The 288,358-nt window shown below is 34.9% G+C and overlaps 1 protein-coding gene, 1 non-coding gene and 1 pseudogene across 10 annotated transcripts; all 3 read right to left on the bottom strand.

Moving 5' to 3' along the window:
• Positions 1 to 54,799: 54,799 nt before the first annotated feature.
• Positions 54,800 to 266,877, bottom strand: ADGRL2 (adhesion G protein-coupled receptor L2). Of its 9 annotated transcripts, none has more exons than XM_059925141.1 (21): positions 266,861 to 266,877; positions 200,734 to 200,905; positions 135,689 to 135,902; positions 108,032 to 108,141; positions 101,164 to 101,964; positions 94,850 to 95,140; positions 94,193 to 94,296; positions 93,158 to 93,343; positions 89,320 to 89,503; positions 80,707 to 80,832; positions 80,232 to 80,437; positions 78,966 to 79,139; positions 77,805 to 78,014; positions 76,660 to 76,880; positions 75,316 to 75,382; positions 67,420 to 67,511; positions 65,414 to 65,582; positions 62,672 to 62,800; positions 62,022 to 62,118; positions 60,175 to 60,303; positions 54,800 to 56,835 (listed from the first exon to the last, which is right to left on the bottom strand). In XM_059925141.1, exons 2-21 carry the CDS (start codon positions 200,804 to 200,806, stop codon positions 56,081 to 56,083), a joined length of 4,338 nt encoding a protein of 1,445 aa, XP_059781124.1. In that variant the 5' UTR covers positions 200,807 to 200,905; positions 266,861 to 266,877; the 3' UTR covers positions 54,800 to 56,080. The 9 variants fall into 9 exon arrangements, with proteins under 9 accessions (XP_059781124.1, XP_059781133.1, XP_059781109.1 ...); XM_059925150.1 differs by lacking the exon at positions 266,861 to 266,877 and adding an exon at positions 235,126 to 235,170; XM_059925126.1 differs by lacking the exon at positions 266,861 to 266,877 and adding an exon at positions 234,872 to 234,952.
• On the bottom strand, positions 140,019 to 140,402 carry LOC132350406 (large ribosomal subunit protein eL22-like; annotated as a pseudogene).
• On the bottom strand, positions 260,691 to 260,763 carry TRNAW-CCA (transfer RNA tryptophan (anticodon CCA)). Its single transcript has one exon. It is a non-coding gene; the product is annotated as a tRNA-Trp (tRNA).
• Positions 266,878 to 288,358: the final 21,481 nt, after the last annotated feature.

The following is a 288,358-nucleotide window of genomic DNA, read 5'->3' as shown; positions in this document are numbered from 1 at the left end:
AAAGAAAACTGAAATCTCTTCTAGAAATCCACAGAAATTAAGTCAATCTATTATTCCCTTTTTAATTACTTTCTCTTTCTATCAGCTGCTTCTTCCTATTCCATTTTGAGTGTCTTTCTGTATGCTTCAAGAGCCCCCAAACAGGTCATCTAATTGGTTTAGTTAATCATTTTCCAAATGTAGCACCTCTTTGGGACCAAATTCTCATACAGACTCCTTCATAGATCACAACTTAGTCTATACACGGTTGCTTTGGTCTGGCACATGGTTATAATACAATTCACCACAGCCAAAGTTGTTGAAGGGCATATGACCCCATGTGTTCTGTAACTCACCTCTGGAAGCTTAGCTCAGAAGATATCTTTGGGTGAGACAGTCTCGCAGCCATGGATTCCTCTCCAAAATAGCCTTGTGAAGAAACTTTTTTTTTTATGAATAGAGGTATACTCATCATTTTCGGTTTAGTGTTGGCTTAGTATTCAAGAAGGTAGGAAAGTATTGAACCACAGGTTTAGGCACCATGGCACTGCTACCAGATGAGTTCTTCAAGACAAAGAAAAATATGTGAAAAACAGATCTTCTAGTCATTCTGTTTCTGTCACACACAGGACTTTTTTTAATGGTGCCTACACCCTACTAAGATTTTCACTAACTATTGTAATATTGAATTTTTTTAACTTTCATTTTGAATTATTATCTAAATGGTACTGTTACCATGACAAAAACACAAACTGAGTTATTCTGTCAAACATATACGTCACTCAATGAGCACAACAGAAAACTATGATAATTGTAAATTTAAGCAAGAAGAGAAAACAGATCAATTTTGAGCAAAGGGCATGACTAATGTATAAGTCACCTTTATACTATGGAGCATTATGTAAAATATTAAAGGGTAAAAAATGATTAAAACGAAAACTAAAATTTATCTCATATTCAGCTTTAGCCATAGACATAAGAAAGACACATTAAAGAAGAAAACCCATTAGTTAACTGGTAAACTTATTTACCTAGGTTGTGACTGGGGGAGAGGATATTGGAAGGAACCTGAGTTCACCACTGGGAAAGTAGATAAGACGTGTACTGGATGCACATGTGGCAATTAGAAACAACATATGAGATTTGGTCATGGCAACATGGATGGATCCAAAAAAGAAAGAAAGAGAAAAAAGAAACAAAATGAGATACAAATCATCCGATAATATATACATGAATTTAAAAATGTAAAAACACAATATGAAACAAAAAGATGCCCATCAAAATTGTTGCCTATGACAATAGAACAAATACTTTTCAATAAAATATCCAAATGGCACAAGAAAATCTGCTGAGTCCAATTTAGCCTATCCTACATGCCATTTTCAATATCCCAGAACCTGGGTGTAAGATTTCCAAACTAAGGCTCTGGAACCCCTTCCATTCTGGCTGCCTCTGCTCTGAGGGGAATGGGTGGAGTAGAGATAAAAGGGGATAAAGTTGAAACAAACAAATATTTGAGTCTCTGCACCACACAGATGTTAATTTGTCTGCCAGAAGCTAAGGAGTATGATTAAACAGCATCTGAGACCCAAAAGAGACAGAGAGACAGAGAGATAGATAGCACTCTCTGATCATAATGACATGTTTAACTAGACTGTATATTGTCAGTTTATATGGAGTTTTTGTTTTGTTTTGTCTATAATAATAGCCCATCTGACCATCAGCAGGTTCAAGAGAATGTAGACCCAAACACGTAGGAAAAGTATTAGGGCTAAGACTCAAGACTTAACAGTCATTCAATTAATTGTTTAACCCTCAGCACAAAACAACTGAAAAGGAATAGACTCAAAACTACATAAAGATATGGATTAATCATCTACAGTACATCCATCACTTGGTCAGGTTTGGGATTCTGCAAGCCACAAATATTATATTCCTACCAATAAGATGTGACAAGCAGGCAGGAAATAAAAGGCAGTCATGGTTCTATTACAGGTGATCAGAAGTCAGGTCCCAAACTGCCACACAATTGAAAATGATTAGAGGGTATTCCCTCTGATAAAGTTTCAGGGCACCAGAAGCTGGTGAGTCTAGCAAAGGCAACTTTTCTACAATAGCTAAGGGTAAGTTAGAAGGACCTAAGTAATAGAAAATAGCCAAGACCGATTTGGAAGCTTCCAATCTCATGCAACAAAGCATAATTTTTTTCCTGGGGATTGTGGCCAGGTGGGGGATTGGCTTATGAAGGCTGTCTCTACTTGACATGATGTATCGAGAGGCCCACAGACTCACTGACACAATTCTACACAATGGCAAGTTGGACAAGTTATACGGCTTTCCAAAGGAGATACATACAGGATGAGAAATAGAAACAAGATTTTATGATTTAGGAAACAAATCACAGGCTTCCTGCACTCACATGTCCAATATTTAATCTCTAAATTATTACAGCCAGGGAAACCAACATTTTCATTCCTGCAGAATGAGTGACACACGGTTTAATGTTCCTCTCCCCACCTGGGAATGTACTTTCCCCAGGAGCCCAGTGAAAGGAGGCTTGTCTGGTCATATCTCAGGAAAGGGATCATTGACTATGCCAGTTTTGATGTTTATTACCTTCCTACAGTGAAGCTAGAAAAATTATGAAAAAAATTTTAGGAGTGCAACAAAGACTATGTCTCAATATAGTCTCATAGAACTAGTTCTGTTTTGGGAACATTCTTTCTTCTCCTAAGGTCATGGGTGACATTTACCATATGAAACAGCCAGTGTGGCACAGGTACAGACCAATCAAACTGCATAAAATCAACTCAGTCATACTGGTGCCTACTGGCACAGCACAGCCTGAAGCCCCGCGGAGGTAACCTCCAAATACTAGAGACCGATTTTCTACTCTGTTATTGGGGTAAGTCCAAAGAGCTAGTTTTGTTTTCCAGAATCGAAATTTGCTGAATACCCCTGTAGTGCCTGCTGTAGTTTCATAATTACAGGGATTCCCAGGCCTCTGCGGACCATTCACTGTCCCAGTCGTATTCAGCACTCACAAAGGCAAAGCAGTCCCTCAGAATGACACTCTGCCCCTGGATTTGTTGAGAGAGAAAGAGAAAGAGATTCACCCCACTCCACACTCTGCTAAGGAGCAAAGAAGTCACGTGATCTAAAAGCCCACCCACCAGGCGCCCCTCTCCACTCCTGCATTCCTGAAAGGGACTAGGTCAAGGACAGGCACCCAGCACTGCAGTTTCACCTTCAAGGGTTCCTTGCCCCCTCTTCTTCCTCCCCAAAAGCCCCACTCAATGGGCTCTTCCCAGAATCACAGTGGTGTAGGAGCCCAGGGCCACTTTCCAGGCACGAGGAATGTCACAAAAGGGACTGTGGGAGAGGGTTCCGTGCCCCTGTCTAACCTCACTAGGACTTTCCATACCTGAAAGAACAAACAAGCAACACGGACAAGTTCCTAGTAGTACTTTTTTTTATTGCTAAGGAACATAGATATCCCCCTTTCCACATTGCTGGGGAGAAATCTCATCATTTACTGGAACTCTCCAACCATGTTTTGAGTACACATATGTATGAAATCTTATGCACTGTACAAGAGAATGCTCTCCTGTCGCTGCTCACTAATACAAATTTTCTGACTACTTTCATATGAGGACGCTCTTGTATGCATTTAGAGACGGTTGTATTATAGCAGCTGAGAACATAGGCTAGCGCCAGACTCATATCTTGGCTGGTCCTCTTGGTAGCTATGGAATCTTGGATCAGTTTTTTAACTTCTTCATGTTTCAGTCTCCTCATCAATAAACTGAGGGCAACAAGACCAACATCATAGGATCCTTGGGAGTATTAAAGGATTTCTACATGAAAGGTGCTTAGAGTAATGCACATAGTAGGCATTCCACAATTATTAATAAATGGGATATGTTTCCACAACACAGACAAAGTGGTCAGTTGATCCTGATAACTTAAATCAAGAATCATCAGATTTTCTAGAATCCTACAGACAGTTTTTTTGTAAAACTGTTCACAATGTACCCAATTGGTTTGTCATCATGGATTCATTCAACAGATATTTCTTGAGAATTATCAATACGCCAGAGCCTGTGCCAGAGCTGAGAATATAAAAAGGAATGAGATCGGGTCCTTACAATCATAAAGATTGCAGTCAAGTAAGGGAGACAGACATGTACACAAATAATTCAATGCAGAGAGTGGTTTTAGACAGAACACAAAAAAAGAAGGGGTTAACCCACATCAGTGGGCCAAATTGATATACGTCACACAGCCCTCGAATAGTGGTATCGTGGGGTCCAAACTTATATATGATACAGAACCAGACTCATCATACTGTGAGCCTTCATGTTCATTGATAGCAGAAGCAAAAACTAGATCTTCCTACTTCAAGGTAACTTAGACCCTTCATTTTTAAGCTTCATCTCTTTTAGATAGTCAAATTCCAGGTTTTCCCCAACATCATTCTCACGTCACTGAGGAGCTTACAAATTGTCCTATCATTAGAGAAAGGACCTCTGGTTCTTGCTTGGTGTCTGAGCACCAACCAGCCTCTATCACTTCACTAAAGTGTGTGATGCTGATATCTATGGTCTGATTCTTAAGCATGGAAGTAGTAGCTTTTAAGTGGCTCAGTCTCCTCTGCCTATATCCTCAAGCTTTCAACTTAGCTTTAAGATGCACAGCATTCTCAGATTCTGAGATTCAGCCACATCCATATATGGCTTCTCCTTTGGGCTGTCCAATCTGTAGTTTCCAGTTTAAGTTGTCGCAGGCTCCTGGCAGACATGCTGTTTTCTCTTCTTTTCTTTTTTTCTTTAATAGATCTTTATTGGAGTACAACTGCTTCCCAATACTGTGTTAGTTTCTGTTGTACAACAAAGTAAATCAGCCATATGCATACATATATCCCCATATCCCCTCCCTCTTGAGCCTCCCTCCCACCCTCCCTATCCCACCCCTCTAAGTCATCGCAAAGCACCGAGCTGATCTCCCTGTGCTATGCTGCTGCTTCCCACTAGCTAACTACTTTACATTTGGTAGTGTATATATTCTTAAATATCATCCCATGCTCCAATGTTAAGAATATTAGGAACTTTCCTAGGTGTCCTCTCTGGATCCAAAGAGACTTGGCGATGGCCGGTGGTGGGGGGCGGGGGGGCGGAGGGACGGTGCTAATTCAGGCTTGGTGATCCCATACACATAATATCATAATTTCTGCTCTACTAAGGATGCCCCATTTGAAGAAATCATCTCCATCAAGAGTTGTAGGCAAGATGTGAGAACCAAGTTCCCCCTAATTAATGATTTCTAAAATCACCTGGTGTCTCTATCCACCCAGGCCCAAGAAGTAGCCCCAATTCAGGACTCAGCAATCTTGTTTTCCTCTTATTTTTTCTCTCCAGACTCCTCCCCACCAGTTTTCTTCTTTCTCGTGTATCGGAAAATTACCTTTGTGTTACACTGTGTATGTTCTGTATTCTGTGGCTTCTAGTAAATCTTTCTTCCTCGATCCTTTAACTTCTTAATATTTTAAGGGAATAGTTAATATTTAAAGCAAAGCTTCTGATTTCTCTTTCAACATACCTAGGTATTGCAAGCGAATGCCTTGGCTTTTCAGAACTATTGTCTCTGAAATTAGCTTCAAGAGCATGTTTTGGAATTCAAAAACTGAACATTGTCTCCTTTGTTCTTGGCTGGGTTCTGCCCTCCCCCTGAAACCATGGATGTCATAACTCAGTGAGAGGGATTATGGAGCCAATGAACTAATGGGAATTAAAAATACAGAAGAAGAAGTTTCAAAAGCACACCTTCTTTGCCCCAAATTTTAAAAAAGAAATTAATTCCAAAAGATTGGGTAACAAAATAGCATTGGGCACATCTGTTCCTCTGTTCTCTAACATACCTTTGCTATCCAGTGGCCTAGAGCATGTCACAGGAATATAAAAAGCAGAATTGTCCTCAAATACATGAAGCTGTATCATCACCCTGATTCACAGAGTGAGTGAACATTCCTACTTCAGCAAAAAGGAGGCTTTGCCACTGTCTGCAATAAGCAAGGTTGTTCTAGAGAGGTTAGTAGAAGGACAATGGGGGAGGTTGATATAAATGACAAAAGTCATAGATTTTTTAAAAAAATCTCTATATGACTGTCCATGAGCTGATCATCCAAAATTACCTAGAGTTTCCAATATTAACCTTAGATATTAAGAATCATTGTTCTAGTGCTCTGCAATTAGCTAAGTGCCTTCCTGACAGTTATCTTATTTGATTCCCTCTGTGAAATAGAGTTAGAGTAACCTAATTTCCACCGGAAGACCATGAGGCTCACTGACTTTCTTAAAGCCAAGTAATGGTAGTGATAGAAAGCAAATTCAGACCCCTGCACTCAAGAAGGATTATTTATCTTTTCATCCTTATAGGCATTTCTCCTTAATTCTTTTCTTTAAATCACCCCTAATTTTAATCCCATGGCTTATATTTATTTGCTTATGATGTTTATTCTTCCCAAATATAGATAGACTGCAATTATCACTAACTAATGCAAGCTCCTCCCAGCATTGTGAATGGCGTGCCTTGTTTCCCTGAATATCAAGTCATCAAGTTGTCTCATCTTTATGTATGATTTGTCCTCTGAAATTGTCTAATTTTGAGGAAGCTTGCACTCTTTATGAGATGCTTCATGGGGTCTACCTATTTTTTCACTGCTGTTTATTCCCTAAAGAAGATATTCTCCTTCATCACTTTCCAACTCCCACTCAAGGTATCTAACGTCACAAGTTTTCCACTGCCGAGTCATTCTACCTAGGGCTGTCCGTTCCAAGATATGCTCTATTCATGGATCAAGATCTCACTACCCATCTTCTTAGCAAAATATAGTATCAGCTATTTTAACTTAACCTAATAAAATTAACATATCTATAATAATTAACTTCTGCTGCATAATAATCCCAAAATGTAGTGATTTAAAACAACAACCATTTATTTAGCTCAAAATTCTGCAAGTCAGCAATGTGAGCAGTTCTGGTCTTGGCTGGGCTCAATCAGTGCATCTATGGTCAGCTGGGAACTAGTTGGTCTAGGATGGCCTCATCTGGAAGGGCTGTCTCGACTTGTTCATAAAGCATGCAAGAGTTTCAAGGGAGCAGAGGGAAAATCAAGGCATGGAAATAGCACAACATCATTTCTGTCATATTCTTTTGGCCAAAGCAAATTCCAAGGCCAGCCAAGTTTCAAGGATTGGGTAAAGAGACTCCATCTCATGATGGGAGATGCTGCAAAGTCACATTGCAGAGATGAGGTGATTTTTGCATCAATCTATCAAAGTATCTATAACTAAAGCTGGTCAAACGTCAAACTTTATTGTCTGACTACATGACCTACTCTGCTAGGCTCCTTACATGAATATACCTTTAACCATTTCTCAACTAATGTATTTACTTGGTAAAAGGAAACAAGAATTTAAATAAAACAAGTTTAATTCCATTGAATTTGCCAAATATTACTCAGGTGTCTAATTCTAGGCACTGAGCCAGTCATGGAAATATATAGACAAATGAAAAAATCACTGCCATTAAGAAGCTTGCAGTCTAGTAGAGGAAATAAGTAGGTAAATATATACAATGATAGATGGAGAGGGCACTATGAGGTTATAAGGAAAGGGTACATGACTCAGAAAATTTCCTGGAGAATATTGTGGAATGTCAGGTATCAGAGAAATCCAGAAGGATGAGAAATAGTGCATTCTCTGTGTGTGGACAGATAGCACTGAATCCATATCTCCCAGCCTTGTCAGAGGTCAAGAAATTAGTTCACTGACAGACTTGTGTTACCACGAATAGCATGTTTGATACCAGGAACTTTCAATTAGCTACCATTAAACTGGTTTAGCATACCAGACCCCTTCCATCACTTGTCAGGTAGTCATCCCAGGTAAACCTTCATTTTTGTTCTCTGCTTCAACATTAGATAATCAACATTGCTTGTTTTTGGTCTCCCCAGCGCCCCTCACCACTCAGTATCTGTTCGACCCTTGCCCCTCTATTTTTGGCGTTTCGAATCCTAGGCTAGTTCATTCTCAATACTGAGATGTGACTTCTACATCAGTTGCTTTGAGCAGCTCAGTATTCATCCTCTTTTTGAAGTCCAATATTATTCATACATTCATTCATACAACAACAATTTGTTAAGGTCTGGCTATGGCCTAGAACTACTATATAATGGTAAATAAGATAATTACAGCCTCTATTCTTATGACTCATAATATGTAAGGAGAGACTGATATTAAAGCAGGAATTACACAAGTGATTTTCAATTATGTTTATATGTCCTACAAAGAAAAATATAAAGTAGTATGAGAACAAAACAAGAAACGTTTTAACTAGTCATCTGACAGATGAGCAGAACTTTATCCCAAAAGTGAATTGGAAGGATCCAAGAAAAATGTTTTAAGCTGAAGACATGGTGTGTGCCAGGGCTGGGTGTGAAGGATCCTGGCAATGTGGAGGAACAGAAGGATGTCCAGTGTGGCTAGTGCCTAGTAAGTAAGGAGGAGAATCATAGTGATGGCGCTAGAAATAAGGACAAGAAAATAGCTAGTATGCAGGGCTGGATCCACCACTCTGCTTAAAGATAGTTTTCTCCAAAACCATGTCAAACCTAGGATGCATGTGACTCCAGATTAACTCAAACTTCATAATTTTCTATTTCACTTGCAGTTTATCATTCAAAGAGTATCTTAATTTCTCAATCCACAAGTTCACCTCCAATTCTAACTAATTCCAGTTTCTTGAATATTTCTTTAAAATAAGGTTGGGTTAACTTTGATACAGCCAGTCAGAAACTAAGTAGAATTTCTAGGATATAAAATGTTTTACATGATTCTAGGGATCGAAACCATCTCCCTGGGCATAGAATAAAGGGTGGCAGAGGAACAGAGCTAGAATCTGGTTCACTTCGCTTTCTTTCTCTTTGACGATGTTCAAGCTAAAAGTTATGCCCTACCTTATTATCCTTAGAATCTAAGGAGGTTAGGCTAACCCCAAGGGCACTCTCCAATCCTCTTTTCTACGCTACTTTCCAAAGCCTTTCTTTATCTGTATTATTCTGTTTTAAATTTTTTGAAATTAGAACTTGGAGAAAATATGCTTCATATGCAAATATTTGGCTATTTCTATGTGTAAAATGTAGTTGAAAATCAAAGCTATAAAAACAAAAATAGAAAATCTCAAAAACCTAAACCCCATGCACACATTGGTCAGGAGTGTGCACATGGTTGTACTTTTGGGGATGGCAGGGAGTTATTGGTAGAAAGCAAATTGGGAAGATGAATTAAACCACTTCTCACTACTCAGAGGCTCACATATTCAGTCAGATTGAGATTTCCCTCCACTTTTTCCCCAATATGTTTTCTAGCCAAAGAATAAATGTGCAGTCGCTGTTATTTGGTCCCATCTCTTCTGTGCTGCTCGTTCTCCAAACCAGCAGTACCACCACCCTATCCTAGACTCATGGCCATCATGGGGTTTCCCACCCATAACACACACCTCAATCCTTTACTTAATTCAGCATCATTTTTTCTGCACTTACTCAGCATACGACACTTTGGTCCGCGTTGTTCAATTCACCTGAGTTTAAAGAAAACCTGTGCAAACTTTGAGGTCAAACATTTATGGATCACTCTTTTTCCCAGGAAGTCACTTTATCTGGAGTGCGATGCCCTTTACTATCAACTTCCAGAGTTGAAAGCATAATGTCAAATTAAAACCCTTCTCATTTTAGGAGCTCAGTTCCTACCCTGAGTTCTGTTACTTTAAAACTTTAGCTAAAATTTTTCCAGAGGTGACTGAGTTTCCTCAGTCCCTGGGGGAAGCTGCTGTGAATGACTTTCCACAATTCATTTTTCTGAGAGTCACCAAGTTCACTCTTTGCAACCTAAGTGTTATAGACTTAAATGCTGGTCAGGGGCATTCAAATCGAAGGAATGAATGAAAATTCTAAATAGAAAGTTTTTAAATGAATAAAGAAACAGGGAAAGCTTAACTTAAAGAGGTAATAGAGTGGAAACAAAGCTTCGAGTTCCAATCTCACCCTAAGCAGCGGGACCCCAATCAAGCTACTCTGGTTTCCTATTCAGTCACAGAGACGTCATGACATTCTTTCAGAGATGAAATGAATTAACACGTGTCATTCATTTCTTGCCTTTAGTTTTCCTAATGTCTAAATAGCCAGCATGATAAGACAGGGAGTAACTCATGTTCTGTTTTTTAAATGAACTAATGGAGATTCACTGATTTATGCAGTCAATTATTAAGTGTGGGCAACAGCCAAATAGGCAAGTTACTTGAAGGGAAAAAGAAAAAAATCCTCAGGTCACTGAAGCAGCAATTAGCAAGTATTGTGGGGAGAAGAAGGGGAAGAGAAAAAGGGAGGAGGAAAAAAGCCTGATGAGGCAAATTGCCTTTAATTATCCTTAAACATTTTCTCATCTTCTTTTGATGCCAAAGGACCCCCTGCAGTTGCAAAATAAAGTAAGCCTGAGTTTTGTTTTGCTCTTTTAAATAGGAACATTATAGCCACTGTGGAAACATGTTCTTAATCAAAGGTATTAAACTCCTGGCTGCTCTCCTTCATTTGAAACTGCCTGGGTTCATTATTATCAAGGGGAAGAGAAGTCTAGTCACCATTTAGCTCTCTTCTTAGTAAATTAAAATATTAATTACAAAATACTTTATAATTTATCTTATATCTTAAGCTATTAGTTACTACGGCTGGAAAAGAAAAAAAAAAGAGCACTCGTTTGTGCTGAAGTAATTTTCCTAACAAAGCATTCATAGTTACTTCTAGTTCCTGGAAATCAAATCCATACATGAAATGCTGCATCTTGAGAGCCATCTGAATAAATTAGATAGCAGCCTCATTTATTTTTTGTCTCAGACATAAGTGTGCAATTACAGTTGCTGTGTCCATGCACTCAGGACATGTGACTGATCAGACAGGGCTGTTTGCTGCAGCCAATGCCAGGCAGAGCTGGAGAGGTAAGAAAGAATGTTTCCTTTTCATTTCCGCTGCACAATGCAGTAATCGATCTTATGCCCGTAGACATAAATGCTCAATCTCTGGGAACGAGGCAAATAAAGCCACAGAATAGACACTAGAGCCAACTAAAACCCTCATTCTCCGCCTCTTCAAAGACTCAAATTACCAGCAAGGTACTGAGGTGACAAGAGAAAGTCTTAAGAAAACACAGGCCAATGGCCAGCAAACCCGCTGAACATATGCAGATTACCTGGTCCTGTGGTGCCAGAAGTTAGCACAAAATAAACCAAAGCTGGTCTCTTTTACAATTGAGAGTTATATACAGTAATCATGCACTTAGGGGGTTTATTTAGAGAGGGTCTAAAACCACCATCCCCCTGCAAAATATTTCCTCCCTTCCCTAATACTTGCATCGTGCCTGAAATTAGATATTTTTCCCCTTACGTTTGGGAGGATATTCAGTTTAAGAGGTCACTATTTAATTTCAGAAACAGCTAGAGCGAGAAGACTTTACAGCCAACACCATTTATTAAGTGCCCACTCTGTACTAAGTACTTTACATATATTATTTTCTTGAATCATTACAATAGTCTTATAATGTAGACATTTTTTATAGCACCATGTTACTCAAATGAAAACCAAAGCTTAGAAAGATAAAGTCACTTGAACAATTGGCAAGTGATACATGGAAGATCTCAGTCCAGGTGTCAGTAGGTTCAGAGATAAACAAAGCTTAACTTTTACACTAGACTGCAGTATAATAGGAAAATAAACCCAATTATCAATTATTAATTTAAGAAAGTAGGTAGATAGTTCTCTAAGGAGAGAAAAGTCTGCTCTCAGGTGGTCGATTAACAGTGTCTGCCATGGACAAAAGAGGAGACAGTAAGCAAGCAGACACATGTACTTGCCATCGCTGCCTACCCCATCCCCTTGGCCAACTCAAATCTTCCTCAAGGTTCAGCTGAAGTCGCATACGTTTCATAATTTTCTTGAATACTTGTGCCCCTAAAAGTCTCTCCTTTTATAACCAGCAACAACATTCCTTACCTTCTCATAATTTATTACAGAATTTACATGTCATGTATTATCCTACAATTGTATTCTTCTATTATATCTCGTCTCAATAACCAAACTAGAAACAATTTGTCAGCAGAGACAATGTCTCATATTTTCTCACCCTGCCCTTCTTGAATAGCCCCACACCACTTAATGCTGCAGAGAAGATAGTAGGTGGTCAGTGTCTACGTTTGGTTATGCGGATTATTATGCAGATCAATTGGGAAAACTTGCTGCAGAAATTCGAATGTGTTCTTTGTTTCCTTTACCATTGATCCTCCAAAAGAAAGGAGTGCACATCATTCTCAGTTGGAATATGGCTGTGTATGTAACTGTATGTTTCTTTTGCCTATATTCCTTCTATTGGCCCCAGAACCCACTGGCAGCTTAGAGGGTATCTAAGAGGGAAACTAGAGGTTTTAGAATCATGTCTATAATCTCCATCAAACACTTCAGTTTGATGGAGATTATAGAAATGTCCATTCCACCATCCTCTGAAGTGTTTAACTTTAATTCTATGATTTAATGTAAATTTCTCCACAAGCAAAACTTCGAGCATCCTGGCCACCAGTACCCCTTCCAACAACACTACCATCATTAAACAGCACAAACAGAAATTCTGGAGCTGCTTCCACTGCTTTCCTCTAAAATTCATGCAGATAATAGAGTGTAGTCTCTAGTTCTATTTTCTCCATCAAAATCTTCCAGGGACTGGTGTAGTCAACTCTACGTCCCTTAAACTCTTCACTTCTGCTATTTTGGTTCCCATCCAGCCTCTCTCCAAGGATCAGTTTTCCAGTTAACTCTCTACAGAAAGAAACAAAATGGATTCAGGGGGAAAAAAAGGTTAAGATGCATCTTTTTTTTTTTTTTTTTTTTCCTGTAAAGTAGTTTGTCTTCTATACACCTGGCTTACTTACCAGAGGAAAGAAAGACATTTGCTTCTAAACTTAACTGAAGTTGAATCTACTTATTCAAACTAGTTTACCTTTTTGTGGTCTTAGTTAAAACCAGTTTGCCAGTTCATAACCCTCACAACATTTGAAGTAAGTAAGAGATTTCAGGAAAATCTCTTTCAACTCTCTCCTAAAATTAGTCCTCATCACATTCCATATGTTTACATGTTCATAATTGCCATCCTTACTTTAAAGCTCACTTAAAAGAGCGTCAAAAGGTAAGAGATTTGCCGGAGGTCACAGTGAATCTGCGCTGTCAGGAATAGAAGTCAACTGTTTGGATTAGCTGCCCCACGCGCTAATCACCCAACAGCATCCTTTCCCACACACCGCATTATTAGAGACACTTGTCCCAGACCCCTGTCCAATTCGTCTTCTATAAAGGGGTCTGTGGACATGCTCAAACCACCCCACTCACTTCTCAAATTTGATTCTGATTCATTGCAAAGTCTCCTGACCGAAGCAAACTATAACCATTGGGTCATTTTCAGGGCAAAAAAATCTATTTAGCAAACTGAGAGGCTGTGTTCTTATTTAATATAAAACTTCACTGCAAGTGCTAAACATTTTGCAAAATCACAGGGGTGGAATTTTTTTCCCACTTCATATCTTACTGGTGTGAGTTCAGTAAGTGCTCCCTACGCCAGGCATGTTGCCAACTATCAGGGATACAAAACAGCTTCAAGCAGTTTACCATTTATTGTAACAAACAATTAAGCAGGCGACACAGTATATTAAGCCCATCATAGGGGGAGATCCCAAGTTCACAGCAAGGGTATTTCATCTCAGCGTGGGGATCACAAAGACTGCTCAGAAGCTGAGTTCTCAGAGGAGATACTAGCCAGGTGTTACGAGTTGAACTATGCCCTAGCACTCCCAGCCCCACCCTTAAAAAAGATATGTTGAAGTGCTAACTCCCAATACCTCAGAATTTGACCTTGTTTGGTAGTAGAGTCTTCACAGAGATAATCAAGTTAAGATGAGGTCATTAGGGTGGACCCTTATCCGATGTGACCGGTGTCCTTATAAAAAGGGGAAATTTTAGACGCATAGACAGATGGGCACAGAGAGAAGATGATGTAAAGACACACAGAGAAAACACCAAATGAAGTGTTGCATCTATAAACCAAGGAACACCGAAGATTACCAGCAAACCACCAAAAGCTAGGCAGAGTCAAAGAATCCCCCCACAGGTTTCAGAGGGAGCAGGGCCCTGCCAACATCTTGATCTCAGACTTCTAGCCTCCAGACTGTGAGCAATCTATTTCTGTTGTTTTAAGCCACCCGATTTGCCGTACTTTGTCAAAGAGGTCCTACAAAACTAATACACCAGTACGAAAAGAAAACAAAGGAGCATTCTAGGCAAGGAAGATGGAAGGCGGAAATGCCTAGAGACAAAACGTTCCCCCATGGCTGGTTTGAGATCACTTATGATGAAAACCTGAGAGTGGGAACAGGAACAGCCTGGAGCTGGGACGTGACAGGAGTCAGACACCAGCTCTTGACTACTCTGTATAATATACTTAGTCTGCCCTTTGCTATCGTGGAAGCTGTGGAATCCCCAGGGTTTCTATTATGGAGGGAAAAGTTTCTGGCTATTGTATGTTCTGTACATCTGCTGATAATCTGTAAAAGCCTGCATTTCCTCTGCAGTCAGCAGCTTGAAGATTCAAAGCTTCTGTTTCAACACCACATCAAAACTGAGGAAGCTTTAAAGTTCATCCAAACACCCAACTCTTGTTGAAAGAAGACACCGGGATTCTGCAGACAAGGAATGAACTGTCTCAAGGATCCCCCTGGAAACAAATATCAGATGAGTGGACCTTGATTTACATCCTGGAATGTCCTTTCCTGGTCCAGATCTACTCCAGCCAGAAGTGCAAGACACTATGTCAATTTCATCTAAGGGAGGGCAGAAGCCAGCACAGCCACAAGACAAGGGGAGCAAAACCCTGGCACTCAGCCCACAGACAGCCCCATCACCTTCTGCTTTATAAAGAGCCACTGGAGACCATCACCCTGGACCATGCAAACATGTTCCCTTAAAAATGGGCTAAAATTAGCAGCTTAAATACTTCTTTGAAATATCCCCACACTAAAGAAGATATTTTTAGCAGACTTCCCATAAAGTCCAGCTTAGTGCATTTCCTGCTAGACGCTTGAATGGAAAAAAAGCTCCTATGACCCACCAAACTGGGGAAGTCTGGTGAGTGAGGCAAGGCTTCAAAGTGCGACAGTTCAACAGAACTGAGAAAGGGATTGGAAAGGAGGAGACGCCCTTCGGGAAGGTGTGTGAACACTCAAAGGCTTCCTTTTTTCCTTTGATGTGGGTGGACGTCACCTTAATGAGAGGAGCTGCCTTGTGGAGACACAACAGAGAATGTATGCCAATAAAGAATCAAATGCCTGCGATGCTTCATTTTACAGTTTGGTGACTGAGTCTGTTTAGAGCAAAAGTGTCATGTTTCACCTTCTTTATTCAGATTAAACTCCCTTTTGAGAGAGTGAAGTCTGGAGGAGAAAGGGGTGGGTGCAGAAAATTGAATGCACGTCCTCCCACAGGACACACTGGATTTGAATTTTGTTTTCTCTGCATTGAAGCTAAAAAAAATAAATGTGGGTAGAGGGCTAAGCGCAATACCCAACTGTACAGCATCCTAACAGCAGTGGACTTTATTTTAGTATTACAGTAATATTTTACTCACAGTAATCTGTATTCACCTTCCTTAATACCCCAGGATAGAACTTTCCCATGAGTCTTTGTCCATAGTTGAGTGAAGAACTTACCACACTTTATTGTAACTTAGTGTCACACCTCTCCCAAGGCAACAACAGCATCTTAATCATTTTGAATCTCCAGCTCCCAACATAGAATAGATATACCATTAATTCTTCCCAGATTAATGAATACTACACATCTTGGACAAGCACAACACTGCCAAGATAAATTTGCCATTTCAGCTAATCACTGCTTACCCTGACAGCTGTACCAATACTCCTGCATGTGACTGCTGATAACACAAAGGGGCGTGGGTTTGGCCACCTAGAGAATGCTCTCCTGTCACCCAATCCCAGGCTTTCTCACCTTTGCTTTTTTTGTAAGTCCTCCTCATGGGGAACTATTCCTTAGTACACAGAAAATAGCTAATTAGGTAAGCAGCTTAGAAGAGGTTATTTTAAAACTTGGGAGCTGCAACCATACAGTATTTTATATTATGCAGTTGTTTATATACACATAGTTTAAAACCACATTTATATAAACTATGCAGGCTAAACATAATTTCAACTCTATTTAAATTTGTTCTTTGCAAAATGGAATAAACTTTGTAATCATGGTAGCTTGACTGATAATAGTTTGTCTTAGGAGGTCAAAGCATTTAATTGGCTTTTCCATCTACTCACTTCATACCCTCATCATCTAAGGAGATAAGAGGAAAGGCATTGTCCTCATTTGCCTGAGGGGAAAAGAGAACCTGAGTCAATGACTGAGTTTAAAAAGCAGTGCTCTGGAAGCCCTCTGGAGTGAATATAGCAGATTTCAGCACAAGGCTGGTCCATCTTGGTTTTCATCCAAAAAAGGTTTTGTTAGGGAAGTAGAGTAATACATCTATTATTAAGGAAGCTATGCTCAAATGGCACACTTTACTGTCAGAAACTTTATTACCAGAGCTCAAAATATATGAGGCATTAGGGAAATATTCTAGTATGTCAGTAAAGGAGCCAATTATGGTCTGATTATATCATCAACACTAATGGAAATAATATCAGATGTTTTAGAGAATAAAATTATGATTCAGAGAGTCTTATGGAAAAAAGGAAGGGTAAACTTTGGGTTTGGAGAGTCTGAAAATAAAAAAGTTTCAGATAGGCTTCCAGATGTTAGAAGAAACAAACGTGTGTGAGAAGCAAGTATATATATGGCCCAATATCCCCATCTTAAGACCTCCAGCCTCCACCCAGAATCTGCAAATAAGTCACCCAGAAACACAATTAGAACTAAGCCTTCTCATTTTTTCCCATAAAGTTATTAGTCATCCAAGGGGAGAGGTCATGAGGCAGTTTTTGTTAAGTCCAGCTACTAAAAAGAGAGTGTGTGGGACAGTGGAAGGGAAAAACAGGTTTTGGGACCAGACAAGCCAGAGTGAGACTCTCACTAACTGTGAAAACTTGGCTAAATCACCTCACCCACTGGAGCCTCAGTCTTCCTCATCAATATATTAAAGGTGATAGTATTCACCTCATCAGGTGGTTTAAGATTTGAGATTATGTAGATAAAGCACTTAGCATGGTGCCCAAAAAATACCAAGTGTTCAATAGAAGAGAACTATTATTAGTTAAAATATTAAATTACATTTACCATCAGCACAGACTCGAAGGAAAATGAGATTCAGTAGAATTTATGCCCCAAAGCTATTGGTCCCCTAGTAAAAGAATTTCAAATGTCAGCAAACAAGAGGGGGAAGGTACTCTTTCTATACAGCAGAAAATGATATACTTAAAAGGTAAGTGACTGAAAGATTAAAACAACATTAAGATGTAAGAAATCAATCATCAAATGTAAATCGTTGATACTAGATTCTTTTCAATTTTTATTTTACCAAGGAAGAGAAAGGACAGTAAAAGTAGGGAAATAGAAGAAAGGAAAGAAAGGAATAAAAACCTGGAGAAGAAAGGGTACCAGAAATAGGAGAATGAGAATGCTTAAGTAGTTTAAATGATTTAAAGGATTAAAAGATAAGTTTAGAGGGAAAAATGGGAGGCCAACATTAAAAACTGTATTCCTGGTTCCTAAATTTTCCTGATTGAAACAATCAAGATGCTAGATAAAATATAAAAGAATTTAAAAAAATGTATTCTGAAGCAGGCATGATTATATTAAAGAATCCATAGAACTAAAAACAAAGTAACAAGATCCTGGAGTGAAATGGATTCCAAATTTGGCTTTTGCGCTAAGAGTTTCTTCCAAATTTTGGAAACCTTGAGCTTCATCCTTGACAGATACAGTGTGAGCAGCAGACAGGAGATAAAAATCAAAGGTGGTTCAAGATGGAGTATCTAGTAGAAGATGTCTGCATTGAATGAAATCCCAAAGGTCTCTATTCTCAATGTAAGAGTAAACTTGAAATAAAATATGCCATATACTAGTGATTAGCAAAGAGAATTTTTTGCCTAATCTTGGTTCTTGGTGGAGGAAATAAAAAAATTTTTCCTAATAATTTGTAAATGCAACTGGCCCACATAAAGATTAGTGATCCAAATTTGTGTCACCTAAATGGTCATAAAATAAAGAAGTGGGTAATTCATGAAATATAAAGTGATTCAGAGTTGGTAGTACCAACAGAAACAGATAAATGCCAGAAGCAAACATAAATCTTCTTTAAAAGAATTAAAATTCAGCCTGGTTCTTGAAGAATAGCACCGAACATATAAGGATTAAGGAAAATAGAACACGCACAGAAGAAAAAAAAAAAAAAAGACAGAGAAAAGAAAAAAACAACTACAAAACAAATCTGAAGAGAAGGGAAGAAACAACATAAAGAAAATATAAGCCTCTAAGGACTTCAGAAATTGACCATCATATAGAGAATATAAAATGAATAATATTGATCTGTTTACATTTCTTAAAGCAAAGCATGAAAATTGATCAGGGAATGAGAAATTTAAAAGAATTACTAAATATATTTGAAAAAGAATCAAAACAGAACTTCTATAACTGAAAAATACAATGATTTAAGTTAAAGGAACCAATGGATGCATTAAAAAATAGACAGCACTGAAGAGAGAATTAGTGAACTGGAAGATAAAAAAGAAACAGAGGAACAAAGAAATATAAAATATGGACACAGATTTACAGAAATAAAAAGGAGACAACCTAATCAAATTCCAGTTGGAATTAATGGAGAAAGTAGGAAAGAGGCACTATTCAAAGGAATAATGGCTGAGAAATCTCCAGGATTAATGAAACAACACTAATTATCATATGCAGGAAGCTCAAAAAATCCCAGACAAGAAATTATAAGGACAGCATACCTAGATAAATCAGAATGAAGCCGTAGGGTACAAAGTAAAAAAGAGGAACCTAAATAGAGCCAGAGAAAAATGGCAACTCCTCTACAAAGGAACAAGGCAATTAAACTGATGGCTGACTTCTCCATATCATCAATAGAAGTCAGAGACAGTGAAATAAAATCTTCAATGTTTTGAGAAAAAATAGCTTTCAGCATAGAGCTTTATCTAGTTGAAACCTGGAAGGAATCTTTCAAAAACTGGGGAGGATGGGAAAAACAGACATTCTCGATTAAAAATAAAAATTGATATTTTTACCACAAAAAGACCTTCACTCAGGGAAACTACAAAGGATCATCTTCTAGCAGAAGGAAATGATCTAAGAAGCAAGAAGAAAAATGTTGAATTGGACATTTCTTCTATGCCTCTTCAAATTCTCTTGGCTGTACCTTTTGATTCCAGCCACAGATGCACCAGCCAAGTCTGCATGCAGACTTCAATCAGCTTCACACAGCTTCAGCCTGACAGCACTGCACTTTTCACTACCTTCCCTAGGAAGTCTACACATGCTCAACCTAGGACTAGCAAGTAATTAATGTCTCAAAGAATAACCAGAGCTTTTGACCAATAGGAACTGGGAGCCAATTAATAATGCCCCCCACTTCTTCCCCAAAGTGGACAGTCTGAGACTCATCAATTAAGGTTCATGTCATGGTCCTAACCCAGTCACCTCTAATCATGGTTAACTCAACAACCCATCTTTGTACTGGCTCTCCCTCCTTCCCTATTTCCCTCCACTATCTCTCAGTTAACATACTCCCAGATAAACTACTTGCTTGTAAATCTTTGTCTGAGGTTCTGCTTTCCAGGCTAATACAAAGCTATATAAAACAATGATAGTAACTAATTTGCTGAAGGTGGGGACATCAAAGAACAAATTAGGTTGAAAATATTTCAAAATAAATAATGCTTTCTCAAGTCCTTTTATTCCTTGAACAATGGGGAAAATATTGAACAACTTTAGATTTGGTTAATGCATTTTACAATAGCTATGAAACCACTAAAGGAATAGACATAAACCTTACAATTTCCGAAGAAGGGAGAGAGGAGAAAGATTGCAGGAAGGGGTGAGCAGAGCAGGTTGGAGGCTCATCCAATGCAAAATAAGGCAATAAAGGAGTAGGAAAAAAGTAACAGGTGGATGCATGTCATTATACGTTTGTCCAAACTCAGAATCTACAACAGCAAGAGTGAACAATAACGTAAACCACGGACTTGGGTGATTATAATGTGTTAATGTAGGTTCGTCAACTGTAACAAATGTATCAATCTGATAGGGAATGCTGGTAAAGGGAGAGGCTATGCCTGTGTGCGCACAGGGGTTGTATGCGATATCTCTGTATCTTTCCCCGAATTTTGCTGTGAACCTAAAACTGCTTTAAAAAAAGTGAAGTCTTAAAAAAAAAAAAAAAAGTAACAGAAAAAACAGGACATATAGCACAAGACAAGGAAAAGAAACAATTCAAATATACCAATGTAATATACATTGCCTAAGCTCTCCAAATAAAATTAAAATATCATGTGAATTAAAATCCAGAGATATGCAATTTACACGAGGCATTCCTAAAACATAAAGAAACAGAAAGTGAACAATTAATAATACAAATAAGAGAACCAAGTCTGAAATAAACTAAATAATATGCCCAAGGTCACAGGTTTCTAGTGCTTTATTCTGACCCCAGCATCCAATTGTTTTCCATTATGTCATGCCAGTTACTGAGGATAGGGCCACGATTTTATTCATCTTCATATATCTACTATTCAGTATAGCAACAAAGCAGTATCTGCTGAATTCATGAAATCAAAATTGTGCAAGTGTGCAATCCATCAGAAACACGTTGAGCATTCTCACAAAGAGCAACAGTGTTTCTTATAATTTATGAAGGTTGATGTCTTCTGATATTTCTAACATAATAAATGAGCTTTATTTCTCCCTAGAAGATAAAATCAAGGCATAGCTCAACCTAGGTAATGCCCACATGTGTGGTCATTTTATAAGGTGACAGGCATGACCATGAAAGATGGCTTCCATTCATTCATTTATTCTAGTTATATTTATTCACCTAATCTGTGCCAGACAATATGTAAGCATGTGGATACAGTGATAAATAAAAGGAACACAGTCCTTGCCATTTTGGAGATTGCACACTAGTTGTTATATAACAAAACTCTAATCTAAAGTATTTTAAATTTAGATTTGTTTAAAGAGTTTAAATTTTATTTATTTTTTAAAAATAGGAAATTCCTTCACCACAGTGTAAAATTTCAGCTAATCTTAATTTATTAACTAAATAATCTTGGGCACATCATTCAGTCAGTTAGATCATTTGCTGCTCTGAGGCTCAAGTTTCTTATCTCAAAGTTTGAAAATAATCCCAACGTCTCATTGTTACAATTATCTGAGATGACGTGCCAGGCATATTGATGTTCAATAAATGCCAATTCTCTTTAGAACCAAATCGTTACTACCATGTCCAAATTTAATATGTACCATATCCCATGTGTAAATATTAAACATTATGCAGTCCAGGAATCAGGTTTCAGAAAAAAGGAGCCATCAAGATGCAGCAAGATTGCTATTTATTAGAAACAGGTTTATTGAGGTCCAAACAGGAATGTAATGTATGTATATTTATTCATGCTTTGTATCTATTACATAGATGGTGGACTAGCCACTCTGATTTGAAAAATCTACTGGCGTTTACTGGTAATAGTGATCCTATTACATGCTGTACAGTTAACACATATAATTTAGTGTATTGCCTCCATCTCCCCCCACCAAAAGCATATGATGTAATGAAAACTTACAAAGGACTGTTTTGACCATTTCTTCCAAGCTCATTCTTAACCTGAGCAGATGGAGAAATGTATTATTGGATATGCTGCATAAAGCTAAAGACTTCAAAATTAATAGAGACCTGTTTGCCACAGGATACGACTACACCTAATGGGCTATTAAAAAATGATTAATATATGTCCCAGTGGGCCAGCAAAGAGAAGGGCCATGATTGTGCATAAAAATGAAGAATTAATTTGACCTATCATGGCCACGATAAGGGCTAGTCCAAGTTTCAGAGCACTGACTGTGGGAAGAGGCTAAAAGCTTTGGCTGGCTTTAATAGCTTCTAAAAACACAACATTTTTTAAAGGAAAAAAAGCAGAGTTTACCAGAATGAGCTGCGTGTTTGGTCTTGCTGCAGTGGCTCAATCTTTCAAAGTTAAGTGCTATTTGGCCTTTGATTCACCATGTCAGTATGCTGGAGGTCAATTGCATGAGAGGAGCGTTGAACAGTGCCTTTGGGGAAAATGTTAAACTCCTGAGGATGCTGGGATGAAAGATGTTTTGTAATCGCAAGAATGTATTATTAATTATTATTGTGCAGACTCTCATTTTCCAATATTTCCCATTTTAGATGGACAATATAAAGCCCCATCTCTGTCTTCCAGAACACAAACTAAAGATGCTTGAATTACTACAAACCTTTGTGCCTTTACCATTCTGTATTCAGGGCCACGTACCAACAGATTATTTCTTTCTTCTCAGCAGCTGTAAGACGAACCATTAAATCTCTCAGATAGTTCGGATGCCTTAGTTGTTGAATGAAACATTTTTAAAATTCACATTCATTTATTATTGTTTCTTTTAAAACACCCCCTCTCTAGCTTCATCTCAAGTATTACTGATTAGTATTATCATTATTATTACCTTCTAAATACTGTCAGTCAAATAATGAACATTTCCAGAAGCCACACCCGATAGAATAAGTCTGGAGGTGACAAGAAAATTGATCATGACAATTGTAAAAGTAAAAACATACTTGTTAAATATCTTCTTTGAAATAAATGAGTGAAGATGGTTAAATACATTAATTTTTAACTAACCATTTTAGGAAATGGAAGAGCCAATCAGAGCTGTTTCAAGCATTAATGATAAGTTACTAAATCCAAAAGTTTATTCAGTTACACATAATCATGAGAAAGGACTCCTACGGTGAGTTAGAAGATAGGGAGAAGGAAAGATTTCTTGAAAAGACCTAAATGTCAGGTTTATAGATGCTTCCTTCTACTGACCTTGGTTATTTCAATCTTTAATTCGCACATTTATGTATTCACGGGGGGAAGGAGGACTATACGTTAGTTAGTTCTTTTTAAGTGCTAGACTCTAGATATATTTATCTAACTTAATCTTTATAAGAACACTAGGAAGCAGCTATTTTTATTAGCCCCATTTTACAAATGCCTATTGTGAAACTAAGTAACACTCAGTAATTTGCCCAATGTCACATGGCTAATAAGTAAGAGAATTAGATTTTCATGCACAGATCTGATTGAGACCAAGTCTAAGTTCTTTCCACTATTTCATTCATTCATTTATTTTGTTGAACACTTACTATGTTCCTGATCATATTCTGGGAATGCAAAGACTTCTAAAATAATAGTCAGTGCCTTAGGGGTCAGGAGTTTCATCCTGGGAAGCGCTATAGGACGCAGAAGTGTTTATGCTACAAGGCAAGGAGTAAAGAGGGAGGGCTGGTCAGAACAGATGTTAGAGAAGGTGAAACTGAAACCCAGTCTTCAAACATGAGTAAGTGTGGCCAGACAGGCCAAGAGGAGAAGCCTTCACAGACAGATAGAGTAGCATGGGCAAAGGCAGACTAGCCTGAAATTTTAAATTTAGGAGAAATTTCTAGAATATAATGTTCAAAAAGGTGTATGGGGAGTTGGGAGAGAGTTCACAAGTTGGATTAGGTTGGTGGCCAAAAGTTTTTTTGTTTTTTGGGTTTTTTGGGTTTTTTTTTTTTTTGGTAGATAAGAACATGAGAAAGTTCTCAAATGTCTTTCCCACACAAAGAAGTAGACTATTCATAAAGCAGTGAAATCTGTATGAGAAAAAGCAAATAAAATCAATCATCCAGTAAAACTGGTCAGAGGATAAAGTTAAAAAACATTGTCTACATGGGAAGCATGGAGCAGATTAACCTTCTCGTATTAAAATTGGATCTACTGACCCTGTGCACAGTCTGAGCACATAGTCTTAGCATGAGAGTACCCTGAGATTTTAGTGAGGCTGGATTGGCTTTGAGGGAGTCACTTGGGTCGTATAAACACATCACTGGAATGAGCGAAGACCCATAAAGGTTGTATATAGTGTTGCATTCCTATTTCTAGGCTCTAAACCACACTCTCTAAAGTGTGCAAAGAGCAATTCCATCCCAGCATGGCGCTAGCTACTCTGCAACATGCCCTAGGGCCAGCTCCACAGAGACAGCTCAGAGTAGCCTGCAGGACTCCTTCTTGGTCTTTCAGCTTAACCTATGCATTGGCATGTGATAGGAAGAAAGAATAAGGTGAAGTATCCTGATTAGGATGTTCTGAATGGAACCCCAGATTGAAGAAACCACTGACAGATTGATTCAGATTGGCTCCATGGGATCCTTACCAGAAGCTGCTGCAACATCCTCTTCAAATACCATGACTGCCAACCTCTGATGAAATTCCCAGGGGTCTGCCCGAGTGAGCCAGGCATTAGATAGATTTCACATTAATGAGCTGCAGCTTCTGGCTTTTTAGGTAAACCACTGAGTAATGCCCTTCATTCTGGGGCTGGGTGGCACAGGGATGCAGAATGAGCTTCTTTTTCACTTTTTCTTTTAAAAATCTTATACTGTGCAGGTGAATCCATAGATGAAGAGTGGTGAGCAACAGACTGACATAACAAATTGTCCAAATGTATATTCATAATCATATGATAACCAAAAATGGGAATCAGGACACCAATCACATTAAATTCATGCTAACCTGGCACGGATTGTTCAATTTACCTTGAAAACAACAACTGGACTCTCAGCTGCTCACCAGGAACATTTTCTTCCATTCCCTGTCTCTCTCTCTGTCTCCATCTCTTTGCCCCCCTTGCCCCTCTCTACCTACTCTCCTTTTCTCCCTCTCTATCCCTCTGCTTTTTTTTTTTCCTCCGTCACTCTGCCTTCCCTTGCCTCTCTTTCTTTCTCCCACTATATGTTTACTTTCTCTGGAATTCTGCTACAATCCTATAAGATGCTTCTAGGTTTATGTCATTAGAACAGCAGCTTCATTTGATAGAAACTTGCCAGTAGGTTCTCGACCAAAGTAAGATACACACTCTCAGAATTAAACTATTTCTAGCAATAAAATGAGCCTCAAACATAGTTTCTTTTTATGGCTATCTAAAAATCAAGGGAAATAAACAATCTACGACAATGGATTTTTGTGTCAAAAGATAAAGATGTTGATCAAACAATGTTACAGAGCTTTCCCATTTCTTTCAAGCAATATTTCTCCAGGCCAAATTTTCTTTTGCTTTCTTTGAAAAGGTGGAAGTTAGCAAACTGCCGAGTGCCGACACTGCTTCCCACACATGAGAAAGAACTTTCTTGAGCTGCACACGTGCCACGTTGAAAAAAATAATCTTAAAATTTCTTAAACTTGCCTCTTAAACATTATGAATGGACCCATTATACACTTAATTCTGTGCTTTCTTAAAAATAGTTATGTAAGGAACTATTTTATGCTCCTTAAATAATTTAAAATCCCATGGATGCAGTTTTCAGCAAAGCCTTAACATACACATTCGTACGTGCTGCATATATTAGATTGCGCGTATTTTACACATTCAGTCACAGGTACATTTCAGTATTTTGATATTTTCTGCATTGGTTTGAAAGAGCTACTTATTATCACAGAGTCATCTCACCAGTAAATTTTTATAGGCTGTTTTATTTCTAGTTTAGGGTTTGAGTATCGTATCTTACAATACCTAAAACAGGCATTGTTGACTCGCTATTTTGGCTTTTGATAGAGAGTGTGTTTATGGCATGGCTGTGGGAGGCTTTTTCTTTAATAATTTACAAAAGTACCTGCAGTAAAATCTTCACCTGTTCTTTGTTTCCTTAGCACCACAAAATGGGAATTACATATAAAATCTTTCCTCCAGGAGAGTTATGTCTACCATGACAAGAAAATCTCCACTTAAATTTTTATGAAACATCAAAATTACGGTCTGCTTTAGCAAAACAATACAAAGGAGCCTTTTGTTGCATGAGGAGCATTTCCAATATTTGAGGACATCATTCTTTGTCTCCCGTTTAATTTTTGTTTTCCTGTGGCAGCTTCGTTTTGGTTTTGCCGATTCCCCTGTTTGTATGTGCAGTGTGCTAATTTGTCTTTCATTACAGAAAGTTCCAATGCCAACCACAGAAGCTAACCCCAGCCAGAAGACAGGCCTCACGGATGGCAGTGCTTTTCACAGTTTAATTTGAAGTTGTGACATAAAATGATTGATGGTTGCTTGTTTCTTTCTTTTCTCCAGGACTAATCACCCCATCCTTGAAGAGGGCAATGGTCCCCACCTGGCGGCCCCAATTTAGCCGCACATGGAAGCAAAGACGCCCAAATGCTGTCCCTCACTTGCTTTTGATTTAAATCTCTCTTTATTGAATTATGTGTTTTAATAAAAGGTTTATATAACATCCACAGAGCAGTTATCAATTAATTACCCATGGAAATTTAAGGGATGTTTCACAGTGGTATTTATTATACCCAGGGTGTTAGACATATGTTACATAAAAGATGCAGTCGCCTTGAAATTATATTGGCAAGGCTGCCTTTTTCCTATAGAATATTATACATTCTAATGTGAAAAATGAGTTTAAAACCTATTAGGAGATGGGAATGTTGTGCTCCAAATGGCTTAAGTCAGGCTTATACACATTCCAGTAAGCTCAATAGAAATTTAGGAAATTATGCCTGCTGTCTGAGAAATTTCATAATTTTTTAGGACATTCTTGCCTTCCATGGATTGGGTTTTGTATTTCAGAGAGCAAATGGGCAGCTCACTTAGAACCCTGGCTCCATCTGATTTCACCCATGGATTTCTCCAGAGCCATTGCAGACACCACTCAGGCCGGGGCAGAAGCTGCGTGTCCCTTCCGGTAGGTGCAGCCCTAAGTCTGGAAGTTTCACCTACACACAGGCACGTGAATGCAGGGGCCAGAAAGGACAGAGGAGAGTGAATGATGGGGGAAGGCAGATGAACATTGACTGGGACCCAGGATGTGATTGACAGAGAAGGGAAGAAAAGAAATCTTCCGGGTCTCGGAACAGTGAGGGCGACCACAGGTCATGGCAGGGTTACTGGGGAAGGGAGGTAGAGAGGAGCCCCAGCTGGCCCTCAAGTCAGAAAGAAAGCTGCCAACAGGTTTATAAGGATTATCTCACTCTTCACCGGCCCTGAAGACAGCCAGCCTCCAATTTTTCCGTGTCTGGGAAAAAAGCTTATCTCGTTTGTTTGGGAACATAGGGTGGTGTTGTTTGTTTGACTTTTTTTTTTTTTTTTTTTTTTTGGTAACTTATCAGGGATAGAAATTATCTTCCTTCCTGGCTGAAGAAATTAAGGTGATACATTAGCTATTTCTGAAGCTGTACTCTAAAATATCACAAAATCAAAGTCATTACTTTGGGGCATTTTACTACACTGATTTTTTTAAAAATTTCCTCCATAGTTATAGCTTAATTAAAAAATATCAGAAGCCAGTGAAATGTTTTCTTTTAGCTATTCATTAAATGAATTTAAATAAAAGCAAAATCAAAGATTTGGCCTAATACATTGCTACTATAAAAACAGAAGTAATCCATTCATGCATTCAACATTCAGTTTTGAGTTCATCCCTGGAGAGTCACTATCAGGAAACATAAACAAAGGACACAGCCCCTGAGCTCAAGAGTAAGGGGAGAGGCAGGATGAAAAGGAATGATTACGATCAAGTTGATAAGTGGTACACCAGGGCATCATGAGAAGTGATGGGAACACCAAGAGGCATGAGGTCCTAATTCCAAAAGCAAAAGCTGCTTAAGGAACAAGGGATCACAGTTGAGCCTGACAGACGGACAATTCAGAAGGTGGAAGAGGAGGAAGAGGGCACCCCATGGAGAGGATACACAAGTCACATTGTCCATCCCCAAAGTCCATTCTCCCTTCCTAAAGCTGTGCTTGTGAAAGGCACCTGCAGTGACAACAGAGTCGATCTCCTCTGGTTCACGTATCTGAAGATGACTAGGACATTGGGGAAGCCCAGACTTTCTTTTCTAGGCACCAAGACTTTCTCCAAAAAATCCACCAACTCTCACTTAAGGGTGAGTATTAAAGGTACTGGAGAATACCATAGATTTTGGCAAAAAACTTCTCATCCAATGCTTAATTTGTCCTATTGAAATTTTAGTCACTCACTGATGCCAAAAGAGCTTAAATGAAAACTCATCTAGGTACTTCTGATTAGTTTCTAAATGAACTACAATTCACATTAAATACAAAAGATCATCACACTTGAGAAAGAAATAATCTGCATGGAGAGTGTTCTGAAGGATAAGTACAAGTGCATTTTGGTTACAGTCAGATTAGCTGTCAAATGACAATAATCCCTAATATTCAATAGTGCTGTCACATTCATTCCACTCTTAGAGCCTGAAAACAAATTCCTGGAAGCTAGGAAGATGGTACTATTACTGCCATTTAACAATGCGGAAAGTTTTGATGATTCACCTAAATCAACCTGGATTATCAGTGGCAAAATTACCAGGGTCCATCTTCCTAAACCTATCATTTGAGCCTCCATTCTAAGGTATATCCATCATACAAAAAAACTATGCCGAGCTTTTCCAAGTGCAAACTTTTAAATATAATTGGAACTATTTCATATATAATTCCATATTACATGAAATTGAAGATTATCCACTGACTTAATCTACTTTTCTTCTGCATGTAAGGTTTGATGCTTTTTGCAAATTGCATAGAATGGAATGATCTGAAATTGACAATATAACTCAGAACATGGAGATATTCTGAGGCTGCCCTAGAAAGAAGCTGGTAAACTCTTATCTATAACATTTAACAAAGATTTGGAAAATGGAAGGAAATTACTGCTTCTGTTAAAATAGAAAAAATAATTAATTGACATACAAAATTAGAAAAAGTTAGCAAAGAAGCATAGCTCAAGTAGATAATGAATGTTCATAATTTGGGTTACCAAAATAACCCATATATTCCTGCCAGCATTAACTATTCAGATTCATGTTTTATTTTATGTTTATTAAATAATTGTCAAAGTTGTACTTATTTTTGATTCATATATTTATGGCTGACATGAATTGTGAATTTTAAAGCTTCATCTTTAACAAGTTTTAAATATTACTTTTGGTTTCAAGGTTGAAAAGTAAATACATTACCACTATTTAAATAATCCCTGGTCCTTTATTCCACATTTAAGAAAGCACTTATTTGAGAAGTAAATACAAATCCACTAAAAATATTTTTAAAGCTCTTGTAAGATATTATAAAGGGGGGCTTCCCTGGTGGTCCAGTGGCTGAGACTCTGCGCTCCCAATGCAGGGTGCCCAGGTTCAATCCCTGGTCAGGGAACTAGATCCTGCGTGCCGCATCTGAGAAAAAAAAAAAAAAATCCCACATCCGCAACTAAAGATCCGGCATGTGGCAACTAAGATCCCTCGTGCCGCAATGAAGACTGGACGCAGCCAAATAAATAAATAAATAATACATTTTTTAAAAAGATATTATAAAGGTAAAATCTTGTGTGTAATAAGTAAACAGTAGACTTCTTGTCTTTTTGTTACAGCTTTTCATTTTTGATAGCACATTGTGTTCTTTGTGCTGTTCCTAATGACAATTATCTAAAGAGTTAGTATCTAGGGCTGAAGGGGCAACTGCCACAAGAAATCTGTGAAAGCAAATTCATTAATACATTTTATAATATAGGGGTATGTGTCAAAAATCCCTTGCACTCATGTATTTATATGGTCACTGCATTAGTTCCTAGGGCTGCCATAAAAAATAGTACAAACCTAGTGGCTTAAAATAACAGAAATTTATTCTCTCACATTTCTAGAGGGCAGAAGTTTCAGTCAAGGTGTCAGCAGGGCCCTGCTCCCTTCAAAGGCTCGAGAGGAAAATGCTTCCTTGCCTCTTCCAGCTTTGGCAGCTCCAGGCATTGTTTGGCTTGTGGCTGCATCACTCCAATCTTTGTTCCGTTCTTCACATGGCCTTCATCTCTCTGTGCATCTCTCCTCTGTGTGTCTCTTACAAGGACACTTGTCATTGGATTTAGGGCCCACCTGGATAATCTAGGAGGGTCTCAAGATCCTTTAAATTAACTACGTCTGCAAAGACCCTTTTTCCAAATAAGATCACATTCACAGATTCCAGGGGTTAGAATATAGACATATCTTTTGGGAGGCACCATTCAACCTGCTACAGTCACCTTCCCAAGATTTCCACTCACACAGTCATGGTCATTCAATGGTTATTCTGTACAATTTCTGGAGAGATAGGAGCAAGAACACTTGAGTCACTGATCCCATTACAAAATCCAATCACAGTGATCATGTGACGGGGAAGAAAGAGCTCTGTGAAGAGCAACCCGTAATTTACGTTTGTCACAGTCTTGTTGAAGAATACCCAGTGTCAGACTGCTAATGTCCTGAGGCATCAATCACTCCTGGCTTCTTATTTTGGCACAAATTTTCCCCAGGACTTTTACCAACTACATGAGTCTTTTATTATGGGATCCTTCAGGAGCAACTATTGAAATCATGTCCTCCCTTACTTGTTCCTCCCTTGAAAATATCTTTCTCCTATTAGGTTGGTTTGAGAGGTTTTTTTCAGTTTTGTGTTGTTTTTTATTTATTTATTTATTTTTTCTCCCGCAAGTCTGGGCTTCTGTCAGATATCAGGAAGCCCTCACTATTCTGGGACATTTCCCCATGTTGACAAGTCCTTTAAAAGTACTGTCACCTCTTCTTCAGGTAAAGAACTTGCATTGGAAAAAATCTACAGCATTTTTTCAAACTTAAGGGTTTTTCATGAGCCTAAAGCAGGTAAAATTTTTTTTAAAAAAGAGAGAGTTCAATGTTTTTCACTTATGTAGTGTACTACTAAAAGATTTTACTGCATTTTATTTATATCTCAGGACACTTTCAAGGAAGGGACTCATCTCTAAGGACTGATATATAAGACAGAGAGCAGTTAATGGTAGTCGTATCTGCCCACCTCATAGCTCCCAAAGATTTAACTCTTCATCCCTTTCCTCCCAAGCTCTTAGCCAATCCTAGCCAAGGCTGGCAGATCAGTGAGCTCCCCAACTTCAGAATTAACCTCGCTGCTATAAATCAAGTTTCAGTATTCCTGAGATAGGCACAACATTCCTCATCTGCCACATTGCCCTAGACCTTGTAGGCACAGCATCTATCTCATCTCCATGTCAACATAGGCTTGGTATTTCAGGAGTAATTTTAGACAGAGTTCCTGTGTAATAAAGAATGTGGCTGGCCTTTGTCCCTGGTTCCTGAAAGGTAACTTCTAAATTCTTAGAATTTTCTGAGTGATAGAATTTTCTGAGTTACTCATGGTAAGCCTGACCACACCTGAGTTTATGTTAATGAGATGACTCATGATAGGCTGATGGGCCCCTAGATAGTTCATGCTAACAAGATGACTCGGGATGGGGGATAGCCATGCCAGAAAGATCAACCATGTGATTAGAGGATTGGGGCTTTGAACCATATGATATTAGTCCAACCTCTGAAGGCTACTAGAGATTGAGTTTAACCACATAGCCATTGATTCAATCAATTGTGCCTACGTAATGAGGACCCAACATAAACCCTGGATACTGAAGCTTGGGTGAGCTTCCCTGGCTGGTGATGCTTTGCTATTGTCACACATTGATGTGCTGGGGGTGATGCACCCTGACTCCAGTGGGAGAATACAACAGAAACTTCACATTTGGGACCCTCCCAGGCTTGACCCTGTGCATCTTTCCCTTTAGTGGTTCTAATTTGCATATTTTTGCTATAATAAAATTGTAATCACAGTACTTTCCTGAGCTCTATGTGTTTTTCCAGCAAATTATCAAAACTGAGGAATTAATGAGAACCCCTGACATTGTATCAGTTGGTCAGATGTGAGAGTGGCCTGTGAACCCCAAGCTTGCAGCTGAAGTGAGGGTAATCTTGTAGAGGACCATGACCTTAACTGTGAAGTTTGGCCCAACCCCTGGTAGTTGGTGAAAGAAATCACTGAGCTCCAAAGTCACTACTTGTACCAGGTATTTCATATAATGTATTAGTTTCCTATTGCTGCTGTCACAAATCACCACAAACTAAATGGCTAAAAGCAACACAAATTTATTATCTTACAGTTTTGGAGCTTAGACGTCTAAAATAGATTGACAAGTGCTGCATTCCTTCTGGAGGCTCTAGGGGAGAATCCATTTCCTTGTCTGTTCCAGCTTCTAGAGGAGGTTTGCATTCCTTGGCTCAGGGTACCACATTATGTCGTCATATTTCCTTCACTCCTTCTCTGCTGGTTTGAAAACTGGCCCCCATACACAGAGGGCAAGGCGAGATCAAAGAAAGAGGCAGACCACTTCAGATTGGTAGGCGGCAGATTTAACAATCAAGAGAACTTACAAGGCTTGTCTTGGTCTGCCACAAGATGAGTAGATCTCTGCACATGCCTGCCAAATCATAAAAGTTTATGTAGAGGTCTTAAGTGGGTGTATCACATGTACCATCCAGATGGTCTCAACAACACACTACTATTTCAAGGCTGTGTCCTTGGGGTAGCTTCTAGCACAGGGTAGGCAAGTAGGATGCACATTCCAAGGACAGAGGAGAGGGTCAGGAGACTCCGATTGCCCAGGTCCACCTGGTGGGCCAACTGGTGGGCACATTCTCTCGATGAAGTTCTCCAACACTCTGCTTCTATTGCCACGTCACCTTCTCTGACTTTGACCCTTCCGCAGCCCTCTTATAAGAACTCTTGCAATTGCATTGGGCCTATTCGGATAATCCAGGATAATCTCCCACCTCAAGAGCCTTACCTTAATCACATCTGCAAAGTCTCCTTTGCCATGTAAGTTAACAAATTCACAGGTTTTGGGGATTAGGAAGTGGGCATATTTTGAGCCATTACTCTACCTACCACAAATGGCTTTCGCCAGTGGAAGAACACTCAAAAGCCGTAGCCTCCAATAGATTTGTGTTCAAAGCCAAAGCCATACTTTGAAATCATTTCAAAAGGCACAAATATATTTTGCTAAATGTAATTGGTTTCTGTCTACATAGGCCTTTCTTGTTAAAATTTAATTATTACTACCCTTAGGGTGGCCTTTCCTTAATTTTTCTTTTTATTTCCTCCTACATACCTATTATTATTAACCCAGATCCCTTACAACAGAGGTTTATATCTGAGAACAGAGAATAGGATTCTAAATCTATTGCTACATTCATTATATTCCTTCTTAAAATGGCTTCTGATCCTAACACCCTCATTTTTCTCAGTAGCAATATAGCAGAAAAGCAATAGCGGGAAGACAAGAGGAGAGGAGAGGAGAGGAGAGAACCAGAGGAATTAATTGCATGTATGTTACAAGTTTGGCTCCCCCTTTAACTAGCTGTATGCTTTTGGAGAGGCCACTGAATGTCTCTAAGGCTCAGTTTCTTCATCTACATAATGGCAATAGTAGTTTTGTTGTGATCATATTAATAATTAGATTGTTGTAAGGATAAAATCCAGCACAGGGTCTTGCACATAGTAGGTCCCCTTCTTTCTTTCACCTTCACCCACCATTGCACACCAGAAGCGGGGCCTACCTGCTCTTGAGAGAACCAATTCACATAAGATCATGACGCAATGTATTCCACCCTAAGCCACACCGTCTACATACACATATCACTGAACATCGGCGAGGTAGGTCTGCCCCCAGTGCCAACACCGACTTACTTTTATAAACCATTCAGGCATGCCTTGCATGGCTGTGGAGGGGGGCATGAAATATAATATGAGAGGACAGGATTTTTTCTGACCTTCAATGCATTCTCCTACCGTCATCTCATTCTACTCTACAGCCAGCGTGACTTGATCAAGGTTACCTGAAATCTCCACAAGAAATGAAACGATGCCTGTCCTGTTACCCTAACTCTCCAGCAGAACGTGAGGCACATATACGTCACTCCACAAATATTTGCTAAATTAATGGAGTAAACTAAAAAATGCCCTGTTCCCTCTTGTTTTTTTATTTGACCCTTTGCTCTGCCCTCCACTCTGCACCACTACTTCTCCTCTCTGAACTATGATCATAATTTCAGGACCAGCGCAACTACTACTCAGACCTCACTCTTCTGGGAAGTTTTTCTGACCTCTCCACTCTATCCGTTCTCACCTGCTTCTAAATTCCTCCTTAAGAAATATGACCATGATCGTGGTTATATCACAACTAGTTTGATCCTTTTGACTGAATCAACAAAATCGCTTAACGAAATTGCTTTTTTTGAACGATGTGACTGATTGATATACTGAATCGACTATACAAAATCCAATTGCCGTTCACATTTGTAGTTTGAAACCATGAAGTGATATATCCAGTGAGGGCCACCAAAAATGTTGCTGTGCTACTAATGGCACTCCCAGGGCACATTTTATAGAATTTTTGTCTCAAATTTTGGGGTTTCTCATTGTTTTCTTTCATAAAGTAAGCATTCCAAGGTGTGTGTAGTGGCTGGATGGTTATAGCAAGTGGCAAACTGTGTTAATGGGAACCAGGGAGGAACTTAATTATTCTCCCAATTTCCAAAGGCAATGATGTATCACATTAATACTTTCCTTTGCTTTTCCTACACACGAGTAGCTGAAAGTGAAATGATGCCCCAGTCCCCAGTGTGTTTGCAAAGGTGTCATAAATTGCATCTCTGTACCTTTTCAGTGAAAGAGCTGTTTTCTCCTGATGCTGCTTGTCTGCACAGACACTGAACAGACTGGCATGGGCTATGAAAATAGTGTAGAAAATGTGTTATTCTAAATTTATTCTAGGAGTCTTTTTTATTTTTTTTTTTGAATTTTTTCCTGAATGATTCCCATTCTGCAGGGCTGATGGCTCTTAGTAACCGAATCTTTTAAGGGCGTGATATTTTTTATTAGTAACTCAGTCAATTTTCGGAGCATTCTTGAAATCTCTGAAATTCTAAAAAATAATACACCTGCAACTTTACGATACTGTGATTGTGCAAATCAACATTTCATCATGAAGAATGTAAACCCCCGGGGCAATCCCTACTGGTGTGTGACCAGGGCCAGTGCTTCCGTGTGTCACTACGCAGTACACATGGGGAGGGCAGAGTCAAGCGAACCGATGACTCTCGCTGAATGAACCAGTGCAACCAAGTTCCTAGGATATCAGACTACATGAACTTTGGGAAAACATCCCCGGGTGGAGGTTGTACAACTGTCAAGTGGAATCCTCTAATTACGAATGTTCTGAGAATGACTAGATAAAATCGTCGAAGCAGTAGAAATTTGTCGGAATAAAATTTTCCTTTGAATTCCAAATATTATTTGAGATTATAATATTGAAAATAAAAAGCCAGTTAAAAACAAAATAGTGGGGCTTCCCTGGTGGCGCAGTGGTTGAGGGTCCGCCTGCCAATGTAGGGGACACGGGTTCGAGCCCTGGTCTGGGAAGATCCCACATGCCGCGGAGCAACTAGGCGCGTGAGCCACAACTACTGAGCCTGCGCGTCTGGAGCCTGTGCTCCGCAACAAGAGAGGCCGCGATAGTGAGAGGCCCGCGCACCGCAATGAAGAGTGGCCCCCACTTGCCACAACTGGAGAAAGCCCTCGCACAGAAACGAAGACCCAACACAGCCATAAATAAATAAATAAATAAATAAAAGAGTTGCTCGTGACTGCAAATTTTCAGGAGAATTTAAAAAACAAAAAAAACAAAAAAAACAAAATAGTTTGCATGGGAAAAAGAAAAAAAGGAAAGAAGCAAGGAAGGAGGGAGAGCTTGAGGGGAAGAAGAGGGAAGGAAAGGAGACAGGGAGGAAGCAAGGAGAGTGAAAGAGAAAATTGATTTTGAGATATTTAGATAAAGTTAATTCTGGCTATTGACACTGTGTATCAATTTCTTTTCTTTTTCCTTATATTTCGGATAATATATGTCTTACAAGCCAAAATTTATATCTTATGAACATTTTTATTTAGAAATGTCCAGAGTGTCAGACTTCTCATAACCCATTTTTGCCAGATACCCAAGATTTCCAATCTGTTTCCTTGCCCAAAACGATAGTTATTGATTTCTTTAGTTTTCCTCATGAAAAAGTGACTTGAAAATAAAACTGAATTTTACTTTTCCACAATATTTACTGTATTAATCTCTCCAGATGGTTCAGCTTTACATATCAGATATGAATTAATGGTTCACCCGTTCTTCAGTTGTAAAAGGAATAAAAGAATTCTTTCTTGCTAGGAACGTTCAGCTTGTTATGGCTACCAAAAGTCAGGTATCGAGTAAAAGAAGGAACGCTGGCCTAACAGTCATATTGGGTTTTGGTTGCTTGTCTAGCTCTTTCAGTTCTCAGTTAAGTTACTGGAAAAAAAATATGGTGACTTAAGAACGAAAGCGTCTAAAAGAAAGAGGACTGGACATATTGGTCTTAGGAAATTTGGCCTCTGTTCTTGGATCTTCCAGCTCTACCACTCAGTCCAGACTGGCCTTGGGAAAATAATTTCACTCCTTTGTGGCCTCTATTTCCCCAACAGTGAAAAAGGAAGAAGAGCTGCCCTTCCTACTGCTCAGGAATCTAATAAAAGGACAATGGATAATAAATATGCAAAAGTTCTATGCATACTTAACAAGCTATATTATTACCACATTGTTTTTTTTTGGCCTCCAATTATCAATTATCAATTAGTTTGTGCCAGGCCCTGTGCTAAGCACGTTATATCTTTTAATCCTTAAATAAGCCATAGTATTATTGTCTTCTCAGAGTTACAAAACTCTAACCAAAGCAGTTTATTCATCTTCCAAGGTCTGCACATCTGCCGTGCTATCCACCTGGGGTGACTAGAGCAACCACCCCATTGATCCTCCCTTGTGGAGCCAGTGTCTGCTGTCAGCTGTGGTGGATGGTCCCGGCGCCACACGTGGCTCACAGGCGCAGCGCAGCACCCTCAGCTCACACCTGGGGACTTCCCTTTTACGACTGATGCGTGAGATGCGCCACATCCGTACATCTGCAAAGCAGAAAGAAACGTCAGGGAATTCCATGGGTCAAAGGTTGACCACTGTGAGATGAAGATGGGAGAATATCTTTTTCTCTCTTCCTGTCCACCATTCATACTGTTTGAAGGCACCATAGCTTCATTCACCTTCTCTGAAGACATCCTAAGAAACCAAGCCGCCAGTTGATCACAAACCTATGGCCAGCTCCATAAATTACTTCCTAAATATTTCTTCTCTTGTCCTGGCCTTACCTTCCTTTTACCTCATTTCTTCGTCACTGGGTTTCCACTTTCATAAACTATCAGCACTTAAACTTTCACTTTAGGCTTGTCTTCTAGAAAAGCCATCCTAAGAGAGAAAGCCATCACCAACAGCCCAGAATGGGAATCACAGGATCACAGGCAGAGGATCTGTTTGGTAGAGTACCACAGAAGATAAATCGTATGTCAAGGAAAATTTCTTTCAAATCACAATTTATCTGTCATAGATAATAATATATCCTGTCTGCACAACATAATATTAAAGAGTGAGAATAATAGCAAACAAATTCATAAAAATATCAGTATCTTCCTATTATTTAGAATGCACTATACTTACGGTACAGGAACAAACCTGTGCCTTAAAACATAAAAAGCTTTTTTCTCCTTCAGACAGTTCTCCAGGGTAGCTAATCATCCATGTGATGACTCAGGGATCCAGGCTGCTTCAGTCCTGTGGTTCAGCCACCTCAACCCTCAACCCATTGCCTCCACCCTAGACAATGAAGGGAGAGAGAGAATGTGTGTGCTAGAAAAATCATGCAAATTTTCACTGCCTAACCTCAGAGGAGACACACATGACTTTTAGCTTCACTGAACTGCTAGATGGCTAGTAAGGGTAGTATTCAGTGGTCTTAGGAAGAGAAGAAAATTTCATATTGAAAAACACTGGTAATGTCTACCATAATCTATCATAATCTATTTCTAACTCACACGTATGAGGTGGCTACTGCTTGTCAATGTTTTATGCAAAAAAAAAAAAAAAAAAAGTGTTTACCAGAGATACAATAAAATCAAAACCTGAAATGTTTATCAGAGTTCACTGATGCTGCTTAACCCAGCCATGTACCACAGGAGTCAGATTACTCAATTCCCATTTTTAACTCAATTCCCAAAGTCACTTGGGGAAGTTACTTCTACTCATGGGCCTTGGTTTCTTAATCTATAAACAGGACCCTGAGCTAGGTGCCATTGATAAGTGTCCCTTCCAGATCTCCATTTCATGTTTGTTTTCCTCGATTGCATGGGGGACTATAGAAGTCCTACAGAAGAGATGGCCCAAGGTTTTTGCTCAGACCTCTACTGCCATCTCGCAGTCAGTTCTGCAGGCGCCGTAAGCCCAGGGTTTGAACTGGAAGATACTGCTGATTCATATTTCAGGACTGAGGATACTGAGGTCGCACCTGCGTGAGTTTCTCGCTGCGCTACCACGAGTGATTGAATGTCAAAGAAAAAGTTAGTGTGTGACTCCTAACATGGAAAATGGTGCACTAAATTTTATCATTTTCCCCACTGTTTTATTATCCTTACCTCTTGAGAGAAAAGTGATTAAGCAGTGAGTGTTAGTTTTACTTGCAGAGTGAGATGAAACAGTGCATGCTGGTGGAACAGCTCCTGCTCTGTGATTGGCTAATGAAGCAGAGGGGAGAGTGTATGAGAAGAAATAATGACAACAGCCCAAACCAGGGTATAGGGGGCACTAACACATTCCCATTGGGATGAAAGGGCAGACTGACTACGAGGAGTTTCATGAAATAAACATGATTTTTTTCTTTTTTTTTCTTTTTCTTGTCCACAATCTCTGACTTCCAGAGAATCTTTATGCCCGTGGTTCAAGCCTTGCATCATGAAACACAAATACACACATTCAGAATATGGTCATTCTGCACACAGCCTTCATCTGATTCCTAGTATGAGTGTTACAAAATGGTACTCACTGCAGTACTTAAAAAAAAAATTATGCATAGTAGTTTGTACCTCTTAATCCCCACCCCTATCTTGCCCCTCTCCTCTCTCTCCCCACTGATAACCACTAGTTTGTTCTCTATACCTGTGAGTCTGTTTCTTTTTTGTTACATTCATTAGTTTGTTTCATTTTTTATATTCCATGGATAAGTGATATCGTACTGTATTTGTCTTTCTCTGACTTATTCCACTAAGCATAATACCCTCCAAGTCCATCCACTGCAGTACTTATTAGTAGTGCATTTAGTCTCATTGTGCTGTGCTTATGCTTTTCTAAGCGAGTTAAATAGAATCAATTCCTGTTGTCTACATGCCTGCATTTCAGACCACACAATATTAATGTGATCAAAATAGAATTATCCAACCTGGGTGATATTACAGCAAAAGCAAGCCTATTCTAAATAAGGATTATACCTTATGTTTTGAGTTCAGCAGTTGTGGTTTTTGTGGAGTGAGTCAGTAGCACGTTAGAATAAAAGAGAGATTCAAAATCACACACACTTAGTTGTGATGAGCTACCAGGCGGAAGGAAAAATGAAAGAGATCTCTGAAGGCTGTAAGGGAAGGTATTTGGCAGATCGAGCAGGGGAAACGCTCTAGAAACAGGGAGGGGAAGGCAGAAAAGTATGCAATTAGGAGAAAATTGAGATGTCTCCAGAATGGAGAGCAGGAACTGAAGGAAGGGCAAAAAATTGAATTGAGTCATAAGAAAATTAGTATGGGAGGAGAGAGGAGAATGGTTCGAGAGATCAGGATGCCAAGAATAACTAGAATGAATGAAAGAAGTCAAGAGAGAGTCTTGCTGCTTTGCTTGCACTACCGATCTGCATGGTGCTATTTCCTTGCGCACACAACTGGAAGTACTGATTCTCAAAATTCTTCTGTTCCTGTACTTTGTTGGCAGTTATGAGCATATTACATACACTGTGACTAGTGTTTTTGTTGTTTGAACTTTTGATTAGGTTCTTGCCAAGAAGTCCTCAACTTTAGAAGAATTCACCATAATCTGGGTAAGATGGTCAGTTTTCAAGAAACATTTATTGAGCTACTCTATTTAATTAACTGCCCGAGTCTATTTGAATCTCTTTGTTATTTAGTCACAAATTCAAAAATATGCTTGGCTTTGTTTTTTATGTATGAAGAGACCTGGGTTTTTGGCAGGATATTTAAAATCTGAATAAACAAATGTTAAAATTAGGAAAGTTAATGATGTGGATAATCAATGCATTTCAGAAATTACGGTCATCTATGTGTGGATACTATTCATGGAAAATCCTACTTTTAAAAAATTGTTAATAAAGAGAAAATACCCTCAACTTCCCTTTGTCTCTCCCAGACATACCATTAGCAATCAGTCCTGTGAATCCTTCCTCCATAACCCCTCAAACTAAGCTCTCCTCCCCATTCCCACTTATCTCTCTCCCATCTAATATCTAAACCACTTTAACATCTCAAGACTACACTTCTCCCCTCCGCCACCTTTCATCGCTGGAATAAGAACCATACACAATGCTCTACGCACACCTGCGGTTAGTCATTCCTCTCCTCAGAAACACGCATCGGTCTACGTAGAATAAAACAGAAACTTTTTTCACAGTGTCCTAAATCTCCCACAATCTGTCCTCAGACCGTTTTCCAACAGGATCGTCCCCCTCCTCTTTTTACGTTCCACGTTGCTCATAACCATTCTGTGCCTTAGTTTCTACATCTTAGGACTGGATAATAATGGTACCTCCTTCGCAGCAATATCGAAGGATTAAACAAGTGTCTGGCAAATAATAAGCATTATCTGCATTAAAGCCGTAAATATTATTATTCGTAGCATTAATATAAGCCCAACTTTGAATATTTGAACGTATCAGTATATATTTTCCAATTCTCAACTATATTTTCTGTTAATGTACCAAGTCTTACTTGCTGAGGTGTCTCCTATGATCAGGCCCTGGGTTAGGCATTTTCACATTGTTATTTCATTTAATCCACTTTATATGAACCCTGAGAGAACACCTAATTTTCAAACCCCTAAGAGAGTTCTTTTGGTGGAGTGAATAACTTGCTCCATTTGCTTGATCTTGTAACAAATCAATTCCCGTGTGCAAGTGGACTCCATAACATTAGAGGAATATTTCAGCCTAGAGCCTGAAAGCTGGTTTCATTGAGCAGTGAGATCTATTTAAAACATGGTTTTTTACAGCTGTATTGCATAAAGACTGGATTTGGAATCACAACCAAAGGGGTCCTTGAGAAGGCTTTTAGTAGAGCTTCTAACCTAAAACAGAAGCACCTGAGATAGAAGAAAATCTCTTCTGTTTTTAAATATCATCTGAAAAGATTTTCGAATTATCTTTCATAACCTACTGCAAAATTGGTGTCTCAGAATATCCCAAATGCCTTCGCTGTAATATAAATTATTCTGCAAGATCTACTTTCTGTTTTTCTTTCTTTTGTAGAAATGAAACCAATTAGTGCCCTTTGATATAATAATAATTCTACTTTTACTATTTTAAGCACCTCTTTTTCTAGATTAAAAAAATACCAGCTTCTTTGGGTTTGCTGCAGCCTAAATATCTATGTTCCTTTTCATAAACTTGCCCAGAAATTTCCCACATAAACTTATGAAGGCCAAAACAGTATGAAGAATTCTGGTTTCACTATTGATAAACTTAGTGAAAAGAGTAAGTCAGGTTCTTTAGTTAGACATTTTGCTATGATTTTAGAACTAACCAGTTCCTCCTGGTAATAATTTATATCTGATTGATACTAGTAAACTTGAATATATTTTAATATTTTTATTAAATATTGATTGTTTGATAATTTTAAAATTATTTCTATGGATAGTTTTATGTTTCATGTGATCTAATCATATTTATATTGTTTGGGCTTCATTGCTCTTATGATTATAAAATCTTTCTATACCCAAACCTCTTTATCTACATTTTTAAACTTTAAAAATCCCAATTTTTATACTTAACTCTTTAACGTTCATGCTTTTGTTTTGTTTTGTTTGTTTGCTTGTTTTGTGCATGTCACCTCAGATGAGATGCTATCCATTTTCCCCAAAAAGTAAAAATATTTCCTACAGTTTTATGATATTCCTTTTTATACATTAAAGTATTATATAGGCCAAGAGTCTGCTTTAGGAAAAACTGTTTTCAATTGGTCTCTGGGTCTATTTTATATCAGTTGTAGATAGGTTAAATAAATGTTTAATTAAATGATTGATATTTTATGATAAACAGGGAGTTGAACATGGCATGATAGTCCAGAGAAATTTTGAAAATTATAAAATATACACGACAGAAATTTTACCATTTTAACCATTTTGAAGTACACAGTTCAGTGGCATTAAGTTGGTTCACACTGTTGAACAACCATCATCACCACATCCATCTCCAGAACTTTTCTCACTTTCCAAAACTGAAGCAGATAACTTTTTAATAAGAGAGAATGCTGATATTTTCTTTCCCTTTTGCTATAACATTTTACCATAGTGCAACATTATTCTTCTCGTTTACTCACTAGTATGTACGACTGTCCTTGGTCACTGTCATTTGTCTTCCTAGAACAATCTCTTGAGCTCCTCAGCGGGTGGGCAGGTTGATATAAATAATTCCTATCCCAAATACCAATGATTATATGTATTCTTGAGAAACAACTCTCCTGACTGAGGCAAGACCAGGCAATACCAGGACCTCTGCTGTTTCAGTTTGGTGGGGTTCATGAAGAGCAACAGCTTCCAGGATGCACTGATGCCACGGTTCTTCCTGACTCCGGCCGCAAAAAGTGCATGACTTATGACATTGTATCTCCCAGAATGCAATGTACTGGTCATTTCAATGTTCTCTTTGCTATTTGCTTTACTTAATGGATTTAGAAAGAGAAATAACCAAAGTTTATTAATATATATGTTCTATGTATACAGATATTTAATGTGTGCTTAGTATGCATCAGAACTCTGCTAGAAACTGGGGATACCATGAAGAAAAGGCAGGCAAGTTACTTGCCCTATTGGAGTTAAAATCACAAATAAGAAATACAGATATGAAAGTGTTTAATTTTCACTTACACTGGGACAAAATGTCTGGCACAGATAATAATTGGTTAAAGCATTCATCAAATTGTAGATCATGGTGTCAGGAAGTCAGAGAATCTTTAGAAGTAGAATGGTGGGTAAGATTTAGGGCAAGGCAGCATCCCAGGCTAGGGATGAGACAGTGTATATCCCAGCTGAACTAGAAACTAGTGGGAGGCAAGCATGGAGGTCATGCCAATAGTTTGTCTCGGTTGGATGGGGTCAGATCATAGAGACCTTTGAACATCAAGAATGAAAATTTTATTTTACTGTCACTGAGAAGTAAGGGAAGTGGGCTCCATGCGCCTCAGTTGAAGGTGTAAACAGAACAAAAACAGACCTCTCCCGAGCAAGAGGGGATTCTTGAGCCTGATGACCTTCAGATTTAACTGCAGCATCAATTCCCCCCTGGGGGTCCCAGTTGCCTGCCCACCCTGTTGATTTTGGACTTGCCAGCCTCCAAAATCATAGGAGATAATGTCTTAAAGTAAATCTCTTTCTCTGTATATACACATCCTATTGGTTCTGTTTTTCTGGAGAATATTGACTAATACAACAAGTATCAAAGCTTTCATTTTATTTAGAAAAATTCTTTCCTTACCTGGACTGTTTGTTTAGGGCAAAGTTTATAGTGGTTTTCTGATGATTAAACTCAACTCTATGATAAGACAGCCTTCTCTAAGTTTTAGTGGGTAATAAAAATCCTCAAGGATATTCTACTTCATTTCAAACACCTCCTTTCATTTTATGAAAGTAAACCTTCCTTACAAAATTCTGCTAAACCTGGGCCCAGGAACATTTAAACTGCAACAACTTGTTACCGTTAAATATTCATATTTGCACTGCCAAGAAATATTGTATTTTAATACCAGTTACATTTTCAGGAAGAAAAGAGCTTGAACTTGGAGAAGCAGATTGTTTTCTTGAAACTTCCAAACTTCCATCAAACTCCTCTCAGCTCTTTTCTTTCCTTTAGCATACATTCTCACTTTTCTGCTCTCATTGGCACTGTTTGTATATTCGTCAATGTATGTCAAGGCGATGATAATTAAATTTCACTTGAAGTTCAGAGACGAAGTGATTAAATTTGAACTTAAACCTTTCTGAAATAGGTAGCTCTCTTGTATTTCATAGAGGGAAAATTCTACTTGAATATCGGGAGGAGTATAATTATCTCGTTCAAGATACTAGATCTTTCAAGAAACAGCACAATATTATCTTGGGTAGAAAGAGGATAATCAGAAATTCAAAGCAGGTTTTTCGTGGTTATTTTACATTTTCGGGGAGGAATTGTACTTCCCTCATACACAGATGTTTGCCGCAAAAGATAAATGCCAAGGAAGGCTCTGCTTACTTCTCTCAGTGTCAAGGAAAAAAGGGAGAACATTCGATGTCTCTGTGTGGCAGGAGGAAAGATGAGGAGGCAGTCTAAGCTGCTGCAATAGCACAGCAGTGACGGTCGCAATTCATTTTCTCAAGAAGCTGCAAGCAACAGCGAAGGCTGACATCGGAGTCTCCCCAGTGGTACTGGGCCCTCTCCAGCATGGGGGTCTTGCAGTTGGGTCAGAGGGTAGGAGGAGGAGGATCTACCCAGAACTGGGCCTGGTAGATAAGGAAACCTGTACTGTCAAATCCAGCTTTGCCTATGAGGAATCTAATTCAAATTCACCTCCGAAACTGAAGGGCTAGTCAATTTCCTATTGCACTGGGACTTTAATTCAGCAGTGTCCCTTATGCTCCATCCGGCAATGATTAAGGAATCTGAATGCAAAAGTCAAAGTTGCATTACAAGCTCAGGCTGTGCTTCAATGCTGAAGTGACAATCATCCCTATTCTCGGTGTGAACTGGGAGCAAGCGCTAATTAAAATTATAAGCTAGAGAGAACATGCATTGAAAAAAAGAAGCCGTCCGTAACCAATAATTCCAGGGCTAAATTACACTTGATTTGCTAACATATAGAAGTGTCCAGGAACTATGATCTACAAATGTCTTGAATATGGTTCTAATCAATCTGCTGAACAATAATCAAGGAGGCATATAATTAGAACAGGTTCACCCGACGAGCAGCACATAACATTGTCTCACCTTGAAACAGTGCAGAGCATCCTGTCTCAGAAGTAAGAACTAATCCCAAACAGAGGCTGTGGTCGCCTTTGCAATGCACCCCGACAGACTTCTAGCAATTCCAGGCTTCAGAGGTGTCCTGGTAAAGTTTCACTGGGCCACCTGCTCTTTCTGTCCTCTTCTTTTTCCCTGTGACCCTTGTCACATCTGCTACCCGAACATGGAAAAGATTCTGACCTGAGATGCCCTTCGTGACAATTCAAATCCCAGTTGGTGCTTCGCAATCAGTAATGACATATAGCAGGCAGGAAACGCCTAGAAAATATGAGTCAGTCACATTCTTTCACAAGCTACTGACATGTCCAGCAATTCCTGGTTGCACCACTGCCATCGGGGCAGGAATGGCATGGGAGAGCAAGGACAAAAAAAAAAAGAACAAAGTTTGAACACTTACTATTTGCCTTGTCAGAGCTCTAAGCCGTTATATGATGGATCACTACATTTATTCCACAGAAGAGACCCTTGCAGTGGATTAGGAAACAGCACGTTAGAAAGAAAAACAACATCTAGAAAAATGTGTTGAAGGTGATATTTCAACCCTCGTCTCTATAGTTCCCAACCTGTACTTGGCCAGGACCTCAGTTCCCTCCACTCTCCTCCTTCTTTCTGACCTTATACATGCCACGCTCATCCATGACTCAGAGCCTTCTGACTTGCTGCTCCTCATGCTTGGGATCTTCTCCCTCCACATCTGCAACCAAATACCTCCTCTTCGCTAGCTGTGTCTCCGTATCAGGAGGACCTTCTGCAGGGAGGCCTCTCCCAGCATCCTAGCTCCCCCTGCCTTCTAGCTGCATTGTTCTCCATCATTTACCCTTCATAGCTCTGTGTTATGTGCACAGGCTCTGGAGCCAAACTGTCTGGATTTGAACCCCAATTCCTCTGTTTACCAACTGTGGGGCAGAAGGAAGTATACTTGGACTCTCCATGCCTCAACATCCTCATCTGTAAAATTAGGATCATGAGAACAGCTATCGTACCTATCTCATGGGTGTGTTTTGAAATTACATGCAGTAATACAGGCAAAACACTTAGAACAGGGCCTGCTATAAACTCAGCATTCTATATGTGTTTATTACTATCTTCTTCATAGTACATTTAGGTAGCTGATGTTATCTTCTTGTCTAAGTGTTTATTAGGATCGAGTCTGCTCTGTTCCTTACTATGCCCTCAGTAGCTAGAAATGCACCTGGAAAACAGTAGATTATTGTGTAATGCATTCAATAAATTATTGGTGCCTCGAGATTGAATGATTCAAATCCCATATTATACTGCCTTTTGGGCTTTAGAATAAGATGATACTGGATCAAAGTCTCAGGTCTGCCACTCTCTAGCTCTGGGCTTTAAAACTGGTTATTTACCTTATCCAAGTTTTATGATTTGTGAAAGACATAATAATAACTACTCTGAGGCTGGATGAATAATTTATGATATAGTCACCAATGGAACATTATGTAGCAATGAAAAGGAATGGACTACAGCTGCATGAATGCACTTCACAAGCATAGTGCTGAAGGAAAGAGACCAAAATAAAAGATTCTATTTTTCAATATTCTACTTTACATTGTTCAAAAACAGGTTAATCTATGGGGTGAGAAGTCAGGTAGTGTTACCCTTGGAGGTGTAATGACTGGAAGAGGACACAAGGCAGCTTCTGAAGTTCCATATTGTTTCCTGTTTTGGGTGTTAAGTACATTGGTATATTCATTCTGTGAAAATTCAGGAAGAGCTACTCTTGTAATTTGTGTATTTTAAGTGATGATGATAATAATAATAACAATAACAATAACACCAATAATAATAATAATGGACTACTTCCCTGTATGATTGTGAAAATTAAGTGAAATAATGTAAATGAGGCATGAAATAATATAAATAAAGCACATAAGAGAACTCACTACACACTAGGACAAATTCCCTTTCCTTCTTCCAACATGGGCATAAAACAGCAGATATCAGGTCCAGCACCCAAGGGGCATTCAAGGCCCCTCTCAATCTGGCTTTAATCTATCTCCAGAGTTTTGGTCCACAACACTCCATCAGACACATTATATTTGTCCAGCCTCACTGAGCTTCTCACTCAAATCATCTCTTGTCTTTTCACACCTGTTTGCCTTTCACATAATTTTCCATTCACCTAGAATTCTCCCTTTCTACTTTGTTCACTTAGCAAACTCCTACTTATCCTTCAAGACTCAGCTCCAACACTATCTCTTCAATAAAGCCTTTCTCAGTAGTCCTTTCAGTCAATCACTCTCTCCGTTGTGCTTTCACAATAGTTAAGCCTTTATCTTACTGTGTTGTAATTATCCTTTTAAATATCCCCTTCGGTTTCCAGCATGTTACTTCACTATGCTAAGCCTCACTTTTCTCACCTATAAAATGCAGATAATAATAGTTTTTATGTCATGGAATTGTTACAAAAATTAGAATTTTTTAAAATGAAATAATATTCATGAAGGGTTTAAATACAGAGCTTAGCAAACAGTAGGTGATCAATATATGTTAGGCATTACCATTATTAATTTAAGGGCAGGGACATCCTTCATTTCTTCATTGTTCCACCACCTACTTTTTTTTTTTTTTTATTTATGGCTGTGTTGGGTCTTCGTTTCTGTGCGAGGGCTTTCTCTAGTTGTGGCAAGCGGGGGCCACTCTTCATCGCGGTGTGCGGGCCTCTCACTGTCGCGGCCTCTCTTGTTGCGGAGCACAGGCTCCAGACGCGCAGGCTCAGTAATTGTGGCGCACGGGCCCAGCCGCTCCGTGGCATGTGGGATCTTCCCAGACCAGGGCTCGAACCCGTGTCCCCTGCCTTGGCAGGCAGATTCTCAACCACTGCGCCACCAGGGAAGCCCCCACCTACTTTTATACATGGAACATGTAGTAGATAACTATTTATTTAAGAAAGATGAACTAAACAAACAAAGCAAGAGACTGCCTATTGCTTTGTAGGAAAGAAGGAGAAGGCAGAAGAACGGAAAAGAGAAAGAGGAGAAGTAGAAAAACTGAATGACAAACTTCTTTGCATAAGATAAATATTTTTTAATTAGCTAAAGTAATACTCCAGAAGGAGACTCAGAGGCTCACTCCCTTCGGCTCTCATTAACCTGGATCCCTGCAGCCCTGAGCCCTCCCTAGAGTCACCTGTCCCCTAGACGGGGGAGCCTGGTGTCTGTACCTGCTGTGTTCATAAAAATTTTACTGATATACCCTGGCCACACGGCTTGAGGCGGATAATGGCAATCCAGTTGAAGTCCCGATGACTGATTATAAAACTCAAAGTTGTGAGATGTTTATGCATCTCACAGTAGCTTCCAAAAGAAAAAAAAAAAGGCTACTATCTATTGAGTGCCTATCACATGCCAGAAGCTGCACTAAGGCACTTTACATTCATTACTTCTAATCCGTAGAGCAACCCTTGGCAAGGTAGGCTGATTCCAATTTTACGGAGGAGGAAACAATTTGAGAGAGGTTAAGTAATTTGCCCAAGAGAGAGCAAAGGCTTAAACCTATGTCTATGTGAATCCAAAGTTTCCATAACCGTAATACCTGTACTTCATTAAATTATTTATATGAATACCTTATCATATAAAATGAACACTAAGATTTGGATAATATATAAGAATTACAAGTAAGTTTGAAATGCTGGAGACTTTTTCAATGCTACCGTCTTTGTGGCCATAACTCTTGCTAACTGTTAAGGAAGAAAAAAAAAGGGAGAAAAATTAAAAAGAAACAGAAGGATTTTCAAAAATTTTTAAAGAATGTGAAGAATAAGAAGAAAACTAGAAGAAAATTGAAAAGTAAAATTAAGGAGAAATTCAAATATAAGCAGGCTTATGTTCCAAAAAAGATTAAAGGTTAATACTAAAATATTATTTTAAATATATGAGATTTTTTAAAAAGCATAAGAATCTAGACGACAAGGAGATGAAAGAGGAAATCCAGACTAAAATACACTCTAGTAAGGAAAAAGGCTAAACTCCATGAAATGAAAAGATGTTATATAAAAGTAGATATGATTAAGAACTAAAACTTTTTTTAAATCAAATAAATAACACACCAAAAAAATGCGGGGAAAATTAAAAGAAAAAGGAAAACAAAAGGCTTGAAGAGGAAAGAAACAGAGGAGAGAGAGAGATGAAGCAGGGCAGGAAGCAGCCAGGGACAGAAGTGAGGACCAACAGGGCGGTGCAGACCATCCTCAGGTGCAGCAGCCAGGGCAAGACACAGGAACCCAGAGTACAGGGTCTCATGTCCCCTCTGCTTTCTCTCTTACCTCTGTCACCCAGGGCCAGCTAGGTAATGAGCAGTTCCTTAGAAAGCTGGAGCACACGACTTTGTGGAACTGACTACTGTAGAGCCCTTGGGGGCTCTCTGTGGGCCAGGCTGTCCCCAGAGGCAGAATCCAATGAGCCTGGCTCAGGCACCCAGCTAAGGTCCAATTCCCACCCACTGCTGTGCAGTTGGTTAAGTTGAAGTACTCAGCTTCCCCACTTGTAACAACACTTACCCTCCACAGTTGCGAGAATAAATGCAATAAATCATAAAGCTCAGTATAATGCCTGCCTTAATGGACTACGTTTCCAACAACCTAACTCATGGACAACCCTTAATCTGCTTGCCCTTCTGAGCTCCACACCCTAACTCCAGGGCTCTGAAGAACACTTTTTTGGGAAAAAAAAAATACACTACTATTTTAGTCCAAACTTTTCATTGTTCAGAGAAAATGTCTCCAGCCAAATGTTAAAGACAAAGCTAGACTATGAACTTGAAATGCCCTAAATACTGAAATGCACACATACGCACGCACACGCACATACACACACACACACACACTCTCTCTCTCTCTTTCTGTCTCCCCCCCCCCTCACACACACCCCATTTAGCTTTAAAACAAATATTAATTTTTAAAAGAGTTTAAGGGAATTCAAATATTGGGATTTTTCACATGACTTTTCCACCATTGTTATGGCTCAGTTGTGAAGGAAAATGAAAAGCATTATACGTGAATAAATTGTTTCTCATTTTTTGTGGTTGTTGATTATATTGACCAGGTAAACCAATATTATTTTATTGGTCAGGGGAGGACTAGAAATTCAACATCCTGACTCAAACTCTTTTTTTTTTCCCTACTACAACTGCCTCATGACTACCTTTTAAGTTACTTCCAAAGGGGGCAAATTAGTAACCAATAAACTTTACATTTGACTACCACCCAGCTAACAGGCCCACTTCTGCTAAGATTTGAGGTAAATAATTATCTTTTAGGAGGGGTATCTTCTTCTGAAACACTTTGACTTATTTAAGCTGACTTTTTTACTTCATTTTCTTTTACAGCTCTATGGACTCAAAACAAACCAACCTTCTCTAACCACCAGCAGAGAAAGAGTCCATGAGGTACAAGAGATATTCTTGGGACTCTGAGTAAAACCAGAGGTGACACATGTCGGTTAAATGCTCAAACTCTGGGGCTAAACATGATGCAAGTGCAGGCTCGGCCACTCACCAGCTGTGAGACCTTGGGCAAATTATTTTTCTTCTTTCGCAAAAGTGGATAATGAGCACCTTTCTTGGAGGACTGCTGAGTGGATTAAGTGCAATAAAGCACACGGAACTTAGTGCAGAGTCTGGCACGTATGAGCATCTATTAAGTGGTAGATGCTAGAACTTTTATTCTTGTTGCAATATTAGCAAAATTATTAAATGGGACCAAATCGTTTAGTCTGAGATATTTTTAAAAATTAGACAGCAATTCTTGTCTTGTAGTTCCTTTATTACAGTGTTAAAAGAATTTACTATGTGCTACTGCTATGTTTTGGTTAAAAGCCATCTATTTATTAAGACAGATATTTCAGCAAAGAAATAAATGAATCCTTCATGATCAATATCTCTGATACCTATCATTGTTCCCGGGTGTTCTATATAGTAGCTGTCAGTCTTTCTAAGGAAAGATCAAAAAAAGATCAGTCATTTTTTGCCTAATAAAATCAAACGAGAAAGTCATGCTGCTTTTTAAAAAGCTTAGATCTGACATATGATTTAAAAATGCTTATGAAAAACATATTCAGAAAACCATTCAAAAATTGATCATTCATCACTAGCCTCTTAGGCTCACCCAACATTGGTTTACTTAAGATTAACTATGCCTTTTAAATATTTCTAAGAGCTTCAATAAACACATAATAGAGAAATGTGTGAAATATTCATGGGGCAATTTTTTTCCATACTGAAGACTTTGGTTAGCTCAGTTGTACTGGGTTACCTGTTTTGTTGTTTCTTATTTCATACAGTGATTTATAACGTTAAGTGCCAGCATGCTTAACAGGATTTCACAATGCATGAAGTCAGAAAAAATTTACAAGTTAAAATAACAGGCTTCAAAAATGAAACTGACCTCTGAAGCTTTCTTGCTGAGAAATTGCACATTCAGTAAACAGCAATGCCACCAGGAAAAGGATGAAGACTCCAAAGAAGCCTTATTAAGAGATGCGGGGTGGTCTATTGCCAATATTTGAAAAACACTCAGAGTATATTTAATTAGCCTAATTACATGGTGCGCTTACAGCTTATTATCAGTGTCCTCTGACAGAGATATGTTATCCTGGCCTTGAAAGCTCGGTGCCCATAGTGCCTTGAAATGAACTTGGATAATGTCCAGGAATTTCCATCAGTCCCATACATTTTGGAACAAAGCACTAGTAATGTGCACAAAGTACATGTTGGTCAAAAATGTGGTATCCTTCAACATTCAAGTTTTTCTGTTTGGTGCATTTAGCTAACATAATGTGTCTCTATGATTGTTGGGAGAAAGACTCAAAGTGACATAACAGAAAATTCGCATGTTATACCATTCAAATGATAAGACTGTCATAAATTAATCTCCACACCCATTACTATTCACTCGTCCTTTAGCACTAATGCTTCCAGTCTGCCAATACATGCTATTTAAGGACTACTCACAATGAACTTGATGTTAACTAGCAGGAAGCAGGTGATATGGCATTTTCACCAAAAAGCATACTAATTTTATTACCCAGTGAAGCAATCCTCATCTATATTCAACATGTCAGTAACTTTTCATACTGACATTTGAGAGTTAATGCAACAATTTCATGGAAAGAAAAATATGTGGAACATAGGATCATGTGAACTCTTGGTACTAAGTTTTATTTGTAAAACACTCAGGGATTACTGTCTTTAAAAAAAATTTCAGTATCAATAAAATATGAAGAGCTGCTTTCATTTCAGAAATTCAACTTGTATGCATTCTTTCAAGTTTTTCTACTTAGAAGGGTATAGCCACAATAAAAATTTTACTGAGTTAAAGTTTTTTACAAAACACTCTATCCCACGAGAACATCTTAAAGGTCAGTTTTAAGAAGGTTCAAAGTTGAATTGATGGAAAATTACATATTCTCTTTTCTCATTTAAATAAATACATAAAGCAAGCATCCTGAATACACCCTGTAACAAGTACACATGAACTTTTCTTTTGATATTGGGCAGTGAATTTGTGCATAATATTTCTTTTGGGGGAAAGGACAGTGACTGATTTTACGTCAAATAATTGTTGCTGTTGTTTTTCTGGTTAAAATATTATCTATAACTATCCTCAAATCAATGTGGATGAGTTGAGCTGATGACATATTTAAGCAATTTATGGATTTTAATGGATTCTCTTCCACATAAATGATTTTAAAAGCCTGTAAGATGAATATATACAGATGTATAAGCTATAATTTTTTCTATTGGTGAATAGAACAAACACAAGCCTATATTTTAAAATAAAAGAGATCAATCTGGACTAACATTTATCAAGCTGCGTCTAAAATAAATGGAAACAACCACTCCTTATTATTAATAGACCTGTTGACTAACTGTCCCTGAGATAAGGTATAATAATGTGACTTTATAAAAAGTCACGGTTGTGATTATTACAAAGAGAAACAATGAAGAAGGTGGAAATGGCAAATCCAAGTGAAGTCTGGACAGACTCAGAGAAACTACTGGGCTAATAAATAGAGTAATGCATTAGTCAATAGATTAATAATTTTAAACCTAAGAAATTATCTGTACTAGGGGGAATCCTGGATAGAATTTAAGGCAACATTTATATGTTTTTAAAAAGAAATCCGTTTTAAAAGCAATTCTTCTTTCGGTGGCAAAGATGAACGATAGCTTCCAAATTGTATTCTCTAATGTGAAGACTTGTAAATTACCTATTCTGAAGAGAACATTAACCATTTAGGTACTAGGTACTTCTGCACTTGTTCACATCATACCAGTTTTAAGAACAGCCTCAAGAGAAAGAAATGCCACAAATTGAACAATCAATGTTGCCTTTTTTTTTTTTTTTTTGGCAATTCATCACTGAACCAGCCTAACCCTAGTTAGCCTGTATACTAGGAAGTACAGATCACACAACATTGCAGAGTTTCAGGGTTGGACAGCAAAAAATATAACATAATAGAAAATGAAAATGCTTGACTATATAATGCCCCCTTCTAGTAAATAAAGTTTTGTAAATTCCTGCAGAATTTTACCCAAGGAAGTATGAATACCCTTCTCAGAGGATTGTTAAATCTGTTTGAATATTAATATAATTTCTTATAGTCAATTTCCAACTTGTTAGGTATTAACTATATGTGATTACACTCCTCCATTGTCACCCTATTAAATATTGATAATATTTTATTACATAGTGTCTACCTTACTGCATCCACATTTAGAGAAATATACTTTAAAATGTTTTTCTTATTACTCTTTTTAAATAGGCTAAGTGTGTCCACATGAAATAAAGTGACTTCTAATGTGGTGGAAGCCCTTGAGAGAACCAGTAAGCTTTAGAAGAATTTGGTATAAATGCTGATGATGTAGACAGGAGAAAATCTGCGTGTTGAGATTCAATTATATGATTTTTGAACCTTTCCATGATAACAAACATTGTCATTCGCAGCTGCCTATAGGGATACTTATAATCCTCAAAGTGTAAAAGTATGTTTTAGGATTTGCTTCTCAATACTGCTGAAAAGTCAGTTTTTTTTTAACGATGCCCAAATTTGACTTGAGATTTCCAACACGTCTTCTTTTTTTCATTTTTATTTGTTTGGCTCTGTTGCAATGCAACAGACACAAATACTTTCAGTATATTTCCCTATTGAAACCTATCTGCCAGATTTTGTGCATAGGTAATGGTAATTAGAATACAAATATATTCTTTTCAGGATATAGAACCATCAGGCAGCTGAACTGTATTCTTTTGCATATCCGTGGGTTATATTGTGAAGGAACCTAGTATACCCAAGGGGAGTGGGGTGGCAAAGGACCGGTGTGTTAAAGCCAATTACGTATCATACATAAAAGTGCACGTTAGCTACTTGAAAAAATTCACATTTATTTACTGTCAAACCGTGTTAAACTTTACACTGGATATTAGTGATGGGTTCATTATTAACAGGTTTACACAAAGGGATGAAAAGAAAAGCAGAATTTTGCTGAAACAATTTACATTTCACTAGAACTTTATCATAAAATAAATTAATTACTAAATATAGGCAGAAGGAATATGGAAGAGTAATATTTATGTTTTATTTTATTTTTTAAAAAAGAATAGGCACCTTTTGTTCACTAGAAAGTTTGTGAGAAGTGCCCAGTGCCCTCTTTGCCCCCTGTTCAAGAACAAACAGAGGGGTGACAAACAATCTTTTCTAGATTTCACCACATTTGTGCAAGGCATGGCATAACTGGCTTCAAAGAGTTTTTTTCCCCATAAAACACGTTCTTTTGGCCATAAGAAATTTAAATGTAAGAATAAGGACTAACTTGTCAAAGCAGAACACTGTATACAGTGGAAAATAAGTGAAAATGGGTAGAACTTACAATGACAAAGTGTAAGAAAAAACATTTGATAACATATGTGCAACCAAGAGCTTTACACAATATTTTCTCCAAACTCTTTAAAATTATTTTAATGACAATTATATTTCAGTTGGACACAAATGTATTTATTTTACCCTAGCAATAGAACAAAATATAATTTCTTTAGCCATTTTTGAATAGGTCATTGTACAGTTGAGGAAACATATGAAATAAGGCCTGTGGCTTGATTGCTAGTGGTTAAACATGTTTTCAATCTTTGCCTTAATGTAAAAGGTTTGCAGTTAACTGCAAACTGATGCAGAATATCTCTCCTGCTTTTCCAAGTCTTGTCAGGAACAGTAAGGTACAGTAAATTTGTCCCACAGGATTTTAAAGCCTACGTCTTGTATATAATACAATGCAGGCCTACAAAAATGGTGCAGCCATATTTACAAATTTAGTTCACAAACTGCTGCAGTAAAATGGCTGGAAAGTGTTGTTTCGCTTGTTTCACAATTTCTCTAAACAGCAGCAGAATCTTAAAATACCTGGTTGGCATCTCTTTTCTTTGTAACAAATAATTCATTTTAGTATACTCTGTGTATATACAAAGTTTTTGTATGTTTTATAAAAATTCACAGAACTGCAAGGTTCAGTCATCTTTTTTACACTGGAGAACCACAGGTCAACAGAGCCATCTCTTCAAGCAGAGTCTGAGGGAGCTGTATCAGGCCAACGGAGCCTGTCTTTATTTACTGACACTTGCATGGGGCTGCTGGAATTCCTTAGCTGCACTATTAAAGACTTGTCACCAGCTGCATTTGTCCTTCTCTGACATCTCCTTCTGGAATACACCCTTCTTTGTTAATGGGGATTATGTAGCCGTCACTATTGCCCCTGCTGATCTGGTAGCACATCTGAAGCTGATGGCCAGCTCCAAGGTTTGGCATGCTCTTATAGTAAATGTCCTCATTCTCACTCCTCCTGGATGGAGACAGGTCTTCTTCCATGTCGGGGCTGCTCTCCTGATACGGAGAGTCTCTAAGGTTGGGCATGCTTGTGTAAAGAGAGTCTCTGTTGGGGGACTGTAGGTGGTCCTCGGCCTCGGCTGTCAGCTGGGAGACGTAGCTGTCAGTCCCCTCGGGCTTCGCTTTCTTCTGGGGTTGGTACAGAAGGGAGTGAGTCCGCTGAGGAATGAGCGGCGCCTCGAGTTCTTTGTGATGGAGCTCCAGCCCTGGGTTGTCGCTGTGCATTAAAGACGAAGCATCTGCCACAATAGCGTCATCTTCGCTGCTACTCCCTCCAATCACAGGCTTGACTGGTAGTGTGAGCTCGAGGTTGTGAGCCTTGCTGCTGCCCCGTAGGTTGTTGTGCACTAATTCTGAAATGATCATTTTCTCAAACGCGGCATCATTCAGACTTAGTCCACAGTCCACGACTTGCACGCCGTCATTATAGTCCCCCTTGCGTAGTGAGTAGCTGTTGTTGAAATTACCATTTAGCGGTAGAGTATCCATGGCACTTGTATCCCTGGCATTGTTCAGTGAATGTCCTGAAACAGAAAAGGAAGGGGCTTGGTTACTGCCTCTGTTCCTTACTCAAGAATCTTTACTTTTTTGTACAAAACTTTTTAATGTCGTTCAGGACAAAGTTGTATTTGAAAGCTAACACTTGGAAAGTGCCAGGCTTTCCTGCATTCCCAACTGTCAACAGTTGCAACCCCTTAGATAACAGGAACAAGTGTGAAAGAATAATACTGTTTTCCAGGGAGGGAAGATGGTATAGAGAATGTTGCTTTATCAATTTCGGGGAGACAGTAGTTATGAATTGATTTTTGGTCAAATCTCTGACACTCTTATAAAGACTTCACTCCATGCCCTTGCATAGTTAATGCAAAGCAATTCATTAGTGACATTTACATTTTAAAGTACGAGACTATGGTTTATAAAAATAAAATTAACAGAATTTGTCCTAAACAACACTAAATTAAAAAGGAATAAGTCACATACAAAAACTGAAGGCAAATGTACAACATAAACCCACATAACTGGCAAGCAACTCTTTAAACAACATTCTAACATTTCCTTTTTCTGGAGATGAAGTGAAAAAAAGAATGAAAAAATGGACAGACACAAAGAATTATGTTAAACAAAGACAGCCGTCTCTCATACTGACTGGACCAGGGGCCCACAAGCACCATCCAACAACACGATAGACAGCAGGTGGAATGACTCACTTTGGACAACTCACATCATGTCTGTCTGCTCAGGCTATCTGGCCTAAGAGTAGCTGATATATAAAAGAAAGTAAAATGATTTATTGTAACATGATGAAGAATTTCTAAGCTTCTCAGCAACTTAGTCAGAGCAAGGGTTCAACAAATTAGATTACCAGCAATAGCAGCCTTTTTCTTTTTCATTGAATATTTCTTATTATTTTGAACTTTTATTTGGTACTAATACTCTAACAGCAATGGCCCCAGGCTCCTATTGGTCAAAGTCTGCCTGCAGCCCTGCAGTCTGCATCAGTCACAGTGACAGCACCGAATGAACCAGCAGAGTCTACTGTACGAGACTGGCCCACAGACACCATGGGCGTGGAGGTTAAACGCAGAAATGTTAGGAGATTTCTTAAGTATGGGTCACAGAAATTAAACCAAGAATAAATATCAACTGTGGAATGGGAAAAGGGTGTCAGCCTTGGCTAATATATTTTTATTTCTAAAGGAATGAAAGATTGGATACGTCTGCTGAAGATATGAAAAGAGGTTCAGGAGGGAAAAAAATATGGTAACATGCTCTCTTTGAATCAGAGTTGTATTTTTCTACAGACACATAAACATGTAAACTAAGACATCACAGTGCTTCTCAGGCAGATGAAAAAAAAAAGGTTTTAGAGAAAATTAAATGGTCTGTACCATGGAAAGTTAGGTTATTCGTTCTCAAAATCCTAGAGAAAAAAATCACTTGTCTATAGATAGGTCTGGAAAAAAAAAAGAATGAAATGATGTTACTGAAATGAGACTGACCACTGTGAGGCTGCTGCATTGTATGCAAGGCTTGGAGGAGTTTAGGAAAAAAATTAATTCTTTGAAACAATAGGAAATTTCCCTTTTTAGTGCTCACTCCACTCTTAAAGCTGCAGATTATCCTAGAAAACTCAATGTCATGACCAATAAATACCTAATAAATGCTCAATTAATTATCATTAGCAGAAAATGAGAAAATGGGGGGGGGTCATATTTATTATTGACTCATCTTATTTAAAAAATTCTGATCCAACTTCTACATTTGAAAAGCTGACAATTCGATTTGTATCATGCTCCAAGGCATGTTTAACAAAACGAAGTTACGATAGTTCTTTGCATGGCTTCCTTTAGCCTCGTTGACACAAATCTCCAGCTTTACAAATTTATATATGTGCCACAAACTTTAGAAGATCTACTACTAGGAAACATTTGATGTTTTAAATTATAAGTGACACGGGGATCAGTTGCTAGCATTTGTTTCCTCTGTCGAGGTTTGATCTTGTCATTTTTCTTTTTATTGTTGTTTAATAAATATAAAAATATATACTGGGTCATCCAAAAGGTGTTTTCTATGATATACTGCAGATTTAAGCACATCTTTGGCTGGTTTTGAAGAGGCAACTTTTTCTGCCCAAGTTCAGGTAATTCACTGGAAGACTTTCCACAGCCTGTAGCAAGATTACTGTGGGAATGCAGAAATGATAAGTCAATTATTAAGCATTCGGGTTGACAGTACCTCAGGCTTTAAAGAGCAAATTATTTCAGCATTGCATGAACTTAAGTATGGACAGCATTTGCTACAGACCTCTATTACTGACAAAAGGCAGTACGTATAGATGTACTGTTTGAATTTGGAAACATTTGAGTTGCAAATTGTGAACCACTTGCCCGCTGAGTCTACTTCATGACTGCTAGTTATGTTTTAATTGTGCCGGTTAAAAATCATGCTGAAAAAATTTACATTTGATAGGCAAAGTTAAGTTTTACTCCCATACTTGTCTCTCTGTAGGTTGCTAGAGGAAAGCATAAGGAAAGTAAGAAAAACAAGAGAATGAAAAGAGAAGCTGCAGTTACGTTAAAAAAGAATGTCAAGAAAAAAAAAAACAAAACGGAAACGAAGTTCTGTGTTTAATTTAGTGGCAAATATCAATCACAAATAAAGATTATATGCTAACTGTAATTATGCAATAACTTTCACCAAACTCTTGAAAATTCTGTTAATATTAAATATATATATATATATATTTTAAATAAATAAGCTATTAGAAAATACAGTAAAATACAGGATGGGTTAGTGACAATCTCTCCCCCTCCCCCAATAAAAAACTATAGGTATAAACTGACTAATATTAACTTTATTCTTAAAGTTTTTTAAGAAGAAAGAAAAACTACCATAAAGCTGCACTATACTATAGTTTGGTTACATTGATAATGCTGGATGTAGTTTTCTATACCTAGGCATCCAAATTATTAGCTAAGTCATGCCAGAAGCAAACTCCGTCAGCAAGCTTTAGAGTCAACTGAATAGTATATTACATAGATAGGATACCTCTAAATGATATAAATCTTGAAGATGGGCTCTCAGACCATGTGATGTCAGTCCTGTAATAATATATTAAGATTTATGCCACCTGTGTCAAAAACATGGATAATTATTGGTAAATACTATCATGACTGAATTTTTACTATAATATAGTGCAGTTTTAGAAGCCTGGCATGGGCAATACCATAATGCTTCTTAACTGAGAAATTAAGAATGTAATAGTAAGTATATGGCAACTTGAGTGTTCTAGAAAGAGGGCAAAGATCAGAGTTCTGTTTAGCAGCAAAGAAAGGTAGTTGTATTCGTAAGTATAAGCACACCTGGTGAGTTAAACACAGGAGCTGAAGGGGCATTACATACAACTGTTTCAGCGAGCAATGTGTTATAGGGGTTGTTAGTGCCGTGGGGTCGAAGAAGAGGGTTTGTTAGTAGGTAATTGCCAGTCATTCCTAAAGCAAAGAAACAGAAAAAAATACATCAGTTCTCTTATTTTAGTGTTGCAGTTGCAGTAAAGTACTTTTCGTATTCATCAAGGGTAGTGGATAAGTTGGCAATGGAAAATCTGCTGAAATTTTCTGACTGTATTTGAACTACTAATTTGAAGGAGAAAGGGAAGAGGGAAGTTAAATTTCAGCAATTCACAGGTGCTTTCTAAGTCCCCCAAGTAAACACCTGCTGAGGATGACATTTACTAATTTATACAAAATCACTGTTAAACAAAAATGGCAATTAAATGCACAGAGATCAACATTATGTTTCAAGATGTTACTGCTTAATATTAAAAACCTAACCACTGAGGCCCAGAAGAGGGAATCTCAAACTTTCAGAATTTACAGGTGTGGGATTATCCCTCATGAAAACATCGGTGTTAATACCAACTCTGATACAAGCAGGAGGAAAAACAACTTTCACAAACAGGTAAAAAGTATGACACATTGCACCAAGCTTCTCTTAGTAAATGCAAGAGCACACATGCTGAGGGGAAAAAAGAGACTGTGTATAATGAATTATTAGACCATTCACAAATTCTATATAACAAGAATTCTCCTTCTGTAATCTTATTTGCCAGGTTTCAAAAATGAATCATTGAATAATTCATTTCCTTTTTGATAGTCATCTTAACAGAATTAGGTAAAACATCAGAGCAATGGAATAAACACACATTTCACTCATTCTAATTGACAAATTACAAACCTTTCAATACTTATCAAACATGCATTTTGCATAGCTAATGTAATTTGGCTAAAAATATTTTAAAATTCAAGTTGGTTTTGATGCCATACATGTGCTTTTTTTCATTTTAAACCAGAATCTCATCAGAACAATGTCAACAATGAAAAATGGCTTTCATACTACATTGTGATAAAATATAACATATTATATTACAAAACAGTACATCAAAACTGAAATTACCTGGATAAATTACCTTTCCAAGAATATATCAAATAATATATGATTTTTTTCAAAATAAATTGAAATTTACTAAACTTGTACTCAGGAATATGTGTCTGTACATGTACTTGTGCCCTTATCTGGCTAAATTATTTTATTTGCCATATTATTTTAAGTTGGAATTATATTGATTATGTGATAAGTTTAAGGCTATAATTGTAGATACATTAAATAATAACAACTCAAATATAAAAATTACTTTGTAAATTCTCATGTAGTTTAATTATTTGTTTATGAAGAGTTAGTATAAATGTTTTGACATTTACCCTTTACTTTTTGAAAGAAACGTAAAAACAGAAGAATTTTACAAATAAGAATTTTCACTGCAAAACTGGCACTGTTTAATGTGAATAGTAGTTATTCTAATTATACTAATGTTTTAAGAAGAAAACTTACATAAATGTACGTTTAGAAAGAATAAATCTGTATTCACTAGGAAAACATTTTAATCTGAGGCAAAGCATGCTCTCAGAAATTACTTTTTCCAGCCTCACTCTGTTAACATGGTATTTGAAATCATACTTTTTGCATTACATTATTGAATAAAAAGAATTTATATGTACTTTAATAAAGGATAAAAGATGACTCAACAGGTTTAAGAGCTTGTGATATAAACCGATTTGAGAGGAAAATTCAGCATTTTCTCTAGAATTATTGCAAATTGGCAAAAGGCACAAAATTTAAATTGTAAACTCAAATTTTCCTAGTAACTGACCTTGATTAAGTGTTGAAGTGCTATTGATGTCACCTGAGATAAAAGAAGATTCAGATTGTTTTCTCACAGTGTCATTCCACATCCTTCTTATACGACTCTATTAACATAAAATAGCAAGACATATGTTATGTTAGTTTTCCCAAGCTTACCTTACATTAAAGACACACAAAGATGTACCCTAAACAATCTGTGCAGAATTATCTTTTGACCTTTTTTAAAAAAAATGTGTGTTGATTCTGTTCTAGAACTAAGGAAGTCTATATTCCTCTGTTGCTTCTCTACTAAGGAGTATTTAATTTTCCAATCTTAAAAAGTGTTCACTTATTGTCTTTTTTTAAAGTGGAGATGGCTAGTTAGTCAACAAATGTTTACTGAATGCCTACTGAGTCCTGTGCTATGTGAGCTTAGGATATCTAATGATTATGACATACTTCTTAAAAAAGTATACCTCTCAAAAAAGGATGTTTACACTTAAAGAAACACCTTGAAGAAATACTTAGGAAGAAATTAAAACCAAAATACTAAGAAGGCAAGTATTTGCTACCTAGATCATTATAATGAGGAGACAATTAGTACATCTGAAAAGAACATGTCTCAGAAGGCTTTCCATAAAGAAGATTAATTAAAGATGCTGTCAAACTCTTTATTACCTGTGTGCCAGAGGAATACCGAGCACTGGTTCTGGTGGTGGACGCCTTCACTGAACTGTGAGGGCTTTCAGTTGGGAGGCCGCCACAGCAATACGAGTGTCTGAAGCACTTGCCATATTCTTTTCGTACCTGCATTAAATAACCACAAGACCAAGGGATTAATATAAATATACTTGCTCCTCTCTCTCTCTCTAATTAAATGAGCAGACAAGACAAGAAGTCCCACTAACACTTTTCCGTGGAGATTACAAAGTCAAGTTCAATTGAAACTGGTGAAATGGTAATCAGAAAAACACCTCTGTCCACTAGACTGGCTAGTAGGATCTTTAAAGGGTGATATCAAATGTAGAAATGCTTTATACCCTGTTTTCATTATGCAAATGTTATTTATTAATACAATGGTAATATCTTAAAAGCCTTATTCTAGCTACAGCCTTAGTAAACCCAATTTTCTATTTCATGCTAAGAAAATAAGATAAAAAATTTAGTATTTTCCTTGCTTAATTACATTTAACCACTTGTAATTCAGTCATTTAAGGTTTATGTGCTTCGTGTCCTCTTAGGTAGGTCAGTACATAAACTTCTTTTACTAGATTGCATGGTGTTGCAGGTGACCTCTTTATAATGAAAGACTACTTTGGCACAAGAATAAAGGAAAAAAAGTCCTTTGATACATATGCCATTAATTAGGATGGAATGTTTTCTTCATTTTCTGATGTGTCTAGCTCTAACATTTAGTGTAGAGAGTCTAAGATGCCTATTCACTTTATTAGCACACAAGGGAACTATTTAAGCAATTTCCATTCACATTAATGAGTTACCCATGTAATTTCCCTTTTCCCCTGAAGCTTGGACATATGAATAGATAGAAAAGTTGTCAGGCCTAAAAGAAAGTTGAAACTTTAAAAAGTGAGGTCCAAACAACTGCTAAATAATAGGGCCCCACTTAGGTGGTCAAGAATTGGGAGGAGTGGGGGAGAGTTCTGGATTCTGTGTAGCTTTACTGGCATAGAAACAGGTTTCATTGAGGCTAAGAGCCAGACTTTGAAATTACAAGACAGAAGAAGGAGAGGCTGCATAAGAAATTATTTTTTCTAGTAGGTTACAAAAAACACTCAAAGGCTTCCCCCTCCCCACCCACCCCCCCATTTCTATGCTCAATATCTGCCTGCAAAGGCCAAAACTTTGACACTTATTCCTTGGGAAATTAGAGAATTAAAGTCACTAATGACCTTTTAAATCTAAGTGCACTTGAATTTTCATCCTCTTAGCTTTATTTAATTGTATCTATTAGAACAAATAACAATGGGGTTGAATTTTCAAAGCATTTTCTCTGCCTAAATATGCTCACTCAAGCAGTTAGAACCATGATTTTAACTAAATCATCTTATATTCTTAACAATTCATCCTGGCAGCACCCAATAGGACATATCCAAGACTAAGTAGAACTTGTTCAAAAGAAATGTAACACAATGATTTTAAAATGTAATTGTTAATTAAAAAGCATAGCAAAATCTCTGTAAAATTAATATACAAACTCTATGAGGAAATAATGATGACCTCATCCTTTTTCTGCTAAGTTTATGCTTTGTCAAAAACATTTGACAGAAGGTATGAATATGTGATTATCTGCATGTATATAAAATGCTCATCTATGCAGAAAATATATAAAAACAAAAGTAATTACAAGGTTATACCTGTATAATGTTTAGAAAGTTAAGGTTCAGTGTTATTAAATAATACATGATACCTCACAAAAAATTTTGGCACACTTAATGGCTATTAACTGCTCTGAAATCCTATATAACCAAGACAACGGCAATCAAAATGGTATTTTATCCAAATAATACCCTCCGGTGTTGGTTTTGCCTAATGCCTATATTGCTGTGAATGTACATTATATTTGTCAGTATTGCACATTCCACTGTCATTATCTCACAATTATAGCTTATTCAGAACTGATGGAAGTAACAACACTATCATCTTGTCAGGACTGAAAACACAATAGTTTTCACTTTCACAACTCTATTTCTCTGTTCAGTTTAGTGACCAACTAGAAATAACAGAATAAAAACACTACATTAGATATGCAGACAGGGAAAGGATGATACCTGGTGATAGGCATAGACATTTTAAACTTAAATGGTAGCTAAGCTATTCTCTTAGGTTTAACATCTTCTTGTAATAGATTAAAATTTTTCACCTTCAACTTTAATTTTTGAATCAGTTTTGCTGACTCCACTTAACATTAAATCAGGACAAAATAATAAGATGTGAGATATGAAATTGCTGGGTTTTAAGATCTTTCAAAATTACTCAAAAGACAACATTGATATTCATTTTTTTGTATATCTTGTGCTTTTAAAATTTAGACCATTTATCCTTATACTCAATTTTGTTTTTAACCACTGCATTCCTTTTACTGAGCAAAGAACAAGATTATTTAACTTTTTATTTTTCTTGTATACCCTTTGCACAAAGCATTTTTGTAGACTCCAAAGAAGAAATCTTAACGTAAGTATCTAGTTTATAATATTCCCAAATTGACATTCAAGAGATGATTGGTATTGACACATTTTACATGTGAAGCCTGAGCTTCCTGACTTTCATTACAATTAATTTATGATTAAAATATAATGCTATTAATAATATTCCAGTTGTAACTTAAAACCTTCCCTATTATATGCATTATTTTCAAATCAAAGAACAAGTTAAGCAGAGCCTCTAAGTGTTTTCACTTACTTTCTTTTGGAGAGCACAGTGAAAGATGAAAATGAACACTCCCTGGAAAGCATTAAAGATGGTGAAGAGATAAGCCATCACAATAGTCTCCTCATTAATAAAAAGCAACCCAAATGACCAGGTTAGGCCAAGAAGACACAGAAGAGCGAAAGCACCAAGCACCCAAGACCTGAAAAAATAAAGTGCATTTCATTAACAGGTTCAATGAGAGAACAACACACATCACACTTAAATATTAACATATCAGTAGTAGCAGTTGACTTTATGTTCACATTCAAATTCAACAGCATTTTGGCTTTAACCTTTCATTGATTAAAGAAAGAACAATAGCATTTAGTACTGCAGTCTCCAGTGAAAACAGCAACAGCAGGTATGACCTTTTCTTACTCAGAATAAACAAGGTATGAAAACTATATTAAAATACAAGGTGTAAAACATCCCCCGTGACTTTATTGTCTTTTATGTGCATTTTGGTAAAAGAAATTAAGGAGTCCTTAATTAGTTTACTCCTATATTTTTATTCCTGTGGTGCACTCAAGACACTGAATAATGTGACACATACAGAAAGGTTAAATGGCAGATAATCACTTAACACCTAAACTTCAGATTCTAAGAAACTAATCTTAGGTGAACCTAAGGTTTTATAACTGAAGCATGAAGAAGCCTAGCTGAAATGAGACAAAAACATGAGAACAACTTCAAAATAAAATAATGTGGGAGAGATTTCATCATGAATAGCTTAAGGAGAAAGGAACTGTAGAAAATAGGACGGAATGAGAGGATTTAAAGTCAGTGCATTCCATGTCTAACTAATGATCTTACTTGATAAATGGCTTATTATCTTCATAGCTAGAAAGCATTATAAGCAGAAAAGAGAAACAAAATTATTAGACAGAATTAATAGAAAGTAATAAGAAAGCATTTATATATTTTATAAAATTAGTCAAAATTAAGAAAGTCAAAATGCAGAAGCAAGCAATTAAAAAATAAAGGCATATTATAGTTTAAAATATTCTAGCAAATAAGATATTCCAAAATAATTATAAAAATTAAGGGCAATTCATGATATTGATGGATTTGTAAAAAATATAAATCATGCCATAAATTTGTTAATGTAGGGTTCTACCTTACCCAGGTAAGTCCGTATTATAGTAGCCATCACAAACACGGTAATTACTGGTGTAGATGAGAAGACAGAAAGAGGAAAAGGAAGAAAAGAGAGAGATGCTAAAGATTAGCTCTCTCTCTTACCATGCAACATGCAATGAAACTGGCACTAACCTATCTAAAACTTTATCTAATTTAAAAAAAATTACCCTTACTATAGATCTGCCATTTTTAACATTAAAAATATTTTCCATATCCCATTATAACCAACTTGAACAATACCTCCTCAAATTTTAAGTTAACTCTCATTTAAAAAAATTACTCTGAAAATGCTTTTATAAGATGACTTAATGAATCAACAGCTATCAATTTTTTGTTAATTAGATAACATTTTTTCCATCGATAGGATATTGCAGTTTTTTTCAACATTGAAATAAAGTAAACATTTATTTAATTATCATGAAAACAACAGACAATCTCCAAGTTAACAATAGTAATGGAGTAAATTCTCTTAGGAAAACAGGATTAGAAGTAGAAACTGCTCAGAATCCTTAATAAATCAAAAAGTCATTTAACAAAACAAACTTAATATAATCGTATCAGTCATGCAAACAGGAACATCATATTGAATTGCATTTTAAATTCAAATGAAATTGCTACAGTGATATGGAATTTCCACAACGCCACTGAAACAATTTCCTGGCTTTAGATCAAGACAGAAATTATTACCTAATTTTTGACCAATGTCTGTGACATGGTAACAGTGAGACTCAACCTTGATCAGTAAAACTTCATTCTGAATAATTTCTACAGGTGAAAGATGGTATTCATGTATTCCCTGTGGAGAATACCTTTCACTTAGTTTGTCAAGCAGTAAAATTAAAATACGAAATACTTACTTAATGTTTTCCAACCTGCTAGAATCTGGTTTCAATGTGTTTGAGTGCTTCACCATTTTGCACAATGTGATCACCAGGAAGATAATATTTAGCTGTTACAACAAATAAAGAATTAGATCACTCACTACGACAAACAGTAAAAATTAATACATTTTTGCCAATATATTTAATGGGTTAATGCAGTTAAATATGAATAACACGAGTATATGGTATTCACTGATTCAATTCTAGTTTATTTATGCAATGATCAAGTTGAGTCTAAATAAAAAAATTCTCTGGCTATGTATGATCGATTTTTTAATAGATCATTTGACATGAAATTGAAACCTCATTAAATCAGTATCATGTGGTGACGATTAAATAAATTAGACAGCCTAAATTAGTTTCTTTAGCTAGAAGTACTCCAGGGCCTAAAAACCATCTAATGAAAACATAGAAGTGAATTCCTTAGAAGGGGCATTTACATCATGCAGCTTATAATGGAAAGATCCCTGAATTTGGGACCCTAAGACTTAGTTGAGAGTCTAGTTCTTGATTTTGACTGATTAAATGATGAAAAATAACATTTGCATACTCTTTTTGTAAGGTAATGGTGAAGATCAAATGAGATAAAATATATGAAAAATGTTAGCTGGTTAAAGTAAGATAAAATTTAAAATATATAAATGTATTTGCTATTTAAGTGTTAAAGACCATCATTTCTTTCTTCCTGATGTCTCTATACTGTATGGAAGTAGGTAAATTCCAAAGGCTGTTTTGAGTCCCTCTAAACACTCAGTTGTACAAAGAATGTAGGTGCAACAAATGCCAACTGGGGAAGATAGAACCTGACATGGAAGGACAGTCTGGCAGGTCAACTCGAGAGAACTCAGAAGAAAAGAGTTGCTTTGACTGAGGAAAGTTAAAGGTTTGTAATTTGCATTTGCATCTACGGAAGCCTGGCAGAATGCTGGATGGAATGAAGGCAGTTCCATTTTTATGCTCTAAAAATAAAACTATGCTAAATTGCTCCTGGATTTTTTGACATTTTATTTACTTCAGATTATTACTTTAAAAAAGACAAAATGAAGTTATTTTGTGAGGATTAAGTGATTTAGTGAAGGCACAAAGGGTATATTCAGAAAAGGACCCGTTTATATGTAGAGACGAAAGCAATTCCTTGGTAGTAAACAATCGACATAACTTTGTTACAGTAACGTGATTATTTTTACTGAGTCACAATACCATCTGATAAAATGATAACATTATTTTACTCATTCATCACCACTTCTGATTTTATAACTAGGAAAAATGATGTAAGGCAATAAAGAAAATTTCCAAGTCCTTCCTAACGAGTTTAAGGAACAGAGCAAAGGTTTTAAGCTGTCTGTCAGTCATTTTGTCTACTGTGCCTTGTTATTTCTCTTAGATGTAGAATTTCCTCTTAAGGACTAAAATAGGCATAATTTGCAAGTGCTGGCAGACAGCATTCCATTAATTACTTGAGGACAAAAGAAGCTCTTTGCTTAAAAAAGTACTTAAAAATTAATTTCTTAAAATACTTGTCTAGAGAAAAAGTAAATAAATTGGTAAAAAAAAATGTCTAGCTTTATATTCTGAAGATTATAAAGTCCAGTTGGTCATACATAAATAAAGGCTTACATTTTCAGGAATATTACAATATGATTCATTTCATTCAACAAATATTTATTGACCTTACTGCTCCACACAAGAATGTGCTTATTGTATAGGGATAAGACACAAATTTTTGCCTTTGAGAAATTAGGGAGATCTTTGTGATAGTAAAATGAATACTTAATTTGATTTTAAAGAAGCATGGTACAGTTTATCTCTAATTTTTTTAAAGGCAAAATCAGTAGTGCTTTTACTTTTTATTTTATATAACAGTAAGCCTTAACTAGGACAATAGGAATGGTTAAAAACAAGTACTCCAAATAATCCTAAAAACAAACCAACCAACCAAAATCCATATAAGGAAACAAAGTAGTTACAACTCTTAGGTAAGAATGGCTGCCTTAACAGATACATAATCAAAATCTTTTAAACCTCCTGACCCTTCTTTTTGAATGTCCTGATAAAACTGTTCATTTCTTTTATTACAAACTTCCAGACCTAGGGTTGCCCTCTACCCCAACACCTTTTGTTAAATAATTTTCTGAAGCACAAAAGGGCCACAATTTGGAGCTCATTATTTTCTAAGCATATTACTTATCCCCTCAGGAATAAAATAATAGTAGTGGTAGTAGTACCTTCAAGGAAAGAAAAAAAGTTATTACCCACCACAATGTCTAAACCACAAGGAAAGTAAAGAATGTGAATGTGAAAAAAATGTGGATGTATCAAGTATTATGCTATAAAAAGAAAATGAGTACAAAATGTGAACTCGTGGGGGTTACATCCATCCAAACATATTTTTCAATGAAGAAAAACCAGGCCCCCCCCAAAAAATCAGTTATTTAAGAACTAGCTCATTTTCCAATAAAATTGAAATGAAAATGAAGTGTACCTATGTAAAAATAGAATTAAAGCTTAAATATGATACAAAGACATTTGTTTCTTGTTAAGACAGAACTAACCAACTTGAAAATGCCACAGAAAACATATTTCATTTAATCTTTAAAAAACAGACTGTTAGATGCATCTCTCCTCACACTACTGAAGTTTTTAATGTTATACATGTGTTCAGTGTTTCTTCCTAGCTACAAAGATAATACAGTCAAAAGACATAAAGTTCAGAAAATTACAGGGAAAAAAAATACCCCGCCCACAACGTATAATCCTATCTCCAGAGGTAGTAGGTAGCACTTGGATAACCATTTTACAAATCTGTGATGTTAATTATCTTGCCAAAGACTACTTAGGTACTATAATGTCAATGCTGAGATTCAATATACTGTCTTCTGGCTCCATGGCCCAGTCTTGTCAACAAAATTAACCAGTTTATTCTGGTTGAGAAAATTAGGAGTCTTCTAACAAACCAAAGATATACTAGTTTTGTATTTTTTAAAAAAAGGTTCCACTTCTATAAAGAGTAATCTAATTTACCACTCAATCAGAGATGACCAATGAGTTGAAGATATAATATTAAATTAATTAATACATAGAGCACACTATAAAAGAAATCCTAAATGACATACGAAGGTGTGCTCTTCAGATGATTTCCACTTGATGGGCTTGCCATAATAACCAATTCTCCATTTCCTTTGCAAAACGCTACCATCCCATAATCAGCAAGTAGCTAAAACATCCACACACTTCTATTCCCACTAGCCAAATTGTACTTTGAACAGTTATTTGTGTTTTCTTAATCCTGTCTGTGCTAGTTATATTCATACACAGCTAAACATCACACAAACCCATAAAACCCGAGTGGGGAAAGAAAGCTATTGTTTCTAGCATATTTAAAATCAAATGTTTCAAGAAGATGTTTGAAAAGTGAGTCTCTTTAAAAACAACTTAAAATCCTAGAAAAATAATCATAAAACCACAGAAGGACTCTTGCAGTCAGATTGTTTCACAGGTGTCTGAATTCTCCAATTTACAGAAACTGAAAATAAAAATTTACCCAACACACTAATGGTTAAGTTGCCAAGAAATTTAGTTAAACCCAACACTAATTTAGTCTTTGAAATACGACGACGATATATAATTACTGAGGCAATGGTATCTTTAATAGGAGAAAATAACATCATTGTAAGACAAAGTAATTATGAAAAAAGGCATGCAAGACTTATTGTGAATCACAGCGTAAGAGCAAAAACTGCTAAGCGTGAGATATTTTTCTTTTCCTCAACTCCACATTAAAAAAATTTACCGAAAAAATGTCTATTATTTAGGTATTGAACATTTTAATACATTGCCACCAAAATATATGTGAGTGAAATATTTTCTGGAATTAAATAGAACACTTACTGAAGTGTTAACAAATTCTTTAAACTGTGGTTTTAAAGTTCTCTGATTTTCTCCAGTGTCTAAAAATGTAAATGCTAATTTTTAGTTTCATGGATAAATACCGTTCCTATGATCTTTTTCAGGAGGCAATACACTCTAATAAGAGTTATAATTTTGTATAATAAAACATTTCAATAGATTTTCTTCTTTTCTCTTCTACTCTTATTATCTTAAAATGTAACTATGGGAATCAGAACAAGAAATAGAGGGGGCAAAAAAAAAATCTTTGATAAAATCTATTGTCCAAAATAGTCACCTGAAGACTGAAAACCTTAGTTTCAAATGATGTACTGAGTTCTTTCTTCTTATCGTTTTCCCTATGACATAAATGGCTCTTTCTAGCCATATACTTCTGTGCTTCTTTTTTTGTTCTGGTTAAAGTAAGCAATTTCTTTCTCCTCACTTTTATTTCTTCCCAATTTATTTTTCTGCATTTGGTATGCATTTAAAAAATAAAGAAATCACAACCATCAATGCAGAATTCTCCCTATTTCTCACTGGAAGGCAGGCAAAAAGGGTGAGAAGAATTGTCTCCACCACCCAACTGCTGTTATTTTCCCTTCAATTCCAATGCAGCCATTTTTTGCCCTCTTGTTTTTTGTTTTTTCTTTCCAACATAAATGTTACTAAATTTAAACAGAGTATTTTGGGATAGGTTGAAAGGTGCTATGCATCAATGAGAAAGGAAAAAGATGGAGTTACAGCTATGTACCTAAAGATTGTCTACAGCTGGTATATATGTCATTAATCATTCATGTAGAAGCCTCTAGTAAGTACAAGTTAATAGGATTGTGTTACATGTTGTATGTCAACTCACCAGCCTAAATGCCTATACTGAAGATTAAGTTTGAAGAGGCAACTCATCCAGGAATTAATCAGATTTTAACTCTTGTGTGTGTGTGTGTGTGTGTGTGTGTGTGTGCACAGGTAAATAGGTAGATGGGTACCTCTTAATAGAATTCTATGTGAAAGAGTGAGACCAAATTAAAAAGAAAATAATTTTCCTATTCGGCTAAAAAGAGTTAAATCACTAAATGGGGCATTCTTTCTCTTTCAATAACAAATAATACTCTTCTATCTATCCCCAAAAATAATTTCATAAATTACTGTTTAAATAATCTGCCAGTGTAAGTTGCTGATAAAATTCATCACTACTTGATGACATGGCTTAGCTAATCCTCACCCATATTGATGAACATGAAAATACAAAGAGTTTAAAGAAAGAAAAAGGTACCATAGATTATAGGAGTGCGCAGTTTGTTTTTTAGTAATCGACCTGCTCAATTGAATCATATCCATTTGAGCTTAGCAGCTTAAAATTCATTCCAAAGCTTGCCGTCCTGACATGGATATGATAAGACAGAAGAACAGAAACACCACTCTGAAGTAACCTAACTGAACTGCACATGTTCTGACCCTTTTTGTCCTCCCTAGAGCTTTTGCTACCTGGCAAATGCAACTCTAAAACTGCACTTGTATCTCCAGATCTTTGCTGTTAGCCAAGCAGAAAGCTATTTCTCCCTGGGACTAGCGGCCAGAGAGGTGTTCTCTGAGGAAGACTTCTAAGTGAGTGTGTGAGCTGAACTCTTACTGAACTGAATTAATTATTAACGATGCAGATGGAGCTGTCCAAATGATAAGAACAGCTCCTGACGTGTCATGATCCAAGCTTTCATTAAACCATTTCAGGCATACTAATGGTTTCCCACTGCTCATTACTTACAAGCACTTTTCTCATAGATATAATAACTCTAGTGCCTGTAGGCAAGACATTCTATAGAAATACAGAAGTAGGAAGTTTTATCTTCCATAACATGTTTTTTTCCTTCACTGAAAATTATTTAAAATGTACACTTATTTAATACTACTAAGTTATATGATTTCAATTCAGAAAAGCTGGAAATGCAAAACTATGCTTTCTAGGAATATCAATAGGTACTTTTTGTTACTCCTTAAAAGGACAGTATACAATATAATTTATATTGTATAAATTTTTAAACTGTGTCTGAACTGACTTTTAAATGACCTGTATCACCATAAGGATATATACAGGTAAATATATTAATACTCAACAAACATGTGCTGTACAATCATATATCTCACTTTAGGTTACATTTGAGATAATGTTTTACACTTCAATATCGCTCTGTCTTTCTGTGTCGGGACGATTAGAGGGCAAAGCAATTGCAGGAGAAGAATTACTCCCAGGATCTGTACTGTGATTGCTACCTGCTGTTTTGTTTTGTTTTGTTTTGTTTTTAAGTTGGGAACACCAAAGCCCTTCACACCTCAACGTAAATGACTTGGTAAAGGATAATAATGACAAGACTAAAAAATAATGGTAGGCTCTTGCTATAAAAGGGCAATATAATAAAACATCCTTTACCTCTTTTCTTACTGGAAGCTGAGTATATATGAACATTAACTCCTTTCGCCCAGTGAAATGTTTTTTAATACTCTAAAGTCAGTATTTATCTTCAGAGATAGAAAATAAACAAAACTGCAGTAGGACAGAAGTATAGATCAAATATCCCTAAAATGATTTTTACAATTTTCAAAGTATCAGTATGTTCGGCCAAAGGGTCAGGGGAAAAAAAAAAAAGCTTGAGTCTTTAAGGATCATACCCCTTTCATGTCAGCTGTTTGTCATTTAATTCAAGATAGGCTTAGGCTGTGTCAGCATAAGTAAACCGAGAACAAAAACTGGGACAATCATCTGGATTGAATAATTCTGATGAGAAATCAGCTAGGAACACTTGAGAGTGTTTTACTGGTTCGATTCATACAGGCATTCATCTCAAATTTTCATTTTGCTTTCATAAGTAATTGTATAAAAGAATTCATTTTAGTGACAAAAGTATATATACTTGAAGTAGTTTTAAGTTTCCTTGAACTACTAAAATTTTTTAATTTTATTGAAATACTAGTAACTATAATTGTAATACTATTAACCGTAGAAATATCTTAATAAGCTTACTTGTGTCACCTTTTTAAAAGAAAAAACAACCTTAATAGGAATAAACAGTTATAGGCAATATATAAACTTGATTGTTTCATTTTCAATCTTCTAATGGTCAGTAACACTTATTTGTAACAGCATGATGCTAAAACTGAGTGAAAAGTTTTAAATCCAAATATTTTAGCTTTTTAAAAAAATTTCAACTATATTTCAAATATTTGACTAGTGATAATTTAAGTTAAAAAATACCTTAATGTCATTATACTTAAGTTGTATCAGGTTTATTTTAAAATAAAATTTCTTAGAAACCAATATTTTTATTTGGTATTTTAAGTCTTAGAAAAGTAATTTTATTTCTAATGAGTTTAAAATTTATTTAATATTTATTTATTACGCTAAGCTTAAAAAAACCTTTTTTGTGCCCTAAAAAGAATTTAGGGTGTGGACATTTATTTAAAAGTACTAACTTACTATATGGAAATGAAGATAAATATTAAGCTAATGTTCTTTCACTTCCATAAAACATTCAATTCATAAATGCTACACAGGCTCGGTGCAGAGCTAATACTATAGATTTTAAAGATATAACTTCCTGAACTAAACCTCTTAACAAAAAATTCCACTACTCAAAACCAAAATATACTATACATATCAGTTATTCCTTTCTAATTATCAAACTATTTTAAAATCATGCAATCTTAACATAAAGATTAAGACCTGAAATTTTTGCAAATTAAATTACAAATGAGGGAAAAGTATTCCTTAAAGGAAAGAGTGTTTTTAAAAATAGTACTAATTAGCAAGTGTATAAACTCTCAATAATGATATCAAACGTAAAATATACTACATAATTTTATTCTGTAAGCTAGACATGCTTATAAATCTTTGAATGCACAGATAAATTAACAGTAAAACAAATTATCCCCATTTCAATTGTACTGCTAAAGCAGCAAGCTAAAAATGAAGGAAAAATAGAGTCTGCTTACCAGAATAATGAAGGTAACAGGTCCAATGAAACTCCATATGAAATAGTTATCAACATGAAGCCAGCAACTATTATGAAAAGAAAAGAATATTAAGTAGCTTCAATGGATGCTCAACATCACAAGTAAAGCAAAATTTTAAAAATCTAACAAGCAAAAGTATCTTTACACTTACCTTTGAAAATTAATTTATCATGGGCAAGAACAATTTGAATAATTGTACTGTTCTTCATTTTAGGTTTTAAATTTGATAAAGACATACATAATTATGCTTATATGGGGAAAGCAATAACCCCCCCCCACCCCAATCCTGATGGTTAAGACCTCTGACTTTACTAAGAAAAAAGTGAAACTTGGTATTCCAAATTGTCTCATTTTTTTTAAAGTTCTTATCTTCAAAATTTGCCTTTGGATCTATATCTGAGCTAAAATGTTTAACCCTATGGAACATAAGAGATAAAAAAATAAGTGTTCAGATGTAATGTTTGTTGCAAAACAGTATAGCACAAATATAACACCTCAATTGGGAATGGATAAATACTAGAAAAAAAAAATCAAAGCATAGAATTCATACTGTATTAGAGTAAATGATGCATAAACTTATTGAGACAGATTTTACTTAGTGGTTCATTTTTCATATAACATCAAATCCCCAATGAATTTCTTTTATTTGTCTTTCATCATCTGTGTAGTCAAAAAGCTTTCTTTAGTCCAAAGAATCTTTATATAACTAATTTTATCAAAGGAAAAAATAAACAGAATTGGAAAGCAAATTCATGCCTCTAGCAAATAAAATCCTTAGAAACATGGTCTACCTTCTGTCACTTTCCATAAATATATTTTTTAATAAATGAATGACAGTGACTTATTTTAATCCTTTCAAACTGCCTGATAAAATATTATCAAAGTAAAACATATGGGCTGGAATGTGGTACTGTCACAACTCAGAACGAGAGTTACCTAGAGGGTCCGCTGCACAAAGAGAGCTAATGAAACATTAGCTTAAAAACTGAATAGTTAAATCTGTCAGATGCTGTAAGTTCAGAAGAATTTTTACCTAATATCTTTCTAAGGCCAAAAAGTTATTTACTTTTTCAATTTGTTAGAGGTCAACCTTTTGTGTTAAAAAGAAAGTCCATAATTTACAATCTGCGTTGCCAGAGTACAAATCCTCTCAACCTAGAAAATTACAAAAGACTTGATTGTAACTTGTGCATGGCATGCCCATTTTCTTACCAATAAGGCTTTCAGATGCTATTTTAGTCTGTCAGGGACCCTCACTGACAGCTAACAGGCTTTAAAAAGTTATTCACTTGAAAAACATTCAGGTCACTTGCAATTACTTACGCTTTTTCTGTTCCATAGCTCTTATAGTCAATAGCAGCTGAAACGCCAACCACTGTGGCAGGAAACAAGTAACCGGCAACATAGTAATATTTCTTCCTTGAATATTCACTTTCAAAAACTTCAACTAACATCAGATAGAGCTGCACACCTTCTAGGCACATCCAAGCAAAAGCAGCCAGAAAGAAAAAGTGTAGAAGTCCTGCAAATATTGGGCATGCAATCTATAAAGGAAAGAAGCAAAAAACACAAGAGAACACGGGAATATAAACAGCTCACTCTGAAACTAAACAATATTCACCGATAGTACTCACTACTGTCTTTAAGATACACCAGTATTTAGAGAAACTTACTGCTTCTTAAAAAATTTTTTTTTCCATAAATGAAAATACTGCCAAATTTGGCTTAATGCTTATGGAGTGTAATGCTAGGTGTGCTAGAAATATCATCATTGTAAGACATTATTATTTACAGCAAAAGTAAGTGCAAATAAGAAACATATTAATTTCTCTTCCAGAACTATTCATTTTTAAATCTGAATATTCTACTTGTAGATAAGTTGCTTTCCAAGTCTTTAGAACAGTTGTTTCCAAATATATTATTTCTATTTTTTTCTATTACAGAATTTTTAAAAATTTGCTTTAATGATAAATATCCCAGCTCTAATTACTTAACATCATTTTCTTGTTATATGTGGAACAGTCTCAAATTCATCCCAGTGCAGATGAATACAGAGTAAAGCATTAACTAATTATTAAGTTCTCTTTGTGACACTGAGACCTCATGATGGTGAATAAATTGCTCAGAATATGAGGAAATGATCACTGGTTAGAATGACTATGTAAACAAAATGAAAAATTTAAAAATCGGATCTTTTCATTTTAGTATACCCAGCATTCTTCTATTCAAATTACATGTTTTAATAACAACCCAGAAAAATGCAACTGTACCTTAATACAAGAAATGAATTAACTCATAATAATATTACTTAATGATTGGGTTGTGTTTTATTACAAATTATCTTTCAGTATTGCCATGTCAATTATTGTAAGTTACAAGGTCAAATATTAACAGCAGCATATGTGGATACACCTGTTATAATAATAATTCTCAGAGATCCAAGGTCAATAAACGGAAGGAGTACTTACCATGTATTTTGTCTTATCAATGCCTATTAGGAAAATAAATTCAGCAATGAAAAGGTTGATACAAAGGTTCTTGTGAATAGTATTACGGTCACTCTGTAGACCATGGAAAAAGCAGAAGGTGAAGATGCAGATAGCCAGACAAACAAGGGAAATGACAATTCCCACCCAGGTGATGACTGTAAGAAGTAATTCGTGAACTCCATCTTTGTACTGAAAATAAAAAAAATGAGGAACTTTAGTATTCCTGCATTACATTAACTAAAGGTAAGATAGGTTTCACATGTGATAGCTCAACTTTTAATACTAAACTCTGAATATTCATGTGTGTTCAAACGGGGCTCAATACTAAAAAAAATTTACCATCATATAACAGAGTTCAATATTATCTTATTGATTTTTATATTCAAAGAATGATCTATGAAAGATTTTACCTAGAAAACAATGACCAAAATATTACTTACATAAACATATAGAAAACATTTTACAATAGATTAAAGACTACTTAGTTATTTCAAAATAATTGGCATTTTAATGACTTGCCAGGCTAACAAGTAGTCAAATTTTAAGTTTTAATTTTCTCCTTGAGTTTTTATATTTTATATATATATATATACTAAAAGTTAAGCACATAATAGATCTGAGAGCTTTCATGTTATAGTTCTTAAATATTTTTATCTCCTGGCTTATGTTCTCTTAATCACAAGAAGAAATGAATACTAAGAAATATTCCGGAAGCCATTCTGATCTTTCGAAATCTGCAGTCTTGTACAGTGTGCAAAGTCGTTAGGAAATTTAAAACAAAAGTTTGAAATGATATTCAAACATTCAAGATGGTGAGGGCGTGTTAAACTTTAGAGCCCTCTGTCTCTTTCGTATAACCTATTGCTGTTCATTTTTTAAATCCCTGACCACCTCTTCCTGACACCTGCCCAAAGGGGAAAAACTTAGAACGAGTCTATAAAGCACATGATTTTGAGATGTAGCAATAAATACAGTGCCAAGACTTCCTAAAATATATGGACAATGTAGAAGCAATTAGAAATCCACATTACTTTGTTTGCTTTTTAGTTACGATAAACACCCAAAGAAGGGACTATTACACAAGCTGTTTTGAATCTCTGAGGTTTTTCTCTGCTACTAATTAGAAGTGCAAATACTTACTGCAATTTCCCTGTGGGCCATGAGAATTGCAAAATTGGTTAGGTGGCTGCACGCACACGTTGTACGAGTTTTATTAGTGTCAACCAGCTTGCAGCCCTGGGTAGACCAATATCCCATCATAGTTCTCTCTGAGTAGTTCCAGAAGGAGCAGTTTGCATTGAAATAATTGTCAGGCTGGGAAATAAAATGACAAGATAAAATTAGGATTTTACACTCTAAGATGGCAATAGCAATTGTTTAATATGTGTAAAAGTAATTTAGATTAAACTTTTCATGTTTCGGACTATAAAGTTTTTCATCAGCAGAACTGCAGACTATGTATACAAGGCAGATATCTAACTTAAAAGGGGCTTTATAGTCCAAAACACTCTAAAGTGTACTCTAAATTACCAAAGACCCATTTTACACAATTACAACTTCCATCTTATGATTTTACATACTGATGGTACATCAGAATCATTTTTTTTTTTTTTTCTTTTCTGACAAGATTAAAGCCATGAATTTGTTCTGGGAAAATTCTGTAAGGACCAAGTGTTTTAAAATCTATTTTGTTTGGGGCCCATTTTTGCTCTAAATGACCCAATAGGGACAATTTGAATCCTGTAGTTAGTATGTCAAGCTCTTAAGAGAGTGAAGCAACTGCAGAAGACATAAGAAGAGAACAGCCACACAAATGTATTCACAAATGAATTCTGGAGATTCACGTGGCTATCTATGGGCACTTATTCTCTCTACTATAACAACAGCCAAATTCTGCAGACAATCTTCCAACACAGTGTTTTTAGCTACCAACTTGCATTCTAAGGCACAGCAGAGGAATTGCATCTCTTCAATTCTATATTTTTAAAAACACAGGGCTTGGTAACAATTGTGTTTATATGATCTGTAAAACAAACAAACAAACCAAAAAGACCTGCCATACTAAAAAGGCAGTGCTATCATGCTGCTAAGGTAACAGTTAATTTTCATTCTAAAACAAATTATAGTCATTTACATTTTCCTGTTGATTACTGAATTAGCTTTCGTTAAGAATACACTTAAATTCTAATAATCACTGAACCAGTCTCATTTAATTTTATGTTCACAGACTTAAATAAACTTGTGTCTCTGACCTAGTCCAACATTTGAAATTCAAATGGGAAGGTCTTTTCTTTCCTCTCTGCCTTTTCCCCATTCCCCCTCTCTCTATCTCTAGCATGTTAGTTTTGCTTTCCTTCCTCACTGGTTTTATAACCTTCCACTACTTCATTAGCATACATAACTTACATCAATGTGTGGTAGGGTAAAAAGCACAGGATCTGTCAAGTATACTCGGCTGGATTCTTTATTGATTGAAACTGAAATGACATGGGAATTCACTGCAATGGTGCTATTTCGACCGATAAAGTCAGCACCCAGTTTTATGGTTGCATTTTCTGTACTAAGGAACTGTCCCAGACTCCGGTAAATGATGAACACCAACTTTGCAAGACCTAGGAAGGTAAAAAGTCATATGTCTTTACAGAAAATATGCTTATGAATAAGATAAGATACAATAAAATAAGAATAAAATGAAACAAATCCTTATGGAATCTTTATTCAGATTAAGTTTACTGGGAAAGAGAAGGCATTACTTTAAATCTGCTTTTAAATGCTAAGCTGTATTTGTTATACTAGGAGTCAAACGCTCAGCATTTTAGAATTAATAGGTTTAACTGAACAAAAACCCTATCAATTTTTAAAAGACTTTGTTCCATCTTACCATTCCTGCTGTTCTGTTTGACGGTATTCGCAGAGAGTTGGATTGAACTGCCTGCCCCTTTGATGCCCAGAGGAAATTTGAAGTCTTGGACCTGTCCTTCTGTACTGAGCACTGCAACTTCCAGAACTGGATGAAGCAAAAGATAAAGGAGGGGGAAAATGGGGTATTCTCTAAATTCAACTACAAAGAGGCAAATGATAATTGCAAAGAAACCACTGTTTTCTTTTTTTTCTACGTAAAAAACTTTAGTGTTCAAGTACAACAAAATAATGAAAAAACAACTTATTCTAAGAGGTCTTCAACTTTACTACTCTAAAAATTTTGGTGTAAGCATTTTAACATTTTCTTCATAGTTTTATATCTTTTGTCAACTAATTCCAGTCTTTTAGCCTATGAATATGAAGTGTCTGATTTATAGTACACGACTATCAAAGTTTCATTTAAATCATTAAGTTAAACAAAAATATTTCAAAATGATTTTTGACTCTATGTTAAGTAATTTTCAATGACCATCACTTGGTAATGGTAAAACAAAATACGAAGTATAAATGTGAATGCCTTTATTGCATGTAGACATCTAGTTCTATGTATATAACATATTTTAATACATAAGATTACATAGGTCAATTTTGCAGTAATAGGTCTTCTCTAGTTTCTAAAAGTAGGAAGCCCAGCACAGCATTATTTAAGAGAAAATGTCTGGCATTATGTTCAAACTTCCCATTAATTCTCACTAGTAATGATCAATTTTTACATATTCAAGTTGGGCAAAATAGGACCTGTGGGCCAAATCTGGCCTGCCACTTGTTTGGGTAAATTAAGTTTTACTGGGACACAGCCATGATTACCCATTAACATATTGTCTATGGCTGTTAAGTATTTGCAGCTTAGACCACATGGCCTGCAAAGCTTAAAATGTGTACTACTTGGACTTTTATAGAAAATGTTTGCCAACCACTGCAGTATAATCCAAAGTTCAAAAATTCAAATGAAGTAGCAACACTGGAAAACATGTAAGAAAAACAAGACAATACATAAACATTAAGAACATGTATGTGATCAACAAAACCAATGTTGTTTAACTTTGTTTAAAAAATATAATAGTAACATCTTCAACATAAATGCTGTCTACTGTAACTCCAATAAAGACTGCAATACTTTATATCAGCATATTATTTAAAAGAATGAAAAAGTATCAGTTTCCACTGAAGTAAACTATTTCATATTAGTAATTAGAATGTGCCATTTATTGATGAAATGAGAGGAACTGGATGAAAATTTTTCATTTCAGTATTTGAATTTTAAAAAGTAACACATAATTCAATAAATACAGTCCATACATTTTTCTCTGAATTTCACCCTCTCTGATGGCATATACCCTTGAATAGCTATTTATATACTTAGACAAACATGTGTATAAGTGTTGTATGTGCCATGTGTGCGCGCACGCACGCACACACAGAGTATGATGAATTCACCCACTCTCTTTTTAGCAAAATGGACTCATACCATTACAGAGTAACTCTTGGATGCTATTTTTAAAAAATCTTTCTCAACTTTGTTTTGCAAAATACATATAGATTCAGCTGTAAATATGAAATCATAACATTGGAAATTTTTATAAGCTATGAGACCACATGTCAAGCACCTGAAATATAAGTTTATAATGAGAGTTATATAACTCCTAGAATTTTATCAGCTGCAGAAGCTGGTAGAGATACTTTGCTTAGAAAGATTAAGCAGGTGGGTATGTGGATGATCACCTGTCCTCATAACAGATTCCATGTCCGTGGGTAGTGGGTGAAGGGAATGAGTGACAAAAATATAAATCTAATATATACCCCTCTCTTCTTCACACTAAAAGGGGTTCTCAATTATTAATTATTCTTAAAACAAGACAGAAGATAGGGTAAAAAAAGGAAACCCTTTAAGTTTTCAGTAAATGTTCCAAATATAGATATACATGTACAAAGACTTAATTTCATTCAACAAATATTTACTTATCAAACTTCAATTTCATTCAATAAATATTTACTTATTAAAGTTTAAAATCATGTCCATAGTAAAAAATTCATAATTTGAATTTTTAAAAACAGGATCATTAATAGAGATCTTAGTAGAGATGCAACAATCAACTTTATACTATAAATAAATAGACAAAAGGGAAAATCTTCTAGAAACATAAAACTGACTTAAATAAATAGAAACCCCAATACTTTATGACCATTTAAGAAAATGAACTCATGGTTAAATATATACTGAATCTTTAACAAACTGCTCCAGTGAATGTAAGGGAATGTTTTTCAACTCATTTCACAAGACTAATATATACTCTCAATGCATAAAACAGTAAAAGGAGAGAAATTATAGGATACCCTCACTTATTTAAAGTATGTAAAAATAGTTAATAAATTATATATACACTTGAAATATAATATCCTGAACAAATTGAGTTTAACTCAAAAAGGCATATGGAAATTAATGCATTAGAAAATATATTAATGTCTTTAACCAAATTATGAAATTAAATAAGAAAAATATTAACAAAGAATTCAACAAATTTCAACACTCATTCAGTATAAAAAATCTTTATGAAACAATAAGAATAAAAGAAAAATTCCTTGCCTAGATAAAGGTTTTGTTATCAGGTAATGGTTATGTATCCAAACCTACAGAAAAAAATGATGCAAAACTCTACAAGCAATTTTTTCTAAGTCAGGATCACCCCTATCACAAGTTTTATTTAGCACTGTACTGAAGGACCTAGCTAAGGCAGTAATTCAAGAAAAATAAAAGGTACAAAGACTGGGAGGAAAAAGCAATGTGTTAATTATTTATAGAAAATATACTTAACTACGTAGTAATGGGAGGGAGACTCTATACTATCAGAAGGAAAATAATTTAGCAAGGCTGCAATCAGCAAAATCAACTGTACACCAATCAGCAAACAATTGGAATATGTAATTTTTAAAAAATACTATTCACAATAAAAATTAGTGTATGTTTCCTAGGAATAAGCCTAATTGAAAAAGTACAAGACATTATTGGGAAAAATACAGAACTTTCTTAGAAAACCTAACAGATGGAGAATTCTATCATGGTTCAATCTGGGAGAACTCAACAGATAAATCTGTGACACTTCTTTCAAAATCTATCTACAAACTCAGTCTAATTCTAATAAAAATTCCAACAAGATTTTTTTGAGCATGTGGAACTTGACAAGACGATTTTAAAATGCACATGGAAGAGACATGCCAAAAAGCAGCCAAGAGGAATCCGATTCCTCAAGGAGCAGGGTTGAAAGAACTCACCAGATATTAATATTATTGAAACAAAAACAAAAGCAACAATGTAAAACAGACACTCCCAACATGTACAGAAACTTGATATATGACAGAGATATCTTTACAAACCACTGGGGACAGGAATGGCTTATGCACTGAAAGTGCTGAAACAACTGTTTATCTATATAGAAAAAAATGAAATTAGTTCCCTCATTAATACTATAAACAAAATAAATTTCAGGTTGGATTAAAAACATAAATGTAAAAAGGCAAAGCTTTATCACTTCTAAAGAAAGTATAAAATCTCTATCACTGCAAAGTAGAGAAAAATTTCTTGAGCAGGGGACCAAAAAACCCAAAAAAACACTATATTTTTTAAACAAGGTCCCAAAAGTATCAATCCTAAAAGAAAAGATTGATGATTTGAGTTCATTATTCCGTAAAACAAAAGATTAATAAACAAGGTAAAAAAGAGAAGGCACAGACAGAATAAACATTTGCAAACTATATAATCTTCAAAGAATTAGTTTCCAGAATGCATTACCTACAGAGAAAGAGATAGACAGGAAAAAATTGTGGACAAGAAATTCACAGGAGAGAAAATTAAAATACCCAATAAATGCATTAAGTAATCAGGGAACTGCAAATAATGTGATCAATTCAAATCTATTAGAATGACAAAATTTATGTCAATAATAAAGTGTTGTCAAAGAGAGTGATGGGGAACAATGATATTACTGGTGAGAATGTAAATTGGTAAAACAACATTAGAAAGCAATTTGGCAGTATTTAGTAAAGTTAAACACGGGCATGCTCTATCACTCAAAAACTATTTCTAGGTTGTGTGTGTGTGTGTGTGTGCGCGCACACACATATATCTTGAAAGCTACAAATGTATGAGTAAGAGGCATACAAAAACTTTCACCACAGTTTTCACAATATCAGCAAAAAAGTGTAAGCCACTAAAATATCTATCACAGGCATAGTTAAATAATTGTGCATTCTTAGAGCAAATGAATGAACTAGAGATGCACATATCAAAGTGCATAAATATGAAAAATATAATGGTGAGGAAAAATTATACAATTACATTTATAGTGTGAAATCATTAACATTAAAGACATGAAAAATAATAGTTAAATGTACATACCTGTAGAGCAAAAATAAATAAATAAGAGCTTACTAATGCTAACAAAGTAAGAATGATGGTTACCCCCTTCTTCATCTGATCAGGAAGGAGGGGACCCAGGGGATTTCCAGATTATATATACCTATTTCTTTTCCCCAAAACCTGAAGCAAATATGGTAAAATGCTAAGATGTGGCTCAGTGGGTGATTGCTACACAGATGTTTATGATTTTCTCTATACTTTTGTATAGTTGACATAATATATATATGCTTTGTTCAACGGATTTCCTGAAAGTGAACACACTTGATTCATAGGAGAGCCACCCAGAGCCCCACTCACAGCCAGTGCTGAAGGTAGGATTTTAATATGTTTCTCTGTCCTTCTGTTTGTCAAAATCATCACTGAGCAGTGGCTGCAGTGAGATGAAAGGGGAAGAAAAGTAATACAGTGTAAAATGGAAAAACTAGGACCTCTGCCAGCAGACCGGCAGTGTACTAGGTTCCATCAGCCTGAGTCCTGGGTAAAAGCAACATGGAGCCAACTGAAGATGGTAGGGAGCAAAGTAAAGCTAAGCCTCAGGTGACATGGAGTAAAGCAGTCATAAACTTTGTTGTTGAGAGCTACTGTGACTTTAGGGTTTTTGTTACTGCAATATAACTAAGCTTAAATTGAGGTATACAATCAAGCTGGCTGCTAAGCCCATTGGGAAAATAAATGATAGGGAATTTTATTATGCTGGATTAGGCTGATAATAACTAAACCACATAATCAATCTTAAGATCACAAAGAAAGACAATCAAACATTATGTGCTTCTTTTCATAAGCTGCCAACAGAAAGTATTAGGGGGGTGGGATTTAAACCTGAGGTTATTAGACCAGCCAAAGAACCTCGAAGGGTAGAAGGAAAACTCTTCCTTTCCAGAAAGAGCAATGCATTAGTCAAATGTACAACATGAACTTGTTTGTATCCTGCTTAAACAAATTAGATATTAACAAATTTACAAAAATCAAATAATTGAAATCCCCTTTTTATCTTTCCTGTTTTTGATAATTTTTTAAAGTATGACAATGGCTTGGTTTTTTTTAAAGTCTAAGATAGATATTAAAGTATTTATAGTAATAATATAATATTAGGGTTTGCTTTAATTATACAATGGTGAGAGGAATAAGTGAAACAGGATTGGCTAGATGTTGTTGAAGCTGGGTAGTGAGGATTTTTTAATCAAAGTTAAAAACTTTTGCTTCTCTCAAGATATCATTAAGAAATTAGAATGAAAAGTCACATGCTGAGGGACTATATGTTCAGAATACATATATGAGACAAAAGATTTGTATCAGGAATATATAAATAATCTTTATAATCCAATAATAAAACAAAGAACTCAAAATGGGCAAAATCAGATACTTCACAAAAAGATATATGAAGGGCCAATAAGCACATGAAAAGTTGGAACAGTTTTCAGCAAAACATAACTTTGCAACCATACAAATGCAAAATAAAACCAAAATGAGATTCCACTACAAACCACTAAAACGACTAAAATTTAAAAAGACATTTGAGAAGATAATTGTAAATGCTGGTGAGGATGTGAAGCAACTAGAACTCTAATTGCTGTTAGGAATATAAAATGGTACAACCACTTGGGAAAACAGCAGCTTTATTAATAACAGTCAAAAAGTGGGAACGACCTAAATGTACAAATAGATAAACAAATAGTGTTGTGTCCTTATAATGGAAATTCAGCAATAAAAAGGACCGAATTACTGATGTTGGCACCAACATAGATGAATCTCAATAACATTATACTGTGTAAAAGAGGCCAGATCAAAAAGAGTATATAGTCTATGATTCCATTCAACTGAAGGTCTAGAAAAAGCAAAACTAAACTATAGTGACATAAAACAGATCAGTGGTTGCCTGGGGCTGGGGGTATAACAAGACTGGCTGACAAAGATTATAAAGGACCCTCTTGAGGTGGCTGAAATACTGACCATGCTGTTGGTTAAACGGGTGTACATTTGTCAAATTTCATCAAAGAGTACCATTAAAACAGCTGCTCTTATTGTATATAAATTATACCTCAAAGTTGATTTTAAAAAGCTATAATCAGGTATAATTATACCATTTTACGAGGTCACGTATAAAGGTAAATCATATAATCAAGTGAAAATAAGGATTCAAGGAGAAACCACTAAGGAGGAGCATCAAATTGTCTTAATAATCAAAGATACTGTATCCACACCCTAAATTTAGATAAGAACATAAAGTGAAGACATAAAGGGATAATGGGCTATTTTAGTTCTCACGTCTAAAAAGAGAACAAGTCCTAGGAAAACGTTGAATCTTGAATGTCATATTAAATTATGGATATTATTTTTCACAAAATTGTGAAATAAAAGACATGGAAATATATTGGAATATGTAAAATGACCTTCATATCGATAATTCTTGAGTAATAAATACATGCATACATTAAGTTCAGGGCATTATTTTTGAGAAGGCAGTAAAATGTGTACTACACACTATGAGAATCTCTACCCACAATGTTCTTTCTTTAATTAAAAAATTTTAAAAAACCAGTGTAAAGGATAAACATTTAGAACTCTGAAAAACACAAGTATCAGGGAAAAAATATTCCTGGCCACTCTCAAACTGAGATAAAAATATCTCAGACATATAATAATAGCGTGTTCTGCATACGTGAAGCCGATGGGAGCAGAGGATGTTGACCTGGCCTATCAAAATTTCTTCTCACTCTTGGTAGGAGCTTACATGGGAAATTTTATGTTTTTTGGTTGTTTTTAAAATAGCCTTCAGAAGATTTAGAAAACAAATTGAGGTCACAACACAACACTTCAAACGATACTTTTTATGACTTATCTTCTGAGACAATCAAGTCCACACTCCTTTACCTTACAGGTACGTCCCTGGAAACATTTGAGAAGAATTGTTTAATGCGTATGTTAGGAATTTTATTAGACTACTAAATAGATTAACCTCAAAATAACAAAAGCTTTAGACATAAAAGAGGAGCTTTATTCATTTTCTATTCCTACTAAGCTATGGTAGAATATCACTTTCCGTACGACTGGTCTCCCACATTAAAGCAGGCCAAATTATTTTGATTTCACTTAACTTAAAGTTATTAAGTTATTTGTCATTTCAAAACCTCATAAAGTAAATAAAAACATGATTTTAATATATCTTTTTTTCTAAAAACTCAGTTATTTAAAATAAACTTAAGGCTTTGAATTTAAATCCAGGTATCATAATCTGATTGATGTCTATTTCTCCTATACACCTTGCTTCTCTGTATTTTTAAATAAAAGTCTCATAAGTAGGTAGGCACAATAAGGCAATAAGATATGGCATTCCAGATAGCAAAACTTCATTCAGTATCTGCTGCTCCAATGCACTCTTTCAATGGAAGAGTAGTAGTCTGTGTTCCCTTTGGGGTTTTTTTACATTTATGCTTTGGAAACTTTTTTACTTTACTAAGGGATACTAAAACTTCATCCGAGCTCAACCCCACTGAATAACAATTCTAAATCAGTCAAGCCTAAATTAATATAATTTCTGTACTTACAGTAGTACTTCTTTCAAATACCATCAAAAGTGAATTCCTACCTCTCGCTGCCAGCATTTAAATTCTAAATGATGCTTCAAAACTATCTGCAGCTATTTTACAATCTATAAAGCATGGATATTCTGCTCTATGGGTGATGTAGTTCACTGACCACATTTTCACCTGAAAGCAGCTCTGTTTAATATAAACGTTTGGCTCAAATATCTGCGTGCCTAAAATATTTGGGAGAACGCATTCCAGAAAGTAATCTAACCTCATTAGGAACGTATTGTATAAAATGGAAAGGCATTCGCCACAGCTCCACAGCAAGCACTTTCATTATGTAAGCAGTCCATATTCTGGCAGTTAAGTATTCTACACACTGTTTTCCTTTAATGATTTTTCACTTGGAAAAAAACACATAAAACCAACTTTTAAAAGACATAGGATAGATTTTGGCTTTTGCATTAATTTTATGAGTGTGATCAATAATATCTCTTATTAAGGGACAAAAATAATTGGACAAAATAGAAGTTCGGCACTGGGAAATAACTCAAAAGGCTCAATGGAAGCATTATTCTCTTAAACATCTATCTTCTAAATCAAAATTACACCTGACAATAGATTCACTCACCAATATTTTCTGTGGGCATTGAGACCCTGGTTGGTTCTACGAGATTGTCAGCCAGGACAAAAGCTCCTTCTTCCAATGTATCCAGTAGCATTGTTGCAGTATGCGCTTGTTCAGAAGAATTCATGTGTTTCCATGATTCCAAAGCTTCAGGTCTCAGAAGGTTGTCCACTGTGTCAACAATTGCCTGCATCCATTAGAAAACTATCATTAGTTTTGACTGCTTCTAGTACCAAGGTGATTTTCAATCACTGACTAGTGACGATTGTAATATTTATCTGTCATGATGATTTACTCTTACGGAAGAACACCTGGACAACATATATCTGGCCAACTTGATGTCTGACCCTTTCAAAACAGAACCAGCTGAAGATCAGTAGACTACTCTTTGATTATAAAGACTAAGTATAAAGAGATGACTCGTTTCTGTTTATCTAATCATATTTCAATTGTTGAAAAGAAATAAAACCAGTGTCAGCTCTTAACCTGAGGTATTACCCCTACATGCATGGTCACTCCTACATATAAGCTCAAGACTTAAATGTTCTAAATAGAAAACACTGGTGTCTCTAGAGTAGCCTAATATCTACGCTTGAAAATTAAACCATATTGTTTTTTGGAACCTGAACTAAAATAATAACCAAAATTGTGCCTTTTAACATTGTCTACTTATTATCATTGGGAAAAAAACCAAGGTGATTTCAAAGTCTATAAATTATCTGTGAACATTTTCACTCTTCCAATTGCCTGGCCAGCTAAAAAACACTTGAGAGTATACCTTAATTCATAAACAATCATCTGTTTTTAAGGAGATCAAGAGAACAGTCAAAATATTTAAAACCTATACTAATAATTTAATAAAAACAGAAAGGCAAAGTAAAGTCTTAATAAATATCCAAGTTATAAATATTCATATGTGTAGGTTTAGTTTATTACCATGTAAAACAACATTAAATAAAAATGTAACCCAGTCAGTTAAGCAATTGAAGGCAGGCTTTTGTACTGATACTTACTGTAGCTGTACACTGACTATGGCTTGGATAGCTGAAATCACTGAGTTTATTTACTCTTTCCCATTTACCTAGCCATAATGTGTCATTAAGCCCAAATATCAATTGTTTTGATCTACTGATAATCACTGAGAAAAAAGAACACACACTCTACAAAGAACAACAACAACAATTGCTGGTTTGAGGTACTATATTGAAATGAGCAGGGGGAAAAGTTGTTTGAGGCTACTGTCAGAGTTAAGATTAATTAGCTTAGTCCATCTTAATATCCTCGTTCTGTCTGCCACGTGAGCCACCACGACCTTCCTGGCAGGTAGAAGATACTCGCAAGTGGCATTAAAGGCTTTTTTCTCTCTCTAATGGGAGATAGAATAGTCAGAATGCTCACACTGATACTGCTGCAGCCATTAACTAGAGTGGAACAGATATTGGTCTGCTGAGGCCAGATTCATTAGTCACCAAGAAATACAGACTGGAGCCTCTAATCTAAGTTACAAATGAATCCTCTGTCACAAAGCAGTAACTCGCTTCATTTGCATAGTGTAAGTCAGCTTCTGATTTGTAACTTAAGGAGCTTTATTAGTTTTATCTGAACACAGAAGCTCACTTGAGACATACTGAAAATGACACTGGTCAGAAATCAAGGTCATGCTGAAATTTACTACCTATACACATAACTCACTGATGGCAGGTTTATATTAATTTGTAATGCTCCTTAGTTATTACCAGTTGTATTTTTCTAGTGGAATCAAAATGATCATTAGCCTAATCATATTCCTGAAGTAGTCTCCCTGCCAAAGAAAAAAGGCTATTCTATTCTCACTGAGATATATGTCCTGGGCAACATACTAATTATTACATTTCACACATTAACTAATACCTTAAAGGTGAGCTGAAAATGTCCGTACAACAAATTCTATACACTTCAGCATGTATTTCTTTGCCCCCCATTAAACAGGCTAATAAGGGACTTTCAAAATATTGCCACCTAAAAACAGACTTTCCCACTGCCTTTTCTTGTAAAGTTCTCAGATGCAACAATGTCTATTACTTGTTAGTGAAATACTATTCTTTTTTTCTAGATCTTGCCAACTAAAACTGGTGAAGTCATATCTTTTGAATAATCTCTAGTCTACAAAACTTACAAAGTTCTTTTGTTTTGTTTTCATACATATACAGATTAGTTCTTCAAGGTTTGATTGACTAGGAATATGGTCCCCAGATGAGTAGGGTTAGAAAGTAACCATCCCCAGCAAAAGGAACTTCTTTATTATTTGGATCTACCACACAGAATTGGCTTGGCATAATTCCACTGTTAGCCTCACCATGTTTCCTATTTTACTTGGATATACTAGTGAGAAAATCTGGCTGCAGTGGACGAGGATTCTGAGCCAAACAGTGGCTTTCTGTTTCTATCATCTCGATAAAAAACAACAGATAACATTTATCGAGAGCACTGTCACATTATTTATGTTTTATTTCTAGTAACCCATTCCCATATCAACCTGATTCTAGAAATGACTCCAAAAAATTTCAAGACAAAGCCTATTTTATTTAAGAGTACACCGAAGAGATAAGAAAGCAGTGACTTTTTCATGCACATACATTATGACTACACAGTCTTTGATATGATAAACTGCCAAGAATATATCATAGCTGTTTTCCTCAAGTTGTTTTTTAATCCACAGAGATGACAACAGGAAATAATGAGACTTTATGATTACTTTCCAATTCAGAGGATATTTCATTAAAATTCTTGTATGTTTGGATGAATGGAAAAACAGCAAAAATTATAAAAATAAATTATTTGCTTATTCTGAGAGTAATATACCTGTGAAAAGCCAACATTTGTACAGCTGATATGGGGCACATTATATAATTATCAAAGACTGAAACACATTGGATCATGCAGCAAGATGATAAAGCGTAGCAGGTAGCTGAAGAAGGGAGAAAGCAGGGTGACAGCATAGGAGAGATACCTTAAGGTAAGCCCTGCATGTCTTCTCTCGTTTTTGGAGCTTTTTAGTAAAAGAAAAGAAAATCAGGTTAGATTTTTATCTGTTGAAAATTGAGGAAAGAAGAAATCCTCAGAAATTAAGCTGGTGGTCCTGAGCTCAGCGTTTATTATGTACCATAATCCTCTGGATTTTTGTGAGTCTATACTGATTGCCAAGATTGTGTATTCAGTTTTCAGCTGTATTTTACTAAACATGATAATCCAAAGTATCTTGATAAACCTAGAGACAAAGTATGTGATGAAAAGGAAGAAAAAAAACCATAAAACCATTTTAGCCACAGATTTCAGATTCATATGAATTTCATATAAACACTTTATAGTATGGTTAAAATAGCTATCAAATTTTTGTCAAGGTAGGAAAAATTAGTAGCACTAACACACCATACTCCTAGCAAAGGAAACTTGTCCTTCTCTCAAAACCTACCACTGAAAACAGTATTTCAGTGGCTAACATTCCTATACGCATCACAATTTTCTTACAATCACAAGAGTTGACTGTATTAGTATATGAGTTGTATAACACAATCTCTCCTAGTGCGCCTTCCAAAGTGAGGGTACTGACCACAACCAGGCAAATGAAGTTTACCACCAACTAAAATCTCCCTCAGGTAATTAGCATCATTTGGGGGGTGGGGATGGGTGTGCACGTTGCTCCTTTCCCAAATATAATTCTTTCTTGAGATATGAACCAAATTAGAAGTTCTGTTTCTATGCGTATGTCAAGGGGGCCAAAAGTTAGGCGGTCAAGTGCTGGAAGAATCCAGAGCAGCCACACAAAACATCTAATTGAAAATAACAGAAAATTTCTACCTACCTTGTTGTAACTCCGTCCAGCTGAATCCTTTTCACTAGGTTTCAGTTCCTGCAGCTGCGCATCAAGAATGTCCACCAACTGCTCCATCAACCTCACTGAAGAACTCACGTCCCCAGCAAACACTGGCCCTTTGGTATGTTTCGCCAGTTCATTGGCAAGGCTAGCAGCGTTTTCTCCACTTCTGATCTGAAATGACAGTTTATATTATCTCAGTAAGATTTCTTGTTCTGTTTGTGGCTTCTTGTTCTTTTCCCAAGTATCTCTGTTGTGGGGAGAAAAATATTTGCAAATATGTCAAATTCTGCAACTGAGACCAATAACTTTCTCTTCATTTCAGATGATTAAAGGTTCTGAGATCCTCAGAAAGACATACTTAATCAGACATTTTAAAGAAACAAAAGGGAAAAAAATCAGAAATCCTTTAAAAAAATTTTGAGATAGTTCTCTCATTTCACTGCAACCATTTAAAACTGCTATTTAAAAATCTTACTTATTTATTCCAATGATCCAGAAATTTAAGTGAGAATGTAATCAATATAATACTGAGGGCTATTATCTACTGCTTGCATTTTAGAAAGGTAGATGGTGAAGGAGAAACTAAAATGTCACTGCATTACACTGTAATATTAAAGTTACTAATGCTTTTTAAAGTCATTTTTACTTATTCTATCATAATCATCTGCAATATGAACATCTGCTTGCATTCTGTGGATTCAGTTGCAAATTAATGACATTTGATTTATTAGGCCAATACACTATTTGTCTCACAAACATCAAAAGAAACAGAACAAACTAAATATGAATGAAATTAAGCAAGTATGTACTCATTAAAAAGCTTAACATAGAAAACAGCATGCCCTAAAACATATGTAACTTTGAATAAATAGTTTACAGACAAAGCTATGCATAATTTTTTACTTTTACACTGAACAAAGAGCAATGAAGCTGGTTTTAACATACAAAGCTAAATTATTTATGTTAGAAGTTAAAGCCCTTAATCACCAATGTGTATCATATTAAAAGGTTCCAACCAACCTTCTGAGCCAGCTGATTTACCCAGTGTGAGGTACAGTTGCTAAGATCAGGGCCCCTAGGGTTCCATGTTCCAGTGGAAAGCATGCAGAGATACGAGGCAGTTCCTACAACAGATGTAGAAAGCAACAGTGAAATTGAAACCATTTTTTCTGCATGCATTCGGGAAATCAGCTATGATGATCCTACTCCGTGTGTTAAATTTTGAATAAACATTAATGGAAGTAGTTGACAATAACTGATGAAAAGTAGGGTATAATGCAGACTATAAACAGTCAATATAAAGTCAGCACAGAAATATCAGACATTTACAGCAAACAAACAAAAAGCCCTTGATTTTCTTGGGACTCATCCAAAATGATACATTGCAATGAGAAAGACAGCTGTAAGGAAGCCTCACTAGAGAATCCATGGGCAAAAATCTCAGGCTTGACCTAGGTCTTTAAGAGGGAGAGGTAATTCAGTGCCTGACCTTAAATGACTTTTACAGTTTAAAAATCTTTAAGTTGTCTACATGTGCCCTATTACCAAAGTAACAAAAATAACCATGAAGTTAGCTATTGTAAATATCTCTTTCCTCAATTAAAATCACTCCTGTGTAATTCAGAACCTACTTAAAATAAGTTTTAAAATGTATTTATAGTATTTGACAGGAAATACCTCTCGTTCCCTTGGGACATGGTCGCTCAACCATCATTCCCCTTTGTGTCTGAGGCCACCTTATCCCCCTTGCGTCTAATGCTTCACAGAATCTCTCTGGCAGGGGAAAAATATTTGTGACAGGAGGAATTTTGGTTGTAGAAACTGCTGGAGGTGGTTTTGTCCCTTTGCTTCCTTCCTGAGATCCAGCTACAGTTGTGCTCATGGGGCCTTTCTGTGAAGTGCTTGTGGTTGATACTGTGGTTTTGAACATCTCAGCTGAAGAAGTTACTGTCACAGCTGTGGTAGGCACTATGGAAAGAAGACGAGGATGTTAATCTCAAACACACACTTGCACTCGTATGTGAACGCGTGAGCACACACACACACACAAAACCCCTACCCATCCAACCACCCCAACACCAACAGAATGAGAAATCAATGAGAATATCTGTAGGGTGGGAGGAAGACTAAATCTCTTCATTTATTCCAATTTATTCATATTGTTGGCTAAGCGATGGCAGTTTAGGATTTACCATAGATTTTGCTCTATGACTCTAATTGTGCTAGGCTTACTTCTCAATGAAATATTTGATAATAAATTTTATGTACAATTTCATCATATATCATGTAACAGGAAATGAAGGACAGTTTCATACAGAAAATTTCAATGTACATATCAAATACATTATGTCATATCAAATACATAATTTAGAAAAATCCGTTTCTTATTCTTAAATTCATACGCTGAAACAATAAAATTCAAAGTATCAGCGCAAGTCTAACCATTACATATAATTAGGACAACAGAAAATTTCAAGTCACCCACTCTGCATCTTGCAGGAAAACAAATACTGTAGCATCTTTCCACCCAGCAGCCATTCTTGCTTGAGAGGTTTTTGAGCATGCCTGATTAGATCCAAACAGAAGATAAGCTGGGCATGCTTGTGCTGTTTCAGTAAGGAAACATCTGAGGCTTCCACATTTTTACTTTTGAAAACACAGCTATGAAAAAGAAACTAGCTCTGGTCAGAGGTTACAATGTAATCTCATATCAAGATAACGGGTTCGATCAAATAATGCCTTATTTGAAAACAACCCTACATATCCTATTGACCCTTAACAGAGAGTATAAAAGAATTTAAAAATATAAAAGTGGATTTAAAAGTAAAAATTTTAGAAGAAAACAATTTTAAGGTTATTTTGGACTTCCAACATTACTTTTAAACTGTCAAATCCACTAGGTTAAAATAATAATGGAGCTTAATGTTTCCTTCATTAATTAACACTTAATTAGTTTAAAAAAACAACAAAAATTCTGTCAGTAAAACTTTAATGGCACCATTTAAAATCTATTAGGTGATCACACTATAGTTTTATCAACATTTAGATTACTGGCTCTTAAGACCTTATAAATATGATGCCTTAAATTTAAATTGAGTAGAGCAAACTAAAAATAGCTATTATTAAAAATAATCGTATAAAACATTAACTTACTTTATGGCTTTGCTATACATAAGAAACAAGCTAGAACATTAAAACTTCTTGGAAAACAAGTTCATATTATCACTGATAATATTAAGCTCTGGTCCATAAGTAGTTTACATAATTCTGACTCTATGACAGAGTATGCTAAGTTTATCAGAAAAAGTAATGTGCACTTGTTTCTAGTTCTTTAGTAGTGAGAAACTACTTCTTGTTATCAGTAAGTGCAAGACACACTTTTTACACCCTTTTTTCATTCTATCACAAGAGAAACTTCTTAAGCTATGTATTATTTCCAGGGCATCAGTTACTGGCCATATGAGAGAAGCCTGTGTACATTAGCCAAGCATCATGCCTAGCCAGCTGCTGCAGAAACCTATTCAAACCTGTTTATCTTTTTCTGTAAAGCGCTTCCCTGACATCCTGTTAAACCTCGTAATTTTCTTTTGATTACAATGCAGCCAGGCTTTCAGTGCTTTCTCAATTAACATTTGTCAAAAGCATCACAATCTTTTGCAGAAGTGTCAAGTGAATGCTGCTGAATGAAATCTAAAAGCCGGGGACAGGGTGAGGGGGGGGATTCGGAGCAAAGAGAAAAGGGCAGAGCAAAATGGTTTAGTGCTACACCTTCTGATGTATCCCTTGACACTGTGCTAATTCGTACATATTTAATCACTGAAATACGTATTAACTATACTACAATTAGTGCTCTGTTTGCTGAGCATCAGTAAAGATTCCTAACAAGTGAGTGAAGGTAGGCAATAAAATGACTTTTATTAAATGCACAAAATTTCATGCAACATTCTATACCCTATTTGCATGTGTCATTGATAACTTTCATACCTTTTTACCTTTTGTTCATCAAAAGAAGTTTAAAGGGAAGCAAAACATTCTTCAAAGGTAAATCAATGAAATATTGGGGTATCATGAAAATAAACATGAACGTCAACTTTACGTGGCAAAATGAAACCCTTTAGGAGGACAACTATAAGATTTTGCAAGGCCAAAGTTTAACAACTTCAAGCAAAGCATTTTTTTCTAATGTTGAAGCTAGAAATGAAGAGGTATTTCTAAAAGTTAATATTTCTTTCCTTAGGTGAAGACAGGACGCAACAGGGCATCCCATGATGATAAAAGCTTACACTTATTCAGCATTTATGTACCAGATGCTATGCTAATCACCATTCATGGATCATCAGATCATCTTATTTGATCCTTACCACAACCCCATGAAGTAGGCACTATGATTATCTTCCTTTTACAAAAGAGAAGACTGAGCCATGGAGGAAGTTAAGCAATTTGTTCAGGTTCACTTGTCCATACTCTTAAATATTATGATCTTACTTTTCTAGGTAAAAGATTTTCAGAGACTCTGGGAAAGTATGGCACCCTACAAAGCAATTTGCCCTTATTTTGGAGCATTTGACACTGTGTTCTGCGTAAATCTTTAAAAGAAGAAAAAATGTGGGAACGTAAGATACTGAAGCAATAAAAAGTTTCATAATGAACCATATGTGGCAAAAGGCTCAAAACTCAAGAATATCCTATAAATGGTAACAGAAAACATGGCAACTCACAATAGACTTATATCATAAATCTAAACCCTACTTTACAGAGCCTGTCCCACAGTTATCAGGTGCCATATCAAACACACAGATTTAATGACTTAACATTCTACCTACCATTTATTATTTGAGTACAGAGACCTAGAAACGGTGCCAATAATGCTAATAAACATATTTAATAGGTACCCATGAAAATTTCAACAAACACATACAGAATGGTTCAATTTACTATGACAGTATTTACTAAGAACTTGCTAATTATCAACAGCTTTTTCCTGTGTGAAAAGATTTTAAGGACAATATGGGTGGTTATTTCCCTCTTCCAAGTCCCCAAACTCACCCATTATTCACTGAATGAAGTCCAATTACAGTTAGTCTGTAGCCTGGTAAGGCAAAACTGCAGATTTATTAAATTTACCCTTATTCGATGTCTAAAAACACTGATCACCTTTTAATTAGCATCCATTATCAGTGGGAAGATGTTTTAAGAAATATGTATTCTATGCTAAACACTTCCTAAGTAATAGACCTAACTGGCTCTCTTGATAAAAAATTTCCCTCATGTTGTTTAAGTGTCATACTTCATTATTACTCTAAGACAGATATTCAGAAACTGTCAAAACTCAAGACACAATATTTTTCAATAATGTTTGGGATATCACATCTGAAGACAGATAAAGTAAATATATAAATCAATTCAGATTAAGACATAGAAAAGAGTTAATATATGACTGAAATGGGATTTTTCTAAGCCCATTTTATAGAGAAAGAAAGTAAAAACAGACCTAGTTCAAGGAAATGGAGCAAATTAACTATGCAGAGATCACAAAAAGCTAAAAATGTAAAGAAAAAAAGAAAGATGTATTTGAAAACATTATCAAGGCCAAGCAATAATATACTTGTGCTGTTAGGAATGAAAGGCTTGGATTTATAAATGGGGAAAAGTATTGAAGCTAATACAGTGTGGAACAGTCCACAATGAAAAATTATCCGTTTTACAGCACAATGTACACTTCAGCTATATACATGGTAGCAAAGCCAGTACATGAGACTTGCTGACAGTGGCTTACTGGTTTGACCTAAGTGTATGAGCCACAATAGTTCTGCAATGCCCCATCTACATGCAGTTAGATAACAGCACATATCTTAGATGAGCGAGACAGGAGTCTCTCCAAAAGCATTTGAAGATAAATTATAAAGAACACGTGAATAAGATAATACAATTCAAACATCAGCAAGAAATTTAGGTCAGATAAAACTTTTTACCACTAAGGGTTTAATAAGGGGTCAATACGAATTTTCACTTTCTGAGAATATATAAGAATGGTTAACTATTTTGGATAACACAACACAGCTGTAGGAATGCAGTTACCACATATGGCTAAGTTTCTCATTTTCGAAGCTGGTAACTGTTTTTTCCAAAAAGCACCCAAATTATCAAAGATTCTTTCATCTGAAATGGATCAAGTTATTTACTAGAACATAAGCCACATGTGGAAAATGACATTATTACTCATCTTGTATTTCATGAAGTACTCTGTGACAAGCAGGGAGGCAATGATTCCTTGTTGAGCTGCATCTGTACTCAACTTTAGGTGCTGCCTGATTATGAATTTACATTTTTAAAATTTATTTTCTTTTTTTTTCTAATGGAGGGAAAGAGATTTACTGCTACCCAAGATAAATTTAACAGCTGTGAGGGTAATACAGGTTACAAAAAAGATTAACACATGTATCTCCACAGTGTCAAATTTTGTCGATTACTGACCTTTTGCCTTTTACAAACCTATAGGATAAAGGAGGAGCATAGTACTAGCGTTTAGAAAAACAACTGAGATATAGGAACCATCCCAAATTGCTGGCCTCAAGAGAAAAAAGATAGGTCTGAATTCAAAAATAAAGAATACTAAGATACTATCAACAAAGATTTTTATGTCCTAACAGATTTCATTGTTGAAAGTTTAACAATGGGACATTGCTACAACTTTAACCCAACAAATTCTAGACATACATGAATTAGAGAAAAAGGGGGCTTATACTAAGTCATATGTCATTATTGCCCTTATGTTAAGAAGAAAAATCACATATTTTTGTATTCTATAACTCAAATTAGAAATTCAATTACAAAAGGCTTCTGCTTTTGAGGTCCTAACCCTATGACGATATTTAGAACTTAGTAACATTATACCCTAAACTATGTGTGGGTATATGTAATTGTGTTTAAGTATGTGAATGTATACTGCTTTAACAGAAGAAAAAGATATTAATTTATGTTCCACCTTGTTGAAGAGATTGATTTAGTCACTCCAAGGAACATTCTGGCTCCTACAATTTTGAAGTAACTCAATGATGTGAAAATTCTAATTAACTCAGAAAATTGAAATAATTCAGATCTTTAAAACACAAATATTATTGCTCAAATAGAAAAGACATAATAAGTGCAAGCTCTATAATAATATATTAAGAGGTCATTCTTTTATCATGAGTATGAGGTAATCTTCTTTTAATGAAATATTCAAAACTTCATTTACCCTCAAAAATTGTTCACTGCAGAACTGAATTAACTTGCTAAACTAACATATACTTCCAAAGATTTATTAAGTAATGATCCTCCATAAAGATACCTAAAGAGAACACAAATCAAAAAATGCTAGCGGATTTGTCTTCATAAATCAACACTTGGGATCATTTAATGCTTAGTCCATGTGTAACAGTTAAAGTCACAGAAATACTGACCTAAAACGGTCACAAATTTATTGGGAAATAAAAATGTGTTATTTTACACGATGATCTAGTAAGATGTTGGATGACTCCTTCTCCTACCCAGAGAGCAGAGGCCAAAACTTCAGAATACTTATGCCTGACATTGTATATCAAGCCTAGCAATTCTCCTGGGACTTCCTAACAAAAATTTCCTTTAACCACTGGCGCCAAGAAGTTAAAAGGTCTGCACATAGATTATAATCAATTCAGAAGTCAGGTAGAAAAAACACACAAAGCTAACAGGTTTGTAGTGGGCATTACATTTTTAGCAATGAAAATCTAAACTAACCAAGGATGCTACAATTTTTTGAAACCAATATGTAAACGAAGAAATTCAGAAAAAGAAAATGGACCAATATAAGGCTAAAATGTACACAGTATGTGACAATTTGAAATGCCACAATATTATCATTTGCCCTTGAACTATGAAAAGGGAAAGAAAATAAATAGGAAAAAAATTAAGAAGTCTTAAAAATAAACTGTTCATAAAAGATATAAGCATTAGCAAGCAAACATTCTTACCTTGGGCAGGATCAGGTGGACCAAACTCCAGAGAATATCGTAAAATGAAGTTATTGTTCCACACGTAGAGTTGGTTATCTCTTGGATTGTAATCCACTGCAGCAATATACTGATACTGGTTGGGGAAGGGAACATCTACATATTCTCCTCGGTTTAATCGGGTATTGTAAATATAATCAATTGCATTCTTGCCTGTTTCACTCTCATTGTCTTGATAAACTGACCTGACCACATAAAGGACTCCACAGATCATAAAAGCATTTGATGCAGCTCGTTTGTCATACACAGTCTCCCACGTTGCTTCAAAGCGAAGAGTGTATGGATTCAGTTGGCTAATAACTATCATTCCATTGTTCTGTTCAGTGGCATAAATGACCCATAAGCCATTTTCATCAACTGCTAGGTCAATATCAGTTTTTCCTCCCCATCTATATGGTGAGGTATCATGATAGTTAGCATAGTTAATTATGGCCTCTCCACTCTTAATTCTAGTCCTCAAGTCAAATTTCACAATATTCCTCGTTCTTTCTTTGTTAAAGAAGACAGCACCATCATATACCACAAATCCAGTACCATCTACTCGATTTGGAAGTTTGTATGTTGTTGTTTGGCGACTGTTTTGGAAATCTTCTAAAGAAGCATATTCTATTAAAGTATCGGTACGATATGGAGTCCAGGGCATGAAATAAATTTTATCTGCAGCCTGAAGAGGGTCCTTGCACCAAGCACCTGCCTTTTGTTCAGCTTCATATATACATGGTGAATCCACAATTGCTTTCAAGGTCCCAGGGCACACAAAAACTAACAGTCACAGAGAAAAGACAAGAATTAAGCAAAGTTAAAAGACTATACAGGCAAACGCAAGTTTTAATGATCATAGACCAAAAGAGAAAAATTCACTCTATTAGCATTCAATTTTACCGGAAATTATACTTAATACGAGTACTACCTTTCTTTCCTCAAGTTACCATAATTGATGTACCAGCATACAAAGCGGCTGGGGTTTATTTTCACAAATACAAACCTAAGTTTAAGATCATTCATGATTGAGCTAACAATGTACATTTTTGCTATGTGTTTTTATCTTATAATTTGGTAATTTATGCTTTAAAATTCTGAGCTTTGTACATAAGGGTGATCAAAGTACTTTTAGACCAAACTTTGTACCCTCCCTTCCTTAGCCCATTTATAAGCCCCCGAAAGCAGAACACCAAAATTAAGCAAATAAAACAAACCCAATGTGAAGGCTTATTTAGAACGTCTATGGAACTCAGACTGAAAACAAAAGTGCTTCAATTGAAGGAACATAAATATTCGGAAAATGCAATTAGAAGCAGAGAAAAGTAAATACGAGGAAAGGACTGATGAAACGACCAGGAGACCCTGTAACCATGGCATGCTATGGAGAGGGTTCTGGAAGCCAGGCAAGATGACACTTTAATAATAAAATATCCAAGGGTATCAGAAAAAGAGATAAAGAGTGAAAAGAAACAGAGAAAGGACAGCTCCCCCTCGCCGACTTCAGAAATTTTACCCTGTCACCAGATTTAGCGGTCATATAATTTCACTGTAAACAGTCGACTTCTTTATGAGGTGCATTTATGAGATCCTGCTGATTATATATTAATGTCAGGAGTGTTGTAGGGGAAGGGAAGGGAGAAGGTAACATCCATAAGGCACATAACAGGGAGCTGGGGTTCAAACTGTATACATTATTTACCTTTTTGCTCCACTTCTATTTTAAGCATCGGAAGAAAAAAAAAAAGTGCAAGGAAAAAAGAAAAAAGATTAAAATAAATTGACAGTCTAAGATTGAATTCGTAATAGATGCTAAATATAGGAAGAATAAGAGCTGCACTACTTTGGATAAAGAGAAACACAACAGGAAAACCTAGCAGGAGAAAAGATACTAAAGTTACATAAAAGAACATGGATCAATCATTTCAGTAGATTAAGGAGGCAATACAAATATGTTGGCATGTTGCTTCACTTAGTGTACCTGAATAAATAATGAAACTCTTCACTAATGCATGGTGTACATAACTCTTGCCTTTCCCAAGTCACTCAGCATTCTTATCAAGTTTTACTTTAAATAGGTAGGCTATAGACACAGATGCATGCATAGGTGTATCATCCCCATTTATCTTATCATGCGAACTCATTATTAAGCTGACTAAAATTAGGTAAGCATAACAACAGGGAAATATATTTATAAACATGGCAACTCAATTTTGAAGCTCAGGTCAAAGCTAATGAATACTGATATTGTTACATTTTTTCAAAGACACTTATGTAAGAAGAAATATATAATTATGCATCTCAGTACGTTTCAATTTTTTTCTATTAAATTTTCTGTTTCTAGAAAAATCTATCTTAACTATAAAGAATCTGCCTCCTTTTCAGGAATATACAAGCCTCCCCCTTTACCCCAATAGTTATTTTGAAGTGTAGGCTAAGGTAGTACCTTTCTTCCCCACTAATAATTAGGAAATTTACTTATTTACATTTATATATACTTTATATTATAAAATCCTTATTAAATTCTCTACATCACATATCTCAAACTTGTAATATAAAGTCTATTAAAAAAAAGTAAGCAAAATACATACAAGGAAAAAGCAAGCACAGTAGGCAAGGAGAAAAAGGAAGAAAGAATTATGGTTAGCTTATTATGACATTGTCTACCATCATCAATTTACACAAAAGCAAGCTAGCATGCAACAACAATCATACCAAGCATTCAAAGCAAATACCTTGATTCCACAGACCCCATAAAAGGTAAATGCTTCATAAAACAAACCTGATTAGTAGAGTTATAGGAGAAAAAAATCCTCCCTCCAAGAAGTTTAAAGAAATGGATTATGCAGTTAGGAAGTATGCTATGTAAGATTCTCACTGGTAAATCGTATTCTAATAATTACAAACCATAAAATACTATTTTAGATTTTGTATGTAGGTTTTGAAGTATGTTGCCTGAATTTCATAAAGTGACCAGACTAATGTCTGTGATTCTCCCTCTTCCCTTATTAAAATGCATTAGGGTGTGCTAATACTGTATCTCCAAACTGACTACTCAAAGATACTGTAGTTGCACATTTCATTAAGATGCCTTAGCTTGATTAATTTTTTTAAATTATGATAATTCATCAAGATTAAATACTGACCTCCTGAAATACCTTAGGGAGAAACATATCACACAAATATTTTTGCCATAGGAAATCTTCCACATTAAGACACCACCTCCTCTGTCCAACTTGGTCTATTTAACCACTTTCAGGAAACATACTTGCTCTATTAATGCGTAAACCTGACTACATCCAGTAAAAAGGAAATTCAGTGTTACTGACATGGAACAATTCTTTTTTATAAACCACTGGTCCTAAAATTACTGCTCAGTGAAGAGCAATATTATACCTGCTTAGAATCAATAAAGGAAGGGCATGGTGGGAAAATGAGGATAAAATAAATCATTAGTGTTGAGTCTGCTCAGACTATCTTTATACACAGCTACATTCTTCATTTTTAGGAAAGGATGATTTTACTGAAATACATCAATTAAATGCAAAGATGGGAATAATACATTTTAAAATATGTTACGCATTTAAAACAGAACTTAAAACAAGTTCAATAAAGAATGTAGAAAATATATTTTGTTTTCTATTAATTGAAAATGGCTGGGTTTTATTATTTGATACATTAAAATGACAGTGAAGTTACTGAGCAAAATATTAAATAGGGATGACTTCATTTACGATTTAACTATTATATTTATATTAAAGAAAATAAAATGGATATATATTGTATATAATTTATAATTCTAATGAAAACTGAGAAGTAACATTCAAATGTAAAAGTAAAAAAAAAAAATTAAATAAAACTTTTGATGATTGATGAAGTGCATAAAATATGGATATTCAAAACAAAAGACCTTACATTATGATTTTTATGACAACCTAAAGGATATATATCTGTCAAATCAGCCAAAATTCTCTCAACCGAGAAAAATATAAAAATACAATCAAATTAATGAAATTAGCATTCTTCATCACAAATACATATTGCAACTTGTCTTAAGAGACTGTATGAATTAATTCATAACAATACATTTACTATGCTATAGAACAAACATAAATACGTGACCCACTAACATCAGTGAAGGACACGGTTATGCAAGACAAGAGATCGACCCAAACAAACTAAAGCCTACATACTCTGTATCTGAAGTGACACACTATTTCATTTTGAATAATCTTATGTTTATTCATTAACAATGATTCAATCAATAGTAAAAGTGTTTTTTTCTCATAAAATAAAACATAGCTGAATTTATGGTATAACTTTAATAACTTAATGATAATTTGAGATAAGAGGGTACAAAAATCAAACCAAATCACACCTGTAGGATATGGAAATTCTGATCTGATTACTCTCCTTTATCCTACAAGATCCTTATGACTTCTTTTAAACACACATTCATTCAATTACTAATCAAATATAATATATGTGCCTGTCTATAAACATACAAAGTTAAAAAAACAACAGCATTTATGATGGACTCTGTTGAGTAAATTTATTATAAAATTTTCAGAGATCATGGAAAATTTCTAAATTTTTTAAAAAATAAGTGGAAACAGTTTGGGATGGATATGCTTCTGAAGAATTTGCTCTGGATAGAAACTGGCATAAAGCCAGGTGGTAACAGACACATAATAAATGTTATCTGACAGTGACAGTTTTTATCAACTAAGTGTAAAAGGAGTATGCAAACATTACAAAGTACCAAAATACTATTAAAACAAGGGAAAAGTGAAAGCTAGACTCTTAAAATAAAAACAAGTATAAGAGATGGTTATAAAGGACAGAAGCATAAAGAAACAAAAGGAGAGGATAATGGGGAAAAGAGATTGAGAAGATACACAGTCCTAAATAAGATCAGAACAATCTAAAGAGATCCTTTCCATTAATTTTAATATTAGTGAAAATCATGCAATTTATAGTGTGTCACTACTGTACAGTATATAGGAATTATAATTACTTCTACTCTTTAGCAAGGAGTAGTTTAAAAAAGCCATAGACTTATTTCTGTCTCGTGCAAACATCTAGAAAGGTAACAGCAAATTAATTACCGGGTTTTTTTTTAAGGACAAAAACTAAAAAGAACAAATACTTCTCTGAGTATAGCTATTTGCAAGTTTATTACACAATGTACATTACTTCTGGAGAACTGAAAAAGTAAATTTTGAAAGTTAGATGTTCCAGAAGATATCCACATTTTCCTTTCTTGAACAGCGCAAGAAATAACTTAGAAGTCTGAAAATAATATTTTCTTAACACTGTTCTTGATCTATAGACTAGATTACAGGAACTGGCTCCAGAAAGACATAATTCTTGGCAGCTCTGACTGATTCCACTGTTTGGGAATGGATGCTGTATTCCTTTTCTAATTTGAGGACAGAAACCATACTAAATTCAACTGAAAGTGACTTTATGGAACAAAACTTTGGTTAGCTCAAAAGAATACAATGTTCCTCCAGTGGCACAGGAGAATGATTATGTAAGCCACCAACACTACACACAGGAGAAATGATATAAAGATCAGTGCACTCAGTAGGCTTCCAATCCTACAAATGATATAGAAAATACTGAAAACATAAAAAGCCTCCATTTCACAGTAACACAACACAGAGCAGGGGTGAAAAGATAATCTGTGTTTGGCCTTTAACTGATACCCCACAAAAAGCCAATTTATCAAAACTGCGGGCAGAGAAGAGAGAGACAGTGCCTTCACAGGATGTGTAAGTATGTATTACAACCATACTGGGCATAGTATATCTATGTAAAATCAGCCCTTTGGTTTCAGAAATATTGATAGTTTGAACATACGAATCTAGCAGAACTAGTGATCTGGTTTTTGAGCTTCTGGAAAAAGCAATTTCATTATTAGTTTGAGTCCATCTTTTTTTAAGGAGGGAAGTCCTCTAAAGCAAATCATAAAATTGCTGCTAAAGAATTTTTAATTCAAATGCCTATGAATTAAGGTAGCATGACACGTTTATCCAATTTAAGAAGTAAAGAAGTCAAGAACAAAACCAAACAAATTACCTGATGAAAATTAAGTAATATACTTAATCTTTTTAATTGCCTAAAATGTTTTTTTCCTGTTGAAAATAAAGAATCCAATTCATAAGTATGAATTCTGAGATTAGGAGGAAAGCTACATAGAATTACAGTATTAGCGGAAGCCTACTTATGAAGTTCCCAACTGAATTTTAAATATTCCTCTAAAGGATAATACTAAAAATGGATGTTGCAAAATTAAAAATATGTGCAAGGCTTTGTTACGTTTGTTTTATTTAGTGTTAAGATTTAGTCACTGAATCTGGTAAAGGAGTACTCTCTTAAGGACAAGGGACAAAAAGGAAAGCACTTGCCTCAGTTCCTGCAATGGTAGCTTTCACCAGGCATTAAAGTTACCACAACAGCAGGTAGCCATTCAAGTAGTTCACGATTAAAACCGAAGTCAATTCCTTCTTTAGAAAACTGTGAGCCAAACCAATTTGTCAGCAACTGGTCTTGGGCAAAAGTACAGATTTCTATCTGCCCTACTGAATAGCTAATTCCAGTTTGTTTTCTGGAAAAACACTAGCCGTAAAAGCCAAACACTTAAGAACACAGACAGACACTTGGCCAGCATCACACTATGGCTTCCGTCCACATTTCATGAAACTAATTGGAGGCCCGAGTCTGTTAGTGCTCTGCATGCATAATAGTTTTGTAGGCCATAAACATATGCTTCTTTCACATGTGTCCTCTTTCAGCATCAACGAGGAATGCTGTGGAAAGTGAAAAATACAAGCTTCATACTTACTGTAAGGGACACATTCATATTGGACCTCAAGATATTTGTATGTGCCAGGACATGGATCAGGAAATACATCTGACCCAGTAACTACTATACACTGTGTTCGATTGTTGCACCTGGAAAACAAAACAAATCAAACTTGTGTAACAATAATGTATTTGTTTATTTTTACTAAAGAAATATAATAGAGAACTGATCCATATTTTCTTCAAGCAACTAGTACCATAAATTTAAAAATTCAACTGATATTAGGTTGCTGTAAAGAGTTACAAAAGTCCTATTTTCTTTATGTTGTGATATTTCTGTATCATGGGTCACACTGAATTTTAACTGGAAATAAAAAGAAAATCACAATGGGGCTTCCCTGGTGGCGCAGTGGTTGAGAATCTGCCTGCCAATGCAGGGGACACGGGTTCGAGCCCTGGTCTGGGAGGATCCCACATGCCGCGGAGCGGCTGGGCCCGTGAGCCATGGTTGCTGAGCTTGCGCGTCTGGAGCCTGTGCTCCACAGGAGAGGCTGCGACGGTGAGAGGCCCGCGCACCGCGATGAAGAGTGGCCCCCCACTTGCCACAACTAGAGAAAGCCCTCGCACAGAAACGAAGACCCAACACAGCCATAAATAAATAAATAAATAAATAATAAAAATTTAAAAAAAAAAAAAAAAAAAAAAAAAAAAGAAAATCACTAACAGTTCTCTATTCTTTTAGTATACATTTTAATTGGAATTTTTGACATGTTCAACATGTACTGAAAAAAAAGAAACTTACCTGGATACTCACCATAATATTTAAGAATTAAAATTGACTTTAAAATGGTACTGAACAAGAATGGAACTGAACAAAACAGAGTCATAAACTGAATAGCTTGAAAGTAAATTTTGACAACATACTGAAACAAAGGAAGAGCCAGGTTTTAAGCTTATCCTCTAAATCCCGTTTTGTGTTAAGCGTTCTATTACAGGTACTTATACACTCTTGAATACCAGATACCAAGCTAATAGATCACACCTTCCATGCTATGGCCTGCATAAATGACAGAATGAATTTAAAGCATTTAGCATAGTGCGTGGTACATAATACTGAGTGTCTAAGCATTGTGTTACACTTACTATTTTCATAGAGCAATATGCTTATACTATCAACATGATATGACTATGAATTCGGTTTTTCTAAATTAGTACTCCCTGAAATACAACATTAAAAAGAATGTCACTAACATGATGCCTAGAATGTCCTATTTATTCCTATTGGAAGTATTTTCTTATTTTTGTGTTGTCATTAATTCATTGTCATTGAGATTATTAGAATTAAGTTAGAATTCCAGGCAAGATGATATTTATTTGAGTTCTATGAATTTGTCCAAATGATCCTGTTATAAGCTATATAAAGGCAAGAATCATTTCCTTTATATTTAACTTGATTACAACCCAATGGGATGTAATATTTTCAGGGTTATTATTGTATTTTCTGCTGGTATATAAATTAGGAAGACAAAGCAAGCAGAGCAAGAGCATTTTAACAAAATTTACTTGATAATTTGAATACCAGGCATTCTATAGTATATTAAATAACTAGACTATAGCATGGCAAATAAAGAATGAAAAAGTAGCCCAGTTTTTAGCACAACTAATTCACGGAGGGTGGAAGGAGAACTGTGTTAGAGAGGGGTAGGTATGTAAAGTCATGCACCTTAGAGCCACTTCAACTCAAACCAGGTTGATTCTTCCCTGTAGAGCAGCAAGACCTGAAAACTTTTATAGGATCAAACAGGTAAATTTTATAGGTCAAGGTATAATAAATGAACTTCAAATGGACATTTTAAATATTAAATAAATTATAACTAAAATTGTTTGTACAAATATGAAACTAATGATAACTTTTATCGTAATCTGTAATACCTTAATGCCATATTTTTTTAAACATACCATATAAAATAATTTTCAAAAGCACGAATAATGTAAACAATGCAGTGTCACATTCTTATGCAACATCATGTTTTACCCCCCTTATTCCGTATTTCTCTTAAATGGGTTCAATCATTTATAAAAATTTGCCAATGGTTCTCCATTTAGTGTAAATGAATTATTTTAACATGAATAGTGGAACAAATTTTATATCCTAAAATTTTAAACAGCAAATGGATTTAAGATTTCTCAGCAGACCAACGTCTATTGTTTGAACTAATGTTTCATTTTCTTCTTAAATTTTACAGTAACAAGAGTTCATTGCTTCTTTTTAAAGTTTCTTGATCTCAGGAATTCTCAGCTACTAACCTGGTCCCATCAAAAATTAAAAACTTTAATTTCCTTGCTTGTACTTATTCATGCCTACAAAGATCGTCCCTTTATCTCACCCTCACACTTCTCAGAAACAAAGAAATCTAAACTCCTTTGAGTTAGATATCCCTTTCATACACTCCTTCTATATATATTTTATAGCCACCAATGAAGCTCTGCCATGTTGTAAATGGTTTTAATATTTATTCAAAATATATTCATGGTAGAAATCCCATAAAACAACAATTCCAGCTGTGGAAAAAAACAAAACAAACAAACAAAAAAAACAATTCCACTCGTGAGTAAACTTTTCATATACTTCATCACCCTTCCCTTCCCATTGGAGCCTCCCTCCCCACTAAACCAGGAACAGGTGAGAGAGAAAGGGGAGTGTACTCAAGGTTGAAATAGACCAAGAGCACAAAGGACTTTGGACCAAGGTGAAGAAGGAAGTTGCTCAAAAGATTTGGAAATTTATATCATTTTTTCAAAACTAAAGAACATACTGACGATTTTCCAGGTTTCTTCCCACTGTAAGAGCAGATAAATAAATACGACTTTAAAATGGGATTTGAAATATCTTTTAGTCAATGTCACAGTATATTGGCAGGAAGTATACAAGGGATAAGTAGTCCTGTTTTCATTATATTTTGTTTGAAAGAAGACAAACACCATAAAATGAAAAATAACTGCTCATATTTACTCTTTTTCTGAACAACTCTGCATTAGTCACCTGACCACAATTACAAGTTCAAATTAATGTCAAAAGCAATTATAATAATTTATATCAACCACGTAATTTTTAAAATTTCTTTTAATAATCACATTGTACAATGCATTCACTCTAAGACAGCAAAAAGTATTAATTTTAGGTCTGTGTGCTTAAGTAAAATTGAAGGTAAAGAAACTTAATGGAGTTCCTGCAAATACAATTATAAAGATTTCTAGAATTCATGGCCTCTCAAGATGTCAAAAAGGTTCATTTTATATATCAGAAGTGCAAGAAATTAATCTTGAGGAAAAAAGGAATTTGGGTGCTAAAACAGTAAAGGGTCAGCAAGAAGAGGAACACAAAGGTATGAGAATATCAGATTTGCATACTAGTATCTTGATTCATGGATAAGAAAACCTAAAATTTTAGAGGACCAAATGATGGAAATTATTAAAAATACAGACTATGTAAATTCCTTTATGCAAGTAGCCTTAAGTTTCCAAATACAGAAAGTGTGAGGAAACTAGGGAAAAGGAAATACACAATGTGAGCTGTTAGTACTAAGAAAAATCTGAAACTTCCTTAACCAATACACTGCTGGTAAGGCTGTAAAACTGTAAACTGCTATCATTCAAGATGATAGGGAAATAGAAAGCAATTAGCCACAGAAGCAAAGTAAATTCCCACCAACCTCTCAGCTTCAAGTTTTCACTCTAATGAAAATAAAAAGTCACAACTAAGCCAAGAAAGGAAAGGCATTCAGTTGTTTGCATTCTAAGCCCTAAGCTCAGTTCCCCTCCTGAGTTTCTCTCTCTTCCTCCAGAAAAAAAAGATTTATCAGTTAAGGTATGGTTACATTAACAATTAAAGTATCAGTATATTTTAGTAATACCATGTGGATTCATGATGTTAAAAATTTATACTTTTCCTAAATGTGAAACATAAAAATTCAGTATAAATGAGAACAAGGCAGAAGAGGATAAATAGGGTTTTTTAAATAGGTGGACCTTTAATTATGACTTGAAGGAAATGCAATTACTGTTCATTATAAAGAAACATTTCAACTTCTAAATAATTGATTTTATTTTATTTGGTGTTTGTAAGGCTGCACAGATGAGTGAGGATAGTTAAAGCACTGGTTCTCAAAATGTGGTCCTCGGGCCAGCAGCCCCAGCATCAACTAGGAACTTGTTAGAAATTCATTCTCAGGTCCCACCCAAGACCAACAGCCTCAGAAACTCTGGAGGCTAGTACCCAGCAATCTGTGTTTTAACTAGCGCTGCTGATGATTCTGATTTATGAGGACCACTGGGTTAGAGACAGGTTTAGGTACTTTAGTAAAGAATAAATTATATATGAGAACACATGCTTTTACTCTATAAAGCTTAATAGAATACAAGTGAAATAGAAAAGCATTTAGTGATGACTATGATTTATGCAGCAAGTACATAATACAGCTTACAATGTTAACATATCTTCTCTTGCTAATTTTAATCATAAGAATCAAGGGTTTTAGTTGCTCTAATGTTGAGCCAGCAGGCTAGTTATTTATAAATTCCTAACCTGAGGGGTCTAAATAAGTACAATTTCTAAGTACATGTATACATCACATGTAAGCCCATTTTCAACAACAGAAGGAAAGTATAATCTTTTCCTAGCTAATGAAAATATCTAACACTAAACAAATCTGGAAATAAAATTTTGGCAATCTGTAAAAATATACTGTGTTCCCTAGAAGGAAGGTATCATTAAAAATAACAAACCAAAACAAGATCCACTATAATCATTGCAAATTTTTCTATAGTCAACCTTTGACTTATTTATTCAAATACATTTTAATAAAGTGGCTCAACTATAGGAAAACATTATACTATACAATTGTTTTTAGAAAGAACTCACGGGGCATAAAGGCAGCCCTTGCAAAAATTTACTTCTAAGCAATTTCTGGGATATGATGTATGATTTAATACCACCTACTAAGTTAATGTAAAACTACATACGCACTCAGTCTCAGATCTAAGTGTATGATCATTTTTAATATTCTAACCACATTTCCAAAAATTTCCAAGTTGGCATGTGTAGATAAAAGGCTAAACATTATTTTACATCGTTGGTTTAAAAGCACTATTAAAAAAATCACCTATATGTTATTTCTATACATTATTTTAGGTTGCAACTTTCTATCATATTACATATTTCTTCCTCTAATTTTCTAATCTAAAATATATATAGAATACAACACTCATTCTGAGAATCCCATAGGTAACTAAAATAAATCCAATAATAAATGCTTGGTAACATTAAGTTGAAATACCAGAATAAAAGTATTATATCTGATGTTAATATTCATAAAACTTACATTTTAATCATAAAACCCATCAACCATAACACAGAAAATCCTAAATCCTGCTTTATAGGCCATAGAGCTGCTTTAAATGGAGCAAAAAATAATTTGAATTTAAAAAATTATTTAAAAACTCATTCCTGTAAGTCTTTCTACTTTAAATGGGAAAAAAAATTCTATTCAAAAATAAAGCTAAATGTACATCTCAAAAGTTGAAGAAAATAAAACAAAAAATTTTGGAGATTAATAGTTTATTAATTTACTTCCCATGCATAAGGAAATACCAATATATTTGCTTATTAGCAAAACTTAGAGTACGATATTTAAAGTCAGTGACATTGTCTAGGTTTGTGCACAGTATGTAAGAGAAAGATACTTTAAGGAATATCTAATGAATCTCTTAACCATCACAATCAGTAGATGGTAAGAAGTTAAAAGTATAATAAGTCTATTTTATCTTCTAGATGTAGTCAATGTTCTCAGGTTTCAACATTAAATTTTAAGACAGCCACAATATTTTTTGAAATTAAGATAAATATTGCCAAGAAAAATGTGTAATTGATAAAAATGCATTTTATAAATGTATATTATCATTAATTTACATACTAGTATATGGAAATTACGTATAAATTATCATGCACAGATTAAACAGCAGAATTTGAAGAAACATTATCTTTTTATTTAGGGGACAGTAGTGCTTCATCACTAATGAAATATTAATAATGCAAACAAACTATTAATATGCTGCTTTTCCTTAATCTTTTAAAACTGTAAATGAAAGAAGGAACAATGCACACATTATAAGCTGAGAATAAGCTGTATGAAAATCACCAGCATAGCATATCGTTTGACTCTGTTCAGAAGCAAAATTATTTGCTAACTGGGGAGACGAGTGTTTAAAAGCAGAGGCTTTAGAATAAAAAAGAATTGGGGTTTTAGTTCCAGCCCTGCTGCTTACTTAACTGTGAGTCCATAAGCAACATATTAAACCTTTCAACCTTAGCTTTCTCATTTGTAAACCATAATACCCTCTTTAGAAGTTTGTCGTTAAGGTTAAATAAGATAATGCAGGCAAACTCTTCGCACAGTCCCTTAACAAATATGGATTACCAACAACAACAAAAATATCAGTAATAAGAGTATTACTCCTTCATATAAGATGGACATAGATTTGCAAATCTTAAAGGGGCAAAACATCTTTTGTTCTTCCAGAGTATTCCCTATATTTCCCATATGATTTCCTATGTACAGCTTTAAAAACAGGCTGAAGTATTCATGCAAATTTGTTTCCTTTCCAACTCTAATTTTGAATTGTACAATGCCCAACAAATTGCTTTTACTCTTCTTTTGATTATCTTACGCTCATTATTACACTTTACCAAGTGCAAAGTATGGAGATGAGATTCCATGTGTAATCTATTGTGAGAGGTGTTTTAATCAATAGTCTTGTTCTGCTGATTAAGCAGGGGCTTCTGTTTTGGCAAGATAACATTAGTTTCTCCAGTCATGCTCCAAAAACCATTGGGAATCTTCAACAGATCATTAGATATGCTATAATAAAGCTTTGGTACACTCTTTTTTTCTTCCTTAAATTACTTCTTCACTGTCCCATCTTTCCTCATCTTGGTGGCACTGCATTATTATTGCATCTCCCCTGAAACTTGCACTAGAGCTATGTCTCCAGGCCATAGGATGCCATTTTCAATTGAAGCTTCTGCTTGAAAATATAAATTAAGAAAATTTCATTATCTCCTGCCAGGGGCCATTATTCACCACAGTTCTAAGGAAGATTAAAAATGCAAAATCTACCAACTTGAACAAATACTCCAGCATTCAACAGAAAAGCTTAGTATATCATGACAGAAACTAAAAATTAATGTTTGCTGAAATTTGGAGTCATCCTCTACAATTAGTCCAATTCTTTATTGAGAATGTCTGTTCAGTAAAGACTGCGTCAATAATTTCAGTCTCTTAGTGGCATCTGTTATTTTTTAAATTCAATTATAAAATATTAGCAATAACAGGTCTGTTTCTTTCCTGAGTTACCTTCTGTCTTAGTTAAAACTGCTTACTTTTTGGAGATGAAATAAATGTTTTCAAGGTACTAGGGAAACATGTAATGATATCCCTTTCCAAAGTGCCAAATATAAACAGAACATTCACAGGGGTACTGTGGACGTTTAAACCACATCCACATGGGGAACTATATCTTCTAACTGAATAGAACATCTACAGTTGATGTTACAAACCCATTCTCTAACTAATGGACTAGAAATGATACTCATTCTTGAGCCTCAATTACCAAAAAAAAAAATCATATGTCAATAAGTAAATTTTATTCTCTTCAAGTACACAAATTTTTTAAATTTAGAAACATTACCACAGAGGGCAAAAAAGAAAAGGAAAATAAAGAAAAAAGGTCACTGTCAACCTATACATTTTTATTGGAGGTGACTATATGCCTGGCACATAACAGGAATTCAGTAGTTGTTTTTGAATGAATGAAATAATGATGAATGGTTAGCCTGACTACTGCTGCTTGTAAATAAACAGTTATTAGAAAATAAATATCAGACATCCAATTCTGTTTCAATCAGCTGTACCTGATTCTCAGAGAATTCTGTCAATTTGGAAGCAGTTTTGTATCATGAAAGCCAATAATACAACACTAAGGAGACACATCTATTTAAGGGGTGGAGGAAAAAGTACCCTTTAGCTTTCAAATAACTTTTTCATGCACTAACAATTCCAAATGACCAAGGAATGAATGCAGTACTCTAGGCACTAGAACCCCTGTCTTCTTTGAGTCCAAATTTACAATAAATTTTTATACACATAGTAGGTTACCGTAAAACGTGAATAGTTAAGTTCCTAAGTAAATTTACTCAAACAAAGTAATCAAATAAACTGGGGGGATAAAAAGAAGTTATGCTCCAGGATACAAGGTTACAATCATCTTCACAGATGACAGAGGGAAACTGAGTTGAATGTTAAATCAAGCCTTTTTTAAAACTGTGTAATGAAATCCCCTTTTATCATCTAAACTTCCATTCTGTAGAGCTAAGGAAAGTGGTCCTGCATTTTTAAAATATTTATTAATGATGATTTGTAAGCCTAACTAATTCCTAGGTAAACATAACATCAGGAAGCTAAATGATGTGTAATTAATGTGGTAAAAAAGAGGCATTCTAAAGTAATGTTCCCATTTGTCACATAACTATGTTCTCATAATTTATTTAATAATTTGTGTATTGTAGAAGATTTCTATCCATCATATAGTATTTAATTCTTTAGGCATGTTAGGATATTATACTCTAAGCATTATAATATTGTATTATTTAAAGTGTTTTAAAATCCTTGAAACAAAGTTGAATTATTGAACTAAAGTTGCTACCCGAAATCTCTAGGAAAATACACTTGAATACTGATAGACGCATGGATACATAATTTGGAAAAAATAAATAATATTAATTTTATTCCATTCAGTTTCCTATATACTGGTGTTTTCAAAAATTTGAAATATAATCCTAATTTTTTAAAAATTGCAACTATAATTAAGTCTTTACAACTGTATTTGAAAAAAAGTATAGAAAAAGTCAATTTATTATTTAAATAACTATAAGCAAGAATACAAAATATCTGTCTCGACTATCGATATATAAACATAAACCTATTTGACTGAAAAAGTGTATAGTATGTAACAAATAGAAAGCCAAAAAAATAAGTATCAGTTAACCTACAGCAAATCAACAAAAGTTTGAAATAAAATCCTGCGTAGGCTCATATCCAGAAGGTTGTCGTCATTCTAGTTTTCAGTATGTTGAAAACAGGAATAACATGAAAGTGATACCTTCCATAATCATTTTGTGTCAGGAATTAAAACCACAAAGTATGCATACTTTAATATTTATAGTTAAATTGGCATCTTAGAAACTCAAAAAAATTCTCAAAAATTCCACATTAATTACTAAAATTAGGATTTTGAAACGACAATGCTGATTTTCTAAAAACAACTTTCTATGTTTTAGAAACCTTTGAAATTCCTTGCAGTTTTTACTGGACCTTGGGGTCAGTTTAATGCAAATTAGGCTGGACTCACTCAGAGCCTTATTAATCCAGTACAAAATCTCTTGTTTGCAGAAATGCACATTCAACATAAATGCACTTGCTTTTATTAGCAAAATAAGAAATATTTATTTACAAAGCATGCCACTGAGACTAAATTTCATTCACAGGGTCATCAGGTCTAACTACTTAATGAAAGGAACAAGATAATTCAAGTGGGGATAAAAGCTATAAAATTTTGAAATACTTTAAAAATATTGCTTCTGAGTCCAAATTTTCAAGACCTCTGCTTTTAATAATTTAAAAAATTATTATGACCTGTATCAATTAGGAGCAATTATTTTAAAAAATGTTAACCTACTACAGTTTGCACTTGCAGAAACTATCACATTTTTAACAAGGGAAATGGGATATCGCTATGGGATGCCCTAGTTAGATTAAATTAGCAAGAAACTTGTTACCAGACCATATAAAAGACACACCATAATAAGACATGACCTTTCAGAGCCTTGGAGCCAATCTGTGATGCTTTTCCTTCCTATAACCCTTGCTAATTATCTGCAAAGTTACAGACCCTTTTGTCATGGGTGATTTTTCTTCAAATTGTGAGGGGATTTTTGGTTTCTAAATATTTAATTAGTCTTGTTATGATATGAGAATTGTACATGCCAAGCATTTTGATTTTCATACTCTATTCCTTCTAATTATCCTCAGATTTAGATTGGTCATCCCAAATCTTTTCCTTTTGTAATTATTTACTTCTTAAAGCTCATTCTGTGAAGAAATATGTTCACCCTTATGGCTCTTCTATTCCACAAATGGCTTTTCTGGTCCATTAATTACCTGCTCAGAAGATTTGAGTTTGAAATAATGTAAAAGAACCTGCAACTAAAAGGAGTTTTACAGTGCAAAACTGAGTAAACTAGATTTTTGTTGTTGCTATTTTAAATTCACCTTAAAGATAACTCCCTTGGTTTAGATGTGATTTTGATAAACAGGAAAATTATGCCATAAATATTTTTTTCTGCCTCCCAAGATGTTTCATGGGATGTCATTTAGTCAGTATTATAAATCTCTGCCTATAAAAGAAATGCATCTCTAGTCTAATTGACAGCTAATATAATTTCCTCTTTTACAGACCTCACTTTGATTATAGCACAGCAATGAATGTTCACAGAACTTCCTATGTAATCAAAATGAAAGCATAGACATAAAATCATAAGATTTTGGTGATGTAGTTTTTAAAAATTTACCATCTATGCAAAAGTTAAGACAAAGTACAACTTTTTGTTAAAGTACTTATTCAATTCAGGAATTTTTTCCAGTTTTTATTAAAATGACAACGTTCTATAAGTGCTTGGGTTTTTTAACCAAGAGGCAAGAAAGCACAGCTATTCTTTACCCAAAATGAATTCTTTCAGTATGAAATCTTTCATGACTTTTAGTACTATTATTTCCTCATCAAACTTGTTTTTCAGTTAAGTGCACTTTTCTTATTATTACTTTTGTTTTACAGTAATTTATTTTCCTCATGCAACTTGTAAATATTTTGGTAGTAAAATATGTGACATAGTTTATAAACAAGCATATAGGAATGCTTTGTGGAAAAGGGGATGTGACAGGTCAAGTGAGCAATATCTTAATAGTATTCATATTATGAATAGTATGAACTTCATAGTAAAAATTAATGTTGGAGGAGAGGGAAATACATAGAGTTAATGGTCAACAAAGTGAAAATTCTCATTCGGAAAACAAAATACTATGCAATTATTCTGTAAGTCATGAATCTTTTTTTATTATCTAATATTAACTTCGTGCCTCATAAAAACCACTATCTGTGTTTTCCTTATGTTGTTCTTTCTAATTTAAAAAGATGTATCTGAACTGAATTCCCACGGAAATTACTGTCAATACACTTCTTGAACGACTTCTTCCTTATACAAAGAACCATTTGAAGGATCTTGTCTCTGAGGTAGAACATTTTTAGAACCTAGGACACTAGTCTGAGGAACTCCTATTTTCCAACTCACAGTGATGCCCTGTATGCAAGCCTAAGAAGCACACACATTTGCAGAAAGCATCTGCTAAGGAGGAGGTATAGAGAAGGCCAACACATAAACTACACTGGCCAAACAGTATTAAATTCTTCCCCAATTTCCCGAACCTGAAGTGATCTTTCTCTCCTTTCCAGTAACTGTCTATATAATTAATTAGGCAATTAATCATATTCTGTTTTGTGGCTCTCTTCTGTATTTTGCATAAAATTGTTATTTAACTCACCAAGTATTTTCCATGTTAAAATTAAGCTGTAAACTCCTTGCGTTTTTGTTTATATTCTTTTCCAAACACCCCAAAGAGTGCTAGGCACTTCATCGTAACAGGTCTCATACCATGAATGCCTTTTAGCTGTTTCTAGGACCCTACCCTTACCTCTCCAGTTAGATGTTGTTAGGCTTCTTTTAAATTCCTTGGAATGCCTAGTCCTATTTAGGGCAAGAAGTGCTCATTCAATAAATACTTCCTAAATTGGAATTCTCATTCTTCTATATTTTATTGAGGGTTTTTTAATTGAAGGAACAACTCAAAATGTCCTGTTGATACATATCACTGTTGTTTCCCATAATAAAAACTGCAGAAATTTTGTACAGATGTTTGCCTAACTGTTCTGTAAGACAAGAGATGAGAAACAATAAAGGCAAAAGACTGGAACCACAGACTCTTGGGATACTCTTAGCAGTAGAGCAGGTGTGGAAGGCTAAAAATAATCCTTAATACCCATGATCTGAATATAAATAACCATATCTATCAGAGAATTATAAAGAGGTGGATATTCTGTGGTTCATACACTCTCAAAATTAATGGAGTCTCACCTGACGATAAATATATGGCAAATTTCACCGGCTTACTTCTGATAAATCAGAACTAATCTTTAATCGTGACAAAATATTCATAATCTAATCCTTTTATCAAATTGACTATCACTGCAGGAGTCTCATGTGTTTGCACAATTAAAAACCCCATGTTAGCTGTATATAATAAGATATTACATTTGACGCAAATCCTTTTCTATTGAAATAAATGCCAAGCTGACAGCAGGAAGAAGCTGATAAGAAAACAACAAGGCATTGCTGATGGCATTCTCGATAACTGAATACCTACTCGTAAGCATCCAGTCTACAGCGTACTACCAAAAGTGCTCCTTTTTTAAAAAGCACAGATCAAGGGAAATGTCCTCTGCTACATCTCAGTCACAAAGGCAAGAAATTATCTAAAATCAGATAGATAAATGATATATAAATAGACAGAAAGGAAGAAAGGATGGAAGGAAGGAAGGAAATGATAATTTTATATCCACGTGTGGTTCTGGCACTAGAAACAGTGATACATGACATTATCTGCTGCTATATCCTAGTTACAGGAATACCTACAACTTTGAAAGCATTGTGATATACTAATTATACCACATCCAAACAATATCTAAGTAGAAGAAAATAAGCAAATGGATATGAACTTATGTATTACTGTTCTCTGCTATAAAAAGAGTGAACTCCTTGTTTTCAGAGTCAGTATGAGGGGCTTAAAACCCTAGTGTTATCTTCTATATTGACATTACAGAGTTAAAAACAGTTTTTAAAATATAGTATCTTATAGAACTATTCCATAATTTTGAGAAATATAAAGAACACAATCTTTGAAAAATCCTTTCCTCCGAGGTCTAAGTGCAAGAAAAGAATTCAGAATACCCAAAAGGAAGAAGAAAGTTAATGAGATGGGACATGGTAAAGAAAGTTTAAAGGAGTGAGGACAGAAGTTGAATAAATCCTTTCACAGTTACTTAGTACTCCCTCAACAAATAGTACGATTTTCCCACCTCATGCCACTGCTTATCGCTTTCCCTTCTCTATCAGTTTTTAGAAATTTACTGTGCTATCTGAGAGATTTGGTATCATAGTTATTTCTATATATATTTCATCTTCTTCACCAGATTATAATATCTTGGAGAGGTGAGTGTCTGTTTTAAGAATCTTTGAACCACGTGTATAACACTGTGCTTTATTCTAAAATATATTAACTTCATAAACACCAGTCCATACACTTAAAAATGTATATTCTTACCAGTTGTTCACAAATATCTTTAGAGTGTTTGACACATTAGCTTGCCCACCATACAACTCTGTAATTATTTGGAGGCATAAATCAATGGATGAAAGATAAAGATATAATTTTCAGAAGTCAAGCGCAGTTCCATGACCAGGATATAAACCAAAGTAAAACTTCTCTGATTTACGTGGTTTGTAAAAGTTTCTAACAGTTGAAGGTAGAAGGCTTCCATTCCATATAATACTCCTAGCTTGAATTAGCTTCAAATCAGTAGCCTGTCTGAAAAGCTCAGTTCATCGTGAGCTATAAAATGTTAGACTCAAGAACTTTAAATACCACTAACACCATGTACAGGCTTGAGAGTACAGGGCTGTGTGCTGCGAAGCAGCAACACAACACTGCTCTTCTGAAAACTAACATGTACTCTTAAGCCACAGATATAAACAGGGTAAGCATATTAAGTAATGCATGACCAGGAAAACATCTTTATCACTGCAGATTAAAGACACAATGTATACCTAATTATACTACACACATTAAAATCTATTATGCTATTTTAAGATTTTTAATGCCTTACAAAAATTAGAGCTAAAAAAATGAGATTATCCTAATTTAATAAACCGTATCTGAAGTTGCACATTTTATAGCTAATTTTAGCATTATTTTTATTTACAAAAAGTAGTCTAATACTTAAAGTAGTACATTCACACATAACATTACATATTTTATGTTAGAAATAACAGTCATTTCTTAAGTATATTTGATATGTCATTATTATGAAAAAGAAACACTGTTAAGATCTTGCTACCGCTCTTATCTTTGACCCTTCAACTTTTCCATTTCAGCAACCTCATTAATGTCAAAATGCCATTAGAATGCCTGCCCACTTTTAAATCTCTACAGCCTGGGCAAGGCAAAATCTTTTGGGTTCAATCAGGAATGCTTTCTTTTTGTATTCAACTAAAAAGCAGAATAGCATCACAAAGGTCAGCCTATTACCTTGATTAAAGAAAAAGGACCACATGACAAAGATAAACCTTACAACGTAAAATGCCATGTTTTAGACCTGAATTGGGCATTCTTAAAATTTGCTTTAAAACCATTTTAGTTTTTGATTGCCAGATTCCTATAATGTATGTAACCAGTACCACTGACAGGACTTGTTTTTATATCAGTACCTTCCTTAGGTTGGGTAACACGGGGAGCAGAATTTGAGCCAGGAGCTCTGAGAGGCTTATAATGCTCTTAGAGCTATCAGTGTGGCCATGAGTGAAGCAGGATTGGGTAGAGTGAGAAAGGCCCAGCAAATTCCTCAGGGAGGGAGCTCTGAGGCTGGGAGAACCCTTCAGAGATGTCTCAAAATGAAGCAAAATATGAGAAGGCCAAAGCCTTTGTACTCTGGCATTCAATGAGGGCTGCCTCTGGGCAGAAGGATTTAAGATCCCTTCAGCCCATGGCAGTTCCTGGGCAGGGACGCACTGTGAGCCCATCCGCTGGCAACTCCCTTGGCAGCTGGGGGAAAAAGGGCCTGATCTGAAGGGGGAATGTGGAGGGCATACCACAACATCCACTGCAACACTGTAATGGTGTAAAGAGTTTAATGGACTGTTTTCAAAAACAGGTCTTTTAATACCACTTCTCATTTTCACGGGTTTTATTGTATTTTATCTTCTTGTACATACTGACATGTCAATACTGTTTACTAAGGGATATTCAGTGGGTTTCCTATACAGCAATGAACCTTAACAGGCAGCTTTTAATTGGTCCACATAGGAAACCACATTACTATTAATTTCACAGCTACAGCATAAAATAAAACCATTGCTTCTCAAATTCTAGAGCAATTAGACCTCTCGGCTATTTGGCTAACTCTGCTTCATGATACCCAATGCAGTTAATTATATTTTTTGATGTTAATAGTCTCTGTCAGTCTCAAGCATAACTTCTCTTTGATGAATATTTAAATTATGTTTGAATAAAAAATAATCTTGGTTACATTTCATATTCAGTGATCATCACAGCTTAATAAAGGTCTACTTGTCAAGGGTTGAAATAAATGGCAATGCACATATAAAGGTTCTAAATCAATGTATCAGATAATATACCTGTAATGACCATTATCTATATCTCAATCCAACATACCTGTTTTAAAAGGTATAGTCTCATTCACATAATAACTCACAGTTAGATTGCAAAAGTTACTTATAAACAGTCTTTTAAATTATATATACAGAATTCCATGAATTAACGATGAGAACATCTTAGGACTGTGTCATAAGATAATTTAATGTATGGAATAAAATTACCAAATTTTAAAATGTCCTAGAAAATTCAGCATTCATTCTCTTTCCTCCTCTTGTTGTATTGTTTTAGAAAGTTCTAAGAGTAATAATAAAAAAAAGGCTTTGACTTACTAAAAGATTTTTTGATTATAAATGTTATAGAAATTTACTGAAATCATTATTTACTAATCATTAATGATACTATGAAATCATCACACAGTAATTTAAAAATAATATTTTTCTCCACATAAAGGTTTTAATAGGAGTGGCAGGTGAGGGTGAAGGAAATTTCCCAAACTGGGGAATTGGGAGAGTGGGAAGAAAGTATAAAAGTAAAGCTCATTAGTATAATTTCTTGAAAGTTTGTTTAAAAATCATGTAGTTTAAAAACTCCCTTAGTTTAGCCTATATTATAATAGTAAGGTTTTAAACCAAGCATTTATTTAACATAAACTGTGAAAATGGGTTTTTCTATCTCAGCTCTTTTACTGAATGAATAAATATTTTGTTATCTACTTAATTAAATAAATTAATAAATTGATTTGTTAAATTTTTTAAATTTTTCACTCTTTCTTCTCTGAAACCCTAAATCTTTGGCGATTAAAGATAAAGGAGACAAAATGAGATAAAATTAAAAAGATACAAAGAAATATCCTAAAATGTACACATCAACCTAAGACTGTCTAGTGGAACACTGTGCCAATTTCAAGAAACTAACACATTATAAATAAAAATAGCAGGGGTGGATTCAAGTTTTGTAAGGTCTCCAGCTTTTAACACTTAGGGGTACCAATTTAAGGAAAAAATAGAAAAAAATTACAAGTAGAAAATAAGGTACCAAAGTGAATACTTAAGAAAAAAAAAAAAAGGCAACCACAACAAACAACACAAATTTTCAGAAAGCCTAAAAGTATCACAAGTAACAAAACCCAGAAAACTAAAAAACATTTAAAAAATTTAATTGCCTCCCATTCCTTTACAATTCTTTCCTTAATAATTTTTTCACCATACATCTTAGGATTGTCTCTTCACAATTTCATAGTGTCACTTTCTATAATTTTGCTTTTCCTCCTAAACAGCTGATCAAAATTTATTTTTCATTATTGATGGTTTGGATACTTTAGGCATGTACCTACAATGCCACAGGTGCTCATGTGCATTGAAGTGCTACAGCCTGTGCTCCACAAACACAGGTATTCTGATACATTCTGTTTTATATGATACTCATTAAAAGGGGAGAAGAGTATGGGGCATTTACAATTGTCAGTACTACCTTTGGATATGTTCTCTGTGTACTACTGTATATAATCCACCAAGAATATACAGGAGAGAACTTCTGTTTTGATTAGCTATCTATAAGAACCCTTTAATGACTGAAAGAATTTTCCAGTCTAGCTTCTGGTTCCACTTATTCCAAACATTATTTCTCCACCACTGGCCACATATGTCAGGTGCCATGGGACACTTTTAAACTGTAATATGACATCTGGCCTTGCACATTTACGTCACAATCAGTAAGGCAGTATAATGAGTAATAGGAGTACTTCTAGAGGCCAGTTCTTCACCAGAATAGCTAACAATAACTAAACTGTACATGAGTGTCTACAAACCACATAAAAATACTCCCACTAAACTCAAACTGAATTTATCACCAACTGAACCTCCACTTAACAGAATCCCCAAATGCTCTTAGCTACCCCTAAGCAACCATAAATGAGGGGAATTGTAAGAGAGAAGTCAGAGAAGGAAATCAAAACCTTAAAAGATTGTGTTTAAATATCATACTTCAGCAAATTTTACAAAAACATGACCCTGTGAGCCCACTGCTAGGGACCCTGAGAATGCCTTGGAAGAGGCCTGTGCAAGCAAGAGGCTCTGACATTAAAGATTCATTACTGGCTTCATGATAAATCCACCTTTAGAAACAGTACTTTTTTCACAAATTACAGTTGAATTCATTAAAAATGACAGACCTATAGTCTGAAAAACAGAAAACTGTCTTGAGATTGACAACTTATACAGAGTGACTCTCATTTCAGACATTATCTTCAAGGCCGTGGGGCATTCTAAAACCATGTCTTTATTGGTTGCATATGACATGCGAAGAAATATTGGGAGAACTGCAACACATATTAGCTACACGATACACTTGATTGGTTTATATGAAATAAATATTAAGATTACAGAATTGCTCACTTCTTTGTATTTCTTCAAAACTAGATTTTTCCTAGAACCATCTGAGAGATGTTAGCTCTCATCCTAATTGTGGAATAGCAAACAGCACTAAAAACTGTAACTAAATTGCTATAAGATATTTAAAGAAAATAGTAAGTAAAAAGAATGTCTCTAAAATCTGTAAGACATAAATATTAGTAAAATGCTATCAGAAATCTAATTACCCACAGTAATTTTTCTTAGGCAATATACAAAGTAGATATACATACTGGTGTTTTCTGTTATTGCTGTTGTTGTTAATATAGTATAGGTGTGCAATCCCATTATATAATATATGGAAAAATTAATAGGGCCATAATAAATGACAGTTTAAGCTGTTTTTAAGCAATTGATATCAAATCTTTTTCTCTCTTCATTTAATAAAATCAGTCAATAGAGTATATTATGAATGATACCGACTCACAATTTCTATCCCGTTTTTGATGTGGCAAAGTCAAGCAGCTAAACTGCTAGTAAGAAAATAACACAAGGATTTATAGTAAACCAACAATTAAAAATATTTTCTCTACCAAATAACATATAGGCAATTTTTTTAACTTAATTAGAAATCTCAGTAAAATAAAAAGGATAATGAGAATGGAAAATTCTCAACTTTACTCAAAATTATATTTTGTTATTATTTATGACATAATAAAATGTATAAAATAATAAACAGTATATTTTCAGACAGTGGAATTATTCCAAAGCTTCAATGAATACATAAATTTATTTCCTGGTAATAAAAATGCCTATATGAACTGCATAAGATAAATAATTCCAAATTCTTAAGTGAACTTACAATTCATAATTTGTTTTTAATTTTTTATACTGGTAGAAAATATGCTTTATATTACAGTTCAGTAGCATTTATCTATGAGTTTTTCGTAAGAGGAGAAAACAGAAGAAAAAGCCATATCAAAAGGAAAGATAGTGGCTATGTCTTGATTTGAAACTCTAAAATAAAATTTTATTTGTATTCTCTACAACTGTGATTAAACAACTATATTTATTTGTTCCAAGTATAACTCTTTTTAAAAGGATGCTTGTAAGTCATATTTATATACTGACTCTAGTAGTATGACTTCAGAAAGCAGATACACACTAAAAAGAAATCATACTTAGGTACAAAACAAAGTACTCAAATGAGTATTTGAAAGTAGTCTTGTGTAAACAGATTTAGCGTGCTTTCATCTAGTTATTTAACATTTGATTGTCCAATACATTGTAGTAATATAATGCTGAATTAGACCTGGTTTCTGTCACTTAATAAATTAATTTGTTTAAATTTACTTTGTAAATAGAAACCCATGTTTAGTGTGTAGTAGAGAATGTTCTAAGAGAGTAAATATCTACAAGGTATATGACAATACATGTACTACTGCAATACTACTGTCATCTCATCTATAACACTCACCTCTCAAATAAGAAAGCTGGCATAAGTGATAACTGAGACTATGAAAAGATTATTATAACATTAAAATTCAAATGGATATTCATATTCACTTTTATTTTTTCTCCTCTCCACTTTAGTTTCAAAACTAAAAACCACTTCTAATAATAAAAACACCAGAGTTTAAATGAGATATGTCTTTACTTTTAAAAACTATATTCCCTATCTCTCATCTGACAGTAGCTGTTCAAAAATAAAATCAAATTCAAACTTTCATGGTATTATTTAAGGCTCTTAATTTCACTGAATAATCCTTAGGAAATATAGTGTCCTTAGGGAAAATGGTTCTGGCTTCCTTGACCACCAGTACACAAAGGTAAAACCCACATATTAAGCACCAGAAAAACCAGCAGGTCATGCTTGTATTCTCAGTGTTCATTATCCAGCACAATTATTTTACTAATTTTCATCTTAAAAGGAGAAACAGAGGACCCTGTAAGGCAGAATCTTTGATGTGACTGTTTCTTTCTTCCACATTTGATAAGGAGGGTCATAAGGGATATTAAGATGATTTGTCTTCTAAGCCATTTTATAATTTATTAGTCTTTCTTACACACTAAATGTGAATGTTTAATATGGTTCATGTTTATTACTGCCAATAGTCTTTCCTTCCTATAATGCGTGCTTTGGTTTAAACGCCTATCAGTAAGTGGCATGCAGAGTATGTGCTCAATTAGATATACCAATTAGAGCTTTAATTGTTATTTATTACTGTACTAAGGTTCAAGAGTTTGCGCTAGTAACCTCCCAATCCTTGGCCAAAGAGAGGTGCTTGTAATTCCAGTTAGCTGTCTTAAAACAACTCAGCCAAGAGTGAAAGAATTAGTGCAAATCCATCACCAAACAGGAAATAACCTAAATACATCGCAGAGATGATGAGTTAGCAGCATCTGAGTTATTTATTTTTGCCCAGATGCATGTCATCGTAATGGACAAATGGTTGATAAACCTGACACCACAGATAGATAAAAGCACTTGGGATAAACAGCCTAAAGGTAAGGCTGCACTTTCTCAGAAATGGCAGGCTTAGACCCTATGAGAATGAAAAGGTACACTGAATAAATACTAGGCAAGAGAAGGGTACCCCCTGACTAGCAAGTATTGATAATAACGCAAGAATAAAATATGCCAACCCCTAAAATATTACAAAACATCAAATTAGATGATGGAACAGATTTAGCTAATTTTTCCCTCTAAAAAATGCGATTAATAAGGAAGGGATGTGAATATCTTAGAAAGATGAGTTTTAAGTTTATTGATACCTATAAAGAGGTCAGGGGACAAAAAATTAACTAAATAAAACCTCTTTTATATAGCTCTGACTTGGATACAAAGTTTCTTTATGAAGACTGAATCAACAATATAAAAGTCGAACGGGTTGTATGTCAAGGAGAGTATGCCCACACAGAAATCTGTAATCATGAAGTTTGTCAGAGAACACTGGCAGAACTGTGACTACATTTTAATGGATTTTCTTGGTTAAATTCTGAGAATCTTCCAACATGCATCAGTTGTCATATGAAGGTTTTGTGTGGATGTGTGCATGTATTTAAGTATCTCCTTTCTTTAAATATTTTACACACACTTAATATCTATTAGTATACTTGAAAATAACAGAAGTATATATACAAAACTACATAACAGAATTTTTTAAGAATAATTATTAAATATTATTTAAGAATCAATTTTCATGCAACTAAGATATTAATTAATGAGGTTCCAGGTATAGACGACTTGAGGTTTCAGCCTCTGTGGCAAATAAATAACCTTTTTAAAGGTTCACAAAGTAAAAAGAAGGATATCGTGTTGCCATTCCTTCTCAAAGATATTTTAAAAATAAGTGAGGAGAATATACATGCTGCAATGTGGATGAAGTGTTTTGACTGCAATGACAGCTGATTCTCCAAGTTAAACGAGAGAGAGCTATACTATGATGAGTCCCAAATTCCTTGGCAGGTCCAAAAATCTGTTATTCAGTAACTCCCTTAAAATAGAAGCAATGGCCTATGGTTTTTCCCGCCCATAAAGAGTCCTCATGAGAGTTAAGTGCCTTGCTTCGTAACAAGAAGGGAGGTGAAGAAGCCAATGCACTCATTTTTCCAATCTCACTCTATAACCTACTGTAACGTAAAGAACCATAGAACAGAAAAAAGTAATGCACATATGTATAAAATAACACATTTCTTCAAATCCTCAGGCACACAAGAAATTATCACCACTTGAATTGCTGTTGGGTTAACAATGTTAAGTAAAATGTAATTATTATACTTGAAGATAATAAGTTGGGACACTGGTAGGTTTAGAAAAGGAAAATTCAAGGATAGAGAAGTTATTGAATGGGGTATAGGATAGGAATAGATTAATCTGGTCCCTACTCTGAGCTTATGTCCATCATCCCAACCTTTGTGGACAAGATCTAGGCTCTGAAATAAGTTTTGGCTCTTACTTAGCTTAATTTAATTAAATTGTTCCCATGTTCTAAAAGCTAGATTTTTTTCCCCTTAAGCTAAAAAATCTGTGAGTTGTACTCCTACTTCATAAATCTAGATTATGTATTTATTCCTTGCCTGGATGACTGTGACTAGAGTGGTATCTAATTCATTTGGCCTATGCAAGGCTGAATGCTATTTTCTTAACTTCTATCCTGAAACTCTCCTATCCTGAAAAATCCTAATGTGTTCTTTTATTTGAGCTAAATAGAATAAAAATCTTCAGCAGCAGTGAGAAAAAAATGAATCTCTTTTATACTTTACTGTCGGCTTATGAGACACTACCCTCCTGTTCTTGTTCTGATTTCCTTGATGGTAACTTTACCTCTGCCCCTTAAATGCAGGTGTTCTCTAGAGCTTTTTGCACGCTCAAACCACATAACTTCTGTAGGTAATATCATCTGTTCACCTGTAACTACCAACTATATGTTTATGTTTGCTTCATCTGTATGTTCTTCTTTCAAGACTCTTGTGAGTGCCAGATCTGTATAAACAACTGTTTGCTGAACTATTTATTTATATTTCACCATGTTTCCCAAATAACTTAAAGGAATTTAAATCGGTAGTTTAACAACCAAAAATATACTGTATTTTATTTAATAAGTAACCTACTGTAGTTGTGCTATGAGGTTCTAGCCAGTTGGTATCCATAAGTGGGCTAAAAAAATTGGCTAAAATCTTTGAAGGAATCAGGCTAGTTCCCTAAGTCTAGGAAACTATTTTACTTTCCTTGGGCAATTTCAACACACAAAAAAAGGGCCTATCTTTGAATCAATTATACAAAATACACCTTTCCTACTGTAGGGAAAAAACTGAGGCATGTATTCTTACCATCTTCTTGAGAGCAGCACATATTACTTTTAGAACCTCTTTGCACTGACAGAGGTACACTGATGTACATCTGATAGTATGAGTTAAGACTCTGAAAAACTGGACCTACCTACGCCCATTAACCTTACATTTAATATTTTTTTAAAACCCAGTAAACATTTACATACTTTCTTACTTTCAGATCTCTTGGCTGGAGTGTTAATAAAAAAAGAAAAACCTAAGGACAATTACAAAGCATAATCTAAGGCACCAAACCACCTTGATGAGAACTGGCAAGCTCTTAGAGTGAATAAATGAACAAAGGGACAGTTATAAGCAATACCAGAAGAGGATCTCAGGTACAATTTAGCAAATCACTTTAACTAGATTGTACCCAGTGCTACAAAGAAACAGTATTGTTAGCAAAATTCTAATTTACTTATTCATCAAATACTTCAGAGTAGTAATAAGAAGTGTTTTTTTTCTTTGCTTTAATGAATTCAAAGTGTTGAAACTGTTTCATATTTAAGTTACCCCACTACAATTATCTTCAAAGAGTGCTAAAAAAATTATCTCTAATGGTGATCATTTTATAGAGTATTAAAACATATCATTTTAGGAAAGAGTTTCATTTCTCACTTTTTAGGATGAGCCATTCAGTGTACTTAAAAGACAAGTAGAATCAGTTAGTAATAGAGTCTTGGTTTCATACCTTTAAGTGAGCAGGAAATAGAAAATAGAGAATAAATAACAATTATTGATACTTTTACTATCACCACAGTCAAGAATTACAAGTGTGTTTATTTACTTGACTCTCAACTGATGAAGTGATGACAGTGGGGGGGGGGGGGGGTAGAAAAGCCTTGAATTATAATATAAACATATTTTATGGTATTGAAATTTCTGTGCCTATATCCATTATTATATGTAGAAAACAGGGAGTTTCAAATTTAATAGAAAAATATCTAGTGCTTTTATTTAATTTTTCAAAAGAGAAATCTCCTACATTAAAGAAAAAAAGTCTGATTTTCTACATTATTAACACATTTTTTTGATGATTATAAATGGAAAAATTTGCCAAATTATTAGGAGTTTGGTGAAAATAACTCTTACTTTATTTGTAAATACTGAAAGAATATCTTTAAATTAAAAAAATAGGGACAAGTATTCTACACATTCAGTAGTTATTCTGTAATAATTCAGCTGCAAAAATATTGTCTACCTATTTTTCTTACAGCTATTTCAAACTATGTAATAGTCAAATATGGTGGACTTCCTTTAGGGTTTATAATCTGACATACACAGAATGGAGTACTTATAAATTACCACTATGAAATTCACTTTTAAGTCATCTTAACATTGTCTTCCGTGTCAATAAAGTGTTCATGTTTAAATTGTCATTGTGTTGATTAAATAATTATAAGCCACTAGTATAATTCAACAATATAAAAATGGAGTTTCTACAGGCAATTTTGGAACTAACCCCTTATTTTCCCTAACACACCGCAAATTGTTCAGAGATTTTGATAACAAGGAAATTACAGTATGCTTTCACCGAATTTAAATACCCCCAAACTCTAGTTCCTTTAAAATGTATTATCAAAAATGTAGCCCTGCTTTTATAACATAATGAAACAATGAAAATAACTTGCTATCTTATCTTGTGCATTTCCTATAATATGTAATTACATTTATATTAACAAGTATGATAAGGCTTATGTGTTGTGCTAGATATTCAACCATGTATTTAAATGTATAACTCCACAAACAAAAGGAAGTTACCTACAAAGTACAATTCCTCAGGGCCAGCTCTTTTCGGATTCTCTTTGTACTAACTCCCACTGCTTTTTGCCTGTCAGTCTAATAAAAACAGGTAATTGTACATAATCATTTTTCACTTCCTATTTCTCTCTGGCTTACTTCTAGATGCTCATGTGCTATCACTACCACTGAATAGTCGAATCAACATATTAAGAATGAATAAATGGTCAATTATCAGGGGTTACCTTTATTGTCTGCCTGCTATAGGCAGTTCTCAATTTTTTAAATACTATGTGCAAATTGTTCTATTACAATTTTATTGGAGCACAGAATCCATTCTTCCAAAGAAGGTATATTATCCTACGTAGTTTGTTTCACAAGCCAGATTTCAAATCCTACATAGTCCATAAAGGACTTTTGTTTTTTAAAAAAAACAAAAACAAAACAAACAAAAAAACCGCAAAAAACCTTTATCCAGTGCCATTTGTGCAAATAAGATTTTACCTTAATTTTTTAATAACTACACTTTAAAAACTAAAAATAAAAGCATTTTGATGGAAATCTTTCAAAAGTATTATATATGTCCTCTTGTTTATTAAAAATATCTTGATCAGCATCAACATTAACAAAAAACTACTTACTATAATGTGCTATCAATAAAAATATGCTAATACCTATTTTGTTTGAAATTAGAGATTTTACAGCAATTTGTACCCACACTCTTATAGACTGGATTTTTAAAAAACAGTTTTTCCATTATTTCCTTCATCGCTCTTATCACCTTTAGATGATTTCACTGTGCCTACACTGATCAGACCTCAGTCTAGAAAATTTGCTGCTCTACTTTAAGGTAGACTAGCATATAAGCTACAAAACTGGACAGAAGACTGTTTTCAGTGGGGGAAAAGAGGCAGGAGGAGAGGGTGTAAGCTTTGAATAGAAAGATAAAGGGTTTTCCCAGTAAACAAAATACAAAATCAACGTTGTAACTTGTGTTAACTCTGAAACTTGTGTTCCTTCAGAGAGTCTCTATGTTCCAAATAACTGGGATTGCTGGATATTACTTTCAATCACAACGAACACAATTTTAATACCTTACATATAAGAAAACTCTAATTAAGATGCCAAGAGTACCAAAATTTACGAAAAAAAAAAGATGCCAAGAATTAGGTGCTCTGTGTTAAGGCAGAGGAAAGTCCATACCCATTGTCAGCAGTTTTTTGTATTCTATTTACTTGTAGAAACACAACTGTCCAGTTAAGAGACATCATTCATATATTTTATAGTTTATAACACACTTTCCAACACATCATTTTTAAAACACAAAATTAAGCAAAATTGGTATATTACCCAAATAACTTTCTATCTTCTTTCCTCCTTCCTTCCTTCCTTCCTTCCTTCCCCCCCTTCCTCCCTTCCTTCCTATTATCTATATATGAAGAAAGAGACAGAGAATGAGCACTATATGTTTTAACTTTCTTAATCTGTTGTTTTTATTTTGTTTGTTTTTCTAAAACTGAAGATCAATAGAAGACAAGCCACAGCTTGAGAGGAAATATTTGCAAAAGACATTATCTGATAAAGGATTATTATCCAAACTATATTTTAAAAAACTCTTAAAGGGAATTCCCTGGCAGTCCAGTGGTTGGGACTACGTGCTTCCACTGCAGGGGGCACAGGTTCAATCCCTGGTCAGGGAACTGGGATCCTGCAAGCCACGCAGCGTGGCCAAAAAAATAAAAATAAAAATATAAAAATAAAAAACTCTTAAAGCTAAACAATAAGAAAACAACCCAATTACAAAAGGGGGCAAAAGACCAGAACAGACACCTCACCAATAAAGATATACAAATGGCAAGTAAGTATATTAAGAGGTGTTCAACATGATATGTCATTGGGGAATTGTAAATTAAAACAATGAGATATCACTATACACCTATTAGACTAGCCAAAATCTAAAACACTGACAATACTAAATGCGGGTGAGGGTGCGGAGCAACAGTAACTCTCATTCATTGCCAGTGGGAATGCAAAATGGTACAGTCACTTTGCAAGACAGTTTGGCAGTTTCTTACAAAACTAAACACACTCTTACCATATGATCCAACAAATCATGCTCCTTGGTATTTGCCCAAATGAACTGAAAACTTATGTCCACACAAAAACCTGAACAGATGTTCATAGCAGCTTTATTCATAATTGCCAAAATTTGGAAGAAATCAAGAAATCCTTCAGTAGGTGAATGGATAAACTGTGGTACATCCAGACTATGGAATATTATTTAACACTAAAAAGAAATGAGCTATTAAGCCATGAAAAGACATGTAGGAAACTTAAGTGCATATTACTAAGTGAAAGAAAGCAATCTGAAAAGGTTACATTCTGTACGATTACAACTATATGACACTCCAGAAGAGGCAAAACTGTAAGAAAATAAAAAGATCAGTGGTTGCCAGGGATTAGATGGAGGGAGGTATGAGTAGGTGGAGCACAGAGGATTTTTAGGTCAGTGAAACTGTTCTGGATGATATTACAACGGTGAATAAGTGTCATTATAAATGTGTCAAAACCCACAGAATGTACAACAACAAGAGTGAACCCTAATGCAAACTGAGGACTTCGGGGGATGATGATGTATCAATGTGAGTTCATCTACTATAACGAATGTACCACCATGATGGGGGATGTCAGGATGTCAATGGTTAGGGAGGCCTTGCACGTGTGGAGATGGAGTATGATAATTCTGTGTACATTCTGCTCATTTTTGCTGAAAAAATAAAGTTTACTAATTTAAAAAAAATAAGGAGCAATTATTGCCAAAGACCCAGACATTTAAACATTCTTGATAGTATAAAATATTTCAAAATTTTGAAGGCTTAAAAAACAAGATTACATGTCAATTACTTTTATCTTATGATGTATAAAAAAACATGTAATACATATTCCTTCTGATATGTCAATCTATATAAAAATGATACAGAGATTTAAATGTTGTTGAAATATTATAAAGTAGAAATCAACATTAGTAGGTAAAACCCTAACTCAGTTTAATGAATAGGCTGAGATATGGACTGTATCTGTCCAGCCTGGAGTTACGATAATACTTTTACGAATTTGGATGTAGTAACTAAAATGGGATAATAACACGTGAACATTTACCTTTGAGTCATAATTTTGAAGGCATCTGGGAGGTAGCAGTCTGTATTCTCCATCTGAAATGGGTCAGCATCACAAATCTTGTCGTCTGTCCGACCATAGTTAGCGCTCTCAATCATGATGACATCACTGCCGGGACATCGTAGATCTATAGAATAACCTTCACAGGATAATTCTCTACGAACTAACCCAAATGGTAAAGCTGCTCTGCTGAAACCTTAAAAAAGAAAAAAAAAAAAAATTAACTCATTTATGAAGTATATTATTTTAATAAGGCATTTTCAAGTAATATGAGTCATGTCTATATCCAAGAGATGTCATACAAAGTATGTTTTTCAAGCCACCATTCATACATTTATTAAATAATTCTCTGGATCTTTACTATGAATCACTAATGTATCATTAAATTTTTAATATATATCTTTAGCTGGATTATTCATCTTTATAAGACAATTTTAAATTACCTTAATAAAATATTTTCTGTATAACCTAGTCACAATCAGAAACTACGTGGCCCTTTTTGAGTAAACCCAAAGAAAAATGACACATTTGATCAATGGATTTATAAAGAGTGACAAGATTTACAAATACAGAATGCAACAATTAATAAAAGAACGGTTTTCATTTATAAATGAAATCAAAGCTCTGCTATACAGGACACTGGCCTTACTTACCCACTTAATGTAGACATATTAATTGCTGTTAATAGAATTATCTTAAAAATACATTTGTCTTAGTGTCTCCCAAAATAACTAAGACACTATGACAGTATCATACTTACGGCACAATAACTTATTTCAATTTGTAGACTCTTTACTGAAAACTGACATAAATGAAAGGATTCAGCAGATGGGCATTCAAAGGAGCCAGCACTGCTCCAATCCAGTCCAAAAAGCTGAAACCCCCAAAAGGGGCAAAATTTCTGAGATTCAGTTTTGTCATTTACAAAATGCAGATGAAACATCTATGATGTTATTATTTTTCCTACCTGTGTGACTCTAAAATGAGATAATGTACAGAAAAGCACTTAATAGAAAGTGCCATATGAACTTATGTATGGTGTATTAGGTGGAATGTAGATAACCACTGTTCATGAGTGCTATAAAAAGATTCCAAATAGAATAAGAAATTAGAATTTTAGGTTTTAATCACAGTTTTCAACCAGGGGTCCTCTAAAGTAGTAACAGAGCATAGAACAAAGGTAAAAGCAGAGAAAGCCAAGAACAGCCAAGAACAACTATGTATGGGAGAAGCACATCTCTGTGTGCTGATGTGATACCTATGGGTTACCTACCATATCAAAAACTTCTACATTGACCCAATTTTTTTTTTGACCCAATTTTTTATTTCAGTTCTCTAACTCGTTGCCATCTATAGCATTTCTTTTATAAAAGACTAGCATTAATTTCAGTATTTTTTCTTATCTCTATCCTTTTAATTACTCTGCATCACATGAGTTATCCCTTATATCCCTTTTTACTGGAAAAAAAAAATGACATTCAGAAGTAAACTGTTCCAAGACATAAACTTCTAAGTTGAAGAGCTAGGTTCTGTCCAGGTCAATCCAATGCTAAAACCTGTTCTCTTTAACTATTGCACAATGTCTCTCACTAATACAATAAAATAAACAGTCTCCTGGATAAACATGCATCTTCTTTCTAAGATGCAAATAATCCTGCAAAATGATTAGTTAGTGGGTTGCACCTTGGTATGATTTAGAAAATCAGCAATTCTCAAACTTGGCTGAGTTCTCAGTTCTACTGAGAAAACTAAAAATGTAATTGGGATGGAGAGAGAAGAAAAGCACACAGTTTAGAGCACAGAAATCTTCAGGGGACTGAGGCAAACGCCAACCTTGGTAGGTTTTCACTAAGAAGATTTATGGTCTTACAAGATTACTAAAAGAGAAGCGCACTATCAATGAAGAAGGAATACAGAAATGGAGCTGGGCAATATCATAACAAGCAGTAAAGGGGCCAACCTTTTCCCAAGTTCATAAATAAACTTTTACATATGTTATTGCTTTCTTCCATTTGCTGATACTGTACTGCTTATACAAATAATTCAGCTTAAATTAGTATTATATTTGTTTTAAATGAAAATATGTTTTAGGGCTTCAGAAGCAGACACACTTCTGTGGCAAAAAGCTGTGTGAAAATTCAAACAAGTGACATCATATAAAATTTTGGAGCACTGCATATTTTAAAGCCAGAGATGATTTGCAATTATAATTCCTTGTAAATCATATTAGAGAATATTACAAATATGAGAAAATGTTATTGTAAGACTGACTTGGAGCCAAAATTCACAAGTTGTAGTATTTGTCAAAAATATAGAATTGATTCTGAAGCACTGTGGTTTTTAACTTGAGCTCCTTAATTTTTGTTGTTGATAGTTTGCAGGATTATAGTTATGGTTCTAAGTGAATTTTCCTCTGCTTTTGAAAGATATTTGAGAAGTTGCAGAAGTCTTGCTGTTTTGATAATTCAGAGAAAGGATTTTTAAAGCCTTAATATTAGTCATCCAAAAAGGTAAAGTATGGAAAAAGAGAAGGAAAAAAAATAGAAAGATCAGCACACTTTACTAATGTAGTAGATTTCCAATATATAATTTTCTGAAGAACAGATCATGGCACTTACACTTTCATTGCATAGAACTGAATGAGTTCTTAATGGTGAATGTTGCTTTATTTAACGCTATAATGTTATTGCCTTAAATCATTAAGTGTTCTCTTTCCTAAATTCTTGCTCTCTCACCTCTGTTTCCATTGAACTTTATACTTACGTATAAAATTTAAAAATCGCTTGTTATTACCACATGGTGCTGTGGATATTCATTTTTAATATATATCTTCCCTGCTAGACTCTGATGATAGTTAGTTATAATTCCAATGCTAGATTGGTACATGATACATAATTCCAATAACTGCTGTCAAACCAAATTGCTAAGTTGAACAACTAGTATCTGTTTAAAACAATATAAATTAAAATGCGTTTTCCTCTGTAATATCTATTTCCTTTGGCAGTGAAAACAAAAAGAGTGAGCATTAAGACACAGATAAATTACTTAATAATCAATAACATTATGTTATAGCCTCAAAAAAAGAAATGTTTAAATTCTGTCAATTTATTATTTTCTAGGTACCACTGGGGTTCATTAGTGTTTCTCACAAAGACAGATGTTTATGAACCTTCCTTTATTTAAATCTGTGTTTCCAACTGGATATGGATATATATATATATATATATATCTATATAAAACAAATATGAAGAAAAAAATAAAAAGTAAATATTGTAGTAGCTAACATTTACATAGCAATTACAACGTTTAGATACTGTCCAAACTGCTTTTTATGGATCACCCTTTTTATGATCACCAGCATCATCAACAACTATCAACACAACAAAAAACAATGGAGTACTTAACTGTAATAACACCGATTTACAGAGTATGAAACTAAGGCATTAAACAGTAAGTAATTCAGGGTCTCAAGGATTACTGTGAGTTAGATTCTAATGCATGCAGGGTTCTCAGATTCCAGAGCCCATGCTTTTAGTAATGGCCATGAACAGAAAGGGATTCTGTGACTTCTCAAGCCACCATGTTGATAATACAAACAAGATTTACTTTATAATTTTTCGTACCATTTGAAATTCACCAAAAAATGTTAGTGAATTTGACAGGAAACAATTATTTTAAAGGTTCACACAACATATAGATAATAATGAAAATTGTATTTGTGGAAATGTAGCGACGTGTGCCATAAACTTATTAAGAGAGCAAAATCTATACTGTGCAAGTATGGACACACAGAAAGAGTACTGAACAGTACAGGTGTCTGGGTCAGCCTTGTGAACTTGGCTACATCATTTTATTTTTCTGGGTTTTAATTTCTTTTTCTGAAGAATTAAAGTCATTTCAAAGTCCTATCAAATTTCACCAATCTATGATTCTAAACAGGCAAGCTCCTTTTAAGCAGGTATACATGCTATTCTAACATTTTCAAGTGGTCAACAATTAAGACATTTGTTGCTCTATTTCTTTAAAATATAAACATGAGAATGTTAGCATGGATGGACTATGGCACAATAATGTAGACTGTATGGTACTGCCAAGAAAATTCTCAAAAGTACATGATGAATTAGTCAGGATTCATACAAATCACAAGTAGACATCTTTCTGGATTAACTATTTTAACCAAAGACTTACTGGAAGGGAGAAAATAAACACGGGCCAATTATTAAATGAAAAGAAAAACCTACATAAACTTTTTTATTCTTGGTTCCTAAGTTTTATTCAAGAACTCATACAAAATATTCCAGATAACTGAGTTTTAATCCTCATCTTCCTCCTCTTCTTCATCTTGATTAATCTAGAAGTAACGCAATTCGTAACTCTCTTTGTTGTTACTAACTACGTGTAACCAGTCACGTAGATTATTCTTCTTCAAATATTTTTTTGGTGATATATTTCAAATACCTTTTGGAAAAAGGCACCTCAGAAGTTACAGTAATCTTGCTTTGCTTCTTTCGACTGTTACAATACCTCCACCAAGATTCCCAGCTTTTCCATTCACTTTCTCTCCTGAAAAAACTGCTCAAGATTGGCGGCATCCATGATTCCATCTTCTACAGGGTGGGTACAGTCAAGAGTAAACTTCAGGACCTGCTTCTTTCTTTTTGCCCCCCTTCGCCACAAGCTTTATCACGGGTGCCATGGCAGCAGCGGATGGCAGAAAGCATAAATTTTTAAGAAAAATGTAAATTGTTATGCTTTCTTTGGCCACTTCTCCCTATTTTCCTGAAAACTTCAAGGGGTATGGCTTCAAACTCTTCCACCAGCAATGGAACTTCAAAGAAGTTTGGAAAGTCTTAAATAAAACTATTGCAATTAATATTAATTTTTAAAATTCAACATTTTCACTAAGTAAATCTTATGAAAAGGCAGAACAAAACTTATTCCTAAAAACACTTATTTACACCTTTATTTATATCACATTAATGACATACTATACTGAGTCACAGGAAGAAATCATCACAGGTATCAGTACCATTTCTTAATTGCACTTTCTTCCTTTGTACACGAATTCATCCTTAATTATTTAATTGAACATTTTTCGGGACTTTTTAAAAAAATCACTGCTAAGATTATATGACTGACTCCCAAATATGACTTTGCATCAGAGTCATCTGGTAGGTATTTTTTAAAAGACGTATCTGCAAACCCGAATCCAGCCCTACTGAATCAGAATATCTGGGTTCAGATGAAGGTAGGATATCTGTATTTGGGGAAGAAAATTTATTTATTTGCAACACACTGATACAATAAGACATGCCAAGAATTTCTCCAAGGCCCTTTAAAATAGGTTTTCTCTATTACATATTTGTTAAGTCGTCATCATATTTCCTCTTAATTCTCTAATATAGTTTTACTTTAATCTTTGAACATAGTCATAACGGCCATTCTGAAATGTTTATCTGCTAAATCTAACATCCAGGCCCACAACAGAGGCAGTTTCTATTGAATGTTTTTTCTCCTAAGTATGGGTCAACTTTCCTGTTTCTCTGCATTAGCTTGCAAATTTTTTGTTGTTGTTGAAAACTAGACATTTAAAATAATATACTGTTAGCTATTCTAGATTCCTTTCCCCTGAGAATTGTTGCTGTTGTGATATTTTCTTTTCAGCATTCTGACTGAATTTAGTCTGCTGACTCTGTCTTCCCCTGTACTTTACAGCTGCTGTGTGTCTCTGTTCATTATTGTCGTTGTTATTTTAATTCTTATTTTTATTTTCTAGCTTGACTTTCTTGGGATCACACCTGTCTCTGCATAGCTTAGTGATCAGCCAATGACTGAGCAAAGACTTTGCACAAAAACCATGAACCCATAATAAGGTCTCCACTCTCTGCTGATTGATCTGTAGGTTACGGAGAGTTCAAAGTTCAAGCAGTTTTCAAGTCAGCCTTGGTTATTTTTCTGCCACGTCCCCTCGCATCTCCTCTGCTCTGTGTGTAGCTTCTCAGTCAGTCAAGAACGCAGAGAACGTTTGGCTCTTTCATTTCCAAGGTTTGGCTCTTTCATTTCCAAGGTCTCCTGGTTATGTTTCAGACTGGCACTCAGTCTCCCCACCTGGGACCACAACCTCAGGTTAGCAAGAGCTAGGGGTTTTCCCCATCTGTTTTCCAGTGTTTACCACTTTTACTGACAACACTGCTGGGCATGGGTTTCCACACTCTACTCTAAATCAAGCCAACTCTCCCTGGCAGCTCAGTCACAGATTTTCAAGGCCAGCCTTGCTCTGACAAAACTAACCACAATGACATAGCCAGAGTGCAGGGTGGGGGGAGGAGCAGCCCCAGGCTAGAAGGCTTTAAACTTGAACTATGTGCACCAAAAGTTCCATCAGCTTTTTTTTCAAGAAATCCTTCCCAATTTCTTATTTGGCTCTGGTTAATTTCCAGAGCCCTAAAATGGTGGTTGTTGACAATTTTGTTTAGTTTTATACTTGTTTGGGGGAAGAGGATTTGTCACCCTCTTCACCCCATCGTCACTAGAAGTCCCTCTGAGGACTTTACAAATATATACTGACTACAAATCCTCATAACAACCATATGAGATAGGTATTATTATTATCACTATTTTACAAAGGAAGAAATTGAAGCACAGAAAAATTATGTTTTCCAAAATCACACATCCAATAAGAATGAAATCAAGGTTTGAAACCTAATACTTCAGCTCCCAAACTCATGTTTTTCAATGTTACTTTAATGCCTCTCCAAATGATAATGACACTTAGCAGCAGGTTGGGGACCCCTGTTGTACAGAACATAGTTAGGGTGTACTGGGTGCCTCTAGTCCTAGAGGAACAAGGGCAAGAAAGGAAACAGTTGTCTGATGGTCAAGTAGTCAATGAAATTGCTCAGTCAACATAATCAACATAAAGAAATGCCCAAATTAAAGCTCTTTAATCACACTATTACTATGACATTTATTCTAAGCTGTACTTTCAATATATTTCTGTTTCAACAAAGAAAAAAAAAAAGCATCCCAACAAGCAAAGTGTAATCCAATCCATCTGACATCGAAGAAAAAACTTGTGGGAGGCTCTGTGAGCAAAAAAATCAATATTGCAGCTTTCTGCTATGCAAATGTGAACACTGCCAAATAGTGGTGCTTAGAGTAAAAAGAACTGTTTTGCTCCATTTTCTCCACTCTGAACAAATGACTTTGAAGACACTTTTTCCCTCCCAAGCTATAAAATGTCAAGCAATAACTGTGCTTTAGGCTAGTGATTGGAATAAACACCTCCTGTCAACAGGTGCAGTGACTTAGGACTGAAATCTTGCACATTCAGGGAATAACTCCTAATAAACAGATGTACTGCTATGAGATGGGAATTTGTAAGACCAGAATTGGAATTCTAACATTGGATTTCGCATCATTTATGAGCATTTTGGCAAGAAAATATGCTACTCTGGCAATAAATAGTATACTGCTATAAGCTTATGCCTGTGGTGGACTTCAAACTCTTGATTAGGAACATTTTGCTTTTCTAACATTGTCTCCCTCAGTCTGCTCTTTGGACATTTCTGTAAAATCATACATTCCAATAAAAGACTTATTAAGCTATAAAATAAAAACTTCAACTTTTCTGGTACTGTTTTCCTTAATTACTTTGAACTGAACCCTGTCATGTATGCCCTGCTTATGCCAGCTAGGGTCCCAGTAAGCACCACTCCTTTTGATTATCATGGTCCTCTATGGGACTGAGGCTGTGACTTCAAGCTCTACAGAAACATTAACTCAGACCATCGTCTATTACCAGTGATGGAATATGAAATCTCTGATTTATTCCTGTTTATATATGCTAATAAAATTTCTTCCTAAAAGGGAAATAAGAAAAATACTTAATGAGGGGAGCATGATTTCCACCAGGCTGAACTCTAGTTTAGAAGCTGCCAGAAAACTTATTTCCATTTCATTTTAATTTAGGTGAAAAGTCAGTGTTCAAAGTAAACCTAAATGATAAATTATTTCACTAGTAGTTCAACTTTTTCAATTTATCTCTGCATATTCATGAGGTTATTATAACAAAATTTTTAAAATCAAGGATGTATAATAAAACTTACCTTTGTATACTAAAAGGCAGTATGTTAAAAACTCATTCCATGTAAGTTTGCAGAATGTCACTCTATTGTTTTACTCTATTAGTCCATTTTAAGAAATAGCTTTATCAATCAAACTCTAAAATATCTAATTTTTTGTGTTCATTAACATATAATTCTTTAACCTGTCAGTATTATGTGAGGAGCCTAAACCATGGCATGTGCACAGTAAAAACAACTACTTTCACCTTTGAACTTGTGTTCATGCCAAGAACAAAGAAAATAAAGGAATGCAATGTCATTTTCCAGCACCCTGGCCTTGAAAATGTAGCAATCTGTGTGTTAAGTAAACTTGGTTAGCATGAAACACAAATCAAATCCTTACAAAAATATAAAGTTCTTGCAAAAGAAAGTGTTCAAACAATTTAAGGTCATGTAACTACAAAATAGTCAACTCACCATATATGTGTGACATGCCTTAGCTTCTTGTGTCTTTCTGGTTTACAAAACATTTTTTTCTATTTTGGGTATATTTTAAATTATGAAGCACTTCAAACAAAAAAATTTTTAGAAGAATGTTTACAGTTTCAAGTAAGATCAATTTATACACAAAATACTAAGATTTATATTGGAATACACAAAAATTCCTAATAAATACATAATAAAAAATTAATACATAATTAAATCCAATTATATAAACAGCAAGGGAAAAAACTTTACCTCTGTGATTTGTTAAAAGGAACAAAATTCTGGACACTTTGGACACTCAAAATGTAAAAATATACTGCAAGAATGCCATCAGCTATTAGGTTCAAATATGACTACTCCTGAAAAGCCTCTCAATATTTTAAGGAGAAAGTATGCATTATAAGTCCTTCAAAACATTTGGAGATTAAATTCCTTATTAGAAAGAAACTGATCTCTCCCACTTAAAAACCTGTAAATTATCTGGCACTGATTAATAATTCACAAGTGCCATTAAAATATAGCAATTTAAAAGTTATAAATTACTCTCAGTTTAATACTGAACTTTAAAAGAAAAATTCCTGGTAAGCATGTCTATTAAGAATAATATATGCCACAGACAGACGCTTTTAATAGTCTCAGCATATAGCTAGCTATAACTTCTTGAAAGTTCACAAACATATAACACTTTCATTCTGATCTACTTTTAAATATTAGTGAATTTTGTATTAAGCCTCAATATTACCCTTACTACTCAGTGCCTATGCCCTCTGCACAGGATGTTCTACTCGTTTTTCTCTTAGTAAACAATTATTCTCCAAAATCCAGTTCAAAGCTTCCCTAACAATGGGGAATGAAGAACCTGAGCTCAGGTTTGGGTCATCTATTTTCTTTCTTCCAATAAATATTTATGAGCGCCTACTATGTGCCTAGCACTCTTCCACACACTTGGGATATAACAGTGAAAAAAATGACAATGATCCCTGTGTCTGGGTAGCTTCCATAGGGAGTGAGTTCTCCTTGAGGAAAGATATCATCCACCATTACAATGCCAAGCCTGATAGAGTCAGTTTACAGTGGTCTCTTTATAGTGGACATAAAATAAAGACATGTTAAAACAATAGGTGTAGGAATGAAATGAGTGCACGAACAATTATAAGCTCCACTATCAGAGCAGGCAACATGTTCTTTACTTATATTCCTCTCCTACTGAACGCTGAGCTGCTGAATACAAAGAAGTGAAGCTTATTTATTTTTGTATCCTTAGTTTCCAACACAGTGCATGGTACATAGGCAGCAATCACCTTTTGCTTAATTTTATTTTATGCATTATTTTATACCTTAATTCCTTGTACAAAAAGTTGTCAAATATACCTAAGAACATAAAATGAAGATGTTTTTATAGAGGGGGAGAAAACACACACACCACAATTTTATCTTTTTATATATGTTAGTTTTAAAGTTTCTAGTTTTGAAGTTTCAGCTATGTACATTATCAGGAAATGTTGTATTTAAAACATTTTATGTCAGGAGATAAAAAAATATATATAAATGTAACAAAGATGACATCTTCACCAGAGTCTCCAAATCAGTGGGACTCAACTATGAAATGCAACCTTAAAAGACTGACCACCTGCTAGTTAAAAATCATCCAGGAGTTGTGGTCATTGATCATGTAAAAGCATCACAAAAACCAGAATAGCAACTTTACCACTCCCCTTTTTCTTCCCTCAAGGAAATAGTAAACACTTAATATTTATTTTTTATTTATTTAATAAATATTTATTATTTATTTAATATTTAATATTACTATTTATTATTTTTAATAACTAGTTAAAACCAGTTTAACATTAAGAAGTTACTATCGGAAATACAATTTCTCAAGTCATTTACATTGCACTATCAAATCAAAATTCATAAGTAATTCCGTATAAAGTATTCACTGACAACAACGACAAAAAACTAGCGAATAATCACAGAATAAGTAAGAAAATAATTTCATCGTCTCTTCTGGTACAACAATTTATTTCTACTTCCACATTGATTATTTACTATAATCTTCTAGCAATTTTATTATTTTTTTTATTACCCTTCCTGTTATCAGAAATTCCATTACCTCCCCTCACCCATCCAACCTCAGAACATATGTTCTTAAAAGCGGTTAAACAAAGCAACAACACAAAAACATGTGTCGTTCCTTCATCCAGTGGCTCACCCCAAGCCATACCGGCTAAAGGATTCTATTCCTTTCCGGTCACCGTATTAGTCTGATGAATACAACTACCTAGGTGTGGAGACCTCATTTAAAGTATTCCCCAGGCAGGTCTCCCAGATCAGAAAGTCAAAATTCAGATTCTAAGTCTTTTTGTTAATATCTTGTATTCAAACATAAACAATATGAAAAAAAAAAACCCAAACTCCCAAAACAGTATTAACCATAACTTTATTTTTTAAAAGGTACATTTAAATTGAATCACAAGAGGGACAACAATGTATATAAGACTTCCATGTCAATTAACTTTTATTTGGTAACAATGAACTCTAAAGATGTTAATTTACCAGTGTTACAACAGCTTCCTCATTAAAGGCATCTATAAGGGGGCCAATTAATACCAATTCTAAAACTTATTTAACTACACAGAAACTGCAGGAAACCACCCACTCATTGCTCTCTTTCCCAAACAGGAATCCAAAGGTAATCACATTCAACTGCTGACTCAAACAAGTGTCCTAGAAGGGAAAGGCATTATATCTCCCCATACATTCCCATGAGGTGTTTATTTCTCACTTCAGGTAGGAAAGATTAGCACAGCCTGAAACCAGTCTCAACTCTTATCTTGACTTTTCACAAACTGTTACCCACACTAACCACTAACACTTCGATCACTTAAAACATGTCAGGCATTTAACCTTTTCCCCACTGAAGAAGGGAGAAATTTCATGTCTTTCTTCCTACATGCCATAAAAGGCACTCTTTCCCTAAAACTTCAAAGGACTTTAGGAAGTTAGGGCTTTTTAAAAAAAAAATTATTTAACTGAACACACTAATACTATCGAAGATGACACAAATGCTTTTCTGCTAGAAGTGAGAAGGCATCTTCCAGTAGGGTTCTAGAAAGAGAAATTCTTACTGAGGTCCTTTCCCATCTCAAAAAAATAACTCATGAGACCAAAGTTGACTTATTTAGTTTCCTCCCTTTTCCCAAAAATGATGCTTAAAATTCTATTCTAAATTATACCACAGGAACTTCCCTGGCGGTCCAGTGGTTAAGACTGCACCTTCCAATACAGGGGGTGCGGGTTTGATCCCTGGTTGGGGAGCTAAGATCCCACATGCTTCGTGGCCAAAAACCCAAAACATAAAACAGAAGCAATATTGTAACAAATTCAATAAAGACTTTAAAAATGGTCCACATAAAAAAAAAACTTAAAAAAAAAAAATTAAAAAAATAAATTATACTACATACATGGAATTTCTGAAACCCCAAACTAGACTGTAACTACTAAGATGTAACTCTTTCTTTATAAATAAAGGCTATTTTTTATCTCATGAACAAGTTGTAAAGATAAATTTCTAAAAGATATACAGAACTATTGGAGTAACTAACCAAGTGGGTAATAAGATCTATAAAACAAAAATTAAAAGATTTACTCCAGTGAACACTGTACTACTGTGCTGTTACATTTTTCAATGCTCCTGGACCAATTAAAAAACTGCAAAATAAATGAAGCCAAATGCAGTCGTGAACCCATTTTTGTGAACTTCAATTCAAAATGCAAACTCAAAATAATCAAAACCACCTCCAAATGGAAAATAGCATTTCAAAGTTATCTCTTACTAACATCTTTGGTAGCCCCACCTAAACATATTTATTGCTCATTCATTCATCCACTTGTATTTGTGTCCTTAGCACATTCTAATTTCTCCACCAGACTATTCTGAGATAAGCCACAGAAACTCATAATTCCCAAAAACAAACAAAAAAAAAAGGAGAGAAGAAACTTGAAATTCTCAAGTTGGAGGCAACTCAACCACTTTCACAAACTACAGAAAGCCCACTCAATGATAAAAGTTCTCCCTGACAAAAGAGATGACTTCTACAAGTATTCTACTGTGATACTCTGAGTGAAAACAGAAACTGCTTCCCCAAATGGTATGAAGGTTATCATATAATTCCTTAAAAGACAATATAATAACCTTTATTTCATGGGTGGTTTCGGTGTTATTATTTTTGCATTGTGATGTTGAGGTTTGTTCAATTTTTGATGAAAAGGTGAGGTTTTAAAGAACACACTCAAGCTGTTCTCAAATCTGTGTCGCCAGAGCATCAGGGAGGGAGGTGGAGGTGGGAGGGATAAGTTTAATCTGACATTGCACAGTGAAAATGTTGCCTTCTTAAAGAACAAACAGTACGACTTGCCTGCAGTTAAAATTTTATCCTTTCTTGTATTTAACTGCCAAGTTGAACATCAAGAGAACAAGAAAAAGCACGGTAGCAGGTCCAAGTGTATAGACCCTGCCCTTACATACACAGCCCAGTGTCATCTTTCATGCTTGCCTTGTATAGGTGCCAACAGCGCAGAAGGCAACAGAGCAGTTCCAACTTCTGGATTCAGACATTCTAATGAATTATAAGGAATTGTAAGGAAAAACGGCTCTTAGGAACCCTGTTGCAGCCCGTGTTGCTATGTCTCAGTGTACTACTCTAATGTCCCTTACCTCTACTTTACATCAGGTCTCCCCAACCCCTGGGCTGCGGACCGGTACATTTTAGGAATCAAATCGGGCCACACAGCAGGAGGTGAGCAGCGAGCGAGCAAAGCTTCATAAACTGCCACTCCCCATCGCTCTCATTACCTCCTGAACCATACCCCCCCACCCCCGTCCGTGGAAAAACTGTCTTCCACGAAACCGGTCCCTGGTGACAAAAAGGTTGGGCACCGCTGCTTTAAATGTTTATTTTCCTTTACAACCTCAAATACTTTAAATTTCACCCTTATGAAGCTGAATGTTGCCAGATAAAAAAGCTCCCTTGCTATAAAAAAAGAAGAAGAAAGGCTTGATAAGAGTCTCAAAAACAAGTGCTTCTTATCAGAAAATGAGAGTAAGTTTAGGTGAATCTGATTTATAATGACAACAGGCATGTTTCAGAAAATTACATCTCCCAAGATAAACTGTCTAAACAAATACCACAAAGTTTAAATACTTTATATAAGATGTACTCACAAATCATGAGTATCAATTTCAAAGTAGGTGAAGAAAAAAAAAAAAACAGGAAAAAGAAATAAACATAAGTAACAAATAAACATATACAATGCTCAATTTAATTGGTAAGAGCAAAAGGAGGCAAAAAATTAAAATATGATGAAATTTTCTCCTATCAAATTACCAAATATCTATTTGTTTGAGTATTGTAAAACACACAGCCTCATACATTTCTAAGATTACAAACTGATACAATATTTCTGAAAGGACTCTTACCAAATTTCTTTTGTAAATATATGTTCTGGGGCTTCCCTGGTGGCGCAGTGGTTAAGAATCCGCCTGCCAATGCAGGGGACACGGGTTCAAGCCCTGGTCCGTGAAGATCCCGCATGCCACGGAGCAACTAAGCCCCTGTGCCACAACTACTGAGCCTGTGCTCTAGAGCCCACGAACCACAACTACTGAGCCTGCGTGCTGCAGCTACTGAAGCCTGCACGCCTAGAGCCCGTGCTCCGCAACAAGAGAAGCCATCGCAATGAGAAGCCCGTGCACCGCAACGAAGAGTAGCCCCCGCTCACTGAAACTAGAGAAAGCCTGTGCGCAGCGACGAAGACCCAACACAGCCAAAAATAAAAAAAATAATAATAAAATAAAATAAAATAAATTAAAAAATATATATATATATATGTTCTGAAAAGAATCCAACATTTGACAGATTTAGATAAAAAGACATTCATAATGATAAGTTTGAGACAAACTAAAGAATCAAAATAGTAAAATGGCTCAAAAGTACATTGATAAAATAGAATGATACAATCCTAATAAACCATATTATAAATGATAAGTAATAATAAATATTATAAATAATAGTTTAATAAATAATATTTAGTGATTTGGGAATGCATTCTTAGAGAATTATGCAAAACAAGATATACATGAATATATAGGGGACAAAAGAGACCCAGGAAGCAGAAACCCTTTTTTTGGGATAACAGTGACCAGCTCGTCAAAACCAACTGGGCTCAGCAATCGGGGAGGTGATGAAAACTGGCCATCCAAACTGAGGTACCAAGAAGCAGAACTTGGGTTAAAGTGAGCAAGTGAACAAAACGGCACTCTTCCAAGTAGGATAATGAAATCCTATTCCCCTTTTGGGGAATGATCTGAAAATATACCATCTCTCACCCTGAGAATCAAAGTGTTTCTTAGACCTTCCTGGTTCCGAGCTACCGGACTCTGCACACCGGATGCCTATGTGGACATGGTGGTTTTTCCCAAAGACTGGATATATCCCTACTCCTTACATCAACTCCCCCATTGCATCTGAGATCCATTTTCCTGGGGTGGTCTGTGCCCAAACACACTGATTCAATAAGGAAAGAAATATTTTGCTAAAGCAAGGCCTGTCTCCTATAGATTACATGAGTTTTTCCTACTCCCCACCTCTTCCAACTCATAATGACCTTCTTGCTGTTAAATTTCCCCCAACTCAGTCCAGGCTTCTTACCAGCACATCCCACGGTGGCCACTTTGCTATTGTTTGTGTTAACCCTTACATGTTGAAAGGTGAGTGAGCCATCTATTTTTATGGAATTAACTATTTATATAAAAGAAAGAAGCAAATGATACCTGTGACATCAAGGTGTTATGTAGGAAATTCCAATAATTTATTTTTTCATACAATTTATTAAAATGTATACTTAATCTGCTTACACTATGGAATTGAGTCAATCATTTATTTGTAATCTAAAATATAGTACATGTGTACCTGCTTTTGCAACTTTCTGCATGCCATTCTCCCCACTTAGAATTCTCTCCTATATGCTCAGCTTCAGGGCCTCCCTCTCATTTAAGGGCTCAAAAGCTCCCTTCTCTTAAAACCTTCCCTAGCAGAAGATACAGCATAAAACTATCATGAAACTAACAAAAACCAGACTTGATTCAAGACAGGATGATACTTTGGCACTTATACAAATTATGTGCATAAGACTGTCCAAATCACGCTAACAAATGTTGGGTTTTTCAAAGAAAAGTAATGTATTGTCAAAGGAGAAGAGCATTAGAGGAGGGGTCACTGTTTATCACAGTGTCCCACATGCACCGCTCATGTATACTGAGTCTTACTGAAAAGGCAAACAGTAGAGCCAGCACATCCAGATTCCAAAGGATGCCCCAAGAATGCGGAGACAAAGAACCACTCCTGCCCTTTAGAGAGATGTTCTCTCCATCTCCCTGGTGATGTGGACTTCTGACTTCCAGTGTCTGCTCTACTCTGCAACAGTATTCTGTAAGCTTGTCAACCACATTCACTTGTAGAAAAGTACCCACTTACATATCCCATAGGCTGGCTAATTTGCTTGCTTCCTGTGTGCTTTAAAACCTAGTTGTTGGGAGGCTGCACATATATCTTGAAAGTCTTAGTCTTCTGGAACAAGAAGTCTTATTTCTAGGAACTTCTTAACCACAGGTGATTTGGTAAAACTCTGTATTTCAGTTTCCTTCTCTGTAAAATTGGGATAATAGCTCCTATGTCTCACAGGGTTTTGTAAGGATTAAATAAGTAACTACATGTAAAGTATTCAGAAGAGTGCCTGACAAGGTAAAGTACTCAATTTTGTCAACATACTTTTCTTAAAAAGTGTTGCATTTGACACCTGGTCATAAGCTCTGGGTTCCATCTTCGGTAAACTAAGGAAACAGCCTAATTGGTTAAATTATAAACCAGATATAATTGAATAACTCATTATATGTAGATAATTTGCAGATTATGAAATCATAATTATAGGTAGTGAGAAATAAGCTAGTCCCTGTTGTTCCCATCTGTCTCTCCTATACGTTCTTTGAGGGCACAAAGTTCATTTGCCAACTGTGTGTGTGTGTGTGTGTGTGTGTGTGTGTGTGTGCAGGCACAGTACTACACTAGTAAATAGGTCAGGAAAAGGGACCATGACTTGCAAGGATTTATAATATTCTAGACACAGTGTACATTATCTCAATTATCACTATGATTTAGCTGAATCCACAGAATCCTGGCTGTTTAGTGGATTCTTACATCCCTTTTTAAGATTAGAAACAGGAAAAACCTCCTCGGACGAGTTTTCTCTGAAGCTACCCCACCTCACCCCCTGAACTGTGTCGTAATTCTGACAATACGTCCATGGACACTCTCTGCACTATCACATGGTTTCAAACTTATCCATTTATATGTCTCTCCTTTTAAGACTAAATATTCCTTGAAGGCAGGAATGGATACTTATTCCTGTTTTTATCCCAAGCATCTAGCACAATGCCTGGTTATGGTAAGCACTTGATACATATGTCATGTTAATTTTACAGCTCAGAAAACGGAGGCTCTGGGGTATTTATCCAAGGTCACATTACTACAAAAGGAATATGAAGACTGGCCTTAATGCTCCTCTCACTATACCATGGTACCTTTGTCAAGTCCTATCAGTAGTTATTTTTGAGCTTCGAGACCACTTCACGTCAGCACCTTTTTAGCCTATTTTACCATGGGCATCACTGCAATTCTAAGAAATCCCTCAAAACCTTTCCTAGGCATTTAAAATAAACCCATCAAATGCACATTAAAGTGACACACTAATAAATTTTGCATAGATTTTCCAGAGGTTACATTAAACTTGTTTTGTAAACTATGTGTTTGAATATGTAATTCCCTCACCTAGTAACACTTTCGTGTGTTAACACAAGTCGAAATTTTATTTGGAAATCTGATAGGCAAAATTTCAAAGTCAGCCAAAGGTTAGTAACAAACATTTTAATGATGAAAACTTCATTACATGTAACATTATTACAATTTTTTCTGAGCATTCAGATGTCAACATTTTTTATTACCCAAACCAAATGATGAAGACTGTAAGAAACCTCTGTAGGATTCAAAAGAAATAGACTAAAAGGTTCTGTGTCCTGGTCTATTGCCTTGTTCACCCTTGCTTTCAGTGTCCAGCACAAAGGCAGTTTGTTGAATAAATTAATCCTCTTACCAAAATTCCATTTCATTATGTCTGAGGAAACGTGCTTGGCCACACATTACTTTGTAATAAGTGTATATTGGAAGTCTGTATGGATGTGCCCTCTGGAAATTGGAAAGAGAGAGATCGTTCTACATAAGGAGCCACAGACTGTTTTCTTAAGCCATACAGAACACAGCAGAGTGTCCTTTCTGGAGCTGGAAAACAACCGCTTATATTTTTAGGTAGGGGTTGTCATCTTTCCTAGACCCCTATATCTTAATCTCCTATATTTCACTAACAATTTAACCTGAACCAAAATAATCAGATATCCAAATATTCTCACCATTCACTTTTTCACACTCAGTATGTGTTAAATGTTATATGATTTGCAAAAATGGGATACCATGATGTCAAAAATCTAACGCCGGGCTTCCCTGGTGGCGCAGTGGTTGAGAATCTGCCTGCCAGTGCAGGGGACATGGGTTTGAGCCCTGGTCCGGGAAGATCCCACATGCCGCGGAGCAACTGGGCCCGTGAGCCACAACTACTGAGCCTGCGTGTCTGGAGCCCGTGCTCCGCAGCAAGAGAGGCCACGACAGTGAGAGGCCCGCGCACCGCGATGAAGAGTGGCCCTGCTCGCCGCAACTAGAGAAAGCCCAGGCACAGAAACGAAGACCCAACACAGCCAAAAATAAATTAATTAATTAATTAAATTTAAAAAAAAAATCTAACGCCAGTAACTTCAGTAACAGAAATTATATAACTATCTTTAATAGCAGCTCCACTACCTTTTCAGATATAATTAGGAATTTCTTCATGATATCTTCCCAGCATCCATTATACTATAATTTGAATTCACATGCTTTCTGATTAAAGATGGAAAAGTCTGTATGAGGGTATAGATAGTTTCTATTCTGTTCACAACCATAATTACAGCACCCAATAAGGTGGGTACTTAATAAATATTATATATGTTAACATGCAAACATAACCTATGTCTAAATGCTATTAGATCAAATTTTAATTTCTTGCAATAATTCCATTTTTAATCTTTTAAACTCAGTTTTCTATGAATTCCCCTGCTTTTACTGTATTTCAGTTTTTTGGTCACTTATACATCATTGAAACATTTATTGAGTGGTCACCATGTGCTAAATAAACAAGACACAGTATACTAAAAATAAATTCTTCCATTTCTACTTTTAAGCACTTCGGTCTTAAAAGTATGACACAGAGCACCTCATACAGTGAAAGGTGAATGATTTCACAAAAGATAGAAAGCACTCTCAACAGGGCGGTGTCCAGGAAGGTTCCTCAGGAAAGGCAATGTTTTAAAATCTCCAATATCAAGACTACACCAACCAAAACAGGTAAGGATCTGATCAGAAGTGAAATGACAGAAAGACCACATCAAGTTCACTTTTTAACCTATTACTATTTTTAACTGTAAGAACTTTCATTTTTTTAAACGAAACTGCAATATATGGAAGGCATAGTTGAAAGCATCCTATCAAAACATTTCTTTTCACTATAGCTTCTGTTTAATCAACAAAGCTAGCCTCATTTCAGTCTTTTAACATTTCACATAAGTTTACTTGGGTATTTTGCAAAGGTATCAAAAACTGCTCAGTATTTCTAAAACACTAAAATAAAACTCAATGTACTCAGAAACTCAGTAAAATTCAATTAATGTGAGCATAAAGGCTGTAAAACTAATTTTTATTTTACTGTTTATCAAAAGAGGACTTTCTGACTCACTGTATACAGACTCCACCCTCATCATTTCATGAATGTCTCTTCTGAAATTCTCTCATCATTCATCATCTTCATACTTTGAGTCATTCTCTACTTCAGTTCAACAACCACTCTGCTACCTTTACCCTTCTAAAAACCAATCTAATTCTAGCAGGTTTAATAGGTTTGACAGCTCTCCCAGTTCTTCACAGTAAACTCCAAATGCCCAAGTACGGCAGGCAAGACCTCTTGACTTTCTAGTCACATTCAAAGTTTCCAGACACATCTCTTTCAATTCTCTACCCCAAATGAATAAAATCATACTCATCTTTCAAGGATATATTCTAACATCATGGGGTATTTTCTGAACTTGACGATCAGAACTAATCACTTGCTCTCTATGCTCTCACAGTTTTTAGAAAGGCCTAAATTATCACATTTAGTAATTAGGAATAATTACAGTTTATATAGGTACTATTTCTCTTAGAATATCGAGACTTGCATCTTCCTTATTTATCTTTGCATTCCTAAAAGTATCTGCAAGTGATAAGTTCTATTTTTTTAAAAAGTTGCAATCTAAGAGAAATTTAAACATTTAAAATTTCATGTGGGGGCGTTGTAACTGGGAGAGACTTTTAGGATGAACCATCCAGTATTTCTTTACACAAACACACGCACACACGCGCACATGGACACACGTGCACATACACACGCACACACACACGTAAACTATGCCCACGGGCATGATACTCTATATCAAAACAATATACTTATTGGGTTCACATATAATTAATACAAATTTCATGAAAAACTATTCTTATATATAATGTCCTCCATTTGCTATTCTCCTTAAGTGCTGATCATAACCCACTAAATACTATCTTCACAAATTGATAATGGGTGGTACTCTACAATTTGAAAAGCACCAATCTAGTCCAAATCCTTAAATAAAGAAATAAGGGCCCAGGATCGTTATGTGAATTCCCAGAGGTTCCTGAACCACCGTTAGACACCATATTCTAAGACACTGGTCACACTGCCTAGGCAACTGTTCTGCACATTCTCAATATGCATTTTGTACTCTATCAATTGGTTCAGTAAGAAATCTAAAGCTTCCAATGGACACTCAACTATTCTGGATAAAGTAATGATTCTCCTCTCATATTTAATACCAGTTATAAATTTACATATAATAATCCCTATTAAACATATAAAACATATACTCAGAATGTCTGTCTTTGGCTAATTACAGTAGGGGGCAATTTTCAATATCTCTAGACTTCAGGACTAAGTGCATCTTTCTGAGAAAGTGTGTCACATTCCTGGAATTTCAGAGCTATGGTCTTTTAATCCATTACCAGTTTTCCACCAAGGGATTACTGTGTTGTTTTTCTTACATTAATTATATATGGAATCCTCAGGCAGAAATTCTGACAGAAAGAATGTAAATGAGCTAAGCAGATGCTATTTTAATTAAAAAGAGTATATGCAAATACTTCATTTTGAATAGGAATTCAGTAAGTTTTAAAATTATTCTTATTTGGCAGGTTTTGTTGTTCAAATAAAAACCAGATTTTAAAAAGCTTATCACACTGATTACTAATAATGCAGAATAACTAGTCAACTTAGGGCTTCATATGCAAAGGTAATAAGTATCTGAGGAGTATTTGGGAAGAGAAAACAGAGGAAATACAAACTTATCTGATGGTTAATTTCCTCTAAGAAGCTGAACTTTTGCTTTCTAGCAAAGAAGTACCTGATTACTACCAAATTTAAAAGACTGTAACTTGGGCAATATAAAAAGTATGTAATTATGTAGGTAATTGCAAAGAAATAACATGTGTATTTTACATCTAAAATGATACACGAAATACAAATCACGTACAAACTATTTTAAACCGCTTTCAACAAAAAAGGTAAAATCCACTTGTTGCAAACACGCTCCTTTGAAGATCTGCAGGGGCGTCATTATTAAGTTTTTAGTTAGTGTTGATTAACAACATCACCCAACACAAGATCCTTTTACTTTCAGTTAACTGTTATCTAAGTGACCTGCCTAGAAATTCACAAAGCTATAGGGTAAGCCTAATTTGTCCCTGTTTTCAAGTAACATCAGTTTGGGACTGTTTCAGTGTATATTTCAACAACAGTTAATAGGGTATTCAAATTTGGGGGTAAAAAAACAGAATTTATGGAAATCCCAGTGCTTAATTAAATCACAGAATGAGGTTTTGAAGTAGTAAATAATAAATCACAATGAATCCTCAATCTGGTTGTCAAGGAAACTACTTTGCCTTTGCCATAATTGCTGTGATCCCCATCTTGCCCCCTTTGACACCAAGCCTTATCATGCATTCTGGTCAGAGACTGAGAAAGTAGCTTTTCTATTCCTCTCAGGCAATCATGTAACATGCATTGAGCCTGACTGAACAGGGCCATGCGACCATACAAATGCTGAATTCAAGACCTTTCCTCTATCTGGAGACAGTAATTAACTAGTAAGCAGCAGTATATTTCTATCAAGCTTTAGATAAGTAATGGGACCATGTCGCCTTGACAGGTTTTAGCAGCTGTGTTTGTAGAAAGTTTTTACTGTTACTGATTTATTGTCAGAAGACCTGTTTGTGAACCAGTAATCATTGTTTTAAAGTTAAACATCAATTTTTTAATTCCTTTGATAATAAAGATCAAATATTAGGTTTAATAAAACAAATATTTACATCAAAACATTACATTTAATATTTATAAACCAAATATTATAAATAAAACAATAAAAGCAGTGCCAAATATGTACCACCAGATCAAATGGTTTTATTTAACTTTCTCCTCCTTACTTCTATTTTTGTATATTGGTCATTTTTAGTAATTATTATAATTTTAAAAGCATTTGTTTTCTAATATAATTCTAATTTGCTTTCAAAAGTATTTCTTGAGTTCATTTTGCTGTGTATTCTGGAATACTCAGTTAGATCACTCAATCATGAAGTGCTCTCTACTCACTTCAACTACTAAATGGTATAAAAGTAAAATTACCAGTGTACTTCTTAATGTTATTTGTCTACACTGAAATCAAAATTATCTTCCTCATCAGCAGGACAACTTCCAAAATTCAAGGTACATATTCATTCTTTTCTCTTTTATTTACTTAAACTCAATATTGGGTCACACACAAACCATGTTTCTCTAGAGCTGGTCACACTTAACTAGCAATAAAGATAATAATACTGACTATAGAGTATTATATGAAAGAACGCATACGTAGTGTTTAGCTCTGTTCAACACCTGTTTACTCAGAAAGCATCCAATAAATTTCAGCTTTCAACAGTATTAGCAACTTCCACATTTTTAATTTAAAATTAAAATATCAGGCAGTAAATTGTACAATTTTTTTTTATTATTATTGGAGTAAACTGAAGAGCAGGTAGAAAGTTTGGTAAAATGTTAGTAAAAAAAAGATTCCACAGTAGCCTCTAGGAAAATATATTCTCTCAACGTACAGTTCCAGGAAGAAAAAGGTGTAAAGATTCTTTAATAAATCATTCACAAACATGAGGTTGTTTAATTGGGATGAACAATGAAGAAAACAGTTTCATCTGAAAACAGAGAAAAAGTGTCTTAACAATCCAAAACACTTGTGAGTATAAAAAATAGAAGCTAAAGACTTTTTCTTTTAATCTTTGTACTGTGTCACTCACTACTATAATTCTGATCTCAAAAATACCATGTACCTTAGTTTTTGAAAAGCAAAGAAAACCTGTGTCTTGCCTAAGCAACTAAGCAAGGAAAGTAGTTAAAACTAATAAACAAAGAAAGTGTAATAATTATGGGAATTCAGGTAGAGTGTTAGAAATGGAAAAAATAATAAAATTGAACTGGCAGATACCTGGAAGAAGATCTAGAATCAAAGTTTGGTTCAAATATCAGTAGAAACCCAGTAAGTTGCCAGGACATAGTCATCTCATACTATGAAATTTATTGCTTAAATATTTTCTCCCCATTTTTTATCTTACTTCAAATAAATGGATTTACTTATTTTTTTTTAAGACTTAGTAACTACAAAGTGTCCTTGAAAATAAGAGGAGGGTATTTATGTTTCTTAAAAAACTGACATCAAAGCAATATAGTCAAACCTTGATTATTCATGCAAATAGATGTGAAAAGAACAGGTCCCCAAGTATTCCTATTGGCTCCAATAAAGTTAATATGACTTTTGAATATTGGTATCTGATTTTCTTGGTTCAACTGTTAACTTAAAAATAAAATTAAAGTACTTTTGTAGTACTTTAACTAGTACTCAGGTAATATTAGAATGTTACACTCTTTTTTTTATTCTCTGCTTAAGTTCTCTTCACATAAAATACATCATCCTGAAAATAAACTGCATAACTACTCAGACTAAAGCAGCATACCCCATAGAATCCTTACTCTCCCAATGAAATACACCATACCATAACTGGGGAAGTTAATTGTGTGCTTTGGTTTCACAAACCAACTGCTGTTGCCAGCTGCATTCTAAATAAGAGTAAATAGAGACAGTTTGAGCTGCCAACAAAAGACATAATTAAGTAGAAAAAAAATGCTGTCAATAAAACACGGCTACAACGTTTAAAACTTTGAAAACAAATAGGGCCAACCAGATTTGGACTACATTGTATAGTCAACACATCTTAACCACTAACCAATTGGGTCAAATAAGAATAATGTAGAAGGAGAAAGCTCACAAAAACATATTTGTGGGGAAATAAAGTTTTATGTAAATGAAGGTTAAAACAGATCATTTTATAGCTTTTCTCAATGAGGATTCCACAAAAGAATAAAGCTCTACATAAAATGATTGAGGGTCTATTTTTCTAACTCTGCTCTTCTAGCTACAATGGAGAGAAATTGATTCATTACATACAATGGATATGTTAGATTTAAAGTTTCTACTGGAACTAGTTGAAAGGGACTAGTAGAGCACCTGATGAGAACAAGCTCCATAGTTTTCAGTTTGTGATGCCCTGGATACAAAAGGCATTTAATATCTCCCTCAGGGTTATCTTCTAACCAGAAAGCTAACTTGTATATTTACAATGTTTCTAAGTTTTCAAACTGCTTTCACATTTGCTGTGTCATTATCCACATAAACAGCTCTGGTTGTTTGGACATGCTTTGCAGAAAGCATGATTTTTTTTACTGCAAAATAAAAAAAGGGGTTTTTTTTTTACTGTAATTTTTCAGATAAAAATGACTTTCACTCTGATGAATACCAAAAGGGCTCGGAATCTACACAGTACATTTTAATTATTAGTAGTATCTTTGGCATGACAAAATCCTTCAACAGGTTTGCTGGAAAGCAGTGTTTCTTAGTGACAGTAGACATCAGTAAACCCTGGAAGCCGCAAGGATTATGTGGAAAAACCACCTCTGACTACTTAGCAATGACCTGATTTTTGGATATTTAACTTTCTCATTTCTAGTTAGAACACTATGTCATGAATCATCATTTCTCTATCTTCCCATTTCTCCTCAGATACCTAAAATCATAAAATAAATTATGCAAATTCTGTATAACCTAAAGGCTTCCGTAGTGCATCTATGTTGGCACAGCAGAAAAGCAGGAAGGTCAGTTGAAGTGGTGGACTCAGGAAAAAAAGGGAGTGTAGATCACTAGGCACTTTTCACACTCAATGAAAGAAAATGGATAATGAGAAAAAGGAACAAACTAATGAATCAATCAAGTATTCACTGACCACCACTGAGGTGCTTTAGCACCGTCCGAGGCAGCTTTAGGGCAAGATGAAGACAATGTCTTGTGTCTTCATCTTGTATAGTTTGAGGTCTACTGAGGGAGCAAAGAAACAGCTCCATTCAAGGAAATATATATAAGTAAATATTCAATTATATGGCATAAACTGTGTGGGGTAAAAACTGGGAGTAAAGGGAGATTAACGAGAACCGGAACGTGAAAGATGATGTTATGTAGGAGAGAAGATCTCAGCTTAACCCTGAAGGATGAGCAAGAGAGAAAACAGAGGAGGACGGACGACCAGGAGTAAGAACAATCTCAAAGGCGGCTGGCTCGCTTGCTTACTCGGTGCTATTTGTAACAACTTGAAAATAACAGAAGTAATTTGATAAGAAAAATGCAAACATTAACATGGGGTTATTATTTAAGTAAAGTACACAGGAATTAAGGCCTTACACACCCCACTAAAAGAAAAGTTCTATCACTCATTATTTTGTGGCCTGGATCCATCAATCCCCATACCATTTCATAACCATGTATAGTTTCACACTTAGCATATAAACCTATGTATCCATAATATGCAATTTGAGTATACTGATATTTCACACAAATATAGAAAGAAATGAGATCTGGGGCCTGGGGGGAGTAATAACCACCACAGTATTAGAGCCTGAGAGATGCTGTTGTACTGGTTAAAGGCAGAATTTGAAGGGGTGGAGCTAAGAGATCTTAAACTTTCTACAAAAACCTCTATTAAGAACTTAGGCTGATTTAATAGTCCATCTCTGTATAAATCAGAGAAGGTTGTTTCATAGCTTTTACTCTTAGGGAGACAAGGGATGTCCAACTACTTGAGAAATAACTCCCTCAACAGTATCTGAATCTCAAGTAATATGCTAGAAAGCATTCCAACTAGAGCACTCATAAGGATATTCAAACGGTCACTCTTTGAAAAGAGTAAACATCAGGGTATCTCTTTAGACACAGTGAGGCAACTTGAAGTATTATTATTACCATTGTTCAGACAAGAAACCAAATCTCAACATATTTAAAGGACTTGTTTTGTTCACAGTGCTAGTAATTAGAACTCGAAATCAAATTTAATTGTTCCATATTTTAGTTTCTGTAACACTTGATTTTTTACTAGAAGTATAAAGAAGAGTCATTGTAAGAACTCCCACTCTATTACAGATATACCTGGCTCACTTGTCAAATGCATTTTAAATATTTCATTCTGGATTGAGTAATGAATCACCCATCAATTAGTTACAAAGCTTAAAAAATGGCCTTAGGATTTATCTAATCCAACTGGCTAATGTTCTAGATGAAGAAATGATAGACCAGACCTAAATCTCTGCCCTTGGATACATATCTAGTGGCAATTTAGTGGCAGAGAAAAGTCAAAACAAATGATTTCCTTTCAACTGTAATGATTCTAGTATTTTCAAACATTTTTAAATTCTCCCAAGTTTGTTCAATAATGACTCTGTGTTTTAAGAACAGTTCATTTTCTCCCGACATTTCCTAATCCCACTGACTCCAGATCTATTCATCTATATGTTGCATTTCTAAACCTACAATGCTACTTTCAGTCTGGTCCTACACTGGGGATAATTCAAGTCTCAAAGCCAATCAGAGGAACAGATCACTTCTTGAGAGGGCTGAGGTATGGGCAAAAGGAAGAAGCAGATAAATATGTGATTTCATTGTTAGGCTAACAGATTTAATTAAATGGTTTTGGGAGAAGGCAACTTCTTTCAGAATGTATATATATGTTTTAAAACTGCAAACTTTTGATATGAATTAATTGTACCAGAATCCAATAGAACCAAAATGCTACCATAGTATATAATGTGTATCTTCTTAAGAAAATCATAATTTCTAGTGTGTTCAAGAATAAGACTGTAACCACATAGGCCTGTATTTATTTCAAGTTTCCCATGATGCCATTTACTCTAGCTTTTAGTCTTTTATGTGACATTGAGCTATTTTATAATTACAAAACAGTTGAAAAGAACGACCTGTTAATTTAAAAGGGACACATTATAACATCTCTCTCTCTCTGGTACTATAATATTTTAATTTCTTTTTTGAAGACAAACCAGTTGGAAAGTGACCATCTGCTAGTGTGGTAGTATTATTTGGGCAAAGCAATGAATAAATGGCCTCCTTTGCTCCGAGAAGGGGACCATTAAATGACAGAAATTCAGAAAAAGAAAAATGAAACAGATTGATTTAGGGCCATGTAAAAAGCATTCTTCATTTATTATTTACAACTTTCAAACAAAAGAATAACCTTTAAATGCATGTTTTTTTTTTAAGATTTTTTTTTTTTTATGTGGACCATTTTAAAAGTCTTTACTGAATTTGTTACAGTACTGCTTCTGTTTTATGTTTTGGTTTTTTGGCCGCTAGGCATGTGGGATCTTAGCTGCCCGACCAGGGATGGAACCTGCACCCCTTGCACTGGAAGGTGAAGTCTTAACCACTGGACCTCCAGGGGAAGCCGTAAATGCATGCTTTTTTTAAAAGTATAAATAAATCTTCTACAATCTATCTTTTACACTAATTCAAGAAATATATCAACAAACAACTAAAATGCAAACTTCCTATCAATTTTTCTCATGATTTCTTCAAATCTATTCATACACAGATAGGTTATGTCCCAAACATACATATCTTCCAAATATGTAATTTTAAAAACACACACGTAGTAAACTTAAATTTCACAGGTTGTTACATTCTCATGTATTCTGAAACATTTTCCAAAGATGTATGTTGTCAATATTCAATGAGTTGGGTAAAGTGATACTTGTTTATTTACAAATAAATTATTAGAAGAATGTCAAATCAAATAATAGATTTCTGACCTACACTGTAGTAATTAGTATAGTAATCTCTATGTATGTGTAATGTGGAACCTATAGCAAGTGCATAAGCTGTGTACCTAATGAGAAACTCCATCATGCTAGGTTATGTTACAGAAGAAGGGCAAGGAAGGCCACCATGATAGTCTTCCTGTGCCTAAGGGATGGGCTTTGACCAGAAGAGATTTACTCACTTGGAAAACTGTGGCTTCCCTGAATCTCTAGGGAAGCTTACCAAAGGAGAATAAAACTTCCCCCCCAATTGTAGTACAATTTTAGAACCAGGAACTGTAAATGCTTATTCATTAAAACTACATAAATGGTTAAAACAACTATACCCCAATTAAAAAAGAAACAAAAAAAAAAAACTACATAGTATTCTAATACAGTAAACAAGTGGAAAATTATAGATTCTTATGAATAGTCCCAGTCTGTTCTTTAAATCCGTAAACATGATTTACAGGGATTTTTTTTTTTTTCTGTCAAACACAATTAAACTGCCTTTGTCAAGCCTGACTCGTGATTAACACCTGGCAAACATTTTAAATGGTTTTGATTGCTATTAAGCAGATAAGCCATGCTCAACAACCTCTAAGGGCAAGGTAACTATATAACTATCTATTTAAGCCAGTAGCAAAATTTCTTCTATCTCTAACCCCTTTCGCCAAAATAGCAAGTGGTTTTTATTTTTTTAAACAAAAGGTCTCAGTGCTTTACAAATATTAATTTCTTTAATCCTCCTAGCAGTACTATTATAATCCGCATTTTAAAGATAAGTAAAACAAGGCACAGAGAGGTTAAGTAACTGGTCCAAGGTCACCAACAGTAGAACACTCCTATTAAAGACTGAACAAGTTGAGATTCACACTCAACTACTCTGGCCCCTATGAGCTCAAGCACTATGGCATGCCACCTTAGTCATGTCAATTGCAGCAATAAATTTTGATGGACAGAGATAAAAGCAAACATTGTTTAGTTTGGAAGTGAATCCTGAGAATGATCCCATTTTAGGTCACTTAAAGTGAGAATATCTATCATAACAAAATGTTGTTACTTCACTGGCACTCTCAAAACAATCATTTTAAGGGGTGATAATTAGGGAGACAGGAGTAGGAATTAAGACTCAACATTGTAGGATGAGGTGTTGAGCACGAGTGGTTAAGATGAGCATCCGGGGCTTCCCGGGTGGTGCAGTGGTTAAGAATCCGCCTGCCAATGCGGGGGACACAAGTTCGAGCCCTGGTCCGGGAAGATCCCACATGCTGGGGAGCAACTAAGCCCATGTGCTACAACTGAGCCTGTGCTCTAGAGCCCGAGAGCCACAACTACTAAAGCCCTCGAGCCTAGAGCCCGTGCTCCGCAACAAGAGAAGCCACTGCAATGAGAAGCCCGTGCAACCCAACGAAGACCCAATGCAGCCAAAAGTAAATAAATAAATAATTAAAAAAAAAAAAAAAGATGAGCATCTGGAGAATCCTGTCTCAGTAAAAGAATCAATTCCACTTTCAACTCTACTACATAAGAGACTGAGCTTAGTGACACATATCCCACCAGTCCATAGCTTGGAAACTAGGGCTGAGAGCTTTTGAGGCCGACCTTCCATCAGTAGATAAGCTGTATAAACCAAAGGCAGGAAATAACAACTTTTCTCTCAGTCTGAGGGGTTGAGTTATCCTGATTCTGCCACTAACTTACTATGTTAACCTGAATAAGCATCAAGTCATGAACCATTCTTCAAATCAAAAATGAAGGTGGTGGATTAAATTATCTCCAAAGTCCCTTTTAAACTTCTATAGTCTTTAACTTGGTCACTTAAGTTAAACAAGCATTTATTAATAGTCAAATAACTCTACTTGTTATTACACGAAAAGCTCTGTTAAGAGTAGATCAGGGATTTCTCTCATGATCTGAAATGGTCTAATCAACAGAAAAAGTAATTTTATAGCACATTTGAATGAGTGTAAAAGATCATACGTTGTCCACTTCAGTATTACTAAAAGCTTTTCAAGAAAATAATACATATAAGCTACAGCCTTAAAAACAAATGTTGGGATTCTTAAATATTATTTCATGGTAGACTACATACAAAGTTATGATAGGAGTAAATGAGAAAAGAGATCAATATACAAGTATCTGCTTTAAAAATATTTCAGGAACATATTCAAAGCATATGATAAAATCAACCTGAATTCCACTTTGAGCAGTCATTTAAAACTTTTCATATTTTTGAATGCATTTATATCATATAAAGTCATATTTGGAAAGCGTTTTGATAGTTTAGCCCTTCTTAATATTCTACAAATTAGCTCAAATATGCTAATTTTTTAGAAATGTCAACTTTTTGAACTACCTTAACTGAAAGACACAAAAACGTGAAAATTCTCAAGGTCTACATTCTTACTCAAATGAATAAAGACTCATTCCACAAGCACTTGATATACAGTATTTTCCTTTATGCACTTTAAAAAGTTGAACTACTACAGCAAATGAATAATTGATTTATGGGGGGAAAAGTTCAAATGAAGGACATACTATTAACTGTGCATAAAAGAGGCTGGTTGGAAGAAAGTGTACCTCTCTGGAACATTTTAAAAGCAATATTTAAAAAATGCAAATGCCAGATACAGGCGATGCTCTCCATTTCACATCAGCACATAAGTCACACAGTAAACCCTAAGTCCCCCTCCAAAACAATAACAAAAGGGCAGATCATATATCAAACCACAAATAAAAGGCACATCTTTTTCCATGTGAACATGTGAGAAGGGTACTGCACTCAAATACTATTTTAAAGAATAAGACTTAACTATTGCTCCAAATTTCCAAAAGTACATCAATAATCTAACCACAACATGGTGCAAAAACTACATAACAATGAATACTGCATTAAAAGTCTATAGGAAGTAATGTTATTCACAATGTTTCTGTTACTCAAAAGCATTAGAAAGGTGCTTTAATAAATTTTACTTCATAATTCTGTATTCTTTAATGATAAAAATGGATCTTTATTTTCTTACACATTTTCATCCCATACCCTGAGAAATAACTACTCAAGCCAGTCAGTTTTTCAACCAAACAGCAGAAGATAAGTATTATTAGGGAAGTGGGCTGGCAGTTGGACAGTTGTTCACTCTGCCTGTCATATTCCCTTAATGCAACTCTGATTTGCCTTTGTTCTGACAGTAGCAAACAGCTGCTTGTAAATGAGCCACCTTCCCTGGGCTGCCTCCCATTATTCCCCACTTCCGTTTGACAAGGTCACTTGCTGCAGAGATTTGGGGAAGAAAGTGTGTGCGGCCCACAGAATTAAGAGTTTAGAACATAGGCAAGCAGGTAGTTTTCTTTTGGTAGCCTGAGCAAATCAAGACTTAAAAAAAGTTTTCTGCTCACTAAGTCAAACGTTTTTCCTTTAATACTAATTTTAAAATCTAAGGCTGGATCACAAAAGCAAATGACTTTTCCGTTGATCCTCTTTCCTTTAAATCTACATGACATTGTATAAAAGACAGATTTAATCGCAAAATGGTATTTACAAGCACATATTAATAAATACTAAGATGTTGCTCTTCTATTGTTTTACAATGAGAGACTTCAGATCTGGAAGACAGCAACTGGAGAACCATTCTAGGGAAACTTGAGGATAAAAATCTTATAGTTTTTCCCTGATTTTAACGTTTATGATTAATTTCATTTATGACTAATTTCATCAAGGGTAAAAGACAGGAACCTCCAGGATCAAACATTTCACAGTTTCATTCTGTGTTGATTGTTACCTTTAATGTAAATTAATCTGGACTGAAACTTATTAAAATGTTTTATCAATAATCCACCAATGCTCCAAAAGGTATAACTGACACTATCAAACAAGGCTCACCTCTAATTTTCAGCTTGAACTATGATCTTCAAAAGGGCTAAGCTACTTTGGACAATATCATACAATTAAGTTGTTTCCAAATAGAGGCATGCAGAAAGGGTGGAATGGCCAGTTTTCAGTGCCATGGACAAAAGCAAGGAGGGCATGCTGGAGCAGCCTCCACGCAAGATGAATCACGACTTTGTGGTTCTGAAAGTTTATGAGTGGGAAACGATCTAGGAAACTCTTTGTACATCCTTAAGACTGAACCATCCAAATGTCAATAGAACTCTGGAGTTAAATAATTATTCAAAAATATTATTTCTGGGGCTTCCCTGGTGGCGCAGTGGTTGAGAATCCGCCTGCCAATGCAGGGGACACGGGTTCGAGCCCTGGTCTGGGAGGATCCCACATGCCGCGGAGCAACTAGGCCCGTGAGCCACAACTACTGAGCCTGCGCGTCTGGAGCCTGTGCTCCGCAACAAGAGAGGCCGCGATAGTGAGAGGCCCGCGCACCGCGATGAAGAGTGGCCCCCGCTTGCCGCAAGTAGAGAAAGCCCTCGCACAGAAACGAAGACCCAACACAGCCAAAAATAAATAAATAAAAATTTTTTAAAAAAATATTATTTCTCACTACTCTATCTTTTTACCTACATTTAAAATTACAGAGTTTTGAATATTTTTCTCATCTTGATACACAACCATCACAAGGAATGTGAGCCTATAGCAAACTTTATTAAGGGTTAACTAAAACAAAACTGAAATTCTTTTCAGCAACACTGGCACTTTGGATGTGTCCACTGGTATGAATTAGACATTGCTACACTGAGGGGGGGCAACTAAGAATCATCATGTGACTATCTCAAGTTCCCTCATTCTCTACTCAAAGATTACAGTACTATTCAAAAAACATACTATCCATGTTTTTGAAAATTTCCAGCTTCCTGCCATCTAATTACACTTGACAAGTTTCACCATTTTGGGTCATGTGGAAGGCATCTGAATTCTAAAAACATTTTTACTACTTTAGCTAAGTTGATTTGGTACGCCTTGCAATGGCTACTCTATTGTCTCTCTAATGTTTAGTCATAACTCTGATCTATCATTTGTGATGTTCAAATAAAATAGGTGTTTCTACATTGCAATCAGAATGTGTCAAAGCATTTTCACAAAGTACTATATTTAGAGAAATATTAAAGATTATATAAATATTTATTGTAACTGAATTATATTGAATCATCCAGTGTTAACAAGTATTCACATAATAAAAAAAAATTAAAATAAGCTAATAGTCATCCCTTACAGCAGCCTTTACTTTTTGCACAAAAATTTGAACACTCTAGTAGTTCACTATTAAGAGCATAGGACAGATTTTCAGCTTCATTTATATTCAGAGGCAGGCAAATCACCAAAGCTCATTTATACCTCTCCATTTTCCTTACAGCGTGTTACCAGCAGGCATCTATCCATCCCACCTTCGAAATAGGTAGGTGGCTTAAAATGCCTCTACTCTTCAGTCAAGACCCTGAATTAAAAATAAACTTGAGCTTTAACGTCATCATTTTTCTCTACAAGATGCAGTAATACAGAATAAACATAGTACTTAGTTTGTTATTTTAATCTACATTTCACATACTGGTTTCATACCATAAATTTGCTTATTTTAATCCTGCATGTTCTCTGAAGACTTAAGCATTTTAGCTAATAGAGCTAATAAATGATCCAGTAAAAAATTACATTTCTTATATTCTTATTTTATTTATTTTTGCACACCATAGACTTGTCGGTATTCCTTTATGCTGATGAACACTAAAACGTTTTTTACACCATCACAATGGGGAAGTCATTATTATATTGGCTATGTACTAGCCCTACGATGTCCAGAATATATCTACATAGATATATGTATAAAAATATCTTCATGTCTTCTGTTGGCAATGACTTTTCAGAAATAAAAATACTTAATATTTAAAATAATTTCCAGGGACATATGCCTCCTGCTACTTAGCCTGACATTAGTATTACACGAGCCAGACTGAAACACGAAAAGTCAATCACATCCAATACTTAGTACAGTGTGAATAAATTAAATCTTTGTGAGAGGAATATGTCAATTCAAAAAGGTTACAGAGACTATTCAAATTATGAGCAGTACAAGCACTTTGAAAATAAAAATACTGAAGACTAAAGCTACATATTTTATAAGTTGATAAGAATCTTTTCAGGGAGGAGAGGTGATACTACTTGAAATTTTTCAGACTAAAGTCAGACTTCCAAAGAACACTGTCTCCATATCCACAAGAACTTAAAATTCAGCAGGTTGTGACCTAAGTTTTTCACTACTACTGTGGCACCTGCATTTCCTTTGAAATTACAAAATAGGTCGGGAACAAACCAATCTACATCCTAATCTTAAAAAAAGATGCTAAATATCTAAACAATTCTAGCTTCTCTGGGTATCAGTGTCTAGTGACAAGTTAATATTTAAAATCAACGAGAAATAAAGTAAGATTTATTGAAACGTAACTTGAAAAGTACAATTTTCTTTCATTATTTTTCAATCTCCACCAATAACATAGTCATTTATTATTTATGTTGTATAGCTCACCCGACCAGACAATAAAAATATTGCCTTCTAAAAAGGTTGGGAAGATCATCATTTACTAATGCTTTAACTAAATAAAGGGGTACAAAGTTTTTTAAAAAGTATAGTAGTTTTATATAAATGCCAACCAATATAAACATAAAAATTTTCATGACCAGAAAAATGAAAACCAACTCCCCAAAAAAAGTATGTGTTTTTGGTTGCTTTATCTATGCTAACATGTAAATGAATACAGCACAGACAAAACCCATTTTTATTTTAACAGTACTAACACCAATAAAAACCTGAACCTTGATCATTTAATAACATTCTCTGTCTGCAAATAAATGTAAAAATGCCTTCATTAGAACTAGTTCTGGCAACTTAAAATGTAGTTTGTATTCCTATATCTTGAAAATAATTTCATAGTCCATAATTTTCAGATAAGCTAAAATTAGATTATCATTATGGGTACTTTCTAAAATATGAAACTATTATTTGAAATGACTAAGAAAAACCCATTTCTACCTTTGTTTTACTTGAAAACTGACTCATAATTAGAAATGTTACTTTATAAAGTCATATTGTGTTTATATATCAAAATGTTTCAAGACAGGATAAACAGGAGTATTTAGTTTTTCTCTTAGAGCATTTCAAGTATGAATGGAAAAGGAACACTGGTTATTCCTTGTTTTTTGGATTGAGTAAGGAATCCAAGTATTCCAATTTAGCTAATTAGGAGTAAATAAAAGTTTTTGTACAAGTCTTCAGTTTCAACAAATGTTAGGCTATCAAAAATGTATTTTTAATAAATTAACTACATTTTATTCACATGAATAAAAACTCTCATGAATATGTATAAAAAGTTTTATGTGCAGATACACACACCGATATGTATGAAATTTAACTCAGTAATTGTCTGGCACAAGCCAAGTCTTTAATTTCATACAAATCTCATAATGAGTGTTACTAATTTTTTGCTATCATTTCATAAAGGAAAATGTGCATTTCCTACTTGTCCAATTTGGACATGGTAGAGTCATTATACATAGTGATCTAATATTAATAATAGGGGTGGCCAATATTAATTGGATTTTGTTAAGAAAGAAACAGCAAGATTACAGTCTCCATTAAAAAAAAAAACTGATCTGTATATCTTTATACTGTATTTTAAAGTAATGTAGCTCAAAGGTCACAAGGGCAGGTACCTTCTCTGAGATAAGAACATTTAAATTTTAATCTAAAACAGGAAAAAAAGAAGCAATTGTGAGTAGGGGAGAGGCAAATTATTTTGGGCAGAGAAACTACAGGTGTAAAGGCAGATGTTTACAGGAACTATAATAAGACTAGTATGCCTGAAGCCAAGGGACCCTACTGAAGACTGGCTCCATGCAAGTTGGAGAGAGAATCCTAAATTAGATCACTTAGGGGTTTATACCAATCGAGGCCACCAGAGGGTTTTTAATAGGAAAAGAAAGTGACCTAATTTACTTTTTACTGAGTTCACTTATGTCAAACTGTGGAGAATAAATGGAGAAAGGGGGGGACATGGATGAAAGTGACCACTGCACGAAGCACCATCATTGTAAAACCAGCCCCATTTGTCATTTTTTTTAGTTAATGCATGTCTCCCCCACATTTTAACTAAGTGCGAGTTAAACCTTGTCCGGCTTTTCTTCAACAATACCACCAGTTTCTGGGATATAGCAGTGGTAGAGATGAATATTACCAATGAAACCCTTAAAGAGTAAAAGAAAAAAGTCAGTAATTTTTTTTTGTAAATTTATTTATGTATGTATGTATGTATGTATTTATTTATTTGGCTGCATTGGGTCTTCGTTGCTGCGCGAGAGCTTTCTTTAGTTTCAGCAAGCGGGGGCTACTCTTTGTTGCGGTGCGCGGGCTTCTCATTGCGGTGGCTTCTCTTGTTGCGGAGTGCGGGCTCTAGGCCCGCAGGCTTCAGTAGTTGCAGAGCGTGGGCTCAGTAGTTGTGGCTCGCGGGCTCTAGAGCTCAGGCTCAGTAGTTGTGGCACACGGGCTTAAATGCTCCTCGCCATGTGGGATCTTCCCGGACCAGGGCTCGAACCCATGTCCCCTGCCTTGGCAGGCGGATTCTTAACCGCTGCGCCACCAGGGAAGCCCAAAGTCAGTAATTTTTATAATACACACACACACACACACACACACACACACACACACACACACCCCATTCCAAAGTTGAATTTTCTTATTAAGTAGATTCCACAGGTATACATTGTGTCTATATAAACCTTCATATTTATATGGGAGTTGTTACCCAGCTTTTACCAGGTTCTCCAAGGAGTCTACAAGCTCCAAAATTTTAAGAACCACTAAAGCCTACATCTCACCATAAATTTAGAAGGTAGAGTTGTCACAGAACATAGACAGATAACAATCTAAAACAGAACAGGGAATGAAATAGAATCTTGGTTCTTCATAGATGGATAAGTTAATTCCTGACGTTCACTCAAATGAAGTGCAAATATCATACAGACTAAAATTTTAAAGAAAGTTACTTATTCTTTACTTTTCAATTAAATATTTGGTTTTCCTTTATGACTGACTGTATTTCATTTGAATACTTAGTATTACCAATTCCGAGTAAGGAAAAGCAGTGTACAATCATACTTTTAAATGTTTGTGGATAAAAATTAATCTGCAGATAAACAGATAGTATTTTACAAACTAAATAGTTACTTTCAAATGTAGAATTAAATAAAAAACTCACCAGCCTCATTTTTATTTCTCTCTTGTACATCAATAGAGCTGCCTCTGCCTCTGACTTTCTGAAAAAGAGCTACATGGCACAGGCCCATGTGCACAGAGCAAGGGAAGTCAGAACCCCCCAGGGAAGAAGTTTGGTTTGTTTTTATAGACACCCAAAACAGTGCTCCCCTCTTCTCAGGGGGCTCAGCAACAACACTACTTTGTCCACCAGTATAGCAAAACACTATTACATCCAGGCTATTTTTTGTTACTTTTGGAAAGTAGACATTTTAAAACATTGTGATTTTAGTAATCATCAAACACTAATCATAATAGTAACTTATTGCCAAGTAAGATGCATTAGAATTCTGTCATGAAAATACTAGCAGAATCAATTGGCTACTATTAGATCACTAAAAATATTTTACTAGGTTTATTTTCTCTCCTCTATCCTAACTATTAGGCTAAAAGGGAAAAAGTTCCTACTTAAATTTACTTAAGAAAAACTACTTAAATTAGTGGAATTTTTTTCTGCTTCCCAAGGTTTAAAAAGTAACCACTATTCTATATAACACAGATCTCAAATTCTTCTATCTAGAAACATAATGCAGTTCTTAAATAACTTTGCATAATTTATTTATAGCCACAGATAGCAATTTATATTCTAGCAATGGAAGCATTTACTAGCCACTAACAATTCTGTACTTTAAGTTCACCCTTGGTTAATGTTAAGATGCGTAATATTCCGATGCATGCTATACACAGGTCTTCAGAGTACCTATTTCATAAAAAACTAAAAATCATATAAATCCCCCAAATCAGTGAGAGATTACCTTGTTTTGTGTAAGATACACAATCTACTTAATAACTCAATCATTAAGATATGCTTGCAAAAGTGGGTCTTGTATGGGAGATGAATGTAAAAATTACAAAATGGCTTTTACCAATAAACCAGAGTTTCAATTAAGAATTTCCAATAATTTTCATGGAAATTTATATATAACTCATTATTTCTTTAAAATAACTTCTGACTGCCACTGTAACAACTGGAAATTAAAACCAAAGTGCAGTTTTAATTATCTCTTTAAGAAATTTTTTGAGGAAATAGTACTTGTTTAGTTTATCTCTACATACTTATAAGGGAGCCAAATACATAAAGAGTTGCGTTCATTCACTGAACCAACAACTACTAAATATGCTAATGTGTGCCAAGTACTATTCTGTGAAACAAAACTTGAGGAAACAAAAGAGGAAATTACAGGTCCTTGTCCTCATAGAGTTTATAGGGGGAGAGACATACAAATATAGTATTTACAGATACTAGAACTATTAAGAAAGAAAATAAATAGGATGATGTAACTTGGAAGGTGCTTCCCATCAGATAGTTATGAAAAGCCTCTCTGGGGGTTGACATTAATTAGAGCCAAGACCTAAAGGATGAGGAAAAAAATCAGTGATGTGACAAGCAGAGGAATGACTTTCAGGCAAAAGAAAAAGTCTACATGTTCCAGAAACAGAAAGAAGGCAAATGCATGCAATGTTAACATTTCTTTCCTATTCCTCTAAGATCAGCATGAATTAACAGTAAGAACATGGACTCTGCAATAAATAAGTTTGGATCTAAATCTCGGCTATACCAATTTAATAACTGCATGTTCTTGGGCAGTAAGTTACCAAAATATTTTAAGCCCCTTTTCCCTAATCCACATAGTGTAGAAAATAAGATCCATACTTTATGACTCTTGACAAGAATATCTTTGATAAACAAATAATACCCAATAAATTGTTCCTTGCTTCTTCCAAAACTGGTGTCACTTTTATCTTTTGGAACTTTAAACAAATACCATTTTCTCTTTAAATTTCACTATCTATGTAGAACATTTTAAATAAAATTATTTCAAATGTCTCTTAAAATGAACTTTAAAACAAAATTTTCAATGTCCCTTAACACAATCAAGTTTTCACGGCAAGTGATGATGTAAGCCCTCTCTCCCCCACCCTTAGGGTGATGAATTGTCACCCTGGGAATTGTTTTTTCAGTACTGTCTGTGGGGCATACAGCAAAGGTTACTTACAAAGGCTACCTCACTTCCGTGGGTTATCTCTCAAAAGGAATGAATCAATGGCTCAAGATTAGTCGCTAAAACTTATTAATCTCACATTTGAGAAAAATATAAGTTAGGAAGAATCAGAGATTAATTCCTAGAACAGGAAGCTCCTAAACAATCGTGCTCAGAGAAAAGTGATCTCTTCATATTGGAAGGATGGTATGAAGGAAGGAAAGAAGGTTGAATAAATTATAATCTTTAAAGTAGAAACTATATGAATGTTCCATATTCCCAAATAAAAGTGACAAAAAATAGCTGCAACGTAATGAAAGCTGCTAAAATGCTTCCAGTTTTAATACTTTACATTTATCTTCATATCAGTAAAAGTCTAATTAGGGAATCATACAGGATTCTCATCAACTTTCAATATTTCAACATATTTTAGCTAATAAGTCAGAACTGAATGATGGCATGGAAGTAAAAAATTTTGGCTAGTGTCACAACTAGTTTTGTTCACAGTTAAAATTACATTAAACTTTAGAAAAACATTAATTCAAGGTTACGGTTTTAGAAATATAGATGGGAAGTTGAAAGACAACAGAGCACTTTAGCTAACTTAATGTCTCTTTTAAATAGTTAAGCCTGTTTGTTTAGAATGAATAGTGAATAGAGAAAAAGGGTAGAGATGCTAACATATGAAGAATCTGCTATCTGTAAAGCAGTACATGGGAACTCTCACAAGTTTTAGAAATAAAGTAAAATGGACAATCAAATCTAAGGAGATGGGGAAATCTCACTGTCCTACTTCCCTATAAATACATTTATAGTAATTGAAACTCCCATATTAACAAAGATGTAAATAAGGCTAAATGTCAAATTAAACAGAAAGAGTGTAATAATCATGCAATTATATATATATTTTTTTAAATTTTACCCTTAATAAATAAGCTACTGGTCAATTCATTGATCCATGCATTCGCTGGTGCAATATTCTACACGTGTCAATTACCGCTATTTGGAGGAAAAAGAAAAAGAATTCTTCTACGCCCTGTATCAATGCTATAGGAATCACACTGAAATTCTTTTGAATCAGAAGCAGGTCCTCACTAAATATATACACATTTGCCAAATGATATGCTGTCCTCAGACACATTACTTAGCAATTAATCTTGCATATGACAAAATTTTCATTCTTGACAGTTCTGGGGCTCACACTGAAGGCCTTTTTGTTAGAAGGATATATGGAATTAAGCCATGAAACATATTTAACAACCTACCATTTAGGATGTTTATGATTGTTGTCACATCATTGTTGACCCCTATCTATGGTAAGTAAGCGCATAGTAAAGTGTAACATTAAAAGATCTGAAATGCTAAAAATGTAACACTGTTTTCATAGTTTTAGTAACTTGCAATAAAGAAAAATTGAATTCCAGCATTTTTAGCTCTTCCTCCACAATAGACTGCTACTTATATCAGAAAATTGTAATCATTTTTTGATGTTGTTCCTATAAATACTTAAAACTGTTGAAAAATAAAATATCTACTGCTCTCCAGATAAATTTAATTCCTGGTACTAAGGAACTACAAGTCTAGAGGTGATTTAATACTTGTGACACATAATTCAATAAGTTAGGGTCAAATGTATTGATTTCTAATCTTTTCAGACAACTTCATTATTATTTTTTTTTACAACTAATGTATATAACTCAACTACCAATCTTTTGGTGTGGGAAAACATGCTCATTTATTCTGTTGTAGGCTCTCAACATACAATATCTGGTTTCTTGGGTCCCCCCCCTTAATTAGCCTTAATGTAAACAATTAAATCTCACTTTACACTACATCAAATTTAAATAACAGCAAGAGACTGAGGTTTTCCTCCTCATCTTGCCATCTTTTAATCTGCTCACTACAACCCACTCTCAGCAACCTGAGAATCATCACAGGAGAGAGTCACTGTTGTTTAGAGCAAAATATCACATTCCTCAAATTGGGGGATGGGGCAGGGAGGGCAGCTAGGGTAAGAAAATGACTGTCAGCAGGGCTTTGGTTGATTTTTCAGTTTCTAGAGGAGGATCCTTTCTGGGACTATCATTTAAAACCTGAGGCTCCTCAGGCACTAAGCAATACTTAGGAGGCAACAGGAAAATGCTATGATCAAGCAACCCTGAGTCCCATCCAATGGTTCCTGTGGTTTGGAAACCTCAACAGCTTGCAATACAATATGAAGACCAACATGAGCTGCCTGTTGCCCATACTCAATTCATATGTGACAGGGCCTACAGCCAAAAAGGAATCAATCCTACACAAGGCGAAGATCAATAGCCTGGGAAACATACAAACTAATTTAGTTTTTTTGGAGTGTAATTGATATACAATGTTGTGTTAGTTTCAGGTATACAGCAAAGTGATTCAGTTATACATACATATCTATTTTTTTTCAGATTATTTTCCCTTATAGGTTATTACAAAATATTGAGTATAGTTCCCTGTGCTATACAGTAGGTCCTTGGTTATCTATTTCAAATATAGTAGTACGTACACGTTAATCCCAAATTCATGTTCTTACATCAGCTAGCCCTAGCTGCTGATCACAAACAAATCATCTGAATTCACTGTTAGACCCTCCATAAAATGAAGAAACCCCTTGCCTTTGTAAAACCTATACAGAATATTGTTTTTGAGAAAGTACAAACATGACATTGAAAATCATATTCCCAGCCTTCCAGTATTTGCTCATTTTTCTTTGTGACTTAGTACTTAGAAACCAGCATAGTTTTTATGTTATTTGGTTTTATGGGCAATTTTTTTTGTTTTAAAAACAAGGTCTGATTTTTTTTTTTTTTACAATAATGTGAATACAAAAAGGATCATTCATGTATTCACTTCTCCAACAAATATCTATTTAGTATTTCCTCTATGTATACACTGTGCTGGTTGCATGGGAGACATCAGTAGAAGTGAAAAGTGAAAGGTGACCTTGATTGGTCAAAAAATAAAAGTGCTATGAAAAATTAAATATTTCTTTTCTTCCTCTAGGGTTTATAAAAAGCAAATCCAGCTTTTTTTAAAAAGGCTTACTCACTCATGTTCTATTAATATAGTCATCTGCTGGGGAATTCATTCATTCATTAATTTATCCATTCATTCATCAAATATTTATTCATTTAAAAATATTGGCTGTGCCTTGCACTTTCCTGAGATCTAGGAATACACACTGGCAGAAGACATGGTCCCTGCCCTCGTGAAGCTACAATAAAACTACAAAAAAACGAGCTTTGAATCAAGATCTATTCGTTACATGAAAAGCGTAGCTACCTAGTAACTACTCAGTGAAATGTGCACGTCCTAAAATTAATGAGGCTATGTAACGAAAATGAGTGAGGCAACTGGAAAGCAATCATACATTTAACCATCACCATCACATGTTGAAAGCAGTATTGTAAGACAAAATTTTAAAAAAAAAGAAGAAAAAGTACACTAAAGGCAAGCAGATTTTTAAAGCTAGAAACAAATACTCTCAGTAAGCACCTTTACTTCATAGTTTAGATTCAGCATATTCACCTCCTTCCAATCTAATAATTTCCTAACTTATTAAGATGAGGAAACTGGACAAGGGAAATTAACTAATAGACACAGATCCAAGATCCAAAATCTTGGATTCCTAGAAATTATTTTTTTCCCCCAAACCACCTCTTTTGTCATGTTACCATAGGACATTTTTTTTCCAGGTAACATAAAGACCTTAGTGACTGAAGCCATACAATATGTGATTATAAAATTTTGCTCATTTAACAGAAATGTATTGCACATTTAACACTTTAATGTATGCTATTTAAAAAAAAAGCGTTCAAAGTAATAGCATGTCATTTGTTCTTTAAAATACTGAAAACCAAGTATTTTTTTAAATTTTATAAAAAAACACTAACAGATGTTCCAAGAAAATGTTAGTTTCTGGATGTCAGGATTTCAAATCCTTTTTAATTTTTTCTTTCTTGTTTTCTAGTTTGGATTTGCTTAGAATTCAATAAAACCATTAAACTACTTTTACTTTATATTTTTTAAAAGCCTCACACAATATTACAGTCCAAATGACCAAAAACCAACAACAACCAAAAAAATGAGCACTAATCAAATAATATTAAAAGTTTTGTTTTTTGTGGTCATTTTTACTAATAAGAGAATTTCTAATCATATGGGGTAGAAGAATGAAACATTTCAAAAATTCTACACAATAGAAACAAAAATAATGCTGTTCAATGGACACAAATATTTAAACACAGTATCTTTTCATAAAAATAAAAGAACATTTATGCACAATCATGTCAGAAAGTAGCAAATGTTTTTGAATAATTTGATGCTCAAATTATTAAAATATCATAAAACTCAGTCACTATATTTTACTTTACTGTCTTAAACCGTGTCCATTATTTACAACTTTATTGGTAGCATCATTTCAATTCTTGTTAATTATCAAAATCTGAATGTTCAAACGTAATTACTTAATAAACTCTGGACAATTAATTTCATAGAGGTTTATATCAAAACTGTATTTATTCAGTCAACACATTCCAACATGTGGAAAAATAAACAATGATAAACATTATATGCCTATAAACTCCATGGCATGTTAAAATAAAAACTCCATAGCAGACTGAAAATAAGTCATATCCAATTAAAAAATAAGCACTCAATTACAAACAGTCCTCTCATTCTACATTACATTCAGGGAAAAAAATGCTAAATGTGTCTACAGTTTATGAAATGTGTTTTTTAAACTTTGTAAATGATTTTTTTTTCAGGTCTTTGTACACTTGCTATCATTTTCAAAGGCACTAAAATTTTACTGGCCCTGATATAAGTAATCATCCCCAACTGTAGTAATTTAAGAAATAAGAACACTAAGTCAAATACTGACCTTGTTCCCATCTATTCAAGCTGAATCTCAAAAGGGGTGAGGATGTGCCATGCTTTGAAAGGCAGCAAAGAAAAGATTAAGGAATATGTAGTCTTAAGTCTTAGCTCTAAATATTTTTATAATACATCTGTTCTTGCCCTAAGTTTATAAAAATAGGAAAAATGATGTTTATTCTTCTTAGTTTCAGTTCCTCACACCACCAACCATAAAAGTATGTTGCACATAGTAAGAACTCAATAAATACAGCATTTGCTGAAAGAAATAACAAATGAATTTATGAATAAATCAAGTTAAGGAGTAGTTGTACTATTGGTTCAATGGCATTTGTTCTATGTCCTTAAGTGTTATTAGGTCTGGGTTTCTCCATTCTGACATATCATGTACTGAATTTCAAATTTCCTATATGTAGCCTCATTTAAACCAACATTGCCATTATTCCAGTAGAATAAGAGTAAGTTTCAGTGGCTAAAAATAACTGCTTATACCTCAGAGAGTTAGAGTATTATAATATTTAACATTCATCCTCCTTGATTTCCAGTTTCATCTCCCTAAGTCTAAATGTAGTCATATTAATCTTTACATTTCCTTATTTCCTTGTTCCAAACTAACCATTAATTTTACCATTCCCATACATTATCAAGGGCCAGTCTCAAAATACCAATATAACAGTAAAGATGTAGATGACAGCAGTGAGAGTGAAAAAGACTGATCGCTGTATAAACGCAAGAAAAGTTCTTCTAAGGGATCCAAAGATGGTTAGATCAAAGGTATATCTGGCCAATGATATTCTCTCTAAATATGTCACAACATGGATTTTTAAAAATTTTATTCATTTATTCATTAACTATTTAAATACTCTCATATATCCAGAGCACACATTTTAAAAATAGTAATATATTCAAATCTAATACAATCTTTCAGTTGTATGTTTTTACTGATTAGGAACAAAAGCACAGCACAGAAGCTGTCAATGGATGGTGAATCTGAATGAAGAGGTTGCCACCAGAAGGAACCATCTGTGGGCTGATAGAGGCTTTTCTACTGATTGTCGACATAATGCCAAAATATGTAGTCAACGCAGTGAAAAAATAGAGCTAAGTAAGATGTCTGGCACCAGAGACAAAAAGCATATGGTAAATGCCTACATCTTCCACTTTCTCAATAGGCTGTCAAGGCATCAGACAGACATAGCCTGAGTGTGAATAGTGCATGTTCATTTATGAACCTTTTTAAAAGCCATTTCCTTTTTACACGTATGCACTGCTTAAATTATGGATGGTTAAATTGTAGGCACCATGCTATATACATATGGAAACATTCCAAAACTGAAACTTAAAGTGGATTTTCATTATTACACAAACTAAAGAGCATCAAGAATGTTGTATCAGACAGTCATGGGAATGAATGAATCTCATCTCTGCCTTTATTATTGATTTAATGCTATTGATTTAATGTACGTAAGTTTCCTCAGGTATAAAATTGAGAAAGTAATACAAACCCCATACAGCTGCTGGGAGCATTACCCATGACAATGAAGAGAAAACACCTAGCACAGTCCTTGATATCTAGAACAAGGCCAACAAAGGACAGCCACTGCTTTTAGTTTTAAATTAAAAGTACAAATTAGGGAGAGAAATTCAATACTATTTTTTAAATTCTGTAAGTATGGGCCACTGACAAGTTTGTCTAAGTCTCAGCTCCCTATCATTACTTATGTTTTTGATGGTAGTAACTTTATTAAACTGACTACACAAATTACACATCAAATCCATTTCTCTTTTTATATTTCTCAACTTGGTGAATTCATGACGCACCTTGACTCCCCACACTCATCACTCACCATTCCTAAATATAAACTGTCATTTCTGCCAGCACTGAGTTCACTCTAACTGAAAATGGTCTGCTCATAGGCACTGGTGAGAAGGCAAGGCCAACCCAACTATGAGATCTTACCAGCAACCGGACACAATTGATCAAGACATGGTTCTTGAACTCAAGGGAGTCAGACCATGATCCCAAGAGCAATGTATGATGTGGCTTCATGCAAAAACAGGAGTGAGGCAAATGAGTTTCTCTCTTTCTCAAGAATCTGAATTGGGAAACAGGGGGCAATTCCAGAATTAGAGAAAAAGTTGAAGTTGCATGATGCAACAAGGCTGGATGGAGTATACTAGAAGCTATCCTAAGATAAAACTGTGAGGGAACAGAAACTATGAGTAAGGCAAAGAGAGAAAAGATAAGGAAAAGAAAGAGTAGAGGGAAAGAAATGCCAACTGGTATTTGGGAGAAGAGCAGGCAGATACAAAGGGAACCCACTGCAAGTAAACAGTCCCAGAAACGCCTGCTACTCCAAATCTTGGGTCAGCGCTGGACATGATGACCAGTTTTCTTCCATCTTTCAAACTCCACAAGGGCAAGACAGCGAGGCAGTGTTACTCTCCATGAATCCCTGGGAGAATCTAGTTTATTTTATTCCGAAACATCCATTATTCTCCATTCCTTACCACCAACAAACTTTAATAAATCACTCTTTCCCTCATCAGTGATTTACCAAACCTCATCAATTCTACTTCTGAAATCTCATCCATTCATTCCTTTTTGTGTAGTCCCACTGCAATTTTTGCCAGTCTCTCATTCTTTCTCACCTAGATCACTGTGACAGTCTTACATAAGAAAAAGGGTACAGGGACTTCCCTGGTGGTCTAGTGGTGAAGACTCTGAGCTCCCAATGCAGAGGGCCGGGGTTCAATCCCTGGTCAGGGGACTAGATCCCGCATGCCGCAACTAAGACCCAGCGCAGCCAAATAAATAAATAAATAAATATTAAAAAGAAAGAAAAAGGATACAAACGGGCAGACCATAGGATGAATCCAGCTCACAGGTACATTTCATCTGCCCCCTCAGTGCTTGAATTAGTTGCCAAGATTTCAAAGTATGTGGATGTAACATTCAAAACCAATTTGGGTTTTCTTGGGGGAAAAAGAAAAGATCAACTGACAATATACTCACTTTGACAAAGGATCAAAATAATGACAAATTAATCACCTGAAGTAGCATCTGTCTACTTTAGACAAGCATGCATTTTCCAGTTTTGTTTTGTTTCTTTATACTCTGCCTGCTTCACTTTTCATGTTAATTGCCTGACCCCACAAGAACTTATTCAAAGTTCTCTCTGCTTTCAGCAGTAAACCCATGCAAACTAAATAAATACTTCTAAAATAAAAATCTATAATCACCTTTGAAATTATTCATTATCTGTTACCTACCTGATAAAATCCTAACTCATATGATCTGGCCCATATTCTTCGTACAGTGCTATCTCTTGTCACCTCTCACCTTGCAAACACACTGGACCACTTGCAATTCACATTTTTCAGTGGCAATGTTTTTGCATACTCTAGTGCCCCTCCTGGAATGCCTCACTCTTCAGCTGGTCAATTATTATGTGTTCAGGCATCTCTGCCAGAAAACTTTCCCCTCTCTCTAGTCCCCTTGCAGGTGTCATAACATACCACAGTTTTTGTAAGGTTCATTAACGGCAAGAACCATACCTAGCAAACGGCATAATCCCAGCATGTGGCAGGTGTTCAATAATTACTAATGAATGATTTTTTAAACGTCGCTTTTCTAAGTGTCAGTAGTTATAAAAAGCAGGTATTTCTCCAATTTTATAATTAATAGAAAATGCAAACTCAAAAGTGAAATAATTCATACCAATTCACATAGCTAGTAAAAGTCAGAATTTGAATAAATAAACTTTATACTAAAATTTGCTCCCTTTGAATATATAAAGCCTTTCTCACTTCCATGGGAAACTCTGGTATAAATGTAATTTCACTACAGGATATGTCAGTGAAAGGAAACAGAAACCAAGTCAATACAAAAGACAATAATGTCTAATCCTAAATCAAAGCTGACAGGATAAATCCTGTGAACGGTTCAGCAGTATCACTGAAATGTGACTGGCTGTCGAAAAGCCATGACAACTTTCACAGTCCTAGACAAACTAGAAGAAACTTCATAAAAATCTTCATATTTTGAGCACTTAGTACTTCATTATCTTACCATAATGGAAAAATGATTAGAAAAAAGAAAATGAAAAAGCAATCTACAATGGAAAATGCAGTAAGAAAATTCAATGCCGAAAGGATAGGCAAAAGATAGATCATAAACTTTTAAGAAAATTATTTATGACATCAAAAAAACAACAGAACTAATTAATGAATAATTTTGTGATTCAAGTTATGACATTTCAAGGAAAGTAAAATTATTATAAATGCTTCAAGCACAAATTAATTTGAGCAGTACTTAGCAAGAGCTTGTGATATAAATTCATAAAACAAAAAAAAATTCTAAATTTTGCTTTCAAACAGAGTACTATATTACACAAGAATTTCTTCTAAAAAGTGAAAGAAAATAAAACAGTTATATCATGTAGTAGTAAATCTTCCCAGTAAGATCAAAAAGTCTGAAGAAACCAACAAAAAAATATTTAATATTCCTTTAACACTTGATTTGCTTTCATTTTTTACAATCTTGGAAAACTTCACTGCTTAGTTTTTTTAAGACTCAAACATAAAGCCTCATTAAATGTTCTAGCTTAAAACACCACCCCTAGTTTTTTGCCCTCACCAGTATCTCAGGGCCAACAAAATACCGACAAGTACTGTTTTCAGTGCTTTAGGGAGTAAAACCCTTGAAAGCAATAATCTTCTTCACAGAGATGGATACAGATGTTTTCAGTGTTCTGTATGGCATCTCCTTTCCTCATAAGCACCTGCAGTCTTGCACTGTCCTGCTAGGCATTCCTAAAAACACCTGGGCAAGCTGTTTACTAAAAAACTAGACATAGGAAGAGATAAGGGATAATTAGCAAATAAAACTATTCCTGGCACTCTCTCTACATTAGTGCAGAACTGAGCTCCAAGCCGGCACCTGGTGAAGGGAACTGCTAGATGTGATAATTCCAATTTACACATTCAGCACAACATTCTGTCTGCCTGTCAATTTGAAACAGTTTCCTATTCAGTGATAACAGACACCCCAAAAGAATGCAGTGTCGAAATGCTGACATGAATTTTCTATGCACCAACTAGACCCTCTCTCCTCTGGACCAGCTACATCTGCCTTCTTCACTTTTGGAATGGACTGACAGTTGGGTACTTTTTTCAACTGTACTAACAAAAAAATTGAAATTCATAAGATAAATTTAAAGTATTGGATCTTCCTGCACAATAAATACCAATAAAATTTTCTTATGCAGTTAAGAAAAATAATTTAATGAAGTTGTAAAAAAAAAATTCACTGTGTCAGTGGATCTTAATTTATATAGTGTGATACTTTTCAGCTGCCAAAACCATGAAAGTACATATTTCTACTAAATATAGAGTTAACTAATTTTTTTTTCTAAATTCACAGAAAGAAAGCAAGAGAAAGAGAGAGGGACAGACATACAGAGACAGCACAGTAAACTGGATATTCACGTGCAAATGCTAAATAAAAAAGAAACAGAAATTTAACTTAAATCTATGCAGGTTTATTTTCCAGATACTTTCATATGATCATATTTTGAAGAACAACTATAAACAGGCAATTAAGTCAAATGTTATATTCTTATTCACTTCATATTTAAATAACAAACATATGAACTGTGCTTATAAAGTACAACTGTTTATTTTTTCTACATATATACCAGATTATATTCATAAATATCTCTCCCCATCACAAACTATCCCCTCTCCTTCCAGGTAGTCACGTGGATGGTTATTCATTTGTTCTAATAATGCAGCCACGGCACAGCTCAACCATTTCTGGAACTCCCCTCTCATGTCTACCCTATGAAATGGCAACATATTCTTTTTTTTAATGATGCCAAACTTACATTTAAAGAATGGAGTGACTTGCTAAAATAAATCATTCAGGAATGAAGTTGATAAAATAATGCTTCAATTCGAGAGACACCATTATTGTTATAAAACAAGAGGTGATAATGAACTATTAGATGTGATGCTCAGAAACTAGCACTTCTGAAACTACAAATCAATGCTGAGCATGTCAATGAAAACTCCTTAAGTTTTCTAAGCAAACCTTTTAATTACAAAGTATTTAAAGCTAGACTATTCAGTATAGAATATAGTGTTTTTTAACTCACCATTCTAAGCCAAATGCTTTCTTTTCCAAAATTAATGAGTATAGAAAATACTTCCTGTAGTTGCACTGTGCATTTACCTCAATTTCTACTAAATACAGAATTTTCATTTTTTTTCTAAATCAGAGACACAGTATGTTAAACCAGATAATCATTTGCAAATGCTATTTAAATAGAGAATAAAACATTCTGACTGCCAGTATACATACGTACACACATATATACATATATAAACATACACATACACACATATCACACATATATATACACACATATATAATTAAAAGACACTTTATGAAGATTTCTCCAACAAAGCCATCAATTTTATTATAAGCTATAAACATTCTAATATTAACATTAATAGTAAAATCATTAAGAACATATTAACCAAAAAAGTAATATATTTTCAAGTGTGATGTATAAGAGTATGTAAAATAACATTCTAATGAAACACCATTTTCTATTATAAGGATAAATTTTCCTCCTTCTTATATCTAAGCTAAAATTAGAGAAGAATTTTCTAGTTACTAAAAGAAGTTCACAAGCCAAAATCACAAGAATGTTCTAAATGACGAGGGATATCCATTACTCATCATTTTTAACTGATGCCTTCATAACTACTTATTTTCTAAAGCTCTCAAACCATAGAAAGCAAATGGCAATATCAGCTGGGTTCATCATTGGATTTCAAGAAGGAAGCTCCATTTAGGGAATAGAAGCCACCATTAGCTGACTTAGTTAGATGTAAGTTATTACTATCCAGATAATTTAAGAACTATCAAAATCATCTAAGAACTGAGGCTGCAGTCAGCAACTAGGGTTTGCTACTGTTAAGTCTTAACGTATACTTAACACATACTCAGCTGTTAATCTCACAGACTCCATTCCTGCAAGCCACATACTATGGGTACAACTACATTAATTTGTTTTCCATATTCACAAACTCCCCACATTGTTTTTGGGTGATAATCAGTGAAACTGCTGTACCATGCATGAAGTATATATTTTAAATATTGCTTTGGTACTAACACTCCCTGACCACCTCTCAACTAACGGAAATATTTTTCTGAGTGCCCAGGCACTATGAAAAGGAGATATAAGAAGTGACAAAAAAAAAAAAAAAAAAAAAAGACTGAAAAAAAGGTTTCCCTCCAGTCACATTTGTCATAGTTCACGCGCTCAATAATGACTTGTAGCTAGTGACCTACTCTACTGAACTGTGCTGCTATATAAATTCAGAGAATTCCCATTTAAATTCTCCCATTTAAAGCCTCCTAAAGGTACTAGGTAGTATCCTAAGGAACAAACAGGAACTGAATAGGGGAAAGGGTGGATTTCTTGTCATTGTTTTTAAGGAACTTTTAGTGATATAGCCTGGCTGAAACTGCGGGAGGAAAACTCCACTCTGAAGTCAAAGCCAAGGTCCTTGAATTACATGCTACACTTTTTAGATTTTAACTCTGTGAAAAACTGGTCATAGAACTGACAATCGAATAATGCATATATAAGTATGTAACTAACATATACTAGATGTTCAAAAACTGAAAGAAGGGGTAAAGAAGGGGGAGGAGAGAGAGAGGATGAAGAAGAGTTGAGGGGCTGCAGGATAACGAAGGGGAACTGAGAAGGTAAGAATGAGAACAGAGCTGCTGCCTCTTAACTCTCTTCACTAGGCTGGATTAACATTAAGTAGCTACGAGACTCTAATGAAATGTTAATGGTTAAGCTTCAAAATGATCTTACTGATGCCAACAAAAGCTTTTTTATACTTTGCTCTATAACACAGATTAGTAAGGAATCAAAGTAGCATCTACCACTAACAGTCACAAAGTGGTTTCAGTCTAATAAAGGTATTCAAAATTACTGTGGGCTCTGTAATGGGGAGAGTATTTAGGAAGAGGAGTTAAATACGGGTTGTGTCTACTGACTGTAGCACAATGTCAACCATATTCTGTGTCCTTGCACTTCTTGGTATATAGCATTTCAAATCTATAAATGAGTCTCTGATTTGTGTTCACTTGAAATGCATTCCAAAATCCAGAAGAGGTGCTACTCATTCAAGTTATTTATTTGTATTTTTCTTTTAAGCCTATGTATTTCAAGCTGTCAAACTGTATATCAAGGATTATAAAGCAAATAAACATTACCTAGGAAGGTTTCCACTGACAAATTTGTCCATATCTTTAATGCTTCACTACTTCACTAAAACATGTAATCTTAAGACACATCGACATCTACATCAGTTTTACAATGTACAATTGATTTACAGTCAATCTTCCCAAAAGACCAAAATATTATTTAAAATTAAACTTAGTTCAATTTTTCTTTTTAACAAAATTACTAGAAACATTTGTTTGGGCCTTGTCAGGAAGGTTTCAATTTTACATCATTATGTTTTAACTTGCCTAATCAGTTGAACAAAAGTACTTCATGTAAAATGATTCTTTTAGTTGCCTTACCTACAAATCCCTGCAGGATACTATAATTGAAACCTACTCAAGTAAGTTAGGAATAATTAGGGCCCCAAATTAAGCCAAACATAAAGTTAATTCAAATAGTCAGCTGCTGTCATTTAAATGGTTACAGAGTTTTATTGTTGCTTAACATTTCTGAATGCTTTTAAATGTACTTTGTTCCTTTAAGTCCGTGTTTAGTATTTTAGTACAAATAGAAATGGGATCAAGACGCAAAGATTCACCAGCCTTTTAGACTGGAGTCACACCTATATCCAGTCTTTTGTCACTAAAGGTTTTCTACTCAATCTTTGCTATCAGTCAATTAACAACACAGCTGAAACAATGGAGTGACAGCTCTCAAAGGTAAGCTTTCTGGTAAATAAACCAGGATCACAGAATCTACAGTGAGTGCCATTAATGCAACAAAAGTAAGAGCTTTTGAAAGCTAACAGGGATAGTCTCTATTTGCCTAAACTCTAAAACAAAGCGAAGGATTAAACTAGCTTCCTGGGGTAAGCAAACAAAAGGGAAAAGATAATGTCGAAAACCCATACCTGAAGGAGGGGCTGCAAAGGCATGCCTTTAACTACTTTATTGATGACTGCTAATCAGTGTTAACTGATAAATATAGTAAAAGTTAAAATTATTGTTGTGTTATTTCAGTTTTACAGTGTTCTGGGTAGTTAATCATTCTCAGCAATCATTTGTATTTTCAAAGGGAAATACTGATTTTTTTTAAAATGTAGGCCTGTGGCTGTATAACTTCTGAAGATTATTTGAAAGTTGCAGAGAGTTAGCAAGACTGGTCCTTCTGTAATACATATGTTACATATATTGCAAAATACAGTCAATCTTAATACAGTTTTTAATCTGAAATAGTAATGATTTTAAAAGCTTTGAAATAAGTGGGTTTTTTTTTTGATCATCACTATTAAGTTAAACAAGGCAGGAAAATACACCAGTGATCTGAAGCTAAATATTAAGTTCTACAGAAAGAAAAATGGACCGGAAGTAAGTAGAGCTTGGCAAAGGAACAATCTTGGCAGGCCTGTTTCTGCATCAGTAAACTGAACACTTCTACACTGCTAATCTCCAAGTTGAGATTCTAAGTCTAAAATTCTTCAATTCTACCAAAAAATTTTGTAAAACTATTTTGATCTCTGAGATACCAATATATGTTTAAAATTTGCTATTTACTTACTTTTTATTTGGCTTTAAAAAGATCATGGGGCTTCCCTGGTGGCGCAGTGGTTGAGAATCTACCTGCTAATGCAGGGGACACGGGTTCGAGCCCTGGTCTGGGAAGATCCCACATGCCGCGGAGCAACTAGGCCCGTGAGCCACAACTACTGAGCCTGCGCGTCTGGAGCCTGTGCTCCGCAACAAGAGAGGCCGCGATAGTGAAGAGGTCCTCGCACCGCGATGAAGAGTGGCGCCCGCTTGCCGCAACTAGAGAAAGCCCTTGCACAGAAACGAAGACTCAACACAGCCAAAAATAAATATAAAAATAAATAAATAAATAAAATATTAAAAAGATCATGAATCTAATGAACTTCATGACGAAATAAATGTAATTTGTGATTTGTATTAAAGCTAAAATAAATCAGATCAGTAACTTATCTTTATCTCTGATAGGAAAAGAAAATAAAATCATGTCCAATACTAATAATAAAGAAATAAAATCTTTGATTAAGTATAATACTATAAAGTGGAAAAATCGCTAGATCTTAAGCAGAGCTGTTTTTTGATAACCAGTTTACATTCAAGTACTCCCATCCTATACTCTTTTATGGTGTTAACATGTCAGGGTATTAATACTGAAGTGAAAATGACAACAATTCTTAGTTTTTAAAATATGTTGACTTTGAAAAATTAGTGAAATATAAACTTTTCCTAAATGGGTTAATAATATACACTTTGCATTACATGATTTTGTAATGTTACTTTAAGTAATAACATTTATAGTAAAATGCTATTCAAATGATGTTTCCATGTAACAGAATGAAAGCAGGACAGATCAATGGGGAACAGAGGATAATATTAGGGAGAAAGGGTCAGGCTGCATTGTTACTCAGGGATTTTTCAATACAAATCATCAGATAAAAGGTCAATAGAAAGCATATAAAATAGGACTAAAAGTGTAACAAAATACAAAAATGTGCAGTAAAAAGTTGCAAGGTAGCTTAGTTCCTTTTTTAAATGAAATGAATTATAAAACTGAAAGTGATGTTATTTCTATATTTCAACTGTGTTGTTAAGGTAAGAAATAAACCCCAATTTGCAAAGGTAGAAATCACTATCATGAAAAATCTGATTTTCTAGACTAAACATTTTAATACCTAAAACTCCTTGATACAGATGTCCTCTCACAGACCAGTGGCCTCAGCATCACGTGGGAGGTTATTAGAAATGCAGACTCTCAAGGACCATCCCAGATTACTGAATCAGAATCTACATTTTAACAGGATCCCCAAGTGAATTATATGTAAATTTTGAGGTGCACTGTTATAGATAAAGAAGATTAAAAACATCCAGCACGACCTCCCTTAAACTTCTTCTTCTCCTGTAAACATCTCTTCCTGAATCTTCCTCTCCCTGTATCAAAATATACATTCTTCTTTGCTAATGAGCCTCTCTATCCTTGCACTCGATCCCATTTCCTTTCTTTCTGCCTGGAAACAAATTCAGGTATTCAACACATCTACTACAAACAACCAAAAAAGAAAATTATAAAAAGTACTTTCCTCAAACAATAGAATACACTTAACCGGCACCACCTGTCTCCTTCACTTTACTTACAACTTTGGAATCAACCTGCTACCACCAATCACCTCATTACAGCATTCTGTCATATAAAAGTGGGTGTCTTAAAATCCAGCAGAGATTAGAGAATCATTATTCATAATAACCAAAAAGTGGAAACAACCCAAGGCCCTATCAACTGATGAATGATATACAAAATATGGTATAGCCATACAGTGGCATGTTATTTGTCCATAAAAAGGAATGAAGTACTGATACATGCTGCAACATGGATGAACCTTGAAAACATTCTGCCAAGTGAGAGAAGCCACACACAAAGGACCACACCTTGTATGATCTCATTTATATGAAATGTCCAGAACAGTCAAATTTATAGAGACAGAAAGTAGATTAGTGGTTGCCAGGGCTTGGGGGCATGCGAGGTTAGGGGGATAACTGCTACAGGGTATGAGGTTTCCTTTTTGGAGGGATTAAAATGTTCCAAAATTAATGTGGTGATGGTTGCACAACTCTGAATATACTAAAAAACACTGAACTCTACAGTCTAAGCGGGTGGATTGTATGGTATGTGAATGATATCTTAAGAAATCTGTTACCAAAAAATCCATGCTCTTTGAATACATTATATCCCTCATTTGGCATTTACAAAAAAAAAAAAAAAAAATCCAGCAGAGAGCTCTCTCCCCACAACCACCAGCAATGCCCCTATCCATCCTTTTCATTGTGTTTGACTAAGTTATTAGGTCCCTGACTCTTAATAACATATTATATTGACTCTAATCAAAACCTGAATTTAATATCAGGCATATGTACCACCTGGTTTAGATTTTAATACTACAAAGAGAAAAAAAAGAATCAGGAAGGGGAGAGAGAACAAATGATTATTAATATAAACACACACACATATATTAGAGACAAAGAGATAGATACAAAGCCATAGTAAGAAGTACTCTATGAATAACCAGCAAAATAAATGAGAATTTTACTTAACCTCTTTTTTTGATTAAACCCTTATGCAAAACAAAACTTTACTTTATCTGAATTCCTCTATTTTTTCCAAGAAATTGTGGTGTTCCTTGACATTCCAAAATTCCCAAAATGGAGAACTTCACTATAGGGTATTTTAATCTCTATTGTCCTGCTTTTTGCTTCTCTGTCTCTGTCTCTCTCTCTCTCTCACTAGCTCTCTTTCTCTCAACAACAACAAAAATACCTTAAAAATAAACTTTATTAAATAGACTAGATGCAAAACGAAATCATTTCAGTAGCATTATTATTGGAATCAAAAGAACAGTAACATTTTCATGCACAGTTCATTCTGTGTAAACATAAATTATATTCATTTCCTTCTCTTTCTTTTTTTTTTAACTGTTTTCTATTATCCATTTTTAATTTAGGTATGTCCTAACTTTATCTACTGTGTTAGTTAAAATCTGATTCATTCCAAATGATTAATATTAGTTTACTCCCTTGGCTCTCACCTTATAACAAAGTTAATTCCTAATGGATTAAAATTTTAAATGAAAACACATAAGAACTACAGGGAAATGCAAGTGAATAAATATTTAACTAATCTCAAGATTTTTAAGGATAAAAATAATGGAAGATCTCACAAAAGAAAAGAGCTAAACATCAAAAAGTAAGGAAAGAGGAAAAGGGGGTAAATAAAGCAAATCAAGTAAAATATTGATAATTGTTAAATCTGTGACTAGTATTATTTTATAAAATTCTCTCTTCTGTTTGAAATTTTCATTAAAAAATCAGTATGAATTAAAAGGCAAACAAATACATTTTTCATAATAAAAATCACAAAAGGATATCATCAAAGGGTTTAAAAAATAAGAAAAGCTGTAACAACATAAACAGAAAAACTGGCAAAGGTAGTGAACAAAAAAATTCACATCAAAATTACAAATGGCCAATAAGTAAATCCATACAAAATGTTTTTGTCCTCACAATTATCCCCCAAATTACAAATTTAATTTATAATCAGATATCTTTTTTTCACATATCTAAGTGTCAATTCTTTTAAAAATTTAAAATCAGTGCTGGTAAAGCATATAGATTGATACTTTCACGCAGTAGTCAAAGAGAACATTGGTATAACCCTTCCAAAAAGCCAGTTTGGAAGATGTATACATGCCTGATATAATAATCAGAGTTCTAGAATTCCAGTCCCAGGAAACAACCAAATATGATGAAAAAGATTTATATAGATATTTATTTTACTTATACTTGAAAGAAATTAGGTTCAAATGGCCAACAGGTAGAGAGGGAGGATTAAATCAGTTTTGACATATACATGATAAATTACAATGCAGTTGTTAAAATCTATTATCTAAATATATAATGACAGGGTAATACAAGTTATGATAATAAAGTGGAAAAAATCAGAATATAAAAGTATATGGAAATGAAGAACCTAATTTTGTTTTATACATTGTAATTTTGTTTTTATCATGTGTGTTGGGGAAAAAGAAGGAAATGTATGGTGGTTATATCAAGGTCTAGAATTATGAAAAATTTTAAATGCTTATCTTAATTTTCTTATTTTTTATCTTTTCTCATAAGAACATATTACATTCAAAATCAGGAGGAGGGGAAAACTTTTAGGAAAAATAAACCCTCAAAGCAAGAATAATAGCAAACATAAAAGTCAAATTCAGGAGAGTCCCATGATGACATGGAGGGATTATAAATGTTGTTTTTGCTTCCAGAAGCTATTATATGAAATTCCCTTCTCAGCCTTACATTTTAGCCAAAAGATCCCAGGGCCGAGGCTAGATATTCTCCTGGAATCACTTCTGTCAAGTTGACAAAAGGAGTAAAAGAATAGGGTTGAAAGATGTCATGAGATATTCACTAATCCACATTGATGTCTAATACATGTAGACTGCACGGCTGTCATATGTCGTTCTCTGTCTTGCAGGAGGTGAAAAGAAAATAAAGACTACCATAGGGTACCAAGCATACATTTCAGTAAGACACTCCCTTAGTAATGTGGCAGATAGATAGTTCTTTGAGAACTACCAGTTCTACATAATACTCAGATGTGCTCAATCATTTGTATTATCTTATTCTCTAATACCACGACCTAGTATATAAAAAAGTGAAAAGGTACATTAATTCAAAAAATGAGGCAAGAGATTCATCACGACTGAAATTACTTAGTAAGGAGTAATGAACACAATTCCCGTTCAGAAAAATTAAGGTGCTTTACATGTCTCCTGTGCTTTTAATTAAGCCACCTTTAATACACTGTTGATTATTTCAAAATATAACCGTAACGGTGATAAATGTCTAATATGAATGTAAAATCAGTATTTCAAAAATTTACTTTTGTATGGACAAGTTTATGACCTCTTTACTTTTAGCAAATTACTTCATAACAGATTTATTAAATAAATATTTGATGCAGTCTTTTCTGTCAGAATATGGAGGTTTGCAAAAATTAAACAGCCAAGCAATACAGTGTTATTGAGGTCTGTGTTTAACACACTGATTTATAACACTTTTCTACTAGCAATAGACCTATTAGTGAATCAACAGAGATTATGGATAAGTCAACCTTTCTAAACACTGGAAAAAGAAGCAAAAGAGGATGAAATAGGGTGGGAAGTGGGGAGGAAAAGTGGGGAGAAGAAAAAAATCAACAAGCAAGCACTAGAACTTAATCTCCATATATACTAAATATGGCATAATTTAACACTGAATATTGGTATTTAAAATGACAAAAGTATACTCCAAATTAACTTTTTTAAAGATGCCAGGGTATCCAATAAGTTTAATCTTATTTTTTTTCAATTTTGAGTCATAATCAGAACTAATATACCTTGCTCTTAAATCCTGGTAGGAGTACTATAAGGCATTTCATTTTTACAAGATCAGAAGCAACGTCATATAATATGTAAGTGGCATTAATATTTATATTTTTGAAAATGAATTACATCAGTACCTATGCAGAAGAATGCTGCTGTAGTCAAACTACATTGCACTCATATAACACAATAAAGAATATTTAGTGTCCTAAGAGCAATATAGTTAGGTACTTTCTTAAGGAATAATATTGCATTAATCTGCACTAAAAATATAAATAAAATCATTTTAAAAAATGCTTTGTTTTAAATCAATGTTAATTTACATAATTTGCAAATTTAAAAAATAAGGTTACATTTGCCTGCAGCAAACACAGATATGCCGTACAATTCCTATTAATTTAATGAGAGTTGTGACCCCCATTAAGTTTAACAGGAGTCATACGGCCAAATCCCCATGTACCTTGCTGAAAATTTACCTCCTAGCTTTCAACTAATCAAATAATCCGAAATGAACAAAAGTAGTCAATTTTGCTAGACTGGGAAATGTAAAGTCCCTACAGTAAAGTCAATTCAGCATTATGATGGCAATGGCCATGTAGTTAATCCCAACAAGAAAAAGAACAAGGTTATAACAGTGAGAAGAGACAAACTGAAGCAAGGGTGGTTTAGGAGCGCTGAAAACAACATTTACCCTTCACAGAAAATACGTTCTGTTTTCTCCAATGTGGAGTCAATTTTCCAACTTTTTTCTTTCTTAGTACAATGTCTAAAAAGAGTAAAAAAAAGAAAATCCCTTTTTGAAGCCTAAAATTATGCCCAAGGAGGCTGATCAGACGGATAAAGAACCATATGAAAAGGTATAGATAACTGGTTACAACTTCTGAATCACAGTGAATTAAATCATAATTTTTTCTGGAAAAACTTTTCAAAAGTTACTTTATAGCCACAGCCATGCAACCATATACCTCACCTCAACTACCCACACACCATATTACAGCGGTTCTTAAGTGTGATGCGGAGCAACGTCAGCCTCATGCCAGAAATTTTTCAGAAATGCAAATGCTTGGGGCCCCACCCCAGACCTTCCAGGTGATTCTTCTGCTCAAGTTTGAGAACTACTGCAATACTTTATTTCACATCCATGCTGTTCTCTCTCCGCTGGTTTTTTCTCCACCACCATGCTCACCACTGCCTTTACCTAGCTTGTGCAGCTCATACTGAGATTCAGCTCAAGAATCACCATCACTTCAGGCTGGAAGCATTTCTTGACACACACCCAATGCTTCTGGAATATCACCATCATGGCACTTATCACCCTGTTATTACAACTGTTTATTGTCCCCTCTTCCAACTATTAAGACCACGACCCTCTTCAAAGATTTATGCTATTCAGTGATGGATATAGAATAAGTGGTTACCATAAGCCAGGCATTGTTCTAGGCATTTGCATGTTGATGAACAACAAAAAAGATCCCTGCCCTTGTGAAGGTGACATTCTGTGTATGTGTATGTGTGTGTGTGTGTGTGTGTGTGTGTGTGTGTAAATATAAATTCTGTACATTTTATTACATATATGCATCAATAAAAGAATGAAAGATAAAAAGAATAAATAAATATAGGTCTGAATTATTCTAATCTTTCTTAAGTTTAACCTTGGAGAACGAAGTTACTATTCCTTCCACTAAATTTATAGACCATTCTGAAAAAAATATTTATAGGCCAAAACAGGTTTTTTAAATTCATAAGTGATCCCTAGATCTACTATTTTCCTGCCACTCAACTAGCAAAAAGACCCTACAGCCAAATATCATTTTTTACTAAGACATAATTAACACAAAAATCATTGTAAAATGTGCTTACAGAATTTAAAAGTACAGTAAAAACTGCTAAGATACTATTTCTACAGCTATGTTCTTAAATGTTCTTGATGTATATAAATAAATATGTAAAGCTGTATCTGGCATATGTGGCATTTTCACCTGGCATATTTTCTTTGAAATAAGGATAAGCAACAATGTAATTCGAGTTAATTAACTAAAATTTCGACTAATGAAATCTAATTACATACTCACTGCATAAAGAATTCAACCTGAAATCCATATTACCTACTTCACTGAAGAACTGCTATTATTTGTAACTTGTCACTTGAGCAAGCCTTCATATATCTGACTTATGCTGGCCAGGGCTCCATTATATAGCATAATTTAATTCTCTAGGACATAAAAATTCAGTTTACTTTCCTACTTACTGATACATGTTTCCACAGTGGGTTACTTGGCTTGTAAAAATTGGCCAAAAGAATCAAAGCACCCCAGTTTCTCAACAAAACTGATTTTTAAAGGGCTTGATGTTAGTCCTCTAAGAGTAAAATAAATTCTAAAAACACAAAATATTGTGAAAGTTTGGTCTTTTATAATCATTTTTTATTTGAAAATTCTAAACATAATTTTCAAAAAAACACAGGAGAGACTTTAAGAATAAATAAAACATTGTTCCTACTTTGCAAAAACCAGTAAATTTTAACAGGTAAGACTTTATTCTTAAACAATAATTGATAGAAATGGAGAAGATAAGCTAATTCTAACAATTAAACCTTTATATAGGGCTTCCCTGGTGGCGCAGTGGTTGAGAATCTGCCTGCCAATGCAGGGGACGCGGGTTCGAGCCCTGGTCTGGGAAGATCCCACATGCCGCGGAGCGGCTGGGCCCGTGAGCCACAACTGCTGAGCCTGCGCGTCTGGAGCCTGTGCTCTGCAACAAGAGAGGCCCGCGCACTGCGATGAAGAGTGGCCCCCGCTCGCCGCAACTAGAGAAAGCCCTCGCACAGAAACGAAGACCCAACACAGCCATGAACAGATAAATAAATAAAATAAAATTTAAAAAAATTAAAAAAAAAAACTTTATATAATTAGCTTTTACCATGGTAAAACTTAAAAAAAAAAATGCTTAGTGATTTGCTCTTTAACATGCACACAAAACATGACATATTTATAATGTTTGCCTGGACTTAGAACAAATACATAATTCCTCCTTGCATATATGGAAATTTACCTCTCATATATACAGATGTAAAACAAATCCAAAATTATGTTAAGCCTTTAAAATTATACACTAAGGTAAAACACTACTGTAAACAGGGGAAAAGAAAGCTCTGAAAAGGAAGGCACGGTCCATGGCTGAATACAATACACAGGCTTGTTTTGTTTAAAAACAAAATCTTAATTAGTTGCTACTACTTAAAAAATCTAACGACTGGTTTCTACTGAAAAGTCAGAAGACCGGCAAAACCAGGCTAAACACTGGAAAGGCAACCATGGTTCCTCCAGCAAGCACTTTCCTGCTTGCTGCAGACCTCCACTGGCCTGCTGCACTCAAGTTACTTTGTCTGCTTGGCCCAATAGGTAGGTATTTGAGGTTTTGACCCCTGCACAAGACCACAAGCTCCTGAAGAGCAGGACCTGTGCCTTGTGCATTTTTGAACCCCAAGCACCTGGCTCAATTTAGTCACTCAATAAATGAGGAAGGAGGGAGGAAACCATCTAGAAAACCTTATCTGAGCTTATCGGCAAAGATCCAGGAGCTGATAAAAGAAGTGCTCTATATATAGTGCTCTAAATAGCTATAAGATTTGAAAAGTGCTCTAAATAGCTATAAGATTTGAAAAGGTAACAATCATGTAAGGGCCCCGAAGAAACTTAATGGCTGAATAATTAAATTTATATCTTCTTTCCTGTGCCCTCATACCCAACTTTGATTGGTTTTCTCTATAGGTGTTCACAAAGCATTATCTGCTTGCTGGCAATAAAGGACTATCATGTCACGTAAAACTTTTCTAAGACAAAACCACGCGACGCTGGATCAATGTTCTAACAGTGAAGTGCACAGTAACTCTGTACCCTCACAGTTAGTAGTGTGGGTTCGTCCCAGGTTCTTTTTACCTGTAGGAGGGAACTGCTTCAAAAGCAACAACCCCTGGCCTGATGCGCCAAAAATGAAATTTCTCTTAACAGCAGATATGCATCCTGACCTGATAGGTGACACTAGAAATAAAACTGCAGTATCTCATGAAAAAGTCTCTGGTTTGCTAGCCCCCTGCTGAGTTAAGCTCCTGTGCCAGCAAAGTGGTCTCTATCTTGATTGGAAAATTTTTTATTATGTGGACTAATGAGCCATTGATCTACACCTGGAATCTTTTTAAATGTATAAAAACATTCAAACATGACAGCAGGAATTCAGTTAGTTTTTCCCTCCACAAAAACAGATGCAAAATTATAGACTATACACAAGATTTTCATAACAACCCAAGCCAGAGATTCATATTATTAACTCAGTTTCTGCTCGTTGTTTATCATTACAGTACTATTCATTCAGACATTACATTTTAATGTCAGATTTGATGTATCTTTCAATTCTGATGCAAACAGCAATATCTTCTGAAAATAAAATATTAACCCATTTGTAACTTTCATGTGTGACAAATCCAAGTGAGCATTATTTACTTTCTGAATACAGAAGTTCTTATGTTAAAATTTTTCTCAACTTGTTATTTATCTGAATTATATTATTAAGTTATGTCAATATGTTGAAAGTAGGGGACTGGGACAGCAAGGAGAAGTGATGAAACATAATTTTGGAACAAGCAATTCAAATAGAATTCTTTCCGAAAAATGTTAACATTTTGAAGCTTATTACAAAGACATCAGAATAATAAGCTTCTATCTATTAGTTGACAGTATGCCTTTTTTTTCCATCTCCAATTTTATTAATAGGTATAAATGGGATCATTTAAAAGTACATATAAAGCCAATTTAAAAATTCTAAGACATTTTCTTCAAGAATATTTAATTGTGACCAAAAAATCCATTATATTTTACATGCATTTCTCCGAGATTTTGCATTCTTTCACAGATTTTACAAGGTTAATATAATTTCATGCTGAATACAATGACTGCCACTACCAACTAGCTATAAAATTAACACATCTTAGCCCCACATTAACTTCTGACCTGCTCTGTAAAAAGCACCTGGAAGGGTGTTATTTTCACATGGAAATAACATGTAAGACTAAAGAAATAACAGATACCAGAAAATCCATATAGTAATTATGGTTTCAATTATTTCATTAACCCTCTAAAGTGTCTCTACTTCTTTAAAAATCAGGTCTGTCTTCAAAAAAGATAACATTAGAAAGGAAGCACTACAAAAAATAACTTTTTCCAGAAAATATAAAAAAATTTTACTTAGAAGTTTTAGAACAATGATCACACTTAAGAAGCACACAAAACTAAAGATGAAATGAAAGAGTTGCCACAAAATATTTTCAGTTTTACTGGCATAAATTCAGTCAATAAACGTAACATATATACCAAAGCAAAGCTTTCATTTAGTTCTCTCAGGATTATTTACAATGATTATATTTACAAATGTATGTAAAATATAAATTCAGATTTCTATCACTTTCTATAATATATAGCTGTGTAATAAAAATAATTCAACAACCAGAAAAAGAATATGACATTCAGGAAATCTTTTTAACACTTAATTCTAAAATAATAAAAAAATATTCATTCGAGCCACTTCTACATAAAAAGAAGATTGCATAGTTTAAGTTCTCCTGAACTTAAAAAATAAAATTTAAACTGTTACCTTACCTTCTGTATTCGGTAAGAAGCTGATTATAATGATAAACCACAGGCTTCGCATTCTGCAACCAGAAGACACCATTATTGATCCCTTTAAATATTTCTTTGTATTCCTTAATGAATCTAGTTATAAATGTCCAGCTTCATCGAACCCAGCAGTCTGCATCATTGATCCTCATATCTGAAAAACAAACAAATCCATCATTTACTCTATGGTCCTGCAATGTCACAAAAGATGAAAAAATAATAATAACTCCTCTCTTTCCCTCCTTGCCTCCCTCTTTCTCCTAAGTATAAAAAAAATGGCATATATTTTGATTCTATATGCAGCAGGAAGTTGCTCCTATACACTGGATATCTGAGCTTTGCATTCTGGAAACAATCAAAACCCCCCAAAATTAAAGGTAATCAGAACATATGAACTCACATAATAGTTATATAATTCCCAAAGATAAATTTTTCTTTGAAAAGATTAAAAAGTTATTCTAGAATAATATATCTGCCTTTCAATGCCACGTATTAGTCATTTTATCAAAGTACTAGCTTTGGTACACAATACCTCCAACAAAATTTCATAAATACATACACTTTCTTTGTTTCTAGTGATGGTAACAGCAGTATTATCTACTCTTTTATCCTGTTACCTTGCAAAGTACATTACAGATATAATGAAACAGTTTATTTTTCTATTCAAGGGTGTACAATTTTTAATATATGGTTGTACTTTATATCATAATGGCATTCCAAACACCACATAGCAAACTGTTATTTATCTGACTACTAGTTATTCATAAAGGGAGCAGTTTAATAAAATGATTGCTCTTAACTATTTCATTTTAAACTTTTAGATTTTCATATATCAGTTTTTCTTACAGCAAAACTTAGTAAGATCAAACCCATATCCTTGAGCAGTTTAGTCCATCCACTGGACCCAAATAAAACCGCAGACCATGATGATTATATCTCCAGGGTTGCATCACTATTTTTAAAAAACCAAGGGAGGGGTGGCAAAGAATATAAAAACCAAGAGCCAAGTTTAATTCTGACTAGCCCTTAAGGACACAGTTCTTCAACTGCAGAGGATACAAAAACTCCAGAAGTGATTTAATCAGCATTTCTAAGTTCCCAGGATCACGTGAAACCAGGTTATTTGCTGGGTTCTACTGAAGTGTTTTACTGCTTTCTAGGGTAGCATGAGGAATCAAAGAGTAAATACCAGCTTTACAATACACATACTATGAAGGCAGTTCCAAAATATATACAGCCTCCTGATCTAGCTTCTGAGGGTAAAGAAATTACAAATTCTTCCTTTAAAGTTTTCCCATGTTATCCTTAACCTGGTGCAAATAAAGAGTTTTTTTAAAGTGGAGTACTGAAAGTTACATGAGGTTGTGTCTATAACTCAAATCACATGAACTCTTACATAATTTAGATGCTATCGCTAAAGCATAAAGAAAATTTAGAAAACCAAATTTCCCTAGATAACTTTGAGTTCTCTATTTCACATTATCTGAGCTACTCTGCATTTGCTACATTCTTAATGCATCATATGTGATTCTATTAGCCGGTCACTATATTCTGCTATCACTTCCCTACAATGTAACTTCAATGGAAAAGGGGTCAGATGCTAAATGGTTTGGAACACTTATGCTATAAAGTCACTATCTTGCTTCACCAACAAACACACAGAAAGAAGGTAAAAAATTAATCTGAAGTCATTATCTAGTGTTTAAATATGAAGACCCATAAAACCACAAAAGGAACTAGCAAGATACTTTTGTCATAAGAAGTTTATTTTATCACGCCTATAGTTTCTGAGATAAAACTGCTTCCATATACATCTCCATGATCCATAATCAGCCCAGTTTTTTTAGCTCTCTCTGAAACCTGTGAAGACAATTAGGTATCATAATGAGGGAATCAGAATTGGCATCACCAAGTTCTAAGAACACCTCAGATGTTCTTAGAAATAAAACAAAAACAAAGGGAAAAGCAAGCTTCCTCCTCTGCATGCCATAAATATAAAAAGAAGAATAATACATCAAAAATTAATCTGATGGGGCTTCTCTGGTGGCGCAGTGGTTGAGAGTCTGCCTGCCAATGCAGGGGACACGGGTTCGAGCCCTGGTCTGGGAGGATCCCACATGCCGCGGAGCAACTAGGCCCGTGAGCCACAGCTACTGAGCCTGCGCGTCTGGAGCCTGTGCTCCGCAACAAGAGAGGCCGCGATAGTGAGAGGCCCGCGCACCGCGATGAAGAGTGGCCTCCACTTGCCGCAACTGGAGAAAGCCCTCGCACAGAAACAAAGACCCAACACAGCCATAAATAAATAAATAACTAAATAAATAAAATGTAAAGGAAAAAAAAAAAAAAAAGCAGCTCCCTTAAAAAAAAAAAAATTAATCTGATGGAGGAGACACATGGCACACAACCCTGAAAAACTGGCTGGCTCTCTATTCATTCTTCACTCTGAGCTCCCAAAGACTATTCAAAAGACAAAACCAAAAGTAAACCTTCCATTTACAACTGCTGTGCAAAGTACCTGCCTTAAAACTGCAAGCTATTTTATATAAAGCACAGAGAGAAGTCAGATAATTTCATGGCCTGTCATATCAAAAAGGCTAATCAGTGAACAATTTCTTACATCCCACCGACTGGTCAATGATTGGCTCAAGCAATTAGAATAATTTTAATGTGTGGAAGAGGTGCATTAATTTTACTTGTAGTAGCCTTTGGAATGCTCCCGATTTAAGCGAAGAATTCTGACTACCCAGGTTTTGGTTGTAATGGGTATTTTCATTTCAATGAACTAATGCATACAGGCTGCGTGCCCACATGCACAGCCCTTGAACACATTTCCACTTTCTTAAAACGATCCAAGATCGGTCTGTCTTTGGTCATCCGCTATTTGAAAGAGTCCTTGTTTGTGGGAAGAAAGAGAAGGAAGACATCAGGGACTGACGACTGCCTTGTAAGAAACAGCTGCCAAGATAGGAAAACCTCTGTTAGTGAAGGGAAAAGGAGGAGGAAACCACACAACCCAGACCTCTTTTGTGGTCTCTGGCCAGGATACAATATTTTATGAACTGATTTTAACTATACGCTCTAGTCAACTATGAGACTTAGTATAAATGATTGTTTCTAACAAACAGAAAGAGATTCTGGAATGTAATAAAGTCATGGCTTCTTTCGCCCAAATAAAGCTTAAGTCCATCCATCTGTCTGTGCAATGAGTAAAAGAATATCAAATTTATTTTTCTCATTCTACTATCTACATCCAATCACTTTCACATCAAATAAAATTATTTTCTAAAGTTCAAGCTTTAAATGCAATTTTGAAAACAGTCAGAAGATTTTACTGCTGTGATCCAAATTAAAGACAACCTTCCATTAAAAAATTTAATGAAAACTGAAATACTTAGCAGACCATAATCAGCTAAGGATAGAATGAATAAATAATCAAACATGGTGAAACTAATCCCAAGAAAACATTGCTCCTAAGTCAAACTGGAGCCACAAGACACTCACTGGCAGAGATGTAGCCAACAGACTCTATATAACTACCTGCAAAATGAAGCTCAGTAAAAGTGTCTCACAATGCAAAACAAGAACAAAAACAAGGAACAAAACCAGAAAAGGGATATTAAAGTTTCTTTCAACAAACAGAAATGATTAAGTGATTCCCCATATTAAAAACCAGTTTGTCCTTAGATTTTTAGAAAAACTCTTCCCAAGAACTTCAGGGAAAAATTGGGAGGGTAAAGGCACAGATGAAACCCCACATAATGCTAAGTAACAGTTCATTGCTTAATAAAAACTGAAACAGAACATTTCTACTCAAACTACAAATGACTATTTCTTTTCTTCTCCTTCAAATAAGGAGATTCAAACTATTTCATCCTAACCTTGTTTCTATAACCACCTGCCATTGTCTACCAAACCTCTGTCAAGATTTTTTTTAGAGTAAGTATCCTATTACTCTGTCATGTAAAAAGTCAATTAATGCATCATTACTACTAAACCTTCCAAAGCTGAACAACGATTTCCAGGAACATGCCTCAGCATTGTTTATATCCCAACAGTCCTCAATGTTTTATACACTACTTACAATGTACAGTTAGCTGTAGCCTTTCAGACAGTAACCTGCTTATACTTATTAGCTGCATTAAACATCCCATGCCTTAAACTGTCAGCAAAATTAAGAAACCATTACTAATCAGTTTTAATATTTGTGTATTTATGTTACATTACTAAGAAATCACATTTAACCTTATATATGATGATATCTGTCTAGCAAACATAGAAAAAAAATAAAACCCATTTGTTGAAAAGCATCAGTAAGTAGGATATACAGCATGCTTCAAATTAATGAGAGAAAAAGATAATTTAAATTTTTCTAAAAATGGTTAACTGAGCTGATATTCTATTAAGTGCAAAGCCACTAAAGATTCATATCTAAAGCTTTATCTTTGATTTCTACTCATGGACACGGAACTACTGTGAACACCGGATATTATGCCCAAACAACCATAAGCATGAGAACCGGAGAGGCAAAGAGCCATCTTAAGCAGGAAACCTACCAAAGTTACCCATCCTTGTTATTATGCACTAATGCTGTGTAAAATGAAACATTCACGCTTTGGGTAAGCCTAAAATTCTATGCGCTAAGTGTATGTCAATTTTAAATGAGAGTTAAAGACAGCTGTAAAAAATCAGTCTTTCTGATCTAATTTGTGCTATAAAATTATAATCACTATGGGACAGAATTTACTAACGAAAGAAAGCTGCTTTTCTATGTTTTACCAAAACAACAATAACAACAGCAACAGGATGGTACTAACCCCACTCTGCCCCCACTGCAAAGGTTTAGAAAATAAAAAAATAAATTGCAGAATTTCCCCTTCTTGTTAACACAGGAGAAAACATCAACACCCTTGGGATTTTTCTTTCAGTAAGTTGCCTAAGTAAACCCTTGTTATCACGAATCAGAAAGCCTTTTTTAGCTCCAGACATTTGACGTTCTTTTTGCGTTGGAGTTTATTTTCTTTCCCTTCACAAAGATAGGGCTGGGGTTGGAAATGCTAATAGCGATTTTAAAACCACGTGGCCAACCACTAGTCGCCACCCTCTTTCTCTGTTTCATTTCTGCAGATATTGGTATCAAATATAGAGTACTTTAATTACACTATTTATACTAAAGTCCCCTTAACATTCACTTTTGATCTTACCCTTTATTGAAACTTCTTCATTGTGAAGGTATAAATTCTCCTGTGAGAGGACTTAGAGGAGTAGGAAGGAGAAGAGTTCAGGAATGCTCCCAGTAAATTATATCTGCGATCTGCTATGATATCTAGGAGTCATGCTGAGCATGCAAAAGAGGCTTGTAGCTGTGGACTCTGGAGGCACAATGCAGGGCAGTCTGCCATTGTCTTCATTAAAATGCTTCCAGTTGAAATAATAAAAACAAATGGCTGTCATTTTCAAACCAACATAGGGGACATTTTATGACTGAACATAAAGCTGCAAATGAAGTTCCAAAAGAAAAGGAAAAAAATGAAGCTCCATGCCCAGTTCAAAATATTACCTTATATAACATGAAAGTTGATGGCGTCCCCAACTTTTATATCAAAAAAAATCATAAATCCATTAGTTTAAAATATTTTGTATTTATTGTTAAATTATAATACACTTACAATGTAGAATTTAGTTTTTTCCCCTTTTGGGGGAAAGGGAAAGCTATTTTTAAATAGCAGTCCTCTCCAAAGTTAAAACTTTTTATTTCTTCTTAACTTTCTAATGGTCTAGAATTCTCATGCAATATTTTTGAGCTGAATATAAATTATGGGTACCAAGGCCAAAAATATTTCCTGAGTGCCTACTGCGCGTGAAATACTGTATCAGACACATATCACTAATCCTTAAAAGGTCAATATCATAAAGGTCAAAAGTCTGAGGTTCAGAAAAGAAAAGTTAACTCCTTTACTGGAAGTTACTCAGCTAGCAGGTAGCAAAGCTTGAATTCCAATCAAGGCTAATTACAAGGACATTCTTTCTTAGTTGCTAAGTTATTCATTCAGCAAACATTTATTGAGGATCTATTACATGCTGTGTACTGAGGAACCTAAGAGACAAAACTCCTAACCCTCAGGGAGATTACATTCTAGCTCAAAAATAACCCTTTCTAAATAGAAAGCTACAATTGCCTGGCACAGAGTTAGGTTCCTCCAAAATGATAAACTACACAGATAAACTAAATAGCTTACTTATATTATTCATGAAATCTTCACAACAACCTGACGAAATATAAATTATTATCCCCAATTTGCCTTAAAATGAGAATACCTAACCTGTACAACTGACAGTAAACAATAGCAGGGCTGGGATATAAGACCATGTTCTAAAACCACTATTGCCACGAATTAAGTAGTTCAGATAAGCCTACTCACTTTATGTGTTTTATTATCTTTCCCTTTGGAATAAAAAATAGAAATAGAACAAAGTCATTTTGGGATTATGAAAGTGATGAAATACCAAAAAAATAATGAGTTGATTTTCAAAATGTTTACATGAGTAAAACTAACATCCCTTAGGTAATGATAGCTAAACGTTAACTTAATTTTTAGTATTTCCAGTTAAGCTATCTTAATTTTATTCATTTACAGTGCTATTTAAAGTGCTCACGATATATGTTATAAACTAACAGATTATTCTAGATGAATCTTATGAGCCAAAATACCTGAGAAGTTGCTTACAAGTCAAAATTATAAACCTAAGTATTTCCTCAAATATAATTAACAATGAATCTTAATAGTCATGGAAAGAACATTTTAATGTCAACTTCTGTGATATTATGGTCTCTTCACCGTTCAGGCAAATAGAAAAGGAAAAATCCAATGTTGCTCATGAGATGCAATCTTATCCTTGGCTCACTACACTGGATCCTTTGTTCATAAATCATTGTTACTAGCCATTCTTTGAATCAATATTCAGATTCCCTCTTGGTCTACATGTACAACCACTAAATGAAATAATAATGACCCAGGATCTGTCGTATATTAGATCATCAATATCACCATCAAGAATTTCTTAAAGGTAATGAGGTAATCTGAGTAAAATATGTCAAATGAACTTAAAAATGAAAAATTAACTACAAAGAACACATGGTAAGAAGCTGAAAAAAATTTTCTGAAGTATATAGCACATTGCCTTTTGTAATCAATAAATGATAAAACTCAGTTGCAAGCTATGTCAATATATATAGTGTCATCTCAACTTGCAATTCTAAAAATAAATAATATTAATAGTAAAATTGCATGTATGTCAGTTTAGATCAATGACTATCTGGTGATTACATTCCAGATATTTTTGATATTGAGTACTGAAATGAGTGTTACCTATTCATTCATTATATTTACTTTATATACTGGCCCTGTGTTAGGCTCTAAAGGGATTATAAACAGATGAAGATATGACTGTCACTTTCAAAAAGTTAATAATCTTCTAAGGAGAATTAAATACATAAGGAAATGATTAAAACCCCAAATATGAATTAATTAATAACTGTTAAACTCCCAAAAACTTAGTGATAATAAATATATTTTATACCAAAATAATGAAAGACAAGAGAAATAAAAGCAGTTTATAGACCTGTGTTTCCCTTGAGATGTGTACTTAGGTCAACCAATATCATCTTAATGACAAGAGCCCAAGACTGAGATGAGGAACACAGTCTAGAATCCTGGTTTAACCTACCACTATGAGCGTTGGGACAAATCACAATCATCTAAGCCTCAAGTTCAGCAAGTATATACAAGGATAGGAATACACAATATATTTACTATTCCATTATTTTCTCAGTTATTCCAAAAACATGTTTATGGTCCTGATTCCATCTTAAGTAATCTTAAAGGAGATTTTTAAGGGTTATGGAAATACGTTTCACTAAAAGCTTGTCTCTTATCAAAATATCTCTCAGCAATTACTTTAATAATTCAGAGTTTTTAAATTACATCTAAAAGAGTTGCTATTACAAAAAACATTTTTTGAACTCTACTTACAGATTACATTACAGATTATTACATCGGCAGCCATAATACAATAACCTGAGACTCATTCAGCTCACATATTTCACACCCCGCCTTTGTGGGAAAACGCACATGACCAAACGACAAGACGACATGCTTTTTCCAGGAAAAGCAAGTTCCTGTGCCTTAGCCCACATTAGTCTCCATTAAGCCCCACATTCCATACCATACACTCTGTGTCTACAAGCAAAACTCAAAGTAACAGTATTTTATTGAGTGGTAAAGAAAAAGTATATATCAATTATTTCTGAAAATTAACTTAATGAACAACATTAGAAATAAAGTTTCAGTTTAAGTGAATGAACAAGAACAGACTCTTACTTCCAGTGTTTGACTGATATTCTATGTGGTCAGCATGTCTGATTCCTCTAAAGAGCATTAGAAGACATATGGGAAGGCAAGAAAAATATTTATAGATAATATTTAAAAACATAATGGACTGAGTCATTTTTAATGATTGTTAAATGTTAAAAAAATTTAAAACTTTAGTTCATTAAAAACTTAAAATATAACATGTTTTATGTCTAGTGCTTCTTAACTAGTGACTCATGGAGTGAGGGAGGTATGTGGTTTTTAGAAAAGGGATTTTCAACATTAAAATGTAATTTTATAACCTCTATTAAAATTTCAAGGACTTCCCTGGTGGCTCAGTTGTTAAGAATCTGCCTGCCAATGCAGGGCACATGGGTTCGAGCCCTGGTCCGGGAAGATCCCACATGCCACACAGCAACGAAGCCCATGCACCACAACTACTGAGCCTGCGCTCTAGAGCCCATGAGCCACAACTACTGAGCCTGTGCACCACAACTACTAAGCCCACGTGCCACAACAACTGAAGCCCGCGTGCCTAGAGCCCATGCTCCGCAACAAGAGAAGCTACCTCAGGGAGAAGCCCACGCACCGCAACGAAGAGTAGCCCTTACTCGCCACAACTAGAGAAAGCCCGCACACAGCAATGAAGACCCAACACAGCCAAAAAAAAAACCCAAAAAAAAAGCAATGTTTAATAAAAAGAAACATAGGTTATAAAAAACTGAGAAAAATTGACTAGAAGCTTGAATTACTTGCCAAGACTCTCTTACTTGGTAAAAGACATGTTATTTTTGCAGTATTTCATTAATTTTTTATAAATTTTCCAAATCAGAAAACTGATATTTGAGGAAAATATATCCCTCGTTGCCACTCCACGTATAAAGCAAAAAACTGAGCTTAATAAGAATAACTTCCAAAGATAACAACGAGTAATTCTTCAGATCTCTTAAGCTAAAAACTATCAATAATATCCCATTATGTTTAGAAAGATTAGAAGCAAGGAATTATGTAGACTGATACTATACAGCAGAGATCAGGAAACTTTTCTGTAGAGGACCAGATAAGTAAATACTTTAGGCTTTAAGGACCATAGAGTCTCCGTCACAACTATACACTTCTCCCTTTGTAGCATGAAACCCGCCATAGACAATGTGTAATGAATGAGCATGGCTGTGTGTCAATAAACTTTACTGCAAAAATTGCCAGTCAGCCAGTTTACTAACTCCTGCTATGGATTAACCAATACAAGATGGAGATAACTGAATGCAGTTCGGTCAAATAATGAACTGACCGATAACTATCAACATCTACCAGAATATTCAAACCAACTTCAGTCTGTTATTTTAATTAATTTAAATGTAAAGGTAAAGGTAAATTAACTATGCTGGAATGAGAAAAACAAAATAAAGCAGCATTATACTGACCAAAACAAATTAGTGTTTCAGTGTGTGTATAACAGAGCCATATGTACAGCTTACAGTGCTTGGGGAGAAACTCCAGAAAAGAAAATAAAAGGCATTACCACAGTAACCTATCTTGCTACTTTGGCAGGAGAGAATGTAAAACCAAACAAAACAGTAAGTAATGGGAGGCTGAAAAGCAATGAGGTTTGGACAAGACCCCTGAGGTATTCTACCATTAGTATGATGGTTTCAAATACCTATTGGTAAAAGTGGCTTCAAACTCGTGAAACTTCTGTCATCACTGCTACTCACCCATATGAAATACTGGATATAACCCAGTCCCACATTGTATTCAAAAGGAAACTACTAAATTCTAATTTGTTGAATTTCTGCTATAAAGCTAAAAATTCTACAAGGCCAGAATCACCAATCTTACTCCAAAAAAATTACGAAGTCACAATAAATGCATACATTTCTGTTAGAACAAAAGAATTTTTAGAGTTTTCCAATTCCTTATATCTAGGCTCTTCCCAATCAATATTTGACTGTTACTATTATAATAAATACTTTTACTTTCTGCAAGCTAATGTTTCCTAAAATTGAATACTCACACTATAACATGCCATAAGAATAATATTTCTAAGCTACAATTAATAGGTAAACCACATTTAAAATACATGAAGGCTAAACTTTTCTATCTATATATATATATATAAGACAAAAGAGTGGAGGTTACAAATTTTTAATAAGAGCACTATATTATGGTAGTAATAATCTAGGTGTTTTACTGGAAGTGAAGTGGATTACTGTAAATGAAATTTTAAAATGTCCTTTCCATTTTACAGATAACACAAAATGACTTTTTTCATGTCTCTGGCGATAAGGATAGATTTGCCACACATTTAAATGGTGCCTTCACACTTCCCACCCTGACTCATGAATTAATAATTTAGTGACATTAATACAAGAAGATAAATGATAAAAAGGTTAAGGCGCATGGGCCAACCATACACACATACTTCTTTGAGCACAGTTAATACTTCTCTGCCAATTACAACTAAAACTTTTTAACTGTTTTCAATAGCATTTTTACAATCTAAGTAGCAGCTTATGCGCACACAATTTCACACAATTCAGGCTTAATAAATTTCCTGCTGGTACCAAACAATCATTCTAGGGGATTAAAGTGCAAGATCTGTTAACATTCATAATGTTTTATATAGTCATATGTATTAATGAAGCCTCTATACCATTATTAGTCCCCTAAAAAACCTTCTAGGCCAAAATACTGATTCAACATGAATTACACATTTATGCTTTACAGTAACAAAGAAATACATTAGTGTGACATGGTAAAATAAAAAAATCACACCCACTATGAAGTAACAGATTTTCTTTGACCCAAGCTTGCTAAGTGTGCATGCAAAGATACATACACACACAAATGAAATCAACTCAGTCTCTAAGTTTTTAAAACCAAAAATCCTCTGGAGCATTATTCATGGTAAGTTTGGATAAAATACAGTTCTGTGAATATAAAAGGTATTTCCTTTTAAGGTGGTACTCATTCACTCACAGTTTTATCAATTCTTTTTCTGAAATGTTTTAATCCCCTCTCATTCTTTGCATTCCTTCTGCCCTAACCTGTCTCTCTCAACTTCTGTAAAAATCTCGCGGCTAATTTCTTGCCCTCCATCCAGCTTGCCAACCTCCATTAGACTGCTCTTCCTAATTTCACTCTAAACCATAAAAATGCGTAAAACTGGAACCAATTCTAGAAATCACTTTATATATAAGACAAAGAGGGCTTCCCTGGTGGCGCAGCGGTTGAGAATCTGCCTGCTAATGCAGGGGACACGGGTTCGAGCCCTGGTCTGGGAAGATCCCACATGCCGCGGAGCAACTAGGCCCGTGAGCCACAACTACTGAGCCTGCGCGTCTGGAGCCTGTGCTCCGCAACAAGAGAGGCCGCGATAGTGAGAGGCCAGCGCACCGCGATGAAGGGTGGCCCCCGCTTGCCGCAACTAGAGAGGGCCCTCGCACAGAAACGAAGACCCAATGCAGCCAAATAAATAAATAAATAAATAATAATTAAAAAGGTGCTAATAATTAAAAAAAAAAAAAAAAGACAAAGAAAACACTTGGGGTTGTAACTTAACAAAGGCAGACCTCAGAACTGCTGATTTTCAAATTTTCTCTTAAGTACATATATTATTACCTCACTGTAGTTTAATTATCACAACAAACCTAGTATCTCTATTTTAACAACAGAGGGACTGGAGGGGCGGTGGTAAAAGGAAAAAGTTAAAAAAAAAAAAAGTGGCAAAAAGCAAAAAACCAGAATAGAGCCCAAACAGATCTAACTTCAAAAATAATTCAACCCTCTATTTCTGTCAAACTTATTTGCTCAGTGATTCTGAATATGCCCTTCAAATTGACTTATATTCAAGATTTTTTTTACCCATATAGAAAACATTCCCCTTCCTTCCACCTAAGAAAATTCCATACAGACTTAACAGGTTTAAAAGCCACCTATGACATAAAGCCAACTGGATCACCTCCAACTGAAAAACAGCCCTCTTTCCAAAAATTCCTACAGTCATTATCTGTACCATTTGTATAATAGTTATTATTGGGTTGCCTTATAACTCTTCTTCAGTTAAGCTTTTAAACTATTTTTAAAACCTCTTTTGTCAAAATTTTCAATATTTATCTTTCTTCAATGTAAGTCTCTTCAAACCAAACCGAAAAAATGTCCAGGATACGTACTCTGTTCGAAGCATTGAGGCTGGTACTGCAAGAAATACAATGATGTGGAAGATAAGGAAATGACACAAGGGCACAAATAACTTTACATAGTACTTAAATGTAATTAAGAAAGTAAGTGCTCCTTATGGACCACAGCTTTTGCTCATCCCTTTAATCGATTCCGATAAGTAGTGTAATATCCTGGTGATTAATAGAGTGAATATACAATAAATTAACCAGTTTCCTGGAAAATTATTATAATTTTCAATGGATTTCTTTTTTGGCTAACATCTAAACTTGGGAATGAACATCCTTTTTTTATTTCCTGTTCTTCCTCTTTAACTATTAAGGTAATTAATTCGATTTTTGGACCTAGGAGGCTTACCCTCACCTTGCACCTTTGCTGGCATATTTTTGCTATTCCTTCTACCTGAAATCCCCTCTGCCAACCACTATTCCTTTTCCAAGACTCAGTTGAGGCCGATCACTTGACGATCTAACTCCCTCCTCCTTCCCTCAACCTCCACAGCACACACCAGAGGAACACTGTCATTTGTGTACAAAATCACAAAAGTACCATTTTCAAAATTATTGTGAGCTAAATGAAAACAGGACCCATGGCTTTCACATCTATAACCTCAGTTCTGGGTACCCTTGCATAATGCCTGGCAAATAGCATATAATAAATGTTTTCAACAAAAAAGAAGGAAGGAAATTAGGTAAATAGAAAGGAGACAGGGAGGAAGGGGTGAACGAATAAACTGAACTATGGGAAGTAATGTCCATGAATCGAGGGAAAGATGAAGAAAAGTGAATGAATTCAGAAACTGAAGTACAAAACTGAAACACAATTTTTTTAAAAAACTGGAAACAAACATAGAGACCTCCTAAAATAGGGATTTTCAAGCATTTTTTTGAAATATTTAATGTTTAATTAAATATTGAGGCGTTGCCAATTTAAGACACAAAAAATAAAAATGGCTATTTTTCACAAGTTTAATTTATCATTGTTTGGCATAAAATACTTTTCTGTTATCATTTACAGAAGTCAAATAAACTCCCTCAAGGAAGTTTTAAAAACCACTGGGCCTCCTCACTAACAGTGAGGAAGCAAAAATGTCCACAATTAGTGAGCGGGAAAACTAAACATGCAATTCAGGTCCAGCCAAACTCCAGTAGAATAATCCCCTGATGAAGTTCTTCTTTACAATACAGATTTCCTTCAACTTACGATGGGATTAAATCCCTATAAACCCATGAAATTTGAAAATATCTAAGTCAAAAATACATTTAATACACCTAACCTACCGAGCGTCATATATTAGCCGAGCCTACCTTAAATGTGCTCAGAACACTTACATTAGCCCACAGTTGGGCAAAATCATCTAACACAAAGCCTATTTCATAATAAAGTGTTGAATATCTCATATAACTTATTGAATACTATACTGAAAGTGAAAAACAGAATGACTGTATAGGTACAGATATTTGTCATGGTGGCTGGGAGCTGAGGCTCACTGCCGCTGCCCAGCATCAAGAGAGTATTGTACACCACTATCGCTAGCCCGGAATAAATAAAAATTTAGAATTTGAAGTACGGTTTCTACTGAATGCATATCGCTTTTGCACCACAGTAAAGTCAAAAAATCCTCAAACCACCGTAAATCGAGGACCATCTGTATTTGAAAATTCAATAACTGAAATACTGAAAATAACTTAAAACCTTTTAAAGTATTAGAGAATGTGAAATTACATAAAACTATATTAAGTACACCTGAGAAATTTGCTTTTAAATAAAAACAGGATGGGGTAAATAAACAAAGTTGACATTTATTTTCAAAGTACACTAAAAGTGCAAGATAATTTCTTCTTGCAAAAATTTTTGACAAAGTAGGCTTCCACATCTACCTATTCTCCCAGCAATATTTTGAATTTGAGAACACACTGTTTCCAACAGTGAAATTCCTCCCAAAAGTCAACAGCTTTAAATAAAGGTCAGCATAAAGGTACAATACAGTTTTATCACCATTCAGAACAAAGAAAGAAAACATTAAAATCCACACGTCTTTTCTCCTCCAATATTATGGGACTGACATTAGCACTCTTAATCAATGCCAATCTTGGGCTTATATCTCACCTCTATATGAAAAAACAGTAAATTTCACACTGGGAATTGAACTCCAGCTTTAGTTTGCAATTAAGGTATCTGACATTGCCTATAATGCATATGGAATTGCAGATTTATTTCTTTTTAGCATTTTTTATTTACTAAAGCTGTTGAAAAACCATGGCTACTTCTAAATCCTAACTTTCCATCCTTCCTCAGACTAGCATTTGCAATTAAACTGACTTTAATATACAAGTCAAACAATGATGACAAAAAATCTAAGCAGCTTGTTTGCAGAAAGATATCTAAATATTAAATATGAAATTTAACAGGTTTTAAAAATTAAATGGTAATTGTAAATGGTACAATATATATGTCTGTCCTAATTTGGGAAGACGAGCTTCTCACATAATACTCATCAAACTAAATACAAGAAATTGTTCAGGCATTTCACTAAATTAAAATCTTGAAACCCTACAGCTACAATGTACAAATTTAGATTTTATTAATACTTTAAATCAAACCATAGTTATTATTCAGTTTCTTATTATGCAATTTATAGTCTTCTGCCATGAATACAAGAACCTCATGTAAAACACAAATATACACCTGAAACTAACACAATATTCTAAATCAACTATACTCCAATATAAAATAAAAAATAAATTTAAAAAAATATCCGAAGGAATCTACAAAAATAAATAAAACACAAATAAACCAAAAAACTAAACCTTACAGCCTCAGATCCACATAATAAAAATTTTCACTTTAATCAGCATTTGAAAAAACATGAATATCACTTAAACATATGCAGGTATATACTCAAGAATATTTTTAGAGACATCTATAAAGGAAGCAAAATTATAATTTTTCACAGGTCACATTAAAAATATACGTATCAACTTGAAGCAATTTTTGCACAGCCAATATTCTTTAGGCGTAATACACACACCTCAAAGTATTGTCAGAAAAATGGGCTCGTCCCTCCTCCTTTGCTCTCAACAGGCCAATGGCAGGAATGAATGACTCGTATAGAACCTAGCTCTTCCTCTACCCTGAGTTCAATCAATGGCCAAATCCTGTCCCATCACTACACAACTTTTCCACACCGTCTATTGCCACTGCCACTCACCTGGACTGTCATCCACACTTTCTAAGTAGGTTTCCGTTTCCTCCAGTATTTCCCTACTCTAGTTCATTGGTTACACCACCATGACAGTCAGCAATTAAATGTAACACTTTCTCAACAGAAAATATTAACAGCTTTTTATAGCCTTCATGAGAAAGTCTAATCATAGCACAGTAGGCTCTTCATAAACACGCCCCTAACTAACATCCCAGTTTCACTCCTTCCACTTCCTGGGCAATTTGTACCCTCCATACACACTCTCCTTAAGGTACCGTTTTCTGCCTTTGTTTTCCCTGACCTTTACCTCTGACTTCTCCTCCTCCTCGAAAAGCCTGCATCTGCTGAAATCCTCCTCTGCCTTCAGGTCTATTTAAATGGATTCTTTTTTTTCTATATCATTCATTCTGAATTCACTCCCCCTACCCTATATTTCCACAGTCTTTCCTCTACACTTCAGGTTGGCATGTCATTACGGTATGCCTTATATTATAATTATTTGTGGAAATGTGTGTTTCTCCGATGAGATTTTAAGTACCTAGAGAGCACAGTCCTTATACAGTACATTTCTTCAGGCAGGGCCTTAATAAATGGCTGTTGATCTAAAATGAAGAATTAAAGCCCCGAAGTTAATGGATACCTAGACGAAATGTGCTTATAGATAAAACTGCTCTTGTAAAGAGCAAAACACAATGAATATTTCAAAATATAGACTTTAAGACCAATGAAAGTAAATACATACTTTCGGTCTGGCAATTTTGACAAACTTGGTACTAGAAGTTCTGTCACATTTTTAAAACTACATGTGCTGTCATAATAACTTCTGTGGCATTGTAAGAAACCAAAAATAACATCTTGAAGGTAAAATCCAAAACATTATGAACACTGTGAATCATTAAAATAAATCCAAGCCCTTACCTGTCATTTATACACATGCAACATTGCCAGGAAAGGTTGCTCTGAACTACAGAAGCATAATGTACTTTGAGAACATACCTGCACATGAAATACCCTATATTTCAAAAGAAGATTTGGGTATGACTTTTACTTTAATTAAACTCTCAAAAGAATTCTTTTATATAGTAAAAATTCTCTATGACTGTGCATCTGAATACAATTTAATTTATCAAAACTGGGAGTAAGTTGTAGGATAATGGCAAAAGTTGGATCGTTTTGGCTTAGTGATTTCTTCTGACCTTGAGAAACCTATAAATTGCACAACATAGAATGGTGACAAGGCTGACACAAAAATTAAGATTTGCTTCTTTCAATTCTACCTTTATGATCTTATTTGTACCCTGTAAATGTCCCTATAAATTAAAAGTTGGTTTAAGGAGTTTTAGGTAGATTAACAGTCTTGAATATAAGTTAACCAAAAATGGAAAATCTGTCTTTCAGCTAAACTACCAAATACACCATTAGGTATTTGCACTATACTGTGAAAGATAAAGATAAGTTTATGATTACTATATTTAGAATTAAGAACAATTTTCAATTTTTTAATATTTGTAATATATTACATACATATTAAACCAAAAACTATGCTGTTTTAGATTTATTATCATTCAATTCTTTATCTATTGTGTTTGCACAGAATCAATAAAACTCAAAGTCCATATAAAGGAATCTCACTACTAAAGACAGGGAGCCTCTAATTTCCACTGAATTGTTTGTTAAAATAATTTTCAATCTATTCATAAATCTTGCAACAGTAACAAAAAGAATGAACTGAAGTCCCATCTTTAAACCTGTTTCTATACCATCATGATAGGTGATTTCAAAAAATTTTAACCTAGATGTCAAACACTTATACTTCATCAATTTTTGACTGTATGTTAAAATGATGTAAAATATTGAAGCTTTAATAAGCACTCAGCATTAAAAAGTCAATTTGATAAGTAAGGAATGAATGTTCAAATAGATAAGCAGAGCTTTAAAAATTCAGAATGGTATAGCTGTGATACCGTCCAAAAGTTAACCTTTATAAGCCGTGTTAATGAAAATTTTAGCTAAAATTACATTCTGTTTCCTGGAATCCTTCCTAATAGTTTTAGTCTGACTTTCTACCTACTTGATTTATTGACACCTGTTACAGTTCCCTATCTAAAAGCCTATTCTTATACAGGGCTGCATATATTTTCTACTCTTTTTAGATCTCTTTTATGTAATAAATATAATGTCAACAAATTAAAACGGTAAAAGTACCACAAAAGTTTATCTAAGTTGTAGATTCTAACAGAAAGGATGAGAGAATATCAATAGAAACTTGTCTTACACATAATGCAATAATTTGTAAGTTTAGATAATAGACAGAGCCTAATTTTCAGCCAAATCCTGGCCAAGAACTAATACATATATTTTCCTTACCATATTTTGGTTGAAATAAATCTAAATAAAGTAGGATGGCAGGCCAAAGGCAACAACTGTGCGACGTAGTTGTCCATACCAATCTTTTTTATACACAAACTACCTTTTTTTTCTTTTAAATAATTTTATTCACAACACAAATTTAATTATAGAATGGCAGTATATATGCATTCCTCAAACTGTCATTTAAGATGCTTCAATGAAAAGCTTCTATATTTTCTTTGAGAAAAAAATGCATGAAATAGTTTTTATTTTGTAGGTTGAATAAAAGTATGCAATATAAAAAGATCACACATACGCTATAATGAATGATCAATTATCAGGCCCAACATTAAAAGAATGTTTTACAAGAGTTGAATAATGCCAAGCATAAAGGTATAGCAAATATCCTTTTTTAATTATGGAGGCCTTTATATATTAAGTCATATGGAAACACTTTGAAGACCACCACCAAATAATGAGATTCCACGTTACATAAAAAAACTGTATACTGATAGAAATCACTAAATTTCTACCTTGGCTCTCTTTAGGAGGTCAAACAGCAGCTTACTTGGGAAGTCAAATGAAAAACATGACAATTTTTTTAAAAGGAGAAATAAGGCTCTCAGCCATCAATTCAGAAATGAGTAACATCAAATTATTAAAACAACTCCTGAAGAAAACATTCTATCAGAGGGAATGTCAAAAATACTAAATCAATATACAAAATAACAAAATGATGTTCTTAAGAAGAATGCAAAAAATATCTGACATTATCATCAATTTTATAAATATGTTGGAGTTTGCGATGACTTACTCCTTAAAAACAGGCAAAATCAGTTTTAATAAAGTAAGCTAACAAATTAAAGCTATATTTTAGTTTATTTTCAATTAAAAGTTAACATCTTGGTGAGTTAATTGCAACCCTCTTGATACGCTCCTCTTGGTTTTCACAGAATTAACAGGCAATATAGAGAATGAAGCTATTAGTATACGTAATCTACAAGATTCTCAATATTCTTAAAATACTTAAGCAATGGTTGTACTATAGGGTTTTCAACTTAGTATTGTTCTAAGAGCTCTAATTCTTATTCTCTAATTTCTCTAAAGAATATTCTTAAACTACTAAAAATCAATTCTAAATGTTTTTGAAAAATTCAACTCTAGAAAATGTGAATTCTAAGATACTTAAGATTTGTTCCTGGGTTTTTAAATCATGTAATATTATTAACTGAATAATAATTGTCTTAAAAGATATCTATTCTCATTTTAATGAAACCAATTATAGGTTTCCAGGCTGAAATGTCTAAAGAACTTATGTACTTAACGTATAACACAATACCAAAAAATTAGTTAAGAAAAAAAACCACATGGGAGATGTGGGAGAGTGACGACATTATTAAAACAGCCAAGTATAAAAGTTACGACTGACCATCAAGTTTATTATAATTCTATGTCACCACAGTTCTACAAAATATTTTACAAGCGCCCATCAACCCTAAATTCCTATAGCGATCACGAAGATAGGAAAGTGCTTTGAGACCTGTGTTCGTAAATACCTTAGTGTGCTGCAGCTGTTATCTGAATCCCACATAGCAAAGAGTTAAAACAAAGGTTTTTTTGAAGTGTAATTCAAGTCATTTCATAGGCCCAGGTATTTATTTTTACATTAGTTATTGGGGGCCAGTAACTACTACTAAGAGATAACAGAGCATTTGTTATGATACTCTGACAAGTAGTAAAATGCTGGGCTAAGCCTTTTTCTTGAACCTAAACCAACTTTTTACTTAGGGCCACTCAACTACCTTTCTGCTTTGACTTAAATTTGGTCAAAACAAAAATGCCTTTTGAATCAATAAACTGATTTAAAGAGCATTAAATATAAACTAATTTTTAAAAAAACATTACATAAAAATTCAACGATTCAATAGGTTTTCTTTTCCTTCTTAAATATAAATCTCAAAAAAGGTTTTATGAATCATATTTATATTGAAATATGGAAAGCAAATATGAGACAAAATTATCCATAAGTAAAAAGCATCAGTATTTTTATTTTGAATTTCAGATATTTCCTTAGGTATTGTATTTATTTTTATGTAAGGCAATACAATTATGCCTAAATTATTGGAGATAATTTGTAATATCTTTTTCTTACAAAAATAGCATACTTTTTATTAAAAATACATAACATCTTATAACTTACTCTTTTTAGAAATGAATAGAAATTTGATATTCTAGGGTCTTAACATTTTCACTCTTTAATGCAGTTTTGAATTAACAATATTATGTGAATGTCACAAAATCATGTTACACGAAGTACACATAATAAAAAGTCTTTTTTTTTCAATTTGAATATATCTATCAAATAGACGAAAGGAAACGCCTTTGAAACATAAAGGCAAAAAGAAACTAATACTGTTTATTTTTATAATTAAAATGAAAACTGTAGTTTTTAAATCCTGGTAATAAGGCAATTTAAAATACATTTAAAAATTATTTTCCAATACAGTTACGAAAACATGCAGATTCACAGTTTTGCATTCCAGACTCTTCATATAGGCATATACAAAACTGTGAAGAAATATTATTTAGGCTTTACTACAGTTCTGTTAATTTCTGTTTAAGATGTTAACATGTTAAAGTATTTGGCTTCAGTTCAAACAGTATAAAAGGTATCAAGTCTTTTTTTAATAGGAATTTCTATTTTTATAAAACTTATACTAAAAAAGATTATTTCAAATATACATTCATAACACATATTACCCTTATCTGGAGAATTATTCTTTATATTATATTATCCTCATAGCTTATTTAAAAAAGCGATCTGCTCATATAGATGCAGGAACAACTAATACATATTTACTCTTAACATTTATACAAATGACAGGATGTTTTCTCATAATTCATACTCTTTTTTATTATTCATTCGAGAATGTTTAATAAAAATTTCTTTGGTAATTTACAAAGAATGTTGGGTTATTTTAAACTGAAAAGCAGCTGCCAATTAACTCTCTCATCATAAACATCCCCAATATAATAAAATAACAATAATCCTTTTACAACAATAATTTTTCAATAACACATTTTCTTCACAATTCAAATTTCATTATTTTAAAAATCACTCAGTAGTTAGTCTACCTTCAGATTTAAGACAAAACAAGTAGAACTTACCCTAGCTGTGCTTTTCCAGTAATCTCACAGAAGTTATGCACTCCGTGACACTTACTGTTCCTCACGCAATAATTTTCCTGGAATGAATTCTCTCTAGTAACCCTTACCTCACTGTGAGGGGAGGTGTGATATTTCAGGGAAAAGGGTAATGAACTGTACTATCAGATTCCATTTTCCAGTGCTTATCATATTTAGCACCAACTACGATAAGAAGTCTATTTTTATCATATTATTTAAGGCAATGAAGTAAAGTTGGCAGTACAGGATGTCTATCAATAATTCTATGGAAAGGAGTATTTGGACACTTTTGTAAAACATACCATCGTAATCCTATTGAAATGTAATTGCTGTTGTTAATATTCTTACCCTGGTATGAAAATGTTCTGCATAAATGTAGCACAGACTTGTTAAGATAATACAGGACCATGCTGAGAGGGTAATACTTATACAAAAGCCCATGCCAGTACCATAAATCTCTTTATTAGACAACAGTTTCCAAACTTACAGGGTCATTCTGTATAACAGTTAATAATATAACTTTTCACACTAGGAAAGATTAGTTAATAAAATAATAAATCCACAACGGTAAATTTCAGTAAGAAACAGCCTTTTAAAATACAAATATTTTTATTTGTCGTCTCATCCTTTGGTAAACTAAGGGAAAAAATGAACTATTATATCTCTTTTCAAGGATGGATTAGTAAGTAGATAACCTTCCTTCTTCCTAACAAGCAAATTCTTAAGCAATGTTACTATACCAAAATTTAAAATTAAAATAAAATGATTCATTTTTAGTAGAATTTAACACAATATCCTGTCCTTAAATTTCCTGGCGCAATTAAACATACACAGGTAATGTGAAAAATTCGCTCGCTAAAGAGATCCAAATGCTCCTAAAGTCTTTCCACCCAGATTACCAAAACACCTGCTTGCAAATCTCTTAAGTTATTCCTGAGTATCTGATTAATAATTTCTTAGAAATTTAGTTGACACGGGGTTCATAAACAGAATTCAGTTTTTAATCAAGCAGTCTATCATGTCTGCATTCATTTTTTACCAAGTTAGCAGTTTCCTAACCCACTTAACAGAAGGTCCTTATTAGCAGTTTCCTTGTGTAAGTGTCACTGCACGAATCGGTCCATTTTTGCAAGTAAAAGTCACTAATCCAAGGTGATCATGTTTGTTTTTAGAGAAGAGCATATGCAACACATCTAACTTGATCTATTAATTAAATGTAGAGGAATGTAATTTACTCCTTACTGTTAAGTGATTGTTTTACATTTTACATAATCTGGAAAATTACCTAAAAAATTCGGATCGCTCTTTTAACAATTATTAGGTATTAAACGAGAGGTCTGAGACCATCCTCCCAGAGCTTTAGCCAATCATTTAAAAAAATAAGAATCTCAAAATGAACCTGATTCCTTATTTTCATTATCTTTCTAGCAATTTTTACTAATTAAGAAAAGGTAAATACAGAAAATAAAATGTAATCTGTAAATACATAAAATTATAAATACCTGGGATTAAATTTCACTAGAATTTGGCTAATCTCAAAATGCTTTATTTTCCTTAGAACAATTTTTCTCAAACAAAAATAAAAAATATCTTAATAAAATATCATTTTCAAAAGGGAAATAATCAATTTATACTGCTTTGATTATTTTATCTCATATGCAAGCTCCCTCTACAGGTAATAACAAAGGTTAGCAAAATGGTTAGCAAAAATATCTGAAACATGAAGGCAGTTGTGTGCGTAAAGATGCAGGTCACCATTGCATAAAAATGCTATTATCTAGCATTGTTCCCTCCTCCTTACCAATTATCTGATTAAAACAACTGCTCCTGAAAATCTGTGGTTCAACATTATTATTCTTGCACTTCATCTTGGTTAAGAATGCAGCTAGAGCAGGGAGGATACACAAACTTTTCAGTCACCCAAGAGCTACTCTCACAAAGTGTATTTCAAGGAAAAGAAAACATTACCTCGCTTACACAGTACCAACCTGAAATGGTCGACCACCCAACACAAAGCTGCCCAACCCATTTACCTGGTGCATCTTCTGACCGCAAAGTAAGCAATCAAAAGCGGCATCTTACGACTGATTTACAGTGAAAGATAAAAAATCAATTTTAAATGACCACAGAAACAACTACATTTTCTTCTTACTTAGAATTCATAAACTTAAACCAGAGAGTATTTACTTTTGAAAAATAAAAATATTTTCATTAATTTAATACAAAAAGGAAAAAGAAACTGAATTGCTTTGAAAAATGTTCTTTACCGCTCCATAATATCTTTTTCAGAATCTGTTTTAGATTTTTGTTTACACATTCTCCTCTTTTGCTATGTTCCTTTCCCCAGGTATACAGAGATAAAGGTGCATCTCTGCCAAGGGAGGAAAAAAAAGCAAAGTTAAGAACCATTTCAAAGTCTTGGGGGCAAGGTTTGCCAAAAAATTTTCTGGACTATGTTTATTTCCCCTCTCCTTTAAGATTTCCCCCTTCTAATATGCACACCCCACCTTAATAGCATATAAGCAGTGACTGTAAATTTGAGGCAATTCAGTTTGGCTTACCTATAAATGAATTGACAGGCTTATAAAAAGTGATTTTTTTTTAAAACTAAGATTCTTAAACAAATAAAATTATGAAAGATATGCTAGCTTTCATGCTGAAACATACAGAAATATACAGAGATATCAATTATATTTCTTTTTTCCAATTAAACAAAGAAAATAAGGTTAATGGGAAAAGCAATGTATAATAAGCAGAGGTTTTAGTGAGGTTTTACTTACAAGAAAGAAATAAAATTTTGTTTCACTTATACTTTTAAATATTCAGGCTGCAGACCTAGTTTAAAACCAAAGGCAATATAAAAAGCGGCTTCCATCAAGGCTATGGGTGACAAAGCATTTGCAGCAGAAAAAACAAAGGGAGGGGACGTCCCCCCATTATTCATCATCAATGACGTTATCAAGAGGAAGCACCTAATAGTCAAATATCTTTCACATGACAAACAGAACTTTGAAAAGGACAAAAACAGTAAAGTGTCCTTAGTAAAACTGAAAATATCTAGGATATCATAATTTTAGTGTAATTTTTATTTGTTGATGAATATGAAGCAAAATCAAGTGTTTTAGAATTACGTCCATCTCTTCTGAAATGGAAAACAAGATATATAAAATGGATCAATTCTTCATTTAATACACTAAGCCTTTATCAAATTCTACGAAAATACGTGCAATCACTGGGATACAAATGTATAAGCTTACATCACCAAAATTAACGTTTCCCAAACTGTCTTGGACATTAACCATAGAAAAGCCAAGAATTTTAAGATTTAATACATACCATAAGCATACTGAGATTAAAAAGATGAATAAAGAAAATGCTATATAAAAAATGTGTTCTGTAATTTCTTATCAATAACCACAGTAATAAACAGTAAAAAATGGTAGGCTTTTAAAGCAGAGGAATAAAATTTCTGCGGGGAAGGTACCAGTGGAATAAAGAAATAACAATTCCAAATAGAAATACTTTTCTTCAAAGTAAAGACACAGGGAAAATAGCTTTCAACATGATTTTTTCATGTAGTAAATTGCAGTTGACAACTGATTAAGTAAACATAATCTACATAAAACAGAAATATTTTATCAACTAGAGACCTTATTGAAAATCTTGTAAACACTCACCCATTATATGAAGTGGTGTCATACTATTTAATTTTAAGAATAAATGATTAAAGTTACAGCTCACGTTATAAAGGAAACAGGGAGAATTCTCTTTTCCTCTCTCTACAGATAAACACTACTTACTATCCTCTACAAGAGAAAGCATTAGTCAAATGCAAGGTCACCTAGACCGCCCCCGACAGCCAAGAACCATTTTTGACAGTAATTGGGGTTAGATTATTATGTCATCTAAATCCAGTGCAATAATCTGTTTGAGGTATGGACTGATGTAAAAACACCTACAAAATGAGGCAAAGTGTGCACAGCACAAGAATTTCATGGTCCAAAGGCAGGAAATACCTTTGGGAACAAACAGAGATCAAGTAAGTCATATCATTTTCAAAATCAGTTTAAAAACAGGTACCTTAATCATACATATTTTACATTTTGAACTTGTATCTGTGCTAATTTTTAGCCAGTAGCTGTTAATAAATACTGATGTATACAGAGAAACAGAATAGTCAAAAGTGTACGCTTATGTAAGTACACGTGTGTATATATTCGACCAAGGAAGGAGTTAAAGAGTATTATCTAATAACTGAAAGAACAAAACTAAATCCTTTCTCTTTTATTAGGAATCTCACAGTGCATTCTTCTTTGCTACTACAATGGCTAAAGTTTTTGTTATTCATCTAGAGAAAGACACAGGGTTGTATCTGGTTTTGCTGTGGGAAAGTAATATGTGTTTGAATTGATCTAAGTCTAAAGTTAACCACCTTTTCAATTTCTCCTATCTCTCATGTCCAAGAACTAATAGTTTTATCCCTGTTTCTTTTTTCAGCTACCGGATTAAAAAAAATTTTTGAAGTTACTTCACGCATCTTAAAACAGAATTAAGATCTGGTCATTATTTCAGGAAGTTAACTTCTGCTTAACCTGCCTGCTTTTTAATCTTATATTTCTATTTTTATTAAAGTATTGAATCTATCCTTTCAAAAAAAGTCTCCCAAAGAATCTTCAGCTTTAAGTAGGCTTCTTTTAAGCAACTCATTTCATTACTGAAATTCAGAGATTAAGGTGTAATCCCTGTGTGTGAATTTTAATGTTTATAATGTACTCCTCACAGATTGGAAAAATCAATGGCAAGACCAACAGGGGCCCGGTTTGCTCAGCATACGTTTTCCTGTCAGGTCGTGATTAATGCTGTGCTCTGTAGAGGGAGACATTACATCCGGGCTAAAACAGACCTAAATTTTACCCTCAGGCAAAAATCTGATTTAAACATCTCTATTTAAAGTGACATTTGTCCTCCCTTTTCAACTGGTTTCCCCAGAAATTCCAGGAAGTTGACTTCATGACCTAAAAACAGCCGGGTAGCTGTGAGGAGCAGTTGTGCCTGTGCTTGCACTTAGATAAATCTGGGTGCCAGAACGAATCCAGGTGGTAATAAAACAGGTGCCCAGCTATCTGCTCCGATGAATCCCATGCCACTTTACTGCTATAAGAATTTAAGATGTAGAGTTCCGTATAATTCTAGAGTCAGTAAAAATTTTGAATATGTGTTTCTTTGGCTGATTATAACCTAGCTATCCCTACTGATGGATTAGTTCCTTTTGATTCATAAAATTACATCTGATTTTTCACTACACTGATCTGAAATATCAACTGATTACGAATTCTAGAAATCCAGAAAAGCAACTGTGTCATGCAATAGCTTCCATAAAAACAAAAATGGAAAGCAAAAAGAAAAAATGTTCACATAACCAAAGTCCCCAAGTAAACAAGATGTATGCATATAAAAACAGGCGCCAGTATCCTTACACTGTGAAACAGGGTAACTTTTGATATTATTAAGCAATTTAGACACTACTAGCAAGTTCCTCCTAACCAAGGTAATCTAATTTCTGTTGCTTTTCAAAGTAAATTGATTTTTTTTCTTTTAGCCGTTCTGGTAATTGAACAAATTTATACAACTGATGGGATTTTATTTACCACCACACAATGCATAAAATCCTTTGCAAAGACAAACTATATTACTTCATAAAACTGCATTTTTGTTGTAATTAAACAAATTGTATTTAAACTTGCTCTGTGCTTCCAAAGCAATCAATAGCATTTTGCTATAAGCTGCACTTTACTTGCAGGTGTTAAGCACTTGGTTCTTTCATTCGCTCTACCTTTTTTTTTTTTAAGGTAATTTTTATTTACGAAATAAGGGAATTTTTTTGGTAAGAAGCAGCTTTTCAAAAACTGTTTAAGAATATATTGGAAAGTGTCTGTAAATTATAGCCTACATTAAGTCCATCAGATAAATGATCTAAAAAGATTTTTTAGGTATTTTTGGTTGTTTAGGACCTTTTCTTATATGACACAATGATCCACTCAAAACAATACCTACTTACATCAGAATAGCATTTAAGGTATTTTTATAGTTTATGACATATATTTAACAAAACCTATATATTAAACTCAAAATACCACATTGCAGTCGTGAATAAAATTTAGGAATTAGACCCTAGTTATAGTTACTCCTTTAAAAGTTATCACACCAGGTCAAGAAAAATGACATTATTTTAGGATTCTACTTCCGTAATTCCAATAATTAACTATCTCTAAATTAACCCATTTCCTTAACCTTTTTCTTAAAGCATTAAAAAATAATAATCACTACTTGACCAATCTTGAGTAGCAAAAAGATTTCAGATAACAGTTTCAATTTTTCTGATAACATCAAGTCTAATTACAGTAATCTGGGTGATTAAAATACTTTTCAACCTTTCAACCTTCAATCAAGAATTATTTGAAGAGATGAATATTTGGGTGGGACTACAGACTAAATAGTGTTATGTAAGAGACAAGTTAACCAAGCTATGACCATAATCTATCTTTAAAATAGAAATGTTTTAATCTTTCTTGAAAATAGTTACAAAACAGATATCTATTTAGGTAATGTGAACTAATATTTAAACAAATTACCTTAGTAACTGATACGACCAAAACACAAACAGGATTTTAAGTCCCTTCCAAGTCTAGCAGCTAAAGTTACTATTTTTAAATAGCAATCCTGTATGACACTAAATTCTTCAAATTTCCAAAACTGCATTTCATTCCTAATCTATGTACAGTTAATCTGTGCAAGTGGTATGGATTCTTATTAAAATGAAAACAGATTTCTATCAGGTAGGGTTTGGCTCATACCTTAAAATAGAATACACTGTAATGCTCTCTTCATCTCATACTACACTTGAGAGTAAACTCAGTGTTACTGAATATTTATTTACAAAAGTTAGGTCAAATATTTTCATAGAAAATAGAGCAATAACATTTTATCACTATGGTGTGCAGACTTCTAGTTACCTTCTGACCTTCCCAACATCTCAATCTTAGCTCATATGTTCCTATATTACTTAAGACACTAAAATACTATTTTAAAAATTTTAATGAAACACAGAAAGCTCCAATAATCATCAAATAAAGTTCTAACCCCAAGTAAACCTTACTTTTAAAGCTCTCCTCTTGACAATTTTAAGAAAGGAAACGCCCAGAAGCTTGGTGTTAACGTTTCTGCTCATTGTGAAAATTGCAGCAATAAAAACTCCAACTGCTTGTCTTAAATTAAGACTTGTAGTACTCCATGTGAGATCTGTATATTTATACTAGTTTTTATAACATTTGCAAGTTTTGTTTTCTGCTTTGATGTTAGTCCATTAATAAAGCAGAGTCAAAAGCCTGGAAAAAATTACATTTAGTGGAAATCTTCAAGTCAAAACCTCAAGTAATTGGTTTGTTTTACCCCACATGAGTCAATATTCTGATTTCCCCAACTACCTGCTCCCAGAGCTATCTGCATTTCTAAATTCGTTTTCTGTTGCCAACACATAGTAACCCAGTGACTGAAAATGGCAGCTGAAGTGCTTCTACAACACATTAATTTTTTCTCTAAGTAGTCCAATTTTGTCATCTAAATGTTGAAAAATCTTCTTTTCACTGCATTTTACACCTTTAGAGATTTGCGGAATTCACGATCACCATCGTATAAAATGAAGAGCAATGTTTTCAAGACAATTTTTAGATTATCACTAATAGCTCTAAAGGATAATGTGTTTTCCTTATAGCACTCTGCATTCAAAGCAGACTAGTTAACAGCAACTTAAGTGCAATAATAGCAATTACATCAATGTGGGCCTTTTTAGCTCGAAAGTACTTCTTAGACAACTGAAGAGATCAGATAAACTATCATAAAATGATTTCAGGGTAATAAGATACAATTTGAATGCCACTAAAAAATCCTCATCTTAATCTGAAAAAAAAGTATCATCCTATTACACTGAAGACTAAAAATGTTAGGTGATTAATGATTATTTTTCCCTCCAAAACTTTTTATTAATTTTCACTTTTAAAAGAAAAACAAGGAGTTCTGAACATGTGGAAACAAAAAAAACCCCTCTAATGAAGGGATATCAATTCACGTTCAAAATCAACCAACCATCAAAGGTAAAACTATAAAAAAATATGCGCTTACAAATCTCCAAACTGTCCCTGAGATTCACTTTCATCTTAAAACTAGGTTTTAGGAAATCTAAAGCTAAATAAATAAAACCAATATTTCCCCAGAAGTTGAAGATAAAAGTTCTCCCTTGACCCATCTGCTCGCCATAAAATGACCCAAATGACCCAAGTACTTGTTATTTGTTTCTTCATTCATGCATATTGAGTTGTTAAAAGAAATTCAGAGAACGTATCTCTCTGCATATGTAAAAAAGCATTAGTATACTCTAGCTATATATAGTAAGAAAAACCTCCTTTAAGCTGACCTCTAGAGTTTACTGTTAGGTAAAATACAAAAATTTTGAGATAAAACAATCAATATTCAAACAATTATTTCCATATGAAATTCATGAAAAATTTGAGTATCACTTAGAAATCTTTTTCAAACTTACACTGGCAACAGAAGTTGCATTAACAAAGTCCATGTTGAGTTTTTAATACTCAAAACTCTCCACTGACTTTTTTTTACCTATTAATTTAACAAGTATATTAAAAATAAAGTTTCCTAGGTATAAAAATGAGTGTCCTCTTATTACAAGATTTCTATTGTTTTATACATTAATTAAAAGCCTTTCTCAGCCATTTTACTAATATAACAAAGTGTAGGCCCTAGAAAAGTATTAAGTTAGAAGGAAAAGCTCTCTCACTCTCTCTTCCACTGAAGGGACCCCAAGACAGGCAACAGTGACTATCATAAAATAAAAGGTCACTCTTTTTCTAGGAACAAACCATTTATCAATAGAAAATAATTGTCTTTCCATTTGGAAGGGCTCCACAGCAACAGACAATGTTTTTCGCTCACATAATTACAAAACAGTGAAAGTTCAGAAACACAGCCTGAATCCACCTCCCTATTTTTACCCTTTACAATTCTCATTGCCCTTTGGGCCTCCACTTGGAAGCAAATGGAAGACAGGCTGAAGTTTTCTCAATTGAGCTGAAGCTAAGAAACCTTTGATATGCTAATGGTCCCCTTCAAACGGTAAGAATGCACACTTGCATTAATTCAAACAATTTGTGCAGAATGATGTGAAATGGCACCTCTTTTAGAGGCAAGTAACAAAAGGAGAGAATCGGAATGTCTGAAGAAACTAAACAACAGAACATTTGTTCTGCAGTATTCTATCATGCATAAGTGTATTGGAGGATGGAGGGAGGGACAACAAAAAGTTCCATAACACACCTGGACAGAAGTAGATTTTCTTAGATAACTAAATTTAAGTTACGGTTACCTTTTACCTAGGTCAAGAGTCCCATCACAACTGGGAATGTTGCCAAAGACACCACACAAACTATTCTATTTTTCTGCTGTGGAGGCAGATTGCCTCCTTAGTGCCCGTCTTTTAAGGTTTTCCCAAGATCAAACTTGATTTAGTAAGAGACATCCCAACAGGCAATCATTTACCAAACGGATGTGACTTTTCCTCATTGTGCAACTCGAGTTGAGCAAAGAGCAAACTCGGTGGGGCCCGTTCCAGACAAACACTGCCAGGGAAATGAATGGACCAACCAACGTCCGTTAAATGTACGCCTCTGGAAGAGAGAAGTACACGTAGTGTAAAGAATGCAGAAGAAAATTTAAGAATTGGGGGCGGGGGCGAGGAGGAGAGTGCCTAAGAACCTGGCCTTTGTAACGGGAACCATATGGCTGGTGGCTGCGGCTCAGACGCTCCCAGGCTGCTTGGAGAAGCTGCTAAGCAGCCTGACACCTTTCAAGAAGCAGGAGGAAAACATTTCCTGGGTCTGAATCTGAGACAACAGTCTGCATCAGGAAGAACGGAATGAGGGGGCCAGAGAAGGGGAAAAGGATGAGGGGGGAGGAGTCCACAGAAGGTGGGGAAAGAAGACGGACACCGCAGGACTTGCCCCTCCAACTACGCTTTCAGGGGACAGAGTGAGCAGAGGATAAAAAAATAAATATGAATAAAGACATACGTTCCTTAGCCGCCGCTCATTGACACTTTGGCACAAAGTAAAGCTTCCAGCGATTTCCCCACACCCAATCCCCGCAGTCTGGCGATAGGAACAAACTTTCCAGATCCCAAGCGAAGGACTCTTGCAGGAGTGCCTCCCCACCGCTGCGGCGCTTTCGTCGCTTCCCTCGCCCCCGCCTCTCCACCAGAGGGTCGGGTAGCCCCAGCCAAGCAACGAGCCCACGCTCGGTTAGCGCGGGTGGCGGGGGCTGGCCTCCCTGGTCTCGCGCCCCTCCCACGCCGTTTTCCCCGCCGCACCCCACCCGGCACCCGGCTCCCGGCTCCCACAGACCAGGCTTCCAGAGACTCGCAGCCCCAGCGCCAAGCCCAGAAGCCCACACCCCATAACTTCGCCCGCAGGCCCAGCGCGGCCCGCTGCTGCCCTCTCACTGCGGGCGCGGGAGGCACTCGGCCTCCCCAGAGCCTGCCGGGTGCCCGGCCCCGCTGCGCCGCCCCTAATCGCTGCCAGCCACGGTGCCGGCCCGGCCACATCTGGCTGCGCTTTGCTGACATCCTCGCCTCTCCACGCCACCTAACCGACGAGAAGAAACCACCCGCAACAACTCATCCCATCCCCCCAACCCACCCCACCCCACCCCCGTCCACTTGCCCAGAGCTCTCCCCCAGCGCTCGGCCTCCCCGCTCCACTCACAGCCCGGGACGGGTCTGCAGGCAGCTGAGGCGGGGGGGGACGGGGGCGCGCTCACCTCCCGGCCTCCGGCCCCACCGAGGGTGCGCCCCACCTTCCCCCTCCCCAGACGGGCTGTGAAAGAGCGAACGGCACCTTCTGACCCAGGCTTTCAGTAAATCAAAAAATGCCGAACCCAATCCTACCCTCCCCTCTCCTCCCGGAGCCCCCTGCAACTAGACTACAGCCAAGTGAGCGTCCCTACGCTCGCAGGGCGAAGCAGCAGCAGGCTGGACGGGAAGGGGAGTTCTGCGGATCGATTTCCGAGGAGGGGGAGGAAGAGGTGGGGGCGAGCAACCCGAGCCGGCGCGGGTCTCCCCCTTGGCCCGGCCGAACATAAACAAACAGCCGAGCCCCAACTCACCCGCGGCTCCCTCCACCTCCAGCATCCACCCCCGGGCGGGAGGCGCAAAGCAAACAGGTCTCCGTAGCCCAGCACAGAGGCACATTGTTCGCTCCCACGGCTCTTACCTCGGTCTGCAAGCGCGCCCCCGGGGGCGGGCCGTCTGGCGCGGGAGCCGCGCGGAGAGAGGCGCAGAGGACAGCGGCCACCCGGGCCGGCGAGGGCCGAGGCCGGTCGCGAGCGGGTCGCCGGCCGCCAAGTCCGAGCGGGAGGCAGCGCCGTGGCTCGGCGCGTCCTCCTGCTTGGCCGCCGCCGCCGCCTCCTCCTCCAGCCAAGCAGCCAGCGCCGGGCGGCTCCTGGGGTTAGGTCAACATTTTCCTGCAGTTTCCCACGCGCCGCTCCGCGAGAGGGGTCTTTTGCACACGCGCACGCGCCCCCAGACCGCACGCTCCCTCGGAAAGATAAGAAATTCGGGAAGCAGAGCGAAAGGGGTGGCAAAGGCAAAAAGCTCGACAGAGGTGCGCAGACTTGGGAGTCCCCTCCGAGCTGCAGACGCGGGAGGGGCGGGCAAACGCCGGCGGCGCAAGGCCAACTCAGTTCGTCAGGCGAAGCCCCTCAGCCCGCCGTCCGCGCCGGCCGGCTGGCATCCCTCGAGCCGACCCTGAGGCCTTGGGCGGGAGACTGCAGCGGGCCCTCCTCACATTTCTGGTCTCCGGGCCGAGGCTGAGCGGTGGCCGCTGCCCCAAGACTGGCTGAAGGCGAGGACTGGGGCTCGGGGAAGCGGGGAGGTGTAGGGACGAGACACGCGACGCGCAGCAACGGAGGGGAGGTGCCCCCCCCACAACGATCCCAAGGATTCTCCGGTAAGCTCCCAATTTCGCTCCGGTACCTCTGCGTGTGTGTGCGTGTGTGTGTGTGTGTGTGTGTGTGTGTATGTGCGGAGAGAGTGTGAGGGAGAGAGAGGGAGCGAGGGAGAGAGACGGGGGAGTGCGAAGTCCTGACACAGACTCTCCGCGAGGTCTGAACTGGAGTCACCTCCCAGCCTCCTTCTCTTCCTCCTCCTCCTCTTCCAACACCTCCTCCACCCCAAATCTCCACCTCCCCACCCCCGCGAGTTCGGCTAATCATATAAACATATTAAGTTGTACAGCGGCAAAGGCCAAACCTCTCCCTCCTGATTTTTTCCAGCAAGGGGCTCAGGCAAACTCAAAAGATTACAGGCAGCTAAGTACAAAACGTGGAGCAGATAATCTATAACTCACTGCGGCCCAATGGCCATTTTCCACTCCATTTGAGCAGCTGCGTCGGTGGTGGGGAGGCGATCGACAGGGGACACTTACGGGCTCGAGCTGTTCGGGTGGCGGTGGCCCAGCAGCCGCCCGAGAACAGGCCGGCCCCGGCTCCGCCGGCGGGGCGGCCGCAGAGCTGTCCGGGCGGCGGCGGCGGCGGCGAGGGACGCGCGCGCACGGCCGCTGAACGCGCCTCGGAGGCGGCCTGCGGTGGCTAGCGCCCCTCCTCTCCCTCCCCATCGGCTCGCCCCCCCGGGTCTCGGGGCTCCGCATCCAGCCCCCAGCGTCAACACACCCATTCCATCCCGAGCCCCACCTCCCCAAACTCCACTCACTGCGCGCTCGGTCCTCCGCGCGCTCCGCCGGCGCGCGCTGTCCATCCTGTGCACACACACGCACTTTAAAAACATTTATTTTATTTCTGGAACGGGGTAAAAGGCATTTGGGAGAGCGCGGCGCTCCGGCCTCCAAGGCGGGGCGCAGGGGGCTGGCCCGGAACTCGGGGTCCCTTCCCCTCTTCCCTCCAGGCTCAGGAGCTCTCTCCTAGCCTGCACTTCGGAGAGGCGCCCAGGATGCGTCTTTTACCCACCCCGTCTCCAGGTTTTCTCTTTTCTCCGCGCGGCGAGCCAGAGGCCCCTAAACTTTTAGTTTCTGCGGTCCTCCTTTTGTGTGACTGCTCGGAGGAGAAAGAACGTCTGTTCGCCTCGGCTGCCTCCGTCCGGCTGGGGCGCGCGGGGAACGCTCCATGGTTAATGCGTCTTTGATACCTGAGATTTCCGGCGGGCTCGTTAATGAAAGTTACATTTTTTTTTAAATTGCGATGACTTTTTCTTTGTAGTTACAGAGAGCTAGCCAAACTTTGACTTTATTGACTATATTTCACAAGAGCGTTTTGTTTGTTTTTGATTAAACCCACCAGGATAAGCAAAGGAAGGAAAGGAGACTACAAGGCTCTACTCGCAAGCGCATTCATCGTGCTGTTTAGGTCTGTTTCCCTCATTTCCTTACATTGAAACTGCTTTTGCTCTTGTCCTCTGACCACACTTCCTTGCGCCTCTCTGTTGGTAGTGTTAGCAAACAGCCAGACAGCGCCTACGATGGACCCAAACTAAAGAGAATAGACCACGACGGAGAAAATCGTGCTTGAAAAATGTTCGAAAGCCAGTTGTGTCCTTTGCATACGAGTAAAATCAAACCTGGATTTTTTTTTTTTAATTACAACATTTCTGAGCTAAAATGTATTTCTAAATCACTGTTTATACTAATGAATGAAGGCATCAATTAAAGAAGCATGTTTGCATTGGTTTTCAAGAAAAACTGATTCTCCAAGACTTAAAATCTCTAGGAAATAGGATGAAACTTGAGCTTCTTTGCTTTCAGAAACAATATGTACTTTTTGTTGCTGTGGGTATGTTGCAGTCATCATACTTCAGAAATCATTTCAAACAACAGTGTTATTAAAATGTCAACAGCAGATTGTTCAAAAGACGTGAAGACTCTAAATACCTATATTTTGTCACAAAGCCAGATATTTGTAGTACTAAAGTAAATCCAGCTATTAGTCAAGTTTTCTCTCAACTTGTAAAAAATCAAGTTAAAAGTACATACGTGCAAATAACTGAAACATGCTCTTTTGGTTGATTCATTATAATTCTCAGGTTCAAAGAAGAATCCTTGATGATCAAATTTTTTTCTACTTAATGTATTGATGTTTTAACATTCTCACCAATACAAAAGATAAGAGGAGCCACATAGAGCATTGGTGCTTTAAACTACATAAACACTTCCATTTGGAATTTCTTAGATAACGTAATTCAAATATTGTCGATGCAGGATATAAACTAGTCTAGAAAAAAAGAAAAACACATGCAGAGCTAGTGTGAAACCTTATTTCGTTTTTACATCTGTCAAAATTTATACATACAACAGATCTACCTAGGAAAACTAAATCAGGCTTCTTTAAAGTAGCTGAAAAGAAGGAAGACTTACAGAATTCTCAGACCTCAGTGGTCATTTATATCACAGTCTCCTTTGGAATTTAAAATTATTTTATTCGGTATTGTAAGCCAAGATATGTCAAACTGATAATAATTTGCATTTACCGAAAAATTTTAGCCCTTTCTTTTGTTCATCTTTGAAGATTTTTCATTCATCTAGGCATGATTCACAAGAAGTCCCAATGAGTGCATGGATCAGTTTAATGCTATTTTCTTTGGGGAGGCAGAACTTGGGCTGAAGTTTTTATTTAGTAAGCTTAGTAAGTAATCAGTAGAAAATTTTGCCTGAATTAAGCTGCCCATATGTTGGCTTATTAAACTCTCTCAGAGTTTATTTAACTCTCTCAGAAAGAATCTCAGGAAGAACCCACTGTCTTCATTTCTTAGGTCTGATGCACTTTGATGCTCAGGACATAAGTGAGTCACTCTCCACTATGTTCCTGAAGAGACTACAAAAAAAGGAGGGTGCATGGGAGGGGAAAGAAATTGTCAGAAGTGGGTTAAATCTATTGGGAGTGGGAAATGCCTCAAACAAGTTTTTAATTTTAACTCAATAGTATATGTATTTTAGAGTTCAAAGAGTTCAACACTTTTTTCTTAAGCATATAATAAGCTTGCTGTTTTTATAATTATATCTAAATGTATCCCTTCTCTAGGATAATGTTTTAAATATTAAAGAATTTTTAATTCTTTCCTTGCACTTTACACATAATAATGCTTCAACCTTCTTTGTATCCACAAAAATTGAAACAGAGCTTTTAATTGCATTGATATATTCAAGATTAAGCTGTTAGCCACAAACCTGCCATTACAAAGGAACACTTAAATGACACACACACACATCCAGAAAACATAATTTGTCTGACACTTCATGACAATTCAAAACATAATTTATAACAATACAGGTGTTATGGTAGAAAAAAATGAAATGAGAAACTTAATAATGTCCGCAGATGTTAGCAAGCTAAGGGGAGTTGGAGTATGTTATGCATTCCCTGCAATCCAATCAATTTAACTACACAATCTATACTATTATTTAAGTAATGGCAAAATCATTGACTTATTCATAATACTTGCTAATTGTTTTTAAAAATAAATTCTACAAAGGACAAAGGAAACACCCATTTCCATTTGTTTTATGTTAAATCAACATCTAACCACTCATGGTGATTTCATTCAAAGAAAACAGAAGGAACTCATTAGCTTATGTGGTTTGAGAGATTGATGGGCTTCAAACATTTTAACCATACATGTTTTTTCCAACTGTAGAAACTCATGTTTTTAATTTAAACATCTTTATGAAACTAAAGATTATTTTATTCAATGGATTCACATATTTCTGATACAGAAATTATGCTAATTTTTAAAGCTATTTACCATCCAGGCATCTTCGTTTAGAGGGAAGTGATGAGGCACTTGTCAAAATACAAACATGAATGATAATAGTATGGGTACCAATTTAACGAATCTGAAAAAGTATGAAAATGGGCGTGGTTGCAAAGTATCGCGGTTAGTATAAGACAGTAGAACACTGTGAGTAACCTCTTCAATGCCCCACCCCGGCAAACTTGGATATAGGTAAGCCAGTTCTAAAAGGGCCCACATGGGGGCTTTCCTGGTGGCGCAGTGGTTAAGAATCTGCCTGCCAATGCAGAGGACACGGGTTCGAGCCCTGGTCTGGGAAGATCCCACATGCCGCGGAGCAACTAAGCCCGTGAGCCACAACTACTGAGCCTGCGCGTGTAGAGCCTGTGCTCCGCAACAAGAGAAGCCACAACAATGAGAAGCCTGCGCGTGTAGAGCCTGTGCTCCGCAACAAGAGAAGCCACAACAATGAGAAGCCTGCGCGTGTAGAGCCTGTGCTCCGCAACAAGAGAAGCCACAACAATGAGAAGCCCGCGCACCGCGATGAAGAGTAGCCCCCGCTCGCCGCAACTAGAGAAAGCCTGCACACAGAAACGAAGACCCAACACAGCCAAAAATAAATAAATAAATTTATAAAAGGGGCCACATGGAGGTGGACTTGGGTGGGGCAGAGAGAGGATCCAGGTCTTGATGCTGGATCAGAAATTGTGTGAAGTTTGAGCTACAAGCTGTAGAGAACTACCAGTGAGAATAGATTGTATTCATTATTTTTGCCTTTGATGAGAGAGCTCTGTGAGAGTTCTAAAATAAAACAAATAAAAACATGTGAAACTGCTCTAGTTTCTAATACAGAAATAGAAATAAAATTAGCTAGATTTCATCCTAAACGTTGTGTTCCCTTTTCTTCGTTACTGTTCAATGATGCTTAGTGCTGAAACGTTTTCCCTACTCTAGAAAATAAATCTTTTAAAGCTCTAGAGCAGATCAAAGCAATTATGTGAATACCCAGACTTAACGAGAACTCGTTGAAAGTTCCTTCCTAGCATTGTTTTTCATTTTAGTTTTGCCATGCATGTAGGCTGAAAAGAAATCAGAACGCATTATCCATGAGAGAAGAAACATATGAAAGCATTTGGCAAAGCCATTAAGCTTTTAATTCTTCTCCCAGTTCTCTCCAGGCTGAGTAAATCTTGGTCCAAGAAGGCCAAACCCTATCTAAAATGTAGAGATGCAGTCTCCAAAAATAATGATAGTTTAAACTGTATTATAAATATGATTATGGTGTGCTGTACTTAATGATATTATTTAGAAGTACCTGATCACATATATTATTAAATACCTATCAGTTTGTAATTAATACTTCTTAAAAATATCCACCAAAACAACTGGTAGCTTGACTCTTTCTGTGCGCCTAGAGTATTTATATATGTCTAATTTTGTATAAAGGATTATACAATTTTTATACCATTATGATACTCAAAAGTAAGCGAGTTACAAAAGATGCCCCTCATAATATTGCTCCACTGAGTCTTACCCAACTCAAAGTTAGTCCTTCTTGCTTTCGCATAGGTTATTCTCATAATTGTTGGTAATGTCTGCACCTTGAGGATTTTCTATAATCGTGTCTTATAGATCTTCTATCAATGTTTCTGTCAAACCAGGAAGTGTAACTATAAGAACACTCATTTTATAGAAATCTGTCTATGACTTCTTATAATAATTTTTTCATCATAAATTCTCATAACCAAACGTTTTCTTATTAAAGTATGTAGTTTAAAAATGAGCCTCCTCGTCCCTTTTCTATACATGCAAAACCTCTGTCAACAATACAGATGAAATTTCTTTAATTTTTTTTTTTAATTGTTAAACTAAAGGTAACCTAAAAGCACAAGTCTTTGTGAAATAGCAATTTCACGCAAGTTTAAATTGAATTTTTAGTGCCTCTGAGAATATGACTTTGATTATTCATGTCATAGTTCACTGTAGTATGGCAAAACTTGCAAAAGGCTTTTAAGAGTCAGGAAACAAACTCACAAATGCCCTCTTGGCATTTTAGAAGGTGAGTCAAAGATATAATTATATAACACTTGTAATATTTCATATTAGAATACATTGAAGTTATCCTAATGATACAGCATAAAATGATAACTGAAATATGTGATCTTAGTATTTTTAAACACAAAATTGCTTTGTTTCAGTTTTGAAAATATTTGATAATCTAAAATTGTGTAACATGAGATGTTTGACCTTGACTTTTTGATCGTATAAGCTGTTACTAACATTATTCATTATTTTGTTCTCTAATTAATATGATGGCTATTTTTTAACTACACTTATCTTTTTTACTGTATTTTTAAAAGGCCTTTATTGGTTGTATATATTTTAATAAAAATAAATTTGTCTGAGCATGTGGAAACTAGAACAGCAATTTGCAGAGATTTTTCTTCTCAACCGAGTTCTCATCATAGTTTCTTGATAATAGAATGTTGCCATCTCTATTTTCAAGAATAATTTAAATCTTTATAATTAAGTTTTCAACTTATTGCAACTCTTTACAATGCATTCTTAAAGTCACTATGAAATCCATCACTTAGGTCCTAGACCAAACAATGATGTAATAGGCATACGTTTTTGTGATAAGTAAAAGTGCATTAGAAAAGAATCTTTTATTTTCTTTTAATTAGCATCCAAATTTAGAATCATACTAAAATGTCATCGATATCTCAAAGAGGTTCTGAAATGATTTGGTAGTGATAAGGTTTTGTTGAGTGATATTCAATGAAGAAATTCTGGTTTAGGTTAAACAATAAAAACACATAATCTCTCCAGCTATTCTACATTAAAAAGAAGTTGCCAAACTATCACCTGGATAATATATTCTTTGAATGATTTTGATTCAGTGATGGAGATGTGCTGCACTGAACCATCCACACTCTTATCCAACTATCCTGGTTGCCAAAATCACATATCTACAATATAACTAAAGAGGATTATTAGTGCATTAAAAGAATGTTCCCCTTCATTATGGGACTGTAATTTATGACACCAATTTAATTAGTACTATGTCCTTACTACCTGAATTTAATGACCCAAATTCAAACCACGTATATTTCATTGTTCAGACAATGTAGAATACACAGCAAGAAAAACTAATTTCCTGTTTATTATCTAATGATAATGGAAACACAATAATTCATTATAATATATTCTGCTACTGCTATATATGAAGTGGCAAGTCTCAAGGAAAGAGATTATGGAAATAACATGAAAAATATTTATAGTCTGTTAAAATCAGAAAAAAGTTGAATTTGTTAAAATAAAATCAGAGAAAAGAATGCTAGCTATAAAATGTAAATGTTTGAGAAATCGAAGTATGTAAACTATTTTTAAATAATATGGATCCCCAGAAGACTATCATTTATCATTTTAAAATAAACTTATGGGTAATCAAATAAGGAATCTGAAAAATATTTTTTAAAATGAATTTTGACATTTCATATAATTATTCAGTGTTTACTTGCCAGTGCCCTGTTACAAAATGATTTTAAATATGATTTATATAAATCAAAAAGAATTATGCAGATGTAGATTTGAGATGATAATGCTGGCCTGTTGTTTATATTGAATATTTCTATACAGGAGGAAATCATGTGATGTCAAAAATAGATACTAAATTCAATCTTTAGAAAACTCTTTAACTACTTAGGTAGATTTATAGCTTATCAAAATTCAGAGGTAAAATATTATACCTTATCACTGAGGGAAGTCTATCTTTGCCTGAATTTTCCAGTTAATGAAAGAAGTGTTTAAATACTCTAGTTAGATTATTAACTTCTACAAAACTGAAACAGATGTGTGTCTTAGTATGCCATTAAGTTTATGATTTACATAGAAACCTTACATAGAGCTGAGCAGAGGCCAATGATTCTAATTTGCTCTAGATTTACAATAACCTGATCTGGTTTTTGTAAGTATTGAAACACTTTTTAAACAAAATTAGAAAGCAGTTGTGCTTTGTGTGATTAAAGATGCAATTCCCTCTGGAGTAATGAGAAAAGTTAGAACATGTTTCTTTCTTTATGGATGTTTCTATTATAAACACGAGTGCTATACATTATATATTTTTGTTACTATGATTTCCTTGTTTTTAATTATAAAATAAACCAATTGAATTTCACTGTAGTCTCAATTGAAACTATGCCAAAATTTAGCTGAAGAATGTGTACTGAGCTTCATAAAAATCCTTAAAATTTTTCCCAGGGTATTAAGGTCTTGTTATACAAATACTAGTTCACCATAATTTTCTAGAGCAAAATATCTTTCTGATTAAGACCTCCACAGCAAAAAGACTTGAGTGCTAAATACATTTCAAGCCCTAGAAAAAGGCATAGATAAAATTGTTCAAGACTAATGATCACTGGATTCATGTAAGTTACAAATAGAAAAAAAGTTCGTTTATTTTATCTCATTACACAAATAATAATATTTATGGCACTATTATTTAAACCTCCTTCTACTTTGCTTGGTGAATTGTAATCCATCAGCTCCTAAAAACCAAATCTATAAAAATACATTATTTTAAACACTGTGAATACTGTTTTCTTAAAAAATCAGTCAGAAATGTTGATATAAATATCATTGTAAGCATTTGTGTGTATATTTATGTTTATAGAAAATAAGTACATGCAAAAGTATTAATTCATTAAAAGTTTATCTCTCATAAAACCTTTATTAGCCCTTGAAGTCTTTGCCACTTCATTTAAAATGATTTATCTTTTGAATAACAAGGTTCCATTAATCTGTTTGACAAAAGAATTTTTAAGTCATTTAAATAATTTATTTGAATGAATTATTTAATTTCTGTAAAATATGTGCACATGTATATGTATATACCTGTGTCTATATATTTGTCTTCTGGCACAATATCACAGAAGAAATACAGAACAGAATTCAGAATACATTGTCCTTGACACCAGCAGTGTGACTTGGTGTTGCTGCCGATGTGTGCTTTGATCACCCACTGTTTGCACAGGACCCCTGTTAAAAGGCCATTTGTGCTACATTTGACACAGCAGGGTGATTTAATGTCAGAGAAACATGCATGTGATTTTCTATATTCATTTTTAATCCCGCATTTTTACTGAGATTGTAGGCTGACATATTTTTCAAAATGCAAGACTAATAAAGGCAATTATTCAACACTAAGAAAACCTGCTTTCCTCAATTCAGTGCTCTAGGTGCTACTGAAAAGTAGTAAACATATGCTATCCCCAGAGAAATAAATCATCTGTGGAAACAGGGCAAATACACATGGAAAATAAATAAGAATATACACAAAAATTTATAAGCAAGTATACAAAACTAATTAGGACATAAAAATTTATATAATATGTTTAATATGCATGGCATTCAGGAATTTTAACTATATACTCTCTCTTCACAGACTATTACTTCACAAAATTTTCTCTCAAAGAGATCTTATTATTCGTCTTTTCCCCTGAAAATGCATTTTTATTAACAAAAATAATGAAACCATTGGATTTTTCTCCAACTTTGGTGAGGTTATGGAATATGACAAGTTATCATCAATTTTATTATTAAACATGCAGGAAAATAAGCTTTCACTTATGTATCTCCTACACACAATAAAACAAGTTGTATATATATATATATATATATATGGTAAAACCTTCTAAGTCACCTTTCTTTTGGAAACTCCATCCAGTTTTTTCTTTGTAGTACTGTTCCCCTCTCTATTATATAAGGTTTTGGTGGGTTCATTTGGGTTTTATTTTAATTTTGTGATCCATCCTTTCAACAAATTTCTTTTAACTTTAATTTACCAGGGAGGTACTAACTTTACTTACATGAAAATCTCAATCTGTGCTTGTGACATGTAACAAAATTTGAAGTCTCTGTCTTCTCCACGTCTTCTCCCACTTGTCCAACCATCCGTAAAACCAGCTATAACACTGTACCATTGTATACCCATTACCCACAATACTCAAATCTTAGTAAGGAGGTATGAAAATCACCCAGCACTCTCACACAACTTTTAAAAGTCCCTGATATACCAAAGTAGCATCATGAACTCTCAGGGAGACAGTAGTCTTTTAGAAGTTCGTTAGATGTCTAAAACTGCTTTCTGGAACTTCCTCTCTGGAAGCACCTTCCTCCCTACCCATGTTCTTGTATCTAGAAATGTAAATAGCCTCCCAAATACCTCCAAGTTGTATGATACAGGAAGTAACATTATACTGCTTAGAATGGTATGCACCAATCAGATGAAGTTGTTTTCTAATCATTTCTCCTACTCTCAGATTTTTGACGAACAGTGGCTTCTTTATTGTCTAGCAAAGGGCCTGAGCTGTAGTTGGTTGTTGGAAAGCATTTATGGAAAAATGAGCTAGAATCCTATAATCATAAATACTATTATAATATTTAGTTCAATAAGGCAGCTGCTTGTTATACAAATATTATAGCACTGCTTTGCTGATGTAGATATTATAAGTCAAACAACCTAGAAATCTTGTACAAATGTACTTATCACAAGTGTACATATAAACAACACACACATAAATTTACTTCTTAACAAATTTGTTTAGTCAATTTATTGAAATGTTTTTATAGGCCATATGTAAGTATTTTAATATCTACACAAATTAGTGATTACAATGAAATTTTAATGTTTTAAAGTTAATAACAATGTGTGTATTTGTGCTTTTACGTGAAGAGAAAAACAAATAGAGACCAATTGTTCAAGGAGTTTCTAGCACTATTAATTATCTTAGCGTGTGTCTGTGCCTCTGTCTGTGTGTGTTGGGGAGGTAGGAAGTAGGCAGAAGATTAATTAATGCATCTGAGTTTTTCAACTCAGAGAAGTTGAAAAGTTGGTTTTCTGTTCCATTTTACCTAGAACAGTCCTTCTGCCTTCAACTTTTTCTGTCCCAACAACTTACATGAGATAAAGATGTGTCTAGGGAACCTCAGAAAATAGAATCGAGGGGCTTACATGAAGCTTTTCAAGGGTTATATTTTGCACCCCGGCACTTTGGTCTTATTTAAAGGCAAAACATCTGACATCTTATACATTATGGTAAAAAGTATAATACTTCCATTTTAGTTCACTTATGATTCACTAAGCAAAGACTGGAACCCTACATTCAAGAGCCAAAAAGCATTTTAATCAATTTTTTCCTTCCAAATCACCAGCAAATGTTATTAATATTATCTTAAAGAGTAAATTATGGTGACCTAAATGGGAAGGAAATCCAAAAAAGGAGGATATATGTACATGTATAGCTGATTCACTTTGCTGTACAGCAGAAGCTAACACAACATTGTAAAGCAATTACACTGCAATAAAAATTAACTTAAAAAAAGAGTAAATTAATTAATTAAAATTTCCAAGGAAGATGTTCTGACTTTCTGCTGACACTTTAAATGTTGTTTCTTTTTGCTTACATTCCTGGTTTTTTTTTTAAAAAAACTTACCAAAATATATTAGTAAGTACTTTGCTATCTAATAAAATCACACTGAATATTATTTTATCTTTCTTTGATGACATGGAATTTTTCAGTGTTGAAGGACCATCAAAATGAACATTGATTATCATAGCACTTATTACACTTCACTGTATTTATTGATTTACTCCTCCCCCCTAGATAGTAAACTCCTTAAAAATCTCACTAAACTTTATATGCCCAGCTGTTAGCACAGCATATAATAGAGGTCACAAACCGCTGACCTATATAAAATCTAACCGACAAAGGTAATTTATTAGCCCCATAGATGTTGGGCCACACAGTGTTTTGTTTTGTTTTGTTTTTAATCTACTTTTCGTCAACTTTTAAAAATTAGAGGCTTCAATTAAAACTTGGATTTCCAGCTTCTGGGGGGGAAAAAAAAGGAAATATCCAGCAACTTTGACATGTATTACCTCATAGCAACACTCGGCAGGAGAGGCTTTCCCTTTCAAACAAAAGGTCCACTCTTGGACTCACCACATTTTCCACCATTCCTTATTACCTCCTCATAACCAAGGCAGTGTCTTGTGCCTCGGGTGACCCAATTTGTGATAATGTTTTGTGTTCTACTTTAAAAGTGGCATTAAAAGAAAGTGAAATGTATCTTCACCTCTATCTCTGTGAAGTGGGAAAGGAAAGATAGATCAAGAGGACTATATATTTCTCCCAACTGCCTTTCACTCACTAACTTTTTCTTCCTGGCTCCTGGAAATATTTTAATTTTTGAGCTTCAATGGCCAACAGTTTATATGTGAACAAATGTGTGAATTATACTGTTAATACACATTATAGGCTATGAAGAAATGTACTAAGTAGTAGTAATAGTGCTTTTCTGTGAGGCTGTACATATATACTAACTCCTCTGTGCACTTACTACGTAACTCAATAATAAACTTATAGTGCCCCCCTTATTCTTATTCTTACTGATTGGCTTAATCCTCTCTACTTATATTCACATTTAATAGCTTTCTCTTTTTCTCCCCACTTGAAACCACTTTCCACCACTCTTCCACTGATGTTTACTCTTGCACTTTCTTTTCTTTCTGAGGCCAGTTCAGTTTCCCTACAGGGGAAGGTACCTTGGCATTAACAAATGATGATTTTGATTCTTCTGTACTACCTAATATCCCATAAGTATAGCTCAAGGGAGGACAAATGAAAGGAACCAGTCTTTTTCAACCAAATAAATGGAAACAAACACCCTTTTAAGGATTAATACATACAGTTTAGAAGACTTACTAGTTAAACAAATAATTAAGACGTTAATTTAGCAGAAACTAAGTGCAAAATGTTTTAAAGCAAACAAGCTAAGCTTTTACTAAAAATTACTAGAAGTAATTGATTGTCTCAGATATGTTCAAAAAATATTCTTTCTTAAGATTATACTTTTCAAAGGAGACTATTTAGAATTGAGATTATCTACTGAACCTGTTAGGAAAATTTTTTTTTTTTTACTATTACTAATATATGTTATGTTTCTTATATTTAGTATTATTTGTATTATTATTATTATTAATTTTATTTTTTATTTTGATTTACAAATTTCTATTATGATTATAGGTCAAAACATTTTCCCATTAACTATAACTCTATTTTACATAAGTATGCCAACTAGAAAATGTGATGATAACGAACAACTCCACAAAGTGAGAATCACTCATATTAAACATGCTAGCATTTAAAAATTCCTATAAATTATATTGTTGGCATAATATCCTTTGTATCAGTTAAAAATCCTGAGTAATATATACACTCTGAAAAGACCTTTGTGCTCATTTCATAGTCTTATTGAAATACTGCTCTCCCCTATTTAACAGTTTTACAAAATTTTCAACTAACTGTTCTTTTCTTAAAGCACACAAACACCTGCCTACCATTTTTCTTCTTCTTTTTTTTAATACAGCAGGTTCTTATTAGTTATCTATTTTATACATATTAGTGTATATATGTCAATCCCGATCTCCCAATTCATCCCACCACCCCCATTTTATTATTTAATTAAAAAACTATCTTTGGACTTCCCAAAGATAGTTGGGAAACAGTGGTTAAGAATCCACCTGCCAATGCAGGGGACACAGGTTCAAGCCCTGGTCTGGGAAGATCCCACATGCCACGGAGCATCTAAGCCCGTGTGCCACAACTACTGAGCCCGCGTGCTGCAACTACTGAAGCCCGCGCGCCTAGAGCCCGTGCTCCACAACAAGAGAAGTCACTGCAATAAGAAGCCTGCGCACCGCAACGAAGAGCAGCCCCTGCTCGCCGCAGCTAGAGAAAGCCTGCGCGCAGCAACGAAGACCCAATGCAGCCAAAAATAAATAAATAAAATAAATAAATTAAAAAAAAAACAAAGCTATCTAGGCAGCTTCACCATTAAAACTTTATTAGAACAATTATATCTGTCAATTGTTGGGATAGACACCATTTAAAAGAAAATCATCACGAATCATTTCCCTTGCAACCTAGAAACAGACATTGGCATATATGATTGAATCTCCTTCATATTAGAAGTTTTCTTTTTTTTTTTTCACTAAGCAAGGCACTTCTAAATGACGAAAACAAAATTGAGCTTCCAGTAATTATAGTATTTATTTTTCAAAAAATTTGTCTTTTCTCCCTTTTCACTTTTCCTGACAAATTGTAAGATAAAAGTTATATTCAATTCATAAAATTGGATAATTAATTTGGCCAATTAACTTAGTCTGTGTCCATGCTAAAAAGTATGAAACATTTTTACTGTTATTTTTGACTCAATAGAATACATACATTAAGAAGTGAAATGTCTTTTCTTGATGCTTAATGAGCATCCCATGAGTCTATACCTAGGTGAAATCATTTATGTTCACTTCTTACTTAAAATTCTGCAATTTCGTACAGTGAAGAATTTAGTAAATACCATTTTAAATCATTTTTCTCTCCAAAAGTTTTTGAAACAGCACCACTGAAGCACTTGACATATCCTTTCCAAAAAGGCACGATATTACTTTTGAAAAATAAGGCTATATTGAAGATTAACCTTTTCTTCTCCCTTACCTTAAAAAAGATCAGTTGAAAAAGATCTGAAAAGGGCCTTATAAACTAAAGTGTAAATTCAGTTAACTTTGGTTAATGCTAATTTTAAGATGCTCTTTTTTTAAAAAAATTTTTTTCAGAAAAGCAAAGTAACTTAAAAGCTTAAAATTTGGACCAGGCCACCTGGATTCAGATCTCAGCTCCACCTTTTTCAAGCTGTGTATCCTTGCATAAGTTATGGAAGCTCATCTTTAAATTAACTGTCATTCTCTTTCCTCACTTATAAAATGGGAAATAATAATTTCATGTATTTTTATAGTGTGGCTGTGTTATATGAATTAATACAGGTAGTATCTGACACACAGTAAGTCCTCAAATATTTGCTATTATTTTGGTATCATCAATAGCATAAGACAGTTGACAGTTCTTCAAATACTCCTACATAAATGCCTAAAATTGTATGAGTTAATGTGTAGCACTTTTGAATATTCTTACATATTCTTACACACTGGGTTGTATTAGAGCAAAGAATTTTGGAAGTACATTTTGAAACATACTGCTTTATATTGACTACATAAAATTTTATTATCATATGTATGCCAGTGTTGTTGCTGGTACTTTGTTTTATTTTGTTAGCAATTTGAAGAATCCACTCACTCTTAGTTATGTTCATAGCTTATGATTTTCATTCTTTTTTAGTTATAAGTGCTTTGTTTTTCCTTAAATCCATAATATTAGAAGATTATCTGGTTAAACTTATTATACTCTGTAAGAGCTAAATACAATTAAGGACAGTTGTCTGTTACACATCCTAATTTATATTTATTCACTTATAACACTTCAGAGTCCAAAAATAATTTGAGGAGATTTACAAACAAATAAAAATAAAAGTAATAAGAATAACTAAGGCCAAGCTATGGAAGCAACCTAAGTGTCCAACAACAGCTGAATGGATAAAGAAGATGTGGTACATAAATTCAATGGAATACTCCTCAGCCATAAAAAAGAATAAAATTTTGCCATTTGCAATAACATGGATGGACTTGGAGGTTATTATGCTAAGTGAAATAAGTCAGACAGAGAAAGACAAATACTGTATGATATCACTTACATGTGATATCATATGTGGAATCTAAAAAATAAAACAAGTGAATATAACAAAAAAGAAAAAGACTCACAGATATAGAGAACAATCTAATGGCTACCAATGGGGAGAGAGAAGGAAGGAGGGACAAGATCAGGGTAAGGGATGAAGAGGTACAAACTACTATGTATAAAATAAATAAGCCATGAGGATATATTGTACAAAACAGGGAATATAGCCAATATTTTATAATAGCTGTAACCTGTAAAAACTGTGAATCAGTATGTTATACAACTGAAACTTATATAATATTTACATCAGCTACACCCCAATTAAAAAAAAAAAAAGAGTAAGAATGGTAATAAGGCAAAGAGAAAATAAGGATTGGAGAGTAAAAAAGCAGGAAAAGTCAGTATAGGCGATGTATGCCTTTATGTGTGCTAGCCTTAGATTTGCCTTTAGTCTTTCTAGCAGCCACATAAACAGAAAGGCTGTTTATAAGATTCCCAATGCTCAGCAAATGCATGACCTGATGATGAGACCAGAGAGAATCCTGACTAAATGGTGAAGCTGGTCAGTTACTTGTCCTTCCATCTCTTCTCTACTTCTGGTCCATCTCTCCACCCTGTCTTCTGCGCTATTGAGTTGATACAGCTCAGTTTTGCCTCTGCTCCACAGATACCTTCTTTCTTTCCTCTTTTGTTCTAACTACAGCAACAACAACCCCCCCCACCACCAAAGGCTAGTTTTACTTTTCTCTGAGCTAAGTTACCTAGTGTATCGTATACACACTTCCAAAGGCTCATTCTGGCAGATGTTTAATAGGAAGGAAGGCCTCAAAACCTCTGGAAGGACTTGAGGGAGTGGAGAAAAAGACCCAAGTGGTTTTGGTAGAGTGTTCCGCATTTCCACTGCCAACCCTGGGAAACACTGTCTTAAAACAACTGAGAGAATGTAACTAAATTTAATGAATTAACCATTTCTAGCAGGGAAAATGATAAACTCAGAAGAGAGACAGTGGCCCCTGGGTATAACTAAGATATACTATTATTTAACAGCTGGGTTCTAATTCAAGGAATAGTGTACAATTAATTTTTAGAATATATCTATTTTACTATAGACCACAATGAATTTTGGTGTTAGAAATTATCCCCTCATTAATATATTGTACTAATGAGATAATAAGCTTGACTTCTCAGGTTATTTGGGGATATGTCTTCTTGGATTTGCCTTTTTTTGTTTTGTTTTTACAGAATTTTGTTCAAGAGACGGGGGTGGGGCAGGCTAGGGGATGAACATTTAATCAAGCACCATCTTTGTGTCAGATATCATGAAGACTTTTTAACGTTACTTCATTTTAGGGCTCTCATTCAGCTGGCAAGACTTGGTAAGGCTTGCTGGTAGTTTATGGCCAGCATCTGTTCTGATCAATCAGTGCCCAAGCCCAACAATTTACACATTACTAAATATTTTAGTATTACCCCTACTTTATTTAATCTTCCAAATAAACTTCCAGGGAGACGGGAACACTGGAAGCTGGAAGCAGAGATACTACTCGGGGACAACCTGTCCTGACTTTGCCAGCTCCTCCCCATTCTGCCTAGAGAAGGTTTTCTTGCTTGTGCTAGTTTGGTTCTAGAACTGGGAGAGCCTGATGTTTATAAGCATTTTCTTACATGCAAGTATCTAGGCCATGAGTGTAAATTATTCTAGAATGGCCAGTTTGAGTTTAAACAATTGTGGTTTTCAACCCTGGCGGTAGTGTCCCCGGCAGCTCTGTGGCCCACAGGGAAGCCGAAGAAGAGAAAGGCCAAGCCAAGGTACACTGCATCTGCATGCACCTGCTCCTGATACAAGTGGCCACCTGGATCCAGGTGGAATCCACTTTGGTATTTTTTTTTCTGGCCATGCCGTGTAGCTTGTCTTGTGGCATCTTAGTTTCCTGATCAGGGATTGAACCTGGGCCATTTTAGTTCCCTGACCAGGGATTGAACCTGGGCCTTACGCAATGAGAGCACGGAGTCCTAACCACTGGACCGCTAGGGAATTCCTTACTTTGGTATTCTTGTCTAAATACATTAGGAAATGGCAGGTGTGCATGTGATATCTTCCTGCCCATCTATAACCAACCTAAAATGCCGTAAGTCCTATGATAAATGAGGAAATTGTGACAAAGAAAGGTTAACTTGCCTAAGGTGCCTAATGGTAAAAGAAGTATTAGATGTGTCTTTAAGACTAACGCCTAAGCATCTTGTTTCAGTTTTCTTTTAGCTGAAAACCCTTTTCCTCTGAAAACAATCTTATGTAGCCGCCCAATACATTAATAAGAAACAAGTATGCCTGCTCTGATTAAAGCAAGATAAAGGCCAAGAGTTCACTCTCAGTTATGCCCTCATCACTGATTTTAGCAGTTCCTGAAGGACCTCCACAAAACTCAATGTTGTGCTCTTCAGAGTTGAAAAAACACTGACTTACAAAATGCTGCCACCCTCAGACCCACTCTGTGTTGTTCACCTTGGTAAATAATTCATTTAACAAACATAGTGTATAGCTACTGAGTGCCTGACCCTAGGAATACAAGTATAAATAAATAGTGTATGCCATCAAAAAGCTCATAGTCTGAGGAAGAAGGAAAAAAATTAAAAAAATTAAAAAATTACCACTGATATCGAGCCTTTCTGTATCAGTTTTCAGAACTGTAAAAGATAGGAATGTTTAGCCCTTTAACAGATGGGAAAACGAAAATCAGAGAAGTTAAGAGGATGCATTGTCATGTATCCCTTGAGTAAGGAAATAAAGATTACCATCTTGGTCTCAGGGACGCCAAAACCAGGGCTCTTTCTTCTGTGTGATGCAGCCTACAATTTGTTGTGAATCTTTAACAAAGTAAGCACATTTCACCCCAGATTTAAATTTAAAATGCAAATCACTTAAACAAGAAGGAAAAAAAGCCCAGAGAAACCTACAGATTAAACCATTAAAATCATTATCATAATAATACCACTTTACACAACCACTATTATTACACATCTGTTATCTCCTTCCCTTCTCACAACAACTGTGTGAGGTAGGAAGGGTGGCAGATATTATTATTTGGATTTCACAGAAAAGGAAGTAAGACTCTGGGCTATTAATGGAAGGTAACGTGGTAAGGGTGAAATTTATTGACTTAAGGAAGAAAATAAACTTTTCTTGCAGTAACTATCCCTAACTAACTGTGAGACTGTGGAAAAGTCAACTAACTAACCTTCTTAGGCCACAATTTGCTCATCCGTAAAAGTAGAGGGTCCAGACATTTCATCTTTACATTAAGGGCCCTTCAGTTCTGACATGTGATGAATCTGCAAGCTAGTATATGGCTTCATTAGAAGAGAATCTACCTTCTGTTCCAAAGTTTTCTAGGATTTCACTCTGCTTGTTAATATAAAGCTGTATGGAAACTTCCTGGTTTCCTGGGCATAAAGTTTGGTCATATAAACAATTTAATCTTTAATCCAATCTATTTTAAATTATAAGTAGACCATGCTGATTAAAAGGTAACTGAATAATCCTTGCCGGTTAGAAGCAAGGAACCTACATGTAAATTAGAGTGGGTAAAGGAACACTGGAGAAAAATCTAGATGAACGTGACATGAAAAACACAGAGAAGTGATAGCATTATATGATTGCATTACAGACTTCCTGGTCAGAAGGATGCTTTTCTAGTGCAGGCCACAAAATTATCAGGGCAGCAACACATCTTAGTGTTAGGGATTTTAGTCTCAAAGTATCCACAGAAACTCTCATTCCTCAGAAAGCAACACACTGACAATTTCTTGACCAGCCTTGCTGATAATTTCATTTCCCAGAAGGCAGAGTAAGCAGTAAGGGGAACTCTACTCTGGACCCAGTTCTGACAGAAACCAGTAGGTAAAATAAAATGATTGGAACCTTGGGGAAAAGCAACCACGCGCTCTTGCAGTTTGATTTAAGCAGTGTTCTGCCTATGCAAACACAAATGATTCTAATGAGCAAGAAAATGGGGAGGAAACTAAAGAAGCCAGTATGCTGCACAGGGACCTACTGACAGGCTCTGAATTTCAAACAGCATGTGCAAAAGATGGTAAAAGGGGACACATAATCAAGCACAAATATGTGAAGGTAGCATAGACCTATAAAAATAACATCAGCAAGACTAAAGCACAAAATGAGCTGCGGCTTGTGAGAGAGACTAAAGAGAGCCAAAAATGATCTCGTTAGCATGAAACGAGGAATAAAATCCATACAGGAGCAGATCCATTTTCTAAAGTTGAAAATGTAAAATTCATTCATGAAAAAGAGAAAGCAAAATGTCTTTACTCCTTTATATTTCTTCCCTGCTGGTTCATTCATCTCTGCTTACATGTCACCTATTCAGAGAGGACCTGGACCACCCTTTCTAAAATAATTCTCTCTGACATCCTCTAACCCTTAAACTTTTCATTCCTCTAATCACTGACTGCCATTATTTTACATACTTAAGCTACTTCTTTCTGCTGTATTAGGATGTAAGCTTTATGAGTACAGGGACTTTGATTTGTTCAGTACAGTATCTCCAGGCCTTGTATGAACCAAGTACTATTCAATAAATATTTGTTCAATGAATGAAGTCAGACCACTAGACACTGGCTAAAAATGGAAAGGCAAAATAGGTAAAGTGATTATAATATAGGTGACATTTATCGAGTCCCTAGTAGGTGGCATACACTCAGTATTTAGATGTATTCACTCAATCATCATAACAACTCTATAAAGCATGCCTTATATCAGGTTGAATAGTTTGTCCCAGATCATACAACTAGAGAAGTATAGACCTAGGATTTGAACCAAGATGGTTAAGTCTATGGTCTGAGTACTTTACCTGTATGCTATACTGGGAGACCCTGACTAGTATAGCTGACAATATGCCTCTTGACCTTTCTGAATTATTACCAGAAACTTCTAAGTGAGATGGAGTATTTAGCTGATTACCTTTGAGAAAATATAGTAGAGGGGAAAAGAGAAGAATACTTTATGTTCAAAAAATTGCAGAGTCTGCAAACTTCAGATCCATGAAACTTATGTGGTGTGGGGGGAGAATAGCCTAGATCATACTTATAAAAGATAATTTTGTGCACATTTTTAAAAAGTGGTTATTAGGAAAAAGTGTAAATTCAACAAGAATAAACTATTCAGCCCAATTTTATATGTTCTGTTCTACAAAGTTAATAAACTAGTATATCAAGGCACTAACTATTTGGATTCTAGCAAGTCATTTAATAAGGTCTTTCTTTATAACCTTGTGGACCAGATGGAGAAATACAGGTTAGGGATAGTACTATTATGTGTTTTCATATCTGGCTGAATGACTGCACCCAATGGCAATTTTAATGAATCTGTGTCAGCCTGAAGGAGGGTTTGTCCAGTGATATACCACAGGCCTTTGTCTCTGGCCTTGTCTAATGTGAACATATTTATCAATGACTGAGATAAAACCATAAGAAGGCATTCCTATCAAAAATCAGTTACATGAGATAAGGAAGGTGAGTAAATACACTGGATTACAAGATTAAGATCTGAAAATTCTTAACAATTAAAAGATGAACAAAATCCAACAATATACAGTTTGGTTGGAATAACTGTGAAGTCCTGCCTTGGGACCAAAACACCAACTACCTAAATTCGATTTGAGGGATATATGACGTAGTAACAGTACTCATGGGAAAATAGAGGAGCTTTACTTGGCAGTGAATCAATGGTATAATACGGTTACAAGAAGGATGGGGGGAGGGGGAGGAAAAGGAGGAGAGGAAGAAGAACAAGAAGAGAAGAAAAAGATGAAGAAGAAATAATTTGGCTGCATTAATAAATTTAAGATGTGCATAGAATAATGGGGGACATAATCTGACTAATTTCGAGCTGTTCAGATTACCATGCTCAGTTCTGAGAGCTACATTTTACGGAAGATATTAATTAAAAGATTTGAAAACTTTTAGTATTTAGCAGCCTGCGTGGTAAAGGGACTTAAAACCATCTCATATGAGAAAAGGCTGAAAGAATTGAGGAACTTTTAGCCTGAAAGTCGTTATATTTGATAGCTATATTGGAATACTGTAAACATAATAATAATAATTTGAATCATTATTCATCATTTATTATTTGCTAGGCACTGTGCTAATCATTCTACATTAATTAATGCTAGCCACAACCCCAATAGTGGGTTCTGGTTATAGATTAGAAAACTGAGACTGAGAGAGATTAAGTAACATACCCAAGGCCATAAACGCTAGTGAGTGATAATGCTTCCATTTGAACCCAAGTCTATCTTTCTCCAGTACTGCCCACTTATCCTCTACAGCAGGCTACCCTCAATAGATAGAAACTAAATTGTATTATGTATGTGTGTGTATGTTTACATATGATAAAATTATGTGAAATAACAGAGAATCAAAACTATTTACAGTATTAAAAAACTGGAAATAGATATATCAAAATTTTAAAAGTGATTGTTTTCGGTACTGGGAATATAGCTATTTCCTTCTTTTATCTACTTCTTTTAATTTTCCAGATCTTCTTTACTAAGCCTATCCTAGTTTTATAAAAATATCACCTATATTTTTTGAATTAAAAAATTATTATGTGAAAGAGAGATTAGCTTTATTCTGAATTGTCCAAAGAGGCTGAATTAAGATGCTGCAAGATACAATAAGGCCTATTTCAGTTTAAAAACAGAACCTCTTTGAGTCAGAATTTTTCAAAGATGCAATATCTTGATAGAGGAAATACTGATCTTCCTGTTCATGGAGATGCTAACCCAAGTCTGAAAACACTAAAATTTTATTGTTCTATGTGGTTAAATAAGCCAAGGACTAGGTAGTTAATATATCACTGGTTAACACATCACTTCATACTGAGGTCTTTCAGACTGCTTAAGGGGTCTTATTTTATAAGTACTTTTAATAAAATATTTGTGTAATGAATACATGAATGTATACATTTAGAACAGGAAAAGTAGACCATGGATAATATTATTTTTTGTACCAGCCTTTTCACAAAGTATGCACAGGTAGTAAAGACTGTACTGAAAGGTCACGCTCATTTGTTTGTTCAAGTTCCAAGGTACTCCTGGCTGTTGACATCTGAGCACAGAAAAAGTGGTCCCTCCAGGAAGCTTCATTTGGGCATGACCTCTTCTCACACAGTCTAGCTCTCTGCCTGCATTCCAGGCTCTTGAAAGCATCCCTCCTTTTTTTTTTTTTTTTAAACCAGGACTTCTATTAACTAAACTGAAAACTCCACAAAATCGGGAATCATGTCTGTTTTGATCTTCTTATATTATATAATGCTTGATATAATAGACACAAAACAAGTATCAATAGAATTAATCAGTTTGGCAGATATATTCAGCAAGTTTTTCTTTTGTTATCTAAGTATGGTTAGAAAGAGTGCCTTTGATTTCAAGTATAGACCAACAGCAGAGTTTATCTCAAAGGATTGCCATTATTTGTTATCTTTTTCTAGATTCCTGTTTCCTATCTGTGAGTAGATACAAAGACCCACTGCTTTAGGCCTTGAAGCTGTTTTTTTAAGTAAGAAAAGCAGTGTGATTTTTCTTTTCAGAGTATAAAGTTGTCAAATTTTGCCATATGATAGGTGTATGAATTAAGTTTACAATACGGAGGTCTAGAGAAGAATTTGAGACATTACTTTCTCTTTTCCAAGGTGAATTCTAAACCCACTTTTCATTTGTGTTCCTACCACACAATTTGTATCAATATCAATAGGGCCAGGCCACAAAATAACTATAGGAGAAGCAACTGTTTCTGCCAGTTCTTTCATATAGTTGGAGACAGTAGTGAAGGGAACATCCTAGTTCTGAAACCTGCTTAATCAGTTTCACAGTGCACAGACTGGATAGGCTTCATTTATTCTTACTATTACACATATTAAAGTATCTTCATGACATTTTTGTAGCTTCTCAGGGTACGGACATACTTAAAATAAATATAGGCCTTCAACAGGAAAATTCCTGAAATGCATCATCAATGTAAAAGAATAACCACTCTACTTTAAAAAAGTGTAAGTAGATTTATTATTCAAAAAACACTGTGATAATGGAAGGCACAGTAAGAAATACAGGACAAAAGGCTGAGGTAGGAAGTTTTGAGGAAGATATCACATGACCATTAATAAAAAGATGGGCAAATAAAAGTAACAGTTGTCCATTACTTATATGATCAACTTAGGAACATATTAAAAATACCAATTTCCAGCCCACAAGCCTGTAGATTCTGACTCAACAGATATGGTCTGGGGCCTAAAAATCTGTAATTAAAAAATGTCACCCCAAATTCTGATGCACAGCCAGGTTTAGGAACCGTAGACTATATACTGAGGATAAGAAGAGAGTACAGAGTAGATTTCATTCTCAACAAATTCACAATCTAGTGACTAACATGACTATGAATACTTGAATTAGAATGATGAGGAGTTGCTGGTTATTAGAATATTTCAAATAAGAAAAACACAGCCTAAATTAAGGTAGTAATAGTGAAAACAAAGAGTAGAGCAGACATTTGAAAGAAATCTTATGGGTAGATTTGACAGACAGGGTTATTTCTTCTGAGAACTCTCCCTGGCTTGTAGATGGCCATCTTCTCTCTATGATGTCTTCAAGTCATCTTTCTCTCTATGTCTTCATGTCGTCTTCTTAAAAGGACACCAGTCATATTGGATTAGGGCTCACCCCCAATGACCTCATTTAACCTTAATAACTTCTTTAAAGACTATCTGCAAATATAGTCATATTTTGAGGTCCTGGGGGTTTGGACTTCAACACATGAATTTTGGAGGGACATAATTCAGCCCTTAACAACTAACTAGAAATAAAACAGACCAGCCAGGTCCTTAACATAGCATAAAATGCTCAATAATTGTTACATTCATCCCTTAAATTTCAGTCCTTTCCTCTTCCATTCAGGCCATGTAAAATCTCAAGTAGAAAGTAACTGCAAAGTAATATTACATGCAGAAAGGGCTTCTCGATGGAAGCCCTCTAGATACCAGAAGTTTAACTGTCCAAATACTAGTGGTCCTAATAAGCCTTGTCATAAGGAATAATCTTAGTTAATCCTTACTTTGACCTGCCTCGGGAATAAATCAGAGGCAAGAGGTATGTTCTGGTCCAGGCAGGGCTTCAAAAAAACTCACCCAGGAACTCTTCCCAATCCCCTTCCCTTATGGTGGAAAAGGTATTAAAGGCATTATTCATCCATCGCCTCCTATGACTATCAGCACGCAGGAAAACCATCTCAGAATTTAATTTTCTTTATATAAGGGTATCAGGACTGTTTTAGTTGCAAGTTACAGAAACAACTCAAATAAGCTTCAGCAAAGGCAATTTACTGGTTCATGGATCCCTAGAAAGTTTAATAACTGGAATTAAGGTTCAGAATCAGTCTTCCCTGGGATTCATCAACCAGTATATTCTCTCTTTGCCTAAGAGTCTGTTCTGTGATTCCAGTTTATAAAATTACAAGGACAGACTATGACTGGCTCAGCTTTGGCCAAGTGCCCAACATAAGACCAATCAGAGGTTCAAGGTTAACTGAGAACACAAATTCTTTTTAAAAATTTTCAAAACACAAATGTAAAGAAAGTCCTCGAAAAAGAAACACTATACTTGGGAATTCCCTGGCAGTCCAGTGGTTAGGGCTCAGCACTTTCACTGCTGAGGGCCCAGATTCAATCACTTGTCAGGGAACTAAGATCCCACCAGCCACACGGCAGCCAAAAAAGGAAAAAGAAAAAAAAAAAAAAAGAAACTCCTAGAGATACTCTGATAATTTATAATATATTTATCATTTTGAGTATTTAGCTAAAAGGAGTCTATCTAAAAATACTAAAGATTGAAAAAAAAGATTCTATATTATAGACAGCAATATAGACAGCAATATATTATATAGACAGAGATATATTATTTTTAGCCTAATACAATATTTACAATTATACTTGTTCATTTAAACTAAACAGAAAAGTACCTATTCTTATTTCTAATTTTATTTTTTTTGTTCACTGCAGTTCTTATAGCTTGAAAGTTAAATGTCGAGATCAAACTCCATTTCAGTGTAACTAGGTTTAGCTTAGCAAGTTAAAACTTGATTATACTGTTAATTTCTAATTTTATAGAAAAGAAGGGTTTACATGTTATTTTGAGGAAATCAAATGTTAAAAAATAATTTAATTTTTAGATATAGTTTTATGGGCAACAAGAATGGGAATAAAAGAGAAGGGGACAAAAAAGAATGATAATGGCAATTTCAATATTTGAAGTCTTTGTGGGTCTAATTCTGCTTTTTATCTTTTTTTACCTGATTCCTGCTCATTTTTTCTTTGTTGTTTTTGTTTTTTTGTTTGTTTGTTTTACAGTGTTTTTGTGATTTCTGATTGTGGGCTTGTACTCATGGAATTTTATCTGTAAAAATTCTGGGAGAGATGGAATAAAGTTAGGCTCTCCAGAGGGGATTTTCTTTTGATTCTCCCGGGCACAAAAGGTACAACTAGGGACAAGTTTAAGCTAAATTTCTTATCTTGGAGTCTTTAGACCACTGAGATTATAAAATTCTTGCTGGAAACAGTAATGTCGGTTTCTGATTATGATATTTCAAGGGAGAATTTTTTTCTCTTTAGTTATGCATTTTGTAATTTACCTTGCCGTCCTCTGTGAGATGGATTTATTTGTAGATCAGGTTAACAATGAGGATATATCCATTTTGCATTCCAGCACTGAATCCTGGGCTTTGTCACTTTCCTTGTGCCAGCAAGGACATGAAAAGTGAAATTCATGTTCACCCCACTCAGTAAATGCCCTTAGAGTGAGAAATACTTCAGTTCTCAGCAATTCTTTGTGAGAAAAATCATGTTTTCCTCTAAATTAATGTAGGAAAAAACACTTGATAAAATTTAGCATCCTCAAAGATTAAAAACAAACAAAAAACAAAGCAAACTAAAAATAAAAAGAAAATTTCTTAACTTGATAAAGGACATCTGCAAAAAAACCTACAACTTTTTTTTTTAATATTTATTTATTCATTTGGCTGCACCGGGTCTTAGTTGCGGCACGTGGGATCTTTGGTTGTGACATGAGAACTCTTAGTTGCGGCATGTGGGATCTATTTCCCTGACCAGGGATCGAACCTAGGCCCCCTGCATTGGGAGCATGGAGTCTTAACCACTGGACCACCAGGGAAGTCCAAAAAACCTAAAACTTAATGTTGAAACGTTCAAAGCATTTTATTTTAAAAATCAGGAAAAAAGAAAGTTGTCTACTATTACAATTTCTATATAATACTGAACTAGAGGTCTGGTTGGTGGAGTACACAAGGAAAAAATGAAAGTATAAGAACTGGAAAGGAAGAAATAAAGCTGGCATTACTAACAGAAGTTAGATTGCTTACATAGGAAATCCTAGAGAAAATACAGATAAATTATGATAATTAATAAGAAAGTTTTGAAGATTTGTTGAATAAAATAAAAATACAAAATTATTTGTATTTCTATGTGTCTCAAACGTTAGAAACTATCACTACACAAAAGAAATTATTGGAAGATATAATTTTAAAATATTTTATTAAAAAAGTATTTAGAGATAAATATAACAAATTTATGGGAGAAATAAAATCTTTTTGAAAAACATTATAGAAAATCCAAACAAATGGAAAAGTAAACCATATTCTTGGATTGGAACACTAAAACTTATAATACAAGTATAAGTCCCCTTCAGATTGATCTGTAGATTCTAAAATATTTCAATCAAGTTTTTTGCATGTGTAGGAGGTGGCATTGACAAGCTTTTCCCAAGACTTATATAGAAAAGTAAAGGGCCACAGGAACAAAGGTATTCTTGAAGGAGAATAGAAGAACTTATCAAATTTTTACAGTTATTATAAAATTCTAATAATTTTAGCAGTATAATATTGGTAAAGAGGTACAGTAAAACACAGACCCAAAAACTAGATTATAAATACAGTATATGGAAACTTGATTCATGAAAAGTCTAACTCTGAAGATCAGCGAGGAAAGCATAAACTATTCAATACATGGTGCTAAGACTATGGTTTCTAGTTTTAAAAATTTATTTCTGCCTTACATCATACAAAAAAATTTCAAATTGATTAAAGACTTAAATGTAAAAAGCAAATGTTAAAACACAGAAGATAAAGGGTAAGATTTCTTAAGTGGAAAATATAAAATATAAGCAAAACAGGAATGTTTGCTAAGTTTTACTGCATTAAGATTAAGAGCTCTGTCCATAAAAGGGCACCTTAAAGAAGTGAAAAGACAATTCATGAACTAGAAAAGGACACTTGTCACACAAATAAAGAAGAATGGATTAGTATATGTATTGCCTAAAATTCAATTTTTAAAAATTGTTTAAAAGGAATCAGTACCTCATAGAATAGGAAGCTCTAATTGTCAATAATATGAGAAAAGATACACAATCTTATTAGTAATCAAGGAATTGAAAATTGAAACTCTGAGGAGTTTTTATTTCACCTTCACAAAATTGATAAAAAATTTTAAAGTATCTGACAATATTAGGTGCTGACAAGAATGCAGATCTATCGAAACATTGATATTTATACTCCTGGTAGGGGTATAAAATTGATACTTCGAACAACAGTTAGCAATTATCTAATAAATTTGAAATTTTCCATACTCTATGACTCAGCAATTTCATTTTCAAGCATATATTCTAGAGCAAAGTTTCTCAGCCTTGTACTATTGGCATTTTAGTTCAGATAAGTCTTTGTTGTGGGAGCCGTCTTGTGCCTTATAGGATGTTTAGGGCATCCCTGGCCTTTACTTACTAAAAACCAGTAGCATGCTCCAAGTTATGATAACCAAAAATGTTTCCACACTTTGCCAAATATTCCTCAGGGCAAAATCACTCCAGGTTAAGAACAACTTGCCCTAGAGAAATTTTTGTACCTATCCACTTGTACATGCTAAAGAATGTTCATAGCAGGACTATGTGTAATAGTAAAAAGAAAACATAAAGAACTGAAGCAACCCAAAAATCCATCAACATTAAAGAGGAGAAATAAATTATGTCATAAAATGGAATACTATACAACAGTGTAAACTAATGGATTATAGTTATGTGCAGTAAATGGTTGAAACTCAAGACTTAATGTTGAATGGAAAAGTAACTTTCATTTACATATTATTGCAAACATGTAAACCAAACAATAGTATGTTTAGGGATGCAAATACATGAGAAAAAATTACAAGGGAAAACAAGGGATAGAGAAGATTTAGAATAATGTTTAACTCGTTGAAATGAGGGTTAAGTAATTGTAGAAGGGAAACAGGGGACTTAAGTATTTTTGATTTGTTACTTATTATGTATTTGAAATTTTACTTTTTAGCTACTAAATATCAATAAAAAATTTTTAAAGGAAACAAGTATTTTAACCTTATAAACTGTGTAAAACAATTCAGTAACACCCCAGAAATATATTTTTTAATTTATTTAATAATTTTAGTTTATATATTTGATTGGTATGTTTATATATTTGAAATAATTTTAGAAGCCAATTTAGAATATTGCTTAGGAAAATTCGGTGGTTAAAACAAAATGGATTAACCATTCATCAAGAAAGACATTCTGTCTTCAAAGACAATGGCTACTAATAGATAACATGTTGAACTAACTGCTTTAAAAGCAGGGCTTTTTTTTTTTCTTAAATAGGATAATCTAATGGTAGTAATCAGTGCACAGAGTGAACTCCCTCTTGTAAAAAGCCCATCAATTGTTTTTCCTAATTAAGATGAATATTATTCCTGTGAAATGAACCAAAAAGTTGTTTGAAACCGGAAATCCCAAAGGAGATCTATAATCTACAAGAATAATTGCACGCAATTTTAATTGAAAGAAAAGGAGAGGCCTGTTTTTATCTTTGCTTTTTTCAAAACCTTGAAAGTAATCAACCTGTTGGCCAATTAACAATGTTTTAATATTATTATCATCTGACCTAAAAATGGACATTTGATATATTGGAAACTGTTGTAGAATTTTAAAAAATAAATGGCAAAATGACTACTGGCTATAGTTAAGTCCAACATGGCACTTTTATCATTAACGAAATAAAGTTACAAATTTGTATTAATATCCCCAGAAATAAAGTATATTTTATTGTTGATTAAAGATTAGATGCTGTGACTATTCACAGAAATATGCACTCAAACTTTGTTCATTGTGAATGAGAGGAAACATCTATTTTGTTGAAATGCAAATTACACTGAGAAATTTTCTTTATTTAAATTGTTGTCATTTATCTCCAATCTATTAAAGATTTTTGGTAATGCTGAAGATTTATTCTGTTCAGTTTTAATAGATACATGTCAACAAAATATATATTTACATTTCAACTCATTTCACGTAGTAATTCAGAACTTTGGCTGCTTATTTAAATTTGCACACTTATAAGTCAGAAAGAAATAATTTGAATAAGCAGATGTATTATTTATCCAATAATTTGTTACATTGACCCTGCTCTTGCTTATGGACAGGAGGTTAATTTTGTTTGCTTTCTAAAATGTCATGCTATGTTACTTGCACTAAAGATGTTACAGAGTGGATGCAAAAAATAAAACTATAAATTAAAATTTTTGATTCCCGGTATTTCAGTTTAGCATCTCGGCAGCATAAACCTATTAGAAATATATATTTCCATATACAAATAGGGATGAATTTCGCTCCCCATTCTTTAGAAGGGTCTGATGTTAGATTTTCTCTCACACACTAAATATAGTGGTACCTCATTCAAGGTGAGAAAATTCAGGTTAAATTTCTAGGTATGTTTTAAAAATAGTAATATGGAAAGAATATCAGCAAAATACACAGTATATAATCTCTCATTTACAGTATATAATTTGAATCGATATAAGTGAATTTTGCAAATAAATGAAATTTACCCTTTTAATCATTAAAACCTTTTTCATTTTAACAACTCCCAAATCACCCAATATTATCTTTTGCTCTGTATAGTAAGTTTAAGGATATATTATTTCATTGCAAAATTCTAGGGCTAGAAAGGAATTCAGATTTTATTAAAAATCTTCCAGTATGACTGCTCAATTTAACAGATCAGGAATTTTGAACCCAAGTGTATGATATGTCTTACTCAATATCATACAACTAATCTTTGTTTCCTCAGTTCTTACTGGTGGTGAATAGGTGTGAAAAGCCTCTAGCTTTTCAATGTGTTCTTCTCTGGTCCTTCCCAGCTTTGCTAGTTTGCCTTCCAGTTAGCGAGCTAGACAATCAGAGAACCAGTTCTGTCATAATGTTATGCAAACTGAGAGCAAGTAAGATGGAAGTGAGGACCTGGGAAGCGTTAATGTGAACTGTATTAGATCCTTACTGGAGCACCTCTCCCTCCCTAAAATGTCTTCTAAAATTATTGGCTTATTTCCAGATAAGTTGCTGGACACGTGAGATGTAACTACAATTGATATTTTAATGCTGAGTTTACAGTGTATGATAAATTACTCTTGAGAAGAAATCTTTAATCTCAAAAATATTTGATTATTTGCGTTATTTATTATGCTTACTATTAACATGATTTATTAACATTATTTTAGGTTAAAACCATCTCTTCTGCTAACATACTTTGTTTTCTTTTAATCTTGGATCTTAAAATAAGTCTACACATTCAAGTTGCAAAGATGACAATTGGTTGTAGCTGGGTAAATTACACAGTAGATTTTAGATCAAAGTTTTCTGCTATTACTAACTAGTATGATCTACTGACAAAGTGTGAGTTTATTTTAAAAGGTTTACCTTCATATTTTGGCCTTTTCCTACATAGTTTTTTCCTTCTTCTGAAAAAAGTTCATAAAACACCAAATTCTTATATGCTAAAAAGCAATGTGAAGCTGCAGATCTTTTTATTTCAGTTTAAAAAGGTTTATTTTTTTTCACACATATGCCTGAATTCTAGGAGTGCTTCTGTATTAGAGTAAAATTAATAAAAGTAATAGCTTCAACCTGATTTTAAATCCTTCATTATTTTATTGTATAATTTTACTCAATTAATATTCAATTTATATTTTTAGTTCCTTATGGGATTAGGACGGTTTGGAAGGTTTTTGTTTTCTTTTTTAATTGTATAAGATCATTTTGGTTATGCAATTGGCACAAAGAGGTATTTCCTCAACTGTATGTATATATATATATATATATATATATATATACGTATATATATATTTCATTAATAATAATATACTGTTTTGAATAGCCTGTTATTCAAATAATGCTTTTCTTCGGATAAGAATAATACATATTTATTAAAGGAAATTCAGAAAATTAAGAAGAAATGAAGACTACTAAACTACCTATGTTCCCACTGTTTGTGTGCCTTTTGTTAGTCTTTTTTCTAAGCCTACAGTATGATCCCAATTCTCTCTCCTCTCGATACACAAGCACAAATGTGCACAACATATAATGTATTTATAATGTGTTCTGCTTTTTCACTTAACATAGCACTTTTCGATGATTGGTTTATTTCAAAGTGATTTTTTTCTACAGTGAGAAATTCCTTCTTTTTATAGGGAACATGCAAGAACCAATGGGGGGAAGAACTTAGTAGGAGACAGTAATAACTTGTTAAGGAATATAATTTTACATGGACCTTTCCCATTCAATAAGATTGATTTTTATTGTTATTTAAATTGTAAAGAGGTTATGATTAAGACTAAATTTAATATTACCATTTCAAGTCATATAAACATAAAGACAACAAAACTATGAGTTTAGACAAAATCATACAGTAGCTAGCTTGCCTTGGAGAAGTTATGATATATACTTTTAAAATTCACAGATGCTGCAAAGCCTTGGTCAAACATAGATTACAATCAGTTTTTATGTAACAGTAAAAATTCCAAAGGACTCTTACCCACCCACTCTCAATATGTATCACAGATATGCTTTTTCTTTTTGCTCATAGAATGTAAACCACATTTATTTCTATATCTGTGTGTATTTTAAAATAAATTACCGCAGAAAACAAAATATGGAGTACGCTGTGTTCAAATGCAAACCAACAGAGAAAGCAAAAACCTTATATTCCCTCTGAAGAGCCTGTAGCGTAGTTGGTGAGAATTTTGGAATGCTTATAGAATTTGAATGCGGTATCCATTTATTTCAAGAGTATATGCTACCTTATAATTATCAGATCATTCAATACATTTGGCATATGATACTCCACTTTTATTATAACAATGCACTTTTTCTTGTTTGTGTTCAGTACTATCAAATATAGAAAGAGCTCTTTACTTACCATTCTGGGAAAGATGAAATTTATCATTGTGCCATAAATACCCTGGAAAGCAAAGAAAATATTATTATTTATTATATCTCCATCCACAGGGATCCTAACTGCCAAATGTAATGCATCAGCACCAAAACAAAAATGAAGTAAATCTATTGCAGAAAACACAAATCAGTGTTCTAAGAATTCTTGAATGTGTATTACATGCCTTTGGACAGAGCTACCTTAGGATTAAACAACTGTTGTGATAAGTACTTTCAAAGTCAGGAATAAAACATTTTATTTCCCCCCCAAAATATTATTGGATTAAGAGAATACTGTCAAAAGTTTTTTTTTTTTCTTTCTCCCCTTTAGCTCAGTTGAATTTTTCATTGATAACAGATAGGACAGCTATACTTAAAACTCTTTAGGGAAAACTGAGGGGCATTTTACTTTCTTGAAGTCAGCATTAATGACCATTGCATCTATTTATATGCAGATACATTTCTTTTTTGGAATCTTGAACTGAAAATCTGATGTAGGAGCTGAAAACAGAATTAAGAGTCCAAGCTCCTATTTTTCCACACTGAATAAGTGGTAATAAAGAGCTACATTTTTTCTTATTGTTTTCTGTTGATTAAAAACAGGTTTTAATTGCATCACATGGTAAGAATCAGAACAAATTTGTATTTTGAAAAGGTATATACGTTCTTAAATTTATTCTGTCCTTTAAAATTTTTAAATTAACATTGACTTTCACAATTAATAATTAGTACAAAATAACCTTTCTTAGTGTCAATAGTTCTAATATATGTATACATATAGCTGATTCACTTTGCTGTACAGCAGAAACTAACACAACATTGTAAAGCAATTACACTCCTATAAAGATATTAAAAAAAAAAAGGAACATGTCAGGATGTAACAAAATATGCTTTTCTCATATCCTGATATATAATGTCATTACATATTGGTCATTCTCTGTTCCTTTATGTTCTTGTAAGAATCATAAACTTTTGGTCATTTTCTGTTCCTTTATGTTTTTGTAAGAATCATAAACTTAACCTAGAGAAAAACACACTGAGTACATCTCCCTCTGCTAAAACTAGATGATAGCATAAATAACATATGCAGAAAAGGGATTTACTTTAATTTTTGGATAATGACATTTCAGATCCTTCGATGTTTTTTTCGAATAAAGTAATCCTGACTAAAAATTATAATATGTTAGTGTAACTTGAAAACATTATTTCCAAGAAAGATGATGTTTCAGTAAATGAAAATTAGTGAAAATTTCAAATGACAAATACTGACAAAATTTACTGACTTTTCGCTGGAGGATAAAATTAAGATTTGAAAGGTGTCCTACTTAGTTTTTCACATAGAAAATATCTTATTTTTTAGACATTTTTAATCTAAAGAAACATTTGGGTAGTAAATGTGGAAGTCTGACATTCTGTAATAATTGAGGAATTCTTCCCACAAGCAGAGTTTCTCCTAAGAAAGCTGTTTTTCATATTTAATTATAAATATTAGTAATTTATTTAAAAAATTTTTGTATTTATTGATTTTTAATGAAAGATTTTCAAGGGAACATTTTAGACTTAGAAATACTTTATTGTGTGCAGTGCTTATTTCTAAAGAATTATTAATACAACTTTTGATATTATAGCTTATATTTATAATTTCTAAACTGCTAAAAAAAAAAAAATCAAAGTATTTTTAAGCATCAGCTCCTGAAGAGGGCAGCACGTTCTAGATATTATTGAATTTCAAGCTCAAATATGACAGCTTTGGCTTTAGTATACTTTTTTTTAAGAACTAGAGGGGAAAAAAATGGATTTTTTTTTTATAGATGTCTACTCCCAGGATACAATAAACCAGCAGAAATTCTAGGCAGCTGCAGACCAAGGTCAAAACTGTATTTGATTATTACAAAAGAACATTCAAATTAGACACCTAAAGCAATGTATTTAGAAAGGGAACAACAAAATACTAGTAAGGAGACTTTCCATGAGGAATGTGTTTTATCTTAATACTGCAGATAACTTTTCCTATTGGCAGTGCATTGACTGTCAAAACTACTAAAGGGGTTAGATTTAATTATCTCACTTCTTGCACATTTCATCTCAATTGCTATGGCAACATTCACTTGCCTCAGCAGCAATGCACACTTTAATCAGATATTTCCTCCTCATTTCTCTATGAGCCAAAACTGTGTAGTCAAATTTACAACCAAGTCCTGATAAACCTGATAACACTTCTTACAATGGGCAACTTGCCTCCACACACACATATAAATATTTTCAGAGAGGTTTGTAACTATTGGACAAGTGTAAGACTTGATAAGAACATACACTTGGACTTTCCTACTTCATTGATATTTCTTTGCTATTTCTGTCACTATTCTTTATTAGAAGTTTTTTACAAATTCAAAACTCACTCCAGCAAGTCACTAATGTGGGTCACCTGACCTCAATAGGAGAGCTGATGAGTAAACAACCTCCAACATTCAGATGTCAACCCTCCTCAAAAGCCTATTGAATTATTTACCTTTTATCTGAACATACTTTGAATTGGCACATCAAAGAGGCTTTTTCTATTTCTTGAAAGCAGGTAAAAGAAGGAAAGAAAATAATTCAAGACAAAGCAAAATCTGATATAGGAAGAAAACTGTAGGGTAACAGACTTAAATGGAGGGCCAAACATGAAGAAAATTTGGTTAAGCTTCAGTAATGAAGCAATTTTAACGAGAAGTGAAAGCATGATGCATTAAATTGTTGATGTCACGTGGGTGAATATTAACCATCTACATTGTTGGACAAATCATCACTTTAGCATTTTGCAAAAGACTAGAGAAACTTTTGTAGGCAGATAAGGAATATTCAAACTGTCTTCAAGTCCGATTTAAAGTGTTAGCTTATTATATTTTTATAAATGTTTGGAATTTTTAAAAATAATAACTTTTAATTTGATACTGTGTAATAAAAATTATTTTCAACTGTGATTAAGGAGCAAAGTAATCTAAGGTCTTCCTAACAATTTTAGTGGCTGCTATAAATTTGTATTTAGATAACAAACATTTTATCCTGAAGCTGTGATAGTTCTTTGGTGAGAAATTTTATACCAGTAGCTGACAGTAATATTTCAGCATGGTTTTTCAATCACCACTTAGTAGTGTCTAGTAAAATTTTCATTAATTGAGACCACCAAAAAGATGCTTTCTGTACCTGGTTCTACCAGTCCAACATTTTAATAGCAATTTCTAGATTGCATCTTATGTATTACAGACCACTAAACATAGCATTCAATCAAAACTTAACCAAACATAAAAAATATTCTGTAAAATACAAGTCATATATTTTGAGCTTTGAGCTGATTACTAGCAGATTATGTTCAAAATGTAGTTATTGAAAAGCTAACTTCTCATTAATGATGAAGTTTGGAAGCCGCATAACCTTAGGAATAGCTGAAGGAATAGATGTTTAATTAAAAACAGAAACCTATACAGGAGGGGAAGCATGAAACCTGTCTTCAAATATTTGAAAGTCTTATGTAAAGGAGACACTGAGTGTCTTAGAAAGCTAAGACAAATGATACAAGTTCCAGAAAAGCAGATTCCAGCTCTCTATAAAGAAAAACTTAAAACAATTAGAATTACTTAAACAATGGCACAAGCTATGAAGCACCAAGTTCCTTGTCTAAGCATATTCCATGTACTGTTTGCATATGAACCCTTTATTTTCTGTTGCTTGATTCTGGGACAACGTTGTAAAAATGTGGTTGAAGCACTCCACAAATTTGGATCTGGAAGTTCAGATGGGTCTAAATGAATTTTTCAAGTACCAGTGCTTTATACTGGTATGGAAACCTAGCAATGGTCTGCAAACAGCATATTCAGCAGGTAGTTTGCGAATCCTACTCTGGAGAAATGGTCTAAATGAGATAAACAGTTCTTAGTGAAGAGCTATCTAAAACCTCCAAGGAGACATGTAAATTGGTCCTAACTGGCATTCCTTCAAGAACCTCAGTAGATGGCAGGGATTGAATAGAGGTGAAGAATGAGCTCCCCCGTTCAGTCTTGACTTGGCTCTTCTGCCTGAAGCTGCGGTGCTGCCAGACAAGGTGTACACCACTGCCTATGTTAGACTTGTTCTCTGGATGAAAGGAAGATTTTGGCATTATTCTCAAACTCTATATTCACTTAAGAAATAGTAATTGCTCAATTAAGGGTCCAGAGCTTTTTTTCTGTACCCAGAGAAATGAGAAGTTAAAGAGAAAATTGAACTCCACGTGGGAATGCTCATCTTCAACAAGACTGCTGAATAAGATAAAGTTGTAACCGATTTGAAGGTTATAAAGAAGTTGTTGATTCTTGAGTCAAAGTAATGTTTACTTTTTGTGTAATACTAGATTCCGTAAAGTTCTAGTTTATGTTAGGTGGAAATAGTCTTTTTACATAGTTTGATTTTGAAATTTCCTTGTGTGATCCTCTCTTGAATCACGTTGAAGGAACCAAGGGGCTCACAAAGGTCTTGCGCAGTATCTAACCTTTATGTACTCCAGTGCTGTTGCTTAGAGCATGAGATCTTTTGAAGAATGGCTGTCTACCAGAAGCATCTCTTTCTATCTAAAGAGCTGATGAGTTGTTTTGCAACACCAAGAAATGCTAACTTGCATTTTTACTCTCAAAGACTATGGGATGTTAATACTTCATTAAGTATTTTATCTCCCTTGCCCCTCCGGGCCTCTGCAAATCAAATCTTTACATTATGTTGTTTAAAATTACACCTGCTGAGGTTTTGCTGGCAAATGGTCTTGAAACTTGTTTCCAAAATCCTCACCCGCAAAAGCTTTCACTAGCCAGTCCCATTTGGTTGGCTGTGCTCCAACCAGTCTCTGGTGAACACGAACATAAGTTACAGAGAAACAGAAATATTTCCATGGCACCCTGGAGGAACGTTTTGATCCAAAAGACACTACTAGTAAACCAAAGTGTCATTGCAAATTCATGAACATTTCCTTATGTCATGCGTAGCAGTAGAAGGAAAGGGCTGCATTTGTGCAATGGTTGTTCCATGTGTGTAAACCTAGTCCCCAACTTTAGATCAAAGACTGTCTTCAATCAACAAGTATTTATTTAGTGCCTACCATGTCCGAAAGTTAAGAAGCCACAAAAGGACAAATAGCAGCTACTTTAAAATTCTGGTAGCAGAAACGAACACACCATTGTAAAGCAATTATACTCCAATAAGGATGTTAAAAAAAAAAAATTCTGGTATTTATTGAATGAATGAAGAAAAATACATTGCTGGCCTAAAAAATCCTTACAATCATCTATAGGGTTATGAATTTAACATGAAACAAAGCACAATATCTCTGTTTTGTCTCTACCAGTTAAAATGTTAATCTATTTCATGCCACAGAAGCTTTTAATATATTTCTACATTACTTCCTTCATTTAAGTAGATTTAACTGAGAAAAAGCACAAATCATGTAGTTTTACCCAATATGGTCCTGCACCCCTACATCTACCAGCTTGCACTTCTTACCTGTGGAGTTTAAGGTATCTCTAGTGAACCATTATTGCTCTGACTGTGAGCTTAATGAGGGCAGGGGAAATCTGCATTTTTGTTTGCATTCTGGCCAGTGCAACAGTGCCTGGTAAACAATAATAAGCATTCAGAAAAATGATTATTCAATGAATAATGTATGAATAGTAAGAGGAATGAAATGGCGTTGACCTAAATTCAAGAAGTATTCAGGAAGGTTAGTGTAATTTGAAATGGTCTTAGTTTGACAGAAGATATGAGATTTTTTCACTGGGCCTTCAGGAATGGATGGGGTTTAAATAGCAGGTAGGAAGGAAATAAAGTATTTCTAGTAGAGTTAAGAACATGAGCAAAATTCAGTTGCTTTGAATGCAGAGATATTAGTGAAAGGATTTAATCCTTCTTGATGGGACCATGGGTTGTATTATGGGTTAGTGATTTTGTTTGGTTTAGATTAATAGGTATTGTAGAGAAGTGCTTCTCAAATTTTAATTTGCATATCTGGGGATCTTGTTAAACTGTAGACTTTAATTGGTAGGTCTGGATTGAGGTATGAAATTATCTATTTCTAACAAGTTCCCAGATGATGTTGGTGCTGGTGCTAGACCCTGAACTGCAAGACGGCAGAGGATCCTTAAAGCTAGACAGTCATTTGCACTTGATACAGCAGGCATTTGAGAACTACTCTATGTTTTCCGGCAGTTATGGCATACTGAAAACTGCATTTAGGAAGATTAGTATGTCAACCTCATGGAAAGTATGCTAACAAAGAGAGAACGTGGACTTTATCTGTATATTTCACAGATTTGGTGCTCAATTACCTGTTGATTGATTAGTTTGTGGGGACATGGTCAATTCAAAAGCACTTTCTCAATGGAATAATTGTGGGCCCACTGACTTTTTGAAAACAAGTCAAATTTAGGTAAAACACATGGGGAATCAATGAATGTTCTTTCCCTCCTCTCCATCTGGAAAAACTGCATTTATTCTTTAAAAGACTTGAAATATTAGCTCTTCTGTTCTTCTCACACTATAAAATGTAATTATTCCCTCGCAAGTATCTCTCAAACTCTGATCTTATTATATCATAATGATAATAATAATTAGTAATAGTACAACTAGTGTTTTTTGAATGCTTATTAATAGCGCCAGGCAAATTGCTAAGTTTTATAATTAAATCCTTATAATAATGCTGTGAGGAATATTGCTATTATCATCCCTATTCTTACAGATTGAAAAAAAATCTGCGTGCCCTAATATGGTGTCAGGTACATAACAATAAATAGATTTATTCAGAGAGCGATCAATCAAAATGTATTCTAAGAAATCACTGATTTATTTTATTTTATTTTTTAAATTTATTTATTTTTGGCTGCGTTGGGTCTTCGTTGCGGTGTGTGATCTTCTCATTGTGGTGGGTGGCTTGTCTTGTTGCAGAGCATGGGCTCTAGGCTCACGGGCTTCAGTAGTTGTGGCACACGGGCTCAGTTGCTCTGCGGCATGTGGGATCTTCCCGGACCAGGGCTCAAACCCATGTCCCCTGCATTGGCAGGCAGATTCTTAACCACTGTGCCACAAGGGAAGTCCAAGAAATCACTGATTTCTTAACATAGCTTCTGTTTTTGCATGATATCTTTGTCTTTGTTCCTTGATCTCCAATAATTGTGACAATGGTTAGAATTAGTGAGTGTTTCCTATGTTCCAGGTACTACTTTAAGCAATTTACATGTGTTGTCTCATTTAATGCTCATAATAATCCTAGGACTTGGGTGTTATTATTACTCTCATTTTACATATGAAGAAAATGAGGTATAAAGAGGTTAAATAATTTGTCTAAGTTTCCATAACTATAGAGCAGGAGATTTGTATTTTGAACCCATTATAGTATGTTATTGACTTTAGCCTAACTTGTCCTTAGTAACATGGAATTCTGAGTGTTTTCTTAAATGAATACCATAAATTTCTTCAAATGATAATATTTGTGAAAAGTTAATTTTCTCCCAAATTAAGAAAGAGTCCATGAAGTCCAAGAAGCCTTGTTATTATTTCTTGGCTTCTGTCAGCACATCACCATGCCTGACGAAAAGGAACTCCCTGAAGTTGGCATCCATTTAGCATGGGGCAAAATCTTTTCGATAAAATGCCAGCAAATCTCAGATAACCTGGGGCCCACATACTTCTCAGCTCTCCAGTCATATTCCAGCCCCCTTATACCACAACTCAATTCTGCAGAAGAATAAAGAATATTCCTCAAAATAGGGAAAGGTGTATTCAAAAGGTAGTCTCCTTTAAATTTTTTTTCCTTTGGGGAAAGATAGCCAGCTTCTGTGATCCCTTGCTAGTAATAGGAATAATAATGACAATCTTCCAGATAGTTTAAATGTGCAGATATGGTAACAATTATTACTTGTTTGACCAGCTAAACTAGAGATCAAACACAAGTAAAACATTTCATTTTATTCCACTACATGAGGGTAATATTCTAATCTAAATATTTAATATTTAAATTATAGACAAATTTGATATTATGATGTCATAGTTTTTAAAATTATGTACTTTCATATATTGTTTTAAAGAAAAGTATCCAATATTCCTGTAGTATCCTATCAGTTGGCACATTACTTGTTATGCTAATATTGATCTCATGATTAAGGGGATCATTGTAAAATTGCTCATTTTTTCCCTTTTTTTACAACTATATTAAGTATTTATTTATTTATATCAGTATGGACTTGTGGATATACATTTTATCCAGTGGTATATAATCTGCTGTTACTATTAGTCAGTTTGATTTTCAAGTAGTCTCAGATACAGTCATCATGATTCCCATTAACCTGACTTCTTTTTTGACATGTCCCTGGCATCGTATGAGTAACTTCCATACTTTTGGCATAGTAAGATATTCTAGGCTCATTTTTGTATATTTCATGTCCCAGCTCAGGAATCAGCTATTTCTCTAAGAAGTCCTTTTTTTTTTTTTTTTTTTTAAGTTGAGAATGATATTTAGAAACCAAGGTTTGGGAGGAAAGTGTGCAGATGTGCCCATTGTTTTGGGTGTGTCATTGTTCTCAGGATCTGGAACCAAGGAAATATATGTATGAAAAAATTCATCTATTTATATATCTATCTCTACATGTATGTACACATATTAACATCTCTATTTACCTCTGTCTCTATCTATGAAACTTTAGGAGTTCACACTGATATCTCCATTCCAAACCAATGCAGTTTCTCTCTGTTCATATTTGTAACTACTTCCTGCAACAATGAAACCCCTATCTCCCGATTATCCTTAACATAGTTACCTATTTGATCAATCTCGCTGTGTGTAACCAATATCCTATTGCTGCTAAACACACCCTCCACCCTTCTCACCCTTCCTGAGCCACAACACTGCTCTTTAGGCTGCAGAGGCTCTCCTCGTCCACACTCCCTACAGATGCTTACCTTCTTTGTTCCCTCACAGTGGATTTAGTCCTAAATTGCTCAGGAAGGAAAGAGAATAAAAGGCAAGGGGAAAGGAATACGAAAAAGAAGAGACCTGAGAACTTGAAATACGTTTAACTTGCTTGTCTGCTGTGTGGATTCTAATGCTGCTGCATATTACAGACTTAACTGAAAAGTTTTCTTTTTATTTGAGAAACTAAAAACAAAATAATAAGCCCACTTTAACTAACTAGACTTCACATATTTGGCAAATATTTATTAAGTGCCTGCTCTGTGCTAGTATAACAAATTTTAGTAAAAACCCAATTAGCGGGCTTCCCTGATGGCGCCGTGGTTGAGAGTCTACCTGCTAATGCAGGGGACACGGGTTCAAGCCCTGGTCTGGGAAGATCCCACATGCTGTGGAGCAACTGGGCCCGTGAGCCACAACTGCTGAGCCTGCGCGTCTGGAGCCTGTGCTCCGCAACGGGAGAGGCCGCGATAGTGAAGAGGCCCGCGCACTGCGATGAAGAGTGGCCCCCGCTTGCCGCAACTAGAGAAAGCCCTCGCACAGAAACGAAGACCCAACACAGCCAAAAAATAAATATAAAAAAATAAAAAAATAAATAAAAGATTACTATTAAAAAAACCCCAATTAGCTGCAGTTCTCAATTGATCAATATATTTTACTTATTTGCCTTTCAGGGAAATTGGCCAATCATAAGAAATCACATCCAAACTGAAATTTATTCAAAACAGGGTCAGTTATCAAGTCAGTATGGATTTTACTGTAACTCCCATGACATATATTATACTATATAATAATAAATAATATTCAGAATTATGGTTCTAAAAAAGAATATGAAGTTCAATCATAATCAAAATATTGCCATGGTCACTACAGAGATTTTAGAAATCTTTTCAACAAATATAGTTAGTTTTATTCACTTAACTACGAAATTATATTCCCCAAACAACGAATTTCTAGTTTATTTATTCACTCGAGTATTTATGAAGAATCTATATGTATCAGACACATTTTAAGAAAATAAAAATCTATCTAACTTTCTGTTCTCATGGAGCTTACTATCTAGTGAGGGGAAAAAAGACAACAAACAGGCATATGTTGTATGCCAGTTTATTGTAAATACTAAGAAGAAAAATAAGATGATAAAATAGAGTATGAATGAGTGGAGGTAATGGTAGGTGAGCTGTCTTAGACAGATGGTTAGTTTTTTGTCATTAGTTTGTCATTTTATCCAATGAAATTATCTTTCTCAGGATGAGAAATATATTATTCTCATATTTGTTGGCTGGTTTTCTTTAAGTTTGGGTCAAATTTACAGTGAACTCTTAGCTGCATCTAAATCATTTTGTAAAAATTAGAAAATATCAAACAAGATGGTAAATTGGGAAGGTAGAAGGGAAAGAAAGCCTTAGTTGAGGAAGCAGTTCAAGTGGACTTTTAAATTGAAAAAGAAACTTTGTGGGAATTCCCTGGTGGTCCAGTGGTTAGGACTCCACACTTACACTGCCAAGGGTGAAGGTAAAATCCCTGGTTGGGGAACTAAGATCTTGCAAGCTGTGCAGCCAAAAAAAAAAAAAAAAAAAAAGAAAAACAAAAATAAACTTTCTTATATTGCTTAGGATTTCTACATGAGTTACAAAATCTTCATAATTTTTTAAAATTATTTTTATTAAAAAAATGTCATAGTGGGGGCTTCCCTGGTGTCACAGTGGTTAAGAATCCTCCTGCCAATGCAGGGGACACAGGTTCGAGCTCTGGTCCAGGAAGATCCCACATGCCACAGAGCAACTAAGCCCATGCACCACAGCTATTGAACCTGCACTCTAGAGCCTGCGAGCCACAACTACTGAAGCCCGCGCGCCTAGAGCCTATGCTCCGCAACAAGAGAAGCCACCGCAATGAGAAGCCCTCGCACCAAAACTAAGAGTAGCCCTCGCTTGCTGCAACTAGAGGAAAGCCTGCGTGCAGCAACAAAGACCCAACACAGCCAAAAATAAAATAAATAATATAAATAAAATTTTTAAAAAGATAATTATCTCTAAAAAAAAAGTCATCGTAGCTGAATTATACTTCAGTCTGCTGATAGAGCTCATGTGTCCTTGAACAAGAATGAACAGAAAATGAAGCAATTGAGATAGACAAAATCTATAAATCTTCCTATTGTTCATTAGCCACTTTCCAGATAAATATTTCTGTAACTCCCACAAATAGTGACTCAATTTTAATCATTTAGGTTGTGGATATGGTCCAAAAGTCTTCTATTATTCCCAAGCAAAAACTGGCATTTTATTTTTTACCTCAATAGGTATATTTCTACTCTAATAATACCATTATAAATTTAAAGAATTGATATTATCAATTAAGAGGAAAGAAAAGTAAGAATATGAAAGTGGTTAATTCTAAGATAGATTAGTAAACAGAAGTCAGTAGTATCCATATGTAAAGAAAGAGTGTTGGACAAGGGAATTTGAGTTCTGGATTGAACGCTTCCTAATACTTGTGAAACTTTGGGCAAATCACTCCTACTCTCTTATCTCTAGTCTTCTCTTTGGTAAAATGAAGATGATGTTAGCTTCTGTCTAAAGTCACCACTTAGAAATAAGATCCTAGAATTAAAACAAACAAAAAACCCAATAAAAAATATACTGGTTCTATGTATTTCTACATACACACTTTCTCTCTCGCTACATATATACTATTAAAGGAAAAATTGTTTTTTCAGTCAAATAAGATAATATGTTGATATTCAATTATTAAAATTCCTTTTCAGTAAGATTACCGTTCTATTCCTTTCAATCCTTTCAAAAATTACAGTAATCCTCTCAAATGATTACATTTGAGAAAAAAGAAAGGGTGGGAGAAAGACCTACAGTATGTTTTTCTGTTGATCTTTATTTTTTGATAGTGTTCACAAAATATGACTACATCTTAATGATTTAGATTTCACACATGTTCAAAAATATTTTATGGGAAAAAATCCTGGTACATTCTACATTATTTCTCAAATAAATAATATTTAAAGTACAAGTTTGAATTAGTTTACTTATTCTTGAAGAGAACAGTAGCCAAAAATAGCTACTATACTATTTAAATTATTGGCAAGAGAATCCAATAATAAGGCTTATTAACTATAATAATATCTTGACTTTTATATAGTACATTTATTCACAGTAGAGAACACTTTACACAATATGCATATCATTTTTGTAGCTCATTCTCAAGGGAACTTTAAAAAATATAAGTTAGTTTTAAAAATATTTGTTTCTTTTACTCATTTTGCCTTCATAATATTTAGCATCCTATACTTTCAATTTAATAAATTATTCCTTTTTAATACATACCAATGTTAACATTATACACATATACTTGCAAAGGCACAATGTCCACTGGCAAGGAGCATACAACTGGCATTATAAAAATCAAAATCAAAACGAAAAACTTTCCACAAAATAATCAGAATACACAAAGAAATGACTCTGAACTTTCATTTTATTTATCCTTGTGCATTATAATATTATATAATAAATTGTATTTTAATTTATTTCTTTTTAACCAAGCAGTACTGAATCCATTGAAAAATCTCCTCTGACATGACATGCTTTTATATCCTTCTCTGAATTGATGAGCATAGGAATACTTATTCTTTTGGCCTCAAGCCATTTTATAAGGTAAACAAAGTTACATGAGGTTTTATTAAAACCTCAAACACAAAACTAGCCAACCACCACGTGGATGACAAATTTGAATGGGAGGGAAAAGCAGCTCAAAGACCTTGCAAGTTGGCTGATACAATATATAAACACTGAGCAGCCTAGAAACCACAGGACAAACCTACCATTTTCTCCCCTTATAAATCCATAAATACTATTTATGTATTTTCACATAAATTTAAATTCAAAGGTGGAACACTATTATCTTTCACAGGACTATTATGAGGGTGAACTGAGATCATATTCACTGAGTGTGTACTAAGAGCTGGGCTCTATTTTATTTTATATATTTTAAGAGATTTTAAAAAATTTGTTTTTTAAATTTATTTTTGGCTGCGTTGGGTTTTCGTTGCTGCACGCGGGCTTTCTCTAGCTGTGGCGAGCAGGGGCTGCTCTTCATTGCGGTACAAGGACTTCCCCTTGCGGTGGCTTCTCTTGTTGTGGCCCACGGGCTCTAGGCGCACGGGCTTCAGCAGTTGTGACACGCGGGCTCAGTAACTGTGGCTCGCAGGCTCTAGAGCGCAGGCTCAGTAGTTGTGGCACACGGGCTTAGTTGCTCCGTGGCATGTGGGATCTTCCTGGACCAGGGCTCAAACCCGTGTGCCCTGAATTGGCAGGCAGATTCTTAACCACTGCGCCACCAGGGGAATCCCTGGTCTCTATTTTAGTTGTATCTACCCATTTAATCTTCACAACCACGCTGTAGCTATTAGAATAAACCATATGAAATTGGCATTTCTGTAGGTGAAACACTGTTGCATTTCAACCTAATACTATTGTTTCTCTCATCTTACAAATGAGGAAACTGGGGAACAGAGAGGTTAAGTAACTTGCTTAAGGAGAATCATTGTTTTTCCCATCTTACAATTGAGGAAGCTGAAGCTCAAGAAAGAATAAGTGACTTTCCCAAGGATACAGAGCTATCTACTTCTCAGAGAGATAGATTGAGAGACTATATCTGCCTATGCACTTTGTAAATTTTATATTGTTAGAAAAGTTAAACTATTTTTCTTCTTAATATTATGAAGTCTTCTCTTCTTAGCTTCACAATGGGTCTTTAATAACCCAAAGGGAATGCTGCATCTAGTTATCAAGACAAAAGGCTTTTGTACTTATCATCTTCTGAGATGCCTTCCCCTTTGAACTGACAGGGTGAGTTGCAGTCACCCATCTCTGGCTTTTTCTGTTATCAACTCAATGCTTAATGATCGTTAAGGTACTGGAGTACTTTGGTTTGTTCTCAAATTAATTCCTATGCTGTCCTTGAAACAAGTGAGGTGCAAGAGTTATTGCGGATAACATTAAAAAAATTTATGAAACATTATCATCTCAAGTAACACACAGATAATCTTCAAACAATTTCATGTGATTTAATTTGAGCTGGAATCGGGGGAGAGTATATACAACAGAAGAAAGAGGAACATAAACAGGGACATCTGGTTGTTGCATTTTGCTCTTCTGCTCTATTTTCACCAGTGTCTCAGATACTGCCTTGCCAGAAGTTAGGCACTTTGAGACATTATCTTTGAGCAGCATTTTGTTCACTGCAATAAGGCTGGGAGAGAGACCATCTTCAGCCCTGGAATAGAGAACACTAAGATCTTTCTTTGCTCCTTTGAGTGTGCTGCCTTTCCAATGAAGTACTTAAATACTATTGCTGGTTTCTTTGTAAACATTTCACTTACAAGAGTAATATTTTATCTTTATGGTTCTCTTGGACACAGACGATACAGTGGTTACCAGGGCCTGGCTCAGGAGTCAACCTGTGTTTGAAACCAGACTTAACCTGTATTTGAAATTTCTACCGCTTAACTACCTGTGTGACTTTGGGCAAGCTGCTTCACAACTCTATTCATCAGTTTCTCATTTATAAAATGGGGATTATATTAGTTCCTACCTTATACAATTTAGAAGTATTTTAAATGAGACGATGTGAGGAGTGTTTAGAACATTGCCAAACATGCCGAGTATTTTAATGGATATTGATTCCTCATGAAATTTTGAGCATATCTTAATTTAATATTTAGAAACACAAGTGCTTTCATGTGTTCATAGAATGCTTAAACACCCATCAGGAATTTAGGTTAATTACCTTAAGAACTGATTCATCACACTGTTTACAATTTTCTTATTCCCACTTTATTTTCTACATATATCTCTAACTTTTCACTTCCAACATTTACATACTATCTCAGTTTTCCCAGAATAAATACACTTCACACCAGTTACATCTATCCTCATCCTTTCCTTTCCTTCAATGTTGTAATGCATTTCATTGTTTCTCCTTATCACTTTTTGATAACTGCTGTATTACCAAAATAGATATCAGTTACTAAAAGAGTAGCTATGGTTCATCACCTAAAATTAAAGGAGATGAACTAGAGGAACATACAAAAACCAGTTAAGATCTACTCATTACTACATATCCATGGTTACAACAACAAAAATTGCATGTGGATGTTACACATGGTAACAGAGATCTTTGTAGTAGAAAAAACGTGAAATGTGAGTTGTAAGTCACAGTAGGTTAATAGAAGACTATTAGCTCTGATTTTTTTCTTTTTCTTATAGAACCTTTTAATTACTGCATTTCTAATGTACTTCTGTTTGCCAGTATTTCTCTTTTTTATTCTTCTAATAATGGTTCCTAAGGTACATCCTATAAATTACCCCTTTCTTTTCCCTCTCCCTCTTCTCTTTAAAAAATTCTGGGAAAGAGAGAGAAAAAGTGAACTGTAATTTTAAGTAACTCCTTTGGATTAGTTCATGTGCTCTTTAAAAAAAAAAAAAAAATCTCTGTCATTAGCACTGTGTTTTCCTGCCCCCATTCTTACACATGTCAATTTACCAGCTGCAGCCATTGCTGCCGGCCTGCCTTTTTTTCTATTAAGGCACCAACTCTAGACAAACAAGCCCTCTCCATTCATTCCCTACATTCTTTACTCCTTTAACTTGTTCTAATTCCATGTTTCTTCTAAGGACCCTCAATTTCAAAACCCTTCATTAGGCTGGTCAAAAGTACTTCAATCTTTCTGTTTCCTTTTACTCTGCAAAAGGCTAGCTTTCCCCTCAGACTCATTTGTTCAGTTTTGTCTCTTAACTTCCTTAACTCTTACGTCACTCTTTTGCAAGGACAGTGGCTTTTTATTTATTTATTTATTTATTTTTAAAATTGTCTAAGCCCTGTTCCTCTTTTCTTTAAGATGCTTCTGGAAATTTCACCTCTAGATTAAGTAGAAGAGATAAGTGTTACTACTGAACTTGCCAAACTTAAAAGGTGACTATAGGTCTTAACATTTGACAAAGAGGCAACAAATCACAATTCAGAAATCCCGGGAAAAGCAATTACTTGGGGACAGAAAAGAAAAAAAAAAAACAAAAAAAAAAAACTCATGGTAACAGTGCCTCCACGGCAAATAATTAAGTATAAGAAGAATAAAAATTTTTCTTGTAACGATAAACATTCATTCATTTATTCATTCATTCATACCATAAATATTCCTGATCCCCTACTATGCTAGGGCTAGAATAATAATAATGATCCTAACAATAAAATATCCTCTTTCTGGAGTGTTCATTTTTGAAATGTTATTTTTTGTTGCATTCTTTGCTTCCATTCTTAACTCTTCACATGAAGCTATTCAAAGTCAAAAGGTACAAACAAGACATCAAGCACTTGATTTTAAGTGTTGAATTCAATGCCATCTCTCTCAAAATCTTCAACCAGTGTAGTTTAAAGTATGATAATAAAGGGATGGATTTGAAAAGTGAAACGTTTTCATCTCTCTTTTCCTTCTCTGACTTTTTCCACTAGTAGAAGAAAGTGTAAGGGTTTGGCAATATGAAGAAGAGAGAGATAGCAATATATTGGATAGCAAACCTTTAGTGAGTGAAGTTGTTTATGACTCCTAAGGAAACTGCATCTAAATAACTAATTATGATTCATACAATTTTACAGATTTGGTTTGAAACTATCTTTTTTATGCTCAATGAACTAGGTAGCTAGGTAGGGAACATATTATTCCCAGTTTAAAAGAGAAAAAAAAAGTTTAAAAAATTGCACAGCTAGGAGACAAGGGCAGGATTGAGGCTAAAACATAGGCTTCCCAAATCCTGGCCTAATTTTTTTTTTCCATTATAATACATACATCTGTCTTTTAAAAATGCATATGCTAATGTAAACCCATGGCAGTGAAACGTCAGTCTTTTGTCAAACAAACAGTAAAATATACACCACATTCATAGCTAGCTTATGTTTTATATATTTCATAGATAATAAGATATTTGAAAACAAATTAAATTTTTATCAAAATCCTTGGCAACGTTTGCACTTTCCTTTTGTGTGTTCAATTTTTTGATAAAATTTTAATATATATATTTTATATTACAGTAGCAAAAGAGCATGTATACTTTGATTTCAAAGTGCAGTGAATTTTGAAATTCTGAGGCATGGCTCTGACATCAAAGATATTCAAATAATCACCACACTGATAACATTAACTTGATTGAATATTGCAGTCCTCTTGGTTAGAAATATTTAAAAGTTGTCTTCAGTTGATTTCTCTTACTTAGAAAAATATAGCTTCTAAGGGGAATTCAGTCAGGGGCTATTAGTGTGTTAGCTTTTAGAGAAAAAGTAGATAGTTTGTGTAAAATTCACATGTACCTTTAAATTTTAAGAGCAAAAGATCCCAAGACTTGTAAGAAGTAAAGGTAATACTCAATGACATTTAATTGACTATATCCAGTTATTATGTTCTGCTTATGATGAGTATGATCATTACTATGTTAAAGTTGATCTCAGGATATGGATCTTGAAATGTAAAAACTACATCTCCCTGAACTAAGTGTCCCAATGGTTAGCACTCAAAATGCTAAAATATACTGCCTAAAATGTCTATCTTCTAAAGGTGAGTCTAAATTCAAAGGAAATCATAAGATTATTTTTTGTATTTTTTTCCCCCTTATAATATATCTTTCTTTATCACTGGTTCCTTTTTTTCCATTTCCTGTGTCTATTTTGACTTCATTCTTCAACTTCACTTCACTCTAATTTTCTTTACCCTTATTCTAGAACCAGTCACTCTTCTTAGAATTCTCTTGTACCATCTTCACCTGAAATGAGCCTCTATCCTATAATACACAAAAGGGTATGAGACTACTCAGTGTACTGAAAACATAACGCTCCAGCTTATATATTTTTTCCATATGAAGCCTTTCTTTCTGTGGTAATAAAAACCTTTCACCATGTCCTTCTCCATTCTGTTCTATAAGCCATCACGCTGCTTTTCCACACTCAACTTGCAGGTTTTGACCCTCCTTCTCTATTACTTTCTTTGAGATCTGAACCTCGTTCATCCCTTTTGCTATATTGCATGCCTTTCTCCTCTCAAAAGCCCCCTACTTCTGTTCATAGCAGCTGATCCTCTAGATATCTCATCTAGGGAGGGCATGTAGAGAAGAATGCCCACCAAATGGTTTAACTTTCAACTACTAAATGTGAATGTTGGCTGGAGCTCCTAGTGGTGAGTCTGTATAGTACAGACAGTAAGCACTACGGGGGCTCAAAAGCTTTGAGTAACGTCCCTGTGTTTGTCTGGACTCTGTATCCGTGCCTGAATAAACCACGTGCTTGTCTCAACCTTGTTAGGATTATTCAATGCAATCATTCAGGCCAAAAGGTATTAAAATTGTAACAGAAATATTGCCAAGCCTAGTGTTTGACTTAGCTTCACAAAAATAACAGAAATTAAAAGTTGGTTTTAAGTTATACTGTGTTAATGGCTACTACTCGGGGCTCAAAAATAACTTGCCACTTCAGACATGGCTACTAAATAGACTAGAAATCCTATTCAAGGGTGCCAGAAACTCACAGTGATTTGTCTTGATTCAAATAAACCTTAAAGTGGATATGCATCCAGTAGTACTATGTACTCAGTAGGCATTTAATAAACACTCAAAATAATGAAGATTTTGTCAGAATTATTTGGAGGAAAAATGCATTGACTACACTCTTTTCTTTAAAGTGACTTCACCCTAAGAGTTCCCCTGTTGAGAAACACTATAACCTGGTTGAGATTTGCTTGGTATGTTGAGTAGAGCAGCGGTCCTCAACCTTTTCGACACCAGGGACCGGTTTCGTGGAAGACAATTTTTCCACGGACCGGGGGGGGTGGGGGGGGGAGGGCGGGGATGGTTCAGGCGGTAATGCGAGCGATGGGGAGCGGCAGCTGAAGCTTCACTGGCTCACCCGCCGCTCACCTCCTGCTGTGTGGCCCGGTTCCTAACAGGCTGCGGACCGGTACCGGTCCACGGCCCGGGGGTTGGGGACCCCTGGAGTAGAGTGAGTCTAAGCTTGATATTCTAGGACTTCTGATGAAGTTAGTTCTGTTTACCTGCTCTGTTTACCTGCTTTATTTATCAATCAGTAGTTATCAATCACCTTTAACAGGTTAGGCTTATTTCCTACTTTTCGCTGCCTCACATAGGGCAGGGCTGGGGTAGAGAAGAGATCAGTTCACACTATGTCCTAATATAAACAGATAATAAGACTTTACCCTGGTTCTTTCTCACTTCTCCAGGTCAGGGCATTTTCTGAGTGAGATGATGATTTTGTGTCTAAGTTAGAGGAAATGGGTTGATTCTCTATCAAACCATTAATAACTTACTGAGCACTAGTTATATGCCAGGATTATTGTAGATGTTTACACGAATGATTTCATATTTAGCCTCCCAACACATCTATCCCCTTTTCACAGAAACTGAGGCACCCATCAGTTAAATAATTTGCCTAAGGTCTTGCAGCACGTGGTGGAGCCAGGGATGGATTTGCACCCTGCAGTTTTACTGGAGAGACTGCACTCTCAACAAGTAAGGTTGCCCTAGAATAACTGAGTTAATTAATTCAACTCGTTGTGTGAGGTTGTGGTTTTGTTTTGTTTTGTTTTCTGTCTGCCAGGCTTGCTTCACTGGATTGGTTCACGCTGAATAGATTGCCTTGTCTACAGTTGCCAGCACAAAAGGTCTTTTTGTGAAGCTCTTTCTCTTGGCCTGATTATTCCAAAAGCAAAAGCACCAGCATTATCAGGAGGGCACTAAGCCACTGTTGTCTGGGGCAGCAGGCATACAGAAGCACCCGGTGGAATGAGTGACAGCAGAAGTAGCCCAAGTCCTGCCAGTTGGAGCCCTATAACCAGGTTAATTGTTGGGAAGATAGAATCTAGAGAAATGATCACTTAGGTCACTAGTTTAAGGATCCCAGGTAAACAGCACAGAGTTCAGGGCCTAAGGTGAGGCCAAGACAACACAAAGAAAATGAGGTCAGAAACACAGGTGTTGGAATGCCAGAGTGCATCAGGAAAACAGGGGTAGAAAAATCACAGCACGTTTAGTCTCACTAAGTAGAATGGGGAAAGGTCAAACTGCTAGATGAGTAACAGAAAGAAGAGTATCCCACTGCACTTGGTGGGTCTCTTCTGCAGCTCACCCTAACTGCCGTGTGCCTAGCCTGCCTACGTTTTCTGTAAGGTCCTGACAGTGGACACCATGAGTATAATCAGTTTCAGCTTTAGGAACCTAAACTGGTAGAGCTACCACTGGACTTTTGTGGAAAGGTTTCATTGTCCACTCTGTTGTTTGATTAACCTTCCCTGTGTTGGGCTGTCCCTACTGAGGGAGAATCCCACTGAGACTGAAGAGCTTTTGTGATCTGTCTTAGCAGACTGTTTCAAATGTTGAACTCTAACCTGGGTTTCAGTTTGTTCTCAAGTCTTTAGTTATATCCAGTGTATCAAGGGATAGTTTGATAATGTCAACAATAATATTTTATGGGGTTATGGAATTTGGACATCTTCTAGTTTTGCAGCTATAAGTAAACAAAGATAAACATTATTTAAATTTTTTTTGTTTTTTTTCTTCAGTTTTATTGAGATATAATTGACATATAGCACTGTATAAGTTTAAGGTGTACAGCATCATGATTTGACTTATATGAATCATGAAGTGATTATCACAATAAGTTTAGTGAACATCAGTCACTTCATACAGATAAAAAATTAAAGAAATAGAAAAACAATTCTTGTGATGAGAACTCTTAGGATTTACTCTCTTAAAACTTTCATATGTAACATACAGCAGTGTTAATTATATTGATCATGTTGTACATTGGGTCCCTAGTATTTATTTATCTTATAACTGGATGTTTGTACCTTTTGACCACCTTCATCTAATTCCCCTTCCCCTACCCCCCACCTCTGGTAATCACAAATCTGATCTTTTTTCCTATGAGTTTGTTTGTTTTTGGAATATAGTAGACATACAACATTGTTAGTTCCTGGTATAAAACATAGTGTTTTGGTACTTCCATACGTTTCAAAATGATCACCATGTTAAGTCCAGTTACGATATGTCACCATAGAAGCATATTACATAGGTATTGACTATATTTCCCACATTGTACATTTCATACCTGTGACTCATTTATTTTGCAACTGAAAGTCTGTACCTCTTAATCTCCTTCACTTTTTTCTTTCCTCTCCCCATGTCCTTCCCCTCTGGAAACTACCTGTTTGTTCTCTGTATCTATAACTCTGTTTTTGTTTTGTTACGTTTCTTAGTTTTGTTTTTTAGATTCCACATATAAGTGAAATCATATAGTATTTGTCTTCCTCTGTCTTATTTCACTTAGCAATAATACCCTCTAGGTCCATCCAAATGTTGCAAAAGGCAAGATTTCATTCTTTTTTAATGGCTGAGTAATATTCCATTGTATATATATGTATATATATATATATACACCACATCTTCTTTATCC

The sequence above is a fragment of the Balaenoptera ricei genome, chromosome 1 (genome assembly GCF_028023285.1).
Source record: "Balaenoptera ricei isolate mBalRic1 chromosome 1, mBalRic1.hap2, whole genome shotgun sequence".
Lineage (NCBI taxonomy): Eukaryota > Metazoa > Chordata > Mammalia > Artiodactyla > Balaenopteridae > Balaenoptera > Balaenoptera ricei.
This window is presented reverse-complemented; position numbering and strand designations above follow the sequence as displayed.

What these genes read in the sequence shown, in the direction of transcription:
- ADGRL2 (XM_059925141.1), bottom strand. Translation starts at nt 200,806, where the DNA reads ATGGTGTCTTCTGGTTGCAGAATGCGAAGCCTGTGGTTTATCATTATA. An exon ending in ATATGAATGTGTCCCTTACA is followed by an intron (nt 101,965 to 108,031) that starts GTAAGTATGAAG and finishes TGTGACTGTTAG; the next exon opens with TTTTTGTGTGCCCTGGGACC. An exon ending in CTGTTACCTTCATTATTCTG is followed by an intron (nt 67,512 to 75,315) that starts GTAAGCAGACTC and finishes TTGTTGTAACAG; the next exon opens with CTAAATATTATCTTCCTGGT.